General features: G+C 52.4%; 7 protein-coding genes and 1 long non-coding RNA gene across 32 annotated transcripts in view; 4 read left to right on the top strand and 4 right to left on the bottom strand.

The window, feature by feature from the left end:
• Ralgds (ral guanine nucleotide dissociation stimulator) overlaps positions 1 to 14,976 on the top strand; it is a 41,369-nt gene extending 26,393 nt beyond the window's left edge. For 2 of the 8 annotated variants that reach the window (XM_078048537.1, XM_078048531.1), the window contains exons 2-19: positions 3,243 to 3,353; positions 4,208 to 4,401; positions 4,899 to 4,994; positions 5,744 to 5,952; positions 6,157 to 6,566; positions 7,073 to 7,117; positions 7,231 to 7,446; positions 7,712 to 7,815; positions 8,206 to 8,290; positions 9,616 to 9,684; positions 10,121 to 10,207; positions 10,493 to 10,639; positions 10,831 to 10,952; positions 11,137 to 11,232; positions 11,521 to 11,722; positions 11,898 to 12,140; positions 13,107 to 13,221; positions 13,954 to 14,976. In XM_078048537.1, coding sequence (XP_077904663.1) covers positions 3,243 to 3,353; positions 4,208 to 4,401; positions 4,899 to 4,994; positions 5,744 to 5,952; positions 6,157 to 6,566; positions 7,073 to 7,117; positions 7,231 to 7,446; positions 7,712 to 7,815; positions 8,206 to 8,290; positions 9,616 to 9,684; positions 10,121 to 10,207; positions 10,493 to 10,639; positions 10,831 to 10,952; positions 11,137 to 11,232; positions 11,521 to 11,722; positions 11,898 to 12,140; positions 13,107 to 13,221; positions 13,954 to 14,129 — 2,727 coding nt within the window. In that variant the 3' untranslated portion in view covers positions 14,130 to 14,976. The remainder of the gene's footprint in view (positions 1 to 3,242; positions 3,354 to 4,207; positions 4,402 to 4,898; positions 4,995 to 5,743; positions 5,953 to 6,156; positions 6,567 to 7,072; positions 7,118 to 7,230; positions 7,447 to 7,711; positions 7,816 to 8,205; positions 8,291 to 9,615; positions 9,685 to 10,120; positions 10,208 to 10,492; positions 10,640 to 10,830; positions 10,953 to 11,136; positions 11,233 to 11,520; positions 11,723 to 11,897; positions 12,141 to 13,106; positions 13,222 to 13,953) is intronic. The other 6 variants (XM_078048534.1, XM_078048532.1, XM_078048535.1 and 3 more) reach the window with 6 other exon arrangements.
• A 4,735-nt stretch (positions 14,977 to 19,711) lies between these two features.
• Positions 19,712 to 27,370, bottom strand: Cel (carboxyl ester lipase). Its single transcript, XM_078048544.1, has 11 exons — positions 27,283 to 27,370; positions 25,231 to 25,381; positions 25,025 to 25,147; positions 24,603 to 24,800; positions 23,969 to 24,099; positions 23,739 to 23,846; positions 23,475 to 23,592; positions 22,168 to 22,354; positions 21,800 to 22,003; positions 21,156 to 21,353; positions 19,712 to 20,883 (listed from the first exon to the last, which is right to left on the bottom strand). Exons 1-11 carry the CDS (start codon positions 27,346 to 27,348, stop codon positions 19,821 to 19,823), a joined length of 2,547 nt encoding a protein of 848 aa, XP_077904670.1. The 5' UTR covers positions 27,349 to 27,370; the 3' UTR covers positions 19,712 to 19,820.
• Positions 27,371 to 33,960: 6,590 nt separating this feature from the next.
• Gtf3c5 (general transcription factor IIIC subunit 5) lies at positions 33,961 to 50,363 on the bottom strand. The gene is made up of 11 exons (XM_005321115.5): positions 50,030 to 50,363; positions 47,735 to 47,951; positions 46,302 to 46,500; positions 42,386 to 42,581; positions 41,352 to 41,456; positions 40,179 to 40,293; positions 39,725 to 39,805; positions 39,444 to 39,541; positions 38,348 to 38,430; positions 37,547 to 37,689; positions 33,961 to 36,813 (listed from the first exon to the last, which is right to left on the bottom strand). Exons 1-11 carry the CDS (start codon positions 50,180 to 50,182, stop codon positions 36,647 to 36,649), a joined length of 1,557 nt encoding a protein of 518 aa, XP_005321172.1. The 5' UTR covers positions 50,183 to 50,363; the 3' UTR covers positions 33,961 to 36,646.
• A 172-nt stretch (positions 50,364 to 50,535) lies between these two features.
• On the top strand, positions 50,536 to 58,164 carry LOC120889933 (uncharacterized). The gene is made up of 3 exons (XR_005734182.2): positions 50,536 to 50,866; positions 55,676 to 55,907; positions 57,192 to 58,164. It is a non-coding gene; the product is annotated as an uncharacterized LOC120889933 (long non-coding RNA).
• Positions 58,165 to 72,821: 14,657 nt separating this feature from the next.
• Gfi1b (growth factor independent 1B transcriptional repressor) lies at positions 72,822 to 76,707 on the bottom strand. The gene is made up of 5 exons (XM_078045190.1): positions 76,598 to 76,707; positions 76,110 to 76,247; positions 75,409 to 75,674; positions 73,971 to 74,136; positions 72,822 to 73,539 (listed from the first exon to the last, which is right to left on the bottom strand). The coding sequence occupies exons 1-5, from the start codon at positions 76,692 to 76,694 to the stop codon at positions 73,361 to 73,363; spliced, it is 846 nt and encodes a 281-aa protein (XP_077901316.1). The 5' UTR covers positions 76,695 to 76,707; the 3' UTR covers positions 72,822 to 73,360.
• A 27,251-nt stretch (positions 76,708 to 103,958) lies between these two features.
• On the top strand, positions 103,959 to 159,705 carry Tsc1 (TSC complex subunit 1). 7 transcript variants are annotated; one of them, XM_021723676.3, is made up of 23 exons: positions 104,010 to 104,096; positions 112,615 to 112,677; positions 126,589 to 126,775; positions 128,272 to 128,375; positions 129,506 to 129,658; positions 132,097 to 132,241; positions 133,495 to 133,649; positions 134,022 to 134,095; positions 140,872 to 141,047; positions 141,697 to 141,812; positions 142,138 to 142,249; positions 142,516 to 142,634; positions 144,678 to 144,747; positions 145,208 to 145,312; positions 145,598 to 146,156; positions 147,420 to 147,463; positions 148,067 to 148,233; positions 149,064 to 149,246; positions 150,066 to 150,176; positions 150,830 to 150,952; positions 153,633 to 153,820; positions 153,904 to 154,065; positions 154,432 to 159,705. In XM_021723676.3, the coding sequence occupies exons 3-23, from the start codon at positions 126,670 to 126,672 to the stop codon at positions 154,952 to 154,954; spliced, it is 3,495 nt and encodes a 1,164-aa protein (XP_021579351.1). In that variant the 5' UTR covers positions 104,010 to 104,096; positions 112,615 to 112,677; positions 126,589 to 126,669; the 3' UTR covers positions 154,955 to 159,705. The 7 variants fall into 7 exon arrangements, with proteins under 7 accessions (XP_021579355.1, XP_021579351.1, XP_021579353.1 ...); XM_013356703.4 differs by having other exon boundaries at positions 104,028 to 104,120; XM_021723675.3 differs by having other exon boundaries at positions 104,032 to 104,124.
• Positions 159,706 to 160,647: 942 nt separating this feature from the next.
• Spaca9 (sperm acrosome associated 9) lies at positions 160,648 to 168,724 on the bottom strand. 7 transcript variants are annotated; one of them, XM_005321109.5, is made up of 5 exons: positions 168,579 to 168,722; positions 164,058 to 164,233; positions 161,964 to 162,166; positions 161,458 to 161,605; positions 160,648 to 160,716 (listed from the first exon to the last, which is right to left on the bottom strand). In XM_005321109.5, the coding sequence occupies exons 2-5, from the start codon at positions 164,199 to 164,201 to the stop codon at positions 160,705 to 160,707; spliced, it is 507 nt and encodes a 168-aa protein (XP_005321166.1). In that variant the 5' UTR covers positions 164,202 to 164,233; positions 168,579 to 168,722; the 3' UTR covers positions 160,648 to 160,704. The 7 variants fall into 7 exon arrangements, with proteins under 7 accessions (XP_005321166.1, XP_040142473.1, XP_013212101.1 ...); XM_040286539.2 differs by adding an exon at positions 167,555 to 167,849 and having other exon boundaries at positions 160,648 to 161,605; positions 168,579 to 168,714; XM_013356647.4 differs by adding an exon at positions 167,657 to 167,849 and having other exon boundaries at positions 160,648 to 161,605; positions 168,579 to 168,714.
• Positions 168,725 to 168,752: 28 nt separating this feature from the next.
• On the top strand, positions 168,753 to 278,567 carry Ak8 (adenylate kinase 8). Of its 6 annotated transcripts, XM_078048525.1 has the most exons (13): positions 168,755 to 169,092; positions 170,936 to 171,020; positions 177,063 to 177,112; positions 179,482 to 179,595; positions 186,454 to 186,522; positions 199,961 to 200,042; positions 200,511 to 200,582; positions 201,378 to 201,578; positions 204,847 to 204,978; positions 212,723 to 212,812; positions 229,889 to 230,030; positions 277,126 to 277,206; positions 278,247 to 278,567. In XM_078048525.1, exons 1-13 carry the CDS (start codon positions 168,952 to 168,954, stop codon positions 278,482 to 278,484), a joined length of 1,497 nt encoding a protein of 498 aa, XP_077904651.1. In that variant the 5' UTR covers positions 168,755 to 168,951; the 3' UTR covers positions 278,485 to 278,567. The 6 variants fall into 6 exon arrangements, with proteins under 6 accessions (XP_077904653.1, XP_077904654.1, XP_077904651.1 ...); XM_078048527.1 differs by lacking the exon at positions 277,126 to 277,206 and having other exon boundaries at positions 168,753 to 169,092; XM_078048528.1 differs by lacking the exon at positions 212,723 to 212,812 and having other exon boundaries at positions 168,754 to 169,092.
• The last annotated feature ends 230 nt before the right edge of the window (positions 278,568 to 278,797 follow it).

Below are 278,797 nucleotides of genomic sequence, written 5' to 3'. Positions count from 1 at the left end.
ATGCTGGGGTCCCCCTCCCTCACTGGGACTGAACCAGGACCCAGATGTGTTCTACAGCCCGTCCCCGCCCCCCAGGCCTCTGTCTCCAGGCCCATAAAGTGAGGAGGGTATCTGGCCTCCGAGGACCTGGGGAGCCTGGCATTCTGATACCTCTGCTCTGTTCTGGTTGTGGTTGCTGTGTCCCAATCAAAGGCTAAAAGTCCAGGAGCTGCCCCAGCACAGGGGTCAGGCAAGGTTCCAGAGCCTCAGGGGGCCTCACACAGGCTCCCTGAGGTTTTCCTGCCCAGGGTTTATTGCCAACTCCTGGGGGCTGTGGCGGGTCAGGTGCTGCCCCCCACACTGCCAGGCCATGCCCTCAATCCCACCCCTCCGTCACCTATGGGAGAGCTGCTGTTCTCCCTGTCCACCAGACCTGGCTGGAGTCGGGGCTCTTTGTGAGGGGTGGCATTCAGGTCTGGTGGGCCCTGGGGCAGGGCCTCGTGTTCCCAGAGCTTCAGGATACTGACTAGAGGCTGGCCATGGCTCCAGGATGGCCCTGATGACTCGCTGGCCCTGGACAGCAGCCCAGGGGTTGTAATGGGGTCCCTGAGGGTTTAGTGCCACCTGCCCAAGTGGAGCTGACCTCTCCAGGTGAAGAGAGGAGACAGTGGCTCAGGCTTTGGCCTCCTCCCTGAGCCTCAGCCCCCTGCTCAGCCAGGCCTCCTGAAGAGAGCCCATGAGCGCCTGCAGGCCCGAGGCGCCTGGGAACCCCTGACTGAGCCACAGGGCTGAGGTGTGTGCAGACGTGGACCTCTGTGGGGAGGACAGAGCTGAGGCAGCCGCTGCGACTCCACCTCCAGGGAGTCTAGCTCGAGGGGCTCAGCCACAGCTCCCTCGGGGACAGCTGGAGCTACAGCTGGTCAGGTGACATACTAACCACCAAGGCCCTTGTTCTTCTCCCTGTCCTGAGGGCCCTGGTCTGTGCCCCAACAGACAGGAGAGTGTAGGGGCCCTGTCTTCAGGGCCCCAGGGCACCGCTGCCCTGTCCACTGACCCACATCTATTCTGAGGCACAGCTCCTGACTGGCTCCTAGGGCCCTGGGGACATTGGGCGTGCTGAAGGGAGGACAGGGAGACCGTCCCCTGAGGCCACAACAGCCAGCGTGTGGCATTCTTTCCTCCCACCGTAGCCTGCTGGTGGCTGCCCTTGGGAGGCATTTTCTCTGCCTCAGCTGTTTACTGGGCCACTCCCCTCCTGTCCCTCCCAGATCCCTGGGGGCTTGGGCTGCCCATATGGGCTCTCAGCTCTGCTAGAAAAGGATGGCCTGTGGGTGCCTGGTGGCCCAGAGGGTCCTGGGGACAGATCCCAGGGCTGTTGACTGCTTTCTCTCTCTGTCCCTGGGCAAGGCGTCAGAGCAGGGAGTGGAGGTCCCCGCTGCTGTCTCTGCTGGGTGAAGGGGGTAAGAGCCCAGCGTTGCTCCTGCCTCTGATTTATTCCTCCTGGAGCTCAGGGTTAGCTCCGCAGGGCCTGGAGCAGCTCCCCATCTGTGCCCCTGACTGGTGACACCCCAGGCAGGCATGTGTGGTGCCGACGACGTGCACCCCCACCCCCCACCCAGCTGACAGGAGAGGCTCCTTGGTTGGGGGAAGGGCGCAGGAATCACATGACACTGCACAGGGCCAGAGCCAGCTGCTGGGCTGCCAGCCGAGGCCAGTGGCTCGCTGAGGAGCTGCTATTTAGACTTGCTTTGGCATGGCCAAGGCCACCTGGCCCCGCTTCTCCTGTGGGTTGGCCAACCAGATGCTGATGGAGCCCATCTCTGAGACCTGCTGTGGACTGGCACTGTGCTGGGCTCCTGAGTGGTTCAAGTTCAGTGCACCATGGCACGTGGGTCCTACATGAGATCCTCGAGCTGTTGCCCTTGATGGGTGCTCAGATACTGACTCCCAGCTGGACCTGGTATGGCTAAAATCCCTGGAGACTCCCCAGCCAAGTCTTGACCTCTTAGGACCCCTGAGGAGACAGGGTGGTCGGGGCCCAGGACCCCTGGCCTCTGAAACTCGTCTCCTCCAAGTCAGTTTTGTGTGCAGGGAGGGAGAACATCTGTCTCATTTTCCTGAGATGGAAAGGAAGTCCCTTCAGCAGGGAGGAAGAGGGTCAGGAGGCCGTGTGATGTCCACAGCTGTCTCTCTAAGGGTGGGCAAGAGTCACAGGGCCCGGGTTCCAGCACATGGTGTGTGGGCCTTAGAGAAGGGCTGCAGAGGCAGGCCAAGAGCTCTTTCCCATGGGTCCTCCGGGCTCCACGCCCACCTGAGCAGTGACTTTGGGTGTCCATGGCCATGTGCCAGTCTCACTTCCCAGCTCCTCCCTCTACCCTCAGGGTCAGCCTCTAGTCCCTGCTCCCACCACAAGCTCACCCCTTCCCAGACAGTGAGGTGGGTGCTCACCCTGCAGCCGGGGTGGTGTGGCTAAGCAGAATGCAGCCCCTGAGCTAGCCCGCCCGGTGGGCAGAGTCTGCTCCTAAAATAAAAGCCTTTCCTTTTTGCCCTGGGGCCTGGGAACAGTCAGAGGACCCCACTTTCTGCCCCACCATTCATATCCGCCACACTCCCACGAAGAGGAACAGAGATAGGAACGCCTGGTCGCCCACGTGGGCACAAGGGCATAAATGAGCAGAGGGGAAGGAAGTGGCTGTGGCGTAGCCCTCAGAGATGCCACACACCTGCCCCAGACCCATGCTGCTGACCCAGGGCTGGGCCAGGAACAGCTTTGCACTATAGCTGGGTCAGCTGGGGACCCCAGGTGGGGTAGAAGAGAGGTGGGAGCAGGATGGCTACAGCACCCCTGGCCTGAGGAGCTGCCTTCTTGGGGGGCCACAGAAGCAGGGCCTTGGGGTTCTAGCCACTGTTTACCTGAGGCAGCTCAGTGAAGGGTCAGCTGCTCCTCTTGGCGGCACCTGCCCATCTCTGAAGTGGTCAATTACAGTGCCCATCCTGGAGAGAGGATGGAGCGAGAGATGGCCTGTCCTGAGCAGCTGGTTGGGCGCTTGGGAGCCCAGGGGCCCATTGTCCACACCCCAGGGTGTTACTGGCTGGGTGAGAAGGGGAATGTGGGGCAGCAGCCCCTGCCCTGATGTTTTTATTTTACCTGGAGCTGGAGGTCTGCGTGGCCACATATCTGTGCCTCCTCTTGGAGACAGAAGGCTACTCAGGCCAGGCAGGCCCCTAACATCAGGGCCCGGCTGCCGGGCACTGTCTTGCAGAGCTCTACGCAGGAGATCGGTGAGGAGCTGGTCAATGGGGTCATCTACTCCATCTCCCTGCGCAAGGTGCAGCTGCATCATGGGGCCAGCAAGGGCCAGCGCTGGCTTGGGGTAAGTGTGTGCCAGGGTCTCCACTCAAGCCCAGGACACAGATCCCGAACGGCAACTGTGCCAGGCTCCTTCCCAGAGCCACCAGGGCCCTGTCCCACCTGAGAAGACTCTGGGCCTTTGCTCCCCATCCCTCCCAGGGCCCCCCAGCACCTGATCAGGTGCCGAGGCCCTGATTACAGCGGCCAAGTGTGGGAGAAGATGTTCTCACTTCTGTCCCACCTCTCGTCAGGCTGCATCGTGTTCCCAGGTGTCCCCACAGCTGTCAGCTGACCTCACTGCACCTTCTCCCAGCCCTGCATTCGTACACCTAGTGCAGCTGTCTTCACCTAAAAAGCACAGGCACAGCTATCACATACGTTTCCTGCACGTCACCACCTCACAGAGAACATCCCCAGGCCCCTCCAGGTCAATGGGGGTGTGTGACTCGGCTCCTAAGTCTCCAGAAGGGAGGCTACTGCTGCAGCTGTTCAGCTCCATGCTCCTGTGTCTGCCCCTGTGCCGTGTGACGACCTCCCTCTGCGACCGAGGGAACACCGCCTGTGTGTCCTGACAGGCTGTTCCCCCACCCTAGGACAGTCCCATCTTCTCTCTGGATGGGTGCTCCTCAGGACTTCCCCGGAGAGGCCCACCATTATCTGAGGCTGTGAATGTCCCTCACACTGGCTCAAAGGAATCAGTAGTTGTAATCACTCCCACATTTCAAATTCTACTTTTAAGGCCAAGACCCCTTTTCCTCTGGAGACCCTCCTGTCCCAACTCTGGCCATAGCTGCTGAGTACTTGGGAGTTTGGCCTAAGCTCCATCCACTCTGGAGGCTTGTGCTACCACAGACCGCCCCTCCCTTGTCTGCCCAGGGTGAGAACGAGTCGGCGCTGAACCTCTATGAGACCTGCAAGGTGCGCACCGTGAAGGCGGGCACGCTGGAGAAGCTGGTGGAGCACCTGGTGCCCGCCTTCCAGGGCAGCGACCTTTCCTATGTCACCGTCTTCCTGTGCACCTACAGAGCCTTCACTACTACCCAGCAGGTGCTGGACCTGCTCTTCAAAAGGTGAGCCCCACCTCCAAGCCCAGAGGGACTCGCCACCTGCTGGCGGGGTCATGGGAACGCCTGCTCCTCTCTGAGCCCCAGTTTGCTCTGGGGAAACGCGGGTACTCAGAGCACCACCCTCATGAGTAGTGAGGACCAAGTGGCATGAGTCTGAAGTGCCTGCCCGGCCTGGCGCTGTGAGTGCCCGCCCAGGGCTGTGAGTGCCCCTCCCCCATGAAGAAGCTCGCTGCCTGGGGCAAAGCAGTTTCCCCATTTGTAAAGGAGGGTCCAGATTCCATCTGGTTGGGGGGACTAGATGTAGCCACAGCAGGGACCCCTGGGGTATTGGAGAAGCAGCTGGTTGGGCTCATTCATTCAACGGACATCTATGCAGTGCCTGCTGTGTGCAAGTACATTTCCAGGCACTGGGCATCACCTGGTGAAAAGAGCAGGAAGACCCCTGCGGTCCTGGCCCCTCCTGTCGGGGGTCAGCCAGTAACCCTAGACGTCATAAGCAGGTACGGTAGATGTGACGCCCTCACGGCCTCCCCTAGATATGGCTGCATCCTGCCCTACTCCAGTGAGAATGGCGGGCCTCAGGAGCAACTTAAAAAGTGAGTGAGCTTTGGGTCAAGGGAGGGCTTCTGTCTCCAAAGTGGGGGTGTCGGAGGCTGTGCCTTGGGAGGGCTAGGCAAACACTGGCTCCCACTTTTGATTCCTGCTGGCAGGCTGAGGTCTGGGGCTTTGCCTGCAGGAGGAGGACAGAGCTGTGGGTGGGGGCCCAGAGCTGGCCTGTGGCCATACATCCCCACCCTGGCCTGGCCCAGCCCAGCCGGGCCTGCCCACCTGTCCTGTGTCAAGGTTGGACTGGAGGGCTGGGGAGCAGCTGACCATGCTCAGCTCCTTGATAATGGGTTCTCAGCTGGTCCCCAAGGGGACTTAGAGATTGCAGGGGACAGGCCATGCCCTTCGGGAGACAAGACCCACACACAGCTCACAGAAAATGAGGTTGCGTGGCAGCACGAGCCACAGGCTGAGGTGTCGAAGGGGCCCTGTGAGTGCTGGAAGGAGGTGGTGGAGTGTGCATTGGGGAGTGGGGTAGGAGGCAGACAGAGGAGTGTCAGGCTTCCCTGGAGACCTTTAAGGGGAGTTGGTCTGATCATTGTCCCAGGGCTCCCTCTAGTGGAAGTTCTTTGTAACCTTGCCTGGTGACCTGTACAGCCAAATGGACTTGGATTGGACTGGGTTGGACTTGCCTCTAGAGGGACAGGGGAGGCACAGGAGCCCAGCCCCATAGGAATGTGAGAGGCCATAGGGTAAGAGAGGCCAGACCTCTGATTGCTGCTCACCCTCCGGTCCCCAGTGCCATCTCCTCCATCCTGGGGACCTGGCTGGACCAGTACTCGGAGGATTTCTGCCAGCCTCCGGACTTTCCCTGCCTCAAGCAGCTGGTGGCTTATGTGCAGCTCAACATGCCCGGCTCGGACCTGGAGCGCCGTGCCCACCTTCTTCTGGCCCAGCTGGAGGACCTGGAGCCCAGCGAGGCTGAGCCCGAGGGCGAGGAGACCTGGGGTGAGTGTCTGAGGGCACATGAGGAAGCGTCAAGCTGGGCACCATGGAGAGCAGGCTCCAGGGCTGGCGCTGGGCCAGAAGCAAGGATGAGCCTTGCTGGTCGGGATGCACTGCAGTCGGGGAGGTCGTCCTGTGTGGGCTCGGGATGTCTCTGTCTTTGGACAGGCTCAGGCAGGCAGTCATGTGGGGTCTGTGCTCCTGCAGCTCTAGCAGCAGCTCCAGTGCTGGCTCTGAAACCAACTCCAGAGCTACAGCTAGAGCCAGCTCCAGAACCAGCCCTGGCACCCAGTCCAGTGGCAGCACCAGCATCCGCTCCAGAGCTGCAGTCCACAGCACCAGCCTCGGAGCTACAGGCAGCTCCAGCACCCGTTCTGGATCAGGAGCCAGTTCCAGCACCAGCTCCAGAGCTTGAGCCCGTTGCATCACCTGCTCCAGAACGGGAACCGGCCCTGTCACAGACTCTAGAGCCAGAGCCCACTTCAGCACCTGCGCTGTCAGTGGAACCTTGCTGGCCTTCGCCTGTGTCCACGGAGAATGGGCTGAGCCAGGAGAAGCCTCACCTCTTAGCATTCCCTCCTGACCTGGTGGCAGAGCAGTTCACACTGATGGATGCGGTGAGTAGCTGAGTGTGGCTTGGGCAGGAGGGAGTGGCCTTTCTTCTGCTCTCAGACGCACAGACCTGCCATCCCCTGCCCCAGAGCTGTGTGCCTATCCTAATCCCGGCTCCACCTGTGCAGAATACATGCCCTAGGCCCACTCCCTCGGGGCCATGGGACACCCCTGCTTTCCATAGGGTGACTATACAAGGACACAAGGAGACAGGACACAGCTTGGTGGGCCTGACCCAGGGAGGACAGGTGCTCACTATGGAGCCCCCAGGCCCACAGGTCACCCAGGGTCTGCCCAGGAGGCCTCGCCAGCCTCAGCACTTATTAGGCACCTGATGTGTACTGTCCTAGCAGATTCTGGGTAAAGCCCAGTTGGGCATGTGAAATGGAGGGCAGAGGGTGCCTTGGGACCTCAGGCTAAAGCCTCTTCCTGGTACTTGGACAGAGACTGGCAGAGAAAATGCTATTTTTGCTTTCCTGCCGAGATTTCACCCTGGGTTCCTCACGTGCAGGGTGTCCTCGGTGGTCAGGGAACAAAACCCAGGGATTCCCACAAGGTCAAGCCACATCCTCAACTTCCTGAGCTCCAGCCCTGACCACAGGGCTCCAGTCCAGGCCTGGGGGACAGTGGTCTGCAACACAGGTGGGTGACCCTGACCTTCCTCCCCAGGAGCTGTTCAAGAAGGTGGTGCCCTACCACTGCCTGGGTTCCATCTGGTCCCAGAGGGACAAGAAGGGCAAGGAGCACCTAGCACCCACTATCCGTGCCACCGTCACCCAGTTCAACAATGTGGCCAACTGTGTCATCACTACCTGCCTTGGGGACCGGAGCATGAAGGCCTCAGACAGGGCCCGGGTGGTGGAACACTGGGTCGAAGTGGCCAGGGTATGTGGTGAGAGGAGCCCAGGGACACCTCCTCACCTTTATCTGCTCTCAGAATGTGGTGTATGGTCTGAGCCCCTGCATGGACCCCAGGCCGCTCCTCCCCAGGGCCATGCTGGCCTTGAGTCTGCCTGGGCACCCATTCCCCCAGGACCCCAGGCATCCCTCAGGGACTCCCCTGGCACCATCTCAGGGGCTGGGCCAGCCCAGGAGTCCAGCAGGAGCTGGCAGGAGCTCCAGGCGTGGCTCACAGAGTCCTTGTCCCCAGGAGTGCCGAGTCCTGAAGAACTTCTCCTCTCTCTACGCCATCCTCTCTGCCCTGCAGAGCAACGCCATCCACCGTCTGAAGAAGACGTGGGAGGAGGTCTCCAGGTGGGCGCTCTCCCCAGGAGCTCGGTGAACAGGGGCAGGCATCAGCCCTGAGGGCGGGAGCCCTGGCGGGCACCGCGGGTCTCAAGACCCATCAGCATTCTGCATCAGGCCTTGGTTTCCTCCTCCGCCAGACCCCAGGTGGGGCCTGCAGGGCAATGCTCAGGTTTTTACCTGTAACCACAGAATCTTTGTCCAGTCGAAATCAGAACAGGTGAAAACACTGCTCAGCAGAAATGGGGATGGGGTCCCCCTTGCGCCAGCCAGGAGCTCCCCTCCCCAGGCTGTAAGGCCCTGGATCCCATCTGCAGCCCATTTTCCCAGGCAGTTAGAAGGCTGTCACACCCCTCCCCACCCTTCCCAAGTGTCATCTCCTCTTCGTTCTTCCTACAGGGACAGCTTCCGAATATTCCAGAAGCTATCTGAGATCTTCTCCGATGAGAACAACTACTCCTTGAGCAGAGAGCTGCTCATCAAGGTCAGGGGGGTCCTGGGGTGGATGGAGGGGGAGACAGGCTGGGGGTCAGATCCTCATCAAACGCTTCCTTGGAAACTTCCAGTCCTGTCTCTCTGGACAGAGGGAAGAGGGTCTGTTTCGAGACAGGAGGACCCACTGTTCCTGAGGGTGGAGGAGTAGGCAGGGTCAGCAGGCCTGCAGCTGTCTGCTGGGATGTGGCCTCACGCAGGCTGTTGGGTGGACCGAGGGCCAGGCTTCCTTCCTCAAGCCACCCAGGCCCCTGCCACCACTTCTGCGTGAATGCACACCCCAGGGGAGAGATCTGCCAAGAACGGGAATCTGCAGGGGGTGCCCAGGGCCAGCAACCAAAGGGGCCACCAGGCTCATTCAGACTCAAGACCAGATCTGGCTGCCCTGGTGGCGCTGGGCTCTGCCCCTAGAGCAGAGGCTGCTGACAGGTCATAGAACCCTCAAGAGGTTGCACACTCCTTGGAGCAGGGGCAGGTGCCAAGTAGCCCACCCCAGAAGCCTCCCTGTAAAGGAGAAAGCAGAATGTCTCCACCCCAGACCCCTGGTCAGTCTGCGGTGGCCCCCAGGAGTCCCGAGTGGAGAATGACAGCTTTCTGCAGGGGAATGTTGCCAGGGCCCTGTGGAGACGGGAGCCATCTAGGGGCTGGGGCAGGCAGGAACCCAGACACCTGTCCCTCTCCCCACTTGAGGTTCAGCTCAGCTGGAGACCCTGGGCATGCAAGCTAAGATCAGCGAGGAGTGAAGAGAAAGGCTTGTTCCGTGGGACAGGGTGGCCCAGGGCCCCTGGAAGGGACGCTTTCTAGCTAGGTCAGGAAGAAGCATCGCACATTAAAATCCCCGTGAGTGGCATGAAAGCACAGTGTCGGGAGCCTCGTCAGTGTTCCCGAGGGAAAGACAGAACCCCGCCACTGGCCAGAGAGGTGTGGACAGCCTGCCCTCCAAGCACCCCCCGTCACGGGCCTCAGTTTTCTCATCTGGCAAGTGGAGGAGTATAGATGCCAATTCATGAGGTGATGAGGCTCAAGAGGAAAAGGAACATGTGGGCTCTGAGCTGACTGTGCTGCCGAGGGCGAGTCGGGACAGCACCAGTGCCAGTAACGTGGCACCGAGCCCTCTCTGCCCCCTAGGCAGGTGTAGTCCTGTCCCCACTTTGTAGATGAGGAAACTGGCACAGAGAGACCAGGCTGCCAACTCAGGGTCCCCACTAGTGAGTGCTGGGGCAGCAGGAACTTGGCACCAGCCCGTGGGCCCAAGGTCAGGGGTACTGATGGATGAGGGGCAAGGGGAAGGCTCTGACCCCACCTCCACCCTGGCAGGAGGGGACCTCCAAGTTTGCTACCCTGGAGATGAATCCCAAGAGAACCCAGAGGCGGCCAAAGGAATCAGTGAGTGACCACGTCCAAGGCCAGGGAGGGATGTGGGTGCTGGGGGAGTTGGAGAGGAAGGGGCTCCCCTACTCCTTCCCTCCTGTTGCCCCTGAGCCCCATTGAACCTGATCTCCTCTGGACCCAGGCGGGGCCACGCCCTGACCACTGGCATCATAGGGAACGAGCTGAAGCCCCAGACCCAGGGTCTGGCAGAGTTTTTGGTGGGAGCAGTGATCAGGAGTCACATAACCTTGGGCATCTGGCACATGCCAGCCAGGGAGGTGCACAGAGACAGATGGGGGTTCATAGAGTCTAGGAGGGGGACTTGGGACAGAGGTGGCTTAAGGTTCCTAGACTGCTCCCAGTGGGAGGCCACGTGGGATCAGGGTCAGGCTAAGAAGCCTTCAGGGCAGGGCCCCAGGCCTTACTTATCACCCCCAACCCAATGCCACAGGGTATCATCCAGGGCACCGTCCCCTACCTGGGCACGTTTCTCACTGACCTGGTGATGCTGGACACTGCCATGAAGGATTATCTGTATGTGAGTGAGCCCAAGGCCGGGGGCAGGGCAGGAACTGGGTTGGGGTCCTGGGTCCCAAGGCTTGGGAGGAGAGAGCCCTTGCTGGCCCCTGAGCCCGCAGTATTGCTGAGAGCTCGTGGCCCCGTGCAGGGGAACGCACCACCCTCCTGTGTGCCACAGGCTGCCTGGCTGTGGGGCGTGGACGGAACAGCTCTGGGGTAGCTGTGGGCATGAGTGAAGGTCAGGCAGCCTGCGGTGGCCACGTAGGGCCTCCTCACCCAAAGCCTCGGTCTCCGTTATCCCCAGAGCCTGTGCCTGTGCAGGTGCCCCATCCCCTGGCGGCTCTCGAGGGGGGCAGAGGCAGGAGGCCTTAAAGGTGGAGGGCAGCTCCCTGAGGGATGCTGGTTGTCTGTCTTGCAGGGGAGGTTGATCAACTTCGAGAAGAGAAGGAAGGTGAGCATTGCATGTTCGGTGACTGAGAAGGGCGGGAAGGAGTTGGGTCTGGGCTGGCTGCCAAGGAGTGGCTGTGGGACACAGAGGGTCCTGGAGGGGCAGAGGGACCCAAACAAAGTTACAGAGGGCAGCCCCTGCCTTGCCCTGTGCCTGGACAGGGCCCCTCACCCTCCTGTCCGCCCCCCACCCAGGAGTTTGAGGTCATTGCGCAGATCAAGCTGCTTCAGTCAGCCTGCAATAATTACAGCATCGCGCCCGTGGAGCACTTTGGGTCCTGGTTCCGGGCCATGGAGCGGCTCAGTGAGGCCGAGAGGTGAGGCTGGGCAGGAGCTGGGGACATTGAGGGTGGCCTGGACTGGCTCCCAAGAGGTTGGGACCTGAGATTTTGGTCAGTGTCGGACCAGGAGGGCGGTGGCCCCAGGTCCAGCTTCTGGGGAGGTCCTGGGAAGAGGCCCGCATGCAGCTCCTGGTGGCCTCACCACCGTCCCTGCCTGTAGCTACAGCCTGTCCTGTGAGCTGGAGCCCCCGTCTGAGTCTGCCAGCAACACCCTCAAGACCAAGAAGAGCACTGCCATTGTGAAGCGCTGGAGCGAGTAGGTGCCCGACCCAGCAGCCAGGGCCAGAGGAGCTTCAGGGCTAAGCCACACAGGCCAGCACTGGGCTGCACCGTCTCTGACCATTCTGTGACAGGGCCCGGGTTTCCTCCTCTGGGAAACCAACACTTCTGAATGGTCTCAGACGGCTGTAGGTGGGAGGGGTGGGTCCTGGTGATTGACCAAGCCTCTAGCTAGTACCCCCTGTACAGAGTGCAGCAGGGGAAAGGGACAGGGTGGGATGTGTCCCTCACGAGGGGCCCCTGGTAAGCCAGCCGTGTCACCCAGCCGCCAGGCCCCCAGCACAGAGCTCAGCACCAGCAGCAGCTCCCACTCCAGGTCGTGTGACCAGCTCAGGTGTGGCTCCTACCTCAGCAGCGGGGACATCACAGATGCACTCAGCGTGCACTCAGCCGGCTCCTCCAGCTCCGACGTGGAGGAGATCAACATGAGCTTCGTCCCAGAGTCCCCTGATGGCCAGGAAAAGAAGGTGCCCACCTGCCCGTCCCCGACCCGGCCTCCTGGCGCGAGCATCCCCACCCCTCCCCACATCCACACGAGGGCCGGGAAATCCCATCTCACAAACGCGGCTCTGGCAGCCCTCCAGTGGCCCTCCAGGTGCCCAACAGGGTCTGAGCTTCTGCTGATGTCACCGTCCCCCACAGTTCTGGGAGTCGGCTTCCCAGTCCTCCCCAGAGACCTCCGGCATCAGCTCGGCCTCCAGCAGCACCTCCTCATCGTCCGCCTGCACCACGCCTGTGGCCACCACTCGCACCCACAAGCGCTCCGTCTCGGGGGTCTGCAGCTACAGCTCCTCCCTGCCGCTCTACAACCAGCAGGTGGGCGACTGCTGCATCGTCCGCGTCAGCCTGGATGTGGACAACGGCAACATGTACAAGAGCATCCTGGTGAGCCTGCTGGCCGGGGTGGCCCCTTGCGCTCACCTAGCCAGGTGGCAGACATGTTGAGCACCAAGGACCATCCCAAGCCCTCCTGGAGTCGATGTTCTAGGGGTCAAGAAGGGAGACAGGAATAAGAAGAAGTGGTCAATGCCAAGGGCTTCTTCCCAGGGAGTGGAGGGGAGGAATGGGCCCACAGGAGCAGGGTTTGACCTTGACTTTGCTAAGGAAGGAGATACAGCTCTGGAGGCTGGAGCAGAGGAGGCAGCAGTGACTCTGGGTACCTCCATGGAGCACTGGCTGGTGAAGGGGCAGGGAGGGATCCAGGCCAAGAGAGTGGGGGCAGCCACATGGTGGCAGCCACGGAGGGGCCAGCAGCAGTGCGAGTCTGGATGTCTCTGAACCCAGAGCCAATGGGGTCTGCCCGTCCAGGCCTCTGGCTACAGGGAGCCGTCGGCCACCTCTCCCCTGCTGGGTCAGGCATGCCCCATGGCACACCAGCCTGCACCCAGCCTCCTGCTGCCAGGAGGTATCCTGGCTGTCAGTAAGCACTCACCTGCATGACCTTTGTCTGAGCCCTGCCTGTGCCCTGGCCACCCTCAGGGTCCAGGCCTCCGGGCCTCGGACCTGTGCCACCCACCCCCAGCCTCCAGCCCAGAGCAGACCCGGCTCTCTTGGGTTGGGTTAGAGGCCATCTGCTCCCCAGATGTGTCAATCTTGTTATCCCTGGGGTTCACACGGCTCCCCAGGGGACATGGGGGACACAGCGGTCTCTGTTGTAGGAGAAGGGGGCTAGGAACAGCGGGGAAGGACCACCCTTCCTTCCAAGGAGGCCACCCTCAGGGAACCAGAGGGGATGAAAGTGTGAGCCCCTGCTCTTAGAGCACAGGAGACTCTGGAGGGTCCCTGGCACTGCACTCTGGGGAGCCACTCTAGGGCCTGTGCCCTGAAGGACTGTCCCCTGCTCTGCCCCAGGTGACCAGCCAGGATAAGGCTCCCACTGTCATTCGCAAGGCCCTGGACAAACACAACCTGGACGAGGAGGAGCCCGATGACTATGAGCTGCTGCAGATCATCTCAGGGGACCGCAGTGAGTGACGGGATGGCGGGTGTGGGGTAGCACCGCTCCTGCCCCAGGCCACACAGTGCCTGCCCCAAGGCAGCCCTGGACACATCCCCGCCGGCCTTAGCCCAGTCAGCAGCGACACCCATCATCCCCGTGGGTCGCATTCTAGACCCTCTCCCCGCACCTCGCACCACTTTGGTTTGGTGCGCAGGATCGGGGGCGCCCTGCCTTACGGAAAAGACTGAGGCCTGGGGAGGCCAGACTACAGTCAGAGCCCCACGACTCGGCCCAGCAGGATTGAGAGCAGGCTCCAGGCCAGAGGAGACTGGCAAGAAACGGCCCAGAGGAAGGACTTGCTGGCAGCCTGGGTCCTGTGGGGTGCCCAGGGGGCCTGTGGTCCTTGGGGCCATTGTCATGAGCACCCGGGGGAGGTGCTGGGTCTGCAAAGCCTGCTCTAGGAAGGGCCAGGACCACAAAGGCAGCTCTGTGGGCGGCATGGGGTGACCCGTTGCCAGCTCTAGGCCCAGCCGCGGCATTCTGGAGATCAAGGCCCTTGTTAAACAAGATCCCGTCCCATCAGGGCCTCGGCAAAGTCTGTCTTCAGGCAGAGAGCATCCAGGGGGTCCCTGGTGGTCCTGGAGCTGGACTGGCGGATCTCGGGCCTGTGGCTTAGGCCTGTCCTAAAGGAGACTCAGGTAGTGGATCCTGTGGGGGCCTGTGAATACCATGACCACCCCTCTGCCCCTCTCTCACCAGAACTAAAGATCCCTGAAAACGCCAATGTGTTCTACGCCATGAACTCTACCGCCAACTATGACTTTGTCCTGAAGAAGCGGACCTTTTCCAAGGGGGCAAAGGTCAAGCACGGAGCCAGCTCCACCCTCCCTCGCATGAAGCAGAAAGGGCTCAGGATTGCCAAGGGCATCTTCTAAGGACATCTCCCTAGGGTGGGCTGGCCAGTGGCTGAGCACAGAGACTAGAGTGGCTCAGGACAAGCAGCCCCCTTCTACCCACCTGCCAGCCCAGGCCACCCCCAGACTCCAGTTCACCTGAACCTCTCCTGCTGCCGGGATTGACACCTGCCAGTTGACAGGCTGACCTGGCCTCCGTGGACCACCCGCTGCCTTAGGTGCCTTCTGCTCTCTGCAACAGAGGACTAGCTGACGTTGGCTAAGAAGCGCTGCCAGTGGGCATGGTGCTCTGCCTGCCCCTGGCCACTGCCCTCTGTACAGTTCCTGACACCTTCTCAGGTGCAAGTCACTACCACCTGTGCCCGCGGGGACCCCAGGGCACCCCTCACCCAGCGGGTCTGACCACTGCAGTTCTCTCCTGGTGCCTACAGGCATTCGCCTGTGACCATCCTGGGGTCCCGGCCCCTCCTCCCACCACTCTAGCCTTTCTCAGGCTGCACCAAAGAGTCCATCTCCAGGGCCAACTGAGAGTAAGGGTGTCACCCACCACACACCCCGCCCGCCCTGGGAGCGGAGAGAGAAGCCCTCTCATGGGCCACACTCTTCACCTGGCACGTGAGGACAGCTCCATTGGTGTCGAATCTCCTGCCACTGAAAGTGCCATTCACCACCGCATCCTGGGCTTTACAGACCACGTGAGACGGGGTTGGGGGGAAGGAGGGCTTGGGGGAGGGGGAGGGGTTGAATATTTGTATAAAAAGCAAAAAGCAAAAAAAAAGTTTACTGATTGGGTTGGGGCAATATTTATTTGTTGTAAATAGAAAATGCTAGACTTGAATATTATATTAAAATTCTGTTTCTACTACAACCTGGTCATTATGGTTTTTTCTTTCATTGCCTGTATTAACATAAATGGGACAGACTTTCACATTTCATGTTGAAATAGGAACTCTCACGGGATTCTCAGTTTATTCTTTGTAGACGTAAGAAGGGCCAGCCGCTCTTCTCAGGCATGCTGAAGGCAACGTGTGTAGCGTACATGGGGCACACATTCTTCTCAATCTCAGTAAGCTGGGTCGTGTACTGAGGGCCCCTCAGAACTCCTAGGACTAGAGATCGGGGTGTTTCACAGAGTATGGAGCAACCTCTGAAATGTTGGTGTCTACAAATAGCATTTGCAACAGAAAATGGCAGAGTAGGAAGCTCCAGGATTCAGTCTCTCCAGGGAAACAACTGTCAAGTTGGGGGTGGGAGGGGACTACTGAAATCCCCTGCTTTGGAACACGATCAGACACAGTGACCAAGGAAGACACCGCTGAGATTCAACAGTTCAGGAAACCTCCGTCACAGGTGACCCCAGAGACAAAGGAACAGGAAACTGACAGACTGCACACAACACGGAATACAGTCCTCACAAAAACAGTCTGCAAGAGTCACAGTAGAAACAGGAGACAGCCTTCCACAAGCCACAGAACCAGCTCCTGGGGAGGGACCATCTGCTTTTCAGAGCAATCCCATCATAGTACTCAGTGTTCAGTTTTCCCCAGATCACAAAACAAATGAAGAAAGGAAAATACGGTTCACTTGCAGGAAGAAAAATCAAAAGGCTTTGATAGAAACTATTCCTGAGGAATTAGTAGCCAGAGATAGCACATCCTTGCATTAAATATGCTCAGTGAGCTCAATGAATCATGGACCCCAAATCAGTGGATTATGTATGAACAAAGGGCAATTCAATAAGGAGATAGAAAGGATAAAAAGGAGCCAGTTTGAAACTTCGAACTATAATGACCAAAATGAAAAACTGCACTGGAGGGATTCAACAGCACATCCAAGTAGGAAGAAGAAAGAGTCAGTGCACTTGAAGATAAGGCCCTTGAAATTCTTCTGTATGAGGAGCAGAAAGGAAAGAATGAGGGAAACTAGCATGCCAAGTGTTTGAATAGTTTTTTGTAGTGTATCATTTTGATTCTCCTTTTCCTTTATTTCTTTTATTAACTTTTATTCAAATTCACAAATTTGCTGGAGTATGTAAATAGGCATACCTAATAAGTTCAGTAAGTTTCAAACTGTAGATTCAAAGAGATCCACACCAAAACACACTATAGACAGATCGTCCAAAGAGAAAATCCTGAAAGTAGGAAGAAAAAAGCAATCTGTCATATACAAGGAATCCTCCGTAAGGTCAGCAGCCAATTTTAGTCTAGACACAGTGGAACAACATGACCAAGATGTGCTGAAAGAGGAAGCAAGACATCCTTTGAGAATAGAAGAGAAATTGAAGGTGTTCCCAGATGAAAACACATAAGGAAGACTGTTGTTAGAAGAGGTGCCTTACAAGAAAGGCTTTTAGTCCTTCAGGCTGAAATGAAAGGCTTAGACTGTGACCCAAAGCCATGTAAAGAAATAAAGAGCCGGCAGAAGCCACCAATAGGTGACCAGAAAAGACAGCAGGATTGCCCTCGGCCTTAACTCTTCCTTTATATGTGATTTAAAAGCAGAAGTCATCAGACTGATTATGAATCCATGTGAGTAGACGTAGATATGTAGTCCATGACAATAACGATATAAGGGGAAGAATGGAAATCGATGAGGATTTGTGTACTGCTGACACTGAGTTGGTATTGAAGAAATGGTTAGAAATCAATTGTAATCCCAAAGATAACCACTAGGAAAATGACTAAAAGAAGTAAAGGAAAAGGAGAAACAAAAGACACACTACAAAAAAAAAAAAAAAAAATACATACACATTAGAATACTTTGCCTGTTAATTACAAAAACAGAAAACTGAAGGGACTGGGGATGTAGGTCAGTGGTAGAGCATTCGCCTGGTATGCCAGAGACCGTAGGTTCAATTCCCAGCACCACAAATAAATAAATAAGTCCATAAAAAGCAGTATTTGAGGAACTGAGCAAAGACCATATTAGACATACAGAAAAAAAAATAGCTAAATGGCAGAAGTGAGACCTTCCCTCTCAATACTTGCTGTAAATATAAATGGGTTAAATTCTCTAAAGGGCAGAGATGGGCAGAATGAGCTTTAAAAGAAAAGCATGCTGTATTCAAAGAAACTCACTTTGACACAAAGATAGGAAAAAATATTCCATAATAATAGTTTATTTTAATAACAGCTATAATATCAGGTAAAATTTTATGTCAGAAAGTAGCAGTAGACAAGGAAGGTCTGTATATACCGATAGAAGTTTCATCAAGAAGATAAAATTGAAACATGCACAACTAATAACATGCACAAAATATAAGAGGCAAAATGGACATAATTGAAGGGAGAAATCCAGACTGGGAGACTTCAATGCCTCACTTTCAATATTGAATAGAAGAGCCAACCAGAGGTGGATGAGGAACAGAGGTCTTGAGCAAGATGCCGAACCCTAACCGTTAGAGGACCTAAGCGGCGGCAGAGGGTGCATGTGGACAGACACGTGTGTGAGGCCAGGAACAGCGGGTACATCCAAAGGATTGACGCATGCCGAGTCTGTTTCCAAGTTGAGTGGGAGAAACGAGAAGTCAACGGCAGAAGGAGCTGGGCTGATGGTGAATCTGTAGAATTCAGACAACACACCTGTAAACAACCAGCCAGCGGGTCAAAGACGGGATCATGGGGAACCCATAATATCCTGCAAGTAGGAAAACAAAACACACGAAAGCACTGCTCAGAGGGAATGGAGAGCTGTGAACACCCACGGTAAAAAAGGAAAGATCTAAACGAGCTGCAGTGCCCACACCTGTGATCCCAGTGACCCAGGAGGCTGAGGCAAGAAGATTACAAATTTAAGGCTGCCTCAGCAGTGTAGTGAGACCCTGTCTCTAAAATTTAAAAAAAAAAATAGGCTAGGGATGTGGTTTAGTGCTTAAGTATGTGCCCTTGGGTTCAACCCTTGGTACCAAAAAGACGGAAAAAAAAAAAAAAGAAAAGAAAGAAAAGAAAAAGATCTCAAGCTAGGTGAAACCCAGCAGCTCAGGAGGCTGAGGCAGGAGGATCACAAATTTGAGGTCAGTCTCAGCAACTTAATGAGGCTCTAAGCAACTTAGTGAGATTCTGTGTTAAAAAATAAAAGGGGCTGGGGATGTGGCTCAGTGGCTAGGTGGCCTTGGGTTCAATCCCTGCTACAAAAAAAAAAAATCTAAAATCATAAAATCAACTGCAAAACAGTATGGCTTAGAACAAAAACAAAGACCCCTAAATCCAAAGCTACAAAAGAAGGGAAATAATGAAGATTAACCAGAGACAGAAAAGAGAAGAGCCACAGAGAATCTCAGTGAAACCAAAAGTTGGTTCTTCAAAAGGAACAATGACATCAACAGACCTTTAGCTAGGTTAACAAAGAAGAAAAGGGGAGGACTTGGATCACTCAGCGGGACGGGAACACACACGGGACACCAGTGCCCACTGGGCAGAGATGAGGAGGCCCACGGGAGTCCTGGGCACCTTTATGCCCCAGCAGCCTCCAAGGGCAGGTGGTCCAGCCACACCCAGGAACGGAGGGCCCCCCAGGCCACAGCGCCACAGCAAGGACGAACCCCAGAACATTGTGATGGCCTTGAAGAAACATCTGGAATAGGCGGACTCATGGGGACAGAAAGCAGAGTGGAAGTTCCAGGCCGTGGGAGTGGGGAACGGGTGAGCTCATGGTCAGTGGCCACAGAGCTTCTATTGGGGCTGATGAAGAATTTTGGAACCAGTAGTGTGATGGTTGCTAACCGTGTGGGTGGATTAAAGCCACATAACCCTTCTCCCGAATAGAACTTTTGTGGCTTGGTGTGCGGTGTGCACTTCAGTCCTCTGGAGTGAGGTAGGAGGATTGATGGAGCCCTTGTATTTGAGACCAGGCTGAGCAATGCAGTGAGATGCCAGCTCAAAAAGTGATAATAATAATAACAACCGCACTTGCAAGGACCACCGTTCCTGACCCATGCGGCTGCCCTCCTACAGTGCAGGACGAAGCAGGACATTTGACACTTGTCTTGCTGGCTTTCTCTGATCACCAAATAGGAACTTGTGGAATTCAGCACCAGGTAGGGGAAGTGGCACAGTCGGGCTTACAAGGTGGCGAGGAAGTCCCCCAGGAAGAGGACCAGCCCGTGGCGAGGGACTTGCCTCCTCGGTCCCTCAGTCCCATGACAATCCTCTGGAATCCTTGCTCCAGACCCCCAAACTCCTGTCCCTGCTGTTTTGTGTTTGGGGAGAATGGCAACGTGCCGCTTAAGGCCACAGTGGCCTTCCACGCACCCTGCCACCCACAAGTCAGTCCCAGCACCCGCCACCCCGTGCACCACTGATTGGACCCAAAGGGCCCCAGACAGTTGGGCCCTCTGCCAGGTGCCTTCAGGGCTTACCCTGGCTGGGGCTCCCGGGATGCTGAGAGCTGGTTTACCAGGACTGGGTGCCGATTCCTGCCTGCAAAAGACCCCCATACTCCACCCCGCCCCTGTCCCTTCTCTAAAATGAAGATCAGACTTTAAACATTCTGCAGCCTGGCACCTGACCCAGATGACCTATAGCATTAGACCAAATGCCTGTTGCTATTAAGGACGACTGACAGCCCCTCCTCCCTTTAATCTTGAAGCAAAGACAGACACCAGACAAAAGCGATGCTGTTTTATTCAAAAGAGCTCAAGAGAGGAGGTGGACCCTGGGGTCCCACCCTTGTGGCCTCATGGGGCTGAGGCTCCTGAAACACAGAAGAAAGGAGTCAGTGACTACAGGAATCTGAGCCCCCTCGGGATTGTCCACGGGAGGTGCTGCTACAGTCTGGGGTCATCCACGGGAGCTGGGGGCCCTGGGACTGGTCCACAGGGGGTACTGGGAGGGCCAGGGAGTCGTTGGCGGGTGGGAATAGGGGGGGACGGGAGTCGTTGGCGGGTGGGAATAGGGGGGGACGGGAGTCGTTGGCGGGTGGGAATAGGGGGGGACGGGAGTCGTTGGCGGGTGGGAATAGGGGGGGATGGGAGTCGTTGGCGGGTGGGAATAGGGGGGGACGGGAGTCGTTGGCGGGTGGGAATAGGGGGGGACGGGAGTCGTTGGTGGGTGGGAGTGGGGGGGCCAGGGAGTCGTTGGCGGGTGGGAATAAGGGGGGACGGGAGTCGTTGGTGGGTGGGAATAAGGGGGGACTGGAGTCGTTGGCGGGTGGGAATAGGGGGGGACGGGAGTCGTTGGCGGGTGGGAATAGGGGGGGACGGGAGTCGTTGGCGGGTGGGAATAGGGGGGGACGGGAGTCGTTGGCGGGTGGGAATAGGGGGGGACGGGAGTCGTTGGCGGGTGGGAATAGGGGGGGACGGGAGTCGTTGGCGGGTGGGAATAGGGGGGGACGGGAGTCGTTGGTGGGTGGGAGTGGGGGGGCCAGGGAGTCGTTGGCGGGTGGGAATAAGGGGGGACGGGAGTCGTTGGTGGGTGGGAATAAGGGGGGACTGGAGTCGTTGGTGGGTGGGAATAAGGGGGGACGGGAGTCGTTGGCAGGTGGGAGTGGGGGGGCCAGGGAGTCGTTGGCGGGGGGGAGTGGGGGGGCCAGGGAGTCGTTGGTGGGGGGGAGTGGGGGGGCCAGGGAGTCATTGGCAGGGGCCCCTGGGGTGGCCCCCTCACCCACCACTGTGGGCAGTGCCCGGTAGGTCTGCGTCCAGTACTGCAGGTAGTTGGCCCTCAGGTGCTGCTTCATGGAACTGCTGTCCAGCTTCTTGGTGATCTCCAGGTAGCTGCCGTCCTCCAGGGTGTAGGGGTACCAATGTGTGGGCACGGCCGAGTGGCCCATGTTGGGGTCCCTGCAGAGTGAGAAGAGGCTGGGCAGTCGGAGGGCTCCCGGGAGGCTGCAGGTCTGAGCCCCGGCAGCTCCATGTCCACACCCTGCATAGCCCTGGTCCTCTGAAGACCCATCTGTGGCCCAGCGTTGGCTGAGGTCCTGGGCTCTGTGGGCAGCTTTATCCTCAGGTACAGAAGGGGACACAGAGGCTCGGGCTAAATGACTTGCCCAAGTCTCCCCACTGGCAGGCAGGGGCAGTGGCAGGAGGTCTTGTTGGCTCCACCCACACCTTACCCGCTTCTGGCAAAGTTGGTCCAGTAGGCGATCATGGCCTTGGAGACAGTCCTGTCCTGGGGCCGGTAGCCCAGCGGGGTGGCAAAGGGCTTTCCAAAGACATACTGGAGGTCATCAGCGTGGTCGGCCCCCATCCATTTGGGGTAGACGGGCATCCGAGAGGGATGGGAAAACAGGTAGAAGTAGGTGTGGGCACTCCTGAGGGGTGGACAGACAGCCGGGTTGGAAGGGACACTTGGAAGTGGGCCCTGAGGGAGGCCAGTGGGGAGCAGAAAAGGAGCTGGGGAATTCCCACCCGAACCCATGAAAAAAGTGGGGTATTCACACCTGGAGAAGGAAGAGCCGCAGCCCAAATTCATGAATTCCACAGTTCGATCATGTTTATGCCTCACCTCTATAAGATATTTGAGGCGCCTTGCTCCTGTAATTTAGTATCAAGAAAGGGCTTTTTCCTCTCCACGTGAATTTGCACTTCTCTTTTGATTGGACAAGGTAAGGTATGTGTCCACATTTGTTTCCCTTTTTGCCTTGACTGATGAGAAGCTCACCGTATTTGTTTAGTCGGCAAAGAGGCCTCAGAAGTAAGGTGAAGCATCTTAGATGGCCCCTCCCCCCAGGAAGGCACCCACTTCCCAGAATCTCACTTGGCTTTGGCTCTGTGCTGTGCCAGGGCGATCTCTGTGGGCATCAGGAAAAGAATATCAGTCTCCAGGTCCACCACAGTCTTTTTCCTGGTCACCTGGGAGGGGTCCTGGGCCCAGGACTCAGTGTAGATGTCGAAGGTGGCCTGGGCACCCCTGAGCCCCTTGGTGACAGTGAGCCCGCTGACCAGCCTGTAGAAGTCCTCTCTGAAGGGAACAAGCAGGCACTGGACCGTCCACCTAGAACCACCCTCCCCTAGTACCACCCCAACCTGGCACCGACTTCCTGCACTCAACCGCCTGCTGAGCCTTTGCTAGCCTCCCCAGCTGTTCTCCAGCACGTGACCCCAGGGTCCTGTGCCCCTGCTCACTCTGTGATGTCCTGGTTGTTCTTGTTGATGGCCGGCAAGTCCACGCCTGCAAAGAGGTGGCCATCCATGTTGTTGGTGCCTGCTAAGAAGTCTGTGTCAGCAGCATTGGCGAACAGGTTGACGGGGTCATCAGGGATGAAGTCTCCATCGATGACCGGGATGAAGGCCAGATAGTGAAGCACGGGGTCTGGGTGGAGAGACAAGGGGCTCCTGGACCTCCCATCGGCCTTGTACAGCCTGAGTCTATCTCCTTCCTTCTCTGGTCTATCAGAGATTCTCAACCCTGGACCTGGACACTTTGGGACTGGATAACGCTTCGCTGTGGGACGTGCTGTCCTGTGCAGGGTGGGAGGTGGCACAGCATCCCTGGCCTCCACCGCTGGATGCCGTGACACCCCTCCAGCTGCGGCAATCAACATGTCTGCAAACCTTGCCACAGGGCCTCGTCCTCTCGCCCCAGGGGCAGGCACCCCTCTCCTCCCTCTCTTCTCACTCAGCCTGAATCAGGAACAAGCGAGAGCTGAGAGTGAGGGAGGAGGAGGTGCCCACTATGGGCTGGGTTCCGCCATGGGCAAGTCTGCAGCCTTCCAGAACCCCGACCAGCACCCAGAGAACCCGATAGCTGGTTCAGGGCAGGGCGAGGCCGTGGCTTTAGTTCCACTCCTTCAGATAGCTGTGTTGTTGGTAGAGAGCATGCTTAGCAAGCACAAGGCCCTGGGTTTATCCCCACACCCAAAACGGGGGGAAAAAGAGTCGGTTTGCATTTGAGCCCTCTGATTTTCTTTGGCTTTGGTTTTGCATTCGCAGTAGTTAAAGAGGCAAACGTAAGGCTTCCTTAGATTTGCTTTGGGAGAGAGAGCGGGACTCCAGCTGCCCAGCTGGCAAGCAGGGAAGTCCCTGCCAGGGCCTGCAGGGCCCAGCACTGTAGATGCTCAGCCAGTGTTTGCTGAATGAGCTGCGGGAGGAAGAGGGAGAGGGTGTGGAGCACGGGACGCTGGACCTGGGGACCTCTCTAAAATGTGCGTGAGTCCTTGCGCGTACGTGTTGTTGGGGGCATGGGGCCCATGTTATCAGCTTCTCAAAGGGGGCACCATGACTCACAGACAGTAGGAGACCCCTCCCTCCAGGAGCCCCTGAGGCCTGCAGGGGGTGCAGTGGGACACTGAGATGTCTAGGGACACAATCCAGTGAGTGACTGGCCTGGCCCCAGGCCCAGTGCCTTCCTCTCCTCTCCAGGAGCTTGGCCTTGCCCAGCAGTGGCCTCCCACGCCATAGGTCCCCGCTCTCCCCCAGCAGCACCCACTCACACTCCAGGTCTGCCAGGGGCACCTTGTAGGCCATGGTCAGGGCGTGGGGGTCGGTGATCTTCAGACACCTGGCCAGCCTGGCAGTGTCATCCAAGGGACAGCCCACTTTTTTGGCAACCTGGGGGCAGAATAAGGTAGGCGAGTGACCAGGTAGGGAGCAATCTGCGGGCAAGGATACGATCCAGGCGGAGGGTAGAAAGCAGGAGGGTGCCCGGGGGCTCTAGCAGAGCCCGAGCCTGCCATTCCCTGCCCTCCTCCACTTACCTTCTTGGCCCAGAAGAGTGGGTCTTTCTGGATGGCCCAGGGGCTCAGGGCCACACCGCTCTGGCTGATGGCTCGCCGGATAAGGCCCTTGTTGTAGGGGGAGAGGGTCTGCAATACGGAAGTCCTGTCACCCAGGCTCGTCCTGGCTGAGGACACCAGCTAGGGTACTCCAGGCGCCCCCTTGCCCCTCCAAACCCTGCAGAAAGCCCTCCTCTTAGGGACCTGCCAACCTGCAGAGAGACGCTGGCACCTCCCGCTGATTCTCCAAAGATGGTGATGTTGTTGGGGTCCCCCCCAAAGGCAGCAATGTTCCTCTTCACCCAGGCGATGGCCATGTGCTGATCCCGAAGGCCATAGTTACCTGGGACAGGGTGAGGGGAGGAGTCTGTCCAGACCTGAGCTGGGGCTGGCAGGGGGCTGCCGGCACCCAGGGCTGGCTCAACAGGTGAAGCAACGCGGGAGGAGGGAGTTGTCCTCAGTGGCATTGAGATCCTGGGGCAGACGGGGCCCCTAGACACTTGATGAAGGGATGTGGAGCTTGGGACAGGGAAGGGCAGTAGTATGGCCAGGCCTGCTCATCTCCCCCATCCCTGCCACAGTCCCTCCTGTTGTCTGTCTGTCCTGTGGCTTCAGTGTCCACCCCTGACTCTGCCCCAGTGTGTCATTGGTCTCCCCGGGCTTCCCTGCCCCACTCCACTTGGCCTCTCGCAGCCTCCTGTCTCCCTACGTCACTCAGCTTACTTCCTGGCTCTGGGAGTGGGATTCGGGCCTTTCTGTGGGGTCTTTCTGGGGCCAAGGGGTGCTGAGGGCATCTTCCTCCTGGACTCAGAGCTCGCAGGACCCACCCCAGAGCCTCCCACAGACCTGGCAGGTTGGCGTCCCCCGTGCTGAGAAAGCCCAGGGGGCCGACGCGGTAGTTGAAGGTGACAACGATGACGTTCCCACGCGTGGCTATCTCCTGCCCGTCATACAGGTAGTTATTGAGGAAGTTGGCCCCGTGGCCAGCCCCCATGAGGAATGCGCCTCCGTAGATCCAGATCATCACCGGCAGGTCCCGGGAGACTGAGATGCAGGAATAGGCCAGGTGACTCAGATGCCACTGCAGCCCTCTCCTCAGCCAGTCCCTTGCCCTTGTGCAGCAGGCTCCTCCTCCCAGGCTGGGGACCAGAGGTGGGCGCCTCCCTCGCCACCTCTGTGTTGGTTTCCAGGGAGCTCAGCCCGCAGCCCCCAGACACGGCCGGGGCAGGGCTCTGATGTGGGGTTTCCTTGGGGGCCGAGAGGCAGACCTTGCTTCTTGCCCTGGGGCACCCAGATGTTGAGGTAGAGGCAGTCTTCATCCCCGTAGGTGTTGTCCTGGGTGATGGTGGCCTGCAGGCATCGCTTCTTGAAGTCCTTGGCCTTCAGGGTCCCTGCGGGCAGTGGGAGGGGCTGGCGTGAGGAGGGCAGCGCCCTCACCACCCACCCAGGCTGGCCCAGCACCCACGGTGCCCACCTTGCCAGCCAGGGTGACGCTGGGGATTCTCCAGGGTCTTGGCAGTGGCAAAGGGGATGCCCTTGAAGATGTCGACAGAGTCGCCACCCAGGAGGCTCAGCTTCTTGTTGACACCTTCCACGAAGCCTCCTTCGGTGTACACGGCACCCAGCTGAGTGAGAGGCGGCAAGGTCAGCAGACGGGGGCCTGGCTGGCCTGAATCCGGAGTGGCCAACCAAGAGGCACCAGGGGGCCAGAGGTCCCCAGAGACAGCATCAAAGGAGGCCCCAAGAAGGCAGGCCGCCGCTCCCCGCCCAGTGTGCCGGAGGGCCTGGCTTCCTGTCCCTTCACCCAGAGATCCAGAGTTGCCCCTCCGCCAGCGTGGACATGTGGGTTCTGGCCAAAGCTGAGACCCGGAGCCTCAGTTTCCTGATCTGTGAGACGGGACACCACAGAGCCTCCCCCAGGGCCAGCAGACCACCAGATGGTGGGAAGACCCACCAGGGAGCTCCCCATCCCACCCCAGCCAGCAGGACTGCTCCGGGGGTCCATCCTCACAGGGTCCTGGAGGTAGGGGCTCAGCTGCCTGCTGCCCCGGAGGAGCTGAGGCTCAGCGGCCTTCCTGCTTAAAGTCACCCTGCTGGCAAGTGGCTGCCCAGCCTGTGTCCTCTGGGCGCTGCCTCCTGTGGGCCCAGGTCCTGCAGAGCAGCTCCCCTTGTGAGGAGAGCGGTGGCAGCCCCAGCTCTCTGGCTCTCCTGAGCCAGGTCCTAGGTGGCAGGAAGCAGGCCTGCACCCCAGTCTGAAGCCTAAGCTGCCGGACCCCTGTCACACCAGGTGGGAGAGCGGGGCCGGCGGGGACTGTGGACCAGAGGGAGCCTCTTGACACTGCTGGGCACCCTGCCACCCTGGCAGGCCCCCCGACTTCCTCGTTCCATCCCCCCAAGCCACTGGGAGGAGACAGAGGGCCAAGCCAGCGCTCCAGGGAGGAGACAGTCCCTCTCAGAGGGGACTGTGAGTGGTTGAGACGGGTCTGAGGGCTTCAGGGTGGGGGCTTTGGGGTGTGGGGACCTGGAATAAGAGAAGTGGCAGTATAGGGAGCGATGACTGTCCGTGGGGGACCAGAGCAGTGGGAGGAACCCCAAAAACCCTCCCAAGAAAAATCATGACTTCCCCTCTGTGACAGAAGGGACCCAGTGCCAGGTCCCTGACTTCCAGGTTCCGGGGCAGGACCCGGGGGCAGAAGTAGGTAGAGAAGGGCCACCTGGAAGAAGGAGTCCGGGGGGCTGGGGGCAGGATGAGGGATGGACAGAGAACGGGGGGCGGGGGTGGCAGTGCGGTGAGGGCCTGGAGGCCCTGTGTGAGTCCTGCTGGGGACGGGGACTACGCCCTCTCTGACTTTGTGTGTCCCTTGGGGACTCCTTACTTGCTCCTCACGCCTCGGGAAGCCAGTTAAAGGGCAGATTTTGCAGATGCCCCAGAAGGCCGGTGCAGCCCTACCTCGGGAGGAGCCCTGCACATGGCCAGCTGGGCTCAGTGCCCCTGTGGGGGGCGGGGGGAGGCAAGACATGGAGGTGGCCCTGGGAGCCAGAGCCTGGCTTGAACTGCCCAGATTCGGATTCCTGCTGAGAACAGAAGTGGTGGCTGTGTGACGCTGGGCACTTGGCCTGTCTGCCCAGGGCCCTGCCTTCCCTTCCATGAGACAGGGAGGTGGGTATCAGCGGGGCTGCAGGTAGGATGGCCCGACTTGGCCAGTAACCTCCAAGGGCCCAGGCAACTGAACCTCAGACGGGCAGTGGACAGTCGTACCGATGCCCCCCACCAACAGTTGCTCGTGGTTTTTCTGAAGTCCAGCCTCACAGGGGCTCCGCCTCACGTGAGCGGGTTGGCAGGGAGGGCCTGGGCGGCCACAGCCCCGGGGCTGGTGGGCTCGCTGGGACTCTTGTTCCGGCTGTTTCTGCTGGGACTGCTCTGTCTGTCCTCCCTTCTACAGGCCCTGTCCCCACAGTTTCCTGATCTGGGTCAGCAAGGAGAGGGCCCCCGGGCGCCCGGCCCCTCTGCGGGGCTCTCGCTTACCTTTGCAGCGCTTGCCCCGGCCAAGCAGCAGGCGAGGCCCAGGACGACCAGCCCCAGGCGCCCCATGGTGAGTGTCTGTCTCCAGGTGGCCCTGCCTCCAGGTGGCCCTGCCTCCGCACCCTGGGTATTTATGGAACTGGAGCCAAGGTCAGTGCCTGCGCACATACTCTCAGGCAGTAGGGGCCATCTCTCAGGGCGGGCTGCTCCACGTGCCTGGCTGGTGCCCACAGTGCACCTGTGTAGGTTACTGCCTCCTGGGAGCAAAGGCAGGTGGCACCGTGGGGCTGCCCGGCCGGGCCTGGCCGAGTGCTGGGCGCCCTGTTCATTTGCCAGAAGGTGGTATTTCCTGCCGGCCTGCTCCCTAGCTCAGCCGCAGTAGATGGGGACTAGTGTGGGACTTCTAGGCAGAGGTTGCTGGGGCTACTGGGCACCAGCTGGCGGACCCTGGCTTGCTCAAGAAGCTCTTACTGGAGGCCCCTGGGTGCACAGCCTGGCTAGGGGCAGGGACCAGAATGACAGACAAAGAGCACTGGGAGGTGACAAGGGTCTCAGTGTGGATGGGGGCAGCACAGGAGGCATCTCTGAGGAAGGACTGGCCATGGAAATGGCCCATGCAAGGGTCCTGGGGCACACGAGCAGAGAGGCAGAGCCAGGGAGAGGGAAAGGCAGGCTTTGGGGAAGTTGACAACAGAGGAAGGGGTGGGTGGTGGTTATCTCCAAAGAGGCCCCTAGCTTTTCTGGGAATACATGTCACTCTGAAACCAGAAAAGGTTATCAAAGTGACAGGTAGCCATGAGCCAAGTCCCAAGAGGGTGCTTTTGAGGAGTTGCCTGCAACTGAGGTCACCTCGCACTGAAGACTTTGGGGCGCCCCACACACTGCACAGTCCTCTTCCACCGATGGTGGGGACCTTGGCTGGCCAGGAGCAGCCAGACCCGCCCAGGAGCTGTGCCTCTGGCTCTGACCACAGACCCCGCTGCCCCTCCGTGGCCAGAGGCCAGGCCTGGCAGGGATCTGCAGATCCACACCTGTGCGTCTGGTCTTTGTGATGCCAGGGGGCAGAGGCCAGAGAAAGGTGGGGAGGGCAGCAGGCATGAGCGGGGGCACTGGGAAGAAGGGCGGCGGGCAGGAGTGGAGAGGGAAACGCCCCTGGGCCTGGTTGTCTGCCCGCTGCGCCAATTCTGGGAAACAGGAAGTGCTCCTGAAGGGGGGACTTCGCTCCAGGATATTTCTGAGGTGTTGTTTCTAGAAGCTGAGGTGGAAGGAGGAGTGCAGAGGGTAGGCAGGCAGGAGGGAAGGAGGCCTCTTTGTTCATTTATTTATTTGTGGGTTTGGGGGTTGAACCCAGCTAGTTCTTTTTTTTTTTTTTCAGAGTAGAAATTAGAAGTTTATTAAAGGACAGCAGAAAAGACTTCTCCCAGAGGAAGAAGGGGACCCAAGAGGTGGAATCCCCCCAGCTAGTTCTTGCACTTGCAAGCACTCTACACTGAGCTATGTCCCCAGCCCCTACACTTTATTTTGAAACAGGGTCTTGTGAAATTGCCCAGGTTGGCCTCAACTCTGTGGTCCTCCTGCCTCAGCCTCCTTATTTCAGGGACGCAGGAGACAACAAGAGAGCAGGAAACAGTTTTATTTGGCTGCAGCCAGGTTCAGAGGGCACAGCTTTCACTGTAATCAATCAATCTCCTGAACCCCTAGTTCAGGTAATTTCAGAACTCTACACCCAGCATGTAAGGGGAGGGGCTCAGAAGTTCCCAGTCTGCAGAAAAAAAAGTTCTCACAAAAGCAGCTTTTTCTTTCACTGTTCTCGGCAAGTTAACCCTTCAAGGACCACACCTGAGAAGGGGAAGCTGCTTCTCCCCTGCCAGCTGTTACTATGGAGCCCACCTGGTAACTTCTCATATCTTAGAAAGGTAGACATCTCTGTGAAGCCCAGCTCAAGGCCAGAGGCCTTGTTAAAGGATTTGACTTTTTTTTTTTAAATCAAATTTTGCGTTTGCAAACACACTTTTACAAATTACGATACTGGATAAATGTTTATGGAAAACTAGGAAAGGGGTGGCCAGCACCTGGAGTGCTGATTTCTCCCAGGCCAGTGGCCAAGTAAAATAGAGCAAGAGGCCAAAATAGGAAGTTCACCTCCACTGAACTCTTGTTTTGTGGAGACTCTTTTGCTGATAGTACTGAACTCGATTATGATGAAGGTTTCTGGAGGAGCTTAGTTAAGATATTCTGTGAAGGCAGGGGTGCCACTACGTCTCGAGTAGCTGGGATTACAGGTAGGCACCCCCTCACCTGGCTCATATCAAATTTTTATAGCAATTATAGGTTCACAGCAAGTTTGAGCAGAAAGGATGGAGTTCCCATGACTGCTCGCCCCTACACATCTGTAGCCCTTTGCAGGATCCACACTCACTGGAGGGGGACATCTGTTACAATGAAGGAGCCCACACAGACACGTTGTCACACCAAGTCCAAGCGTACGGGATGGTTACTCTTGGCATTGGACATTTTTGGGGATTGGACAAATGTATGAGGCCGTGTCTCCATTATTATGGGATCATTCAGATTAGCAGCACTGCCTTAAAAACCCCATGTGCCCCCATCACCTCCGCAACCGCCCCCTTGGAGCACTGATCTGCGATCTTCTTGGTTTTGCCTTCCAGAATGTCAAGCAGTTGGAACTGGGCAGTGAGAGCCTTTTCAGAGTGGCTTTGCTCACTAGGTATGGAGCAGTTGGGTCCCTCCATGTCCTCCCTTGGGTGATCGTGCTTTTCCTTGTGGCCCTGGATGGTAACCGTCATCTGGATTGCCACCGTTTGTCTACCCACTCCCCTGCTCATGGATATATGGGTTGCCTTCAAGTTCAGGAAGTTATGAATAAAGCTGTTACAAATGCTCACGTGTAAGTTTTTGTGTGAACCTAAGTTTTCAGCTTCACGTAAAAACCAAGTGAGATTGCTGCATTTTTACAGAATCTGCCACACGCCTCTGGAAGAGCTGGACATTTTTATTCCCAGTTGTGATGACTAAGTGTGCTCACTGTTCCACATCCCCGCCTGCACTTGATGCTATCAAGTTGTGTGGATTCAGGCCATTCTTACAGCATGAAATGGCATGTCACTGTGGTTGATTGACACTTCCTTGGTGACATGACTGGGAGCATCCCTCAGATGATTGCTCATCCTCATCTTCTGTGGTGGTATCTGCTGAGTTCTGTCCCATGTTGTAACTGAGTTGTTTTCTTACTGCTGAGCTGCCGGCACTCTTGCATGTTTATTTACATAGATCTTTGGCTAACATTTTTTCCCAGTCTATGGCTTATTTTTTAATTCAGTGTTTCTTTCAAAGAACAGAATGTTTAATTTTAATTCATGCATCCTGGCTTTGGTGTTGCATTAAAAAGCCATGCCAACCCAGGACCACGTAGCTCTTTCCTGTTATCTTGTAGGTTGGTTTACACTTGGGTCTGGGATCATCGTGAATGAATTTTTCTGTGTCTAGATTCACTTTGCTGTATGTGGATGTCCAGTTAACAAAAAGGGTGGTCATTTATTTATTCACCAAGAACCCACATGGTCCTGCACAGAGTAGGTGATCCACAAAACCTAACAAAGAATGAATGAGCCTTTCCAGAAACACCCAGAAGAGACTAACATTGTCCATCCAAAAATAAACTCACCCCAGGGTTCCTGGCTATGCCAGTCAGACATGTCTATGAGCTGCGTCTGCCTTGGAGAATTGATACCTGTGTGAGGTCTGCTCCTTGGGCTGCCCTCAGCCTCAGCTGCTACTTGCCCTCTCTTGGGACATCGTCCCAGCTCTCATAAAAGGCCAGAATGGGAAAATCAGGCAAAACCAGAGGCAGTGGGGTTGCTCCCCACCAGCTGCACTATAGTAATTTGGATGACAAAATCTAATCAGACACTGGACTTGGAATTCCAAATCCTTGTTGGTGGCCCTATTAGGAAGCTCAAGGGCAGGCCGTGGAGAGCTGTTGACATTGGATCTGATGTATTTGTGGTGTGCATATTTTTCTGTGGATAGATTTCACAGCCACCCTCAGATGCTTGGAAGTTCTGTGACCTCCAAGAAAGCCAGGCTGAAAGTATCAAAGTGTTAAACTGTGGGTCTGGGGTTGTGGCTCAGCGGTAGAGTGCTCATCTAGCACAAGTGAGGACCTGGGTTCGATCCCACATACAAATAAATAAAATAAAAGTATTGTGTCCAACTACAACTAAAAAAAATGTTTACAAAAAGTGTTAAACTGGTATGGTTGACACAGTAGGAAACTAACTCGATTGATTTAAGAGCATATAGAACTTAGGGAAGTAATTTTTAACAAGTTTTGGGAGGGACTGGGAGAACTTTCTTCTGCGAGGGCAAATGTACATGTGCTGGTGTCATACAAAGCAGAGTCACAAACTGGACAACTTCTGCTGTGTGGCCTGGCTGAGGTTTGGCCTCTCTGGACCACACATGTCCCTACCAGTACTTTCCCTGAGGGAGTCCATGATGAGAAGTTCTGGGCCTAGCAAATATTAGGGCTGACAGTTCTTGGTGATTAGGTAGGAAACTTAAACCTTGTTTTACAGACAGAGGAAGATCAGTTCAAAGTTGCAGGAGACACAGGTATATCAGCAGGTGGCCCAAGGAGGATTCCTCTGACTTCAAACAACCTGGAAACAAAATTGTGTATCTGCAGCAGAACTCACTTGGAGGGAAAAAAGCAAAGCAATCTTACATAATCCTTAGCAGTCGTCTTACTTTAATCACATATTGCTTTATGTCGAGTTTCGCAACTGAACACTCAGGGTCACTCCAGGTGAACTGGGCAGCATGAAATAATCACACAGAGAGAAATGCCTTTTTCTTTGGGTCCTATGACGGCTCCTCTAACCTTAGGGGTCTGTGAAAAAGAGAGTGAGGGGCACGGGCTGACCCTTTTATTGAGGAGAAGCCACCCAAATGAGGCCAGGGGTCAGGTTTCAGGGGGCTGAGTCTAGCTTCATGATGTCCACTGTCAGCAGGTTGACTGACACCTAGGAAGGCCTCACACAAAGGCAGAGCAAGAGAAGGGGACACACAAAGGGCGTTTCCATGAATATTCCATTCCAAATAGGGCAAAGGGGTAGGATTACAAAAGAACAGGTGAGTGTAGCTCAACCCCAGGGTGTGCCTACTCAGAAGACTGGCCTTGCTATCTGGGTGGGGGAGAGTCCGAGTCACGAGTCATGGCACTACAGCGCCAGATTGCAGTGATCTTTCAGATCCCCGTGGTGCATCAGGACTGGAAGGTGTGGTGACTTATGTGGCTCCCCACAACTTTATATACTTGATCATTTATAAACATTTAGGGTATCTAAGTTCATCATTATATGGTTAGTTATGTTTTATATTTTGAAATTGGTGCAAGTATGTTATAAAAGAAAGACAATAAGCAATGCTGGTGTTGTCAAGACTCAAGATTCTTCAGTGTAGCTGTAAAATGAGAGGTAAAACCCTACATCTTACATTTCATTTGGGAATATCTGAACTCTTTTTACAGAGAAATACACATTTCCTGCTCTCCCTATTCAAAGCCCTGGCAGGGAAGAAATCCAGGAGCACCACCAGACTGTGCTCTCTAAACACCGTCTTCACACCTAGTGTTGTGATGTGTGTTGAATGTCCCCCAGAGGCCCTTGTGTTGAAGGCTTGGTCCCCAGCTGTGGTGCTACTGGGAGGTGGTGGAACCTGTAGGAGGAGGGCCCCACTGGGGGGAAGCTGGGGCATTGGGGGGTGTGCCCCAGAGGGGTTACTGGGACCTCAGCCCCTGGGTTTCACTTTGCCACCATCAGGATGTACTTTGCTGCCACAGGCCCAAAGTAAGTGGGCCCAGGGACCAAACTGAAGCCTCTGAAACCACGTGCACTTCCTGCCCAAACCATGCCTTAGGAGGAAGCACATGGTGGAGCCTGGGCCTCACGGCCGGAAAGTCAAGGACCTGATGGGACCCCAGGCCTGCAGGGGCAGTTCTGAGGCCCCTCAGCCAAAGGCAGACAAGGTGGGTGTCAAGCAGCATCCTGCAGGGCTGGGGCCATAGCTCAGCGGCAGAGCGCCTGCCTAGCATGTGTGAGGCCCTGGGTTCCTCCTCAGCACCACATAAAAATAAGCCAATAAAGGCAATCTGTCCATCTCCAGCTACACACACACACACAAAAAAAAAAAAAAAAAATTAAAAAGAAAAAGAAAAGTCTTCTGCAATTGACTGAAACAAGTTACCAAGCTCAGAAGGAGACTGCCCACCTCACCCCTGGCCACTGCCAGAGCACCGTGTTAGACAAGCAGGCTTCCCGGTTCAGCTTTACCCAAGATAACCACTGCCCTTCACTTTCAATAGGGTGTTCAGCTACACGAGGGTCAGACCTGAGTGTGAAGCAGGCTTGGCCCCACTGCAGGCCAACCGGATGGCTCTGTGTGTGTGTGACGCAGGCTGGGGAGGAGCTGCATTTTCCCACTTGGGATACTTTCTACCCCGACTCAGTCATGGCGCTGTAACCACATCGTTGGTCAAGGGCCACTCCATTCTGGAAACTGATTAAGGGGAAAACAGATATTTACCTCTTTCCTGTCCAAATGGTATTTCAAGGTAATCAAATGGATAAGGAAGAATCTTTTAGTCTTCCAACCAGTAAATGCAGAGAACCGAATTCTTTTTTTTAATATATATTTAGTTATACATGAGCACAATATCTTTATTTATTTTTATGTGGTGCTGAACCCAGTGCCTTACATGTGCAAGGCAAGCACTCTGTCACTGAGCCACAACCCCAGCCCCAGAATTCTTAAAGTAACTACTTTGCCATCATTCAAGTATTCAAGCCAGGCGCGGTGGTACACACTAGTTATCCCGGAGACTCGGGAGGCTGAGGCAGGAGGATTGCAAGCTCAAAGCCAGCCTTAGCAACTTAGAGAGGCCTTAAGCAGTTTTGTGAGACCCTATCTCAAAATAAAAGAATTTTAAAAGGGCTAGGGATGTGGCTCAGTGGTTGAGAGCCCCTGGGTTCAATCTCTAGTACTAAAAAGGAAAAAAAAAAAAAAAGTAGTAGTACCCAATTCAGGTGACTATTTGATCAGTAGCTGATAAAAACCACCAGGTGAAAGACCAACAGTCGGACTGACACCTGGATGAACATACATCCCGTGTCTCCTTGGGGGCATCGCCTAGGTGACTTCCTCCGGTTCTCGGGAAATAAGGGGGACAGCAGAGCATGACCAATACCACCAGGAGGAGGCAACCAGGCAAAGCCAGAGCAGGGACACTCCACAGGACAAACAGCCCTTGGCTTCCCACTGGAGTAACAGGAGGCCTGGACCGCGCGAGCTGTAAAGAGGGTTCTTTGGGCTGGTGGCCTCAAGGCCCCAGAGCATGGTGCCAGCACACCTCAGCTCGTGGTGCGGGCTGTGAGCCGTCACTTTGTGGTGAAGGCAGACGGCAGAGAGGCGAACTCATCTGAACCATGACCCAAAAGCAAAAAGACATTTTTAAGGCAATCAGGGGAACAGGAATATGGAACAGGATTAGATACTAAGAAATCACTGGAGATTTGTTAGGTACTGTGATGGTTAACTTTATGTGTCTGGACACCTGGCTGTGTCCAGACAACTGGTCAAATATTATTCTACAGGCTTCTGTGAAGGTGTTTTTTTGAACGAAATTAATGTTTAAATTGGGGACTTTAGCAGATCACCCTCCATGTGGGTGATGGGTGAGCATCACCCAGAGTTCACCTGCAGACCTGGCCTGAGCAAGGACCCTGCCAGCACACTGCCAGCCACTGCCACCTGCAGTCGTGGGACCTGCTCCTCCACTGCCACAGGAGCCAGCTCCTAGATGTAAATCTCTGCCCACATGGGGCTGGACAGGTCTGCTCTCCTGGAGAAGCCCAAGCAGCACACACGAAACTGCTGCTCAAATGCAGCAGCAGCTCTGAGCTGGAGCTGGGAAGCATGGGGCTCCCGAGGACGGATGCAGCGAGATTGCACCATGGCGTGCAAGTTGCTCGGCACTTACCTGACATTTCTCATAGTGCAAGGTTTATTAAAAGGGAGGAAGAAGCCACCATACCTCTCGCAATCTGATAGACCTTGGGAAGCCCTTCTAGTCTGGCAGACCTGAGGCAGGACCAGCCCTGTCCTAGTCTCTGGGGGAGGAGGGTAAGGCCTAGTTGTGCTGGCACCTAGTTGTCCTAGCACCTCCCCAGATTTGCACAGGGACCAAGGTGCTCCTGGGAAGATGGGACCAGAACCCAGAGGCCCTCCCTGAGGACTGGGGTTAGTGATGCAGAGGAAGCGGGAGTGGCCCCAGTGGAGACCTGGCAGAGACCAGCTGCTCCTGAGGGAAACTGTGGCGAGGGGCCAGGCCAGGCCTGGGCGGCCTATCCTTAGGCAGGGGCCATCTCCGCCTCTGGACTGAGCTTCTCCCAGCTGCAGGGAGTGGGCCACCTGGCCTGCTTACCCTGCGCAGCTGGCTCCCAGGCCTAGCCACTTGGGCTGAGCCACTGGGTTCCTGATGTTGTCATGGGAGGGGGCTTCCCAGGAACTTGGTCAGCAGGATGGGGCTGGTCTGAGGCCTTTGGTTTTGAGACTAATGTGTCTCTATTTTGCCTGCCATGCTGCTGAAGGAACTCAGAAAAGCAGGCCAAGGCCCATCCGGTTCAGGGCCTTGGTGTTGCTGCCCTGGGGCACAGGAGGCGGGCTCTGCAGGGACAGGAGAGTCCACACGGGGAAGCTGTGACACAATAAGAACTCTTTCTGGGAACTTCTGAAGATCATATCCATTTGGAAGTCAGGAACAAGCCTAGCCTTGGGCTACTCCCAATGTCCTCATCTCACCCAAACAAGGGGCTTAGGCCGGTGCCAATGTCCCAGCACTACCAGCACTTCACCGGGTGAGTGAAGGAACTACTGATGCACTATGGGAGCCCCGAGGGCAGTCTTTGGCCATCTGTGACGTGGACTGCGGTACCTATCTCTGCCACCAGTCACGAGGCCCCTGTTGGGACGGGCTGTGCCAGTGCACATCTCCACCGCTGGCTCTCCCTCAGCCAGAGGTCGTGAGCACCAGTTCAGCCTGCCAAACTCAGGCCTGTTATGAGTGCGTGAAGCCAGGAATGTCTCCAAACATCCAGAGAAAAGGGTAGCACGGAGCAAGAGGCCACAGCCAGGGCCAGGGCCTGTCCTCCTGGGACTCCCGATTTCCTCAGAGGGGCCTCTGGGGCCAGCCTTGCTACTGTGGATGACAGTGGGGACCACAGCTTGCTATGGCTCCCACACCAGGATGGACACCAGTCCCCTGGTCAGCCTGGGGATGAGGGTCTTGTCACACATAGTCCAGAATCTCCGTCTCCATCTCGTTCTCACTCCCATCTGAGGGCTTGAAGTCCTCCTCTTCTTCTTCCTCTTCCTCTTCCTCCTCTTCATCTTCCCCAGACTCGAACATCAGCTGCCCTTTTGCACAGTCAGCTTTGGCTGGGCTAGAGAAGAGTGCTGGGCCAGAAGGAAATCAGACAGTGTGTCCCATGTGGGCTTCGCAGGTGGCCCTCAATGGGATGCAGGGCTGCTGAGAGCCTGCTTCCCATGCTAGGTACTGGCAGCTGTGGGAAGCACTGGGGGCCCAGGAAGCTGCAGTCTAACAAGCATCCCAGGGGACACGGAAGCAGGCAGGTTTGAAACCTCTGTCCCAGCAGAGCCACGGGTGGCCTCCAGGCCCACCTTCATCTCTGGGAGAGGTGTGCGGCCTTGACTGGATTCCCAAACGGGCTGTGTCTGCGACTTAAGCAAGACCACTAGCCTCTGCTCTGGCCCTATCCTGGGAAGAGCCCCAGAGGCCCCATCACTCTCCCAACCTCCTCAAAGCACAGCCCAGCAAGTGCTGGCCCTGTTTCCCCAGTGGCCAGCCCTGACCCCAGTTGGGGAAGGAGCCTGGGAAGGCAGAGCAGCAATGGGCCACAGGCTCCTCCTGTCCCTGCTCCCCACAGTGGAAGAAGCCAGGGCAGAGTCAGCCCATCCACGGCTGGAGGATGGAGAAGAGGTCAGGGCATCAGGCAGAGGTCTTGGATTGGAGCCCCATCCCTGCCTGCTTCTGCCTTGGACCCAGGGCCCAGGGCCCAGGGCCATGACTTCCACCCAGGCAACCTCAGTTGGGACACTGGCACCTGGACTAGGTCCTGGTTCTCCAGGCCTCCCTCCCAGATGGCCTCCCTTCACCCCATGCTCTTACCAGGCCTCTTGGAGCGGATGGTCTGCCGAATCATGATGGACATGGTGTCCCTCAGGTCATCGCTAGTCTTGGGGAGGCACCACCCATCCCGCTCTGTGCACAAGTCCTCTGCCCCGTCATTGCGGTGAATGATCTTCTGCAACCTGTGGGCAGGAAGAGGTGTGGGAAACTGGCAGGGTCTCTCTCAGGATGCAGGGGGCAGTCTTGGCAGGGTTTCTCTCAGGGTGCTGGGGATGATCTTGGCAGAGGTGGCACTGTGCTGAGAAACAGCCCTCGGTGTGGTCTGCAGAGTGGCCAGGCAGTGAGGTGGAGGGGCCACATGCTCCCAGCCAGGTCCTAACCTGCGAGACCCTGGCCCCAGCTGCACGTGAGCTGGGTGTGTGCCACACACACTTTTCTGACAGGAGTCTGTTTTTTCAGATTAGAAGCCGTTTTCCCCTGCTGCCCCGTCACCTTTATCCCAGTGCCCCACTCCTCAGACTTTTTGGACATCACTTAGCACAAGTGGACCAAAGGTTCCTGGAATTCTGACTGGCTGTGGAGTTAGGAACTGTGTCATGGACCTCAGGTGGGCAATGGTGGGGCTGCAGGGCAAGGGTACCCCGTGCCCAGCCCTGGTACCAGGCACGGTCAAGGCTGGCACAGCTGGGGCCTGAGGCAGGGCCCTCAGCAACACCCACTAGAGTGCGGGTCTTCTTGCTGAGAGTTCCGTGCCAGCACCCAGTGGAAGGGCTGCAGAGACGCTGGTCCCCAGGGACGTCCCCACACTGCCCAGAGTCCCACAGGCCCCTGTGTACATACTCCTCCACGTTCAAATCACACAGCTGGTAGAACATCTGTCGATAGGGCGGCAGGGCCCCCTCCCGGAAAATGTAGACTGAGTCCTGGGGAGAGGGAGAGAACGGCAGCTAGCCAGAGCCTGGGCAGGCAGTGGGAAAGGCCCAGGCTGCAGGACCTGGGTCTCTCCAAGAGGATGGTCACCAGGACCAGGGGACAAACAGGCAGAGCTGGGGAGCAGATATGACAGAGCCAGCTGACTCCCTGGGGGTTCTGGGAGAGCGGTGAGGAGAAGCTGCCAGCTTACAGCACGGGGCTGGCAGCAGCCCGTGCTAGCCTCTGCCCTCTGTGCCTTCCTTCAGGACCTGGCCATCCACTCCTCATCGACTGCTGCTTGCTGGTCACTCTATGTCCCCTGCATGCTGCCCTGATGTCTCAGGAGGAAGGCAGGGCTTCATGGGTTTTAGAGACAGGGACAACTGCCTGAGTTCTTGAGAGGAAGGAGGCTCCCTCAGGCTGGCACAGCCACCCTCACCCAGCAGAGTGCTAAGGTCTGGAACACCCAGCAGGCCGGGCACAGGGGCCTGCGTGCTGCCCCTGCTGGCCTCACACTTAGCCTCCCCCAGGCAGGCCTTCAGGGTGGGGCACCTGCTGGCCTCCCTAGGACCACGGCGAGCACCACAGCCCGGGGGTGGAAGGCTTAGGAAGTGCCGAGGGCTGCTGGATGACACCAGTGACGGTGTGCACCTGTGGGCTGGCCCCTCCCAGCTCCCAGCCAGCCTCCACTGGGCCCCAGAGCTCTGGTTTGGCTCTGTAGCACGTGTGTGCCCGATGCCCACCACCCAGGTGGCAGCTACAGGCCTCTGTGGGGCCCAGGCTCACGAGGGGCAGCCACACACAGCTGCTGGATCAACACCTCTCTGCCAAGGGGCCCTCAATCCCCATGGCCCTGGGGGGTTCATACCCTGAGTTCTCACTCTCAGTTTCTGGAAGGTCCCAAGGCAGGCAGGCAGAGGACCACCTCAACCAAGCCATTCCCAGTGCCCCCCACAATGCCAGCCCTGCCCACAGCCTCTACCCCAGCCAGTGGGCTGCCCTCCTTGGGCTCCGGGACACCCACCTTGAGTTTGTACTTGTTGGAGGCCAATTTCCGGGGGCCGGCTATCCCTGACGGGCCCAGGCCTTGCTTCAGGTCATGCATGGTGACAAGCTGGGTGGCTGCACAGGGCAAGGACAGGGCTGAGGCAAACGGGCGGAGACTGCGAAGACCATCCAGCACACCCTCCTGTGCCACCAGGAGAAGGGCCAGTAGTAACCCAGAGTGAGCCCCATCCTGCCACCCCGGTGCCCACCACCCCAGTGTCCCTCCTGCTGGCTGCACGCATGGGCCTAGGCACTTACGTGTCTTCTTGACAGTGATGGGAAGGCTGTAGTTGTAGGTGCTGCGCTTTGCTTTGACAGGCATGTCACCGGAGCCATATCCTGCAGATGAGGGTGGGCATGTGGGAGGTGCCAGGCCCCCCGGATGGCAGCTAGGGCCTTAGGATTCACAGGCTAGCTCCTGTGAAAGCAGACTCAGGCCACCACACCATAGGGGAATGGGCACTGACACCCGTGTTGTCCTGCTGTGGTCCTGAGTTAGACACTTAGCAGGGCAGGCCTCATGTCACATAACCACAGGTTACTGTGGAACTGCAAACTAGGGACTGTGGCTCAGAGATGAGGGTCAGCAGTGCATAAGGACAGGCTAGGACCTTTGTTTCTGCTACTGTGACCCACAGACTCTCTACCAAAAGAGAAGGCTCAGGACAGAAGGCGGCAGAGGGGACGGGGAGCAGAGCTCTTCACAGCTCACCATACTTCATCCCACAGCGGAGTCGGAAGTCGAGGACTTGGTAAATCTTGGCCTCTGGGTGTTTTCGGGGGTCATATCCAAATCTAATCCACAGGCTCCTCCAGGGCCCCGTTATCTGGAGACAGAAAAGGCAAGTATTAGGTGGGCCAAAACCCAGGGCCCTTGTGTCAGGGCAGGAACCAAACCCTGTGCTGAGGCAGCAGACCCTGAGAGCTGGGGACAGGACTCTGAACGCCCACCCTGCTCTGCATACGTGGGCTCAGCCACCTTGACAGGCACCCTGCCTCCAAAGCCTCAGGCTGCCCACCAATGGAGGTCACAGAGCATCTTCCTCCAGGTTCTGGGAGTCACCTGAGACCAGGAGCCCCTAACAAGGGCTGGCACAGGGCCAAGTGCTAGCACTGTTCAGATGCACAGGCCATCTTCTATCTGGGTGGTACCCCTGAAGGACTTAATGCTAAGACACCAATGCTAAGTGACAGATGGTGATTCTCCAGGGTCTGGAGTCCAACAGAACAAGAGAACTGGCTTTCCTTTTGCTCTCACCAAAGTCCTGGTCACATTGTATGCATTGTATGCAGCTCCCCCATACATGGGACCCTTGGCAGATAAGATCCCTTTCCTCTGGCACCTTTGGAAACCTCAGTAATGCCACCCCGTCTCCATCCCCCTCCTGGGACGAATCTGCCCCACTCCGGTGTAAGGAGCTGAAGCGGGTGGCACTGTAGTTGGGGTCCAGGACCTGTGGCTAGATGGCTGAGGCCCCAGGTGGCCTTGCAGAACCTTGATGTGTCACATCACCTCTCTGAGCCTGGGCTTTTCCCTAGGGATGATAAAGAACGTGATGGGCCCCCAGTCTCACACAGCGCCTGGTCCCTGAGAGCTCTCACTATCTGGTTCTACAGCACACAACCTTCACCCACGAGCCAAGGAGTTACTTCACCCTGAATCCTCCAGATAGGCCAAACGTTACTAGGGATTGTGAGTGCGTCATGGACATGGGCAGCTGGAAACCTCTCTAGTGGCTTTGACAAGCCATCTGGGGTGCAGGACAGGGGGAAGGGTGCCAGGAGACAGGGTCTCCTGCTCTGCTGTGGCTCTAAGACATCGTGTCAGGGATCCAGGATCACACTGGTGGGAACCAGGGGAGGTGTTGGGCTAGCTGACACTTACCATGTAGTAAGCCACGAAGGGAAGCAAGACCTTGAGCTTGTCAGGGTGGACACTGATGTTGGCCTTGACAGCATTTCGTGACCAGATGGGACGGATGTCAAATAGCTGGGGAGGATCAAGGGCAGAGCCTGTGGTAAGTACCAGTGGCCCCCACCCTCCTGCCCAGCCCCAGCAGGCCCTTCCAGTGGGCAGCCATGGGAGCAGGCCATAGCACACAGGCACTCACCCACCTGCTGCTCAGTCACCCCTTCCCTCCTCCACCCCTCCCTCTCTGAGGCACAGATTGGAGCCTTGCACATGCCAGGTCCAACCATGGGGCCTGGGATCCTGGAACGGCCACAGGACATGGTCCCTGTCCTCATACAGCTCACACTGCAGCAGCTGCAGGCCTGTGAGGCGGTGTGCTGGAGCCCCAGGACTCCACACAGTCCCAACCCGGAGGGTGGGTGCCTGGGCTGTGACACCACAAAGACAAGGAGCTGGTGCCACCTGATTCTTTCTGGTTGTATGTTTCTGCAATTTTTTTTTTCCTAACAAGCACAGTTTACTGTCACAATCAGAAAAATAGTTGGAAGAGGACAGCTGGAAACGCAGAGGGGCCGACCGTCTCTCAGCAGTGCTCAGGGACAGGGTGACTTCAGCTTAACCAGGGAAGCAGGCTGGTCGGGAGGACCCTGTCCCCACAGCACCACAGCCAGAGGACAGGTGCAGTGGCTCCACCCGGGGCAGAGGCATCATGGGCATGTGGCTGCAACGGGTCCAGGGCTGCAGGAAGGCCATGACGCCAGCTCCACGTGGGTCTCATTCTAGCACCACGCCCTCCCGGCTACCCCAGGGGCCACTCGAGCACCCTCAGAACTTCCTGCCTCAGGACTGCAGAACTTGTGGGGCAGGCTTTCAAATGCTACGTCTGGTGGTGAAAAGCTCCCGTGTACTACTGGGTAGCACAGCCAAGCCACAGTGCTAGGGGACGGGAGCAGCTGGGTAAACGGGGTCAGGGCAAGGGGCCCGTGGGCTGGTAGGGCACAGCCTACCTTCCTCAGCGCCTCCTCCACCTCCCGGTCTGCGGGGTTGGTGCAGTTCTTCTTCCATGTCTGCGCAGCAGCCTCCAGTGGCTGCACAGGCACCTCTGTGTCCTCGAAGTTGACAAAGATGGCATTGTGGGGGCGCCGGGCTCTGCTCAGGCCGATCAGGTTCTCACCTGAGAGTGGTGGGTTGTTGTAGCCTTCCCTGGGGCACAGAGGTTGAAGGAGAAGCACTTAGGCCTGGCCAGACAGAGAGGGCCCATTGCTCCCTCTGCTGCCCACCTCCTGCCTCCTATGGTGGCTTCCAGCTGGAGCCATATGTCACCATGATTCTAACTGAGTTAGGGGTCACAGGTTGTTGTCTGCAAAATCAGCAGGACTAGCCTGGAAGGCTCCAGAGAGGAGCGAGAGGGGCTCAACACCCTTGAGATGGAGGGTCCCTCAGGCTGGCAGCCTCCCCACACTCAGGGAGGGACCGTGAGGCAGCAGCCAGCCCAGTGCACCCAGGAAGGCAACAGCGCAGAACGATCGATAGCAGCCTGGGAAAAAAAACAGGTTCTTTCCATCTGTGGAAAACCAATAAATCCCAAGGGAGGGAACTCGGCCCAGGGGTACTACCCCCCACCTCAGTCCACCCCTGAGGCTTGGAAACAGCTGCCTTCTGGGGCAGGACAGGGACTTGGGCTGCTCCCAGTGCCTGCAGACATGGCACAGAAGTGATCCACTTCCTTCTTTTATATATTTGTTTGTTTCTGACTTTATGGGGCTGGGGCTCAGCGGTAGAATGCTCACCTAGCATGGGCGAGGCCCTGGGTTCGATCCTCAACACCACATAAAAATAAATAAATAAAATAAAGGACTGTGTCCAACCCAACTAAAAAAAATTAATTAAAAAAAAGAGTAAATTGCTTGTAGGGGAGCGGAACCACAACATTTCAGAAATGTTACTTTAAATTGTGTCACCAGCTCCCCACTGAAATCCCGCGTGGGGGGGGGGCTGGGGGGCTCCTGATGCATTATTCTGCACAAGGTTTCAGCAGGGAGCTGGTGCCACCTGATTCTTTCTGGTTGTATGTTTCTGCAATTTTTTTTTTCCCTGTCACAATCAGAAAAATAGTTGGAAGGGGACAGGGGATTGACAGAGTAAATAGACTTGGGAGATATCAATCAAAAGCAATGTGTACAGCCCTCCTCTGGCTCCTGAGTAGCTTTAGAGACAACTGAGGAAGCTGAAGGAGGCCCTACACGGGCGCCACAGCAGGAGAACCCTGAAATCCGCATGGTGCAGGACTCTGGTGCAGGTGTGTAGAGGGGCACAAAGTGGTTTCTTCAGGTAGCTGGGCCACCGGGCGAGGATGGGCACAGGTAGCGAGGGAATGAGGGCAGTAGGAATCGCTCCCAATGACCTAGACATTTCTATTCTAACTTCCGACCATATTTTTTAAACTCTGTCTCCCTCCTTCCCTCCTTCCCTCCCTCCCATCCTCCTGCCCTCTCTTGCTTTCAAGATGGGGTCTTGGTATGTTGCCCAGGCTGCCACGAACTCCTGGACTCAAGTAATCCTCCTGCCTCTGAGACGACCAGCATGTGCCACCGTGCCTGGCAGAGAATAATGCCCCTCTGAGGTTATGATCAAAGCCACTGCCAGAGTCTAGGCCACACCTCACAAGCCCTTGGCCCTCGGATACCAGCTCTCGGTCCTTCCTTTGCATGTGCCAAATCCCTGGTCTGGAATGTTCTCCCAGATCTTCACCTGCCTGGCTCTGTCACTCAGACTTTGGTTTCCAACACCAGCTCCTCTTGAGCCCTCAGCCCTCCCACCCTCCCAGCCACCAGTTATCTCCTTGAAGTCCCCATCCATTTGCTCATGCTCCACAGTCCCCACTCAAAACAGAGCCTCACCCCACGGGGTCGCAGGGGGTCCACAGTAAGCACCTGCTCAGGACTTGTTGAAGGAAATGTTTAATTAGGAAAGGGGATGCTCCCGTCCTCCGCCCTCTGGAGATGACCATTCTGGGCCCACCTTGCAGACTTTCCTATTTTCTAGGCTTCTATTATACACCACAATTTATTCTGATGCCTCAGAATGTGTTCTAGTGCCTGCCCTGTTCCCAAGGAGGTACCCGGACATGTGCCACTTGGTACTGGCAGTTGGCTCTCCGAAAGCTGCGTAGATGGCATATGTTGCCGCCTGTGGGCCACATTGCACATGCGCTTCTCCTTTGCATTTCTGCTGGTGCCAATCTTGCCCCCAATGCTTCCTAGTGAGGCCCAGATACTCTCAGAGCACCTCACTCAGGACCAGCTCTGTGTAGCCATCAATGTCACAGCAAAGAATGAAGCAGGCCAAACTGTTCCTTTGGGAACTCACACTAAGAGGAGAAACTTTTTTGCCAGGAGCAAAAGATCATGAGTTCAAAGCCAGTCTCAGCAAAAGTGGCTGAATGCCCCTGAGCAATCCCCAGTACCAAAAAAAAAAAAAAGTACACAAAAATAAGGTCAGCATGGCACTGAGCCCCAAGCAAGGCCTGAGGGATGGGCAAGACCAGGACTAGGTGCTTCCCACACAGCCTGGGGACCCTGGGTCTCAGCTTTCTCATTGGCAAAACGGAGTGATAGAGCCCTGGTGAGTCACACAGCCCAGCACCCTGGGGATGCCAGGGAAAGCAGCACAGTAGGCGAGTGTCACCAATCTCAAGCAGGTGGTCTCAAACTCATGTTCTTTGTTTTTTTCCTACTCTATTCAGCTCTGGATTTTCTACAAAGCAAATCCTACTTCTTCATTCAATGTGTGGCTGGCCTCTAGGGAAAAACTAGCCTTTGATAATGCCCAGGCCTGCCTTTCCAACAATGCCCCATCTCTAATTATGTCAAGACCATCTCAAGTAAAGAGTTCACTGCGTTTGAGTTGTTGTGGTTCATCACGTAGGGATGTGCATATGGGGGAGGGCTGGGAGACATCCCACCTGGGCTCCCCTCGATGCAGAAGCCCACCCAGAGCCTGTGCTCAGGAGCTCACACAGACAGGACAAAGACCACAGCCAAGTGCATAGTGAGCCATGTCCAGCAGAGGCACAGCCAGCTTGGGATGGCAGAGGAGACGGTTGGGCTGGGCAGACTCAGAAGCAACCTCTAGCTGCAGGGGCAGACCTAAGGTGGCCAATAGCAAGGGTGAATGGGGCCAAAGTCCTGCAGATGAGCCTGGCAAAGGGAGAAGACAGAGGCAGGATTGATCACAAGGATGGCTGTGAAGTCTGCCTGGGATGGAAAGGGCCAAGGCCACAGGGAAGGCAGAGGAGGTGGAAAGGACAGGGGTCAGAGTTGGGGTTCACAGGTAGTGTTGCTGCTGTTGACCCCAAGGTCCAGAGAGTGGCTAGTCAGCTATGATCAGGGGCCAGAACCCCAGAGAACATTTCTCAGCGGGAACCCTCAAGTCCCACAGACAAGTTCTCTGTACTGTAGTGGTCCTTAGGAATGAGCCAGCCTGGGACCCACCAGGCTCATGCTATATTCGACACTATACTAATAAAATGTGCTTTTAAAATTTAATCCAACTCCTGGAATGGTGGCCACACTCAAAATCCCAGCAACTGGGGAGGCTGAGGAAGGAGGATCACAAATTCAAGGTCAGCCTGGGCAAGTTAGTGAGACCCTATCCCAACATAAAATAAAGACTATGGATGTAGCTCAGTGGCAGAGCACTTGCCTAACACGCATGAGGCCCTGAGTGCCATCCCCACTACTGAGAAAAAAAAAAAAAGAAAGAAACAAAGGAAGAAAGGAATTTAACCGAAGAGCTATTATTGTCAGTGGGAATCTGAGGCTGAGAGGCATGCCTGAGGCCTCCTGTCATGAGTCCTTGGACCCAGGCCCTCTGACCGCAGGGCTCTCTGACCCCAACCCTGCAGTGGGGCAGGGTTCTTACCGGTGCTGCGTCTCAGGTCGATAGAAGTAGTCCACTGGGGTGTCCAGGCGGGAGAAGATGGGTGGGGGGATGTAGAGCGGCAGCTCTTGGTGGAAGAACACCTCCTTCTCGGGCCTGAGCAGGAGCACTTTGTCATACATCGACATGTGCCTACCGCTGGCTTCCGTGTGTATGGCCAAGTACTGGAAGTCAGACATTCCTAGAAAGAGAAGAGGACAGATGGCAGACACCATGGCCAGGGACACTAACCTAGGACCTGGCAGCTGCCACACAACACCCATATCCCCCAGGGAGGATGGAGGTGGGAGATAAAGCAGCATCCTCCCACATTCCCCATCCTCCCACACTCCCCACATCCCCATACTCTGAATCACTTCCCGTAAAAGCGACTGGGGTGGGGGGGCAGGGTGGTGCTTCTTAACTTGTGGAAGAAACACCTGGGACCCACCTTCTACCAAGCTCTGAGGCTAATGTTGCCAGTCCAGGGCCACTAAGCAGCACAGGCTGGCTCAATTAGAGAGAGATATGTCAAGTGTGGTATCTCAGGGACCACGAGGAGCACCTGTCCCAGAGAGGATGCCCCCTCTCTGAGGAACATGGTTTCCACAGTGTGACTGGCATCCCAGTGCAGCCAAGTGACCCCAGCTCTGCTCTGCTTTGGTCTCCTCTCCACTTCCCATTTTCCCCTTCAACTTCCCTTTTCCCTCCTCAATCTTTAATACTGGAATCTGTAACTTCTGGCATTTCTAAGGCTTACTGGAAATCTGCCATGAGCCTCCTGTGTGCCGGGCCCAGCCCTTTAACAAGCACCATCTCCAGAATCTTCTCAAGACCTAAGCAACTCAGGGCTCTGCAGTCCCCTTGAACAGGCAAGGAGGCGGAGACTGAGGGAAGCAAGTCGTCTGCCCAAAGAACCTGGAAGAGCCCAGAGAGGCCCAACTCCAAAGCCTGTGCTCTTTCTTACCCCACCTCCCCAGGCCCCGCTTATGGCCCCTCCAGGGGCTCCCTGTAATTACCAGCCTGACTCCAGAGGGGAAGCAAGAGCAACACCATCAAGACCAAGATGGTGATCCAGAACACTGGGCACGGATTAGGCCTGCCCTCCAGGCTGATCTGGCCCACAAGGTGGCTTCACTAACACTCAGAGAAAGCCAGAGTCCTGGATTCTCTTAAGAATACAGAAGACTGGACAGTGACGAGCCCCCAGCCCCCAGGGGAGTGCTGGCTGGAGGAAGGAAGGCAGCCTTCAGGACAGTGCCTGTGCTCTACTGCTCCACGTAGGCCAGCCCCCAGGCCAGGGCACATGCTGGCAGCTGTAACTATGAATATTTCTAAGGCTTGCTGGTAATTTGCAATGTGCATTTCACTGGGCAGCTGACCCACATGCCTCCAGAGCAGGCCTGAAAACCCAATGCCTCAGAGATGTCAATTACCCTGAAATTTGTAAATGGTAGAGACGACGCCCAGGATCTCCATGTCAAACTCGACCTTGGAGTAGGCCTCCGCCGGCACCCCTCTCTGCCGCCTGGTCCTCTTCCTGATCCGGAGCAGCAGGCTGCTGGTACTGAACCTGTTGGCACACACTGGGTGGCAGTATGGGTCCTTGGGTCGGAAGTACAGCTCCAGCCTCTTGGTGGGGTCTGTATAGATCTGCAGTGAGGGGAGGGAGACAGGGAAGCAGAGGGCAGCTGAGCAGCCAATGGGAAGCTGCCCCTCCCAAACCTGTTGGTGACTGAGGAAAGTCAGGAGGCTCATGTTCCATGATGCACGCTTAGTTCCAAAAGGCTCATTTTCTAAACCCAATCGACTCAATCTCTTATCTAGTAGAGAAAAGAAGGGTGAATAGTCTCCCTCCTTCTAAGGGCTTATAAAGATAACAACTTCCAATTAATAAAAGCCACCATCTATCAAGTGACTCTTCTGGCAACACTATCACCCTTGTTTTGCCTTTGAGGTAACTAAGGCTTATGGGGTTGGGCGATTTGTCAACACTACCTACTCCAGGAACCATGCACCCTGCCAGAACTGATTATGGTTTTCAGTCTCATATGCAAATATGTCTAGGTCCAAAGGAGATCAAATTAGTCCTTGTCTCTGAGGAGCAGTCACCTTCAACTTTCAAAGCAAACCTTAAGAATAGTACCCACCTTCCAGGAGTATTACAATAATTAAATTAATTAGATGTAAAGCACTCCTCCTCATGCCTACTTCAGGGTAAACACTGTAATTTAAGTATGAATGAGAGTTTGCCCCATACTGGGAAAGAGGAACTCAGTGTGCCTATGGAAGCAAGGAATGAGACCATCTGCAAGCTGGCCTGATGGCTGCCCAGCACCCCAGACAGGGTGTGGCCCTCAGGAAATGCTCAGGAACTATCTAAGAACAATGGTTACAAGAGCCTCAATCCTTGGGAATCCCGTTCTCATAAAACACATTTCTCTGCGTCCTGATGGAGTGGAAATGAATGCAGATGTGGGCCTGAACAGAGGTGGTACTCAAGAAATATGAGTAGAACTGATGTCTGATGAAGGGGTGCACTTCCCAAGGGGCTCATACGTGGTTTTGAGTCAGACACACAGGAGTTAAGTCCTTGTTGTATCATTCAAGAGATACTGAACCTAACCTTTCTTACCTGTCTTTAAGAAATAGGAATTAAAACATAGTATCTAACTCATTAGAGTGTTATGAAATTCAATCATACATTTGACAAAAATTAAGAAGAATAAGGCACTCATAAATATTAGGAGTACAGAAGTCAAGGAGAGTTGGGAGTTTACAGCCTCAGTGCCAAGGAGCTGAGACAGACAATAAATGTCAAAACAAAATTTCAGACTGGAATTAAAGTTATAGTGTTCAGAGAAAACCTCTCTAAAGAACAGACATTTCAAGATGTGGTTCATGTAAAGAATACAGAGAGCCTCATTCCCAACTGCCCCACTTGCTGTGTGACCCTGAATAAACTATATTAGTCCCTTATAAAATGCAGCCACTAGCCAGGCACAGCGCCAGATGTCTTCACCTGGAAGCTACCAGGTATATGGTATGTTTGCTACTGGAAGGTTGAGGCAGGATGGAAAGGTGAGGCCAGCCTGGGCAATTTAGTAGAAACTCTGTTCAAAACAAAAATTTTAAAGGGCTGGGGATGTAACTCAGTGATAGAGTGCTTGCTTGTCTACCATGCCTGAGGTCTTGGGTTCAACCCCCAGTACCACCAAAACCACAAATAAGTAAATAAATAAATAAAGCGCAGGTCCGACCCTACACCCTCGTAGGCTCTACGGTAGGTGGAATTTAATTAAAATAGTAGAACGTGCCTGGCACAGAATAAGAGGTCAGCTCGTGCACCTCTAAGCCCAGGGGCGGGCAGGCAGGTAGGCAATTCTTAATCCGGGGCGGGGAGGTGGGGCTTGCTCAACACAGGCCGCGGGGCGGCGGCTTGGCCACGTTCGCGGCGCGGATGCCGAGGGTGCTGTTCATGCCAGGAGACGGGATGGAAGAGGGCCCGGGGACGGAATGGAAGAGGGCCCAGGACCTCTCCTAGATCCTCCCCACAGGGTCCCTTGGGTGCTGAGCGCGCCCTGGGCGCGCGTCTACGAAAACCCGCCCACTGGCCGCAGGCCCCACCTCCGTTGCCAGGGAAACCACATTTCCCATCGAGGCCCCGCCCCTTCAGCCACTGTCTCTGGACTCGGTCCCTCCCCCGCTGTTCAGAAGAGTCCCGCTCTTACTCGGGAGACGCCTTCCTCGCCGCCCAGAGTCGGTAGCATCTTGGCCACGTCGCGCACCACGCCCGGGTACTCCACGCACACCAAGCGCCGCTCCCGCCGCAGATCCACAGGGACCGCGGCCCTCGGCCCCGCATCAGTCTTCTCCGCCGCCATCCTTGCACGCCTAGGCGGACCCGCCACGGTCCCTCCCTCAAAACGCTCCCAGACGCCTCGCCTCAATGGTTCCGCGAAGAAATCATTCCGGCCTCCCTCGCCTGTCGCGTATCCTTAAATCCTCAGGTTCAGAAAGGCTCCAGGGCCTGGGCAGCAAACGCCCCGGGCTAACCGCGGAGACTTTGGAGTGAACCACAGCAGCGCCTCGGACTTTTTTTGTTTAAAACGAAGAGGGCGGGGCCGAGGGGCGGGGCCGGGGCTCGTCTCTCCCACCAGCTAGCCGCGGACCCGGAGGATTTTAAGACACCACCCTCGACTTTAGCCAATGAGAAGCCGGGAGCTGAACTGAGATCTTAGCCAATGAGGAGTCCGGAAGAAGTCAGTTTCCGCCCCTTCCTCGCTCCTTGGTATTAGCCAATACGGAACCAGGACTTGCTCTCTTCCGCAGATCCCACCCAGTAAGGGCTTGGGGGCGGGCCTTGGGCTTCTGGCACGCCTCCTCCCGTGGAGAAGAGTTGCCGCGGGCCGCGTTCGATCCGATCCCGAGTCCGCCGGGCGTCGTGGAGTGGCGCTCGCCTCACCTCCCGCACGCAGATCCCGAGCTCTGGGCAGGGCGCTGGCGTCCTCTTACTAGACTGCTAAGCCCCTGCTGTGTGCTGACACGCTTCCGACCCGGCGGGGAAGGTGGGCGAGACTCCGCGGCTGGCGCGGGGCCCCGAAGTCTAGCGGAGCGGGCCGAAGGGGTCGGAGGCCGGACGGCAGGGAGAGGACGTGCCTAGCGACTTGGCCTTTTCGGAGTGAGGCCCGGACCCCGTGAAGGGCTTTCGGCGGGAGCACTATGGCGTTTTGTATTCAAAAGAACTCTCGTGTGGTGTGGGGAGTGTGTCCGAGGGCGAGAGGGGTTCGGGCCAGCCAGCCGAGAAGCCGCGGGATCCTGGCGGAGACGCTCAGGCCGGGGGCCAGGGGAGTGGCCCGGGGAGTGGAAAGAAGGGACTAGATTTGAGGATGTCAGGAGATAAAAATCAAGAAACCCTTTGGGTATAGGCACCCCCGAGTTTTGAAATGGTTTCTGAATTACTCGTCGTTGTGGATGGATTTAAGAAGGCAGAACAAGGCCGGGCGAGGTGGTACAGCCTTGTAATCCTAGCAACATTGGGAGACTGAGGCGGAAGGATCGCAAGTTTCAGGCCATCCTAGATGACCTAGTGAGACCTTGTCTCCAAATAGAAAGGGCTGGGGGTGTGTCTCAGGGTAGAGTATCCCTGGGTTCAATCCCCCAGTACGCACAAAAAAGGGCTGGGGGAGGAAACGGCAAAGTTTGGGCCACCATATACATTCCAAAAGGAAAACAGCATGATTCCATGTGCAGATGTCAGCCGGGAACCCCAGATCTTGGAAGCAGGATCCCCTGTGAGCAAAAAGAGAATCAGCCAGCAAAGGGTGATGGGTGAGCCAGAAGAAAACCATGCATTTCAACAGAGCTGCCTACTAGGGTGCAGCGGACCTGGCCTGCCTCTGCAGGGGAGACTTGTGCATTCAGCCACAACAAAAGGGGTTCTGTGAAGTGAAGCCAGGGTTCTCCTCCATAATTTTCCTGACCTTGAGATAAAATTTTCCTTCAAGCTTCTCATGTCCTTTTTTTCTCATTTGGTGCTCTCCAAATAGTCATGATGACTTTTTTTTTTTTCTAGAAAGGAGAATCTGAATAATGTGCATATTTTACCCCTGCTTGCAGTTGTAAATTAACAAATTGGATTTACACCAGACCCCTGTGAGTCTGGTGCACATGAGACAGTCTCAAAGCCTTTGTCACTATCAGTAGAGCTGACATAAAATATTGGATGCACATTGATGCAATATTTGGGACATATATTAAATATTCATTGTTTATCTGAGATTCTGACTTAGCTGGGGTTTGTTGTTGTTGTTGTTTTTGCAAAATACAGCTCCCCTACCTATGGCTGTGGAAGCAATTGAGTTTCTCATCTTGCAAAGCTGATTCCAAACTACCTGGAACTTTAGTGAGCCTGCTCTCCATCTGATGATCCTCTAAGTTTTTTTTTCTGTTTAATCTCCTCTTGGGGAAGCAAGAATGATTTTTCTAGGTTAAAAATCTCACTCTGTCCCTGTCACTAGTGACTCCCCAACAACTTCTCCCTCCCACACCTGGTCAACTTCTCCTCAGACTTTAAGTTTCTGCTTAGACTTCACCTTGACCCTGAAAGTTAGGTTGGTGCTATTTTCTGTGCTTCTGGCACCCAAATGCACCCCATCATGGAACCTGGTCTTGTATTTTTACTGGCTGTTCTGTTCCACTAAGCAGCAGCTTCCTGAGGGCAGAGACTATCTGGTTACCCAGTGTCTTCACAGGGTGTGGCACAGAGCAGCTGCTCAGGAAAGGTTTACTGAATGAGTGAACGAGGCCTGTGGCTCATTCCAACCTAAAATGCAGTCCATCCCCTGGGTTAGGGGATGGTCATGGGGGTACTCAATCAGGGCTCATCCAGTAGAATAATGTCCCCAAAGTCCACAGGAACCAAGGACAGAATAAAGAGTAGAGGGGAAAACAAGGGCCAACCTCAGAGCATCAGACCAAGCTTCTGGAGGACAGAGAATTGGTCCTGCCTGGGACCCAAGCAGGGAGGTCAGAGAGGCCAAGAAACATCAGGAACCAGGTTAAAGGAGGCACCATGCACACAGGCACCATTTAGTAAATGCTCCCTACTATGTGCTGGACCTTGTGCTTGGCTCAGACAATGCAGCCAAGAGACCACAGACCCTGCCTCCATCCATATTTGAGTAGCAGAGACAGCTACCAAATAAAAGGTAGCTCAGTAGTAGAGCACTCCCTTAGCATGTATGAAGTCCTGGGTTTGATTCCCAGCACCATCCCCAAAGGGAAAAAGAATCCACCTGTCATAGTACCAAGTAATGCAGCATTAAGGAAAACCCAGGCCCAGTACATTGCTCTGTTTTTCCAACAGGCCCCAGCCCCCTCCTGCAAACCCAGGAGTTCATACAGTAAGCTCTTAAACAGACTTCTGTGCTGTGGGCTTAGAAGACAAGCACCAAACTAACCCCACGAGGTCAAAATGAAATCTAAGCTGAAACCTAAAGAATGAGGAGCAGTCAGCCAGGTGAGGGAGGGACACTAAATAGCAGCAGCCTTTACTTGTTCAGGTTCAGCCCCTCCTTGGCAGCTGGGGCACGATGGTGTGGGAGCGGGTGGGGTGACCTGTTCTGCACCCTCCACCGCAGCCTCAAGCACTAAGGTCATGCCAGACCCAGCCCTCGGCTGTCCTGTGTCCAACTGATGTACTGATCCATATACTGACCTAGGGGAGGACAGACCGCTGTTCTGCCCTCATGGTGACCCAGGGCAGTGGAAAGGGACTGCTGGCTGATTGGCAAAGTCGAATCCCACAGGCAAGAGTGGTGGGAAAGCCATCTGGTACTTCTGACCACTGTAATCTCCTCTGTCTGTCTTCTAGCCAGGCCTTAAATGCTGAATGACATCAGAGGACCCCCTTCTGTGGTGGTACTGGAATATATATCCTTTTGAGGGGGGGTTCTGGGAATGGAATCCAGGGTCTTGCACATGCTAAGCTAGTACTCTACCATTAAGAGACACCTCCACCCCTGGATCCCTATTAACCAAGAGGAAAGAGAACTTTTGTCTGTGCTTCTGTAGTGTTGGGGTGTCACTCAGGGGACAAGGCTCTAGCATGATAAGTTCCTGAGTTTCATCCCCAGTGATGCAAGAAAACTCCTTTTGACTTCAGAATCTGCATATTCCTCCTTGAGCTTCTAGGTGGGTCTGTGAAGCACACAGTGGGTGCTTTATATTCCCTAGCCCCACTTGATTTGTTGCACCCTGGACTGGAGCAAAGTTTGGTGTTGGCCACCAGAGGGCCACAGAGCGTCCTTGTGGGTAACACAGCCATCTGGTGGTCACAGGTGCTCATGACACCCTGGGAGAAAAGGCCAAGTGGCTGGCCGGGCATACTGGGGCCAGAGGCCTAGGTACCTGGCAACTCATGAAAAGTTTGCCCTGGACGTAGTCAGCATCCTTCTCTTGAGGAGGTGAGACCCTGCACACTTACACACAAGCCAGGGTCAGGAATTGTCCCACACAGTCCCATCACTGGGTGACAGGTGACAGGGATGGGTCTGTACAGAAGTTTCAGTTTTCTTTTACTTCCAAATGGGACAGATTATTCCAAAGGACATTCTCCTCCCCCATCAACTTGTATTCCAAAGCAAAATTAAACCAAATACACATAGGAGTGAATTTCAAAGTTTGTTCATAAATAGAGATTATGTTAAATATCTTTTTAAATGCCCCTGGTAGAGGCAAATTTAAAATGAAAGTAATAAAATTGAAGGACCAAGGCACATCAATTGTATGTGCCTTTTTCAAAGGCCCTGGGAGGTTCCTGTAAGGAGATGTTTCTATGCAGGCTGAAATAGTAACTCATCTTAGCTGCAGTGGTAAACCAGCTGCACCTGTCCCATCCAGCCAGTGGTCCATCCGGCTGGTCCTCCATCTCACTTCCTCCTGTGTTGGGAGATCCAGGCACTCAGGTGTGGGGGCCTTGGCTAAGGGGAAGCTCACTTAGGAACACGTCTAGTTGAAGTGGAGTGGAATACAGGGGTGTAGTTTGCAGTCCTGGGGTGAGGTTGCTCAGTGGTACAGGCCCCCTTAGGTTGTGTGAGGCCCTGGGTTAAGCTGTTGCTGGTCATCATGTAGCAATGGCTTCGGGGGATGCACACTCCTTCACCTTCTGTGACAACTCACTGATGCTGTGACATGAAAGGCCAAGGCAGGATAGTGCTCAGAGCTATAATCCAGATGGTGGGCAATTGCACCCCCTGGTAGACGTGCACAACTGGAAAGGGTGGAAAACTGTGGCAGCTCCTCAAATCAGTTAAAATAAGATTGCCCTTGGATACTGCGGCTGGACCCCTGCACAGCCACGCCCATAGTGGCAGCAGTCCCTGCAGCCAGGAGGAGCTGCCCATGTCCCCGTGCTGGATGGGGGAGTAGACCAAGTGTGGTGCAGCCCCGAGGTTGGGTATTACTCAGCCTGAAGAAGGAAGGAGATTCTGACACCGGCTGCCACACAGATGGAACTTGAGGACAGTGCACTGAGTGGATGAGCAGCCATGAAGGGACGAGAGGGGCACAGTGCCACTCTCTAAAGAGGCCTTGAAACCAGGAACCAAAGTAAAATTGTCTTTTAAGTAGTTTTTACAGGTATCTTGTCCCTCCCAAAGCCCCACGTGTTAAAGGCTGGGTCCCCAGCTTGGCCCTGTGGTAAAGGAGTGGGAGCTCTTCAGGGTGGGGGACACACCCTTGAAGGGTAGCGGGACCCCAGCCCCTTCCTCTCCTCTTTCAGTCCCTAGCCATCAGGCGAGCATTTTGCTCCACCTGGCACTTCTGCCATGGGGCACTACCCCTCCCCCCAAAACAACATGTCCTCTTGACCACAGGTTGGAGCCTGCGAAACTGTGAGCCAAAGTACGCCTGCATGAGGGGGCCTTGTGTCCGTGATGGGGCTGACCAGCACGCCTGGCCCAGCATTAGCAACAGTTTTGGAAGCTGATAAGTTCTTTACTAGCAGTAACAAAGAACAAAACTTGATCAGCCACACCAAGAACTCCATCCTCTCTGGAGAAATCACAGAGACGAGCAGAGAATGCAGCCCAAAAACCTAGCCGAAAAGTAAGGACACCAACACTTCATTAATATAGATACACTTTATCTGGGTTTTGCTGCTTTATAGAATTGAAAATTTGTTTTAATTTTCAATTATCTTTTTTATTCACACCTAATTTTGATTCTTTTTGGAGGGAATGCTGGGGGCCAACCTGGGGGCCTCATGGCTCCTGGGCAAGTGCTCTGCCATTGAGCTGTGCCCCAGCTCTGTTTTGTTTTGTTTTTTGGTACCAGAGATTGAACCTAGGAGCACTTAACCACTGAGCCACATCCCCAGCCTCTATTATATTTTGAGACAGGGTCTCTCTAAGTTGCTTAGGACCTTGTTAAGTTGCTGAGGCTGGCTTTGAACTTGTGATCCTCCTGTCTTAGCTTCCCAAGCCTCAGGGCCAGCCTTGGTTTTGTAGACCTAATTCTGAATGCTTTGGCTTGAAAAAGACACTAAATGATATAAGCTTAAGTTCTGCAATTGCCTGGAAGAGGCACAAAAATATGTGTGTCAAATGAGTACAGCCACAGTCACACAATGACACCTGGGTCAACAGACCAACCTCCCATGGTGGCTCCATGAGATACTGTCACTGGGGAGGTTGCAGCAGTCTGGGTTTGTGAAAATACACTCTGATGTCTGCATGGGACAAAATGGCCCAATGACCTGTTTCTCAGAACATTTCCAGGTCCTCTACAACACTGAACTGCATGTGAGTGGTGGTGGCTGCCCCTCCTGGAAGCCTCTCCACATTGACACCGTCCAACTCTCTTGCCCTGACTTCATGTTTCTCCCACTCCCACCCTGATGCATATTGGTGGCATCTCATTTTTAGAGAAAAGGGAAAAGAAAAAACATTTGGGGCTGAGGACAGTGATAAAGCACTTGTCTAGCATGTGCAAGGGGGTTCCATCCCCAGCACTACAAAACTCATACACACACAGAGACTTTTTAATTGAAATATAACCAAAAGCATGTTGTCTTAGTCCATTTTCTGTTGCTAGAATGCAAGGTCCCAGATTGGGTAATTTATAAAGAATAGAGGTTTACTCAGCTAGGGTTCTGGAGACTTGGAGGTCCTGTGTGGAGGGGCTGCTTCTGGCCAGGGCATCTTGCTGGGGGCCAGGGCTCTGTATGCAGTGCTTCCAGCTGCCAATGGTGGAGCTGGGGTGTCCAGCAACAAGGAGGAGAGAATTGTCACTGGCCCCATGCCCTGCTGACTGACCCTCAGACAGGAGGAGAGACAACAGAGGCATGCTGCTGTCTTAAGCAACTCTCTTTGGGAACCATTTGTTTTGTAGCCTGTGTGAACAGAGCTTGCGGTTCCTGGTTCTGCACCACTATGGACCCAGCTGCTGGAACGCTGCCCTGCAAGTCATTCCTGCTGCCGTGAGCCAGATGCCGGGCATGGAGAAGCTGGGTCACCTGGAGAGTGAGTGCTGACCTGAGGGGAGACTGAGGCCCTGTTTTCCATGAGCCTGCGCCATCTCACACTTCCGCCAGCCGCACTTGAGAGTCCAGCTACACTTGGTGTTCAGTCATTTCTCATTACCTTACCACTGAGTGGCAGTTCTGTCTCCTGTGTCTTAAGTTTGCATTTCTTTCCTCCCTAGAGATATTGAGCAGGCAGGTGCAGTGCCCACACCTGTAATTCCAGCTGCTCAAGAAGCTCAGGCAGGAGGACTATTTCTGGGCAACTTTGAGACCCTGTCTCAAAGATTAGACAGAGTGGGGATATGTGGCTTAGTGGTAGCACTGGCCTAGCATACATTCAGTACTGGGTTCAATCCTCCAGTACTGAAAAAAAAAGTTTTAATTGTGCAATAGTATTATAGTTGCAAAAGATTTGTTTTGGTTAGTGTTTTCACAGTATATGAATATTTTTATATTTTCACAGTACATACATTTTTTCATCTTTCCACTTTAAATCTTTCCTATCCTTATATTCTTATAAGCAGCATGTAATATTGTTTTTCCTTCCTGTTTAATATTCTTTGTCTTTTAGTTGGAATATTTGGTTTTTTTACATCTAATGTAATATTGATGGATTTGGATTTAAATCGTTCATATTACTATTTGTTTTCCTATCTATCCTATGTCCTTTTCCTTCCTGTTTCTTACCTCCTTTTATACTAATCATATTTTATTGCTTTATTTTACCTCTAACAAAAAGTTGCGTCAACTTTTACTGGTCACCCTAGAAATTATAATATGAATCCTTGGTCTAATACTGTAGAGTTATCATGTCAATCATGATACAGAATATTTCAATCACCCCGAAACATTCTCTTGTTTCTTTGTAGTGAGTCACTCCATCAACCAAGCAGGGGAAACAGGGCTCTAGGGGATCAGTGGGTCCTCTGCATCACTAACCAAACCCTAAAACTCCTAGCATGGGCCAGAACTTGACAGCTAAGGCTGGGTTATGGGACCGTCTGCCAGAGGTGACTGAGGAAGCACGTGAGCCCAGGACTCATCCACAGGGGCCATGCTGGGAGGTGCTCTCCCCCCACGGTTACCTACAGGGGGAATTTCCCCAACGGTGGGACAGGGGGTCCTGGATAGTCAAAGGGAGAAAAGGTAAAAGATGCTCAAACTGAACTCCTCCTGTAGCCTCCCAAACCTCTATTTTTTTTTTACATTTTTATTTGAGCATTATAGTTAAACACAATAGTGGGATCTTTATCATATATTTTACATGTAATTTGGTCATTTTCATTCTCCAAAACCTTCCCTTCTTCCCAGACCTCTTTCTCCTGACCTCCTTCCTGCTCCAGGGATTCCTTATTCTTCCCTCACCCACCCCCTTGGAACAACAGCTTCGGAAACCTGGGTGTCAGCTGCCCCCACCCCAGCATCCTCCACTGCCAAAGGCATCAGGGACCTTTCTCCTGCCATCCCTTCTTCCCTCTCAGCTCTACCACCGTGGACTGCCTCCTACCACCCTCCCACATTCACTTACACCTGGGGACAGGTAATCACACAAAAGTGATTCAAAATTCAAAAGTCACCAAAAGGTACTCAGCAAATGTCTCCCTCCTGCCCCCCCAGACTCTGAGATCTTCTTTTCTCTGGAGTGACTGACGTGAGCAGTTTCTTGCTTCTCTCTCTGGAGATCATCTACACAGCTATAAGGAAAACTGTACCTAGATTCCCATCCCCTTTGAAAAAGTGAGTGGGTTTTATTATTCTCTTTGTCCTAACAGTTGCACTTACTGGCTTCCCTTGAGGTTATAACAGACTCTCTGATCTATTAAAGTCAACAATCAATCAGTTGACCGCAAATGAAAGCTCAGCGTGCACGCCCTCCCCACCTTCCCTTTTCCTTGGCAAGGCAGCATGGAAATTACTCCATATCCATTCACCCAGCACTTCCTCATTTCTCCCACAGACCCACACTGTGCCCCTGTCTGCTGGACCTCCATTTCCTCAGCCAGCCCTCTCCGATGGGCACTTAGGTTATTTCCAGGCTTTATCCAGGGCAAACACTGCTGTGATGAATGGCTGCCGTGTGTCCTCTCACACACAAGCTGGCTATCTGTGGGACTGTGTCAGGTCGAAGACTGTGTGCACCTGTGATTTGGTTATACCTGACTACATTTCCTCATTGGGGTCACAGGAGCCTCTGAGGCATGAAGCCATCCTCCAGCAGTGACCCAGAGCTGAAGGTGCTGGTGTGTGTGTGTGGGGGGGGTCCCTAGGACCCTGAGCTGTTCCTTCCTGAGGGGCTGTGGGACTCCCCTCTAGCAACCCCCATAGCCATAGGTTTTTGTGCTTCATTCACCTTCAGGATTGCCCTCCCCACAAAATCAGAGGGATTCTCTTCCCAAAACTCAAATCTTGATTCCTCACTGACCTGCCTGAGACCAGCTGCGACTCCCTATGGTTCTGGGGTGGAACCCAAACCTTCAGCAGACTCTAGGGATCTTCTCTTTCCATCTCCTCCCAACCTCATCAGTTTCACCCTCTACTCCCAGTTCCTAACCCTGCAGCTCCAGGGCCCTCCCAGGACCTCTTCAAAATGCTGGAAAGGTTCACCTAGAAAGGTGTTCATAGCCAGAATTTTGAAGAGGTCTCTCCCTGCAACACACGGGCCGCCCTCTACCCCTGGACGGATGGTTTGTCGGGCTGGTCTCTTGGGGGGCTTCTCCTGGAGCCGGGCCCAGACTAGACCCGCAGCTATGCTGGTTGATGCGCACCAGGACCGCACTCGCGGGCAGCCCCGGCGCGGCCACTAGGGGGCGCCGTCTCCCTCGGCTCCGACTGCCCTGGCACCTGGGAGTGATCGGCCACGCTGGAGCGCTGCAGGGACCTGCGGGTCACACGAGGAAGGGTGAATGACCGCATCATCAGATGCAGGCCGTCCACCCGCGGCCTGGGACAGGGGAGGGAGAAAAGGAAAGGAGGTGGGAGGGATGCAGAGAGGGAAGGACTGGGGCAGGGCTGGCCCTTTCCAATCCACTGCCCTTCTGCTCACCCCTTGCGTGCAGCCTGCCCAGCCACACTGCAAGACCTTGCTGCGCAGTCCCGGGGTCCCAGGCGGAGAAAGGCCAAGAGGCCAGCCCCCAATTCTAGTTTCCTGGAGTGCTGGGCAGTGGTCCTTTGAAGTTCAGTCCAACTTTGGCAAGGCTGTGCCTCAGTTTCCCCATCAGGGATAAAGGGCTCCTGCCACTCACTGAGGGAAGAGCTGAGCCAGCAGTAGGCCCCACAGCAAGGACCTGGGGGGGGGTGGATGGTGCCACTGGGCCCGCTTCCAGGATGCTGAGTTCAGGCCAAGGCAGAGCGCTTCCCACACACGGGCCTCCTCCAGGGCAGCTCTGGGCTGGGTCTCTAGCATCCTCCCCCCATGGCCCAGGAGACAGCTCCTAACCAGGTCCACGAGCTCAGGAGGGACTGGCAGTGGTTCTGAACTCCAGCTCATATCCCGAGCAAGACACCAGGAAGTCCCACCTGCACAGGCAACTCCAACTTTGACCCAGCCTCAGGTCCCTTTGGGAGGGAGACCCATGTGTCCATCGCCCATTGTAAAGTATTTCCTACTGGATACTGGGGAGATAAGGGGGACCTTTGTAGAATGAGTTCGCACAGCTGCTTAATGACAGTTATGACCAGCATCGGAGGAAGATGCCTGCGGGCTGTGAGAATCTGCAGAGGGGAACGGAGGCTTCTGTGGGGTGCAGGTGTATTGGGACTGGAGTACAGAAAGAGAAGAACTGGGGACACTGCCTCCAGGCAGAGGGAACAACACTCCAGGGGGCTCGGAGGGAGGCAAAGCCAGCCTGGGAGGACCCTGGTGTTCTGGCACTGCTGCCTGGCGGGCGCTGGCTCACCCCTAGAGCGAGGAGGCTCTCCTGCAGCACTCCCACAGCCTGCTCCCACCCCAGCAGGGCTCCCTGGATGTTGGCTATGGGTCCCGGGGCCATGGCTTGCCCTGTCACCTGGACTGTGAGCTGTTGGGGGCTGGGATCTGGTCCTCAAAGTCTTGATTCAACACAGACCAAGGGCACACCATGCCCACTGGCTTTGTTCTTCCTTTTGTAGTGTGGCGTTGTTGTGAGCATGCTGAAACACAATGACGAACTTTGCCATCTCAGGCCTTTCCTAGTGTCATCTATGGCATTAAGTACAGTCACATGGTTTTATAGCCATCACACCCTCGACCTATAGAACGCTCTCCTCCAGTGAGGCTGAAGCCCTGTCCTCATTAAACCCTAACTCCGCACACCCCCCCTCGCCCCACCAGCTAGCCCTTGGCAACTACAATTCTGTCCCCTGAACCTAACTGCTAAGGGACCGCGTAGAGGCAGGGTCCTGTGGTCTTTTCTGTTTGGCTTATTTCACTTAGCACAATTTCGTCAAGGTTTTTCCATGTCCTGGCAGATGTCAGAATACCCTTCCTTTCTAAGGCTGAATTACATCCCATCCTATGGATGGGCCCCTTGTGGGGACTTGGGTAGCTGCCACCTCCTGGCCACTGTAAACAATACCACCCTGCTGCCCATCAGCTTTCCCAACCTCTGGTTCATGCCTTGGCCCACTACACACGCAATGAGCAATTTGGTTTTTGTTTTATGTTGTTTTGCGATGCCAGGGATCAAGCCCAGGGCCTCTCACACATGTGCTAAGCCAGTGTCCTAGCACTGAGCTACACCCCCAGCTGAGCAGTTGGCGTTTGCAAAATTCTAGAGTTTCTTAACCACTCTCTTCTTTCTACACCTCAGGGACCAAAGCCCAGTGGGAGAAAGGGACCTGTCGAGGTCATGGCAGGAGGGCTTACGTATGCATCAGGCCCCCAACCAACACTAGCACCTTAGTGGTTTCTGCTCCACCCCCGTGGTCCTGCTGTGTTCTGGAGGAAATGACCTGGACCTGCTTCCACAGATAATAAGTCTTTAAATGGCTGGAGCTGGGCGTAATGGCGCATGCCTGTAATCCCAGCAACTCGAGAGGCTGAGGCAGGAGGATCTCAAGCTCAAGGCCAGCCTCAGCAACTTAGTGAGACTGGCTCAAAATAAAAAATAAAAAGGGCTGGGGATGTAGCTCAGGGTAGAGCACCCAAAAAATCCCCAGCATCAATAAATAAATAAATAAATAAAGATCACTGGACCATCGAACCCTTATACCAAGCACTGTTCAGGCCTCGACCCAAACTGGCCCCAAGCTAGGATATGTAGACCAGAGCCTGGGGTGTTACCTGCTGGCCGAGGTCCTCCCCCAGGGCAGCCCCGCTGCCACCGTCCTCCTCACTCTGATTTCACAGCCAGCGGAGCAGACAGGGTGATCAGGGAATGGCTGCTTAGGGTGACTTCCAGCTCCACTTCCTGCCTGTCACTCAGCCTCCTCCACTGGCAGAAGGAGAAGCCCTAGGTCCCAGCTCCCCCCAGGCTCCACCCATGACCAGAGGGTCTCCTGCATCCAAGGCACCCTGCAGGGGAGGTCTGCAAATCTGCACCCTTCCCCCACACCAAGAGCCAGGATTGCCCCAGAAAGGAATTGGGGCTGACATTGCTGACCCCTTACGTGTTTCTGGTCTCACAGGCCAAGGTTGACGAGTGTCCCGACCAGGACCCCAGCCAGGCCTCCCCAGAGGAAGCTGGGCCTTGGAATGGTATTCCTGGCTCCCCGCTCCTTCCCAGGCCAGGCACCTCACTTCCCCAACACAGGCTGCTGGGCTGCCCCGAGCTTGCGCAGCTTGGCCCTGTGAGGAGCACGGTTGCAGGCTGAGCTGCAAAGGGGGACACACACCCTGGGTGGAGGGCATCTGTGGGGCACCCTGCCATCGAACTTTCTGAGAAGGCCCCCGCCCTTCTCTGTTTCCCTCTGTGCCTGGGGTGGGATGGCAACAGCAGGGGTGGCCGCGGGTGCTTCCTCTTTGCCCAGCTCACTGCATGGTGGCTAAGCCCGGGGACCTGAGTCACCACAGGGCCACCCAACGGCCCTGTTCCCTGCTGGACTTCCGTGGAGCCAGTCCCCCAGCCACACCTGCTGCAGCCCACCGCTGCTACTTACAGGCTTATCTGCCCAAGGGGCTTGAGGGCGGAGAGAGCGGAGCCTATCTCCTTGCTGGGGGCCTGCCCTACGGTTGGGGCTTTGTAATCTGACTTTGTGATTTTTTCACCCTTGTTTTCCCCTCTTGGAGGGAGATTTGCTGAATCATGCAGGAGAGGGGGTTGGAGGGGCTGGGGGCCAGGCAGCTGGCGGGCAGCGATAAGTCTGAGATGAGATGAGGGGGCTGGGGAGCTGCCGAGAAAACCCCAGCCTTGCTGTTTCCAGCTAAGATTGCTGGCCCTGCAGAGGGGCCTGGGGAGCTGAACCGCAGGATCTGGACCCTTCCCTCCACAGTAGTCAAGGGCAGGGCTGGGCTGCAGGTGATCACGGTGGCCAGGCAAGCCTGATGGGCATCTTGCAACCCAGCGGGGACTGGAAAGCAGGACAGGAACAGTGGCCACAGTGGAACTGCTCTAGGTCACCATCAGATTACGCGATGGCCTCCTGGGGCCCTGGGGGCACTGCTGGCCTTCGCCCCTCAACAGGCTGGGAGCGAGCTGGGGCAGACAGGCAGGCCGCTGGCCCCCCACTCTGTGCCTGGATACCGTTCTTTTCTTGACCTGGCGTGTCCCTCTCCATTTTTGGCAAATCCCAGTCTTCCTGTCATCAGGCCTGACTCTTCTAAGAAGACCTCCCTGACTTTGGGGACCTCTGAGCCACCCTTCTCATGGGTCTAGCCCCTCAGGGCTCAGCCACAGTGGACACAGCTAACACTTATATGTCTTGTTTAGTTTGGTACTAGGAATTGAACCCAGGGGGGCTAAACCACTGAGCCACATCCCCAGCCCCCCACCCTTGTTTTGGAGACAGTGTCTTGCTAAGTTGCTCAGGGCTCACTAAATTGCTGAGGCTGGCTTTGAACTTGCAATTCTCCTGCCTCAGCCTCCCAAGTTACTGGGCTTACAAGAGTGCACCACCGCGCCTGACTAGCCAATATTTGTTGAATGGAGACTTAGGGTCTCTCCTCTGGCCCCAAGAGGAGTTGTCTTCTAAAATCTGAGGCCTGCAGGGTGGGAAGAGATCTCTAGAGGAGATGGCTGGCCCCCAGGGCCTCCCCTGCTACAGAGCAGACCCAGGGACGGGGAGAGGTGGGCCCTGCGCAAGCCTGCCACCCCCTCCACCGTCCCTCCCTGCACTCTCCCCACGTAGCCTGGCCTGACCTCCAGGTGCCTGGTCCTTCAGCCTCTCCAGCTCCTGGGAATACAGTGAGACAGATGTCCACCAGTGACTGCATGGCCATGGGCCACTCAGAGATGAGGGTGCTGGGCACAAGGGCAGGGCCAGGGCAGGAAGGCCAGGCTGGACGGTGTGGGGGCATCCCCAGAACATGCTCAACCCTTGGTTTCTGATTCCCCCGAGTCGTGGCAACCACAGCCCCAGGGAGCAGGGGTGATTGACACCCTGAGTCAGTGCCCACATCCCCTGCCGCTCCCAAAAGGGGCTTTGGGGGCAGGAAGAGCTGCCCACCGTGGTAGCTTTGCTCCCTTCCTGCTGTCCAACTGAGCTCAGAGATAAGTCCTTGTGGGGTGAGGGAGGCCAGGGGGCTCAGGCCTCCCCAGAAATCATGTCAGAATCCCCATGTAGAGGAAGGGGCCTGAGGGCCTCGATAACTCCTCTATTTTTAAGAGATCCGGGAGGAAGTTCCCAGTCACCCTTTGCAGAAATAGCTCTGCACGTCTGCCTGGCGTCTGGGGCTGGGCTGTCAGCAGGGACGGGAGACGGGTGAGACACAGCTCGGCTCACCACACAGTGGCAAGGCCCACCTGCTCCCTAGCCTTGCCCCTCAGGGCCGGACCTGTGCCCTGTGCTCAGGACTCTTAGCCATGAAAATAACAACTACCTTTATCATGGGCTCTGGGGCGTCCTGGGCGGCTCACATCCCTGCCTCAGGGAAGCACTGAAATCAGGGCAGAGCCTAGCAGAGCCACCTGGAAAGCATCTGGAGCTGGACAGGCTGAGTGTGGGAGAGGGAGAGGCTCTCAGGTACAGAGACCGAAGGAGCAGAGGCCAGGTGCAGCGTTGGTGGCTGTGGACCCGCCAAGTCATTGACCTCTCTGGCCTCAGTTTCCCCATCAGGAAATGGGAATAACAGAGGGTTAATTTATATGAAGTATTTGCAACAGCACCTGGCACTACATCCACTTCCAAGAAACACTACATTTTAGCAATGCCAGGCAGAGGCCCACGTGGCAGAAATGTGTCAGAGGCCACTTTGCTGTTGTCCCAGCCCTTACACAGGCTGTCTGCTCTCCCCTCAGTGGCCACCTCCAGCCTCCTCTCCCTGAGAGGCCTGGGTCTGAAGGTTGAGTCTCGAGACGTCTAAAGATCACACGGGGCATCTTATGGGCGAGAGATCCTCAGGCCCAGGGTGGGTCTGACACTCACCCACACGAGGCTGGAGTGTGTCCCTCAGTCACAGCTCACCCTCCACACCAGTGCTCTGGTGAGGCCTCCTCAGGCTGCCACCTGACTTGGTGGCCTCAGGGCTACCACCATGCTGGCCCCTTACTGCTCTCCCTCTCTCCCAGCTGTTTACCCTCAGCACCCCCCACCTCAGCTCCAGGAGCTCAGAGTTTCTGTCTGATTGCCCACTGCCCTGTCCTCCCACCTGGAGTGCTGCCTGGCAAAGGCCAGGCCCTCGGATAGGAGTAGACGGACAGCCTGTCTTTGTGCCTCTGCAAGAGTCCTGGGCCCTTCCTTCCCCTGATACCTTCTCAAAACATGGTCATTGTGTGAATATACTTTGTACATAACCAGAGATACAAAAACTTGTGCTCTATATGTGTAATATGAATTGCAATGCATTCTGCTGTCATGTTTAACAAATTAGAATAAAAATAAATAATAAAAACACTGTTATTGTAGAAATTGTGGAAAACCCAGAATAAGTGGAGAAAGGGGCATTAAAAAACTCACCCCCGAGGGACCTTGGGGAGGGCGGGGTCTCCCAGGCCTGGACTTCCCTCTTCTCCTCCTCCTGATCTCCCTGACCTCGCCCTCCTTCCCCCTCCTCTCTGCTCATTCAGTGTCCCCTCATAGCCAGGGATGACCATGTGGTAAAGCTGTGGCTCTGCAGATGGCAGGAGGGCCAGGCTGGACATTCCAGGGGGCTCACTGTGCAAGCTGAGTGGACCGTCACCCCAGACCTCGGGGCAGGGAGAGAGGGGATGCTGAAGGATGGTAGAGAAGTGGTTAAATGACAGGGTCCCCATGAACCTGCCCACCTCCTCCCACACACTTTTCTTTGTGTTCTGGGGCAACAGAACCTTCCAGAAAAGGGGGCTTTGCTTTAGAGCTTGCACAAGAGCTAAGAAGCATCAGCAGTGTTCCCTGGCAGAGAAGGCCAAGACGGTTTCATGGGCCTCCAGCTTGCTGGGCTGGGGCTGATTGGCAGCGGCATCTGCCAGGGCAGCAGTGGTGCCCAGGGCCCGGGAGCCTCTGAGGCCTCTTCCTCCCTGGCTCTTGTCTCTGGGTGAAGTGTTGGAAGTTTCTCTCTCTCTCCCTCCCTACCCCTGTTCCCTCTTTCCCGCGCTCTGGGCCGCAAGGCTCCTGATAACACTTGGAAGGCGCTATCGGCCCAGGAGTGTCCTTCTGCCTGGCTTGCTGGCCTGCTTCATGCCGACGGTTGGCAGCCGGCACTGGGTGATAAACTTATCAGGACAAACCTGAGCATGGCCGGACCAGACGTGCCCTGCCTCAGATTTCCCTCCTGCTGCCTTTCAGAAACCCCCCTAAGAACCTCCGGCCCTGCCTGGCTCCTGAATGGGCCCAAGCCCGGATGGACACTGGCGGAGACGGCGGTGGAGCAAGCCACTACCCAAGCAAGGAGAAGAGCAGCCCGGCAGGGAAGAGCCATCCATCTGCCCTGCAGCCTCTGTCCCCAAGCCAGGCTCTCACTCCACTCTAGGGTTCCTACCCCAGCTGCCAAGGAGCCGGGGCCTCCAAGGGGATCCTGAATGTATCGGGGACACAGGCCATTGGCCCCAAAAGATGAAATCCAGCATCTTCTAGGAGGTGGCTCCTGGGGTAGGGGGACAAGCCAGTCAACAGTGGTAAGGCAGAAAGGAGCCTGCCCCCAAGAAGCTGCATAGGTACCCGCAACGGGGGCCGCAGGACCTGGGAGCTTTGGGGGTGGGGTGGAAAGGCCAACATCAAATTAATATAAAGCTCAAAGTATATTGGAGCTTAGGGAGTCTTTTTTTTTTTTTTTTTTTTTTTTTTTAAAGAGAGAGTGAGAGAGGGGGACAGAGAGAGAGAGAGAGAGAGAGAGAGAGAGAGAGAATTTTTAACATTTATTTATTTTTTCTTAGTTCTTGGCGGACACAACATCTTTGTTGGTATGTGGTACTGCTGAGGATCGAACCCGGGCCGCACGCATGCTAGGCGAGCGCGCTACCGCTTGAGCCACATCCTCAGCCCGGGAGTCTTTTTTTAAGTATCTATTTTTTTAATTGTAGGTGGACACAATATCTTTATTTTATTTTTATTTTTTTGATGTGGTGCTGAGGATCGCACTCAGCGCCTCACGCTTGCTCGGCAAGTGCCCCAACACTGAGCGGCAACCCCAGCCCTGAGGGAGTCTTTTTTTAATACCAGTGATAATGTTATCATGCGTGCCCACTGCAGAAAAATAAAACATACCCCCAACAATGAGAGCCAAGAGACACGTGCCGCCCCGTCCTCTGGGGCAGCCTGTTGATACCACTGGTCCTCCACACTTCCTTCCATCACGTGTGCGTGTGAGGACCAAAGGGAATCAGGGTGTTTACTGATTTCAAACCACTTTCCACTTAAAATAGGAAGAGCTTTTGTTCTGAAAAAAATCGATCTTCTTTTCCTTTTTTATTTTTTTCCAGTACAGAAAACACACAAGGTCTCATGCACACGTAGCATCGAGAGAGAGGTCCGACCCTCTAGCAGCACTGCTGTCAACAGCTCCAGGACACCAAAATCCACAGATGCTCAAGTCCCTTTTATGAAATGGCTCGGTGTTTATCAACCCCCACCCCCGCCCCCGTCCTCCTGTGTCATTTAAATGGCCCCCAGGTTCATTCCAAGGCCGACCCTGAGTGCTGCTGAGGAGCTGGAACAGCCCACCGCGGAGCCTCTGGGAAGACCCCCTCCACCTGCGGCCACAGGGCGGGCCGGGAGGTGCAAACTGCTTGCACACAGCTGGCATGAGTCACACCAGGGGCTTCAGACCAGCCTGGTGGCCTGCTTCCAGGGCGGTTCTTAGGAAACACAGGTGCTCCTTTCAAGGCCACAGGGACACCCTGCGCTTGGCCAGACTCCCCTTGTGGGCACTGGGGATGGTTCCCTTTTCTTCTCTTTTTGCCCTTACAAACAGGATGAGGAGGTGCTCCTGGGCCCTCTGTGTGCCCACCCACAGCTCTCTTGGTGGCATTCCCAGGAGTAGAATGGAGGGTCCAGGGACGGGTGAGTTTTGAAAGCTTTTCTGGTGCTGGGGGCTGGGATTTAGGGCTGAGAGGGCTTAGGGGAAGGAAGAGGGCATTCAGGCAGAGGGAGCCCCGTGGGCAGAGGTGCAAGGGTGAGAAGACATTGAGGATTCCTCGGAGGCCTCTGCAGAGGACCAGGAAAGGTCCTTCCTGTCTGGAGCCGGGTGGCAGGGCTCCTGGGTAGAGGCCGGGTTTCCCAGTGTCTTCTCCCTGCCCCCGCCTCGCCTCCATCCTGCTGTCCTCCACTCCTGGGCAACCTCAGCAGGGACTGGGGCCCCAGTGCCCCCTCCGCTCCTGCAGAGCACACTGTGCAGCAGCCTTAGGGGACCCTTCTCGGCTCAGCTCCATGCCACCTCTGCCCCTGCCTGTTCCCCAGACCAAGGCGCAGTACCCCTCACCTGCTGGGTACAACACTGGCCAACCCAGATTCTTCTTCTCTCCTGGCCCCGCCCCCTGGGTGGACGTCACCCACACTCTGCAGAGGGGAGCCCTGGAGGGCAATAGTAGTGTGAAGGCTTGAGATCAGGGACTGGGGTCACCTGTGACGGCTGGGTCATGGTGGGCAGCTGGGGTGAGTTGACCATCAGGTGATGTGTTGGGGGCACACCTGACTCCAGAAGGGCTCTTGATGTGAGAAATGGCCCAGGACCCTTTCTCTCTCCCCTTCTCTGACTTCCCAGAACCTGTCCCCTCCCTCTTGGCCTCCATCCACCTGCTGGTCTTCCAGGCCACCAGACAGATTTTTGCCGCTGGAGAGGGAGACAGGCTGGTGCCACCTTGATCACACAATCCCAGGGCTGACCCTGGAGAGCATTTCCATTCTTATCAGTGATTTCCATGGAGGGTGGCAGGCCACCTCCCAGTGTGTCCTCCAGGGAACCCTGGTGAGCAGGACCTGGCCACCCTGTGGGGACGTGGCCTGCTCTGGGGAGGGGCTTCTCCTGTGTTCAGGGGCACAGGGGACAGCCTGAAACTGCCCTCTCCTCAGACGCTGCACCTGAGGTCACCCTGTGCAGCCCTCGGGCCCAGCAGCTGTGCGGTGGGGCGGCAGTGGCTCTCCAGCTTGGCAGGGGAGCCGGGCTCCCTCCAAGCCGTCTGCCCCAGCCTGGCGTTTGCCACCCTTTCCACCCGGTGCAGTCCTCCCCTGGAAGCTGATCTTGGGCTTCCTGCCACTTGCCACACACCTGCCCCCTCTGTTATGCAAATGGGGGCTGGGTCCCTGCTCGGTGGCTGCTGTCTGTGGTCCCCTCCCAACTGCTTGTTAAATCCCAGCCTCAGGAAGTGAAGGAGCCATGGCCAATGAGGAAGGAAATCCTGGCCACCCCTGCTCAGCTTCTCCTCCAAGCCGATGCTGAGAAGGGTTACAATCCTGATATTGGCTTCGTTTTGTTTAGCAAACAGAAGCATGCAAAGCAGCCCCCGGGGGGGGGGGGGGTGAGAGAGAGAGGGAGAGAGAGAGTGTGTGTGTGTGCACGGAGCACCCCCACCCCAGCAAGTACCCCGACTCTTTCTCCTGATCTGAGATGTGCAGGGTCTCGCCCTGAAGTGCAGCTTTGGACAAGTCCTTCTCCCTCTCTAGACCTCAGTGTCCCATGGCAGGAGGAGGGCAGGGGCTGGTGTTCTCCAGGGCTTTGTGGGTCTTGTGCCCTGGCCACTAGAGTCCATCTTTCCCTGCCTTCAAGACCCAGGCCCTGCAGGACATGGGCGGGGAGCCTGCTGAGTAGGTGACCACCCTCTTAGGTGACTCACCCCCCAGCCCCACACACCTGATGGGGTGTTTGGGGGAATCTGGATGAACAGGAAGCGCCTCTGCAGGGGCGTGCCCTTCAGGGCCTGCTGGCCAAGCCCAGATTTGCCAGTTTTCAGGGGGATCCAGACAGCAGCCTCACAGAGGTCTGGACAGAGGACAGACTAGAGGAAACACCATGGGGCTCCCGATGCCAACCTGCTGGGCCTGCCATGTGACCGTGGGCACGCAGGTGGACATCCCCCTCCCCTTCCTCGTCCTCGGGGCGCATCTCCTCCTGTGGAGGTGGGCACCGCCCATCACACACCACCACTCCGAGAAGTCACGCAGTCAAGGCTCTGCTGGCCACTGGGCCCTCTCCTCCCTTTGGCTTTGGAGGCTGTGGGCAGGCTTGGGGCACACCGGTGCTGGCCGTCCCGCCAGCACCGAGGTCCTCTCTGTAGGATGCACATCAACTGAGGGATGGCCCCCACTGCCCCAAGAGGGGAGGCCTAGACCTGCAACAGGAACAGCCTCAGCTTCCTCCAAGGATGAGTGACCGTGGCCAGTGGGCACTAGCCTTTGCTCCGGGCAGGTCACCATTGCTATTCCTTGACGGGGTGAGCCTTGGGGTCAGAGCCGCTGAACAGCTAGTCACAAGCCCCAGGTTAAGTCACATTCTGAAAGGAAACACCTCCAGGGGCAGAGGTGCACCCAGCCTGGGGAAGGACCTGGGTTCGAGCCCAGCCCCAAAGAAGCTTATTAAAAAGGAAACATGAGGGGCTGGGGATGTGGCTCAAGCGGTAGTGCGCTCGCCTGGCATGCGTGCGGCCCGGGTCCGATCCTCAGCACCACATACCAACAAAGATGTGTGTCCGCCGAGAACTAAAAAATAAATATTAAAAAAAAAAGGAAACCTGCGGGGGCAAGCTCTGTGGCTTCCACTCTTCTGTGGCTGGCCTCTCTGAGCCTCGGCTGCCCTTCTGTAAAGTGGGACCACCAGGCACCTTGCAGAGGGCGTGTCGGTTAGAGCCCGTGTCTGGAGTCGCTCAGTCCCGTTCAGTACCTGCCGGGGTTTCACCCACTTGTCCACTGCCAAACCTGAGGCTGGGCCCGGCCCAGAGACGGGGGGACACTATCCACAGACAGCTGCTCTCTGTGGTCAGGGGCTCCTGAGCTGTAAGCAAGGGGCCTTGTTTAATGGCCAGGACTTCAAGCAGGGACATTCGTGACCTGGTAGCTTGCACCTGGCTAGGCCTGCCCTCGTCTTTAGATGTGGGCCCCAGGGAATCCTTCCAACAGCACTTCCAGAAAGGGACTGTCACGTGTCCCGCTCTGCAGAGGAAGCTGAGCCCAGAGAGGTTCAGGGCCCCACCTGGACTCACACCACTGTCCAGGGGCCACACCAGGCTCACCTGAGGCACACCTGTCACTCCCCTTTGGCCACTTGAGGTGACCCTGGCTGGGGCAGGGACTGGGACACAGATCTCAACTTGGGAGCCATCATCCAGCCCACCACTGCAATTGCAGGGTCTTGAGGTGGGACAATCATCCTGGGTTATCCAGGGGCCGATGTTATTCCACGTCCTCCTAAGAGAGGCAAGAAGGGCAAAGGCGGGAGAAGGAGAGGCATGGCAGAGGAGAGGAGAGGGCTGCCCTCCGAAGCTGGAGCCAGGCGTGGCGGTGGACGCCTGCAATCCCAGCAGCTCAGGAGGCTGAAGCAGGAGGATCACCAAATTTGAGGCCAGCCTAGCAATTTAATGAGGCCCTAAGCAACTTAGGGAGGCCCTGTCTCAAAAACAAAAAGGGCTGGGGCTGGGGCTCAGTGGCTAAGTGCCCTGGGTTCAACAGGAAGAAAGAAGCAGAGAGAGAGGGAGGGGGAGAGGGAGGCAGGAGGGAGGCAGGAAGGAGGGAAGAAAGAGGGAGGAGGCAGCTAAGGAGGAGGAATCTTGAAAGACCGGGAGCCTGCCGGCTGACAGGGGCTTGGTGTCCGGCCCTGGGGCTGTGAGAAGGGCTGGGTGCTGGGGGACTGGGTTGTACACTTTGTCACAGCATCACTGTGCGGCTGGCCCTCCTGTGCCAGGGCAGCAGCCCTCACCTGCTGGGCTGTGCACGCCGCCCCTCCTGTCCCCGAGTCCCTCCACAGCCTTCTCTGCTCCCCCAACTCCCCACCGTCCCTCCCCAGAGCCTCGTGCAGCGCGTGGAAACAAGCCTTCTTTATTTTTATTTACAGCAATTGAGAGGAGCAGTGACTGCTGTCCTCTTCAGCCCCACGGCTAAATCCTAGTGGCCAGTTGAGGGCTGGTGGTGACAGGAGGCAGCTCGGAATGCTGTGGCAGCCAGAAAGAGGTCCCTGGAAATTCAAGATGGCCGCATCCAAGTGGACAGCAGGCAGGAGAGGGCTTTCACTGTGGGTCCCAGCTCTGGTGTGTTCTTGGCATTCCTGTCCCCTGGGGTGTTCCAGCTTCCCATGTTCTTTCAAGGTGAGCACATCTGTGGACAACTTCAGCCCCCAAAGACCCAGACCAGCCCTCACACTTTGTGGAAGGAGGAACATTGGTCCAGAAAGGGAAAGTCACTTGCCCAAGGTCACACAGCAATTTCATGAGTCTCAAAACAAATTTGAAGCCTCCTGTCAGTGCCACCTCCAGGAGCCTGGGAATCTGGAGGCATGAAGCTGGCCTGTAGGTGATGGGACGCCCAGGTAGGCTGCCCTGGACGAGCCAGAGCAGGCATGGCCTCACTTGAGGTTGTGCTGGGTCTCCCGGTGCCGCCGCAGGTCCACCTTGCGCTGGAAGCCCTTGGTGCAGAGCTCACAGCTGAAGGGCTTGAAGCCTGTGTGCTTGCGGCTGTGCGTGATGAGGTTGGAGCTCTGGCTGAAGGCCTTCCCGCACACCTGGCACTTGTGAGGCTTCTCCCCTGGGAGGCCGGGATCAGGTGGGCCGAGGTCAGCGGCAGCCAGGCCTGCGTCTCCTCCCCTCCCACATTTGCCCTCCCAAGCTTTGCTGTGCCCCCTCTTTGTCCACCCATGTCCACCTTAGAGAGTGACGAGCCAGAAAGGCCTGCACTGTCCACAGGAGAGGCCAGGGGCCAGGTTTCCCTGGCTACATCCCCACAGCTGGCCCAGGCCAGGCACAGAGGCGCTCACCAATGAGTGCCTCAGCAAGTCACCTGCCCAGAGGCCACCAGTGCTGGCACCGTGCTGTCCCTGCCCCTGTAGTATCCACTCCTCGGTGTGTGTGAGTGCCACGGGCATCTGGCCCTCCACCAGCCTGCGCCTCCCGGTCACCCGACCTGCCCTGGCTGACAGCCGGCGGGCGCGGCTCCCCAGGAGGCGGCCTGCCACTCACCGGTGTGGATGTAGGTGTGCTTCTTCATGTCCGACTTCTGGTGGAAGCGCTTGCCACAGAACTGGCAGGGGTAGGGCCGCGTGTCCGAGTGGATGAGCAGGTGGGTGGACAGGGTGGACGAGCGCTTGAAGGCCTTGCCACACATCCGGCACTCAAAGCTGCGCTCCTGCCGGAGGAAACGAGGCCCCGGGGGGTCAGGTGCAGGTGGGGCCTCGCCGCCCAGGACAGCCAGGCTGGGCGCAGGACTGGACCCAGTTGGGATCCCCTAAGGAAGAGGACACTCCGTTGGGGTGGCCTCAAGGGCAGGGCCTGGAGGAGCAGAACCCAGGAGGCCCCATCCTGCTGCCCAGGTAGGACCAGGGGTGGGCCTGAGAGGCCTGTGTGAGGTCCCTCCTGCTCTCAGTATCCTACTAAAGCAAGTGTCTGCTGGCCGACTGATGGACGGCTGAACGGTCAGCCTTTTCGGGAGCGCACATTCCATGACCCTGACCCTGATTGAGGCCCTTGAGGCAGGGCTGAGAGGCTGAGCAGTGGGTCAGTTAAGAGTCTGAGTTACTGAGGCGCGATTCTGACCTCTGAGCAGTCATGTGATTCTAGGGGTCACTTAACCCCCGCCCCCCCCAGCCTGTTTCCTGGTCTGTACGCTGGGCTTCTGACAGTTACGGCTCAAGCACTGCTGGGAGGTGGAGGCTGAGAACAGGCCGGTACCCAGACCCAGCAGGCTGCGGGGCTCACAGGTGGGAGCTCTCTGGTCCCTCCCTGCCGCCCCACCTCTGTTCACCGGGTGGGGTTCCGGTGCCCCCCGGGAGTGAAGAACCTAAGCTGGATTTCTCTTAGTGGGGGTTGGGGGAGTGAGCTTTTGACCCTAACTCTGACTCTGAGAACTGCCAGGATGGGGACTCGTCCATCCTGGCAAAGCCTAGCAAAGTCCTCAAAGCCAATGACACCTGCTGGGGCCACCCAGAGACAGACACGTTCCTGAGCATCACAGCCATTGCTGTCCCCAGATCCCACCAGGGTCAAGAGCTCCCTCCCATCAGCTGGGTGGAGTGGAGACCCAGGAGCGTTGTGGGAGGGGGCAGACCTGGGGGCATTTAGTCAGGGGCCCCCCAATCTGCATCACCTCCGGGACAAGAGGAGAGACCTAGCCACAGCCCCCAGGCTCCCGAGGGAAGCGTCTTGGTGGGGGCGTCCAGTCTTGGCGGCCTCACCTGGGAGTGGACGTGGGTGTGCTGCTCCAGGCTCACGGCGTGGCCGAAGGTCTTGCCGCAGACGTCACAGGCGAAAGGCCGCGTCCCGCTGTGGGAGCGGCGGACATGCACCTCCAGCCCGTGAGGGGTGGAGAACACCTGGGGGGGCAGAGCGTGAGACCCCGGGATGGCGGCGGCCTGCAGCCCTCAGCCAGCCAGCCCCGCCCAGCGGCCACTGCCGTGCTCACCTTGCTGCACTTGACGCAGTGGTAGGCGTCCATGCCTGGGGAGTAGCGCAGGCTGAAGTCCAGCGGTGGCTCCACGCTGGGTACCAGGGGGCTGCCGTACAGCCTGACGGAGCGCTCCAGGAAGGCCGACTGCATGGTGGAAGGGCCCTGCTGGCAGCCGTAGGACGAAGCCAGAGCGTCCCAGGAGAAGCTGGGTTTGTAGAAGGGCAGGGAGTCGGAGAGGGGCGAGTCCCCATCCCGGGGCCGGGCCATCACTACAGGGCCCTCTGAGGAGACAAGGACATATGCCTGGTGAGTCACTAATGGGGGACCGGCTCTCCAGCACCCACCACCACCTAGTGACACCTAGTGTAGAGGGGTTCCTGGTGTGACCTGCATATTCACTGCCAGGGCTGTCTGGGTCCCTATTATGGTTCCTCAGACTTTCTAGGCAAGAAACACCCCTTCTCAACCCAGGACGCCCCTCACCCACCCCAGGCACCTGCTGGTTGCTGCTGGCCCACCTCCCAGAAGCCCTCATCTGGACTGAGCTCCCTGTAAGGAGCATCCAGGTAGAAGTCAGAGAGCCCTTATGGCATCCAGGTGTCAGTGGGCACTGTTGGTCCTCCTGACTATGATCCCAGGGGACACTGATCCCAGAGCCCATCCAGCTTCCCTCCCTCAGCTCTGCTGGGGAGTGCCTGGGGTCCCAGGCTGGCTACCTGGCACTGAGGCCATCCTGGTCAAGCTCTGCCCAGGCTCCAGCCTTGGCTCCCGTTTGACACTGTTCCAGTCAAGGTACTGGTCTGGGGGCAGTGTGCTGACCTCAGGGCTGTTGCTCAGGACCTGGTCCCTGGTCACTGTGGAGAGACAAGACTTCAGAGTCACCAGCTGCAGCTCCTCAGAAGCCCTTCCCAGGAGGAGGGGACCTGGACAGACCATCTGCCGTTGCTTCTGTCTGCTCACGTGCAGGGCTCTTCCCGGTGGGCAGGATGTGGACAGAGTGCCGAGGACCCCCAGGTCAGCCTTGCCTCTAGAGCAGCCCTCCATTGCACCTCCAAGTGGGACCCACCCATCTGCAGCAGCCCGGGTTCCAATGCCCATGCCCCGTCACCCCAGGGGAGACCTTGCCGAGCTGCTGCTGCCGGACTGCAAGAGGGGCTTTGGGGGGAAGGCCTGACTGCAGCCAGCCAGCTGGACTGGGACTCACCCGGGGCGATGGCAGGAAGCCAGGCAGGGTCCTCCTGCGCTCGGGGCTGGTGGTAGGTGTGGGCCTTCTTGCTCTTTACCAAGAAGGAGCGCGGCATTTTCAGAGGTGCCCCCACCTGCAAGGGGAGGGGCAGTTAAAAGAAGGACAGGACAACGCTCCTCTGGATTTTGAACTCCTCCTGGGATGAAAACAGCCCCCCGTGCTGGGTTGAGTTGTCTCTCACAAAGCTCACGCCTACTGGACCGGTGATCGAGTGGGGAACAGCCTTTTTGTAGATGGAATCAAATCAAGATGAGGTCATCCAGAGTCAGGGAGGACCTCGGGTCCACTATGACCAGTGGCCTTGCAGAGGGAAACCTGGACTCAGACACACAGGGAGAAGGCTGTGACAGTGGTGGTGGGATCCCAATCATGTCTCTATAAGCCAAGGACCACTGAGGCGTGGAGCAGAGTCCTCAGAGCTGCTGGAAGGGTGTGACCCTGCTGATGCTGGATTCTGAACTTCTAGACCCCAGAACTGTGAGGGCACTCATTTCCGTTGTCTTTAAGCCACCCTGCTTGTGGCACATACTTGCACAGCAGCTACAAAGGCTGCCATCCCTCAGTAGCAAAGGAATACACTCACACCCCGAAAATCCTGAGTCAGCCTGCTCCCACTAGCAAGCCCCAGGTTGTACAAGATCAGAGAGAGAAGGGCAGGGGCAATGGTCTCTGTCCGTGGCACACTGTGGACCCCATTTCTAGAAAGCTGCATGTGATTCCCAGTGGAATCCACCATTAGATGCCATAGGAAAAAAAGTGTTCTGGTTTGGGGTTGAGAAGCTCCTGAGTGCTTATCTTGGCTCACTACTGGGCAAATTAGGGCAGAAACTTAACCTCTCTGGGCCAATTTTCTTTTCTTTAAGATATGACATCCAGATTTGTGGAGCTGACAAGTATGTCTGGTTCCCAGAGAGGAAGGACCCTTCTCTCTCCCGAGAGTAGATAAGGTTTGGGCCCAAGAGGACCCCAAAACCACACAATATCATCCATACAGGAAGACACAAATGTCCACCAACTCTCATGGTTGAGTGGCAGCCCAGCCCAGCATCATCGCTGAGCCCCTAACCAGGGTTTGGGGGACAAATTGAGGAACAGATCTGTCAAGTTACTGCCCTTATTCCCAGGTCCAAGGGTGTGTGAAGCTGGACCATCCTGACCACCCCCTCCCCCTGGCTTCCCCTGCACAGCGAGGGTCTCCTTCCCCGCCTCATCCCCAACAGCTTGCCTCCCTGGCCGCCTGCTCACGAAGCTCTCCCGAGGGCCCTGGGGAAACAGAGAGCATCTTCCAGGTCCTCTGCCCTCCTCCTCCCGAGGCTGCACACGCCTGAGCTCAGAGCTCAGAAGAGGCACCAGTCCTGCAAGGCCTGGGTGGAGTCCCTCCCCCACCCCACAGCTTCCACACAGGGTTGCAGGGTGATAGCACCCAGCCAAGGTGAAGGCGGGAAAGGATTTGGGCTGCTCCAAGCAGCTGTGGGGGCTGGGCGATAAGGCCTTGCCCTGCCGGGGTGTGCAGGGGTGGGTGGGGATTAGAGAAGGCAGCCCCCCCCCCAAAGGGAAGACCAGAGTCCGCAGAAGAGAGCCTTGGTGTGCCTGTCCTCTGGCCCAGGGTCTGAGGACAACATTGAGAGTTTGGGCTGTGGCAGCAGCAGGGAGTGGGTAGTCCAGGTCCCTCCTTGCTGGATGTTGTCCCTGAGCCTTGGTATCCAGATCTGCTTAACAGAGATCATTCCCCAATGCCAGGGGACTGCTGGGAGCAGGAGGGAACTTCACATGTCACAAAGAAGCTCATGAGCTGGGCACAGTGGTGCAGGCCTATAATCCCAGAGGCTCAAGCGGCTGAGGCAGGAGGATGGCCAGTTCAAAGCCAACCTCAGCAATTTATGGAGGCCCTGTCTCAAAATAAAAAGGGCTGGGGAAGAGCTTAGTGGCTAAGTGCCCCTGGGTTTAATCCCTAGGTGCTCAGTGTGTGCCTCATCTGAGCTATGGGTGGTGGCACCTCTGCCCAGATGAGGAGCAGCTTCGGAGGCCAGGAAGGAGGCCTGCATCCTGCTGCGTGCCCAGCATCTGGGGCAGAGCAGGTGCAACACCTGCAGGACAGCCCAGTCCTGGACCAGTGGCCACAGAAATCCCCAGGGAACGGGGGACATGTTCCAGGCCTCCTCTCTCTGAGCTCTACAAGGAGGGGTGGGATCCCCTCCCTGTCAGATTCTCAGCTCTTTGAACAAAGGCTCTGCGGGGACTGCCCCAGGCCAGGCAGCCCACAGCCACCTTATCTTCCAGGGACACGTCTTCCTCCTCCTGCCTCTTCCCTCCCCCGCCAGGGCTCCCCACACCCCCTTCCTTCCCCCTCTGAACTCTTCGCCTCTGGAAACATCCTGGGGAGGCCAGACCCTGGGCAGAGTGGGAGGGACCCCGGTGAGCTGGGCCAGGCCTGGGTTCCCTCCACCTTGGTCCTGTGGGGGCCGCCTAAAGCCACAGTCTGTCAAAAGATGACCTGCTTGTTTTTGACACAGGCTCTTTTATAAGAAGATCAGCTACAACCAAGGTGCCCGCTGAAGCCTCTGAGACAGTGCCAGGGTAAATTGGCAGCCAGGGTCTGTTCAGCCACCTGAGCACCTTTAGGGAACCCTGTCCCATACTGATGTCACCGAGGAGGAGCCTTGGCTCAGAGGCTGCCCAGGACCCCAGGGCAGAGCAAGGACTCTGTCTGCTGGCCTGGGGCCTCCATGTTCCTGAGGGACAGGCCAGAGGTGGGGGCATTTGCTCCTGCTGTCTGTGCCAGCGCTGGGCTGCTGGGCCGTGCCCTAGGTTGCAGGTGGGGACTTAGGCTGAGATGTTGGTGGCTTGTCTAAGGTCATGGCAGAGCCAGGCCGAGGGCTCCTGTCCTGCTACCCAGTCCCATCTGAGATCCTCACAGCCTACAGCACGAAGAGCGAGAAGGCATTGAATCACATTCCTCTGGTCTTCAGGTCTTTTGTAAATCCCCCAAGCCCCACATCAGTCCTGCAGGGTCACAGGTGAGGGACAGATTCCCTATGGGAAGCCAGAGAAGCAGCAGTGTCAACGGACTAACATCCTGGACAGCAGTGGCAGGCTCTGGGGTCACGGAGATTGTGCCAACTCCACAGTGGTGGAGGGGGAGGGGATCCAGTTTCTGGGGTTCCCCACGGGAGGCAGGTGATTCTCAAGCCTACTCCAAGGATCCCCTTGATCCCCCATGTCCTCCTCACCCCTCAGCCTGGCAAAGTGACAGGAAATCAGCCAATTCCACGGCCAAGCTCTGAAGTCCTCAGTGGGAACCAAATGCACCCAGCACACTTCCTTTTGGCCCCTGTTAGCTGAGTTTAAAAAAAAAAAAAAAAAAGGGAACCAATCACCTATAGTGCAGTTAATTAACAACCACTCGGTTTTGATTCACACGGACCGTTCTGAGAAAGAGCTAGGAGCAGAGATTGTGAAAGAAGCTCCGGTTTCTTCATAAAACAGAGGTGTTGATGGTATCAGCCTCCGGAAGGAGGCCCCATTAACCTCCCATCCTGATGGAGGGTCCCCTGACCCTGGTCAGATTCCAGCAGCCAGGGCCCTACCTGCACCCTGACAGCCTCCTGCACCCATCTTCTAGGTGGAGTCAGGATCACGGGGCTCTGGTCTTCCTGGATGGAGGTAATGCCTGTGGGGATGAGTCTGATTTTGTGACCTTGAGCTTGTGACCGCGGCGGCCACCAACCTGGGTTTGGTTTTCCTATCTCTCAAAAGAGACGGTTGGGCTAAGATTTCTAAACTTCCCTTTTGCTCTAAAATCCCATGTAGGATTCGTTGACCTTCCGTGAGGGACTGGCCCACCTTGGCTAATTCACTCCGGTTCCCTTTTGGGGAAGGTTGGGTAAGATTGAGCTGATTCTCAGGGTCAGCTATGGAGGACCCTTGGGACTTCCTTTATGTTTAAAGACATGAGGGGACCAACAGACTGAAACCCTTGCAGCTGGGAGTGGTGGGGAAGGGAGCCGGGCCGTGCTGGGGGCCCTGCGGAGAACTCAGTGTCTAAAGTGAGGGAACCAGCTTCTGGGTCTGTGTCCACAAGCCCTGAAAACAGGACTTCAGAGAGATCTTTGCACACCCACGGTCACAGCAGCATTGTCCCCAGTGGCCAAGCGGCGCAGTTGGTCCCCAAGAGTGGCTCTCCACGGGGAGACATTATTAAGCCTTAGAAAGGAAAGAATCTGCCACTTGCAATGACAGGGTGGACCTTGATCCCCTATGTAAGTACCTGGGACAGGCAAATTCAGAGACTCATTCAGACGGGAGGTTTCCAGGGGCTGGGAAAGATGGACATTGCTCATAGGTACAGAGCTCCAGGTTTAGAAGGTGTAACAGGTGCAGGATGGCTGCCTAACAATGTAAATAGATTTCATGCCACAGAACAGTACCCCTAAAAATGCCTAAAATGAGCTGCGCACAGCAGGACGCACCAGTGATCCCAGCTCCTCAGGAGACTGAGGCAGGACAATCTCTTGAGCCCAGGAGTTTCAGGCCATCCTGGGCAACGTAGAAATATCCATCTCAAAAAAAGGGGTGGAAGAGGTTGGGGGGGGGATGTAGCTCAGGGGTAGAATGCTTACCCAGCTTGTGTGAGACCCTAGGTTCCATTCTCAGCACCAGGAAAAAAAAAAATACAAAATGGTAAATTTTGTGAATCTGTTTTATCACAATTTAAAAAGGTGAGCCAAAGAAGCCCTTCCCGCACATCTCTGTATTAGCACCAGAGCAGCTCCCACTGGGTGGAATTTCTGGAATGAAGGAACACCAAAGCCCCTCTCCACACCAGTGGGGAGGTTTTCTGCTGTTTCTGCCAAGGGTGTAGGTGCTGGACCAGGTGGAGAGTCCAGAATGGTTTCCTGGTCCCAGAGCCTTCCCATGGACCCTGGCCAGCCCACCCTGCTCTCCACGGAGCCCTGAGAAACCATCCACACTGATTTCGGTGCTTTTGCCAGTCACACCTAACTCAGGTATGGCTCTCTGACTTCCTCCAAGATCTCTCTGCAGGGCCACCAGCACGTGGACCCTGAGTCTGAGAGCAAGAAAGGGCTAGGAGAGTCACCTATCTCCGTGTCCAAGACGTTGCTTGGGAGTATTCTACCGTGGCCTACGAGGCAAGAGCCGGCAGGTGCAGCTCAGCCAGTTTCCAGTAGCCACCAGGCCCACAGGGTGGGAATGTCATTTAATTTGCCCCAAAGATATAACGTTGTATATGTTCTTTCCAGGAAAAAAAAAGAAAAAGCACTCCACCATGTACCAATGGCGCATCCCCAGTGCCTCCTTAACCAGCCTGCTTCCGAGTGAGCGGCTCTCCCCAGGAGCCCACAGGACTGGCACGCGGCCTTCGCCCCCCAAAATAGGTAGAAAAGACCAGGGACAGTTACAGCGAAGAGGGACAGCACCTCCGCCTGCGCTCCTGTTGTCCGGGAGGCTGGAGCGGCTTGTGCGCTCCCCGCCGCCGTGGACTCCAGAGGGGAGGGCGCCTAGCTCTCGAGTGTCCCGGGAACCCAGTGCAGAGGGCCGTGTGTGCACGCACTGCCCACGTCCCTGGGAGAACTCGGGTGGGTGTGGCTTGGTGCAAGTCGGGGATGCGAAGTTCACCGAGACGCAGGAGCTCGGGCATCTCAGGCCAGGCGGTCCTTACCACGGTGTCCCCCGGACCCCGCTGGAGACATCCCTAGAAGGCTGCTAGTCCACCTGTGCCTCCTGACCCGGCCAGAGGAACTAGGTGCCCTGCTTTGAAAGGCTCTCTCAGTGAGAAATGGAAATTTAAAGGCCGAGCGCCCAGCCGCCCCTCAGCACTCACCGCGGGAGCGGTCCCCTCCAGAGCGCAGCGCAGGGTCCGCGGGAACCTCCAAGCCGTCCGTCCCTGCGGACTGGACTCCACTCGGTCAGCCTCGCGACTCTCTGCACAAATAGACACTTCTCCTTTTCTCTGTGTGTGTCTCTGTGTTTTTTTCCTCTTCTGTTCCCCTCCCTGATTTTCAATCTGATTATTTGTGTCAAAATCTGGCGGCGAAGCAGCAGCCAATGGAGAGAGCGCGCGAGCCCGGCCGCATTTGCTTATCAAAACTTCCAGGACCCAGTCGCTGCTTTCTCATCTCTCACCCTCCGCTCGCTGATGAAATTCTCTCCAGAGACTTCGAATAACATCTGGGTGAAAAAGAAAGAATGGCCAAAGTATTGGAGTTTTAAAATCAAAGTGAAATCGAAGCATTTACTTGCAATACCCAACTTTGTACACAGAAATCATAACTTTCTTGACTTTTTCTTCTTTCTTTCCTTTTCTCTTTCTTCCCTCCATCTTATCTCCATTCCCTCTTCCTTCATTTCTTTTTCTACCTCTCCTCTCCCCTCTTTCTCTCCATCTTTCTTCTTTCCCTCCTACCTTCCTTCTCTCCCTTCTCCTCCAGCCACCTCCCTGCCACCTCCCTGCCTCCTTCTTGCCTCCGTCCCTCCCTTTCTTCCTTCCCTTCCCTTCCCAAATTCAGCATCTTGCCCTTGAGCTGATGGGGGAAGTGGGCCCTCTCTGTGGAACCCAGGGTTGGGAGCATGGGGACCATGCGGAGCTGACCAGGCCTCTCTCCTCCTTGCTCAAGGCCTATTTGAGAAGAGGGAGATGCACATTTCCCCAGACGTGGCCGCAGCACGGAGGAAGGAGCAGCCCAGGATGGAGTGAGTCTGGGGGGCCACATACAGATTGAGCCCTGGGACCCAGAGCTGGTGTGTGCTGCCATCTAGTGGCAGTGGAGGAGTCCGAGCAGCCAGTGAGGGCCTCGGGGTGCCATCAACAGGGGAAAGCTTGACAGCCCTCTGGGACATTTCTTTCCGTTGGCGCAGAGCCCCATGCGCTGGTCCCCCTCCTCCTTCCTTCTTGTCCTCCACCTCCTCCTGCTTTCAGGCAACCGATTTATTTCAGGAGGTTTTGCATAAGCGGAGAATGGCACAAAACAGCACTGTTAGCTCATTTGCATGTCCTTGCAGTCTGGCGCGAGAGGGATTACATTTCACTCCTAAAGAAAACAAGTTTGTGGACAGGAAGCCTGACTGCAACTGCGAGTCCAAGGTTCGGGGTGGAATGACAGGGGCGAGGCCTTGCTGCTGCCCAGCCCAGCCTGGCGGCCCGGGGGCCCTACGCACACCAGGGTGTGATGCTGGGGACCCAGCCCCAACTACAGGCCAGACAGGAGACAGTGTGCGCAGAAAGAGATTCAGGGAATCATCATGGGGACCCTTGGATGATGCACGTTACTGGCAGTCACCTGGAATTGTTTGCCACTTCCCCGCTGCTGTCACAAAAAGTCACTGACTAGGACATTTATTTCTGACTGTTCTGGAGGCTGGGAAGCCCCAAATCAAAGTGAATCAAAGTGCTGCAGATCTGTGCTCTGTGCTTCACAATGGTGCCTCGTGCCATTCCTCTGTGTGGCAGAGGCCTGAGAAGACCCTGCACATGGCAGAAAAGGCAGAAGGACAAAAGGTTTGATCCCTCTGCCTCCATCCCTTTGATGAGGCACCAACTCATCCATGAGGGCAGAGCCTTGGAGGCCCAGGGGCCTCCTAAGTCCCCACCCCTTGTCCCCATGGCAATGGGCCTGCAGTTCTGACAAGGGTTTGGGAAGGACAGATTCAGATCATAGCAGGTTTCAAATAACAACAAAGAGAAGCCCGATCAGCTCCTTCGTGGCCCAGAGGTGGGACAGAGAAACCTGACTTTGACCATTTGGGGTGGGGGCAAGCACTGAGAGGTAAAGAGAGCATGCAGAGGGATCCTGGGGCTTTGGGAACAGATTCAGAAGTGGAGGGTCAGTGGAGGAAGGGATATTCCAAGTGATGCTGAGGTTCGGTTAGTTTGGAGAAGTAGGGAAGAGCAACTGAAAAGAGGAACAGCCTGTGCTAGCGCTGGAGACCGGGACCCCAGGGAGCTGGCAGCAGCCAGGCTCACTGTGGTGGAGCATGGAGACCCAAGGAGTGGGAGGGAGGGATGGGGCATTGGAGAGGAGAGAGGGAGCAAGATTCCTCCCTGCTTTCAAACCTTCCCTTTACCTACAGACAAAAAACTCAGAGATTAGGTTTCGGAGATTAGCACTCGATGTTTCCACAGTGTCAGTTCACTTTCAAATGACAGCACTTTTTCTGGTTTACAGAAATTCAATTTATATTTATTTAATAATTACAAAGCAGTTATTTAGTGTCACTGAAAGTTCTCAGCTTCAGGCATGGCTGGATCCTGTAGCTCGGATGGTACTATCTGGAATCTCATTTATTTCTGTTTCAGAACACTTGTATCTGTCGTTCCCTCTGTCTGGATGGACTCTCCCGTGTCCGGTAGCAGGCTCTTTCCTGTCACTCACGTCTCAGCTGAAATGTCACCTCTGCAGAGAGACCTCCTTGGCCATCAGCTGAAGTCAGGTTTCTCTTTCTGCTCTATCACCCTGCCCATTTTCTTCCTAAGGGTCATGATTATCTGAATATACGTGGCTTACTTATCTGCCTATTTATTTATTTGGTCCGACTTCCCCAGGAACTTAAGCACTAGGAGGGCAGGGACCGCATTTTTCTGGCTCACAGCCAAACCTCCGTGCTGGTGACAGTGTATTAGGGACACTACTGACACTGACACAGAATGAACGAATCTCCATCTCTCAGCTGTCTCCTTTCTGCAGCCTCGGGCTGAGGGACCCACCAGTGTCACCAGGCTTTCCTCCAGGTGCTTAAACACCCCGCTGGAGAGAGCCCCCTTTTCAACACTTCCAAGAAAGTCTTCAGGTTGACTCTGATTGGCCCATCCTGGTCACGAGCACATCTCTGCACCAATCACTGAGTCCAGCGGGAGGGATGAGGGCCTCTTGCTGGCCAGGGCTGGCGGACCTTCCTGTCCTGACTACAGGAGCTAGGAGCAGTGGAGGGTGGAGGGCGGAGTGGGTTGGGGCCAGGACAGAGTTGCCACCACACCACTGAAAGGCCGTGGCTTCTGCCTTCCTCTGTCTTGTTGCTGACTCTTGAATGTGCTGTGTTTTTTGTTTTTTCCTTTTGGAGACCAAATCCCAAGTCCTGCCTTTGCCCTAAACCCTGTGTCTGGAAAGTTGCTCTTCATTCTCCTCTACATCCAGGTCAGCTCTCAACTCCTCCAGGAAGCCCTCCCAGACTCCCCACACCCCACAGGGTTGTCTGTGGTCTCAAGGGCTCGACCCACCCACACACAATGACCCTTGGGTTCTTGTTTTGCTTGGCTGCCCGCCGCAGGGGACTTGCTTACTTCTCAAGGAGACCAGCAGCAACTTGAGCACAAATGTGATGGGTCCTCTCTCAGCCCGCAGTGGGCATGGCCTGGACCTCAGAGGACGTCAGCTATAGGAAACATAATCGGGGCTGAATGAACAGGAACCTCTGTGCCCGGGCAGTGTGCACTGTGCAGAGCTGTTTAGGAGGCACGTTCAGGTGGCACGGAATGCACTGTGTGGGGTGGGAAAGCACTGGGGGGTGGGTAAATGTGCTGGAGGGGTGGGTGGCAGGGCTCTGTTCCCAGATCCACTTGGGTGCTTCCAGAGAGCTGGCCAGACGCTAAGACCTTTTCTTTTTCTTTTTAAAAAAAACAGGGATTGAACCCAGGGCCCCTTAACCACTGAGCCACATCCCCAGCCATATATATATTTTTTAATTTTTATTTTTGAGACAGAGTCTTCTAAGTTGCTTAGGGCCTCGAGAAGTTACTGAGGCTGGCTTTGAACTTGCGAACCTCCTGCCTCAGTCTCTGGATCTACTGGGATTTCAGGCCACACCATCACGCCTGTCTGTGGAGGCCCATCTTCTGTGTGCGTATCTTGCTGCCAGAAAAACACCCCTTTGTTCTGTTCTGCCTGCCGTGTGTGTGTGTGTGTGTGTGTGTGTGTGTGTATGTGTGTGTGTGTGTGTGTGTGTGTGTGTGTGTGTGTGTGCGCGCGCGCGCGCGCTGTCCCTGTGACCACCTGGCAGCAGGCAGAGAGGTGGAAAACATCCACTTGATTGTCAGGTGGATTGTAGAACCCTTCCCAAGCCCAGGCTCCTAGTCACTGGCTGCTGGTGGCTGAGCTGCCAGGAGCCCGGCTACACACCAGCCTGTGCTCCTGACTGCTGGGCACCGCAGACCCACGGCTCCATGCAGAAGCAATTCCCCCTGTCGTCACATGGTGGCGCTCCTGTCTCCTTTCCTCTAACAAAAATCAGTCTGAAAACAGTCAAAACAGATCTGTCTATATTTTTTTTTTAATTTTTTTTATTGGTTGTTGACAACATTAAAAAGCTCTTGACATATCTGTCTATATTTTAATAGTATATTATTCGTGTGACTTAGAGTAGAAATAAGAAAAGTAAAAAATATGTACCCCTGCCAGCCCCCAACATTGACATTTTTAGTGCGTTTTTTTTTTTTCCGGTTTCTCTGTTCTGTCTCTCCTTGAGTCTCCCTCTGTCCCCATTTGTCTGGAAAGATCCTTCTCTCACAGCAACCCTGGCACCCACAGACCCCATTTTTAGTTTTAGGGGAAAAAAAAACAAGACAATTCAGAAGTCCAGCAGCTCCTTCCACCCCACAATGGCTGGGCATCTCAGCTGGGAATCCTCTTTAGGAAATCTTCGTTGACTTTCCTCGAGAGAAAGGAATCCTCAGCCTGCAGGTGAAGCCTGGGCCAAAGCAAGTGCCCCAGTGGGGAGCCAGGGGCCTGGCTGGCGGAGGGCTGTTCCGCACCCCCGGAGCCTTTGCCTGCCAGGCTCCGCACGATGCCCTCTGCCTCGTGGCACTGAGCTCCGCCTGGGAGACTTCTGACCTTACGCCTGGTGAGCACCAAGGGAAGGAAAGGGCCAAGCCCCTGGGCTCTCATCCTTGGCCTGAGAAGAAGCAGCCACATGTCATGCCTGTGTCACAGCTTGAGTGGAGAAGGCAGCAGGAAGCCAGGGGCAAGGGGCAAGGGGCGAGTGACTGCAGTTCCAGAAGGGAACACTGAGGCCCAGGGAGAGATTAACCAAGGCTCCCTGGCTCCTAAGAAACAGCCAGGACTGAGACTCTGGCTTCCTGTCTGTTTTAAAAAGCCCTTCAGAATAGCGATATTGTTTTATTGCCTGCAATCTAGATATCTCACTTAACAAAACATAAATCCCCAGTGGCAATTAACAGGGTGGGTGACATTTGAGTCTCCAGGGTTAGGTGGGTGAGATGGATGTCTGCTTCTAGGATCACTGCATACCTCAGGCAGGCTCCCCTGGGCCTCAGGCTTTCCACCTGTCGAATGGGCCGTAATGCAAACCATTTTATAAATACTAAAATGTGTGAGCTGTTATTTCTCACCAGACACATTCAACAGCTGAGTACAAACTCCCTTTCCCTAATTGGATAGTCACAGGAGCCTCAGCTGCTTGCGGGGAGGAGCGGGACACAACGGTCAATGTCAGCCAGGTTCCTATCAGGCAGACTGGGCTGATTTACATGACAGGTTGATTATTAATGGAACAGCTGACATCTGGCTACTGCTCCATAAACTTCCCATAACTTCCGCATTCGTGTTCCCTCTGGGGACTCCCAGAAATCCCGCTTAGGCTACAGAGACGGGGGAGGAAGAATGAGGGTTTTGGAAATTTACCCTAGACAGTGGCTGAGTAGGGTGGAGGGGCTCCATGGTTTCTTCTCTTTTAGTCCTTGGGAGCACCTTGGGACTTGGGATTTGGGGGAATGTGATCAATAAGCCATATGATGGGAAACCAGGCACCAACCCCCAGGCACAATTGGCACCATGGCCAGTCCCTGCAGCCCTAAGTGGGGACATGTGCCTGATCCACCAGGGCATAGCCCCCTCCCATCTCAGGATGTGCACGATGTTGGCACCCAAGTCTGTACCCTTCCTGGCAAGCCGAGTGTGTGTGTGTGTGTGTGTGTGTGTGTGTGTGTGTGTGTGTGTGTGCGCGCATTAGCCAGCCTCAGGGGGCACAGTCTCCCATGGGTTTGCCCCCTGGAGTAGCACCCCTAGCAGATGCAGGGAGTTTTGGCCTGGGGCAGAGCTGCAGACTCTAGACGCTGGAAGCAAAGCCTCCAAAGAAGGAGAAGACTGAAGGAGAAAGCTACCCCTTTGCAGAGGACTAGAAAAGCAAGCCCATTTGGGAAAGAGCCCCTCTATACCTGGGGGCTCTACCTCAATGTGGATCATCACAGGACCAGGGAAGGTGGAGGCAGAGGTGAGATCAACACCTCCAGCCTTCAGGCAGCCAGGGTTTGCACCTGATTTCCATCCCTTTTGCATGTACCCGCTGCCTTTAGAGATTTTCTCAGGCTACAGTTTCAACACAACCCCCTGGAGGATGGAGATTCTCCACCTACTGTTTCTTATCAATCCAGAGGTGACCCTCCCCCCCATCCCCATATCAGAGGAAACCGGGGGACCACAGTGATACAACCTTGAAGGTTGTATCTGTAAAGGCATTTCTGCAAGAGGATCAGTTTGAAGTTTTAAAAGGATATTTGTAATATGCTCATTTGGAAAGCAGGAGAGAGGCCTTTATAAACTATCCACCCAAATTCAGCAATTCCACTTCTAGGCACATGCTCAAGAGCATTGAAAGCAGGGAGTCAAAGAGATATTTGTACCCAGATATTTATAGCAGCAATGGCCAGGAGTTGGAAGCAACCAAGTGTCCATTGACAGATGGCTGTCAAGTGTGCTTGGTGGCTATTCAAACACCTGCTACAACAGGGACGTTACTCTAAGTGAAAGAAGCCAGACACAGGCAAATACCAAGGGACCTGTGTCTCAGAGGTACCTTGAGTAGTCAATCCATAGATTCAGGCAGTGGTGGGTGGTTGCCAGGGGCAGGGTAAGCAGGGGGCAGTTAGTGTTTATTGAAGACGAGTTTCAGTTCTACAAGATGAAAAAGTTCTGGAGAAGGATGGTGGTGCTGGGTGCCCAGTGATGTGAAGGTACACAGTGCCATTCACACATGGTGTTGGTGGGAAATGTTATGCATGTATACAACAATTAATTTTTAAAATACATGAACACGCTAGGGATGTAGTTCAGTGGTAGAGCGCTTGCCTCACATATTCAAGGCCCTGGGTTACATCCTCAGAACTGCAAAAAAATAAAAAGTAACTAAAAGTTCAAAACAATACACATACACGCAAAAATCACACCCAAGGCCTGCATTTTTCACAGGTGGGGAAAATCGAGATATGCAGGGAAGGTGAAGCCATATCTGGAGCCCAGAATCTCCCCACTTCATGGTCAGGACCTCAGACTTTCCTTCACTAAGTATTAGAATTATATTTTGATCTTCAAATTTTAAAATTTTTATTGCAAAAAAATTCAAACAGAAAAGGAAATAAACCATATCTAATGAACACATCTATCAACCACTGGTATTTTATAAGAGCATTTGCCAAAAAAGCCTTATCTCCCTAGATGCACATACAAGCACATAATGTTTAGTTTTGATAAAGCATTTTGAAAATACATTGCAGCAGGCCTCATGATACTTCCCCCCACAGGTACATAATCAGGTACCTGCAACATCATTATAGCAGGTAACGTTACTAAGGAAGTTGTCAATAGCTCCCTAGTACCACTGAACACCCAATCCATATTACACCTTTGAAATTTCCCTGTTTTCCTTGACATTCCTCTACTTTGCTGTCGGAATCAGGACCCAGACAAGCATCAGGAATTGCATTTGCTTCCGGTTCTTCAGTCTCTTAATAGTGGAACAGCGCCCCCTGCCGCTCCCTTTTGTTACTGCTTCCCCCCTCACAAGAGCCCAGGCCAGTCTAGTAGAAGGTCCTACATTCTGGATTTGCCTGGTTCCTTCCTGTGGTACTCTTCCACCTCTTCCCACATCCCGTATGCTGTAACTCAGGTCTAAAGCTTGATTAAGTTCAGGGAAGATTTTTTTTAGCATATCTGTGTCACAGGGATGCTGTGAGCTTCATAGCATTAGGAGATGCCTAACATCCGGTTGTCCCACCTCAGTGATGCCAAGTTTGGTCCCTCGGTTACAGTGACAGCCAGCTCTTTCTGCCATAAAGCTGAGTTCAGAAGCAATATGTGGGGCAGGACTCAACAGCTGGGCATCCTGAGATGGATTCAGCATGCACAGCTGATCCTTGGTGGCACCGATGACTTCATTGGTAGTTGCCAAATGGAGATTCTTCCCATTTTACCAAGCCCTCTAACTTTATTATGTGGCATTTGCTTCTGTAAAGAGGAATTTTCTCTCATGAACTGTGCTAAGTTTAGAGGTGGTTTGTCCTGCAAGGGCTCATGTGACAGAAGCTTTGTCCCCAGTGTGGCAATGTTGAGAGGTGGTGGAACCTTTAACAGTTTGTTTCCCAGACTGAGTTAGTTCTCAGAAGAGTGGGCTGTTACCAGAAGACCAGGACTGGCCCCTCCCTGGTCTCTGGCTTCCTGGCCTGCTCCCTCCTAGAGGCACTCCGGGTGGGAAGCCATCGGCCATGCTGTGATGCAGCAGGAGGCCCTGGCCAGAGCTGAGTGATGCTCAGCCATGCTCCTGAACCTCCAGCACTGCGAGCCGGGAGCTGTGACTTCAGGAGAAATGACCTGCGTGTGTATGCACGCATGTGGATCTGAGGGTAGGAGCTAAGGAGTGGCACTGGTGTGAAGGGGGCGGAACATGTGTGATGTCCTCAGACAATTTCCAAATTCCCAGCTTGGAGTGGGGCAGGTTGTCAGATTGGGGGTTTCAGCCAACCTGATAGGCCAAGGACAGTCATCTAGGGGTAGCTGGAATTTACATTTCCCTTGTGATGACTGGGGCCACGTCTCTTCCTGTGTGTAGGACTCGCGTTTCTTTTGCTGTGAACTTTCTGTTCACACCCTTTGCCTGTTTCCACCGAATGATCGGCTCTTCTATAGTTGGGTTTTTACGAGTTCTCTGCGTTAGGAAGGCAGCTTATTACTCAGCTGATGACGTTGCACATTTCTTTTTGCCACACCAAAGGGTGCTTGGCTTCGCTTGGTTTTGTTGAGGTCATCTGGCCTCTTCCGCTGCTGCTGACTCTCCCGCTATTTTCATTAAGGTTTCCTTGGCCTGCTGTCACAGAGAGTTCCCTGGCGCTCTCTCGCAGCACGCACGGGCTTCACCCTTGCTGCTTGCAGCTCTGACCCATTTGGGGTTTATTCTGGTGTAAAGGGTGAAGTCGAGATAATCTTGTCCTTCTCCAAATGGTCACCACATCTGCTGCAGGAGGTCACAGCTCCAGGAAGACCCCTGCTTGTGTAGGTGGCTGCTTTTTTTTTTTTTTTTTTTTTTTTTTTTTTTTTTTTTTTTTTTAAATATTTATTTATTTTTTCTTAGTTCTCGGCGGACACAACATCTTTGTTGGTATGTGGTGCTGAGGATCGAACCCGGGCCGCACGCACGCCAGGTGAGCGCGCTACCGCTTGAGCCACATCCCCAGCCCCTGTAGGTGGCTGCTTTGCTGTTGGGGTGGCATATGGCACCAGGAAGCTCTAGCACCCAGCCAACTGTGTGTCGTGGACTTACCTTAGACTGCAGTGGAATCTGCAAGGCCACCGGGGAGTGAAGCAAGAGACCCACCTGAGGAGACCAGCAGCCCAGGGTTGTTAACTGGGTGGGGGAACCTGCGTCACCAGGCAGCGGCACCAGTTTCCTTGGGCTGCGGCTCATGAGCCCTTCACACACACCCCCGCCCCCCGCAGCCAGGGTCCAGCTTCTCATTAGGTCATGGTCCTCCCAGAAGGGCTCTCCTGCCCCGTTTCGTGTGTCCTGCAGCAAATGTGGTCTCGCTTCAGGGCCCTTGTTCACGCTGCTGGGTCCTTCCTGCAGTGCAGCCCGTCTGTCCCCACACCACGTACCAAACTCTTGTTTAAACCGGAAGCAAAGTTCAAATCCCACCCCTGCCAACAAGCTGCCACCTCACTCTGATTTTGACCCCTGTGTCCCAGAGCATGTTTCAGGTTGGCTCTGAGCGGGACCTGACTCCGTCAGTATGGTGGGTCCCTCTCCCACCTCGTCTGCTGGGCCCATGCCCTTGACAGGGAGTGTAAGGCATTGAATGAGATCCCCCAAAGTCATGTCTGCCCAGACCCCAGATTGTGACCTTATTTGGAGATGAGGTCTTTGAGGGTGTGATCCAGTTGGAAGGTGGTCACACTGGATTAAGGTGAGCCCTAAGTCAGATGGTGGGTATCTTTATAAGAGGGGCACATAAGGGCAGAGCACAGAGGGTGTACCAGGGAGGTCACGTAGTTCTGGTGACCACCAGAAGCTGCAGAAAGGCAGGACAGTTGCCTTCAGAGTCTGCAGACGGACTTCCATGTGACATGGGGACTTCTGGACTCCAGGATGGAGAGTGCATTTCTGTTGTTTTTGGCCACCCTCTGTGTGGCAATTTGCCACGGCAGCTCCAGGACACTAGTATAGTGGTGACGGTGGCACTCTGAGTGTCCCAGTGGTGGCCAGCGCTCTGCTGAGCATCTGGGTGTCTCTCCCTCGCTGTCCCAGCAGCTCTTTCAGTTTTATCCACCCCCCCCCTTTCTCGGGGTGTTGAGGATGGAAGCCAGGGCCTCACCCGCGCTGGGCAGGCTCTACCACTGAGCTGCACCGCGGCCCTCTGGGAGTGGGTATTCACGGCATAGGTGTCATCCTCATCTTGCAGATGGGGAAACTGAGGCCTGCAGAGCTACTGCAGGCTACATCCTGGGTTCCAGATCCAGGTTCTGTCCAGCTCAGCCCCCTGTGTCCCTCCCAGAGGGCCTTCTTACAGTGTGTCCACCTGGGCCGCTGTGGCCAATTCTCCCAACTCCTTTACCCCCTGAGGCCAGCACCCACCCAGCCTTGGTCTGCGCCTTCACATCACAATGCTGTGTTCTTGCCCAGCTGCCCAGGGTCTGTCTCTCTGGCTGCTTATTCTGCCAAATGACACCAACCCAGGTTCCCCAGCCCACCTTCCCCTCTGGCACCTTCCAGCTAGAAACCTGGGGTACCTCCTCCTCTTCTCCCCGCCACCCTAGTTTGGGTGTCCAGCTCCTGTCTGGCGAGTGCCACGTCACTTTCCTCTATGGTCTCCCTGCCTGCTAGCCTGGTCCTTCCACCCACTCTCCACTCCCCAGCAGGCGTCCACCAACGAAAATCCTTCAAGGGCTCTTCCTGACCTCAGGGTCAAGTTTAAAGCCCCGTCCACTGGCACATCAGCTAGAGGCTGCGGCAAGTCCCTTCAGCTCAGAGGCCCCTACACCTCAGGGTCACTCTGCGAGCTTGGAGCCCTCAGGCCACCGCACAGCTGCCGGCTGCAGGGTGAGGGCGCCTTGCTCCTCCGCCCGTGCCCGTGCGCTTCGCCCGCCGTGCTGAGCGGCCCCCGGCTTCTGATTTCTGTTTCTGATTTTCACACAAGCTCTTGCTCCACCTGGAGTGTTCTAATGGAAAGAAACCTCAGCGAGAATGGAGCTGGCTGTGTGCTGTCACAACGCCTGTCCTCGGGCTCTCCCAGCGCTCACCAGGTTGTGCGACACTCACCCCTGAAACTCGTCTCCTAACCTGGTCTATAAGGTTCTTGTTCCTACTGGGTCCTCCGAACCCCAAGAACAACGTTGGGCCCTGGTAATTCCTCATCCAGTGCTGGCAGTTATGTCAGTATAGTGATCAGTGGGGTGCCAAAGGTGTGGACTAGAGTGCTGGGGGACCCGAGAAGGACCTGCCCCTCCGCCTGGGGTGTCAGGGCAGCCGGGAGGAGAAGGAGTTTCCCAGGCAACGAAACTGTGTGCCAGGGGCTGGGGCTGGGGCTGAGGGTAGAGCACTAGCCTCACATGCGAGGCCCTGGGTTCAACCTCAGGACAGCATAGAGATAAGTGAATAAAATAAAAAATACCAAAAACAAAACAAACAACCACAACAAAAACCTGTGTGCTAAGCCTTGGAATGAAAGTGCCCCATGATGATAGCTCCTGGTCCAGCCCCCTGCCGGTGGTGCTGTGGCAGGACCCAGAGAATTCCTTCTAATGAATAGGCTAGAAAAAATGGTGGGATGTTCCTATGATTTGCCTCTGGTCTGAGCCTGTCCTCCAAGAGTTCGTGAGCTGGGGGCCGAGTGGGTGGGTCACTGAGGTGCTGCCTAGGAAGGGGTTTAGATAGTTCTCACCTGAGTTAGCTGTGGAGAGAGGATTGTAATAACAAAAGCACCCCCAGCCCCTCCCCTCACTCTGGATTCCTGCCTCACCATATGATCTCTCCCTCTCTGTCCACTCTCCCAGCATGATGCCCTCTGACAAGATGTGAAACAGCCAGGGGAACCTTCACTAGACATGTTGTTTGGACTTTCAGCCTCCAAAACTGTGATCTAAATGACCTCTTTTCTTTATAAGCTGTACCACCTCAGGTATTTTGTTATAGCAAGAGAAAACAGACTAAGGGATATTTCCAATATATTATATTTCCAAGGTTAGATTACATTAGACTATTATGCAGTTTGATTGTGTTCTCCTGCTCTCTCTGATGGAAGCCAGGGGCCACATTATGAGCACCCTGTGGAAAGGCCCATGTGACAAGGAACTGAGTTTGACCTCCATCCTACAGCCTATGAGGTAGGAATGCTGTCAAAAACATGTGTGAGGTTGGGAGCACCTCCTTCCCCAGGCAAGCCTCCGGATGACTGCAACCCCAGCTGATGTCACAAGGCATCTTTAGCCAGCTAAACTTCACCCATGTCCTGACCCACAGAGACCACTTTAAGCCACTTAGTCTCAAAATTATTTGTTACACAGCAAGAGACAACTAACACATAGGTGAAGGACTTCAACTACACCATTGGTGGTAGGAAGCCGAAGAGGAAAGACCTGAAGCCTGTGTTGTTCTGGATGAACCCGGGGAAAGGTGGTCCATTTTGAAGGGTGCACTTGGAGAGGTCAGGCTGCTGAATCTGAGCGGGGAGGTCTCTGGGATCTGGATGGTGCCTTCAGGATATTTCCCAGGATCTACTGAGCAGCTTGCGTCTCCGTGCCAATGTTTATATCATGTTCTCTGCTGGGATTTTTCTTACTTTCTGGTCCACTGGTTAAACAAGAAGGTGATCTTTGTTGTATTTGTTTGTCTCCAAAATAAGGTGTTCTTCTTCCAAAGGAAATTGAATATTATGGCTGCTCAGTAAACCTGGAGAAATACCCTAAAGGCACCTCCCCAGGTGGAGAAGATAGAGAGTTCCAGCTGCTCAGCACCTTCCCCTGCCAAATGCAGCAGTCTGACCTCTTCAGCACCCCCTCGGTGGGTGTAAGAAGCTAAGAGACTTTCTTTTTTAGATTCTTGATATGATGGGTAATTTTACATGCCAACTTACCTGGGCCATGGTGGCCAGATCTGTGGTTAAACTTTATTTTGGACGTTTCCATGAGGGTGTTTTTGGATGAGATTAGCATTTAAGTTTGTGGACTTTGAGTAAAGAGAATTTCCCTCCATAATGTGGGTGGGCCTTGTCCAATCAGGTCAAAGTCTGAATAGAACAAAAGACTGACCTCCCTCCAGCAGGAGGGAACTCTTCCTAGATGGCCTGGGCCTTGGCCTGCACAGCGGTTCCTCCCTGGTCAGTAAGTTTGCCAACTTACCCTGCAGATTTTGGATTTGCGAGGCTCCATAACAAGAGATCCAAGTGGTGCCTTTCCAAGGCCTTCCCAGGGCCCTGGATGTTAGGGGTAAAACGGAAAGATACAAAATCCATATGTAAAGACAGAAGAATGTAAATGTAGAATGTGCTTAAAAATATGTTTTATGACAAAGGGTTGAAGAGGCACTTTGATAACCTCAAAAAACCCAAACTGAGAGAGTCAAAAAGAAAAAGTGATACATTTGGTAACATCAAAATCAATGACTTCCCCAGTGATGTACAGGAGAGGTCGTTAATAGGTAGATGGGAGACTCAGGGTGCACTGAAACATCCCGCCAGCAAGGGCCACGTTGGTAGAACACCCTGAAGTCAGCCAGGAAGAGACAGCAATTCCACCGGGAAAAGGGCAAGAGATAAGAACCAGAAATATGGAGAGAAACAAGACTAGTAAGAGCATGAAGAGGTGCTCCGCTCACTAGGTCAGGGAGGAAATCGAAGCGAGAAGGAGACTCACTTTAGCTCTGCTTTGCCAAACAATCAGAGAGCTCGTGCATGTCAAGCTTGGAAGGGTCAAGGACGCTGGGTGGGCTTCTCATGGGAATGCAGATGGGGGCAGGCCTCCAGAACACTTTGATGTCCCCCCTTTTTTTATTGGTCATTACAGTTGTACATAATGGTGGGATCTGTTACATATTTGCACATGCACGTGATTTAACGATATCCATGACCAACATCACAGCCCAGACTTCCCCTTTCCCCTGACCCCTTTCCCTATTCCACTGATCTCCCTTAGATTTTCATGAAAGCCCCCACCTTTCTTTTCCTTTTTAACCTCTAGTTTCTGTCTATGAGAAAACAACAGGTGACCTTCTGAGTTTGACTTATTTTGCTTAACAAAATGTTCTCAAGTTTCAATCAGTTTCCTGCAAATCACATAATTTCATTTTTCTTCATGACCAAATAAAAATCCATTGTGCAAACACACCACATTCTCTTCATCCGTCCACCCACCGACGGACACTGCGGCTGGCTCCATGGTTTGCCGCTGTGAACCCCAGTGTGCATGGACCACGGTGCATCATGACTTTGATTCTTCGGGACAAATACTGAGGAGTGTCACAGCTGGGTCACATGGTGGTCCATGCCTAGTCTTTTGAGGACCTCCACATGGTTTCCACAGTGGCTGCACTAACTTAAATCCCACCAACAGGGTAAAAGTTCCCTTTCCCTCCACCTCCTCTCCACCTCTCCACCTCTCCATATTCATTGCTCTTTGCATTCTTGATGACGGCCATTCTGACTGCAGTGAGATGCAATCTCACCGTAGCTTTGATTTAATTTCCTTAATTGCTGTAGTGTTGAACATTTTTCATATATTTGTTGGCCTTGATGGTGTATCTTAATAGTAAGTCCACACATCAAGACCAGGTTCATCTCTAGTTTTATATCCCAAAGACATTCTCAGCTGAACCTATAAGAGGACAAGCACAGTGATGTTATCTCAGTGTGGCTTCTGATGGCACCTTGGGAGGGTGGAGGGTAGATTACGGGAGATTTACACCACCCAGTCATTGTTAGCAGTTAGAAGTTGCTGACCAGATGAACAGAGCAACAAGGACAGACTTTCAAGACATCACGCCAAGCGGGGAAAAGAACCAAGAGAAAGATTTCTATCCATAACATAATTCCATGAATTGACACACCCCCCCACACACACATTTATGGACTGTGCAAGGACACAGACAGACAAAAGGATACAGTCTCATGCGTCAGAATGGTTGCTTATGAGAGAGGGGGAACTAGATGTGGAGGATGCGGGTGAACGCATGCATAAAAATAAGAGTCCTTTCACGAACCACGACTGATGGAGCTTAGCCCCCGCACTTGGCTGAATTTATCCCCTGAACTTTCACATGTTGAAGTCGTAGCCCATAGCTCCTCAGTAACGTTGAGATGTGATTAGTTAGGATGAGATTGTACCAGGATTGGGTGGGCCCCCAATTCCTTACCACGGGTGTCCTTATAAAAAGGAGACGTTTTGGATACGGAGGAGCACCAGGGAGCACCATGTGAATGTGGAAGTGATGTGACGCAAGCCGAAGAACACCACATACTGCCAGCAAGCCACGGGAGGCATTTGAGAGGCAGGGAGCAGATTCCCCCTTGCAGCTCAGAACCAACCCACAGATACTGTCATCTCGGACTCCTGGCCTCCAGCCTGGGAGACAAAGAGTACATGTCATTAAGTCACCAGGCCGTGTACTTTATCATGGCAGCTCTCGAGCATTAATACTGCCCCGGAAATCCGGCTTAAGTAAGCAAAAGAGCCCCATCCTCAGCTGGACGCACCTTGCCTCGTGTGTCCACTCCACTGAGGGGTGCAGCTGCAAGGCCCCCACGGAGGAGCCCTGGACTCCAACGCTCTCTTCGCCCTCAGCTCCCTCTGGGGGCTCTTCATCTCACCTTTGGTGCCAACGTCCTTGGCTTTTCATTTTATTTTTCCCCTTTAATTTCCCTGCACTAATTATACATATGTACGGGGTGGGGAGGGGTATTTCAGGACACACTGCTCTGGGATTTTGACCTTAACCCAGAGATGTTTCAAGAGACCACATTGCCATCCCACCACCTGGGGGGGGGCAGAACATGAGCACCTGGTGGGAGACAGGCCCACCCACATGACCTCAGGGAGGAGGGAGTTAGGTTGAAGGAACAGAGGTGGACGTGGGCTGAGCTCAGGGCAGGGGTCCTTAGGCGCTGGAGGCCCTGAGAAGGCTGGCTGGTAGAGGAAGAACAGGAGTGAGCAGGTGAAGAAGAAAGGACATTGTTCTGGCCACCACCAGCCTTGTTTGGTCGCCAGGAATGGAAAAAGGTGCTAATAAAAGTGAAATGGATTGAAGAGATACAGAAGCACCTTCCAGGCTGAAGCAGGAAGGACAGACAGCCAGGCCCCTTGGGCTGTCCTTCCTCCTCAGGGGCCTCTGTTGCATCACGTCTGCCCCCTTCTGGTCTGGGCACATGGCTTCCCCAGCAAGTCTCTTGACAGTTTACCCTCTGCTGTCCAGGGTGCTGAGGGGACCTGACTGGATCCAACTCCCTTGACCCCCAGGGACAAACATTGTTTGGCCTTGCCACACAAACCCAGGCAGGAGTGTTGTATGTGGTCTCCATTCCCTGGATAAGGTCCCAGGAGCTGCACAAACTTAGGAGCCTCAACCAACTCCGGCTCTTAGCCTTGGGATCTCACTGCAAAATTCTCAAGAAGACTCTAGCTGGCTTGGGAGATGTTTTCAGCCCAATCCAGGTCCAATCAGGTATGTAAGCACAGGTATGTGAGACCGTCTATGAATTTGGAGTGGTTCACAGTGGGTACCCCAGACCATGGGCAGATCCTCTTAGAATTGGCTATAACTGTTAGGATCTTGGTGGGAACCAGCAGCATCTTTAGTGGGACAATTTAAAAGACAAAAGTATGAGAAGCTTCAGAAACACCAGAGATGATGATGTACCTGGGGACTAGTGACACAGGACACTATGATCACATCCAGGTATTGAGAATAAGGGGAGGGCCACGTGTGATGGCACATACCTATAATCCCAGTGGCTCAGGAGGCTAAGGCAGGAGGATTATGAGTTCAGAGTCAGCCTCAGCAACTCCGCAAGTTCCTGTTTCTCAATAAAATATAAGAAAGGGCCGGGGATGTGGCTCAGTGGTGATGTGCCCCTGGGTTAAATCCCTGGTCCTGAAAAGGAGTAAGGGGAGGGAGTCCCTGCTAACACATAGGGTTAGCCAGATCAGATGCAGGATCTGTGGACCACAGCTGGCCAGGTAGCACAGCTCCTTCTTCCTCCTCTGAGCCCATCTCATTTTGGTCAAATGCAAAGGTTTGGCAGTGGAGGGGAGCCCAGATAAAGAAGGACCAATGGAGAGTGACCGGCACAGGAGGATGAGGCTGCCTGTATGAAGAAGTGGAGACAGCCTGAGAAGGGCAGGCATGAAGCTTCTGGGTATCCAGGGCACTGGGGGACATGGTGCTGGACCGCAAGAGGAGAGGTCAGGGCTGCAGAGGGGCTTGGTCTTAACTGCAGATGTGTGGTCACTGAAGTCAGGGAGACTGGCCAGGAGCTATCATGCAGACTGCTGAAAGCTGAAGCCCGAGAACATTCAAATGGACGAGCTTCAGGCACTGGGTGGGGGGATGTTTCTAATGCTGTCCTTCTGGAGGTCTCCCAGTCCTGTTTATTCTTCCAGAAGGCCTTTTGTTCAGAAGGGACACAAACCCATGGAAGCCAGCATCAGCTGAAATAATTATTGCTTTGTGGAAGTTGGAAAAACAAGATAAAGTTGGTCTCAGGGACTCCAGAAATGTAGGAGCCAGCATCTGCTCTCCTCTTTCCATCTCTCTCCTCCTTTTTTGGGCTGAGGATAAGCTTAGCAGGTGCTCTACCATGAACCACCCCTTCCAGTCCCTTCATCCCTCTTGTCTCAGTGTCTCCTTTCTCTGTGCCAGGGTTCTCATATAGCTCAATATGGTATTGGGGAAGGGAAAGGTCATGGCTTCCTCATCCCAGTTTGGTGACCCCCCAAAGAGAGAAATCTCTTCTAATGTCTATATATAAAGACCCAGAGAAGCATTCCAGTTGGCTGTGCTCAACTCACATGACCAACAGTGGGCCAATCTCTTTGCTAGATTGGCTAGGCCTAGTCCAGGTTCAGTGGCCTGGGGCAGCACTGTGACTGTCTGGTGAGGAACTGGGGAAGGGCAATGTACCTCCTCAGAGAGGAAGGGAGAGATGCTGCAGACAAGTGCAACAGTGGCCACAGTCAGCAATACCTACCAACGGGAGGCCCCTGCTATGGGAGACTCTGGGCTGATGTGGGGAAGGAGGGGGTCTGAGTAACATGTATTCCGCAAGTGACAAAATTCAACCTCAGAGAAGCAAAAATATCGGGCATCTCAGATGGGTAAGAGCAGGTGGCAGGGCCGTCTTCAGGTTTCTTCCCCTCCCCGCCTCTTCTCACAAGCCCTTGGCTGTCCTTATTGAGGTAACAATTGCCATTCTTCTTCCAAACACTGTATAAACAGTAACAATGTATTTACAGCCCCCCTGAGAGCCAGCTGCTGATGAGCTCTGTGTCCCTGCTCCCTTACAGGGGGAGTGAATTCCAGCAGGATGTCATGGAGCCAAGGAAGGTGGGGTAGGGAGCTGGGGCTCTAAGGTCAGCACTCTGGAGCAGTGCCTGAGCCCTCCACCCCACTCCTCAATAACCTTAACTCTCCCAGCCACTGGTGGCCTCAGAAATCTCTGAACAAACTTGAATGCCCGCACTGGTGAGTACGCAAAGGCAGTATCTCTTCCTGTGATCTGGTTTATAGACCTGTGGAACGGAGAGCACGTGGATCCTTCCCCCTACTCCTTCCCCCTTCTAGAAGGACCATGCTTGGGCAGCTATAAGAATTGGCAGATCAACTCCAGAGACTGTTGGCCACTGGTGGTGAGCAAAGCTAACAATGAATCTGACATGGGTGGAATTGGCTCTGCACTAATTACATCTTAATCTCTCATTGAATCTGCCCCAAGTGCCCATTATTATCACCCTATGTTGCAGGTGAGGAGACCAAGGCTCATTGAGTTACCATGAGAGCAGAAACTGAGATAGGAATTTGGGAATAAAGGAAGAAACACTGAGTCTCAAAAGAAGTGCCCAGAAACCCCTGGAATGCAGGAGACACTCATGAAGGACTGAAATGCAGAGAGCACCCATGCAGAATGGCAGCTCCTGAGCACATGCCTTGGCCCAGGCCCTTGTAACCCATGAGGGGAATGTGCAAGTACAGGGCACACTGGCGTGCAGTCACGTAGCTCTACCTGGCTCACCCTGTAGCCAGACCCTAGCAATAATCCCTCTATGAATATTCATCTCCACACCAAAAGGTTGCTGTCTCTCCTCTCCATCTGAAGACAGCCCATATTTTCCCTCGAATATGTACCTACTCTCCTAAATAAACCTATATGTCTTTGAATGGTGCACGGTGAAATTCTTTTCCATCAGGTGTGTCAAGAACTGGGCTGGTCCTGAGTTTCCCCTTCTCTCTGGTAACTCCCTGGACACTTTTTCCAAGCCATCTCTCTTCATGTGACAAAATTTGTATTCAAACTGCTTTGAATCTAGAGCTCTTGGCTTTCCTCAGCTGCCTGTGTAACTGTGTTGGACCATGGACTCCCCAGCTCAATTTCCACCTTCCTCATAAGCCTTCTGGAGAAAGCTTTATTTTATTTTATTTTTTGAGAGAGTGGGGGGGAGGGAATTTTTTAATAATTATTTTTTATTTTTTGGCAGACACAACATTTTGTTTGTATGTGGTGCTGAGGATCAAACCCCTGGCTGCATGCATGCCAGGCGAGCGCGCTACCACTTGAGCCACATCTCCAGCCACTGGAGAAAGCTTTATAATCTGATTCTAAAGGGTGTCCACTGCTCAAAGTTCCCCCAGGAGGTTTGGGAGTGGGTGGGAGGGGGAATATGAGGGCTGGGCTCTGCTCATTGGGACAGTGGGCCCAGAGGGGGTGTACTTTTCTAATTCCACAAGGGCACCAATCCTACCAGCACTAGCCCTTCCCTGGACCACCCTGACTTTTTAGAATTCTGACAACATCCACTGTGCTGGCCACTTCCCCATCTCACTCCTTAATCACATGCCAACGTGTGTTGTGACCTAGTTGGTTTCCATGTTATTCCAGTCACTCACCCCATTTGTTTGCTGAAGGCTCTTGCTTCTTCGGTTCTCTCTGCCTGGAATGCCCTTTTCTTCCATTTTTGTTCTTTAACACCCAGCCTGATGCCCACTCCACAAAGCCTTTCATATACCACAGCTAGACTCTGCCCTGCCTTGCTCTCTGCCCCTCTCGGCTTTCATCTGCCCCCTGCCTCCTAGGGACCATCACCCACTAAGTACCTACTAGACGTGGGGTCCTATGCTAAATGCTTCCCATGCTGTATCTCCTGGATCCCCCAATTCGCGAATATTGTGCCCATTTCAGTGAAAGAAACGGAAGCTTGGGCTTTCACCGCGAGCAGTAGCAGAGCGGGATACAAATCAAGGTCTGTGACTTGCCTCCTTTTACTAGGGCTGTTTTTTCCTGGTGTCACGAGTAGGTAAGTGTGAAGTGTCGGTAATATGATGACACAAGCCAGAGTGGTTCTCCGCAGAGACACAGCGCCGCGCTTTTGCAAATTTTCTGCACAAGAAAGAGAGATTGCAACCCCCACCCCCACCCTATGGCAAAAGAGCAGGCCTTTCACCCACGCGGGCCGCAGAGACAGGTCGGGGAGCAGGACCGTGGCCCAGAGCCGCGCGCAGGAGGACCCCAGAGCACCGAGCGCACTACCAGCAGCAGCGCGCCACGCCCGCGGGCCGGCTTGTTTACGCCTCGGCCAGCGTCACGTGAGCGCCCCGCCCGCTCCGCCCCCGGCGCCGCGTGGCTCCTCCCGTCGCGCCGGGCCTTCTTTCGCCTCCTTCGGAGTCACAAGATCTCTCGGCAGCCTCCCTTTGGGATCCTTCCGCCGTCCCCGCCCCCTGCACTGAAAACGCTCCTTGGTCCTTTTCCGCAGCAGCCGCCCGCAGCCTCAAAGATGAGCGCAACGGCCCGCTCCAATGGCGGCGCTTCGGTTCTCGGCCGCGCGTCGCTGGACTCGGGTGCGAGGCGCGGCCCGGCTAGGGACTCTTTTCTGTGGCGGAGGCTTCCGGCGGCCGTGGACGTTTCACGCCAGGGGGAGGTGCTGCGCGTCCAAGATGGCGGCGCCCTGTAGGCTGGAGGGACTGTGAGGTAAACAGCCGCGGGGGAGGAGAGGTGGGTGAGTATGGGGGCGTCCGCTGTTCCTCTCGCCTAGAGCTCCTCGGGGCGGCCCTGGTAGCTCGGCCCCCGACCGGGAAGCTCTGGCGCGTCGAGACAAGGGGCGGGCCGGCTGGGTGTGGGGGGCCTGGGCCGGGGCTACGGAGCGCCCTCCGCTCCCTCTCTCTGCGCAGCCGGTCCCCGAGGCCCGGCCGGGGCTGGCGGATCCCCGAGGAGGTGAGATGGGCCCGGCCGCTCGCTGGCGGCCGCTGGGTGGGCTGCGCGCGGCCTGGTGTGCGGAGGGCAGGCGAGGCGGCGTCGGGGCCGGCCCTGCTCGGTGGGCGACAGGTTGCCGCGGGCGCGGAGGGCGGGGGAGGGACCCTCAGCCGCTGGGGCCGGGCTGGGCCGGGCCGGGCTGAGCTGAGATGGGGCGGGTCCTGGGCCTCGGAAGATGACCCGGGCGGGGCGGAGAAGAATGAATGGAGGCAGCTCGTGGGCATCCAAAGCTGCCCTGCGCGCCTGGCTCCGCCGAAATTTGCATGACCGCAGTGCCTAGCTCCGGGTGTGCTCGTGGGTGTTTAATTGACGGTGGAGGACAGTTACCTTGAGGTGCGCACAGGTGATTCTTAGGCGACAGCTATTCGCAGAACCGCTCATTCATTCATTCGAGGAACTGGTGGAGCCTGCAGTCAGACACCTCTTGGAATTAAAGCGCTTTCTTTGTTGCCTGCTAAAGAGTTTTGCTTTCTGTCTTTTGGGTTTGGGATGAGGGAGACTTCGGAGGGGGCGCGGCCCTCCTAACTCCTAACAGCAGCTAACATTTGTGGGTTGCTGACTGTATGCCAGGCCCTGTAAAGTGCTTTGCAGTCACCATCTATTTGGTTTTGCTCAAAGGAAGAGGCGGTTACTATAAATACCTCTTCCTCTCAGATGGAGAAACTGAGGCCAGAGTAGGTTGGGGTAACTTGTCCAAGGTCACACTCCTTAGTCTGAGCGAGGACTAGAACTGAGGTCTGATGGATTTCAAGACATGACTTTTTTATTTGACTGCTAAAGCTGGTCTGTCATTAAGTGATTAGAATTAATCATTTGGTCAAGGTGTGTGTGTGTTTCCTTTTGAAGGGGGGTGCACTTGGCTTATATGCCTTATGCTTTTGTTTCTGATAGTGTTGTGCCTGTAAACTTGCTAGTCTAAATTAGGCTGGAAAGTATTTGGTATTTTTTAAACCTGATGTGTTTATGGCAAGAAGTCCTGCTATAATCCTTGCTTTTTTTTTTTTTATAGAAAGTGTGGAAATAGTTCTTCATTTTACACAGAGAAAGCTGTAAAAGTACTAAAATAGAATAATACTCTTCTGAGATATTTTGATTTATGATTTGGGGATCAACTTGGAGTCATCTGAATTCAAACATGCTGGAAAGTGGAGCAGTAAATTTCAGGAAGCATTACAAACCTAATCTTATGGGAGCCTTTGATTTGCTGAGCAGCCACCTGTGATTCTTAAGTTGAGCATTCCTGAGCAAACCTGGAATATGCAAATATAAAAACTGATTTAGGGTTTTGTAGGGAAATATACCTATAACAGTCGTGCATCAGGCAAATGAGGCTCCTCAGAAACACTGAACCATTCTTTATTATTGCCCTGGGGAGCTACAGAATCTTCCTCTAACCACTTTGTGTAAACTTAGCGGTATTTATGGGAGATGTAAATGGAAAATATCCTCTTAACCAAAGTTAATATCTTATCCAAAATACTCTTACATCACATGCCTGCATGATGTAAACCTTCTTTGCTTCATGCATTTCCTGGTGTCATAAACACTTGGTGTGTTCCTAAATTCCTGGTTGGAAAGAAGGCTACTAGCCTTCTTGCATGTTTTAATTAAACAGGGGTATCTCAAACCCTGTGACTCAGTTGTACTCTTCCTTTAATGGGTGAGTGAAGACATCTGTCACCGCTGCTGTTGTATAATTTAGGGCCTTCTGAGCATGCTTGGTTCCAGTCATGAGATGAAATTGAACAGCCTCACTAGGTAAATCTAACATATACCTGTTTGTGTAGTGTTTACAGAATAATGAAAATGCCATGAACAAGGAATCTCAAAATGCAGTGAATCTGAAAGCACAGGTATCCGACCTGTGTAGGTAGACCTACAATGTTCAGTCTTTGAGGACATCCTGTCACTGGGAACATTTTGGAAGAAGACTAATTCTCACATACACCGGAAGTTGATGACCTGATGACTACGGGCTTAAAGCATCAGTTTGACTGTTTTCTTTTCATTTATAATTTATTGCAGAGGCATTTCTTAAAATAGCCAGCCTCTAATGTGTGTAATGGTGGATGAGTTTTGGGCTCTGAAGTAAAGCTTATCTGAACTTAAAGTTCTGTTTTCTTTCCAAGTTTGTGAGGCTACAGGTATGTTGGTTTCTAGGTTCCAGTGGCATGATGGACTACAATTATTTTCTCCTGGAGTTAACTGGATATTCGTGGATGCCAATGAGCCAAATACAGCAATACATCAATATTTCAAGCTTTTCTAAAGAATCAAAAAGTATTCAACTTAGCAGGTGGCACATGCTTGTTATCCCAGCCACTTGGGAGGCTGGGGCAGGAGGATAAGTTCAAGGCCAGCCTCAGCAAATCAGTGAGGCCCTAAGCAACTTAGTGATACCCTGTCTCATAATTAGAAAATAAAAAGGCCTGGGGATGTAGCTCAGTAATAGAAAGCCCCTGAGTTCAATTTTCAGTACTACAAACAAAACAAAAAACAACAGCAACAAAAAAAATTTTAAAAAGTTATTTAAGTTCTCTGAGCCTTAGTTTCTCCATCTGGAAGGAAGAGTTGGTCTATAACTAATGAGTATCTGTAAGTCTAAATTTCTGGAATTTAAAAGTCATTTTGGATTCAGCTAAGCATTCCAACTAAATCCATGGACTCAAAGTGTCAATGGTTTTGTAATAATCAGGTGAATGGAGTGCAGTGGCACGTGCCTGTAATCTCAGTGGCTGGGGAGGCTGAGGTAGGAGGATCACAAGTTCAAAGCCAGCCTCAGCAACTTAGCAAGGCCCTGTCTCTAAATAAAATATAAAAAAGGGCTGCAGATGGTACCTCTGGTACTGAAAAAGAAAAAAAAAATGAATTGGTGACTTTTAGCTCACTTGATAGGTATTTATTCTTTAAATACCATAGTATTTCTAAAAAGGCGATTTCCTATGAATTTTTTATATTATAAAACTCTCTTTGAAGAATTGGTTTCATTTGTATTAGTTTTTTCCTTTCAGTAGCTGTAGGCATGAAAGAAAAGTATACTCAGTAGCATTCTAATTTGTAGTTGTTTGCATAAGTGTGTATATATTAATGTACAAATGCACACACTCAAACACTGAGCTTTTTAAAACTCAGGTCATCAGTTGATAACTAATATAATTTAGTTTGCATGAAATACTTATTTTTTCCATTTAAATTGGTTTGAAGAAGCCTTCCAATAGCAGTTGGAGATTATTCTTTCTCTGATTTACTACTTAAACGTACAGGTACTAAAAATTTATTATTTAATGTTTTTTTTCAATGAGATAGAATAAAAATTCATAATATATATTTAAATAAAAAGTATATGATCTCAGGACTTTGTTAGTTTCTTGTTGGCTGTTCTCTTGTGGAATTCTAACTTGTCTTGTATAGAGGAAAAGAGGGCAACAGAATATATTTTAAGTTTGAATGTGTTCAGATTGACATCTAGTGAGTAAAGTGCCTTAATAAAGCAGCTTTGATTAAGTCAATCAAAGAAGTAAACATATGGCACAAGATGGTTGTGCCTGGAGTTGGTGATGTGGTAGAAGGTACTGTGGGAAGTGCTGGGAAGAAGAGATGTGGTTCCCTTCCCAGTCTACTGTCATCAAGACCGTGCGATCTGCATCTTTCACAGAACATAGTGACAAACTTGGAAGTGTATCCATTTTAAATTATAGAATGATTTTTATTGGTCTTTCAAACACAAGGTGTTAAATGGATAGACTGCTACGTGCTATGTACTCAGCAATACATTTTGTTTAGTAGTATGTTGTTACAAGAGAGATTATATAGAGTGCTTATGTGCCAAACATTGTGCTAAGCTTTTTACATGTCTAATCCTGTTTACTCTTCATACAGCCTTAAGAGGACAGGGTAAGAAAGGAATCGAAGGCTTAGGGGATATGAAGTAAGTTGCCTAAGGTCTCTTACTCAGTGACAGAGCTAAGATAGGAATTGATTGGTGGACTCCAGAACCCCAGTGTTTAATCTTGCACTGTGATAAACTATCTGATCTGTTCATCTCCTAATTAACTCAGAGGTCAGTGGTTTTTAACTTTGGTGGGGGCAGGTTTTATTTCTTCTAAAAATCTATGAAAAGCTATGTCCCTTCCTCTACCCTTTGTGTCCCATTACCACCAAAAAATGCATATGAACGTGGAATTTTGGATGTAATGTCAGAAACTTAATGAACTCAGCTTAAAACCTAGCCAGTGATTTTGGATGGATTATTGCTTTTAAAAAAGGACCTGAGTTGTATGAAACAGGTTTCTTTAAACCAGTAGGTAGGAAGGCTTAAGTCTTTTCAAAGTGAACTTGTGTGTTATTTGTGTCACCAACCATCTTACTAAACTTTCGTAGTGGAAGATTTTTTACACTTTACTGGAAAATTCAACCTTAGATGCCACAGTAAAAGAGAAGTGAAGAACTTGGATATTCAACCTGCAAGGTGCTTCTCAGGCTTAGCATTCAGTCTATTTCTTTGCACCTGGCAGAATTCTATTAGTTCCCCAAGGTTTATATATATTTTTTTCCCTTTTGAGCTTCAAAGCAGATGTGAATGAATGAATGAATGATGTTTCTTGCCTTCTTCCCTCTGTCTTCTTTGTAGGCCAGTGATTCTTAATCATAGTGGGCATCAGAAGCACCTCAAAGCCTTCGTTGCCTCAGTTTCTGATTTAGAAATCTGGGACAGGGCCCCAAAATTTGCATTTCTAATGAATTCCCAGCTGATGCTGATGCTGGTGGTGTGAGAACCACTGTTCTAGACTGTCAAACCTGGTGTCTTTCTACCCTAAAATATTTCTATTTTGATCCTATAAACTTGAAACCTGTAGAAGCCTCAATTCTGACATGGTGACTTTATGAAACATTCATGATATCTCTCTGGCTGTATATTTGGTATATAATTTTATTCATGCTAATAGAAAATCAGGATGTAAGTAATATTATTGGAAGAGATGCACTTTACCAAAATCTGGACCCGCAGGTACATTGCTAGAGGATTCATCACCTTTGGAATAAGATATGAACTTTAGTGAACTGTCTATCAAGGTGCCAAAGGACAGAAATTTTGAATAGAGAGTCTGGCAAGTTGGAGCCCTCCTGCCCCAGCTCCTGTGACCTTGAGAAGAGAGTAACTGCTGAGACAGTTTAAATTGTTTTTGCCTACACATTCTGGCACCTTTGGCCATCAGCTGTTTTACTCTCACATACTAAGTGCAGCAGATTTCTTGCCCTGTCTTCCAGTATTTTCTACCCTTTGTTATCTGTGCATCCATAAGAAGAAAAAATTGAACCAAGTATTTTACCATTAGTGCATTAGTGCTGAAGGCAACTTGGTTCAATTGTTAGAATATTACTCTAAGAAATCACCTGAGAGTTCACGAACCAGAGCTGAACATAAACACAATAGTGTAATGTTTCTGCTTTATCTAGGCTGTACTTTTATGATGCAGTAGTCCATTTGTGTGTGAATCTGGGTGAATTGTCTTTGGATTCTTGAAGCTAAAAACTTGAATATAGGAAACAAGTTAAAGTGAAGAAATACCTACCTTCACATATCTGCAGTTGCCTTTGTACATTATAGACAAATGTGTACAAAACTCTCTTGGTGATTTGATATGCAGTTACCGCTTTTATGTCAGTCACAGTCCTCGGGAAGCCTGGGGATTAGTTTTCTAGGCCACACATCACAACACTGGTTTTCCAAATATCTGAATATTCAGCTCATAATTACAGCTAGAATACTTACTAAAGGCATTTAGGTGCCTGCCACTAGCATTTCATAAAGTTATTCCTAGCTCTTAGCCCTTGCAGCACTCATAATGCATCTTGTCTAGGGCAGGTACAGATTCTGCTTATGACAGCTGTGGCTTTTACTCTGAAGGACACATGTAATCCCAGGTATATAAGCTATCTATCTACAAGCACCTAAAGAATGAAATTAATTATATTAACTGTGAAAACAAATGGACCTGTATGTTCCTTCTGTTTAATTGAAGAATCCCAAAAGCATGGAGCCCTCATCTTTCCCCTCAGACGTGCTCTTTATATTCAAAAAGACTGCTTATAGGAGTGAAGTTACAATGTTTCATATAGGTGAGAACAAAACTTTTGGAGCAGATAGCAAAAAGGGAGAAACCTAGATTTTGGGATGTTTCTTTTTTCATTTGGTTTTGGAAGAATGAGAGTTGATGTTATTATGTTCTAACAGGTGTTAACATCAATATTCCTCACTTCCAGGTAGGTTCACACATTATATCTCACTTCCTTGATCTGAATGCTGGTACCCAGTAGTACCCCCAAAGGGCAGGGTGTATATATAAGTGAATAAGTAAATGAACACTTAAAATATAAATAATGGTGACAGCATGAAAAATTATGTTGGTTAAGTCCCATTACTTTTTTTTTTTTTTTAATTGTAATGATTAAGATGTTGAGTCTTAGTGTTGAGCACTGGAGAAAACCTTGTTTGCTTTCCACTGGTAGTTACTTTATCTTGCTCAGTGATTTTGTCTGGGCAAGGTCTCTTCTTGGTGTATGCTAATTTTACCCTTTCTGAGATATTTCTTTTCAGGTTAAAGATCCAATTGGGATTAATTGTAAGAGGAAGTCAACATGACTCCCTGAGCTAACAGCAGATTTAAAGATTCTGAGATGAGAGGACACAGCACCAGTTGCAGCTCTCTGACTTGGTGGAGCAAGGGTGGCCAGGCTGATTCCTCTGAAGGGCTGGCCAGCCTGCAGCAGTGGCCTTACATGCTTGCAGGGATTTCTGAGGACCATTGGCATGAAGGTCCTGAATGTGCTCCACGTGGAACTATTATTACCCTGTCATCTGGAGTGAAAGATTTTAATTGTTATAGAGTTGCTTTGTCCTCCTGTTTGACTTTGATCAGAATTTTAAATCTTAGAGTTTGTTTCTAGTCTTTTCTGAGTTCAGTGCAATTGCTGTATATAGTATATGAGGCCCCCCTTCCATTCTGTATATTTAGCTTGTGAATGGTGATTAAAAAGTTAATGAGATTAAGGATCTGAACTTGGTATTTTTGCCTCTTGTATGCCAAGATAGGCCTCAGTGTCCCAAACAGATGCCCTCTGTCCTCAGTGGAGTTTACAGTCTTGTGGATCAGATCATTTCTAAACATAATTGAAGGGCTAATATTTTTAAAGCAGACTGGAGTGTATTTATATATACTCATTTAACATGAATAATGAGATAATTTGACAGAAAGGGTAAAAAGAGGAAGAAAGTTGAGAAATAGCTGTTCACAAGTATTTTATGCCTATCAAAAGGATTAGACTTAGTGCTGCTTAAAGGCAGAATTAGGCTTATTTATCTAGGAAATATTCTAACTCTTAATCATTCAGTCAACAAGCAGACACTGTGGTAGCTCCTAGAGTATTGAATCAGCTATAGTTTCTTCAAAGTGCAACTTAAATTTTTCCAAAAACGAATTCCACATATTAATTGGACTGCAGTAAGGGACGTAAGACCTAGTCTGGAGGTGGGAGTTGGGGAAGACGAGACCTAGGCAGGCTTCTCTGGTGAAGTAAGTGTTTTAAGTTGATACCTTCAGGATAAAGAGTTAGTTTAGGAGGTGGCAGGGCACAGGGACAGGTGTGCATAGCCCTCAGGTGGGTATGTGATGCAGCCTGGCTGAGAAATTGAAAGGTGCATAAGCCAGGGTGTAGGGGGTGGGGGTGAGAAGGCGATTCAGGCCCACCCAGTGCTTTGTGCCTCTTACTGTCCTTCCTGTGGGACTGCCTCAAAGTCCTCCAATAAGATATGTCATCTCAGTTAATCTTGAATGATCTTATAAGATTGGTGCTATTATTCTCACTTTACAGGTAAGGTTGACTCAAGGTCAGACATTAGACTTAAGATAAATAGCTAAAAGTTACACCACTAAAAAGTGGCAGAGCTTGGATTTCAACTTGGAACTTATTCTAGAGCTTGTCTTGCCCAGTCCCCTGTAGCTCCAATGGTTAACAAAAGGCAGAGATTCCCAGTTCAGCACAGCACATATAAAGAATTTTCTAGCAGTGAGCTGCTCAGAAATGCTGAGACACATGCTTCCAATAATTATAAGTGTTCATTCCAGTAGAAACCACATGGCTCTCTGTCAGGATGGAGCAGGAAGGAGTTGTACCAGATGAACATTACTCCATTGTAAGACTGTTATGCACATATTTGTGTGTGTTTTCCCTCCAGTGACCATGAAAGACACCAAGTTGAGAACACTGGAAACTGAAGTACCAGTTTTCCTCAGAACAGGTAAGGTATAAATGCAGCCTAGTGGTTGGGGGAAGGTTGAATGGAATTACTCACCCTGTCTATGGGTGTATTAGCAGCAGGTGCTTCTTTGCATTCAAAAATTTCACATTTATGGTTTTAGCTGCCTGCTAGGCACTGACCCCTCTGTGGCTTGAAGTAATTAGTCAAATTACTACTGATTTATTAATTGCTTACTCAATGCCAGGCACTGTTCTAGGTGTATCCTGTATGTTACTTGTTTTCTTCTCCACAGCATGCTTCTGGTGTATCCACAACTTACAGGTGAGGAATTGGGCTCAAAGATGTTATGCAATTTTCCTGAGGTCATATTGGTAGTCACTTTTTGGACCTATGATAGAAATAGCTTTTGTATAGCAGCAAAGCCTGGTTCTAACCATGAAATAATTTCAGGCCTGTTTGCCAAGACATGGCATTTAACCAGTACAGGTTCTCAACACTGATTAAGCCTTAGAAATCCATTTGGCTTATATCAGCAAACCAAATGTGATGACTTGGACCCCTGTCCTTAACCTTCTTGGTGTGAGACTTCATCCTGGGTGGAGAAGTGAGTGAGCATTTGGATCTTTTTTTTTTTTTTTTTTAAAGAGAGAGAGAAGAGTTAGAGGTTTTTTTTTTTTTTTAATATTTACTTTTAGTTTTCGGTGGACACAACATCTTTATTTTATTTGTATGTGGTGCTGAGGATCGAACCTAGCGCCCTGTGCATGCCAGGCAAGCGCGCTACCGCTTGAGCCACATCCCCAGCCCCCTTTATTTTTTGGTACTGGGGAGTGAATCTGGGGGCGCTTAACCACTGAGCCACATTCCCAATCCTTTTTCGTATTTTATTTAGAGACAGGGTCTCACTAAGGTACTTAGGACCTCGCTAAATTCCTGAGGCTGGCTTTGAATTTGCGATCCTTCTGCCTCGCCTCCTGAGCTGCTGGGATTACATGCGTGCTACCATGCCTGGCTGAGCTTTTACACCTCTTTTTGTTGTTGTAGATGGACAGAATGCCTTTGTTTATTTTTATGTGGTGCTAAGGATTAAACCCAGTGCTTCACACATGCTAGGCAAGTGCTCTGCCACTGAATTGTAGCCCAAGTCTGAGCATTCACATCTTAATATGGCTGTATCTGTTAATTGTCTTAAATTAGTTTTGGGGGGATAAATTATATGTTTTAGTTGTTTTTAGGAATTATGTGTTTTCAATCATTTTACCCCCAGAAATGTATGCTTCATAAATATTGAGGCTCTGACAATTTTTGTGGATCTGAATTTAGTCTTAGTCACCTAACTGATCAATGAACTGTAATTTCAAGTTTACCATCAAGAATGCCACTTATAACAGAGTTGTGTGTATATAGGAAAGGCATAGGGAAGATGGGAGGTGTTTGGTCTACTGTCTTTATGCATAGACTGCTAATGTGAGTCATTTTTGGTTCAGTGGTCTGCCTCTTACTGTTCACCGTCACCTCACATGTGTCATGGGAATTGTGAAATAAGGCTAAGACTTGTGCCTTAACAATCTGTTGGTTTATAAACAGGGACTTACTACATATTGTAGGTGATAGGAAGTATTGTTCTCTTGTAAGTGGGGAAAGCTTTCTAAGTTTGACTTTTCTTTTTTTTTAAAGAGAGGAGAGAGAGAGAGAGAAAATTTATTTTTAACATTTATTTTTTAGTTCTCGGCGGACACAACATCTTTGCTTGTATGTGGTGCTGAGGATCAAACCCCGGCCGTACGCATGCCAGGCAAGCGCGCTACCGCTTGAGCCATATCCCCAGCCCTAAGTTTGACTTTTCATTTTTAAATTTTGTGGCTTTTTTCATACTCCATTTTTTTTTAAAGGTTCATTTAATATGAACTTTAACCCAAAATCAGGCCAAGTGGAGTAACAACATCATAAAATATAAATTCTGGATATAAAAATAAATTTCAGATTTTATTAAAACATCTTTATGACTATGTTATATTACATTTTAGTAGTTAGGTTTTAAAAGTTTGAAATTTGAGGCTAGGAAAAGCCATTGGAGAGTGCTGCTATATGCTGGGCTGACTGTGTCTGGTACCTCTCTGGCTGGCATCCTTGGCCCCATCATCAGTTTTTTTGGAAAAAACAGCATTCAGGAGGGTTTTTAGTGGAAGTTTCTAGAAGCATCCTTCTGCCTGAGATTCATAGCTTGGAAGGCCTCAAAGATTCTTCATCTTCAACTACTAAAAATTGCTGGCAATGTTTAGTGGTTATTTTGACAAACCTCTTTGTGGATGCTTTGTCTCCATGGATGCAAAACTACAAGAAACTAGACTGGGAATGTAGCTCAGTGGAACAGTGCTTACCCAACGTGCACCAGGCCATGGGTTCAATCCACAGAACTTCCTCATCCCCTCTCAAAAATGATAAGAAATTGTCTTGTAGCATTTTTGCATTTTTGTGAAGTGTATTTTAAAATTTGGCTAGTGAATGTAAAATGTGTTTTGTATTTTCATTTTTTTCCTCAACAATTTTTTCTTCATACTTTCGATATTCTTTTTGTTGTGCTTTGTTTTGCTTTTTTGTTATGCTGGGGATTGAACCTATGTTTAACTTAAAAATGACTTATGGATGTCATTGATTGTGATTATAGATTTTTTTGTTTATAATTTTTTTATATAACATTGAGATGAAAAGGTCAACATTTTAATTCATTCTCATAGTCTTTTTTTTTTTTTTTTTTTTTTTAAGAATTTTAATATTTATTTTTTAGTTTTCGGCGGACACAACACCTTTGTTTGTATGTGGTGCTGAGGATCGAACCCGGGCCGCACGCATGCCAGGCGAGCGCGCTACCGCTTGAGCCACATCCCCAGCCCCCATTCTCATAGTCTTAAATGTGACTCTTTGGTTGTGAAACTGCAAATTAAATGTTCTTAAAGGTTATTTATTTTGTTTGTAATAATATTGGAGAACAGTTATGTGAAAGTTAGACTTAAGATATACTTTAGCAGCCAGGCACAGTAGCACACGTTTATAATCCTACCGGGAGGCTGAGGCAGGAGGATCTCAGGTTCAAAGCCAACCTCAGCAACTTAGCAAGACTGTGACTCAAAATAAAAAATAAAAAGGGCTGGCAATGTAGTTCAGTGATTAAATGACCCTGGGTTCAGTCTCTGGTTCCAAAAAAAAAAAAAAAAAAAAAAAGATAGTATCTGTTTTGTAACTGAGTTATTTAAATTGTTGTAAACATTTGACTGAAACAGCATATACTGTTATTTGCAAAGTTATCTAGCTAAATCACTCTTTTAATATTCTTTACATTTAGTGATCTGAAAGTTCTTCATTTTTTAACATAAAACTCACATATATTGTTAATTGAGATCTTTACTTTCATAAGAAATATCTTTTATATTTAAACTGATAGAATTTCAACTTATGAGACTCATATGATAGGACTTGGATATTTCACTTTATATTTCATAAATACTCAGGTGTTGATCTACCATTAAACTTTCTGATGAACATTCTAAATTCTTCCTAATCCCCATTACTGATGTTTTGTAGATAGGTATAATGGTAGTGACATGAACATAAAAATTATTTATCACACACACAAGGTGAAGGATGCTAGAATTGCCACTGAGGCAGCTAACTGTTCAGCCTTAAGACCTTCCACAGTTAGAAGCCAAAGCCAAATATCAGATTTTGGATGAATAAAGATATTGAAATTGAACTTTGCTAAATCCCTACTTTCCATGTTTGTTGAGATCATAAGTGTTCTTCTGTATGATCAAATATGACAACCAGTTGTAGAGTGTAAATTTGGTGCAAGCCAGCTCAGGAATTAAGCCTAGCTCTGCCCATCTCTGGTCCTGTCGAAACCCTGGAAGACACTGTATTTAAAGAAAAGAGGGGTGGGGGGACAAAAACTCCTGGCTGTTGATCCATCCATGAGCTGGCACTTGTAGGCGACTGAGGTCTGGTTCCTGGGCAGATAACCCCATGTAGTAGCAGAGAGGAAAAACAGTGGTTAATGACAGTATATCTATACAGGTCCTCTACATCAATGGCAGCCATACCTGATCAGATTGAGTAGGGCTGTTTTTGCCACTGCCACCAAAAGACCTGACAAGAACAAATGTAGAGAAGGAAAAGTTTATTTGGCGCTCACAGTTTCAGAGGTCACAGGCTAACTTCATTGCTCTGGTCTTGAGGTGAGGCAGAACGTTATAGCAGAAGGGTATGGAGAAGGGAAGGAACTCAGGACATGACAGTCAAGAAGCAGAGAGACCATTCCCTTCACCAGGGACAAAATATATACCCCAAAAGCATGCTTCCAGGACCCACTCTTCCAGCCACACTCTACCTACCTACCTATAGTTACCTCCTAGTTAACCCATTCAAGTATTTTAATGCACTGATTAGGTCCAAGCTATCTTAACTCAATCCTTTCACCTCTAAACTTTCTTGCATTGTCTCACACATGAGCTTTTGGTGGACACCTCATATCTAAACCATAACAAGGGCTGATAAATCTGAAGGTGAGTCCCACAGATGGGGAATTGTGATTCCTACTCCTGCCCCTTCCTGTGAAGTACCTAGATCTGCACTAGTCTCCAATCACAAGACAAAAGCTTCAGGCCCTTCAACACAACTTGAGGAACCAGCATCATAATTTCTTTCAAGTAATAGCTATGTGTAAACCCCCATTTCCTGATACAGGCTAACACTCCATAATAGACGTAAACACAGAGTACATCCCACATACTGTGCTGCTCACACCACATCTTCCTGAAGTACCAGAGTGTCCCCAGTCTTGTCTTCCAGGTACAGTGGGTCTCCCCAACCCTGATATGGTACACTCTGTGCCAAACCCACAGATCAACCAAAGAAACTACAGGGAAATTATTTAGTGTTATACAACAAACCTATACTCTAGGTCACACTGACAGAAGAAAGGCAGTACATATGGCAAGACCACTGTATAAAAATAGAAAAGGTCTACATCCCAACAGATGTACAGATCTCAACATAGAACCACAAGAAATATGGAAAAACAAGGTAATAACATTACTACTAAAGTTTATAACTCCAGAGTAACAGAGTCCAAAGATACTGACATGGATAAAATTCAAAGAATGATTTTTAAATCTAAGAGAACAGATTAATTAAGGAGGACAGTGCACAGGATATGAATGAACAATTCAGTAGAGATGGAGATTTTGAAAAAGAATCAAACAGAAATGGTGCAATTAAAAGCTCAATCAGATTAAAAAAAAAAAAGACTCAGTTGAAAGTCTCAACAGACCGAATGAAACAGAATATTGGAACTTGAAGATGACTCTACCAAAATATTATGTTCAGATAGCAATAAAGAAAAAAAAAAGAACAAAGGGAATATACAAGATCTCTGGGACACCATTAAAAATTAAATGTTCATATAATTAATATGCCAGAAGGAGAAAGCTATGTACTGAGGGCATAGAAAATGTATTCAATAAAATAATAGCAGAAAGTTCCCAAATATTGGGAAAGACATGGACACCCAGGTTCAGGAGGCATGTAGAACTCCAAGTAGATTTGACCAGAAAAAAGAAAAGACAAAACAAAAACTTTCTACAATAGATTTCTCAGCAGAAGTCATATCTTTCAACAATAACGGTGTGTAAACTAATTCACTCTTCTTCCCTGCCTCCCTCCCTCCCTCCCTATGCCTCTCTCTTTTTCTCTTTTTCTTTCTGTTCTTTGGATTGAACCTAGGAGCACTCTACCACTGAGTTACACCCCCAGCCTTTTTATTTTGAGAAAGGGTCTTACTAAATTGCTGAGGCTGGCCTGGAACTTGTCATCCTCATGCTTCAGTGTCCCAATCCCTGGGATTACAGGCTGCACCACTGAACCTGGCTTGTGAAATGACTTTAATTCTTCAATTAAAAAGACACAGACAGATTGGATTAAAAAATTAGATCTAATAATCTGGTGTGTATAAGAAACTGTGAAGACTTACATAAACTGAAAGTGAAAGGATGAAAAAAGATAATCTAAAGTAAATGGAATCAGAAAGCAAGCAGGAGTAGCTATGCATATATCTGACAGAATCAGTTAGAAGAGACAATGTCACTATATATTTACCAAAGAATGCATCAGGAAGATATAACAACTATATATGTACTGAATGTCAGCATCCAATTTCTTTCTTTTTTTTTTTAAATCTTTGTTTTATTTATTTATTTTTGTATGTGGTGCTGAGGATTGAACCCAGTGCCTCATGCATCTGAGGGGAATGCTCAGCCACTGAGCCACAGCCCCAGCCCCTCAGCATCCAATTTCATAAAACAAATATTACTAAACATAAAAGGTAAGTTAGGCCCCCAAATAATACTAGTGGGTGACTTTGGTATTCTGTTGTCACTGATAGATTATGCAAAGAACATCAAACTAGAGACATCATTAAGTGACATTGTAGATCAAAAGGACTTAACAGATATCTACAGAGTGTTCATCCAATGGGTGTATAACATTCATTTTTCACATTGGCACATGGAAATTTCCAAAATAAGACTATGTATTAGGCTACAAATCAGGTCTTACTAAATTCACAAAATTGAAATAATTCCTTGCGTCTGACATAATTACAATGGAATGAAACTAGAAATCATCACTAAGAGACACTGAAGAAATATATAAACATGGAGATTGATATGTTTGAATGAACAGAGGGTCATTGATGAAGTAAGGAGAATTTAAAAGTTCTTTGAATTAAATGCAAATGAAACACAGGGTACCAAAATCTGTGGGATTCAGCAAAAGCAATACTAAGGAAATTTTATATCAGTGTTTACCTTTTTTAAAACTTCATTAAAAATGCATATCAAGGTCTTAGAAAACCAAGAACAGCTGTGGGGTGATATTGGCTAAATTATACTGTTATATATTGTGTGCAGTATGAATATGTAACAACAAATTTTATCAGTACATACAACTAAATGTACCAATAAAAAATGTGGGAAGGGCTGGGATTGTATATCAGTGGTAGAGTGCTTACCTAGCATCTGTGAGGCCCTGGGTTTGATTCTCAGTACTGCATATGAATAAATAAAATAAAGATCCACTGACAAAAGTTTTTTTAATGTTTAAAAAAGATTTAAAAAAAAAAAGAAAATCAAGACAAATCAAACCCCAAATCAGTAGAAGAAATAAAGATCAGAGCAGAAATGAATGAAGTAGAGACTAAAAGAATAATCAAAGGATCAATGAATGTAAGAATTGGTTCTTTGAAGAGATAAACAAAATTGACAAACTTATATAACCCAGAAGAATAAAGATACAAATAAATTAGAGATGAAAAAAGGTGTCATCATAAGAGATAGCACTGAAATTCAAAGCATCATTAAGGAATATTTTGAAAAACACTATGCCTATTATGTGCATTTAGAAATATGTAACAACAAATCCCATCATTATATGTAACTAATGCACCAATAAAAAATGTGGGGGGAAAATGTGGTATATATACTCAATGGAATATTACTTAGCTTTAAAAAGAGTGATTTTAAAGCATTTGCCAGTAAATGGTTGGAGTTGGAGAATATCATGCTAAGTGAAAAAAGCCAATCCCACAAAACCAAAGGCCAAATGTTTTCTCTAATATGTAGATGCTAATTCACAGTAAGGCGGTGGACACTAGGGAAGAATAGCATTACCTTAGATTAGGTAGAGGGAAGTGATGGGAAGGAAGGGGATGGGATGTGGGGACGGGAAAGATAATAGTATAAAACAGACATTATTACTGTATGTATATATGTGACTAGATGACCAATATGATTCTGCAACATGTACACTTAGAAAAATGAGAAATTATATCCCATCTATGTATGATATATCAAAGTGCATAAATGTATTCTATTGTCATATATAACTAATTAAAACAAAATTTTTAAAAATATAAGGGGAAAAAAGAAAAACTATATGCCAATAAATTGAAAAATCTAGAAGACATGAACACATTTCTAGACACATATAACCTACTGAAATTGAATCAGGAGAACATTAAAAAAACTAAATACATCAATAATAAATAAATAGATCAATAATAAACAGTAGTAAAAAGTCTTCCAACAAAGCAAAGCCTAGGACTGGAGGAATTCACTGCTGAATTATGCCAGACTTTTAAGAAAGAATTTTATACCCATGTTCCTCAAATTCTTCCATAAAATAGAGAAGGAACCTTAATTTCATTCTTCAAAGCCAGTGTTATCTTTCTATCAAAATCTCTCAAGGACACAACAAAGAAAGAAAATTATAGAGCAGTATCCCTGGTGAACAAAGATTTCAAAGTCCTCAATGAATTACTTGTAAATCAAATTCAATAACACATTTAAAAGAGCATATGCTGTGGTCAAGTTGGTTTTGTTACAATGGTTCAATATATGCATGTCAATAAATGTAATACAGCACATAATCAAGAATAAAACCACATAATCAGGTCTGAGAATGTGGCTTAGCAGTAGAGTTCTTGCCTTACATGCGTAAAGCCCAGGGTTCAATCCCCACCACCACAAAACAAAAACAAAACAGAGCAATAACAACATCCCTCCCCAATCATGTCAATAAATGCATCAAAAGCCTTTGATGAAGATCAACATCTCTTTGTGATAAAAGCTCTGAATAAATATAGAAGGATTGTATCACACCATAATAAGGGTTCTATGTGATAAACCAGTAGCCAATATATTGGATAGGGGAAAACTGAAAACATTTCCTCTAAGTATCAGGTTTAAGATAAGAGTATCTATTTCTCACTATTCTTATTCAATATAGAACTAGAAATTCTAGCCAGAAAAATCAGATGAGAAGGAAATAAAAACCATATGAATAGGAAAGGAGAAAGACAAATTATCCCTGTTTGCAGAAGATATGAATATATAACAGAAAACCCAAAAGACTCCACCAAAAGACTTTTAGAACTGATAAACAATTTCAGTAAAGTAGCAGGACATAAACTCAACATTAAAAAATTAGTAACTTCTATATACCAGTTACAAACTTGCTAAGAAGTTAGGAAAGCAGTCACGTTAACATTACACCACATATACACACACAGACGCGCTTGCGTGCACATGCATGATACCTAGAAATAAATCTAAAGATGTGAAAAACCTCTACAACGAAATTACAAAGCACTGAAGAAATTAAAGAAGACATTCAAAGGTACAAAGATGGCTTATATTCATGGATTAGGAGAATTAATATATGTTAAAACTACCCAATGTGATCTGCAGATTCAGTGCAATTCCTGTCAAAATATCAGCGACTTTCTTCACAAAACTAGGGGGAAAACAGTCCTAAAATTTCTATGGAAACTGAATGACCTTAAATAGCTAAGGTCATCCTGAGTAAAAGGAACAATGCTGGAGGTAGCACTATACCTGATTTCAAAACTAACTTCAGAGCTGTAGTGATAAAACAGCATGATATTAGCATAAATACAGACTTATAGGACAGTGAACAGAACAATAGACCAAGAAATCCATTCATCTTTAGACAGTTGATTCTTGAGATGAAGAGATGCCAAAAATATACATTAGAGAAAGGAGAGCCTCTGTAACAAAGGGTGCTGGGAAACAGCATGCAAGTGTGGAAGACTGAAGCCACCTCACTTTCACCCTGTGCAAAAGTCAGCGCAGAGTGGGTTAAAGAGCTTAATGTAATGTAAGATCTGAATCTTTAAAACTTCTAGAGGAAAGCAGCAACACTGCAGGATCCTGGTATAGACAGGGTTGGGATTCCAGTAGTCCAGGAAGCAAAAATAAGAATTGATGAATGGGATTACCTCAAATTAAAAAGCTGCACCACAAATCATCAACAGAGGAAGGGGACAACCCACAGAATGCCAGTAATTCATCTGACAGGATTAGCATCCAGAATATACAAAAAACTTAGCCAAAACAAAACAATCTATTAGTATGTGGGCAGATGATCTGGATAGAAACTTGAGAATTTACACATGGCCAATAATTATATGAAAAAATGCTCAATATCTTTAGCCGTCAGAGAAATGCAAATCAAAACTACATTGAGATTGTATCTTAGAATGGCTGTTATTGAAAAACATTAGTGAATGCTTGTGAGGTTGTGGAGGAAAAGGAACTCCCACACTGGTTGTGGGAATGTAAATCAGTATAGCCACTATGGAAAACAGTATGGAGGTTCCTCAAAAGTAAACATAGAACTACTGTATGACTCAGCTGTAACTCTCCTGGGTACATATCTGAAGGAGTGAACTCAGCATACGAAAGAGACACCTGTGTACCGGTGTTTATTGTGGCATCATTATAGTAGCCAAGATATGGAATCATCCCAGATGCCCATCAGCAGATGAATGCATTTAAAAAATGGCATGTGTATATATACAATGGGGTATTCAGCTGTAAAGAATGAAATTCTGCCATTTGCATGGAAATAGATGGAGCTGGAAGACATCATGATAAGTAAAATAAGCCAGACCCAAGAAGATAAATATTGCATGTTTTCTCTCATGTGTGGAAACAAAAGAGGGAATATTGGTCTTGCTGGGGATAGAGTGGGTGGAAAAGGGAGGAAAAGGAGGAGCATGATCAAAGCTCCTTGTGCGTGTATGGAAATGCCACAGTGAAACACCATCATTTGGTACAATTAGTATGTGTAATATAACAATTTTTAAAAGATTCCTCATGATTAGAAAGTATATTTTATTCCAACATTGTAACTAATAGACCCCCTGCTGTTTAAGATCAGGCTGTCAGCAGAGGTGATTCTGAAATGCTAAAATTTTAAGCAGAGACCTGAGTTAGCTATACAAGGATATGAGAGGAGAGCATTCCAGATATAGAACACCAAGTGCAAAGGCCCGGAGCAAGGACCAGTTTTAATGTGTTTGAAAAGGTCAGGATTAGACACTTACGAGTAGTAAGCTACTAAGTAGTAGCTTTTCATTGCTATGACCAAATTATCTGAAAAGAACAACTTGAAGAAGGAAAAGCTTATTTTAGGCTCACAGTTTCAGGTGTCTTAGTCCATGGTCGCCCAACTCCATTGTTCTGGGCCTGAGTGAGACAACAGGGAGGAAGGGTGTGTCAGAGGAAAGCTACTCACTCAGCTCATGGTAGCCAGGAAGCAGAGAAAGAGAATGCAAGGAACCAAGGACAATATATAAACCACAAAGTTGCACCCCTGTAACCCAACTTTGTCTAGCTGTTTGTAGTGGGTGCTTCTGTGTGTCTGTGGTGCCAGCTCTCCACAGGCTATAAGGTGTGTTTAGCAAGTATGCAACACCGTGTCCAGCTGAGCTGCTCCCTTCCCTCCTTTGTGTCCCCACTGAACCTATGCGTTGTTCCACTGGAGCATGTAGTTCTTCATTGCACTGGCTAAGTCTGCCTTCCATGCTTCACACCTGGAGGTTAGTATGCCCTGAGAAGTATTTGAGTAAGTTTAAAAAGAAATGTTCCAATTTTGGGACTGATTCCAAAGCTTATAATTTAACTCTTGGGGGATTTTTAGAATATCAGAAATGCTTGAACTGAGGTTACATATACAAAGGGTCTCACAAGAAGCCTAAGATTTGTCTTTTTCCTGGGGATTAAAAAATATGGGTAAAAAGTTGAGAACCAAGGAGAAAAATCTTGTTGCCAAAAATATCCTAATGTGTTTTAGAGTGAAACCTTATTTTAGCATTCTGTAAACCATTTGCAAAGAGAAAACTGCCAAAAACCGACTTTTCACCTAAATTACAGTTAAAAACTGAAAAACCAGCTAGGTCCCTCTCAGCACTTTGGCTGGATGGTTGCTATCTTTGTTTAAAATTGAGCTCCTGTCACTCTGTGCTCAGGAGCAGCCTGCATTGGGAAGACCAGATCTGACATTGTTGTCTTTTGAACACTCAGAAGGCAAACACAAAAATCTCACTAGACTTAGAGTAGTTAAGTAGAAATTTTATTGGAATAAAACCAAACCAGGGGGATAACTTTCAGATTTATGAACTGTATTCTTTATCACTAATTGGGAATCATTTGTGATTTACCCAAAGCAGAAATAAATATGGCTAGAGAAATGTGCTCTTAAAAGGCTATCTTGAAAGTGGCGACCCAAAGCTTTTGACTGGTGATTTTCATGATGACATGCAGTGCTGGTGACTGAGAGCGCAGCAGGTGCTGTGCCCCACCTCTGCACCCTCACTCGCTTAGTCCTTAGTGAGCGGTGAGGCTTGATAGGTTGGCCTTGTCCTCATTTGTAGATGTAATCCATTTCACAATAAGATGACATTCTTTTCTATTTTCAGTTTTGTACTTTCACAGTAGATTCTTGCCAGTTGTGGTCCCATATTTCTGAGCACTTTGAAGTTGATTTCCTTTGTGATTTAACTGTAAGATTTATACTTTTGGGTATGAGCCAGCAACTTCCTGTATTTATGATTTGCTTTCAGAAATGCATTTATGCATTTCAGTTGATTTTTCCAATGAATCTTTTGACTCACCAATAGCCAAATCGGTGTCACTGGATTCTAATTAAGTGTGAGCACAGTGAGTTAATACCTGACAGTTTCTTGGGGCCCTGCTAATTCGGCATCTTTGCAGATGAAGCTTAACTGTTTAGCTGGGTCTTTCTTTAGCATAGTGTTTCAAACAGGCCTGAATATCACCTCCTTAAGCATCACCTGGGGTCCTTAGCAAAGTATAGATGATTGAGCCCCCAGTTCCATTTTGGAATGGTCCCAGAACATTACATTTCTAATATGCATCCCTGGTTGATTTGATGCATTCTACAGCTTTGGAACTGTGTATTACCTAACTGAAAGGAAAGCAGATAAGAAAATGTTTTTATATGGCTGCAAAGGGCATCGCTAATCATTGATTTGGGAGTTGGACTATTGAAGTTAGATGTTACTATCTGACTTTGGTAAAATTATCTAGCCTTTTTTGGATAGCAACATTCCCATTTATAAAATAAAGGCAATTCCTGCTTACCTCATAGTTGCAGTGATGATCAAGATCCTAAGTTAATCTGATGTCAATTTAGGGCTTATTGGGACTTTGGAGTCAGATCTGGGTTCAAATATTAGGTCTTGCCTGATTTTGCCTCTTCCTTGCTCTGTGACCCTGAGCAAAGGGCTTGATGTCTGTTTCCTTTCCTGTACCTTGCTGACAGAAGTGCCAGTCACCCTGTAGTAGCGTAAAGAGATACACAGGGATGGTTGTAAAAGGCACATAGATCCTGTCTTATAAATGTCTCATTCCTTTCCAAAAATAAGTTTTGGAGACCTAACTTGGCAGCGGAAATCAGCCATAAATGTGTATAGGAACACTTGGGGAATGAGCTGCTTTTTGTACATAAAGATAAGGCAGTTGCTCCCCTTTTGTGAAGAGCTGAGTTTTCATGATTTGTTCTGATGGTCTGTCTGTGAGCCTTTGGGTATGGAAGAGATGTCTGTGATGAAGAGTGTGTGGTGAAACAGAAATGCCCCTGCTCACAGCGGGTGTTGGGTAACCAAAGTGTGGCCTAACCAGCTATTCTAACTTTTAGACATTGTTGGGAGGGTCATCTAGAGAGTAGTATGCTTATTGTTCTTTTTGTGGAAACTTTTTGTCTAGTTTTCAGATCCGTTTGAAGTACAAACATAGCCTCAGCCAGAAGCCAAGGTAGAATCAGAGGTAGGCATAAAGCCTAGTGTTCATTTGCTGCAGTGACCAGTTGTGAATGGTATCTTGTCTTAGGCTCCTCTCTGATGCATTCCATAGAGCTCTCCTTGCTTCATACATCTGTCAAAGGCAGAGTGATTCAGAGTTCTGGCCAAACTTTTCACTACATTGAACCCATGTGCTGATTTGCCTTGCAGGTGGTTTGTTGTGAGGAAAATGGGGACATTTGTCACACCATCCATCTTCTTTTTTCATGCAGTCTGGTAGCAGCCCTAAATGAAGAGCCGTCCAAGCCTTTAATGCACATCCTGGAGCCAGCACAACACAGTCAAGTGAGAGAATGGCCCAGCCAGCAAACGTTGGGGAGCTGCTTTCCATGCTGGATTCCCCTACCCTGGGCGTACGTGATGATGTGACAGCTGTCTTTAAAGAGAACCTCAATTCTGGTAAGCCAGGGAACATAATTTTTAATTTGTCTGCTCACAAGAAAAGATGAGTCTGGCTGACAAATAGAAGTTTTCAGCCTTTTAAGGGTGTTCTTAGAACCACCAGAAGAGGGTATATGTTGGTTAGTTCATGCGGTAAGTGCTTTAAACTTTTAGTTACAGAAACACTCAGATAGATATACACACAAAGAAGTGCGGACAGTATGGTGAATTCCATGAACACAGCTTCACATTTTTTGCCATTTTTATTTCATCTTTCCTCCCTCTAACTTTTTCTACCCTGAGAATTTAAAAGCAAAATCTATGTGTATAATTTTATTTTTCTTTTTAATATTTTGTGTTAATTGTAGTTGGACATAATACCTTTATTTTATTTTATGTGGTGCTGAGAATTGAACCCAGGGCCCCACATGTGCTAGGCAAATGCTCTTCCGCTGAGCCACAACCCCAGCCCCTCATGTGTAGTTTTTAATAAGTGTTCAATCTCTCTTTAATCAGACAGTTAAAAAATATAAACAGAACCCTTTTTTGCTTACCAGGTTGACAAAAGTTTAACATTGATATGAGAAATGGGCACTGTTATAATAGGAATATAAATTGTTCAGCCTTTTTTGTTGGGGTGGGTACTGGAGATTGAATTCTACCACTGAGCCACATCCTCAGCCCTACTGTATTTTATTTAGAGACAGGTCTCACTGAGTTGCTTAGTGCCTCCTTTTTGCTGAGGCTGGCTTTGAACTCGAGATCCTCCTGCTTCAGCCTCCCAAACCTCTGGGATTACAGGCATGTGCCATGGTGCCTGGCTTGTTAGCCTTTTTGTAGTATATATCAGTCAAATTGAAAACATACCATTTGGCCCATCTCCAAGAATCTGCATTATTGCCTTGAGTGAAATATGGTGAAAAATTGGAGAGCCCAAGAATCCTTCGGTAGACAAAGGGTTAAATTAATTATTGTGCAATGAAGCAATGGGAACTCAGTCAAAAGATGAGATAGGCAGTCCATGGGTGCCATCACAGAAAGGTAACTGTGATATGTTGTTAAGGGGAAGAAAACAGATACACAGACATGTCTGTGTGGATATGTGAGTGAAGATACAAGCAGGGAAGTTGAACTTAAGGGTATTCATGTAAAGAGTTGGGTAGGGTGGGTGGTGAGGTGACTTTCACTTTAACTTTGCATACTTTTTGTTTAATATATTTATTTTTTACGTATTTTATACAGTCCTAATTTTACCAATAGTCACAGACTTTTGTGATTAAAAAATAATAAAAAGTAAATGATAGCATTTCATAATGCTTTTAGGATATTTAGGATATAAGTTTGGAATTACCTTATTGTTAAACTCTAATGAATTTAGGGAGGCCCAAATACAATACTTCATGAAACTCTGAGTAGCATATAAAGAAACACCTGGATTTTATACCAGCCAGCATTGAAATAAATTATAATGTTAAAGGAAATAAGTGTTATAAATTACCCCTTTCTGTATTTAGACCGTGGTCCCATGCTTGTAAACACCTTGGTGGACTATTACCTGGAAACCAGTTCTCAGCCAGCATTGCACATCCTGACTACCTTGCAAGAGCCACATGATAAGGTAACTGCCGAAATGTGGTAGGAGGGCATTGCATGTGTCTTGAAGAGTCATGTAACAGCTTCTATGCAAATCCACGCCACAGTGTGTCCAGAGCTGCTTCCTGCAACTTCTGTATGCCACGAGGGACATTATTCCCAGGTTATGACTATAAAGAAAAATAATTTTGTTTCCTGAGAAGTTTGCAGAATAAAATCTATTTCAGAGTTTTTTAAAGATCTTTTTTATTTAACCCTGGATGTTCCAGCATCCTTTATATAGGAATACACACACACACACACACACACATATGTATATTGGTTATATGCCTATAAAATTGAGGAGCAAGGGTACATAATGGGTTAAAGAAACATCACAATTCTGGTACAGTACTGCATAGTGATCTCTTGGCCTGTAGGGGGTTCATTTTTAAGCCTATGCTTTGAGTAGAATTTTTAGGCTTTTATCAATATGGGAAAATCCCTAGGTGCAGGTAATTGATATGGCTGATTAATGAATCCTGCTTTCTAGCACCAGGCTCTTGGAGGGCTTCATTGTGTTTGCCTTTTGCTTTTATTTTTGTTTGTGTTAAATAGCTAACAAAGCATTGTAATTGCAGACTTTGGTAAGTCTTGAGTTCGTGAGTGAGAATGACTGGAATTTGAGGACCTTGCCAATGTGTGCCTTTTATAATATATATTTTTTTCTTTACCCTGAGCTGTGTAGTAACTTTCCCTAATGTCTGACTTATGTTTAGGGCCAAAGTATGTGTGCGGGATGTTGCAGCAGTTGCATCCTGCCAAATCCTTCATGGCTGCAGCCTGGGTCAGTGGTTCTTACAAGAGTGGAGCAAGAGACTGCAGAGGAACCACCGACCCCTTACAGCTCTGTATTGTGGGGATCCTTTCTCACTGAAGGGTCACTGAGGAGTGTGCAAACTGACTGTTCTCTCACAGGCCAAACACAACTTTTTTCTTTCTTTCTTTCTCGTGTTTTGTTTTTTTTTCCTCCTCACATGGTTTTGAAAATCTTGGATTTGATCTCTTTACCAGTTTACACCAGAGGAAAGACTTGAGGGAGTGGAGTCCATCGTTACTGCCTGTGTTTGGGTTAACTTCATTTGTTTATGTGAGGATGTCCTTTGTTCTTTTCAGCACCTCTTGGACAAAATTAATGAGTACGTAGGCAAAGCTGCCACCCGTTTATCCATCCTGTCGTTGCTGGGGCATGTTGTGCGACTACAGCCGTCTTGGAAGCATAAACTTTCTCAAGCACCTCTTTTGCCTTCTTTACTGAAATGTCTCAAGGTAGGGTGTTGGTAAGGATTTAAATGAGATGACATTATAGATACTGTCTCTGAAATGGTGACTGACCTCACACAAGCAAGCTTGATGTTAATTTCAGGATTTAAAAACTTGTAGGATTTCTTGTTTTTTTTTCTTTTAGCAGGGTTTTCATTTGGTAATTCTCAACTACATCACTATGAACATTGAATACCTTTTGTCTAAGTAGTGAAGTAAAGTTTCATTCAGATGGTGCTAGCATTATGTTACTGCATACTTCTTGATCTCAGCATTATCTAGCCTCCCTCAGTTAAAAATAGGCTGCAAATCCCCTTTTGCTGATAGAAAATGGCTTAAAGTTCCTTTTAACTTTAGAGAGACATATTGTTTTTTTTAAAAAAATATTTATTTATTTATATTCTTGGTGGACACAACATCTTTGTTTCTATGTGGTGCTGAGGTTTGAACCCAGGCGGCTCACATGCCAGACGAGCGTGCTACCACTTGAGCCACATCCCCAGCCCGAGAGACATGTTTTGATAGCAGCCACAATTAAGATTTTGTTAATATAAGTCCTACAGAGTGGCATTTTTTTTTGCACTAAATGAAGAACATTTTTCTTCATTAAGAGCCAAAAACCTATTTAGATTTTATGATTTTAGTTTTGACTTTGGCTTGATGAAATTCTTGCTATCGTCTTAATCTGTTTAGTTCTTAGACTTGTTTCTTAACTGTAAAATAAGAATTTGTGGTTAACATTGTCTGACGGTGCCTCACAGAGACATGGTGTGCCCAGTAGTATTGTTCCCGGATGCAGTACCTTTGTGTTCTTTGGATATAGCACCATGAATGTTGATTTTTGTGTCTATTTTATTATCCCTAGAGATGGAACCCAAAGAGTCACATTGACAGGGTCTTCTATTTGGGTTAAGAAAAAGCAAGGGCAGTTGTTTATGTATTTATTTATTTATTTATGGTACTGCTGGGTATTGAACCCAGGGCTTTGTACATGCTAGGCAAACACTCTGCCAATTAATTGAGCTACATCCCCAGCTCTCAATCAGTTTTAATAGCTTTGTATTCTTTGAGCAAATGGATTGATGAGAAATTAATCCAGTTTTGAGGCACAACATTTAGTTCAGATTGCAAAACATTTATCTTTTCCAGAAAGGCAAGCCTTGAGTATTAATCAAGATTTTTTATCTAGGTCTTCAGTTAGAATGTTATGTAAATGAATTAGGGTTAGTTCTTTTTGCTGGAACTCATTATGTTTTCTCATTATATTCTCATTATGTGTTTCTCATCTACCATATATTCTTTCTACTGGATATCTGCTGCAACAGAAGCCTTGGTGCTTAATATAAAAATTAAATATATTTAAAACTTTATTTCTAGCATTGTAGATTCCTTTTCTAATAGGAATAATAGATGTCTTAGCCCTCATGGCATTCTCTTGATTAATGTCTTATTTTATAAACCTTAATTTCAGTTACTCAGCAAACATCCATGATTTAATTATGGGTCAGGTGAGCTGCTGAGCAAATCTGAGCTGATTTATTATCCATTGGGTATTAAGTGTACTCAGTTAGCCTGAAGTTATTTGACTTGATCCTTAAACCAAAAGCATGGTCAGAGATTTGTTTGTGGGTCTCTAAATACTGCTATGAAGGTGAGCCATTAAGTTGACTTCTTAGTGCTATTCTGAGTTCTTCAATTATACTTCTGTAATAGTTCTTTTTTTTTTTTTTAAGGTGCACTTATTTTTTTTTTTGTAACTTTCTTTTTTTTTTAATTCTTTTTTTTTTTTTTGAGAGAGAATTTCAATATTTATTTTCTAGTTATCGGTGGATACAACATCTTTGTTGGTATGTGGTGCTGGGGATCGAACCCGGTCCGCATGCATGCAAGGTGGGCGCTCTACCGCTTGAGCCACATCCCCAGCCCTGTAATAGTTCTTAAAACAACAACAACAACAGTGAATTGGGCTGGGGCTTTGGACTCAGTAGTAGCATATCATGCATGAGGCCCTGTGTTCCATCCCCAGTACTGCCACCCACTCAAAAAAACAAAAACAAACAAAAAAAAACCCTCAGCAAATTACTTGCCATTGTGTAGTGTTTTTTTAAATATGCTTAACCTGACAAAATCATCTTAGAGTTTGGTGGAATGGATGATGAAAACAGAGCAATATTACTGTGTTCTGTTAAAACATACCTTCTCGTACTTCCATCCAGGTGCTGCAAGTAGGGTGCTCATCTTCTGGATGAGGAAGTGTGGGGTATTGGAAATGGTCCTCCCAGATTCATCACAGTATAGCTAAGGCTCAGTACTTGATCCTTAGGGTTTGGAAATGAGTATGTGAGGAACGTCTGATTTATGACCCTTGGTATTGAGAACCTCTTCACACAACATGGTGCTGAGTGTGCACTGTACCTGACAGGTGTTGTCTTTTTCCTCTGTAGATGGACACTGATGTCGTCGTCCTCACAACAGGCGTCTTGGTGTTGATCACCATGCTGCCAATGATTCCACAATCAGGGAAGCAGCACCTTCTTGATTTCTTTGACATTTTTGGCCGTCTTTCGTCATGGTGCCTGAAGAAACCAGGTACAGAGCTCTATATCCCTGTCAGGCTCTACCAGGTGAATGCTGCTTTCCTGCTGATCAACAGGTCATGTGCTGTGAGGGAAAGATGTGTGAAATTTTATGGCTGAAGTGAGTGGTGTCCACTGGACAGATGAGGAAATACCTGGGTCTGTCGTCTACAGGCACATGTGAGAGGCATGGCTGGTGAGATGCCTTCCTTACATTTTTGGCTTGGAAAGATTAGTTGTCAGAGAAACAGTGGCAGGATGTCAGACTTCCTGATTTCTCAGTTACATGGAAACACACCATCCATCTCTGTGGTTGTAGATACAGCCTAGCTTGTGGGACAATTTTTGTCTTACTCTGCTATTTTTGTACCAACACACAGACTTTGGTTCTGAGAGCCTATTCCTTGTGTATATATATAGAGGGAAGGGGAAGAAGCAACAGACCCTAAGTAGCATTGGAGTTTCAAATGCTTTGGTTTTCATTTTCCCCACATTGGCAGTAGCACAGCTCTACCAAACTGATCAAGGAGCTGTGAGCCTGTGAAACTTCATATTGTTTGTAATCCCAGCGTCAGAGTCATTTTGTGAGCAAGTGCTTTGTCCTTCTAGACAGGATTGAGCAGCAGGCATAGGCACAGGCAATGCCAGCGTAGGATCTTTGCTGGGAGAGCGCAGTTTGTCCATTGCTGTGGAGGAGCTGGGGTTTCAGTCAGTTTCTCCCACACCGAACAGTTTAAGCTAATTTCTGGATAATAGTTTTTTTTCTTTTTCACTCTTTAGTTATAAATCTGCTAAGCCTACATCCTGATTTCAAAAGGTTCTCATATGTTTGTTCCACAAACACTTGAATGTTTATTACGTGCCAAGCACAGTCCAAGACACTGGGGATAGAGAGGTGAGTAGGATAGTCCTTTCCTCAAGAAACATGTGCTGACCCGAGCAGTGGAGAGTGTAATTATAAATTACAGGGAGGTTGAGGGTCATTATGAAGGTAGTTCAGCCTTGTGAGAGTGTTTTGGGGGATGGCTGGAGCAGAGGGCAGAGATTAGGTCAGTGAGAGTCTTCCTGGGTCACACTGAGTAGATTGGAGTTTATCACGAGGCTGTATGTACAGAGCCATTGATGGATTTGAAAGCGGGGTGTCTGTGTTCAGGACTGCATTTGAGGAAAACATTGTGACATGTTCTTGGAGCAAGGTGGGAGGAAGCGTGCCTGTCTGTTTTGCATGTGTCAGTCTTGTGTCAATCTTGTTGATTTCCTTCTTAGGCCACGTGACAGAAATCTACCTTGTCCATCTCCATGCCAGTGTTTATGCCCTTTTTCATCGCCTTTATGGAATGTACCCTTGCAACTTTGTCTCCTTTCTGCGTTCACACTACAGTATGAAGGAAAACTTGGAGACTTTTGAAGAAGTGGTCAAGGTAAGTTAATACTGTTCATTTATTTGATACTGAGTGCATTATTCAGAATGGGCTACATTTGTAACTTCTGTATAAATGGTAGAAGTTTTGAAAAGAAATTTAGCCTTCCTCCAAAACCCTCTCCCCATCCCTTAGAAGCCACTAATTTTCCATCTTTATGATGAAGACTTTCTATTCTGGACATGTCATAGAAATGGAATTATATAATGTGTGCACCTCTGTGCCTGGCTTCTGTTACTTAACATGTATGAAGACTCATCAATATTGTAACATGTATCAGCATTTCATTCCATTTTATTGTCAAAGAATATTCCGTTGTGTGGACATGCTACAAAAATTCACTCCTATAATTTGTATACCCCATTTTTCTAGCCAATGATGGAGCATGTGCGAATTCACCCAGAATTAGTGACTGGATCCAAGGACCATGAACTGGACCCTCGAAGGTATAGAAACTAGTGACAGAATGTTTAAGAATCTCTTGAGATTGCTTCTATTCTAAGAGATGTCCCATGGAGGTATTATTGAAGAATACAGATGTTTGACTCACAGCATCATTCTATCAATTGATTGGAAGAACTTTATACAGCTGGAACTTTATATGAGTTTAAAGCATATTCCTCACAGAAAGTAAGTAATTCCACTAGCAAAGTAGGGGAGGTTGCAGTGCAGGTGCCTGTCCCCAGGACTCCTGGAAAGCTTAGCTCTTGGTGGTGCTGGTGACTGTGTAGGGCAGGTGGCTGAGAGCACGTGGGTTGAGAATGGCTATATTTCACACGTTGAGCCTTCCTGAGACCTTTTTCCATCTGGCTTAACCAGCTGTCTTCCACCCTCTGTGGGGCTCTGTAGGAGTTGCCAGGTTTGTTCTCTGTAGGTACTGAACCTGCCTACAAAAGCTCATGATTTGAGGATACCAGGCCTGGTGCAAGTGGAGCTCAGTTAAGACTGAAAATGAGGGAAATGAAGGAAATGTGGTGTGCTGAGCTGAAAAAGCTCCTCGCTGGCAGCCTGGTTTGTGCTCCCCTGTTGGGGAAACTGAGCCACAGATATGGACTTTGGGGTGTCTTACTGAGATGAGAAACATGGCTTGTTTTCTGATCCTCCTATAACAGGTCTCACCTCTCAACCAACCCTGCCTCTGTCACACCCTATCAGCTTAAAACAATTTACTGAGAGGTACATTATATGTAGAGAAGTACAGAAAATGTATATGCAAAATTTAATAATAACAGACATATACAGGTAGCCAGTACCCAGCTTTAAAAATAGAACTTTTCCAATATGTTAGGAGCCTATCATGAGACTCTCTTCCTCCCTGTTCCTTGTTGACCCTACTACTCTTGCTTTTATGTTAGTTATTCTCTCATTTGTCTTTATAGTTCTGCATATATTGTTTTGTTCTGTAAAGCTGATTAGGAAACCAATCCTAGCTAATGAAGTCTTGTCACTATCAGGGGCAGGTCCCCAGGGACAAGGGCAGGAGCAGTGTCTGAGTATTGGTCTGGCTTCACCATCCTTGGAAGAATAGCAGTGCCTTCAGGGACATCATTGCCACAAGGTCACAGGCCACAAGTGAGGCCTGGGAAGCTAAGAGCTGCCTCAGAGCATCTAGCCAGGCCTTCAGTGGGTGCTAGCTGTTAGACATGCTGCTAAAACAAGGCGAAGGAAGGTGTCTACTTTCAACTCTCGGGAGTAGTTCAAAGCAGGATCCATCTATAGGGTAAAGTGAATGTCCTTTGCTGATATGGCAGAGGAGAGAGAGTGGAACTTCAGCAGCCTCTGAACTGTTAGAAGACCAGTTATCTAGGCCAAGGTCACCTGGTTGTGTCTCTTGGCTAAAAGGGTAATGCAGGGCAGTGAGAACCGTGGTGAGGACTGAGGATGTGTCTCAGTGGTAGAGTGCTTCCTTAGCATGCAGTGAAACCCCAAGTGGGATCCCCAACACTGCAAAAAACAAAGGGCCTTGGTGATGGCCTATAGTGTGCCCATCTCTTGGCGGTTTGTTCTGAACCCAGCTGGTTGTCCCCTGTGCCTGTTGCCCAGCTATCAGCCTGTTTTCCTAGGGCTTGGCCTTGCCATTCTCCAGAGCAGCACATCCATGGCTTCTTTCTTGGTTTCCTTGGATTCCGATGGAAAGTATTCTCTGGTGGCATTTGAGTAAGGATGCCATCGTTTGACTTGGTAGAGACACCCAGGCCGGAATTGGTCTCCTTCAATGGTTGGAGGCAGTACCATTGCCCTCCTGCTGCCAAGCTTGCTATGGAAATCCAAAGACATTTCACTTCAGTGCTCTGTGCATGCTGTTTTTCTTCTGGGAGCTAGGAGATCACTGGCTTTTTGGCACAGTGTGCGGAGGTTTTTCTATGATGCACGTTGGTGAAATTCTATTCTCATTGTCCAACCCAGAAGCTCTTTAAGCTCTAGGAAACTTTGTGTTTGGTTTCCTTTCCCTGATTGTCTTTCCTTCTAAAACTGCTGCTGTGGAGATCAGAACCTCTTGGAGTGTTGCTCTGCTTTTCTTTTTTTTTTTTTTTTTCTTTCTGTCTTTTTATTCCACTTCCTGTTGATTTCCTGTGTTTGGCTTGCAGTCCTACTCTTACAGCCACATTTCTACCACCACTTTTGTACTAAGAGTTCTTTTTAGTTCTCAGAGGGCTTCTTTTTATAGAAGCCTACATTTGTTTCATAGATGCAATCTCTTGCCTTCAAGAATGTTGACAGTAATTTTGTTTTGTTTTCCCTGAATAGTCTGTTCTCTGCATAGTCTTCTAAGCTGCTTTCTTTTTTGCTTTGTTTTGTTCTTTTTAAATCTTGGAGGTTTTCTGCAAGGATTTGGTGATCTGCTTATCTTTGGATAGGAACACTTAAAAAAGCTGTGCTCATGGAATGGAACTCATTGACCTTGCACTTTGTTTTGTGTTGATCTGAGCACCTGGCAGAGATTTTGACAGCAGTACTGTTGTTTTCCTTAAGCTGCTCAGATTTTTAGAAGAGTCTTCTGATCGCTGGGCTCATAGAGTCTGGCCACCACTGAGGGAAGCTGTTGGTGTGGAGGACTTGATTGGCCTGGGCATTCAGGATGTGTGAGCTCACTTGGTCCGCGTGTCTGGAATGTGATCATGCCCTCAACTTCTCTATAATACTTCACCCAGAAACTCCTTATTTTATTCCCTTCAGAGAATAATCCAGATTTCTGGAGAGAAAAGAGCCTTTGCTTTTGAGTATAGAATTGGGAAGGGGCTTTAGGATGCTTGGTGCTCCTCTAGTGGCTCCAACTGTGGATGCCTAAGGTCCTCATCTGCTTGCCACTCATTAAGGCTCGGTGCCATAAGTTGTTTGGTATCTTAGAGTTTCACAGTGTAAGTCAACTAACTGTATCTTCAAAGCATTGGTAGCTTAGCACCTGGCTTCCTTAGATTTGCTACCAGTTGCCACTTGCCTTCTGCTCTTGTTCAGACAGTGTGGTGCTTTCTCCCTTCCCCCATCTACTTCCCTGTGGGTGTATATTAGAAAATAAATAATCTTTACTCTAGACAGTAGGCTTTGGAAGGTCCTACATCAGTCAGCCATGTTAACTTGGAAGGCAAACATCAGTCAGCCAAGTCAGTTAACTTGGAGACTTCTTTAGCCAGCTCAGAGTGCCTTGCTCGACAGGTCCCGCAGGCCATCTGATTTTGGAAGAAAGGTTCTATGGGAAGACAGACCAACACAGAAAGAGGAGCTGGAAGTACTGGTGACACAGGGAGCAGACAGGGTGTACTCTGTAACTTCAGAGAGAGTATTTGTGTACAGACATCGTAAATACCAGGGTGCTGCGGAAAAACACTATTTTGAGACCAAAGAAAGAGCCTTAAAAATGAAAAAGGATGGGCTGGGGCTGTAGCCAGTGGTAGAGCACCAGCCTTGCATGAGGCACTGGGTTCGATCCTCAGCACCACCTAAAAATAAATAAAGTGAAGGCCTTGTGTCCCTATACAACTAAAAAAAAAAAAAAAAAAATTGAAAATTGAAAAAAAAAATTAGAAGGATGGCCAAAGTAATACTTCAATAAAAGAATTAAAAGATGAAGTTGAGAATATCTCAGAAAGCTGAGCCAAAGAGTAGAAATAGGTGTATCTCTGGAAGAAAGTTAGAATGGTGAGTGCAGGCCAGTATCAGTAATAAGAATTAAAAAGAGAGGAGAAAACTTGATAGAAGAAGAAATTGTAATAGAAATAATAATGTAGAAACAGTCCTAAGAATTGAAGGACACGAGCTTCCAGATTGAAGGGGCTTACTTTGTGCACAGCCCCTTTAATGCAGAACAATTCCACCAATCTCAAGTTAGTGGAATTTCAAAATATTAGAGTATACACTTATCTAACATCTATGAGGCCCTTGGTTCAGGCCCCAGCACCACACACAAAACAAAACAAAAGCCAGAAATAAACCTTTCTTAATAATAAACCTTTTTTCTGAAAGAAAAAGGCTAAAACATTTAAGATTAGAAATCAGAATGGTGTTAGCTTCTGAAACCCTTCAAAAGTAAGAGAAAAAGATTTTTTGATCTAGGATTCTATACCCTATCAGGGATGAGACATTTTTAGATAGGCAAGGCACAGGGACTTAAATTTCTCCCATTTAGCCTCATTCAGCCCCAGGAGAATGTCTTCTACCAAACTGAGAGTAAAATCAAGGAAGAGGACAGTTGAGGAAACTTGAGGACCTGACTTGGGGGCATGGTCAAGACGAGTGTCAGGATGACAGCTGCACAATAGGTGAGGATGGTGACCCTGCAGATAGGGAGAAGGGCCTCCAAAAGGGAGTTCTGCTGGGGCCAATAATCCTCATAGATATTTATATTTCATTAAGAAAAAAATTACATTAGGGATTGTTTCAGAGCAGCTTGAATAAATTTAGGAAGAGTTCATGATAGAAATTCATCATAGATAGAATTCATTAAAGAAAACTGAGGGGAAAAAAATAGAAAAAACTCAACTCCAGGCCAAACCAAATGAGAAAGTAAATGTATCACAGTGTTCTCTTAGCCTGAGCTGCAAATAGTATTTATATTGTCTTAATAATTATTGAAATTGATTTTGGAAAAAAAATTATTTTGAGAGCATTGGGAAGGAAGGAAGAGAGATATGGCAGTGACTTCAGTCTTCACCTGTAACAGGAAGTTAATAGATGAGGTCTAAAATTCATAAATCAAGAAAGGAGAAGCCAAGGGCATGTTCTAAGGAACTTGGAGAATGGTTCAACTAATGAATTAGAAGCAGCAGCCAGAGTGGTTGTCAGCGTGGTGTGGGAGGAAACTTTAGGACTGTACCAACTCTTTAAAACTACCACATTTCATTGAGTCTAAGGTGTCATTGAATGTATGATGTACTTATATTTTAGGTAAATCTGAGAAAAAAAATGCCAAATAATACATACCTGATCAAATTATAGCATTTAATTTCAGAGATATTAAAGTGTGAAAAGTTCATTCTAGAATCAAGGAAATATAGTGATATATCACTTTAATTAAAATAAAACATTTAAATGTATTCTTTCTTTATTATGATTCTCATTTTCTTCTCCAAAATCAATCTTCTCATGTGTACATATGCATCCAGACTCACTCTCTCAGTTAATCACCTTGCAGGCATGCTGAGGGTTCATGAAAGGGAGTCCATGACAGCAGAGTTCAGGCAGCGAGAGCCCGGGGAGCGCCCGAAGATCCAGCCCTGCGGTGGGGAATAGCTTGCTGTTGCGTAGGGAAGTGGCCTGGGTTCTTTATGTCCTAGACACTCTGGAGCATTCTGCAACTGTAGTGTGGAGTACACATGAGCCCACAGAGCGCTCTTAGTGTTGTTAGCTTCTTCCTGTAAATTTTGGGACGTAAAATGAGAATACCGGTTAGAGTTACTAAGTACTTGGAAACAACTGTTATCCAGATTTTTGCCTCCACCATGACCGTAAATCAGGTCCCCAGTTTCCTGGAGTCCCCCTCCTCCTAGATTTTATCCTTGATTTCATAGAAGATATGTTGTTGTGCTCCCAGAGCCAGCTGAGAGCTACATGGGCCATAAATTTTGAGTCCTTGCCCATCTAAAAGTGTCTCATCCCTGATAGGCAACTTGGCTGGGTATAGATTTTCTAAATTATAAAGCAATGTTGTCTAAAAGAAAGAAAACTTATACTTGAACAGTATTATATTTTAAATGTTCTGTTAATCATTAGGGCCCTTGTAGAACATCTGGCAAACACTGAAGAGTTAAAAGAGAAAAATGAATATTATCCATAACTCCAGTTCTTTCTTGTGTGCACTTTGCTGGGGATAGAACCCAGGGCCTTGAGAATGCTAGGCAAGCGTTCTATCACTGATGTACAGTCCAGCCTCTGGTTTTTAAAGTTCAAATACTTAATGCTATCAGATCTGTTTTGGGGCATGTCTTTGAATAGTTTTGTGTCCTTTTTTTCATTTAAGATTATATTCTGAGCATTGTGTCATTTAAAATTTGAAGACTTGATTCTTAAACTTTAGTATAGCTTATAATTTATAGAAAATAAAATTAATCAATTACATTTTAACAAAAGTCAGTGACAATGAAGTACATTTCCATGGCCCCAGAAACTCCTGTGTACTCTTACCCATCCCTGGCAACCTCTCATCTGTTAAGCCTGCTTTTCATGGTGGTATGCTAACATTTCTGCTTTATAATATATTCCCTTGATTGTCCTTTGGCTTATTTCTCTTTTTCAAGCTGTGTTGAACAAAGCTGTACATCTTGGTGTCTGCCTGCTTCTGTGGGATGAAGTACTAGAAGTGAAACTGTGGCTCCATAAACAGGAATCTCAGACAGTTCTTGAAATGCCCTCTCTAGTGGGAGTATCTCTATACTGTGTTTCTGGCCCAGGGATGGGTGAGAAGAGGCCCCAGTTTTATGGGAGACCCCTAGGACAGCCTCTGCTGTCCTGTGCTTTTCTGCTCTCCCTGTGCCTTGGCTGCCTTTACCCCTGGTGACTGTTCTTCATGGTTTATTATTTTGAGGCTGTGCCTAGTCTTTATTGATGAAATTTTTCTTTGAAATTAACTTCTGTTAACTTTATGTAACCATTTTAAATAGGGAAGATATGGGTTGTAAGATGGACAGCTAGAATTTGGTGTTCTGGCACTGAGCTGGCCCTCTTAAGTATTTGATGTAATTGAATGGAATGCCATTTGTTTTATTTTGACTTTCATTACGTTTTTTAGGTGGAAGAAATTAGAAACTCACGATGTTGTGATAGAGTGTGCCAAAATCTCTCTCGACCCTACGGAAGCCTCATATGAAGATGGCTATGCTGTGTCTCACCAGCTCTCTGCTCACTTCCCTCATCGCTCTGCTGATGTCACTACCAGCCCTTATGTTGACACACAGAATAGCTATGGTAAAAAGGGATGTTAGGACTTACCTGCTTTGCAGCTTTCTCTCTGGAAAGCCTTATGTATCTTTTGTTCTTTTCTTAGAGTAACACTTACTTCACTTCCTAGGAACTTCTCCCCAAATGTTTTAAATTAGAGTTTACTTCCATTTTTTTCTAATTGGTTTCTCTTTCAAGTCCTTGATCTTCTTCCTGATAGTACTCCCACAAACTTGGTGGTGTGTCCTCAGCATTAACAAAGAAAGAGTTCAAGTGCTTGGTTCTGAGTTCCACATAAGGAATCTCTCACTTTCCAGGCTCGTGGGGTGAGACCTGCAGGGCTGCAGCTCTGACCCAGTATGAATGAGCCTGGACAGCTGAGAGCTGGATTCCCATTAAACACCTGGGCTTGATGTGTAGGCTGCACCCACTGAAGCTGCCAGCCAGAGTGCCTCTTTGTTATCCTGACCAAGCATCAGACCTCCCTGGACTTGCACTTCCATAGAGCATTTAAAGAATATTTTAAATGCTGTTACGTTGTCCCCAAGGATGTGGGGAAGCCCCTCAGACTTTTCAGATATGGAGCATTGAGTATGATCAGATGGTCTAGAGGATTGTCATATTTTATGGGAATGACCTGAGGCCTCTTCCTCCCCGTGTTCTTCTTTGGTTTTAGGGAGTGCTACTTCTACCCCGTTCTCCTCTTCTCGGCTGACGTTGCTCAGTACGCCCGGGCAGCTACCTCAGACTCTGAGTTCCCCGTCGACACGGCTGTTACCTGAGCCACCCCAAGTATGGTGTCAAGCAGTGTGCCTGTTTCTCCCCTGCCTTCTGGTGAAGCTGACCATTTTGGTCAGAATTTAGTGTGCAGTTGGGAAGTTGTCATGCTCTGCATTTCTGGAGACACATATAAAGACTCTTGACATAAGCAGAGAAGGTTACTGTTGCTACTTGGGCATTGCAGAGTCTAAATATGCAAAATGTAATTTGTGTCCTGATAGAGCTTTAACAAGATGCTTTTCCCGGTGAGGTTAAATTTAAACCACACATGGGTTGTAAGCCTTGTGGTGGACGCAGTGTTCATTCACCATTGCTGACCGCCATGTTTACTTCCCAGGCTACTCTTTGGAGCCCATCTATGATTTGTGGTATGACCACTCCTCCGACGTCTCCTGGAAATGTCCCACCTGATTTGTCACACCCTTACAGTAAAGTCTTTGGTACAACTGGTATGTATGTCTCTGTGATAGAGGAGCTTTCTCTTAGATCTCATAGTGAGTTTGGGGGCTTTTTGCAATAGTAAATTTTTTGACATTAACACAAACTTCTAGGGCTTTCAGATTAAGTGAAGTGAAATTAAAGAGAGAGATCTGGATCCTAGGAAGTCAACTGTAGTAGCTTCATTTGCAGCATTGGTTAGGCTGAGAAGAAAAAAACCAGTTTTCTAATAGTTGGACTCAATGTTGGCATGTATTTCGCCCTTGTCTCTGAGCAGGTGGAAAAGGAACTCCTCTGGGAACCCCAGCAACCTCTCCTCCTCCAGCCCTACCCTGCCATTCAGATGACTATGTGCACATTTCACCCCCCCAGGCCACAGCTATACAACCCAGGAAGGTGCGTGCCAGCTTGTCCTCTGTCCCTCTGCCCAAACACAGTGACTCGGTTGTAAGCCTTGTTTTGTGAAGCCTAATTATACCAGACAGAATTCCAACCCAGAATGTGGTGGGTCTGAGCCCTGGGATCCTAAAGCCCTTCTCAGAAACTGAGTGGGTCCAGTCTGCTTTCATGTTAATATTAGCTGTTCTTTGCCCTCCCTGCTGTGTGCGTTTGTACAATAGCACAAAAACAATGGTGGGTGAAGTAGTGCCCACTTGGCACAAATCGAAGCAGGTTCCGAGCTGCCTAGTAGGCATTATTGTTTAAAAACAGGAAAGAAAAAAATAAAAAACTTATGAATATTCTACATTAAGCAGTAAAAGTTACTAATTTTAGTAAATCTGAGACCTTGAGAATATATACGATTAATATTCTTTGCAACAAAATAGGAAACATGTGCAAAGCATGTTTATGGCACACAGAGGACACTGGTGGCTTTGGGCCCTTGTGCAGTTGCTCCAGTTGGAGCTGCCCAAGCAGCTTTTCCTGTGGAGCACGAGCTTTATTAAAAGAATGGGTGACTGACAAGCTGATTCAGACTTGAATATTTGGCAGGCAGTTTCCTAAACAATGAACCAAGTCTGTCACTTCAAGAAAAACCACTGACGTTTATGTTTGCCAGTGATAAAATTAACTTTCAAGGGAAAAATTAATCTGTGAAACTATATCTGCCATCATGACTTTCCCAAGACTTTTGTGATGAGATCAGAAAGTCTTGGGAAGCTTCATTAAAGTTTTTGATTCCTTAATATTATCCAATAAGGGGCTGGGGTTGTTGCTCAGGGGTAGTGCACTTGCCTAGCATGCGTGATGCACTGGGTTCGATTCTCAGCACCACGTACACATAAATAAAGGTCCATCAATGATTAAAAAAGATTTTAAAAAATATATATACAGTGAAGTGTTTTATCGCTTGGAAGAGTCGATAACTTGTTTTCTAAGTGTCTAGCCTATGATGTTGCAGAATCATACATAGGTAAAAGTGCTTTCAGAATACAAGGTAGACCAGTGGATTTTGACACAGTATGAAAAGCTAACTTCAGATTTCACGTTGTAACTATAAAATCTAATACTTTTCAGATTTTAGTGTAGTAAGGTGATTATTGACACCTATATGATAGATCTGTAATATGTGTTTATTGTTTGCAACTATATATCTATGGGGCACCAGATTTTTTTCATGTACTTCAGCCAAAAATAATATTCTGCAGCAGATTTAATGTAGAAGTAGATATAAGAATCCAGCTGTCTTTCATTAAGCTAGATAATAGAGATTGCAGAAATGTAAAGTAGTTCTACTCTTGTTACTAAATTTATTGCTGTTTGGGGAAATTTCGTTATTTTTCAAACAATATGTTATAGATGTGTTTGTTTTTTAAAACTGGAGATTGAACTAGAAGGGCTTAACCACTGACCCACGTTCCCAGTCCTGTTTTTTATTTATTATTATTATTATTTTTTTTAAAGAGAGAGTGAGAGAGGAGAGAGAGAGAGAGAGAATTTTTAATATTTATTTTTTAGTTCTTGGCGGACACAACATCTTTGTTGGTATGTGGTGCTGAGGATCGAACCCAGGCCGCACGCATGCCAGGCGAGCGCGCTACTGCTTGAGCCACATCCCCAGCCCCCTGTTTTTTATTTTAATTACTCAGCTGCTTAAGGCCTTGCTAAGTTGCCCAGGCTGGCCTTAAACTTGCGATCTTCCATTCTTGGCCTCCTGTGTTATTGGGATTACGTGTGTGTGTGTTACCACACCCAACTAGATTAGTTATTTTTAAGTTAATAACATTTTAAAAAATTTCTCAGTTTCAATTTAATACAGTGACAGTTGGCAGATTTAACAATGTAAACAGAAGCTCTTGGAATTCTGTGTTTTTAAGAATATAAAAATAGATTGAAACCAAACTGTTTGAGAACCACTGGGCTAAACCTTAAACACCCTTCAGTGTGCTGGAGCATGTGTGCTTTCCCTGTATGATTAAATGATGCTGATTTTTTTAGGAGGAGAAAACAGATTCTTCAAGGCCGTGTCTGCACAGACAGCACCATCTTCCAAATGACAGAGGATTAGGTAAAATTCCCTGGGTAATGATAGACCTTGCTTCTTTCTTTGGATTGGTTTATACATGTTTAAAAGCAAAGTTAGGTAGAAACATTGACATTCTGGAACAGCAGAGAGCGCTGAAGGCTGGTGAATAAGACAGTAGTGAATTCCAAAAGCCAGCCTGTTAGAGTCAAAAAAGCATTTAAGCAATTGTCCTGAAATGCCACTAAAGGTTTTGAGCTGGTCACACTGCATGGTTTTAATCTGTTCCCAGGGACATTAAGACCTGAGGGTTGTGTTTTCTGTGGGGTTATTTTGGGTATCTTTAATTAGATGATTTAGAATACCTCAGCCTTCGGTAGCTCCAGGAGAGGCTCACCCCCAGCCTCCTCAGGTCTGCAGTCATATTATGGTGTAGTCCAGGCAGCTTTGCACTTGCAGGGATTAGTGTGGATCGTTGACTGGAGTTTTCTCTGGTTCTTTTCAGAAGAACTACCTGGCAACAAAGGTTCTGTTACTCTAAGTGATCTTCCAGGGTTTTTAGGTGATCTGGCCTCTGAGGAAGACAGTATTGAAAAAGACAAGGAAGAAGGTAACGTATGTGGAATTGCTGTGAGATGATGGAACTCAGCCCTCCTTCTGCCACAGAAGGGGATCTAGAGTCAACACTCACTGGCTTGTTTTGTTTTTCTTATTCTGGGGTAAAAGGTGGGTGCTTTATTCTAGGACCTATGCTAAGTAAAGCCATGCATGCCACTTTTTATGCCCCTTTGTGTGGTACTAGGCAGCCCCTCTGGGTGGCTCTGGCACTGAACTGCATGGACTGGCCCCAGTTGAGTGTTTACCAGAGCTTCCCTTGTTTCCTGTCCTCCTTCAGCTGCAATATCTGAAGAGCTTTCTGAGATCGCTACCGTGGAACCCGAGCCCATGGTTCCTCGAGGGGGCTTTGACTCTCCTTTCTACCGAGACAGTCTACCAGGTTCTCAGCGGAAGACACATTCAGCAGCCTCTGGGACTCAGGGATCTGGCTTGAACCCTGAGCCTTTACACTCCTCTCTGGACAAGCTTGGGCCCGACACACCAAAGCAAGCCTTTACTCCCATAGACCTGCCCCGAAGTGGTGCCAACACCAGCCCCGCTGGGGACAGGGAGCGCCAGACTTCTCTGGAGACCAGTATCCTCACTCCCAGCCCTTGCAAAATTCCTCCTAGGAGGGGAGTGGGCTTTGGAAGTGGGCAGCCTCCCCCATATGATCATCTCTTTGAGGTGGCCTTGCCAAAGACTGCCTGTCATTTTGTCAGCAAAAAGACCGAGGAGCTGTTAAAGAAAGCAAAAGGAAACCCTGAAGAAGACTATGTGCCCTCTACCTCCCCAATGGAAGTACTGGATAGGTTGATACAGCAGGGAGCAGATGCACACGGCAAGGAGCTCAGCAAGTAAGTTGAAACTCTCAGCAGGTTAGAGACACGGGAAGCACGAGGGAGTGGGGAGTCACACTTCCCTGCCACTGGAGGCAGCTGCTCTGCTGTGTCCACCAGATCTTCCAGGCTCTTGCCTTCTCCAGGTGTGCCTTCTCCACCTCACAAATGTTTTTATATATGGGCCATTTCGTGCCAATCTTCTGTGAGGATACTCAAATACTTTCACATTTGCTGTCTGAAAATTTGAGATTAAAAATGAGGTTGTGGTATCTCAAAAAATGTAGGTCTATATGTTGCAGTTCTTCCCTCTCTAATTGCAGATTATTGTTTTTTCTGTTTGGGTAGCACAGTTCATTAGATAGGGAAAATACAAGTTCAGATGGCCTGCTGCCTGCCCGCCAGAGGCACACCAGGGTTCTTAGAAAGAAATCTGCAAGGCTGCCTCAGTCTTCCTTCCATTACCCGCCTCAGAGGATGTCTGAGAAAGGTATAAGGGAATAACCTGTCCAGAGTTGGAATCCTCTGCCATTTTTAAACAGGTTCTTGGGGAATGTTATTTTTTGTCTTTCTTCTGGGTAATATCCTAAAGGGGAATTCAATGGGAATTGTAAATTTTTTTAAGTTTTTTTTTTGGTGCTGGGAATTAAACCCAGGGGTGCTTAACCATTGAGCCACATCCTCAGCCCTTTTTTATATTTTATTTAGAGACAGGGTCTCACTGAGTTGCTTAGGGCTCCCTAAGTTTCTGAGGCTGGCTTTGAACTCAAAATCCCTCCTGCCTCAGCCTCAGCCTCAGTCTCAAGCTTCTGGGATTACAGGCATGTGCCACTGCTCCAAGTAGGATTGTAATCTTAAACTTTCTCTCTAAATGACATTTGGTTAATAGGCTCAGAGAACTGACCTGCTTTTTTCTTGAACTTGGGCAATGGTAGTTTCTCAGAGGAAAACTACTCACATATATCTCCATGGAGAGGAATGAAAGTAGCCTCCAGGTTCTGCTGCCTAGTGTCCTGGGAGAGCTGACCTAAGGTGGACCCCCACACCTGAGCAGAGGAGCCAAGTCAGAGTTGGGCTCCCCTCCTTAGACCTGGTTCTGCCAGCAGCTGCCTGCCCATTCCATCTGCTGAGCCCTCTCCAACCCCCATACAGACTTGCTGCTTAAGACTTTCTTTGTAGATTCTCACCACAAGGAAATGACCTAACCTTGCTGCAGTTAAATTCCAGATATGTTTTTTCTGTTAGATAAATAACTTGGTTATTCCAAAACTTTCTTCCTAGGTCGTCCTTACCCAGCAAGTCTATCGATTGGACCCACTTTGGAGGTAAAGTTATTACTTTAGCATGACATCCAGCCCCCTTGGTTCCTGCTTTCTTGTCACTTGTGAAGGAGGTGCCTTTTAGGAGCCATCTCCCCTTGGTACTGCTTCAACCAGCCTCTCTGCTTGGCAAAAGAGAATCTCAGGTGTTCTCAAGTCAGTATTTCCTGCTTTTGAAAAGTGGCAAATACCATGTCCTTGGGAATAGAAGTGCAAAAACTGCCTCAGGCCAGGCTTTGCTAAGAAGGCCCAAGTGAAGTGAATGGTGGTGTGTGTGTGTGTGGGGGGTTCTCCAGGGGAGAGCATAGCAGGGAAGGAGCGCCCTGCAGAGAGGAAGGTGGAAACATCTTCATGTGATCTGATCCCATTTGTGGGGAAAAGAAAGCTCTCAAAGATGCCCCTCCAGCTAGTACAGCCTTTGCATTTCTTTCTAGGGGGGACAGGTGGAAAAATGCTTTGCCTCTTTCCTAAGAGTAGCTGTTACTGAGGACGAGGTGGTCACTGCAGAATGCTTTGTCTTTGAGAGAAGCCTGTTTCTGAGCTAACCCACCTTGGAGGGACTTGATGGAGCCAGGTGTAAAAGGCCACTTCCCTTTGCTTTAAAACCAGGTTCCCCTCCTTCAGATGAGATCCGCACCCTCCGAGACCAGTTGCTATTACTGCACAACCAGTTACTCTACGAGCGCTTTAAGAGGCAGCAGCATGCTCTCCGCAACAGGAGGCTGCTGCGCAAGGTGATCAGGGCTGCCGCTCTGGAGGAACACAATGCTGCCATGGTGAGAAGGCGGGGCTGGGGCTGGGGGTGACACCAGCAGCCGCCAAGTTGTCTTCAGAGTCCTCAGTCCCAGCCCTGTTACTGGGAAGGCTGGGGCCAGGTCCCTTAGTCTCTGAGGTTCAGTCATGAATGGCTAGATCTCAGAATTCCCTCAAGTTTTCAGAATTCATGGCGACAAGTGACTTCTTGTGTTTGCTTGTAGTTGGTAATTGGCTGTGGTAATATAAAGGGTCAAATGGTTATTTCTTCAGATGTGAAACCAGTTCCCCTTCTGCTGTCTGATGTGGGTGTAAAGCCAGTGAGACCTGGAGTTTGAGGGTTGGGTCTGCCAGTTACCACCTTACAGAAGTACTTGGGCCTCTTGAAGCCTTGCTACATGTATGCATTCCATAACTAAGAAATAATAGTAGCTGCATCTACTTTTTTAAGTTGTGATGGTTAAAAGAAATTTCAGTAAACGCTTTCCTTGTGTTGGGCACACTCATGTGTAAGTGCCGGGTAAGTGTTCAGCACTTGAGTGAATTTAGTGCTGTGCATTAGAGGTCTGAGGCCATTGCTGGTTGTTCAGACCTGTTTGTGGGAAGTTTGTGTCGATGCGGATCCCTGGGAAAAATTTCTTATGCAACTTACAATCCATTTGCTAATGTGAAATTTGAAAAATCTTCACCTAAAGCCAAGTATGGCAGTAGTGGACCCCCAGACTCTTAAGTCTGCTATTACAGATCCAGAGTAGGCACAGCTGTTGAGCGTGTTTACAGCCTGTGTTAAACTCGAGAAGTGCTGCCTGGGTTGGACGGCAGTTAAAATGATGACATCTTTTATCTCTGCTAGAAAGATCAGTTGAAGTTACAAGAGAAAGACATCCAGATATGGAAGATGAGTCTGCAGAAAGAACAAGACAGATACAGTCAGCTTCAGGAACAGCGTGACACCGTGGTAACCCAGCTCCACAGTCAGATCAGACAGCTGCAACATGACCGAGAAGAATTTTACAACCAAAGCCAGGAGTTGCAGGTATAAACTGAAACACCAGCAGAGTCAGCATAACTAGAGGTTGGAGGAAGTGTTTCTTGATTGTTGTTACCTGGTTCAGCTTAATGGAGATGGATGCTTTGCTCTCTGGAGTCATGACAGGTAGATTTCATATCAGGCAGCTCTTACTGAGGGCAGAGGTTCCGAACCTTCCTTAGTGTCCTGATCCTCTAGCCCAAAGAAACACTTGTCAGGACCACTCATTAAGTAGCGCTAACCAACTCAGTGAGTATTGATGGCCTAATGATTTAAGAGCTGTTTGAAAATAATATACATGCATTTTAAAATGTTGTAAATTTCTGTTTTAAATAACTAATTACAAAGGTCATGTCCGCTTCTTGGCACCATGCAGCATCTGGACCTTGGAATCTGAGGGGGCAGTGACACCTCATTTCCTGTTTCATGTTGTTTCTGAGGGTGCTTTTTATTACAGCAACCACCGAAAGCCCAACTTTGCAGAGACAGAGCATCATCTGTAGGGGATAGCACCATCTGAGGCTCAGTGTTGACCACCTCCAGCTAGTTAGTACTTCACACAATGTCCCACAGATGTCACTGCGTTTCCCTCAAAAAGGTGCAGCATGTGGTGTGCTCACTGTGCAGCCCCAGGGCTGTTTGCCACACAGTTTGGGAACTGCCAAATCTTAAGGTTTTTTGTTTTTCCTATTCAGATCAACTGTGACTTACTTTTTTAAAACTTAAGTCAAATGCTGATGGCCAAAAACCAGGAGACCAGCCAAGGAGCTGGTTCTGCCTGGCCTGCCTGTGTCACTGTAACTCCAGGCTGGTCTCTTTGTGCAGACGAAGCTCGAGGACTGCAGGAACATGATTGCAGAACTGCGCGTGCAGCTGAAGAAGGCCAACAACAAGGTGTGCCACACTGAGCTGCTGCTCAGCCAGGTCTCCCAGAAGGTAAGGAACAAGGTAGACCTGTGAAGCTGTCTGCCAGCCCTCTTCCTCCAGGTGGGACAGACTCGGATTCACTGCTTGAGAGTCTTTGACAGGCATTGGACCAGGAGCAGTTCTGTCCCTCTCCACCTTCCAGGGGACATCTGGCAATGTTTCGACACATTTTTTGTGCTACTGTTAGTGTATAGAGGCCGGGTGCTGCTGGGTATCCTCCATGGCACGGACAGCCCTACATCTCAAAGAGAGCCACTGAGCCCTGGGCTACCCCACAAACGTGGAACCCTTTCTCAGTACTTTCTTTACTTAAATGTAAACCACACTAGGGAATTTGGTGAGCTCTCAGTGTATTGTTCACTCAAGAACAGACAAGTTTCCAGGGTCTTTGTCCCACAGACCTACTGGCCCTGTCCTACTGGTCATGTGTCAGGCCGCCTGCTCCTGGTATCCTGTGGGCAACCAACTTTGCTGTAGTGTGTTTGTGATTCTTCTCCTTTCCATAGCATAATTTTTAAGTGTGTTTCCATCCATTTTGGTTACCTTGGCTGCCTTTCTCCCCACCAACCATCATGCCAGGAACTGGTCCCTTGTGTGCCATCCAGTTGCTGGTTTGTGTTGTCAGATATTTTTTACTTTGCTTGCTTATGTGTTTTGGTTAGCTGTCAAATAGCGAGTCGGTCCAGCAGCAGATGGAGTTCTTGAACAGGCAGCTGTTGGTGCTCGGGGAGGTCAACGAACTGTACTTGGAACAACTGCAGAACAAGCACTCAGACACCACCAAGGTATGCGGAGCCAAACTTTACTTGGAAAAGCTCTTTGGACCCAGGCAGCTGTCCATCCTAAGAGTTCTCCCCTTCCTCACCCTGGCCTAGCAGTGTGGCACTGCCCCGCCAACCTGTGATGGTTTTGAAATGGAGTAACTGTAAGTGAAAGCACCTGAGGGAATTGCCGAGGAGGGTGTGAGGGTGTGGCCCTCTTCTCCCCCTGTCCCTTTGCAGGGAGAAGGAGAGAGAAGAGGGTGGGAACTGGTTCTGTTGCACACACCTCTCATGACTGCAGGTGTGTACTGGTGTGCACCCACGTGCATGCCATCTTTTCTTTTCATGTTGAATTTGATTTCTGAGATGGTGGTTCAGTCCTAGCCACAAGGCCGGCAACAGGATGATCTGATATTAATTAGTGCCTCCACAGTGACGTCCAGGCAGTTTTATGTCACTTTATAAATAGCCTCGGGTGATGTTGGTGAATGTGTTGGGAACAGAATTTTAATAGCAAATGCTCAGATGCTTTCTGTCACCAGCTTCTCCATCATATATGGGCCTCCTCTTTAGTATTTCTTGGGCTTGTGCTTTGTAGAGTCTTTTTGACCACATGTACAGAGTAGCCTTGAGTTGGAGACATGTAATTTTCATAGTAGTTTTTCCTTATTTCAGCTCCTCTTAGCCTCAGATTTAGACTCCCTCTGGAAGAATGTTAAGTGTAAAACTTTCTTTTGGAGGTACAATGGCTTTGGGAGAAGAAAGTCTGGGGAACAGGCCTAAAAGAACCTCTAAAAGAACTGGCCAAAGTATGTTTTTGGTGCCTCTCCAGAAGAGTGTAGATGGGCACAGCAGTCTTCTACTCTTTGGGACCTGGAGCAGCTACCTACCATTTTGGGACCCATTGCATTTCCTAAAATGGATAATGATCCTAAATTGTACTAGTCAGGATGCCTTCCCTTGTAAACCACACAAAAACAAGCTAATCTGGTTTACCAGAAGGAATTTATTGCCCACTTGACATGAAGTCCCAGGCTGGTAAGTTCTAGGTTGGCCAAGTTGGCAATTCTGGCACATCAGGAGCCTGGCTCTTTCCATCTTTCTGCATAGCTGGGCTTTCGTATCACCCTTGCCTTCTAACTAGCTGCACTCATGGTTTCAGAGACACAGAAGTCCAGGGGAGACACCACCATGTTCTGAGGAGGCGAGTGTCTCTTCTATAGGGTTTTCAGAAATCTTTCTTAGAAACCCTGTACCATACTCCCTGTTGCCCTTGTTGGCCAGGATTGAGTCATGCTCTCAATACTGCCCTGGCATTGCCTTGAGCTGGCCAGGATTTGCCTCTGAGCCAGGGACTGGGGTTGTTCCCATTCAGGGCAGTGAAGGAAGAGGGCAGCTGTCTGAGTCAGGTGGGGAATGGCTGCTCGGGCTGCTGAAGCCTACTGAGGTGAGCGTGCATGGACTTTACTCATCAAAAATCTCATGATTATCCATAAATAAGTACATTTGTTCCTTGGGATCCATGGGAGATTGGTTCCAGGGTCCCCATAGAGACCAAAACCTGCAGATACTCAAGCTTGGTGTCTGTGTATAACCCATGCACATCATCTCTAGATCATTTACAATATATGATATAGTGTAAATACTCTATAAATAGTTGTCAAACTAATTGTTTAGGGGATAATGACAAGAAAAAGTCCATATATGTACAGTACAGACACTCTGGTTTTTTTTTTTTTTTGACATTTTCAGTTTGTGTCTGGTTTAATGCATGGTTGCAGAAGGCTGACTGTGCCATCGTTTTTGACAAAAGTCAGCTGTGTTCCCCTAGCCTGTGCTGAAGGTCTGTGCCCTTCAGTGAGGCTGGAAGATAGCTGCTTTGGGGCTTTGGTCTGTTGCACTCTGCACCCTGGAAGGTTGGCCTGCTGGACTTCTCTGAGGCTGACTTCATGAGCATTTATGTCCTTGCCCTTAGTTTATAACAGGTTTTGTGTACTCTTCACTGTCACAGTAAACACACACAAACGTAACACAGGCTTTAGAAAGCATCTTTTCTGCTTTCTCCCTGGGGCCAGAGCAGCTAACTCAGGGGTATAGCTGTAGGCAGGTCACCCACACAGCATCATCAGGAAGTGTGGTCAGGAGACCCAGCTTGCCATGCTGCTCCACGTGAGCAGAATTGCCCTGCTGGTGTTGCCTTCTCCAGCTTGCCTGGGTGAGAAGGTAGAAAAACAAAAGAAAGTAAATGGCTGTGATGCTCCTCACCTGAAATCACACTGTGAATATTGGCATATTTCACTTGGTGTGTTTGAACATGTATTTTGCATGGTTAGGGGTACTGTTCACCACAGAGGTTTATAGTGTGCATTGGTATTTTTGTCCTGATACAGTACTCTTTCTAAAAACAGATACAAAATGTATTTTGCTTAACTGCCTTCCTGACATTTACTTCTCTGAGTTTACTATGTTTCTAGTTTCTTACTCTTATAAAATGGCTATGGTGATTTTTTTTTGTATAAAATGTGTATTCTTGTTTCAAATGATTTCCTGAGGAAAAAATTTCAAGAAAGGGTTGCTAAGTTGATCCTAGCCAGCTTACTTTTCAGAAAGTTGTACTCGGTTGTATTTCTATTAGTATACTAAAGCACCTTCTCAAAATGGATAAGACTTGTTCATTTTCTATAACTCCAGTCCCTTTTTTTAGGAAGTGGAAATGATGAAAACTGCCTATCGGAAGGAACTAGAAAAAAACAGAAGCCACGTTCTCCAGCAGAATCAGAGACTTGATACCTCCCAGAAACGGATTTTGGAACTGGAATCTCATTTGGCCAAGAAAGACCACCTTCTTCTGGAACAGAAGAAATACTTGGAGGATGTCAAGGCCCAGGCAAGGTACCTCATAGGAAGGGTTAGGGCGAGTGTGGCTCCTTATTAAGGGGAGTCTTCCATATTTCAGGTGGGTCTGTGTCTTTCAGAAGACAGCTAGAGGCTGCAGAGAGCAGATATGAGGCTCAAAAAAAGATCACCCGAGTGTTTGAGTTGGAGATCTTAGACTTGTATGGCAGGTTGGAAAAGGATGGTCTCCTGAAAAAACTTGAAGAGGAAAAGGCAGAAGCAGCTGAAGCAGCGGAAGAAAGGTAGGAGGAAAGAATTGTATCCTGGCCTTGCCATGTAGCTGCCACTAGCAGGCAGTGCTGCAGAGCATTGGCAGTAGCAGTTACAGCTGGTTGGACAGGGCTTAGAGAGCCACCCTGACTTGCCTTTCTCACAGTGCTGTTGATCTCCCACCTTCCTGGCTTGAGTCCCTATCTGCCGTTTGTGTTGCAGATTGCCACCCAGAACCCCTGATTGTGACTTAGGTTTCCCTTTGAGATCTCTTGTTTGGGTCCACTGTTGTAAGACAGCAGGCCAGCAGGGTTCATATTCAGTGGGAGTAATTCCACATCTCCCAAATGTGGATGACACAGTCACCAACTCCTTTTTCCTCCCTGGATTTCTTACAGGCTTGACTGTTGTAATGATGGCTGCCCGGATTCCGTGGTAGGGCACAATGAAGAGGCATCTGGCCACAATGGAGAGACCAAGACTCCCAGGCCTGGCAGTACCCGGGGCAGTAGTGGAGGTAGAGGAGCAGGAGGCAGCAGCAGCAGTAGCAGTGAGCTTTCTACCCCGGAGAAACCTCCAAGCCAGAGGGCAGGCCCATTCAGCAGCCGGTGGGAAACTGCCATGGGTGAGCCCTCCACCAGCATCCCCACGACTGTTGGCTCTCTCCCCAGTTCCAAAAGTTTCCTGGGCATGAAGGCCCGGGAGTTATTTCGTAATAAGAGTGAGAGCCAGTGTGATGAGGACGGCATGACCATCAGTAGCCTTTGTGAGACCCTAAAGACAGAACTGGGGAAAGACTTGGGCTTGGAAGCCATGACTCCCTTGAACCTAGACAGCCCACATCCATCTCCCCCAAACCCAGACAGTGTTGGACAGCTTCGCATCATGGACTACAATGAGACTCATCACGAACACAGCTAAGGAGGGTCAGTCAGTGTTAACTTGCGTCTTGTTGGCATAGAACAGGAGGTGCGAATGTTCGTTCAAGGCTTTCCTGTTTCCAGGGTCTGGGTGGCTGCTCATGTGGTGGGAGTGGGACGGAGGTCCTTTTGACGCCTGACTGAATGCACAACGGTTTTTGGATCTGGCCTTGATATGCCTCTTAGCCTTCCCCTTGACCCTCTCTGATTCACCCAGCAGTCTGTACTAATGGAGGGCCATTTTGCGTTCCTCGGTAGCTTTATTTTCCTTCCTTTTCCCCCAAATGGTTGCATCCTTTGAACCTGTGCAATATGAGGCCAAATTTCATCTTTGAGTCTAACACACCACTCTCTGCTTTCCTGAAGTCAGATAACTGGGCGGCCCTTGGTTAGACCAGGCAGTTGGTGGCATTGCAGGTAAGTTTGGTTTTGTCCCTTCCAGGAAGACGTACCTTGCAAAGCTGATTGACTTCATGGGAAAGCTCTTATGGGAGACTTCTCACTGCTTTTTGGTTCTGAGGTTCGGCATCTAAAGTAGCAGATCTAGAAAAACATGGTTCATTCACCCTTCCATTCTTTTGGTGGTTCTGATAAGCTTCCTAGAAAGTTCTGCGTAGACAAATGCCCGTTTCCAAAGTCTGGTTGGCGCTGTGGAGGCTCTGCTTCCTCACCCTTTGGGAAAGCTCTTGTCCCTCTTTCCCCACTACCTCTTATTTATTTGATGTTTGCTTGAATGGTGGCACCCCACTGACCCAGGCTGGCATGTGGCTGATAAGCTTGTTCTCTGTGGGTACAAGGAGAGGTCCCAGGGAGAGGTTGCTGGAAGCTCAGGTGTGTGGAGCTACACCTCTGGGCTGGTCTTGCTAGCTGAGCTATTGGTTCAGCCCTGGGTCTTGTGGCCCCCACCCCCACCCCCCGAGCTCATTCATGTCTCTTGTTTGCTGGCTACTTGGTAATACTGCAGCAGAGAGGCTCTGGAGATCCAGAGAGTTTTCTTCACAGCTTACGTGACATTTCTTGGGCTGTGGGGTTGCCACACTACTGTGGGTTCCAGGCCACAACAAAGGTAGCAGCTTTTTCACACAAATTCCAACTTTCAGGGCCAGCTCTCCTGGGAGCTTGACATTGTCACCCTCTCCAGGTTAGGAATGGCAGAGCAACATAGAGTTAAGTGTGGCAGGGTGGTGTTGGAGGCGGCCTGCCTTTACCGACTGGGCTGCCTGCAGGTGCTCATGAGGGCCATACAAGTCAGAGCGCCAGCAGTGCTGAGCATCCAGGCTCAATAAGTGCTTCTGAAGAAGTGCTAGACGCCTAAGGATCATTCCTGGCGTCCCAGTCCAGGTAGGAGATATTTGGCAGGAAGGAGCCAGTGAACTTGGTGTTTCTGTTTCTGTTCTTTCCATGAAAAGAATATAAGGGTTCAGTCGTGAAGAAATTAAACTGTAATGGTACGAAATCTCACGGCATGTGGAAATTTCCAGCACGTGAGGGTGAAAGTCTTTTTGTTAGTAGTAAATATTCTAGCATCCCTAACTAAAGAGAACTAGGCAGAGACTCCATGTCACCATGGCAATACTGGCCAAAGACCTGCTGGGAACAGGGTTTCTGGTGTAACTGATTGACCTCAGCCACAGAAGGACATGCCCTGACTGCTAGCCGCTCCGCAGAGGCCAGCCCTCAGCACTGGTTGTCCAGTGTGGAGTCCTGGGGGATTCCACACTTCTGATTCTCTTTGTTCAAAGGAAAGCTTAAAATCCAATATATTCTAGTTTCCTTGTTCCATTGTATACAAGGACAACATGAACAAGTTTAAAAAGGCAGGAAGATGTTACAGGTTAACTGTTTGCAGTGCTTTCTCCTTCCCATGCCCATTAAATCTGTGCCACAGAACAAAGATACCAGGCACTTAATTCGTAGCCTTTCCTTACCTGGCACCGGAAAGGAGGCCTGTGTAAGAAGGGAAAGAACGTTATATGGATTGTAAAATGTAGGGAAGGAAAGAGGCAGTTGACCAAGGTGTGGCTGAAGGCTCCAAGATTCTGTGCCAGGCCGTCGGTCATTCCTCCAGCCTAGGTTCCATCTCCCAGCTTTATAGCCCAGGTGGACCCAGTGCTCTGGCTTGGGCCCCTGTGAATTCTAGGAGGCTGCTCTATATGGGTTTCACACATATAGAGTTGGGAGATTGAGTCCTGGGGTCCTGGTGAAGTTACCCAGCCTGAAAACTTGGGTTTTGGTGTTGCAAAGGGCTCCAAATTTAGTTCAAGACTTGCTTTTGTTTTGGAAGTAGTGAACTTGCCAAGGGTTCAAGTGGGTCACTTGATGATACCTCAAGCAGTTTAACGATGAAAGGCAATAGGGAGAGGAACTCCTGAGGGGCTGCTGAGGCCTAAGGAAAGGCATTGGAATGATGAGCTCGCTCGGCAGAGCCTGTCTCGTCACTGACTGAGCTCCTGGTATCTGGGACTGGGTGGCTCCTTCCGGAAATCACTGTGAGCGATGCTGACGACCAGTACACATAACTCGAACTCCCTCCTGACCCCAACCAGCCCAGCACCAGCCCTGAGCAGCCCAGAATCTGCATCTCGTGCAGCGTGGAATCTGTTTAAAAAGGAATCCTGTGCTATTATTTGGGGATGGGGGAGGCAAGAGGAGCAGTAGGAAGGGGCAGAGAAAAATGAGCTCCTGAACCCACTACTGTAAATAAGCAAACACATCTCTGAAAAGAACCTTCATGGGTTTTTAAAAGCCTGTGACAGGGCTCTATCATAAAGTCTGCAAAAATTGGTACTGTGGGATTCAGAGAAATAATGTGTTTATGACTATTAAGAAACCAATTGAAACCCAGAGGTAGGAGGTTGGGGTCTGTTCTTAGCTGGAGAGGTTTTAAGAGGTGTCATTAGAGGTGAGTGCTGAGAGCAGCATCACTGAGGCAGGTGGGCACATAGTAATCTGTTCAGGCTTGCCAACAGTGTTTTTGGAAAGACTGCCTAACCTTTGGGAATAGCTGCAGAGAGTTCCTACTGTCTGTGATGTACTTAAGGGAAACAGCTCACACTCTTAGAAGGTATACTGCCGCAACCCAGAAGAAAGCCCAAGAAGCCACTAACAATTAAAAACAGCCTCCCCCACCCCACCTCATTGCTGCTGTGGCCAGAGGACAGCACCTCCTTGGGCAAAAGCAGGACAGTGGGCCCACACACTAGGCTCTCCCTTCTGTTGCCATTTGCAACAGAATGTGTAGTTTCCAGCTCTTTTTTGTCCAGAAAGATAAAACTTCAGCAGTTGTTTAGAGGGTGCATGCAAGAATCTGTGAGCTGGACCATAGAGCTTAGACTGGCATTAAGGAAAGAAAACTGGTTACTTGTTTTTGTGTAGACAACAGAAGCGTGTTGTGAGTGGCCAATGGTAATTTCCACCAAATACTAGAACCTACCACTTGAAGCCAGCAAGAACTGAAGAGTAAAGAAAGTCTATGAGGAAGCTCATGGGAGCCAGTGTGGGCAGGCGGAGGAGGATTTGGGGCCCGGCAAGGTCAGGCCCACACTGCAGTGCAGGCAGAGAGCTGTCTGCAGGGACTCTCCCGGCGTGGTCCCAGGAGCAGCTCAGGTCCACTCAGGAGGGTCTGCCTTGCAGGGGAGCCAGTTACCATGTGTGCAGTGACCAGAGCACACTGGGCACCTGCTGTGGCTTCACTCTTGGAGGCATATGCTGTAGAACTGACTTACAGAAAGTGTTAGAGAACGTGTTCAGTCTGAGGGTGTTCGTTTGTCTGTTTACATCCTGAGTGGTGACGCGTGCCCACTCCTCCGAGCAGATCACTGCAAAGTCATTAATTGCACTTGATTTAGCTTCTTTCTGTAGCCAAAAGAGAAGTTTAGGTCAGGAACTAGCTCCTAGGCTGCTGCTGAGACCCTTGTTCCCAGGCAGTTCCTTTCCCTATCCGCAACTCCCTCATGTGCCCAGGGAAGCTGTTTCCACACCATCCTGCCACCTGTGCATGCTCACTTAAAAGATTGTTGGCAGATGCAAAGGAAACCTGAGCCCCAGCTGCTTTTGGTGTTCATTTAAATGAGTTCATGAGGGCCGAGGAGCTTTGTGCCGCTGCCCAGTGCCGCCACACTAGCCACCCTTTGGGATAAGCTGGCTGGTTTAGTCATTCGAATAGGTTTTTTGGAGAAGAACTTAGGAGCTCAAGGACCCCAAAACACCCTTCCCCCACCCATCGTCCCCTCCCCACCTGGTGCAGCGTTTGGGCAGGAGGGTGCACCCAGGCTCTGTGCAGCACATACTCTGGCTGATCAGAGGCAGCCAAGCATTTTGCACTAGGAAGAATCAGTGATCGATCTTCAGAAGACTTCTATGGACCAGTTACATTACGGAGGAACAGATTTTGCTAAGATGTAATCTAGTTTTATAACTCAATCATGGATGAACCATATGAGGTTAACTTGCAGTTTAAAGGGGTCCCATGAATGAAAATAATCTGATTTTTTTTTTAACTGACTGCTTTTAGTTAAATGCAAGAAAGTCCCCTCATCAAAAGGTTTAAACTTTCCCACCTTGATCTTGAAAGCATGTCAAAACAATCCATATCAGATGCCATAAACATGAACTGCAAGAGAACATGGTACAATCTCAGTGAATGGGAATTGGAATCAAAAGGGTTTGCTGTCCTTCTTAGAATGTTCTAAAATGTCAAGGCAGTTGCTTGTGTTTAACTGTGAACAAATAAAAATTTATTGTTTTGCACTACTCTGCTGTGTGACATGGAGTGACTTACACTGGCCTTGGGCTTAAAAAGTAGGGAACTCTTCAAAGATGCAGAAGTGGAGTGGTTACTGTGGGTGGCTACAGGAGGGCACCCAAATATTGGTCTGGCTTTAGGCTTTAGTCTCTGTTAAGCACTTTTGTGTTCTGGAAGATTGTCTTCACTGATAACTTACCTGCCTTAAATCTTTGGTCTTTCCCAAAGAGTGGCATGGTGTGCGTGTGTCAAGGGTTTGAGTCATGTCTACCGGAGAAGCCGAGAGCCAGGGGCTGCCAGTCCACACTCCTGCTGTGTCTGGAGGGGTGGCCAGTTGAGTTTCATGGGATCCTTTTGGTGGAACCTGGTGGACATGCATTTTGTGGCGATTTCGCCAGCCTTGATCCCTGCCAGCTGTGTGCACATGTGCCAGGAGAAGGTGCACAGCTGTCACCAGCTGGTTCATGCCCATTGGGCATTCTGCAGAAGGTAGGAAACCACCCTATGAGATTTTAAGATCTGCCCTGGCTTCTGATAGAATGGCCTGTGATGCTGAGGAAAGGACCCTTATGGCAAGTTGTGGCGCAGTGGTTTTCAGGTGCTCGCCCGGCGGTCCAGACGTCAGAACTGCTGCCCATGGCAGAAGCAGCACCTTCAGGATGGACTTGAAGGTGGCGGTTGTTAATTTGTCTGGAATTCAGGTTTTCTTGCCTGAGGAAGTCTTTCACTAGACAAGGTGCAGGTCTGTGGACTGGCCCTCTGTTACCTGGTGTGGACCTCAGAGTCAGGCCCTTTCTAGAGGCAGGGTCCCCTTGGTGGCAGCAGTTTCTCTGCTGTCTGGGAGGGGCTTTGCCTGTGTGGTTACCTCCCAGTATCTTTTGATGTCTTGGGAGAAACGCAGGTTTTCTTTCAGGGAGAAGTTCCAGGAAACCAAACCAGCCAGGCAGAGGTGGTAGAACATTTTTTATTCTTGACTGTCTCCCCCCGAGGAAGCAACAATACAGAAGCTAAGTCGTCCCCTGCGAAGGGAAAAAGTAACAATCAGAGCTCAAAGCAGACACATCACACAGTGTGTGGGCCTCGACTATGCTGTGGACATCAGGCCATGGTCCTTGATCAGGAACCACAGACAGAATTCTTCTGGAGAGGTGGGCTCACTGCCTTTGTTTTGGTCCAGGGAACTGAACCCTGAGGCGTTCCTTCAGCATCTGCCCCTCCCTCCATCCTGGGAGTGGGAGCATCCCTGTCCTGCAGAGAGTCTGTGCCTGCTTCCTGTGGCTGCTGGGGCAGGGAGCTGGATAGCTGCTGGATGTGGCTCAGTGCCCTCACCTGGGACACCCTCTAGCAACACCGTACTATTTGGGCAACTCATTAAGCGGGGATCCTCTTCACCAGCACAGAGCTTAGAAGCAGGAAAGTTACAAGTGAAAGCAAGAGAAGGAGAGATTCTCAATGATGTATTGGCCCTTTTGGGGTTAACGGCAGGGGTGCCGGCACCAGCAGGAATGGATCCACAGGGGAGTCCACACTGGTTAGCAGAGCACCCAGCTGTGGAGCAGGCCCCTGGCCTTGAGTTACAGTTTCCCACCGGGCGGCCTCCAGGGAGGCTTGGAATGTCCTTTGTCTCGCCCCCTGGGTTTGAGGCGATCTTTTTCCAGCTGCCTACATTTGTGCTTTCTTAACCAGCACTGGGTGCCTGTGGTCCGGGCAGGACAAGCGGCTGCCCTGGTGACATTCTGACATGCTGCGGGCTCACTCACGTGCTGCAGCGCTTTGCGGGGCAGCTTCTCCGAGTGGGCGATCCACTCTTTCATAAGGTCCAGGACAATGGGGATGAGGCTGACGACACCGCCATAGTGGTTCCTGGCCTCGTCACAGCTGAGGTGGTTCACTACATCGTGAGGGTACCTGCAGGCCAGGAGAGGAGGGAGAATGGTGAGCCTTGCTGTGGGGACTGGCTGGCAGCTTCCAGGCCTGGTGCTAAGGCTGTGTCCCCACCAGGTCCAGCTCAGCAGGTCAAGGCCGGGAGCCCCAGGTGCTTCTGCTATGAAAGTCAGGAGCTGAGAACCACTGCCCTGTGGTGTCAGGAAAAACACGATGCCTGGGTGCCCTGCTGTGTCTAGTCCTGGTTTTAAATAGGTCTTCATTGATAGTCATCCCACGAAGGAAGTGTGCACAGCTACAGGGGAGAGCACCAGCTCAGTGTCCCCCTGGGGATCCTCCACAGCACACACCAAGGCCTCACCAAGGCCCAGAAGGGACTTACTTTGCTCTGAGGGTGCTCAGGTCATTGCTTTGGCTAACCAAGGTTTTGCATTTGTCAAGAATGTTGTTGGTGACTGGGGTGCCAGAGTGCATGGCCTCAAAGTGCTGGCAGAGCCTGTTCAGCTCTGAACAGATGTCCAGGAACATGAGCAGGATCCGCCGGTCTGTGGAGTTGTTACAGTAGTGTTCCATGTAGCTCTGCACCTGTAAAGGCCAGTCTGATGTGAGCTGAGGATGTGCTGGCCCCCACTGGAACAGCTACCTGGGTTCACTAGGAGAAACCAGTAACACTTAGGCACTCTGACATACAGACCACAACATACAGCTAACATCACTAGTGTCCCAGGCACCATGCAAAATGCTGTCTCTTCTCTAAACCCTACACACTGGGTAGGTCTTCTTAAAATTCTTATTTTATAGATTAACACACTGAATACTGGAGATTAAGAGGTGAAATCACCCGCTGGGGCACCAGTGGAAGTGGCTTAGCTGAATGTGTCTCCCAGCTTGTGAATGAATGAGGCTGGGAACAGGATGATCCATATGAGAAAAATGTTCCTACCACATCCCATATTCAAATAACAACTCTAGGAGTGGTAGGAGCTAAAATGCCAAAAATAAGACTTGAATGTATTTGAAGGCGCTAAGAATATTGATCCTTCGATCTACTTTCAACTTTTCCTTGCTGGCAGGGGGCTGGGGCCTCCCTGGGTGGGAGTCTTTCTCCAGTAACCTGATACCACCCAGTGGCTGCATCTGAGGCCAGGCCAGGGCAGGAGGCCTGAGCTCCTGTGGAGAGGAAATGGGTTGGGTCTAGGTCCCATTAACTTATCACTCATTCCATACACAACTCTCACCATGATCTGATGATGGGAAGGGTATCACTGCCTCCCCAAGTACCTGGAACTTTCTCAGGCTACAGAGCTTCCCTGTTGCTAAGGGATGTTTTCCTGAATGATCTGAAGTGGTTCCTCCCCAGCTTTGTCAGGGGAGAGACTCCTGTCCACAACTTCATGGACACCACTGCATGTGGTAGCCACAACAGAGCTGTCACTGGGCTGCCTGGGTGTGTGCCTGGCTCTGGGAGGGCAAGTGGGGCTGAGAGCCAGCACTAGAGATGGGGCATCAGAACCCAGGACAGGGTTTACAGGAGCCTCTGATGTGTCTAGGCGGGAAGGCCACTCCCACATGTCACGAAGCTCAGAGGCAGATGCCAAGGCAGTCGGGACTCCAGCTAGTCTTGGAGACTGAAAACCTGTCCAGCACCCTTAGAAAAAGCTCCAGGGGGATGACCTGCTGCTTGTGCATCAGCCAGTGCAGGGGCATGTCATCAGCTGGTGGGCTCAGAGTCAAAAGCTAGTGCGTCTGGCAAAGGTTGTGTGCTATTCCTTTTTTTCAAGATAAAAAAATTGGGGAAGTGGGAAATAGGTTTTACAAAAACCAGGGAAACAATGTTTTCTGTCAGCAAGGGCTGCCTGTTCTCTGTGGCTGCTTCTCCTGAGCTGTTCTGAGCCCGGTACCCATCCCCACCATCTTCACAAGCAGCTGGGCTTCAGCAAGCTTTCGTCCTCACAGTGGCCTCTTTTAGAGTCCAGGCCTGGCCTATGGGTGGGGTCCTAGCTGCACTGCGGCTCAGGCCCCTAACGTCATGGATGGCCTCCAAATCCTGCAGAGCAAACTTGGACAACAGCTAACCCTCAAGGAAGATTTTTGCAAAAGTGACTAGCAGTTTCTCAGTACCCTGCAATATGTGGTGACAAGGACCGTATCCATCTCGATCACCAGTAAAGCTCCACTGCTCAGCCCCCAGTGCTTACTGAGGGCCAAACTTGGGCCGGCAGTTTCCCATGATGGTTCCACTGAATATGCATAATATATGAGAAAACTGAGGCTTAGTGAGGTAAGTAACCTCACTGGCCCAAGGTCACAGAGGTAGCAGGTGGACTTTGACCTTGGCTGGATGAGTCTGGTAGGAGAGGAATGGGGGGAACTTATTCTATCAGTTAGGGTGTGAGTCCTAATCTAATTCAGGCACAAATGTGCTTCCCTTTCCTGGGCTCTTTCAGGTGTGGGGACTGGGCTGGGGAGGTGCCACCTGTTCGATGCTGGAGATGGGCCGGATCTTGTCATGTGCGTTCTCCCTGCAGTGCTCCAGAGCTGCGATGAAGGTGAACTGCTGCTGTTGGAACAGCTTGTACTTCTGCTCAATGCCACGGAGGGTCTCTTTGGCCTCATTCATGGTTGTCCTCTGTGCTCACTTACAGGATAGATCTACAGGGAGGAAGAGGGCCATGAGGCCCCAGGAGCCAGCCCCAGAGGGAGGGAGGGAGGGAAAGATTCCCAATCTGCTCAGCCTATCCCCACAGTCCTGGGGCACAGGGACTGTTTGTTTTATCCCTGCTTTACAGAGAAGGGAACCAGGGTCCTAGGAGACCACACAACTCACTCAGGATCTCCCAGGTTACCCATGACCATGCTAAACCTGACCCTTGTCCATGGACAGTGTCCCATGCAATGTGACTTCCTTCTCAGGACAGCTTCTCTCTTCCTTGGCTTCTGCAATTATGAGTGTCTACACACACACACACACACACACACACACACACACACACACACACACAGCCTCCAGGGCCTCCCTGTGGTGCCAACACAACCCGGGAATCAAGGGGTATGCCCACAGGAGGAAAAACCAGCAGAACACCAGTTAAGACCAAATGACTAAGACACCAGCCATTGTGCAGGTGGGAGAGCGGGCTAGCTGGGAAGGGTCCGTGCTGGGTTGTTCAGTGTAAGTTCCAAGTCCCCCTGCTCTGCTCTTGGGCAGGGGCCCTGGCCTTAGTCCACGTCATGTGCAGGCCAGGCCCTGATTAGGAACATTAACTGTACCCATGGTGCCACAGGCTGGCCCCGGTGGGACGTAGGTGGCCCAAGAGCTTCTAGAATCCCCTGTGAGCAGAAAGGGCAGAGGGTTCTGTACTCTCTGACTCCTCAATTTTTCTGAGCATGTGAAAAATGTTGCAGATTTATGGAATGTTAGAGCTGGAAAGGTCAGCAGGCCAACTCCCCTTCACTTCCAGGAGGCCCAGAGACACCCCAGGCTCTACACTACCTGATTAACCAACATCCTTACCCCTGCCACATCTGGCTGTGCCTCATGAGTGGGGATCAGAGGAGTTGGCTCCAAGGTAGGGACAAGGTGTCCCCAGTGGAAGGGGCAGGAACACAGCAAGGATGGGCAGGTCTCAGGTGGTAGAGTGAAGACAGGATGGATGTGGGAAGAATTCTTCCTTCCTGTCCCCCTCGGCACCCTGAGCAATGAGGAGAGCTTGAGTTGGGAGCACATCTCTGCTGCAAGAGGAGATGACAGCACAGACGGACCAGAAGATGTCTCCACAGATCATGGGCACGGTGAACCAGAGGATTTGAGAGGGGTAGCCCTTCAGTGGGATGAGCCAGCTGAGGGTCCTGAGAGTTGTGCCCTATAACCCTGAACAGACAGGTTCAGGAGAGTGCCAGCCAACAGCAGGACCGCCACTCCCCTGGCGGCTGGTGTGGGCCTGTCCAGGCCTAGGCGGCCTCCTTCCCCTCAAGCTCCCCATACTCAGCACAGTGTCTGACCTGGGGAAGGAAGGGCAGGGAGGCTGGGGCCCACTGCTGACTGAACACCTGCCATATCTTTGGCCCCCTTCCCAAGGGGCAGAGATGGCATACCTGGGCACACTGGGTTTCTGTGTGCTTCCCGTGCAGTTGGGTTCACCACAACTAGGACTAGGGTGAGGGAGGAGTCAACTGCCTCCTGCGAAACTTGAGGGGGAACCAAAAAAAATCAGTAATCAAGAGAAAAATATTTTTTAAAAAGTGAATATAAGGGCTGTGGCTGGGGCTGGGGCTGAGTGATAGAGCACTGTCTGGCATGTGTGAGTCACTGGGTTTGATCCCCAGCACCACATATAAATAAATAACAAGGTATAACAAATACAACAACCAAAAAAATTTTTAAAAAGTGAATACAAAACAAAAAAAATTAAAAATGAACACAAAATTCTACAAAGAACAAAATGACAGAATTTTAAGGAAAAACAGGATTGATAGTGCCGCGTCACACTAGAGCCTGTGGCAAAAGGAAAATTCAGTTAATAGTATCTGACTTTTACTTCAATTTTTGATATTCTAAATGGATTTTAACATTACTTTTGATTTTTAGAAAATACTGTTAAAAACGTTGATCATTGAGATTTTTTGGTGCCACCTTAAGTTTTATTTTTTTTAAGTTGTTGATGGACCTTTATTTTATTTATTTACATGTGGCTCTGAGAACCAAACCCAGTGCCTCACACATGCTGGGCAAGTGCTCTGCTATTGAGCCACAGCCCAGCCGCCCCTTAAGTGCTGTGCCATGGCAAGTGCTTACTTGCCCCACCCTAATCCAGTCTGGAGTTTGCAAGTGACTCAGAGGGAAGACCTAGAAAAGTCACAGTGATGCAGAAATGGGTTTTCAGGGGAGAGAGTGCACCCAGTCAGGCTGGCCTCTGCCCACAGTGCTGTGGTCAGAGTGGTTAAAACGGCCCTGGCTCCACCCCTGTGGCTGACCTCAGGCAAGCTACCCCTCCGTGTCCTAACATGCCACAGGGAGAGAGCAGCATTAGCTGTCCAGTCTTGGGATGAACACCAGATGAGGTGACAGGTATAAGGTGTAGACCCTGGGCCTGCAATAAGATAATACCATCATTGCAGCCACTAGAACTATTGGGATCAAAACTCTGCATGCGATGGCAGGGGATTGCCACAACTGTGTGCACCTGGAAGGAAGCAGGGGCTGCTGAGGTAGGAGAGGTGGAGAGGTGGGACTGTGGGCTGGGTTGAGGGGTGGAGAATGCAGGAAGACTGAGCAGTTGCAGAAGAGGGCAGCAGACAGGCCCTGTCCTGGGGTCAGGCTGGGTGTTCAGAAGAACCACTGGAGGCTTCTAAGCCAAGGGGGTAAAAACATGGCAGGCATTTGCTCACTAGGTCTTCACTTTGCCAGATGCTGTCCAGGTACAGAGATCTATGACACTGGCCAAAGTGGACAGGCCCCCTGCCCTGGAAGAAGCTACCTGCTAAAGAGTGGGAGATCAATCAGGGCATAGGTGATGACATGAAACTGCTTGGTGGGCATGTGGGAGAATCAGGTCGTACAGTCTCTGCAGGAGGGACTGTGGGTGGATGTGGTGCAGGGCAAAGGACAGGTATGCTCCAGCCCTAGATCCTGGCTCACCCTGTCCTCATGAGAACAGTTGGTCAGGGCTCTAAGTAAATAAGCCCTGGGCATGCTTTACCTTGAGTTATCCCCTCAGCCTAGAAATGAGAGGCCATGTTATTTCACAAGCTGAAACGGAACAACTGGAAATGGGCAAGTCTGGACTCCTCCTGAAGCCTGCCTTTCTAGTCTGGGCTTTTGGCTCCCTCCCTGCTGTTCCTTAGAGACAAACTTGCTACAAATCAGACTGGCTGGGGGTGGGGACAGGTCAGATTGCCAGACCCCTTCTAGGGTTCAACCACTAGCTAGACCCTGGGCCTCACGCCCACTCCCACTAGACTTCCCCTATTACCCACCTCAAAGCAATAGGGACTAGGATTTAGGGGGCTGAGTCCAGTTCCCTGCCATCCTCTTGGGGATTCCTGAGACTGCCAAGTTCTCCAAGGATACAGCAATACCTTGACTGGTGGCCCCAAGAGCCCCTGAGAGCAAAACTGACTTGGTTCTTGATCCTAGCAACTTGTGACATGCACACCAGGAATGTCAACGAGAGAAGCTGTAATAAGCTATCCAAAGTGATCATCCCTTGAACAAGAGCTCTGCAGCCAAATTAGTGTAGATGAAAGGTACAGGGTGCAGGCACTTCTGGATCTAGGGAAGAAGGGAGGAAAAAAATGATTACCTGATAGGTTTTAGGCTTTAATTGATTTGTATTTTCCCAGGCTGCTAAAGAAGATTAAATCATGGTATGAAAAACGCCTAGGGCTTAAAATAAATGAGGAGAAAGGTACATCATTTCAGAAATGTCCAAGAAGCAAACTGAACTTCTCTGCCACAAATTGCAGGCTTGGTTGTTGTGTTCTTTGTTCGGGAGAGATAGCTTCCTTTTCTTCCCCAGCTGTCTTTGGGTTTGACAAGCCCACCAAGATGTGTGCACTTTGAGAAAGCAGTTTTTGGGGAAAAAAGGCAGCACCGCTGGTTTTACTTTGGAGGATGTCTGTGGGCTGGAGTCAGGATGCCTACTTCCAGTTCCGAATCTCCCTCTGCTTTGACCAGTGACCCTGGGAAAGATTTTCCCCCTTTCTGAGCCTCAGTTTATGCATCTGTAAAACGAGGGACTCGTCAGTCTGATCCTCCAATTACTTACCTGTAAAATGGGAACGACAGCGCCTATTTCACATGGCTGTCGCAAAGATACTACTACTACTAGCCACAGCGGCCTCCGTGCTTGGCGTGCTCACTGACTGCAAGTCTCAGTCCGGAGGCTTCACTAACCCCCTCCGGCACCAGGGAGGGAAGGGAGGCCCAGAGCAGGCAGCTGGCCAGCCGGAGCCCCCGGCCCGCCGCGCCGCGTCCCGCCCGTCCCCTTGGCCCCTTTACCCTTGCTTGTGCTGGACCGGCACAGAGCGCAGGCTGGCGTGACTCCGTGGGCGTCTGGGCCCCGGAGGGCGGGGAGGCCCTGCTTAGGACTCGGGAGGCGGGAGTGGGCGGGGTGGGCGCCGGCGGGGGCGGGCCGCGGCGCGATTGTGACCGCGGGGCCGCGCCCGGGTCACGTGGCCGCCGGACCGCGCTGCGGTAGGGAGTCTGCTGGTGTCGCGGGCCGACGCGCGGGCGCCCTCCCGCCCGGGACGCCTGCGCCACGCTGCAGACTGGGAGGCGGAGGCCGGGAGCGGGGGGCGGCAGCGGGGCGCCTGGGCTGTCGTCGGGCCACCTGAGGCCCCGCGAGGGGCGTGGGGGGGCGCGGCGCGCTCTGATGACGCAACCGGCGGCGCCCTGGCTGCCAGTTGCTAGGCAGCGCGCGCCGCGCGACATGGACGCTACCTCGGCCCCGCATCTCATTCCCCCGGAAATGCCCCAGTACGGGGAGGAGAAGCACGTCTTCGAGCTGATGCAGGTGACCGGAGCCGCGCCGCGGACGCCCGCTGCGGGGCTCCGAGGTCCGCGGGCCCCGCAGCGTCCCCGCCGCCCGCGCCCTCGGGCGCAGCCTCGGGCCCGCACGCCGCAGAGCCGGCCCGGCTGCGCCCGCCTCCTGCAGCCGAGCCCCCCGCGGAGCCTGCGCGTTGGGCGGCGCTGGGGCCACCCAGGAGGGCTTTCCGCTGCCTCTTTCCAGTCCTTCCCGGCTTGGATGTTTCCGCCAGAGTTTTGACCATTTCATTTAGTATTTTTAATTTTAGAATAATTTCTGACTCGGAAAGTCACAAAAATAATATGGATGTCAGGTGCCAGTGGCACACACCTCTGTAATCCCTGCTTCTTGGAAGGCTGAGGCAGGAGTATCAGAAGTTCCAGGCCAGCGTGAGCAACTGAGACCTTGCTCAAAGTAACCTTTTCAAAAGGGCTGGAGGTGTAGCTCACAGACATTATCACTCCTGGGTTCAATCCCACAAACAGTGTGGAATTCTGGTCTAGCCTCGCCCAGGTTCTCCCAGTGACGACATGGAACACAGCAGGAGTACCTTGTCAAAATCTGAAAACTGATGTGGGGCATCATACTACAGGCTTGGTTTGGATATGTGTATGTGTGTGTGTGTGTGTGTGTATCTGAAATTTGAGAGATGTATAGATTCACATAACTACCACGTCCCCCTGTTTTAACCAAATCAATTCTTGAAATCAACCTACTTTTAAAAGTTAACTCGTTTTGCCTCATTTTAAGCAAAATCCTTGAAATTATAGATTTGATGTATATATTTTTTTCTTATACACATTGAATATGCAACCACATCATCATGAGAGAACTGTCTAAAATCCTCTCAGTGCAGCCAGTGACAGGCAAACATGGATTTAGTCCACCTGTTCCATTGAAAAGGTGGAGGAGCTGAGGCTCAGAGGAGGGAAGGGACTTGCTGGTGAGACCTGGAGTGGGGCTGAACCAGGACTTGTGTCACACGTTGGTGTTCCTTTTACTGCTTCACCCCTCCTCTGCCTTCAGGACGGAAGCCCCTTCCTCCTCCTCCACCAGCTTCACTCATTTCAGCCAGCAGTTCATTTCTGTGCCATTTGTTCAAAAGCCCTGGCAGCTGCTTGCCCTTAACATGTTTGTTCAAATGGATTAAATGGCCAGAGTTTCTGAGAACTATTTCCACACTTGGGTGATAACTATTCTGCCCCCTCTGGAAGGACCCAGGTAGTAGCAACCCAGGTGGTTAACTGTCCCCAACAAACAAATGTGCTGGGCACCTACTGGGGATCCACACAGACAGATCAACAGAACCCATGGCCTGCTGGGGGGATGATCAGGCAGGCAGGGTCAAGGTGAGGCCAGGGCAGGTGTGCCGGAGCATGGGACAGATGTGGGTTACCTCGTGCATATGATCAGAAAGGTATGTTCCCATTGAAACCCGAGGACCCAGTAGAAGATGTCTAGGACAAGAATGAGGAAGAAGCCTTCCAGGCTAGGAAATAGCTCTGCTAAGACTCTGGAGAGGCCGACAGTGAGGTGCCTGAGGAGAACTGGGAGGAGGCTTGATGGGAAGTACAAAGGGAACCAGGGGAGAAGGCCCTGGGACAGCCTGCTCTTAGGGTGCTGTCCCTCCAGGTGCCCCCCCACAACACCTTCCCCCCCTCATGCCTCTGCTCATGGGGACTCCAGCAGATGCCAGATGGGGCAGGGGCTAGGTCCCAGTTTGAAGGCCTGTTTGGCAGGGTGCAATGGAGAAAGAAGGCCCATGTCTGGCAGCTGTGGCAGCCAGGGCCCCTGGGGGTACTAAGTGCTTCTGTCTGCCCTGTGCCCACAGACCATGCTGGAGCAGCTCCTGATCTACCAACCTGAGGACCCCATCTCCTTCTTGATCAAGCACTTACAGCGCGACAATGATAATGGTGAGCACTCAGTGTGCAGGCCCCTGCTCCTCCAGAGCCCCTGCCTGACCCTGGCCATAAGAGGAGCCAATCTGTCCTACTTGTGTTTGAAAGGAATTGGAGCAGGGTGAGGAGGAGCTTTGACAACTTGAGGTGGTTAATTGAAAAATGCCTTCATTTCTTTTGGAACGCAACTAATAAAAATTCTCTTGCCAAGTTATTAAAATGCAAACCTCAGAATGGCCCACGGAATCAATTATTAATGCCTCCGCCTGCCCTAGCTGATGTCGCCTGTTGGGTTTAAGCTCTCTGATCAGTCCTCTTGTCAGGTGTGTTTGGTTTCTGGTCTACCTAGACAGGCGAGCACTGGGCTTTTCAGACGGTCTCATTATCAGTGCCAGCTAATGAGTTCCAGAGCTCCCCAAGCCTTGGCCAGGTGCAGGTCAGCCAGACCCCAGGACAGAGTACAGAACCAGGAGGAGGGGCAAGGGAGGCCCTGGAGCAAGCAGACCCGTCACTCCAAGGTGCCTTGGGCCGATTTGCCAGGTGGAGGATTGAGCTGTCAGGGAAAACCAGCGTATTGGAGCTTTGATAACTCACCAGAGCATGGCTGCTTTGAGGAGTCAGTGCTGGTGTGGCTGAAAGGGACAAGGCCTAAGGTGCCTGAGGTGAGTCTCAGACAGCCTCAGGTGAGGAGCAGCACAGGTTATTGGAGGGGGAAGGGGGCTCATGTCTGCAGTGACCCATGGTCTCAGGCTGGGCTGTGGCACATCAGAGGAACGTGCTTCTTAGACCCCCTGCCATTGCGTAGATCTCTGCCCTGGGTTCAAAGAAAGCCCCACAGTGCCCTTTTCTGAGTTTGCAGGTGGGCACAGGTGGCTGAGCATTGGCTCACCCAGCTGGGGTTGATGAGCGCCCATATGCCCAGGTGGAGGCAGAGCCATGATGGGGGCCGCCCACCAGTCTTCCCGGCAACCTCACTGCCAACTGGCCAGACCTGGCTCACTGTGCCCTACAGCGACTCTCCTGGGAGGCCTGTTCCCTGAGGGTTGTCATGTGGGGCGAGAGGCTCCTCCGAAGCCTCAAAGCAGCCTTGCTTCATTTTCAGAGGGAAAGTTTCTGCCTTCCTCTTCCCAGTCCTGAGGCAGAGCTGGAGCTGCACGGCTGGACCTGCACGGCTGAGCTCCACCTGTTACTCTAGGGCCGCTGGCAGTGGCAAAGGAGGCAGAGGGACAGTGAATTCAAGAGGCAGACCAAGGTGGGAGTAAAAGCAAAGTGAAACTCAAAGGGGAAGGGAAGCAGTGGCCAGGCTGAGGCAAGAGAGGGCCCAAGCGCAGCCCAGGAGGCAGGGAGCCTCCACAGCCCTACCCACCCGAGAAGGTCACTGTCTCCAGAGTAGGAAGTGACAGTGGGGTCCTTGCCCAGGCTTGGTGCCAGTCTCCCTCTCTGCAAGCGGGGCCATGAAGCCTGGCCTATTCCTTGGTGGCCAGTGATGGCTGAGGGGATGACAAGCCCACTTGCCCCTGTGGGGGACAGGGGCTTGGCAATTGTGATGTTCAGCTTTTTGTTGGTGAAGAGCTTAATGAGATTTTTGTAAATTAAAAGCTGTGCTTGGTGACAAAGGCCTGGGGTTGTGCTGGCACTTCCTACCTATCTTGCCAGGCGCCCGCAGGCCCTGCTCTGTGTGCTGAAGCCACTGACCTCCAGGCTTCACTGGGCTCTGGCCTAGGAGCTTGAGAGTCTGACCCGGAGGCCATCTTCTCCTCACGTTCCCACCTTGCTGCTCTGCCTGGGGATTTGTTTTGGTGTCACACTGACCAGAGCATCAGGATTTTGAAGTCACAATATCATTCTGGTTTGGATGCAGCTGGTGTTGGCTGGAGAACCACCTCCTCTCTTTAGGACGGCCCCCTTGTCACCCCGTCATTGCAGGGCTTGTGCCTTTCCAAAGGCTGCCCTCCACGGAGCTGCTCCTTCCTCCTGTTTGCCTTCGCTCTCAGGCAGGGAGAAGAGTCCAGACCCGCTCCTTAGCTCCCAGCCACGGGTGCCTTCCGTCCGCCCTCAAAGCTTTCCAGCCCAAGGGCTCCCAGGTGTGGTCACTGGGTCCTGGTAGTTTTGTTTTGGGGGTTAGCTTGTTCCTTCAGCCTTGCACCCCACCCCCAGGCCTTGGACTGGCAGCTTTTGTGGATATGGGGACATTCTGTCCACAGGCTTCCCTCCCCTTGCTCTGGCCCCTCACAGGTGAAGCACAGCCTATGTCAACCTGTCTAGTTCAAATTATTGAAAAACAAAAGGTAAATTCAATTATATAGGATCAAAAGATGCTACCCCTAACCTATCAAAAGTAAAAAATGCCAATTTTTAAATTTTCATTTTTTGTTTTCAATTATGTGGGGAAATTACCATAAATTAAAAATATTCTGGAGCCTTCATAGAATAGTTTACCACACTGTTCTAGGGAGGGTGGGGCACAAATTGCTTTTGTGGCTTTTCTAGGAGTTGCCTAGAGCCAGTTCAAGCCAATCTTATTGTGTTCTAGAAGACTGCTGAGGCTCGGTGAGGTCATGTGACACCCAACAAATATTTCCAGTGTCCTGGGTAGTTAAGGGATTGGCATATCTCCTTCCAGCCACACGGTGGCCTGAGTTAACTGGAGCCAGGCCCTCAACCCTCTGCAAGGTCAACTTGAACACAGGCAACACTGGCCACGGCTGGGGGAGCGGAGCGCAGCTCTGGACTCACTCTGCCCGAGAGCCAGCGTGCAGGAGGGTGGGGAGGGAGCCACAGCAGGGCTGGCAGCCCCTTCTCCACGAGCAGAGCAGATTTAGTACAAAGTGAGCATTTACAGTGGCCCTGGGCAATATTAGAGCCGGCGCTGGTGAAGGTAATGGTGTGTTTCGTCTCCTATCAAACGTTTGTCCAGGAAAGCTGTGTATTAAGCTCAATACCTAAGGGGTTCCTGTGAATTTTAAATCATGCTCCTAGTTAAACCTCAAAAGGCTCTGTGGATGGAAAGGTTCTTTGATTTCCTTTGAAGTGGTTGGAGGAAGTTGATTACTCTTGGCAGTCAAGCAGCCTTTTATGACACTGTTTATAAATAATTACTTATGAGCAGGCTGGAGCTTCAAGGTGTTAGATTTTAAGAACTGAAATTAATCACATAAATGAGTGTGAGAAATTAGGTGGGGGAAAGGCCGCGGACGTTCCCCTGTTAAAGCATTTTTATAGATGTGTACAATTTGGGAGCCACTTACAGAAACCCGGAGGGGGGTCCCCTGGTGTCATGGGCCCAGGAACTTTGCCAGAACAAATGCAGCACGTGGGAGTCGGACTGGTCCAGAATGCCCTTGGTGCCGTGCACTGCCCTTCCTCTCAGGCGCCACCAGCCCTGAGCCCAGCTGGGTCTGGCCAGTGTTCTGGGGCACAGCAGAGCCTGTGCTGGGAGCCCCTTTAGGGCACCGGGCACACTCTGTGGCCCCAGGGCCAAGCCAGCACCCTCCTGGCCTGAGCAAGGCTTCACTTCATGGCATGAGGCCTCCTGCCTTTGTCCACCTCCCAAAGCCACCTCATTTCTAACCAGACCCTCAAGTGTGTTCCCCACTGCCGAGGCTTTCTCACCCACGGTGAGGGCCCTGCAAGGGCCAGAGAGAGAATGGGCCCCCGAGTCCCTGTCCTGGCCCCACCCCAGATGCTGGAAGGCCTTCTGGGCTTCTGTGATGGCCGAGGCCTGGGCCTGTGGCCTCAGTTGCCCTGGTCACATGAGCCTCTCCCTGGTGTCTCCACCAGGCCTGGTTCCTGGGCAGCAGTGGCAGAGTGGAGCCTGTGGCTCGCCTACCCACGTCAGAGTGTCATGGGCACAAGCTGCAGTGTGTGGTGCCTGGCCCAGCCATGCTCGTACCCCTGATCGCTTGGTGGCCTTACTTGGCGGGCAGCCCCGGGCCTGCTCCCAGCCTGTGCGGGACTCTCCCAGCCACATTGGTCTTTTCTGCTTGACTCACATCTGGCTCCTCAGCTTGTTCCAAGGATGCAGGTTGGAGAGGGAGCTCTCTGTCAGATGGCAGTAATGGTGGTGACAAGGGTGGTGGATACTTGGTGATCACAGCCAGCCAGCCAAGGGGCCCCCCATGGGTGCTGCAGTGGGAGTGGCAAAAGAGATGAGCCTTGGTACCTGCCCGCAGGGCCGTGGTGTTTCTGCTGTGAGATGAAGCTCTCCAAGGTGGAGGTGGCCCTGCACACCACGTGGTCGAGAGCCCCAACAGGAGACCCAGGAGGAGAGGAGGAGACAGCAGGAGTAAGGAGGACATTCCTGATAGGGCAGCGATAAGTGACAAGACAGGACTATGAAGGGACATCTAGAGGAAGAACGAGAAAGGCCCAGAGGCCCCAACTCAAGGAGGGACTGATTCTTTGCCCCAGCTAGATGAGGCTCTGGATGGCAGGGCCACCCTTCTGGAGGACCTGCCTCCGAGGATCCAGGGGCACAAAAGGCACAGAGGGACTTTTGGCCAGAAGCCTATTGGCAGCAGTCTGGGCAGGAAGTGCTCCAACCCAACCTGACTTGGAAAGAAGAGTGTCTGCGGTGGTTTGCTGAGTACTCCTGGCACCCAGTACTCCTGGGCAAGGGCCAGGCTGGAGGAGGTACTCGGCTGCCCTGTGCCTGCCTCCCATGCCCCTCGTTCACACTGCCACCAGCAGGAAGGGCTATGGGCTTTGAGAAGCAGTCACCTCTATTCCAACATCAGGGCCTGGCAGGCAGCCTTATAAACAGAGTCGTAGAGAACCTCAGAGGGTTACAGCAGTTTGTTAGGGACCCGTAAAATCCAGGTGGCAGCAGAAAGCTGTGAGCTGGGGAGAGAGCACTTCCCTTGCTGGAGACCAGAGACCAGAGGCTGCAGGTCAGCCCCGTGCCCAGCTGACTGGCCACCTGGAGCCATCCAGCCTGCTCTTCTCAGCAGCCTCCAGCCAGCGTGAAGAGTGCTCTGGAGCTTGTGCCGGGGGTCAGTGAATCGCCTTGAACTTGCCACCTTTTCCCTGAAAATGAAAGTGCTGTGTGAATTTGGGCAAAACTCTGTTTAAAGCCAGGCAGCTGGCAGGGCATGGTAGTGCTGACCATTAAATTGCTGTCCAAGAGGACAGTACCTGGCCCCTTCACTGTCTGTCCCCAAAGTAGGTCAAACACATCCCTCTGCATGGTTGAGGTTCCTTCCGCTGGCCTGGCAGGACTGGGCTCTCCGGGCAGACAGTGACCTGTGCCCACACAAGCAGGGCCTGATAAGACGACTCTTTTCCCACAAGTGGGGGGAGGCCACGTAACCAAGATGGCGCTCAGCAAGAGGCCACTGCAGGTTTGTCTGTCCAGACACAGCGTGCTGTTTCCGCATCTTGACCCCACGCACGTGCCTGCTGCTCCCCCCAATGGTGGTCTTCATGCATGCTCTTCAGCACATGCTCCCTGTGTGGAAACCGCTTCGGGAGTCCTGCGGGGCCAAGAACATTCCAGAGGCAGGGCTGTGGTGACACATGAGCTGCCAGTGTCTTCCATTTGCATAGAAATGCTCATATTTGAAACAAAGACTTTCCCGTCTCAGGTTTTATAAATCTGGCCCAGGCGTCCCAGGCTTTTTTCCATTATTTTCCTCTATAAAATGGCGGGAATACAATTTGCTAAGTAAAAAGGCATAAATATAAAAAGAGCTTCGAAGGTCGATTTACATAAAATACGACTTTGAGAGAGTGTCCCTGAGACAAAGTCCCTGTTTAAAATGCTTTATGGTGTTTGAAATCCCAATTGTTCTTGATATTTATTAGTTTGGCAAACAAGTTGCTGTGTCCACGTCCCCATGGAGATAGAAAAATAAACCATCTCAGTGATCACTTACCTTTCTAAACACAGAGAATATGTTCTATGGTGCGAGCGTCTCCGAGCCACCGGGTTACAAATGGCCGTGTCACTGGCAGAAATGAAATCTGGGGAGGAGGGAGATAAATACACCCAGCACACCGTGGGCATGGGAGGCTGCTTGTCTTCCTGAGCGGTGACATCCAGGTCTTTTTATTCCACAGTGCCGAAGATTGTGATATTAGGTCCGCCCGCCTCGGGGAAAACAACTATCGTAAGTGTATCATATTAAATGTTGGGGCGCCGTGATCACTCATTTGTGCTCCAGCAGGAAGGAGCCCAGACCTCAGTGAGCTAGCAGCAGAGCAGGGCCGTTCCTCTTCTTTGCCTCTCTTCCTTCTTGTTTCCTTGTTACCAAGCCTATGTGTGATCCTGGTAGAAAACCTAGAAAAACCCCAAATACCCTCCCCCTTCACCCAGAGACAAGAGACTTCAACACTGGGGATGCACCTTCTGGAGTCTTGTCATGCCTACATGAATGGGATCTTTTTATTTTAAAAATATTGTTAGTTGTAGGGGGACACAATAACTTTATTTTATTTATTTATCTTTATGTGGTGCTGAGGATGGAACCCAGGGCCTCCTATATGTGAGGCAAGTGCTCCACCATTGAGCCAGCACCCCAGCTCCTTGAGTGCTACCTTTGCACACCCTTAACTGGAGCCTAGGAGACATCTCAAGAAGTTAGAGTGTTTGGTCTTAAGATTCAGCCTTAAAATTTTGATTATGAAATATTTTGAATAATCAGAAAAGCACAAAACTAGATTATAGTTATTCATGTGCCCGACTCCCAGATCTCACCCATGCTTCTCATTTTGCTCTTTTCTTTGGTCTTTCTCCATTTTAAGGAGACTGCTTTGAAGATGCAGGAAACAGCTCAGCCCTCCTCACTCCTCTGTGACTCCTCCCCCCAGGCAAAGGCTGACCAGGAGCTGCTATGGGGATTGAACTCAGGAGCACTCGACCCCTGAGCCACATCCCAGCCCTATTTTGTATTTTATGTAGAGACAGGATCTCACTGAGTTGCTTAGTGCCTCACAGTTGCTGAGGCTGGCTTTGAACTCGTGATCCTCCTGCCTCAGCCTCCCAAGCTGTTAGGATTATACAGGCATACACCGTTACACCTGGCTCCTTTTTTTAAGTGCCACCAACATGTCAAAATTTGAGTCTTTCTGCCTTCTAAAATCTTGTTGGCGGACAGCAATGATCCTTCCCCAGTGACCAAGTCACTGCTCTGCACACTCCTTGTGGACTAGAATCGTGGGGCAGCCTGTTCCCAATTAACTGACATCTTTATTCCTAAAAGGAACCGAGCTGGCTCTTTACACAGAGCACCCTGCATCTGCTGTGCCTTTGGAGTTGTGTAGCTGATGCTTCTGTCCACCTGTCAACTTCCCTCTGTCTGTCTCGGACTCCTCAGCATGGGGCTGCCAGCTGCACTCCTGTCCACAGCCAGCTCCCCAGAACCCAGCCTCTCTCGCTGTTTTGCTTTAGAAACGGGGGGCTTCCAGGCCCATGGGTCGTCAGCATTACCAGGGTGCTTTGAAAAATGCCAGTTCCTGGGCTTCTCTACAGATCGACCTCATCAGAATCGCCCAGGACAGGGCTCAGAAAACCAGTTGGAAAGGCTCCCTTGGCAGATTGTGACACAGGGACCTTGAATGGCGGTCTGCGTTAGACATGGCACCTATTTACTGAGCTGGGTGGTCAAGGAGGGTCTAGATGCTCAGGGGAGGGTCTCCCTTTGGGAAAGGGCTTTTGTTCTGCTACCGTCAGGGCCATCTTTGCCTTGCTCAGGCTCCTCTCTGATCACTAGGAGGGACTTGCCGGTCAGAGCAGCCTGGAGCACAGAGACCTTCCTTTGTCAGGTCCCTGCAAGGTTGAGGTCATCGAGTTTGTCCCCTGAAGAAGCAGGTTCTAGAAGCTGGAAGCTGGTATTGAAGCTCACACCTCAGGGTGAACTCACCACGCTCTCCCTGAGCCTGTGTGGGGACGCAGACTCGGTGTTTCCAGCGTAAGGCCCAGACAGGGCTCTTCCCACTGCTGACCCTGATGCGTCCTGTAGCAGGAGGAGCAGGGAGAGTTAAGGCCACACGGCCCAGGTGCTGAAATGGCCACCAGCTGAGAACATTTCACTGCCTTGTTAGGCCGTAAACGTGTCCCCTCTGGTAGACTGCACAGGGCAGTCATCAATGAACTAAAGTCGGTTCACTGATGCCCCAAGTTTAAGAAAGAAATGAATAATGAGTGTGGCTTGTGACCGTATTTCTGTCTCCACCTTTCCTGGCCTAACCCTTCCTTGAATTAAAAACCTGTGGTCCACAGAGCTTGGAGAGGCAGGCCCAGGGCGGGAGGCCCAGGGCAGGGAGATTCCCCACCTCCTGAGGGCCTGGGGCTGGCGGAGCAGGTGCCGACAGGCAGAAATCAGGCTGGGAGGGACTTTGCAGGTTGGCCTTCCCGTGGGGTCTCCCTCCAGCCACAAATACTGACGCCTCCCCCGCAGCCTTTTCGGTCCTCCATAGAGGGGCCTGGGCACGGCGTGGCGTGACTCTTGATGCCCTCGCTGGGCTCCCCTTCCCTCAGGCAATGTGGCTCTGCAAACACCTGAACAGCAATCTCCTCACCAGCGACAACTTGATAGAAAGAAAATCTTCCTCTGTGGCTGAGGAAGCCAGGAAGCATTACCAGAAATTCAAGGTAGGACTGGCCTGGCTGGGGGGCTGGGCAGGTGACAGCCTCCCAGCACCGCGACCCCCCGCCCCTCTGCCTGCCTGGGAGGCTCCACTTCCTTTGGGTTGACGGGGTGGGCGGGAGGCTGGGGTGAAGTGAGACCCCACCGAGCTGTGCTGAGGAACGGGGGGGCGTATGCCTGCCGGGGAGGGGCGTTTGGAGTGAGGAGGGGCCGGGCTGGCTCCTTTGCTGCTTAGTGGTCTGCATCCTGCAAATGGTGGACCTGGTGGCCTACACAGGGTCACCCAGGGCTGAGCTTGGCTGTGGGTTGAAAGGGTGTCAGCACCTCCAGCTGATGGAAAGCCCCAGAGCTGGACCCGAGGGGCATTTCCCCTGGCACATGTCCACCCTCAGGGCCGGGCAGCTCCCATCTAGTCTGTCCCTTTCACGGCCACTGTGGGCACATGCACGAGGACTAGATGTGCTGTTTCCAAGCACCACCCCACCAGCCTCATGTTTGCGGACATCTTTTCAAGGGAACCTCAGGGAGGAGAAGTTGTTTCTCTTTAATTCAAACAGAAACTCAGTCTGTCTGAGCATGAGGCCCTGCCGTCTGGCCGCTTCTCCCCGAGACTCTTCTCCTGTTTGTGAGGGGGCACGGTGAGGAGGGAGAGCAGCCTGGGGTTTCAGGGCGCTCAGTGTGGGCAGGGCTCTCCAGGCCTTCCCTTGGCCTCCTGGTCTGCCTACAGACTTAGGCCACTACTGGACCCCTCGGCCCTTCCATGGCTTAAAATGGAACTCAGGAGCACTTGACCAGCCACGTGCTGCGGGCCAGCCAGACCCAGCCAGCTGTGACCTCACACCTGAGACAGAAGCACATGTGATGGTCGACGGCACTTTCAAGCCAAACTTGCAAACTTCAGTCAGGCGCCACGCTAAAGGACACTTGTGTCCACAGTGTCCTTCAGGTTGAGTAGCAGATGAAGACGGTTGCCAGGAATCTGACGGAAGTGGAGAGTTGAGGGCACCATGGGGTGGGGCTCTGGGTCCACCTTCCCTGGGTCCGACAGGTTCCTCCTGCCTTGTGGTCAGTTCAGCTCTGTCCAGGCCTGACCCCCAGCAGGAGAGACCTCTCGTCTCCCTGTGTCTGTCTTCATCCAATGGCAAATCCCTACCACGAGTACCTGTGGCCACTGATCCCGAAGAACTTGGAAGTGGTTTCCAGGCCTCGGGGACCACCAGTGAGTGCAGGACAGCTCTCCTGACCAGTCCCTGGCTGCAGGTGGCAGGAATGCACCCAGGCTGCTCAGAGCAGAAGGTGGACCTGAAAGGGGACGCTGACTCCTGGGACATGGCTCAGCAGCCAGGGATCACACTGGGCTTCCCTCAGCCTCTTTGGGGCGCGTCCTCTCTCACCCCGTTCTCTGCAGTCCCTCCTCCTCCTGCCTCTCCTGCCCGCTCTTACCGCTCGTGACCACCCCTCTGTCCCAGGTCCTGTGTCTTCTGGTCACACTGCCCCCAGGGGCAGTGCTGAGGCCCCATTCTCAGGAGAGGACTCTGCCGGAGCCGGCTGGTCAGTGTGCTGGGCGCAGTCGGCTGTGGCAGGTGGGGGAGAGGGCTCCGGGAGGCCCTGACACAGGACGCCACGTGGCCCAGGTGGGGGAGGCTGTCCTTGGAGATGAGGGTGGTGCAGGCAGATCCGGGCTCGGGTGGCCTGGGACAGCAGCTTGATGGGAGGACAGGAAGACCTCACTCAGGGAGGTCGGTCACCTGCAGTGAGTCACTGTCCCCCAAGTGCCCCCACAGTCTGGGGGACAGACCTGTGGTCACAGCTTGGGGAACACCTACTCTGGGGGTAGGAGTAGGGTTTGGGAACGGGCCCCCCAGTGCCTGCTTTCCGTGTTGGGGAGGCTGCTCATCTCTAGGCTCAAGACTCCTGATTAGGTTCAAGAATTCAGCCAGGAGGAGGAAGTTCAGGGAATTCCTCCCGGGCTTCGTTACGCTAATTACCAGCCCATTTCAGACCTCATCCAGTGCTTCCTGGGATGTCTTGTTGGGGGGAAGATGAAAGCCAAGGTCGTGGCCCGTCAGGCGGCAGCCTGAGCCGCCCCCTTGCTGCGGAGGGAGGGCCGCCCATCAAAGTCCCCTTCAAACTGGCTGCTGACTTGAGTCTTTTAAGGCTCAGCTCCAGTTGCCAAGCCCCCTCTTCCCTGTGTCCTGGCTCTGCCTCCTGGTGAGCTCTCTCACGGCTGGTGCTAACCCAGACATGGCCCCTGGACTGCTGCCTCCCTGCCCTCTCAGTGCTGGGAAGATGAACTCCTCCCGCCCCCCACAGAGGCCGGCCTCCCTGGAGGCCAGCAGCGCAACACTAAGCACAAGCCAGGGCCCGAGTGCCCGCAGGCCTTCTCTCCGCCAGTCAGTCGGTGGCAGCTGGTTGGCTAATACATCTAGACTAATGCTGGACCACCTACTAAGCGCTAGGCCCCGGCTGGGGGGAGGAGGGTACAGGCTTCGAGGCAGGGTACCCTGGGGCCATGTGCCATGTGCCAAGCAAAACCTTCGCCCTGCCTCTGTGCACACACGGCTCAGTCCTCCCAAGAGTGCTGAGCAGCTCCAGGAAACAGGCCATCTGCTCGTGCTGCGGTGTCCTGTGCTGCCCTCCTGCTGCTGGCCCCCATCTCCAGCTGGCCTGCCCCTCCCTCGTGGAGGCCAAGCCGAGGTGGGCCCTGGTTCCCCTCTCCCATCCTCCCTCCCCCCAGGCACTGGGCACTGGAGAGAGTCAGGCCTGGTGGAGGCTGGGGTGGAGGAGGGTGGCAGCAGGTGACCTGAGGACAGCTCTGTGCTCCCAGGAGCCACGCCTCTCCCCATCCGGTGGGCCCCCGCGGTGCCGCTCGCGTCTTCCTTCAAAAGACCTCTTCTGTCCCCTCGTCTTCTCACCCCTGTCCCTGAGATCTCCCAGATTCTAGGGACAGGTCCTGCCAGCCCCTGATCTGGCAGCTCGCGGCAGCGCGGACTTTGCAGTGAGGGGTCTCTGAGGAAGTCTCCGAGGTCCCCTGGGAGCTCAGGCTCCTCCCCAAAGGAGCCTGGCAGGAGCGGGGACAGAGACCGGCACCTCAGCTCGCCCACGTCACCCCTGAGCAAAGGCCACGCCCCGTGGTGACCCAGGGACAGGGCTGGTGTTAGGCGACAGTGTGAAGAAGCGGGTCCAGGAACAGCCAGTGGCCGTGGGGCAGCGCTCACCCGGGAGCCCCAGAGCCAGCGCTGTGGCGGGAGCCCAGAGGCCAGGGCACTCCTGTGACCAGGAGTGGCTTCACCAGGCTCTGTCCACTTGTCCCTCCTTCTTCCCTGAAAGCCCGGCTCTGGGGTTGGGGGAGCCACAGAGTCAGGAAGGAGGAGCCCGACTCTGAAGAGCCCGTGGCAGGCTTCAGGGAGAGCCCAAAGCCGCTGCTGACGCGACACATCAAAGCTGGCCCGGAGACAGCAGAGTGGCAGGACGCGGGGGCCTGGACGCCTTGCTCAAAGCTGCGGCCTGTCCCCCGCGGTGCAGCCTGCAGGGGTGCCGCGCCCGCCCCATCTGCCGCCTTTCAACCCCGTCCTCCGTGGCACCCTCCTGCGCCCTGACTGGCGTCCCGCGTCCCTGTCCCCGTGTTGGAACGGGCCTCCTGAGCGGGTGCTGTCAGGAGGAAGACAGCCCCAGGATGGAACCTGCTCTCCTGGGGCGGGGGGGGGGAGCCCTGCGGCCCCCAGTCTTGGGGGGCTTCCCTGGACACCAGCAGAAGACCCCTCTTTGTCCCTCGACCCTCCCTGGGCCTGCGCCTTTCTCCAGGTGCCGTCCCACCACTGCCTCCTGTCTCTCGAAGGCCTGTGGGGAGAGCAGGGCCTAGTGCCCCACGGCAGAGCAGACCGCAGGCCGGGCGTGGACCTCCCACCCGGGTGTGGGGGCCGGGGCTGAAATGTCTTGGGACCCAGGTCTCGGGGGAGGGTGCAGCAGGGCCTGCTGCAGGCTGTCCCTGCTCCGCCCCCCTCCCCACCCATGTCAGTCCCCTGCCTCTGCTTTCAGGTGGTCTTCTCTGTCCGCTTCATAGAGACCTGGTGGCCCCCGACTTTCAGGCGAACACATTGCAGACCCTATTCCCAGGCGAGGTGCTCCCTCCCTCGTGCTCTTGTTGTCTGCTCTTCTTCTTTTTTCCCAACTCCACACCCTGGAGAAGCTGCTCGGGGGCTGCCTGGTTTCTCTCTTTTTCTTCACTCCCTCACAGCCCTCATGCTTGCAGAGTGGCTGCTCCGGCTCCAACTCTTACACTCTCTTCTGATCTGATGGAATAATGATTCCTGCCTCCAATTACTGCACTAATATCCTGGGCCTGGGAATGAAAATGGGTTGGGAATAGGTCGGAGGCAGCTTCTGTGAAAATCACATGCTTAGGGGTAGGATGGATCTGAATGTGAGGTTGGTCCCACCTAATTCTTATAAGTTGAGTACAAGAGGGTGACTCCTCAAAGGAAATATGGGGAAGAAATAAGAGCAAAAGCCACAACATTATTACTGATTTCTGCTGGTGAGGTAGATGAGGCCTAACGAGGTCCAGGCTTGTCCAGGGTCACCCAGCTGGCTGGAGCTGCAGCAGCCATTATGTAGCTAAGAGGGAGGAGCCTGCCCAAGGCCGAGATCAGAGAATGAGCCCTAATGCTGAAGATGAATCTCTGTCCTCTGTAACAGAGGCTGCAGCAGGAACCCCCGGTGCCCACCAGTGACCAGTGGGCCTTAGTGTGTAGAATGCCTTTTTACTTCCCCTGTCCTTAAGCAGAGATGTGGTGGGGAATGGGAGGACATTTTGGCTCCTGGTGTTCACTGCAGGGAGAGGTGACAAGGATTGGGCAGTGGCTCCCCTGAGCAGAGCCGCTTCCTCATCTAGTGCTGCAGGCAGGAAGGAGCAGCGCAGGCTCATCTCGGGTATGTGGGGCGATGGTGGCCACCGGGCCACCCTGACCTCGTCCTGCTGTCACCTCATTTAGTCCCACGGCTGCTGAAGCGCATTCTCCTCATCTCCTTTGCGGATGAAGAGGCTGGGGCCCAGAGCACTCAAGCCCCTCGCCCAGGGTCACTCTGTGGGCAGCATCTGGGCCCACACGTGTGCAGTGCCCCTGGGGCCTCTCTGGGCTGGTCCTTCCCTGCTCTGCCCTCTCTGCTCCCCTGGCAGCCTCCTCCTAGTGGAGTCCTGCACTGGACCCTTCAGCCCTCCTGTCCGGCACCTGGCCAGCCCTGTGGCCAGTTCCCCTGATGCCTATCCCCAGGACAGCCCTGGCTCCACACTCAGGTGTCCCGTCCAGCCTGCTCTTGTCAGGAACCTGTGCCCGTAGCTCCGTGGGCAGCCCCCGCCCGCCCCCCTGCTGTGCACACGCGGGTGCCCCCGCTGTCCAGGGCTCGCCTTCATCTGTGCCAGTGTGAGCCCAGCCCGGCCTGTCCCCTCGCTGGGGCGGGACGAGGTGCGCCTCAGGCAGGAGGCCTGCTCCCCACCGCACAAAGCACGCACAGAGGCTGCCACGGGCGCGGACCCTTGGCGGCACCTTTTCTGTGTCACAGCCTGCTCGAGGAGCCCTGGGACATGCCAGCTCTGTCCCCTGAGGAGCTCTTCACAGCACCTGGGGGCAGGACCTGGCCACTGTGACCCCTTACACATGGCTTCTCAAGTCGAAGGCCCGGCCTCTCCTCCCACGTCGTGTCAGTGCTGCGGGGGGCCAGAGCCTGGGGACACTGGGAGCTGGTCGGGGCTCCTCTGCGAGCCGAGCACCGTCCCCGGCTTGGTGGAAAGGGCACGAGGCAGCTCTGCCTGCACCTCAGCCAGGCGCCCCCGTGGGCCTCAGCAGCACCTGGGGACAGGGTGGCCCCATGTAGCTGGGGGTGTGGGCTGGGCTGGCCTGGAGGCTCCTGTGTGGCGCCTGGGAGATGCGCCAGCTCTCAGGGACCTTGGGCAGAGGGACTCTGGGGAGGGGTGGGCTGTGGGCGTCCGAGGCTTCGTGAGTTCAGCTCTGACGTGGCTGTGAACCCGACCTGGGCCCTGCTGAAGAGGGAGCGCGGAGAGAGACCGCCCAGGGAGGCCGGCCCCGCCTTCCTGCCCTGGCCCATCCGCTGCCCTGTTGGTCCTGCCGGGCTGAGTGGGCGGGCAGAGGGCCCCGTGCTTCAAAGACGGCGCTGGCTAGACGGCTTGGCTTCCAGCCCTGCTCTGCCCGCTTGACTGTGTCGCCCTGGGGACAGGCCTTGACTCCCCCCCAGCCCAGCTCCCTCCTCTCTAAAAAAGGGATAAGGACAGTGCGGCTTGAACAGGGTCATGGGCAACCACGCCGTCCCTGCTCGCCACACGGACGAGGGATTTGAAGCTTCGCGCTCTCATCTGTCAGCTGGGCCCTGGGACGGTGGTCGGTTGGCCGGTACCTAGCCGCCACTTCTCTGGGGAAGCCCCTCTCCACAGCTCCTGACCACTCTGTGACGTGACACCACCCATGGCCAGTATGCCATTGCTACGGGTAGTCACCAAATGTGCAGCTGGGAGGAGACACGCGCTCTTCTCACGAGCCTGGGCCCCTTCCTGCCACCCTGTGAGGGCACCGAGCAGTGAGAGCTGCCCTCTCCTTGCGAGCTCTGCCCTGTACTGGGGACGCGGACGCACGGCCACGTGGTTAGTGCGCAAGGAGATCCTGGGGCCAAGGGGCAGCGGGCGGCCCTGCAGGCCAGGCTTGGGGGGCCTGGGGTGGCCGGCGGAGCTGCCTCGGGCGCTGACGGGCACTGGATGGGCCAGGTGCCGGCGGCTGAGGCAGGAGGGCTGCCGGGTGCTGCCAGCGTGGCTCTTCCTCACCGTGACCCTCAGGCGGTCCTCTTCCCTCTAGAGCGTCCCCGGCCCGCTGCTCATCAAGCTGATCCAGCAGCGCCTGACGGACGAGGACTGTGTCAAGAAGGTGAGACCGCTGTGTGGCCCCTGTTGGGGGCTCTGCTGTCAGGACAGAGGGAGGGGACGTGTTCATCTCCAGGGGCAGGGATGGCCAGACCCGAGGAGAGGGCCGTCTGTGGGTGTGTCCTTCCCTGTGGCTTGCCATGGGGACTGGAGGCCGGCGGCTCCCACCAGGGCCCCTGAAGGAAAGGCCTGGCCCAGTTGGGGGGTCCCGGGGGAGAGTCCAGGCAGGGACCATTGCGGAAGCGTGCATGTGGCGGGAGGGGAAGGACAACCAGCACATGTCAGCGCCCAGGGTCTAGCTGCAGCCGGAAGCCCTTACATTTTGCCTTAGTTTCTTCAAATAATTCCCGACACCATTTCAGAAGAGCCTGGGCCCGGTGAGGAGTGGCCCCAAGGTGCCCTGGGACCGAGAAAGGGGCAGGCAGGTCCCAGCCTGCACAGTGCCACTCATGGAAATCTGGGGACAGAAGACTGTCCCGGGGTGGGGGGCAGCAGGATGGGGCATCCCTACCCCTGAGGGAGGAGGAAGGGGTTTAGTCAGCTGGCCGAGGCGGGCAGCAGCTGCAGCGGACCTGGCTTTCTCAAAAGCCACTCAGGCGTCCGACACCAGTCAGTCCGCTGCCCAGGCCTCTCTTAAGGCCTCTGTCCCACAGGGCCTGGGACGTGTGTCCAAGCCACCTGGGGGAAAGCGGTACTTCTGACCAGGATGGCCGCAGTCCTGTCAGCTGAACCCCAGGGCTCTGTGCTCCTCTCCTGGCCCCAGGAGGGCTGCGCTGTCCCCCAGGACCCTGGGCCCGGGCTCACCTTGTTTTCCTTTTTCTTTCTCTGGGTTCTCAGATCTGCCCGGTCCCCGGACTCCCTCCTCCCCTGGGTCCCTTCCTTGAGCCATCCAGAGAGTCCTGCTGCTCTCGGGTCTGAGGTGGCTTGGGCCTCTGGGTCTCTGCTTTTCCCTCCCTGGCCAGGAGGGACTTCCCAGTCACAGCTGCGGTGGGGCCTCTGAGCGGGACGTCTTGGGTGGGGGCGGCCGCGCCAGCACAGGGCCAGGCCGGAAGTTCACCTCCGTCAGGGCGGTTTGCCCCCAGGTCCGCGTGCTGCGAGCTGATCTGGGGGTGGTGCTGAGCGGGAAGTGGCAGGCGTCCGTCCCCGGGGAGTGGAGGCACTGTCGGGGGGACCAGCCGTTTCTCCGGAGACCCTGGTTAGTCGTTGAGAGGGCCAGGCCTGGCCCCCGCCTCCAGGCCTTCGGTTTCAAGATGGACCTTTCTCCAGGGGCCATTGCCCCCGCAGTGGGAAGGGATGCAGAGACCTGTGGGGGCTCAGCAGGGCCCGTGCTAGGCTGTGAGTCGGACAGCACTTCCACTGTCGTAATAGAACAAAAATGGACTAGCACGGTGGCTCCCCCCACGCCCCCCCCATCTCCCCAGCAGCTTCTAGTTCCCTGGGCGCCCCCTGTTGGTCTTCTGGCCAGAAAGCCGAGCGTGTACTTGCCCTGCTCTGTGCGCGCTGCTGTGACTGCTCCCATGTTTGGCCAGGGGCCATGGCTGGCCAGTACGTCCCCATGATATGAAATGGCCCTGTGCTTTCCCTTCAGCCCTGGATAAGAAGCACCTGCTGCCTCCAGGGCGGTGGAGGAGGGTCAGCCTGGCCACCTGCATCTTACCCAGCTGCTCCCGCCCCAGCTCCGTTCTGCAGAGCCCTCGGGGCTCCCGGTCCCTGGCTGCCCAGACTCTGACGCCAGCCACCTCCCAGCCACCCACTCCAGCAGGGGCATTGGTGCACCTTGGCTCCTCAGCAGCGGGAGGCGGTGTCACTTGACCAAAGTGAGGCTGACAGTGAGAAGGGTGGGGATGGGGACACCACTGTGGAAGACCAGGACCCCCTCTAGAGCTGGGACTGTGGAGGGGCCATCCCAGCTTGGGAGAATGGCCGAGGACCGAGGCAGGGCCAAAACCCAGCTCACCCACCTCCACTCAGGCCAGCCAGCCTCAGGGAACACTCTTTAAACTTGACCCTTCATCCGTCACCCTTGAAAAGGCCTCCTGTCTTCCATCTGGGAAGTGCCCGTCTGTCGGGTAATAAAGGGGGAGGAGCATCCTCTGGGATTAATGAAGGGGGAGGAGCATCCTCTGGGATGGGAAGGGGGCCGCGCTTCCACACACAGTGCTTGGCGCCCTCACCTGGCTGCCCTTGAGCTTGCCTGGTGGAGGGTGGCGGGGGCCTGGCAGCAGGCTGGAGCCTCAGCTTTCCCCTCTTCATCGCCTCTGGCCAGACGGCCACCAGGGTTGCTCCGCTGGCACAAAAGTGAGCCGCCTGGGACTGGAATCCCTCCTTAAGCTGGGGACTGTGTTTAAAGCACAGTGGGTGGGGCCTAGCTTGGTGTTAGAGAGTACCTAGCATGCACCAGGCCCCGAGTTTAGTCCCAAGCACCCAGAAAACCAGATGATAAGAGCACAGCAGGCCAGTCGTGCACACCAGGCAGAATTTCCGATTCCTTGTGCCCAGAGCTTCGGGACCAGGACTATCAGCTTGATTGATGCTGGTTCTGGACACAGGGGCAGCGAGTGATCCTGCCATTCCTGGCCCCAGAGACTGCACTTGTCCTGAGCCACTCACCAACCACCCTCACCAGCTCTGTCAAGCAGGAGTCCAGTGGAGCTGGTGCTACAGTCTGTCTCCAGCTTAGCAAGGACAGTGGGACCTCCCCATGCCTATTGTAGAAGACCCCCCTTTCCTTTTCAGAGTGTCTTTTGTTTGGGTACTGGGAATTGACCCAGGGGTGCTTAAACACTGAGCCACATCCCCAGCCCTTTTTTTAAAAAATATTTTTTGGGTTGTCAATGGACTTTTATTTTTATTTATTTATGTGCAGTGCTGAGAAGTGCTCAGTGCTCATACATGCTAGGCAAGCACTCTCCCACTGAGCCCAAACCCCAGCCCTCACCAACCCTTTTTTATATCTTATTTACAGATAGGGTCTTGCTAAGTTGCTTAGGGCCTCACTAAGTTGCTGAGGCTGACCTTGAACTCATGATCCTCCTGCCTCAGCCTCTTGAGCTGCTGCTGGGATCAGATTCCCTTGAAGGTGCTTAGAAGCCCAGACCTCCAGTGACGCAGGATCCCAGTGGGAACTGCGATGACCCAGCTGCTCCTCTCCAGGGGCCCCACAGTTGACGGTGCTTCGACTCTCTGCCCTGGTGCCACAGAAGCTAGCAACGGGAGTCCACATCCCAAGTCCTTGCCAATGGCCACTACTGTCACCAAATGATGGTAGCATCTACTGTTACTATAATAATGCTCTAATTTGTATTGACTTATACCGTATATGACCACCTGTCTTATAACTCATTGTCGATGACATTAATGTGTAATGTTCACTGTCACAACCAGCATTGAGGTGGCGGTGGGGCTGTCGGGAGGCCTGGTCTGGCCCTACTGCCAGGTCCCATGGCAGGCACACCTCACACTGTGCAGAAAGACCATGGCTGTACACGGATCAGAGTGTAGCATGAACGGCCAGGTCTCCACCCGCCTTCCAGCAGCCCTGTGGAGGCCATACTGCGGCTCCCCATCTCGCAGGTGCAGAGGCCACCACGGCAGAGGGAGTCCCAGAACCAAGGTGCAAATACAGTGGTGTTCCTGCTGCCGGGGCCTGATCTTGGGGCTCCTACGGGAAGCTGCGCTCCCTGAGCCCCTTCCCCCATCTGCAGAACAGTGGGTCGGGCTTGCGCACAGAAGTCCCTCCCAGGCCTGTGATTCTGATCATGTCCAAGCCATTGTTACCTGCAGAGTAAAGAAATATCTCCTTCGATTTGTCTTAAAATTTCTTCTAACCTTCATGGGGCACCCAGAACCTTTTTCATCTCTTCCCAGTGGAGACAGGAGTGAGAGGTGAGGCTTCTAATTATGTGCTTTGGTTGTTCAAAAGCAAAACAAACCCTCATCCAAAACAAACAGGCTTTCTTGCTTTTAGGGAGAAAATGACACATATGCATATTCATTTATATGGTAATTAATATTATTTAGCTTCACAGGGACCAGAATTGGTAATTTAGAGCACAGAAGAATACAGGGAATCGTGTTCAGGAGAGAAAGATGCAGCCGCCGCCCACCAGGACTCTGGTTCAACGCTGGGTTTTCATTTCTTTTTCTTTTTGGTCTAATGCAATCTCTTTGAAGATTTTTTTAAGTGACCATCAAATGAGTAAAAGAAACAAAAATGAGTAGTTTGTATTAGAACCATCAGAAGGCAGTGACTCTGTGGGAGACCCATGAGCTACTCCTCTGGACAGTCCAGTTCTTGAGGTCAGAATGTGTCCAGGTCTGCAGGGCACAGTTTTTGGACAAAGCTGAGCTGAGACATAGGCAGTGAGTTTGGAAATGTGGGGTCAGGTCAGTTCCAAAGGGATCCTCACCTTTGCCTTGACCATGGTCATTGTTTGTGCTGTTTTATCTGAAATACTAAAGAATCTCTTTGCTTTACTTGGTTCCTGGTCTGCCTCCTGCCTCTGTCCTGGGTTCTTCCCAGTCCTTTCCCTGTTGTCCCTGAGAGATCACTTTAAAAATAGGAACGATTTTATTTCTTGGCCACAACGTATCTGTCCATGTGGGTGCAAATTCGTGTAAGGTCCAGAGCCCCTGGCTGCTGCTATCAGCCACCAGTTTCCTTCCCTGCAGGTGGCTGCTGTTAGTGCTCTCTGGGAAGCACATCCTTGGGAAATTGTCCTCTGTGCACAGCAGTTGTCCTTTACTAAGTGGTGTGACCGGGGCCTTCCACTGCTCCTGTCCCTCTTGTGGGCATCCCTAGAGCTGAGGGGCCTGGACCTGCCTTTGGCTCAGCCCCACCCCCCCTCCTCTCTCACCCACCTCTGGGCACACAGCTCCTTCAGGCCTCCAGCTCAGCCGGCCTGCCCTGCTCAGGGCCTTGGTACACTGTAGCAGGCCCCCAGGGGACTCCTGTCCATTTCCCACCTCCCAGCGTCCACACCTTGTGAAACCCCCTCCCCTGGCATGGGACAGGACCGAGGGACATGGTTACACCATCCAATAGTGTCTTAGCAGACCAGAGAGAGGGTCTTCTGCCGGCACAACAAAGCCAGCTGCCCTGTTGGAGAAGCCCTGCTCAGGGCCTCTGGGAACTGTGGGCAGCCTCGGGCAGCAAGAAGCCAGGGTTTGGGGTCATCCATCAGCAAGCAGCTGGATTATGTCACAGCCTAAGGGGCCAGGAAGAAGATTCTTCCTCCACCAGGCCTCCAGAGGAGGACGGAGTCGGCTAGCACCTGCACCACAGCCTGGGCTCAGATCCTGGCCAGCGGATCTTGCTGCACCAGCGGCCCCGCCCGGGTGGACAGCTGCTTCTCGATTCTTCAGCCTCCAGCCTCACCTGCCCTCGCCCACTCCAGACGCGGCCACTCCTGTCACACGCTCAGGCATTCTGCGCGCCTCCTCAGCACCATCACACTGGGAGTTGGGAGTGAGTGCTCTGAGCGGTCAGGGGTAGGTCCCCAGCCTGTCCCAAGCCTGGCATGGGCTCCATGCTTGGTAAATATTTATGGAATGAATGAATGAATGCATTTGGATGACTTCCCAGCTCTGCATCACCATGGCAATGAAATCCTGTCCAATTTGCTGTTGGTCCAGGGAGAGGATGGTGTTTAAAATCCAGCAAACAATGCAGTCAGACCCAAAGCACTCAGTGAGGCTTTCGATGGGAGACGCACATTTGTCTCCAGGTGGCTTTGGGGAGATGGCCTTGGCCTCCCCCTGTTGGGGTTTCCCGTGAATCGTGGAGACGCTCAAGTGACTTCCTGCTTTCCATCTTCAAGTTGTTTCCGAGTCTCGCACTTGATTTTGGTGTCCTATCCCTTGATCAAGTTCAACTGCTGGACCCTGAGCGTGGGCTGCCCCGTGGGGCCTGGGCCTGGAGCACTGGAGAGCCTGTCGCATGTGCAGAGCCTTCTGTTCTCTTCCTGTTGGTTCCCGGGGCTGCCCCGCGCTGGGCTCCACGTTGGCACCCTCTGTTTTCTTTCCCTTTGTTCCTTTAATTGACTGTGACAAGGATCAACCACCAGGATGCTGACTTTTAAAACATTAAATTAAAGTGATCCTGCCTTGCGGATGGACTGCAGTTTATCTTATCGATATCTCTTTGAAAAGCGTCTTTAGAAATCGTCCTACATTAGACCTTTTATGAAACGGGAAAGTCCTGGGTGGAGGAGGGGATGTGGCTGAGTTCAGAGGCCAGCGGGCCAGGACCGCAGGTCGTTTTAGCAGCCACCATGCCAAGGCTGTCCTCTCAGCTCACTGGCTGCCAGGCGGGGCTCCATTGTCCCCTGTGAGCTATGCGAGGCCCTCTGACACAAGCATTTCTCTGTCACCAGAACCAGACTGAATTGGAAAGTCACAGTCTGGAAATTATGTGTCTCAGAGAAAAGGGAGAATGTTTTCCCTGGCGGCGGCCGTTCCTTCTGTCCCAGCACAGGGACATGGGCAAGGCTGTGCCCAGTGGCACCGGCTGGTCAGGAGGTGGCGTCGTGTTGCTCCACACTTGAAAAGAGTGGCTTTCTGGGATCCACACTCCGCTCACGTCCGCCCATCGGCCTGAGCTCCTCTCAGCTGGGCTGGCCGACAGCAGCCAGGGGAACGTGCACAGGAAGTGGCGGGAGCTGCTCCGACCTCGGGGCTCCTCTGTGTGGAGTGCCCGGAGGCTCACAGACAAGGTGTGGACCCTGGGTGCTGCGGAGCGTGACCCTCAAGACTCGCTCCTCATAAATGAGAAAACGCAAGCGCAGTGCTCAGCACTGTCCAGGCCCTGAGGTCCACTTGGACAGAGTTAAGACCCTGTCCTACACTGGACAGCTGGGGTGACGAAGGAGTGGAAGGCCACCGCTTGCTCATGCTCAGCTGGTGGCCACCAGCAAGCCTCCCAGCCCCTTTCCAGAACCTCACAAGGCAGGCCTCGACCTCCCACAGCTGGAGGGCTTCTTTCCCCTGAGCCTCTCTCCCTGCAGCTGGGGACGAGCACAATGTAAGAAGCTGCGGCAGGCATGTTGGCTCACCCCTCCCAGGCTCAGGCAGTCACCCGGCAAGTCCCCGGGGACACTGGTGCTCCACCTCTCCTGGGTCTCCTTGATGCCTCTTCCCTTTCTTCTTCCTTGGCCATGACGCACTGAGCCGCCACCCAAGCAGAGTCACCCACTGGACTGACGAAAGCTGGACCTGCTGGTTGGAAGCCCATGAGGTCACTGTCAGTGTCTGCATTTGGTGGATGAATTCCTGTCATCTGCAGCACCTCTTCCGCCGTCTCCTACTCTTCCATTGCAGGCAAAGGGGCAGAACCCAGAGCCTGTGCTGCGGGGCATGGGCTGCAGGAGCCACGGAAGGGGGCCTCCACTCAGTGCATCCAAAACCATGACCTGGGGCCTGCAGTCCTGTTAACAGAACAGACGAGTGTTGAGGCCACGATGGGGACAAGATAGAACAGAGGGCTGATGGCAAGTCATACCCATCCTCTAGTCAGGGGCCACCACACCGGACACCCACCCATCACTGGGAGGAAGATGTCTGTTGCTGAAAAGAAAAAAAAGAAAAAACCGCCCTTCTGGAAATGCCTGAGGGTCAGACGCGGCTCCCTGCTCCCCCTCCTGCAGCCAAGAGCGTCACCCTCAGCGCAGGCTCTGAGCGCCCTGCCCGTCGGAGCTGGTCTCCCGACTCCCCATCAGGGGAGTCTCTGATGAGGCCGGGAGCAGGGTCTCCCCAGCCCCCCAAGTCTCGTGGCAGCTGGGGGTGTTCCCTTTGCTGTGCATGGAATGCAAAACTGCGCTTCGTGTTCAGGGGTTGGTTTCTTTTAGATCTCATTTGCAGCGCAGACTCAGTACTCCACGATAAGGAGACAATGGAGCACACGAGTGTGGGCCACAGTTTGAGTTTACTTGGTGTGTTTCGAGGCTCTTTTTATTTTTTTTTCGTGTTGTTCACAGATTTATGCTTCCAGGCCACAGAGCAAGTCATATTTCACAGTGGAAATGTCAGCCGAGCGCGGGAGCCGGTGCTGGCCCACGGAACCCACAGCTGTGTGCTTTGTTTCTCCTTGTGGTGTCATTGGTCTGGCATCAGTCACATCACTCTTACCACGCTGACGTGGGGGCACAGGGTTTCCTTGCCACTGGTGTGGCGCTCACAGGTTCATAGATGTCACCGGCATCCTCAGAGGAGTGCGGTTTTATTGACCCACTGCTCTGCTGAGGCCCTGGGCTGTGCACTTGGACCGCAGAGGACCAGAACGGGAGGTCTGAATGGCGTGGCAGCAAGGAAGGGGCCTCCAGGGCAGAGCTCAGGGCGTCCAGCCACGTGGCCCTGGGGTGGGCGTGCTGGGCCTCACGTTGGGGCCGCGGCTGGCGGCATGTGTGGACGCCTATCTGCAGCTGAGCAGCAGACACCACGTGGGTCGCTCCGTGGGCTTGTGTCGTCCTGTGACCCCTCTCTGTGCCATGAGGGCAGAAAATAGAAGATTGAGATGCAGGGTGGAGCCTGAGGTTTGGGTAAGCACTAATGTCCAGGGAATGGCAGAGTGTCAGAGAGGTGAAGTGATTGAAACTGGACAGGCTCAGAGCCACCAGCTGTGCCACTCTCCCCAGCATTAGGTGGGACCTAAGCGTCCAGCTCCTACTCGCCAGGTGGAAGAGTCAGAGGCCCCAGGGGCAAGTTCAGGAGGAGACACCCTGCCGCCAGCATGCACATAGAGCGCAGAGCGCAGGCAGGGGCCACACATTGTCTGAGATGAAATTTGAAGGTCAACATTCTTGCTGGTCGTCTAGAAGGGCTCAGTATCCCGAACTTGATCTTCTAAGGTGTGTTTCTTCAAGCTTGGTCGTGTTTTTGGATAAGTCAGAGCACCTGGTTCTGGGGTAGTTGGGTACCGCCATCCCTCCTTGTCTCAGACCTCAGTTACTTGCCAGCTGTGGCCTCAAAATATTAAGTGGAAAATTCCAGAAGTAAACAGTTGTTAAGTTTTTGATTCACCCCATTCTGCATAGCATGATGGAAGCTTGCACCACCGGCTCTGTCCCACCTGGGGGAAGGTTCCTTTGCCCAGTGTGTCTGCTCTGTGTGCACGGCCTGCTGGTTAGTTACGTAGCAGCCTCCGTTATCAGGTGGCTGTGGTCCCGCAGTGCTTGTGTTCAAGTGACCCTCATCTTACCTGACAAAGGCCCCACGGTGCAGGCAATCTCCACCCCCAGGTCACCACCCCCGTGGCACTGTGCGGGGACTCAGCCTGCAGCTCCAGGGGATGCCTCTGATGGGCAGGGCCGGCGGAGCTCTGCGGGAGCCAGGGGCCTCGCCCTGGTGGAGCTGGGCAACCCCAGGAGCACCTGCACTCTGGCATTGGTAGGAGACAGAAGGAGAAGAAGGCCATGCATCAGAAGGCAGTGGCCCCCAGGGCAGCAGAGGCTTCTTGTGCGCAGTTGCTAATTGCCTTTAATAACAGTCAGGAGGGCGGAAAAGGCCAGTGTCCCACCACGCAGGGTGGCCTGGGCCGCGCCAGGCCGTGCTCCGCTGGGCCTTGCCCAGCTCCCTAGGCTGGCTGGCTTCTTTTCTTTCTTCCTCTTTTTCTTTATCTGTGACATCTGCTCAGTGTTGTCCCTCCTGTGATACCATACCCCTTGCAGCTGTGCAGACCTCCAGCTCTGCGCTGGTGCGCGAGTGCCCTGAGCATACGGCCTTTTTGATGTGTGATGAAACAGAACCGAGCCGCAGGGGTATGGTGAGCGAAGGCATCAGAATATCAATTAACCTGCTCGAACAGAGCTGCGGCTCGGAGCGGAACAGACGTCTCACTGAAGTGTCAGGAAGATGGATAATGTGTTCTAATTAGGGTTGACTGATACCTCCACATCGAGCCACTCCGGCCCTCGGACCCTCAGACCCAGCAATGCAGGCTCGTCTCAAATGTCTTGGTGTCCCACCATAGCAGTCGTTGGATGCTGTTTGCTGATTGATGACTTCTTGCTTTGCCAGGATTTGCAGCCATTAAAGTGTTCTCTGCCAAAATTGCCATTTCCCTGGAAAGTGCAGTCAGCTTTGCAGCTGGGCAAGAGACCTCCTTAAACACAGAAGCTCTGGGACAGGCCTTTTCCGAGCGCCCTGCCTGGGCCTTCCATCTCACGCACGGATGCCCCAGGATGGATGCATCCTGAGACAGAGCCCCAGTCAAGGCTCCGTCCCTCCTGGGGGACTGCAGTGGGCCAGCCTGGGCCAGCACAGGGGAGAAGAGTCTCCGCGCTGTCTGTCCAGCAGGGTGGGGTGTGCCCCAGCGGGTCCCCAGGAACCCCATTCCTCAGGCACCTGGGGGACTGTGCCACCTCCCCAGGTCAAAAAAAGCAGACCTGAGAGCCAGTGACGGGGCTCACTTCAGAGCTCCCGCCCTCCTCCCCACGTCTCAGACTCAGTGACGCCCGTGGGACCAGGTGAATCGGGGGCCCTGCAGTTGGCAGCCCATTCCTGGTGGCTGGAAGTCCCTCTTTCTCCAGCGAGGACTTGGTGAGAGATGCTCTGAAAGCTCTGGCCCACAGGTGACGTCCACTGTGAGTTCATGGTGATTATGGAGATTGCTCAGAAATGCAAGATGGAAAGCAGAGCTTGGTGCTGAGCAAGGCCAGAGCCCCAGGTTCCTCCAGCTCCAAATAGTCGTGGACACAGCCTGCTGTCCTCGTGTTCGGGGAAGCAACCCAGGGCTAACTCCTCCCCTCCACGTAAGGGAAAATCAGGGTCTGGGTTGAGCTGTCGTTCAGAAAGTGCTGGTTGGGCTTGTAGGACCCAGGGAACTCTCGGAGGGGACAGCGTACTTCAGGCTTCTGGGGCTCGCCTGGGCAGTTTGCTTTCTCTGAGCCGTGGCTGTGACAAGGATTTGAAAGGAAAGGGCTGTTAAAAAAGCAACTTTGCTTTTTTAGTTCCAGAAACTAGGGGTTTTGTGATGGTGTGTTTCTTTCTATATGGGTTAAGAATTTCACAAGAGCCTGTCTGTTTTTCCCAGCGCTCTCGATGCTGTAAATTCGTTAACTTTTCTTATTCAGCAGTCAGTGGAGGCTGTTGGAACCTAAATGCTCTAGTAGAATAGAAATGCGGGCACTATGCTGGTTTTTGCAAGACGACACCTCTCACCCCACCTGCCCTGTGTCCTCTAGGTCCTGGGGTGTGAGGTGTGAGTGACCTTGAGTCTGACTTGCCCCGGCACCCCGCCCCCCGTCCTGAGGTGTCAGGCCTGAGGGAGGTGTCTCTGACAGGTGCTTCTCTTGGGGAACCTGCATCCCAAACCTCCTCTCCAGCGCCTGCCTGCCGGGCTCCCTGCTCTGCGGAGCTGAGACTGGAGCGATCTGCTCTTATATTTCACTCTTTGAGAGCTCACTTTGCTGATTTATCTGGATATCGAGCCCCAAGCATTAAACAGTGTGTGCGTCTAACTCTAGACTCCTGGGACTTGAAAGGCCTTCAGAAATTGTTTAATGTGAACATTGCTGAGGGACATAGAAAACAGCTTAAGCAAATGGGAAGATAATGCATCGACTTGATCCTGTAAGAACGTCAGTTCTTCATGAATTAATCCACACATTTAATGTCATTCAAAAATCCTCCCAGAATTTCTATTTTGGCACTTGACAAACAAATTTTTTTGATGCTTTCCTGGAAGAAAAAATATTTGAAAAAATGGGAAGGGAAGCATATTCTATTAGTCATAAAAATAAATTATAAAACAATAATCATTTCAAAGGTTAAATAAGAACAGTTTAATCATCTACAGGCAGAAAGAGGCCAAAGCCAAGGTCATATCAGCATCTAGACTATGACAAAAGAGACTTTGGAGGGGAACAGAGAGACTTTTGACAGATGAGGTCAGGATAGCTGGCAAGCCACAGGAAACAGGTCACAGCTGCGTGCCATTCACAAAAGAAAACATGCACTTTTAAATATTTAAGTGTAAAGAGTAAAAACATAAGAAAACATGGTTTAAATGCAAGCGAATATTAGCTTTGCAGTGGGAAGATCTCTTTATACATCCACACAATGCCAGAATCCAAAGAGAAAAGGAGCAATTGTCTTGGCTGCAAGCCAGTGTGTTAAAACAACACCTTACACAAAATTCAAAGGCTACAGACAAACCACAGAAAACCCTGAGGATATCATTGGCCTCAGAGGATTTGTGGTGGTGTTTGCCAAAATGGATTAAAATTCTTAATATGTAAAGAGCTCTTATAAGTAAGTAAAAGGATGAAATCCGAAGGGGAAAAAATGATTGATAGCATGAATATACATTTTAGAAAAGAAAAAATTTAAATAGCCAATAAACACGGAAAAATATTGAACTTTGCTAATGTAAATTAAAGCAGCAGTGGCATATTTTGCTGGACAGAGTTCCTTCAAGTTAATGCCCAACATTAGCCGTATGCAGGGAAACAGGGGTTCCACCATTGAACTCATAAACTGGCCAGGCAATTTTGTGGAGTCGTATGGCAAAATATGTCAAAAGCCACAAGAGAAGGCGTCAACTTCTGGAAATTCACCTTGAGGATATTTGATTCTCAGCAAGACAACATATGAACAGCGTTTTTTAATAATGATGAAACAGTGGCATCAAACCCAACGAGCACAGTATTGGCGTAGGTAGCATGCAGCAGGTCAGCTCAGGCTGCCACCGAAACCTCTGGGGAGGAGCCTTTGGTGACATGCAAAACATTCCTGCCATGTTCTTACCATGTGAAAGGAACAGATCACAAAATGTGTGTGATTCTTTCCCTCCCACCCTAGGAAAAAAGGACCTTTTTCAGGAAAAGGAGATAAGCCCAAGTGTCTCAGTGGTGCCTTTAGGTGCCCGGTGTTCCTGGAGACTTGCAGTGCTACTTCGGCTTTTCTGCATGTTCTGAAACTCTGTAGGAAAGAATTGGAAGTGTGAGAAGAGCTATGTGCACAAGAGGCCTGTCACAGTGTGACTTATGCTGGTGGACACTGCAGCTGACCTGTCCAGCTGGAGGGCATGGCTAGGTAGCGGCAGCACACCCACTTGATGGACATTGTTTAGCCACCAAAAATGGAGGCAATGGAGACCCGCTGCAATGTGGAAAACGCTCGAGGTCGCGCTCATGCATGGTAGAAAGAATCAGGACGTGAAGTGCATGTTGGGCTGGGGACGCGCTCAGAGGCAGTGTGAATGAGCCTTGGGTGGGATCCCCAGCATTGAAAAAGAAAGGCGGGGGCACACATTCTGATTATGACCGTAAACGTGGATTTGGGGGGAAGAGAGGAGTTGTGGAGGAAGGCGATGCCGTTATCAGAGACATTCGTTTCCTTGTCTGAAAAGCTCCAGTTCTTCCATAAAGTTATTATGTTCTTTTAAAAATAATTTTTAAAAATCTAAAAACAGATGAGACGAGCGCCCCTTTACCTCCTCTGTCTAGGGCTGGATCCTGGACGGCATCCCCGAGACGCGGGAGCAGGCACTGGTGATCCAGACCCTGGGTATCGCCCCCAGGCACGTCAGTGAGTACCCCATCCTTGTCCCAGCCACCACCCAGGAAGGTCTGGGGACCCACAAGAAAAAGATGTTTTGAATTAAATGCAGCCCTAGACCCGGGCACAGGGCCACTTGTCATGAAGCCAGGTGGCGGTTTACTCTCACCTTGGGGTTCCCTGGGCCTGAAACCCCCTATCTGAGAAGCTCTTTAGGGAGTGAGCCATTCGAAATGTGGCAGAAGCACCTAGACAAAGATGTCGGTCATGCTGTTATTTATGTCCGTGAAGGTTGTTAGCTGGGGCGGGTCGATAGTGGGCTGTCCTGGGTCCCGAGAGGATACCCTTTGTGACTTAGTGCTGGGAAGACCTTGTCTTTAGGAGTTCCAGGGGATGGGAGGTGGTGGTGGGAGCAGCCAACGAAGCATAGAGCAAGGACTGGTCGTGAGGGTCAGCTGCCCAGCACGTCTGCGTCTGCTCCTTGTCTCCCCTGCCCAGTCGTGCTGAGTGCTCCGGACACTGTGCTGATCGAAAGGAACCTGGGGAAGAGGATTGACCCTCAGACTCGAGGTAGGGCTGTCTCCACGCCCCACACCCGTGGGTTTCCAGAACACTTGGAGACTCCTCACTCCCTGCGCACTCACCCTGCTCTGGGCATCTGAGAATAGTGGGAGGTGACTCGGACCAGCAGAGTATGGCTGTGAGCTGGACGACACTGGGAAACTGGGGACTTCAGCAGATGAGACCTTTAGGTGGAAGAGGGGCTTGTTTGCTGTAGAACCAGACTCAAGTGTGGATGTGGGGCGCCCAGGCTTTGAGTCCACTCTGCTGAGCTCCCCTCCTGGCTCAGGGCCACACATGGGAACCAGGGGTGGGGCCTGTCTCCATCTCCCTGGGAAGCAGTACACCTGAGCTCTTTGCTGTGGTCGCAGGTGAATAGGCATGTGTTTTACCTGGGAACTGGCAGGTGCCACAGGCCAGGACCTGCTGACGGGTCGTGAACACAGGAGGACCCTGGGCAGGCAGGGACAGGGAGTGATAGACCTGGGCTTTGTGGCCCCTCTCCAGCAGTACCACCTGGGATACCTCTGTGAGATTTCATTTTCTCACTGGTACTTAATGATTGCTGTGAGGGTCTGCAGGCCTATCAGCTGGGCCCGGGCCCAGTGCTCAGAAACTCACGGCAGCCCTACCCTGGTGACTCTTATCCTTGCGTTAAGGAGAGCAGGCCCGGCGCTCTCAGGCCCTGGGATGTCAGTCAACCACCAGCTGGGCCTCCAGGGCAGAGCCCTATCCAGGCACAGCGCCCCCCCCCCCCCCCAGCAGCCCTTCGGGGAGGTGGTAACTGCTCCTCTTTCTGTGCAGAGATCTATCACACCACTTTCGACTGGCCCCCGGAACTTGAAGTCCAGAACCGTCTGATAGAGCCAGAGGGCGTCTCAGAGCTGGAGACAGCCCAGAAACTGCTGGTGTATCATAGGAACATCATCAGGATCCTTCCTTCCTACCCCAAAATCCTGAAGACCATCAACGCTGACCAGCCATGTGTAGACGTCTTCTACCAGGGTAAACACAAACGGGAAGTCACACCCTGGGCACCGCCCCAGGCCCTGGCCCACCGTACATGTCTGCCCCAGGCCCTGGCCCACCCACCGTGCGTGTCTGCCCCAGGCCCAGGCCCACTGTGCGTGTCAGCATCACCCATCTGGCAGTAGCCCATGGCCTAGGGGTGCTGGGACTCCAGGAGTCAAGTCATAGATGTCCAGCTCCCCTGCCCAGAGCAAGTGTGTGCAGGGTCCCTGAAGTGCCCCACTGGGAGACTGGGGCCAGCATCTGTGTCCTACACCTGGACATGGTCGTGTCTCTAGCCCGTGGGAAGTTTGACTGAGATAGAGGTGGGAGGAGGAGAGGTGAAGTATGGGGTGGCAGAGTCTGGACCTGACCCTGAAGGAGAAGGAAGAGCCGCCGTATGGAGGTTGGGACCGAGGGCTGGGCATGCTCCGTGGTGGAGTGCTTGCCAGGCCTGTGCGAGGCCCTGGGCTCAGCCCCCAGCACTGCAAAAAGGGGGGGAAAAAGAAAAAAAAAAACAACACTATCACAACCAAGCCTCAGGTTCAGAGCAGGGAAGAGCCGTCCTGCTCCTGGCACTGTGCTGCCGTCCACAGCACAGCAGAGGTCCAGACATGATCCCGAGCGGTGGGCCACCACGTGTGCCACCATGGGCACCAAGGGAGGAGGGCCTGCCCTCTGCACTGCCGGAGCCCCGGTGTGGTCGACCCCTTGCCTAGCACACATGGCTTTGCCATCTTTGGCCTCGGTCTTAACACCCTGAGCCTGGGGCTTGCCATGCATAAGATGCCCCCCGCCCAGGAGCAGGGTCCCCAGTGGTGTGTCCATAGGAGGGCCCAGTGGCTGGTGAGGAAGCTCTCCGTGCCCTTCCCAAGCATGGTCACCGCGGTTCAGCATCCTGCCTATGAAGGCAGAGGGAAGGCAGAGCCACTCTGTCCCCAGAACTGTGTTATGATTTTTTAAAAGTCTTGCTGTGTCAAAACCCAGTTCTCCCCGTCCACCGACTCCTGGAAACCGAGGCATTCAGTCTGTTTCGACACGATACAGGCTCGACACAGACACTGAGGACACCAGACGGCTGGTGACGTCCTTTCTCACCTGCTCCCTCGGGTCTCCTTAAAGAAAGGTTTATCGCCATGAGACCTGGTTTGAGCCCCTGGGTGCTTCCCGCTGTCCCCCCACTGCCCTGTCCTGCTGCAGTCTCTGGAACAGCCATGCCGTCTAGAGGCACCAGCAGCCCCCAGGCGTGTGTCTGGAAAAGGACGGTGCTTTCAGAAATGCCAGGCTGATAATTTTCAGTGCTTTGCATCTCAGAAGGGTCTTTAGTAGTAAATACTCTGCACTCTTAAGATAAACATCGCCATGTTTATCTTATGCCATGATTTTGAATTTACACATTAATTACTTCCAAATTACTTAATTAAATTTAAAAGTTCATATGATTGTTCATAAAGAATTCATGCCTGGAATTGTAAATAAAAATGTGAGTGTCTGAATATTAATTATTATTAATTAATAATGCGGAGAGATAAATTGGAAATTGGAATGCAGAATTCTCTCTGTGTTGTTTTTTTAATCTCTCTGCAGTGTACCCAGCAACCACATATTTCTTAAAAAGAATAATCAGATGGCGAGACCGTCTGGGGGATCATTACTTCTAATTAACTTAGTTATTTACTGTAAATTAAGCGTCATTTGTAAGCAGGCGGCCTCGCCTGTAGCATTTGGTGCTTTTCAGAGGCTCTGGATCACGGGCGGTCTGAGGAGAGCCTTACTGGAGTCCCTGGCTGAGTTTTGGGCTCTCAGTGGGGAAATGGTGCCCATGGTGGTGGGTTTGGAGAGTTGTCTCGGAGCCTGATTGCCGCATCTGTAAAATGGGACAAGAATGATACCTTCCTTGTGGGATTGTGGGCCACTCAAATGAGGGAGTGACTACAGAGTGCTTAGCTCAGCAGTTAATATATGCTGGCCGTGATAGTGACGATGATGACAGCCAGCTTTGACTTTCCTGTGCCATTAGTTCTAAGGAGGGGATTGGTGATGTTTCTGATGATCCATCCAACAAAATAATCCCCAAATGAGCCCAAGGATCCTCACTAGGGGCAGTTCTGTCCCACGGCCCCCAGGTTCCAAGGGAGAACAGTTGACTGTCTGAGAGCAGTTTCTGGTTGCACAGCATGGAGTCGTGCTTCTGGCACATTGTGGGTGGAAGCCAGGATTGCCTCTCAGCACCACCCAGTGCCTAGGACACCCCACAGCAAGGAGCCATGTGGCTCAGCTTCCATGTGCGGAGGCTCAGAAACCCCAGACAGGGACCTTAAATGGTTTCTGGGGGCACATTCCTGAGAGTGGCATGCTGGCTCAGGCCTCTGCCCAGAACGGGATCCCCTGGTGGGACAATGGCACCGGTGATGGTCAGGGTCCCGAGGCTGGCATTGCAGGGACAGGCTGATGCTTCTGCAAGAAGTGAGGCGAGTGGGGAGGCCCTGTTATCAAGGCTGGCCCCTTTGGTAGGCAACTCCCCAGGGCCGCCCGGAAGCCTGCTCTTCGCAGCCCCACCAGCCTGTTCTCTGAGCCCCCCTCGTGTGTCCTGGAGTGGGAGATGGCCTGTTTGATGTTCAGTGCTTTTCCCTGGGACTTTTCCGCATCCAGGGCCCCTGTGGTGCAGGTCTCCTGTCAGCAGTGCTCGGCCCTGCCTCTCCACGTCTTTGTTCATCAAATGCCAGGGGTGCGTCTCTGCCACTCCTGTGACCTGTTTCACCACCGCCTCTTTGGAGACTTGCAACAAAGTTGGTGTCACTGGAGTGCCGCTGCGCAGATTATTCTCCACCAATTCCCAAGTCCTTTAGAAGTCCCTGCCCGGGAGCCTCCCGCATGGCCTGACGCGTTCATCAAAGCCTGAGACTGACATCCAGCCGACACCTCCCCTGGGGGACCCGCCTGGCCCAGGGCTGGAGGTCAGAGGCTCAGCCAGGATGCAGTTTGGAAGCCTGTCACGTGCCAGAGCCAAACTCCCTGTGCAGCACACCCAGCCCCAGTTCAACCTGCAGGCCAGCGGCCGCCTGTGTGGGCTCTAGTGCAATTCCAGGGCAGTCCCAGGCGGGGGAGGTGGGGGCTCGTTCCTGCAGATCCGGGGGCACCGAAGGTTTCTATGGTGCCATAAAAGAGAAATACTGATGGCCACGAAAGGAGCCATGCAGAGGGGTTGTGAGCTGGCTTCCCTCCCCTTAGGGTCTGGGCTTATTATCCTCATTTCTCTTTCCAGCTCTGACCTTCGTCCAAAGTGGCCATCGATCCAATGCCCCATTCACCCCGAGGGTGCTGCTGTTGGGGCCCATGGGCAGCGGGAAGAGGCTGCAGGCTGGCCTCCTGGCCCAAAAATATGGCCTTGTCAACGGTGAGTGCCCAGAAGCAGCACTGCTTCTAGAGCCTTCTTTGCCTTCTGCCCCCCAAGCTTCCTCATTTTACGGGCTGGTGGAGGGCAGGAAGAATCCATATCAGTTTTCTTTCTTGCTCTCTGCTCTGAACAATTTCCAGCTAGTCCATCTTTACAGGTATAAGATTTTTCCTCCTGAAGAATATTGCCATAAAGACATCAACCAGCAAAAACGTGTCCGCAGCCCAAAGAGCCGGAACGTTTCCAGTCATCATTCTGTCTCCCTGGGCCTGCTGGCTGGTGTCTCTGCCGCCCAGGAGCTCTCCTGCAGCCCTGCGGCTGGCTCGCCGGGAGCCTCGGCTCCTAATAGGCATCTGCTGCTGATTTATTTGCTCCCGTCTCCTCCGCTCCCCCAACCCAGGTCAGGGTGTTTACAGGCAAACAATTTCTGAACCAGAGGAAGACTTCTCGCTCTGCACAGTTTCAATAAATATTTTACCAGGAGGAGAGAAAATATTGAAATCAGCTCTCCAGGTCTTTGCCGAGGTGGTCCCAGGCGGTCTTGGAATGGCGGCCTGTGTTCAGGAGGATCAAGGGCTGAGAAGGAGGAGGCGAGTGTAGGAGGTGCAGTGAGGGGCGGAGGGAGGGAGACGAGGCGCCACCCCCATGCTGCACAGCCAGCCTGCATTACCTCTGCTTTATGTACCAAGAGAACACGGGACCTGCACCCCCAGATTTATAAATATGTATATGCACACCCCCAAATTATACATCCACACCATACAAATCTATAGAGAGAATACATACACATGCACAAATATATTCATACATATAGCACCCAAAAGAATCACAGTTGGAATAAAAATACTTTTCAATTAGGTTTGCTCCAACTTGAAATTCCAGACCCTCAGGGACTAGCCAGGAATCAAGGACAAAAGTCACACCTGTAAAATCAAGAGGGAGAACTGAACAGTTACACTGCAGATTTGGTTAGGATAACGTGTACATTCTCTGCATCCACTTTTTTTTTTTTTTTTGTACCAGGGATTGAACTCAGGGAGGCTTAACCACTGAGCAACATCTCAGCCCTTTTTATTTTTTGTTTTGAGACACAGTGTCTTTAAGTTGCTTAGGGCCTCCCTAAGTTGCTGAGGCTGGTTTTGAATTTGTGATCCTCCTGCCTCAGCCTCCTGAGTTGCTGGGATTATAGGCAAATGCCACGGCACCCAGCTGCATTTACCTTTTCTTGGAAAAATGGAATTATTCAAATCATTCCTTCTTTCAATTTGATATATCAAGAGTATTCCAAGAAGAAGTCTGTGGCAGTGGCTGGGGATGGCTGGGGACAGGTAGGAACGGGAGCTGGCGGTGGTTGAGGATGAGCGGCAGGCTACCTGTGGCCGCACCCACGTGCTCCTCCAAGTGTCCACACTCTCTGCTGCGTGGAAGGACACAAGAGCCTTCGTGGCAGAGCGGGCGGACCTGAGAACAACAGGAGCAGCTTATCAGCACCCGGCTTTCTCTGAGTAATCGGCTCGTGCTGCGATTCCCCTAGCAGTTACTCTCGCTCAGGCATTTTTTTAAAAATCTAAATTGCTTTCAGCACAGCAGTTGTGAAGAGATGATATTACCTGCCTAAATTTTTCCAAAAATGAAAATAGAAATGCTCGTGGAGCTTTGTAGTGAGGGTCCCTCATGGGACTCTAGGTCATGGAGCATTTGAAAACTAATTCAGAAAGTTCGCTTTCCCCAAAGGTGTTCTTGATAAATAGGGGACATCAGAAGATCCAAGGAACCAGTTGAAGGGACCTTGGGTACAAAGAGACAGCCCCGTGCCGTTCAGGGCTCTCCGCAGAAGCCTGGGGGAACCAGGCCTCTGGGCACTGTCTGCTCCTCTGGGGCCACTTGGTGTGGTCCTAATCTCCACGTTGAGGAAGTCCTAAGTCAGAGGAGCACACCTCCAAACACGCAAGCCGCCCAGCATTGAACCCGCCACGTAGTCGAAAGACCCCCTTTTATAATAGGTGGGAATACAAATGCGTACAACTTTTTGAAAGGAAAAAGTCACTGCTGACTGAGATGCTCACTGTGCAGATCCGCCCACTTGGTGACTCACGCCTAGGGTTGGATTCCACTGAGGTGCTCCCCGTATGGGGACAACAAGAGGCACCCTCACACCCTGCGAAAAGCAACCGTCAAGTGATACAACATCTTGCTGGAAGAGGGGGCGGAAGGCAGTTCACTCAGCCCTGTCAAAAAACACAAAGCATGTTGGCCTATGCACATGCAAAATCTGAAGAAGCCTCCACCCGGGAACTGGTTGTCTCCGTGGAGTGGTGTATCGAAATGTGGATCTGCTTGTTTTTATAACAAGCAGAATTTTCTAGTCAAAATCAACCATGAGGGATTCCCTGGACTAATATTAATAGCACCTATGGGGCATCTACTGAATGCCGCGCACCTTATTGGATACATGGAGAGGACTGGTGTGGAGGAAGGAGAGCTGGAGTGTGCAGGAGACCAGGCGGGCAGGCCCAGCGAGGCTGGACAAGGCCCCCACTGCACGCCCAGCCCGGCCTGCCAGCGCGTGCTCCTTCGCATCCCCCACTGTGGCCCTCCAAAGCCCTCATCAAATCCCACCGCAGGAAGACATTTGCCTTAGTTGAACATCTTGACCACGGATACGACCCTTTTTTTCTTTCTCGACTTCAAGTCTGTTTTAGTCGGTTTTTTGTTTTGTTTTTTTGCTGCTGTGACTAAAAGGTCGACAAGAACAACTTTAGAGGAGGCAGGATTCTTTGGGAGCTCATGGTTTCAGAGGTCCCAGTCCATAGAAGGTGGCTCGGTTCCTTGGGCTCGGAGTGAGGCCCAACTTCAGGGCTGAAGGGTGTGGCAAGGGGAGCAGACGCAGAATGTATACCCACGGCGCCCACACCCCACCCCATTCAGTTACCACCCAGGTCATGCCCGTGAGGTCGATTCACTGACTGGCTAAGCCTCACACCCCATCATTTCCCCTCTGAACCTTCTCACATCGTCTCACGTGGGAGCTTTTAGGGACACATCACATCCACACCATGACAGAGTCCCTGGGAGAGGGGACACTGCTCCAGGATTGTCTTGACAGGGTGAGCTCGAGTGAGGCGGCCATGGACAGGGCCTCTGTCACTCTGCCGTCACAGAGTTCCTGCTGAACACCACTCCTCTTCACCCCACTTCGGGGCACTTTGTTTTCATTATCATTCAGTTAAAAATATTTTGTAGGGCTGGGGCTGGGGCTCAGTGGCAGAGCACTTGCCTGGCACGTGTGAGGCACAGGGTTCGATCCTCAGCACCACATAAAACTAAACAAACATATTTAAAAAGGCATTCTGTCCACCTACAACTACAAAGAAAACTTGAAAAAAAGTCTATTTTTAAGCTGGGCAAACACCTGTAGTCCCAGTGACTCAGGAGGCTGAGGCAGGTCCAAGGCCAGCCTGAGCCATGTGCAAGGCCCTAAGCACTTTAGGGAGAGCTGTCTCAAAAATCTAAATAAATAAAAAATAATAATAATAAAAGGGACTGGGGATGTGGCTCAAAGGGAGAATGCCTCTGGGATCAATCCCTGGTGCGTGCACACACACACTCACCATAAAAAAACACACACAGACAAAAAGCTTTCTAATTTCCCTTGTGATTTCTTTTTGGCACCTGTATTTTATTTAGAAGTGCATCATTTAGTTTCCAAATATTTGGAGATTATTTTCCAGATTATTTTTTCTTACTTATTTCTGATTCTATTGCTGTCTAATTTTGCTGCTTTGAAGTTTTTGATACTTTTTATGGCCCAGCATATGGTCTGCACTGGTGAATCCCATGTGCACTAGAAAAGAGCATGGATCCTGAAGTTGTTGGCTATAATGCTCAGTAAATGTCAGTCGGGATGAGGTTTTGACAGCGCTATTCAAACCTTCCAGTCCTGAATGGCTTCTCTAGACTTGTGATTTCACTGACTGGAAGAGAGGTGTTGAAATCTCCAGCTCTAATTGTGGATTTGTCTATTTCCTTCCAGTGTCTGCTCCATGTAGTTTTTTCCATGCATATGCATTAAGTCTTGTTATGTCTTCTTATGAAACGACCCTTCTATTGCTGGGCAATAGCCTCTACCTCTCTGTTCATCTTCGTATTTTTAGAGTCCACTTGGTCTGACACGTGGTCATCTCACCTTGTGATCAGTGTCCGCGTGGTTTATCTTCTATTCCTTTTCTTTAAAGCTATCTGTATCGTGACGTTTTAAATATGGGCCTCACAGACAACACATACTGGGGATTTGCTGTTTTTAAAAATCCGAGCGGGCATTCCCTGTCTTGCAGCTGGAGAGTTCGGTGCATTTCTCAGCCGTCTCACAGGGGGCTGCACTCCCCACCCTGGTGTCCGTTTTCTCTCTGGGTGGTCTGCTCCCCTCCTCCTCCCCTGCTCTCTTTGGATTAACAGCTCGCTGTAGTGATGCATTTCATCTGTGCGGTTGCCCTCTTAAGAGTGTCTCTCTGACTTTCTTGGTGGTTGCTCTAGAGATTGAACGTGTGCCCTCGGCTTGTCACGGTCCTGGGGTGACCCTTGCACCTCTTCACCATGGCACATCCCCATGGCACTGCGTTCCACCAACAGGCCGCCACGGTCCTTGGTGCTGCTGTGTGACCTCCACAATGTATCATAACTATTTTTCTTTTAAAAGCCATTTGTGTTGAAGCGAGGAAATAAGAGGGAAGACTGTCCTGCCTATTAACACTCTTCCTTCCTTGGTGTAGATCCAGGCTCCCATCGGGTATCATTTTCTCTCAGCCTAAAGAACTTCCTTTAATATTTCTTTTAGTCAAAGTCTGCTGGTGACAAATCCTCTCAGCTTTCGTGTGTCTGCCAGTGTCGTTGTTGTACCTGCACTTTGCAAAGATCTGTGTTGACAGGTTTCTCCCCCTTAGCACTTTGGAAATGTCATCCATTGTCTTCGGGCTTGCACTGCCTCTGATGAGGACTCCCGGCAGCTTCTCTCGTCTTTGTTTCTCTGTGTATGAAGCGTCTTTCCTCCCGCTCTGGCTGCTTTTAGGGTTTTCTCTTTCTTTTTAGCTTTCAGCAATTTGACTCTGGTGCATCAAAGCGTGGCTTCCTTTGTGCTGATCCTGCTTAGTCTCCAAGACTCTTGGATGTGTGGCCACTTGGGTCACCAGGTTCTCCTCTGTCATCCCTCACATGCCCCACCCCTCTCTTCTGGGTGGCCAGGAAGTCAGACTGTTCCTCTGCCCCATTCCTTCCTCCCCATTTCCGCTCAGTTTCTAATTCCTCCATTGCCTGTTTTCCTGTCTCTAGATCCGCTGCAACTCATCCGGCGATTCCTTTCATGTAAGATTTTGTATTTTCCAGTTCCAGAATTTCCATCTGTTTCTATTTTTGTAGTTTTTATTTTTTTGCTGAGATTCCCCATCTGCTCACTCATTTTAACTACCTTTTCCTTTAAAGTTTTAGTTGTATCTATAATTACTCTTTTAAAGATTTGGTGTACCAATTCTTTTTTATTTTTTTGGTTCAAGGGATTGAACTCAAGGGTGCTTAAATACTGAACCAAATCCCCAGCTCTTAAATTTTTTTTTTTTTTTAAATTTTGAGACAACCTCAATAAATTGCTAAGGGCCTCACCAAATTGCCGAGGCTGCCTTTGGACTTGCCATCTTCCTGCCTCACCTTCCCAAGCTGGGCTCGGCTGGGTGCACCAGGTCTGATCTCCACCATCCCTCGCTCGGGTTCTATGGCCTTTATGCTGTCCTTGAAGAGGCTTGCCTTTTTCTGATTTTCTGTATGTCAAGCAGTCTTTGTTTATTTGCTGGACATGTGCTTCTGCTTGAAAAATTTTGAGTTTAAAAGAATTGAGTTCTGGGGACTGGGGCTGGGGCTCAGTGGCAGAGCGCTTGCCTAATATGTGTGAGGCACTGGGCTGGATTCTCAGCTCCACATACAGATAAATAAAACAAGATCCATCAACAACTAAAAACAAATAAATAAATAAGAATTGAGTTCTAACAGGCAGCTAATTTACTGGAGAATCAACTTGATTTTGAGACTTTTTAAGAATCACTCTGTAGTTGCAGACGGACAGCATGCCTTTACTTGTTTCATCCTATGCAGTGCTGAGAACCCGTCCAGTGCCTCCCACATGCAGGCAACTGCCCTGCCGCTGAGCTACCGCCTCAGCCCCTCACTTTGAGGCTGTTTAAATGAGGCATCCCAGAGTCCTTACCACAGGGCTAGGGCACCTTTACACCTCAGTGTGACCTTTCTGGGGTCTCCGCTGAGTTTCTGGGGTCTTCAGCAGGACTCCCTCTGGCTGCAGCGCCGGCATCCCCAGCACTGTGAATCGCATTCCCTTTTCAGCTTCCCCGTAGCTTTCCTTTCCCAGGCCCCGAGGAGGCTCCCTCTGCACCTGTGCAGCTTGGTATTGACCAAAGATCCCACGAGCTCCATGCAGATGCTGGGACCTCCGTGCCTGCTCCCCCCTCCATTAGCTTGTTCCTCAGATTCCAGCTCTGGATCCCGACCTCCAGGCTGTCTCCTCCACCCAGCAACACTGCTGCTCGGTCTGTGCCCCGCTTCTGTGCTGGTTTGAGAAGTGCCCACGCGTGGGATCCAGGGTGACTGTGGGGCTCATGTTGGGTGTCTCCCCTCTCAAGGTCACAGCCCCGTGCCGTCCAAGGCTGGAAAGAGTGGCTTCACGGATTTTGCTCAGTTTCATAGCTTTCTAGGAGAAGAGTAAAAATGGCCCCTGCTGCTCCTTCCGTGGCCAGAGCCCGAGGCCTCTCCATCTCCTCCAGACCTGGTTCGCATCCCCCTTTTGCCCTTCCTGGCTCTCTCCCGGAAACAGCTTCCTTTGCTTATCACAGCCTCAGGCTGTTGAGAGAAGGAATAAGACAAAGCAGACTTGGCCGTGGGAACACTCCCATCAGCCCTTGTGGTCTCTGCTGGGGAAACTGCCCCCCCCCCCTCAGGACAAGATTCCTGCTGTCCTGAGTCTTGCGCTCTGGCTGTAGAGGGCCTTCCTAGTCCAGGAGGTGGGACACCGGTTGCCCAGCCTCTCCCACGTGCCAGCCATGGCCCAGGCTTGGGGACACGGTGGGGCATGATGGAAAAGACCCCTGCTCCGTGGGATGCGTCCAGGGTGGGCCATGCAGCAGGGCACTCACTCCAGTGTGGCCTTTCAAAGTAGCTGAGCCCACTGCAGATCAGTTGGCCACCTGTTGTGTACCCACCATCCCTGGAACGCCTTTCAGAGCAGAAGGTCTGTAGGGACGCCATCCCCGCCCTCCCTGTGCGGTGGTGTCAGGGAGGAGCCTTTCCCCACGCCAACGTTCATCCTCCACAGCGACCAGAGAGCTGCGCACTCTGTTGAGTCATTCCAGTGCCGCCCGGCCTCTCAGGGACCTCCTGGTCAGTGTCATCCCACGTTGTCTACGGTTTTTTTTAAATATGTCTTTAAAACCTTAATTTTATGTAATCATCCTTGTATGTGGCGTGAGGACGGGACCCAGGGCCTCACACGTGACCCACATTATCCACTTTTAATCTGTTCTTTGCCCAGTGCCTTCCTTTCAGCCTTTTCTCTCCCAGCTGCTTTCTGACGTCGACCTTGCCACATGCACCCCAGCACGCAAGCACCAGCCCTGCCCTGAGGTCCCTTTTCTCCATCTTCCCTCTATTGGAGGTCTGACGGGTGTCTTTCTGCTCCTCTCTCCATCAGTGTGCTGCGGGCAGCTGCTGAAAGAGGCAGTGGCCGACAAGTCAAAAATCGGCGAGCTCATCTGGTCCTTCCTGGAGAAGAAGGTGACAGGTAGGCCAGGCTTCCCCTACCTGCCACCACTTGAGGCTTCAGAGAATGCGCTCTTCGTCCAGTGCTTGAGCACCAGGGCTCAAGGTCGGGGAGAACACTGGGTGTTCAGTAGGCAGAGGCCCAGGCCAGTTCCTACAGGGGGTCGTCACTGGTGTCTAGAAGGTTCTTGCTTCTCAAAGCAGTGACATGGAGTGCTGCAAGGAGCTGCAGAGCCTCCCGGTCCTCCACTGCACGGCGAGCAGGAGGTGCAGAGGGCTCTGTAGATGTGAGGCCAGGCCAGGCCAGGGTGGACAGGCCACTGGTCCTCAGGGGTTTAGTGGGGGAGCAGGACTGGATGATCTTTCCAGATCCCCCCTGTCATCTGTAGTCTGAAAGCACTCTGAGTCTGACCCTTAGGAAGGACATCTCCAAGCTCATTCTAGCTCAGCTTCCTGAGACCACAGAGGAGCACAGAGAGGGCACTGAGCTGCTGAGGACACACAGTCTGCTCCTGGCCAGATTTTGAGAAACTCTGCATCTCTTCCCTGGACATTGCATCTTCCACACACTCACGTGTCTCTTGCACAAGTGCTGTGGTGCCTCCACTCAGTCGTGCAAGTTTAGATATCACATCTGACGTGACCATATGGTTGTCATGAAGAAGATCAACCCCAAACCTGGTGGACACACCCCAAATCCCAGCCCCTAGGAAGCCTGAGGCAGGAGGATCACAGCTTCAAGGCCAGCCTGGGCCATGTATCTGAGACCCCATCACAAAACAGAATTTAGAGAAGAGCTGGGATGCTGCTCAGTGGTGGAGCTCCTGACAGCATGTCAAGGCTCTGGGTCCAACCCCCTGTACCGAGGAAAGAAGGAGGAGAGGAGAAGGGAAGGGGGAGAATCGACGCCCGTGAAGCTGTCATCCTAGCAGGCAATGGCCGTCACCTGGGCCACTGGCCAGCAGGGTTCTTGCTCCTTCTCCTGCCACTTTCTGGGTAGAGTGATTAATGAGGCAGTGTCTGCCTGCTCCCAGCCTTCAGCTGAGAGTGCCTGTGGGAGGCATCCTGCCCTGGCTGTCCCAAGGAGTCCTGGTCCCCAGGGTGAAGTTCAAGGGAGCAGAGAGAGATCCATGGGACCCCTGGATCTGTGCAAGGGTAGGTCAGAGGGGGCCCGTTCCAAAGTCACTGAGGGACACCCAGAATGACGCGGAGTGAGAGGGCCAGGCAGCGAGGGAACCAGTCATGTGTGGTGCTTCCTAGTCTGGTTCGGTTCCAGTGCTGCCCCCACAGCTGCGTGGCCCCAAGAAACCACCAGGCCCTCTGGAGCCCCAGTTCCCCTGTGAGATGGGGGGAACCCTGCTTGCAGGGTCATCATGCCACCAGCTGGAATGTGATGAGCCCTGCGGTGTGCCACAGGGAAAGCGGCAGGACACTGGTGATGAAGGCAGCGTGGCCCCTCTCAGCAGGTCACAGTCGGGACTTGCCCCTGGTATCTCAAGATGGATTGAGGGGTTGGGTTCATGGTTGTGCCCAGGAACAATGGGCATGTAGCCCGGCCCTCATGTCGCCGCCTGCGGTGGCACACGCCTGCTTCCTTCCTTTCCAGCAATGCCAGGCGTTGGTCCTGACAGTTCGTTGTCCTGGGTTCCTTCCTGAGGCTCCAGGGAAGAGTGGACCACCTCGTCCAGGTCCTAGAGGCCCTGCATCTGGCTCCTGCCCTCTCTTCTACCTGAAAGCCAGCAGGGTGCTCCTCTTGTCACACCCCTCTGGCTCACGCCTCCCTCCCTCCCACCCAAACAGTCCAGGGTAACTTCCTGTCTCAGAACCTTGACTTAATCACATCTGCAAATCCCCTCATCCCCTGCAGGTACCAGGGGCTTTGGGCTGGGGAGCATTATTCTGCCCACTGTAGCTAATCGCTGCAATCTTTGCAAACTGTTAAGTGCAAAAAAATTTTTTTTGTTATTGTCGTTTGGTTTAGGGTTTTTGTGGTGATGGGGAGGGAACCCAGGGCCTTGTATATGCCAGGCACATGCTCACCACTGAGCTACAGCACCAGCCCCCAAACTTATTTTTTTCTAATTGTGGCCTCTTGGTTACTGGTGGTACTGGTAAGGTTGAACACCTTCTGATGAGATAGTCAGTGTAGGTTCCATCTCTTGTGCATTGCCCTTCTGTGGCCTGGCCCTATTGATCTATATTTGTCTTCACTTGCTCCTTCTTTCTTTCAGTGTTTGGGATACAAATACAAGGCCTCAGGCTTCCTAGGCAAGTGCTCTACCACTGGTCAATTCCTTAGCCACTATTTTTCAATTAAGCTATTTTTTGTTGTAATTGGTTTATAGATGCTCTTTGCATATTAGTGTTGTTCAAATTTTCCATTAACTTATGTATATCCACATTATATTTTATTTATATATTTCAAATCAATCATGCGATTGTACAGTTTTAGTGATTGTTGGGGATGGTGATATGTCACAGCCCTTAGCTCTCAGATGTCCTGGAGTATTGCAGTTCCCAAGGAGGTCCTACTAGCATGTTGATTTGATTCTTTTTGAGGTCACGAGCACTTGACCTTCTAGTTTTCTTCATCCATGCTCATCACCATCTGAACGGGTAACCTTCTTGCCTTTGGCCTCCCAGGGCACTGGGCACCTGCGATGGCACAGCCTAATGGACCGTCAGTTATGGGCACCACAGTATTTACTTACCCAACTGGCATCTGCAAGGTGAATGGGAACAATTGCTAGTTCTTCCCTGTATAGGAACAGGAGTGAGTTTCCTTGGGCCCATCTGTGCCTTAGGCACAGTGGCTTATCTCACCCACGACCAGTAACAAACCCGGGAGTCCCCGTGGAGGTCAGGTGCAGACGGTTTTGGTTTGTTTGGGTTTTGCTTTTTTGGTGACTACCAAGGAGACTGAGTGCACCGTCACATTTCCCATGAGGTTGGAGAGACCTGGATAGCTTCCATCTTCAATGTTTTGTGCTTTTTTTCTCCCACGGCTTTGTGTTTGTTTAGACTATGTAGCTCTATAATTTTGCTCTTCCTACAAAATTAAAGACACAACAACAACCAGTATCATATCTTCCTAACAGAAGCAATAAATCCTGTCATCTCACTAATCCTGATCTTGCAGGATAACAAAGAATGCATTTACATTCATAACCACTAACAGGGTCTCATTAGTGGGATGTGGAGACGCTGCAAAGAAAACCGGAGCTCTCGGCTGGCCAGGAGGAGCCCCGCACCACCCAGGCTTTGCAGGGACCACCCAGCAAAGGAAGAGATTCTCCATAGAAACTGAGTTTGTAGAGAAGATCCCACTGAACACGGAATCTACCCACCAACCACAGCCTTGCTTTTTGCTGAGTAACTGCTGTTGGTGGTCCGGTGGAGGCTGCCCCGCTTCCTAGAGTATCAATGACATCTGTGGCTCAGGGTCCCCAGTCCCTGGGTGCACCTGCTCAGGTTTTGGGTGGTGAATAGCCTTGTCCCTTCCCCTCACCCTGTGCTCTGAGCTCATGAGGACATAGTCCCTGGAGCATCAGGTGTGCCCAGGCCGGGACTCTTGCATGGAGATGTGTCTGGCATCTGAGGCCATGGCTGGGCTTCCAACATCCCCTCCAAGGCCAGGTCTGAGGAGAGCTACCCACTGCATGGCCACATACTGGTGGGAACAGGGAGATGGCCCCCAGAGCGGGCTCAGGAAGATTGCTGACTGAGTGGAGGCAGAATTGGAAGGGGGTCGTCCCCGCCTCCAGGATAGAAGGTCCCTCCAGAGCACCCAAGGACAGTTGTTGGTGCACCCTCTAGACTGCAGAACTCTTGGAAGAGGGAGGCTGTGGCTGTTTGCCTGTCTTCTCTGGGGGTCTACGGAGGCATCTCCAATTTCTCTCTCCTGAATCCCAGGTGCAGTTTGGGTGTCTATGCCCCGTGGTGCTGGTGACGTTCCTGGGAGCCTGGGGGAACAGCCAGACACCTCCTTGTGGCCGTCTACATGGTGCAGGGAGCATGGCTGGTGGAGAAGGGTATGATAAGGACAGAGAGACCTCAGGCAGAGGGCTGACACACGTCACCACCTGAGCAGACCCTAGTCCAGCTGCGCATCCTCGGCAGCCCCAGGCCAGACAATGTGGCGCTTCCTGGAGACACGCCTTTTGCTCCTCTGGGTATTAGGCCTCCTCTGTGGGGACTCTGCTCTGCCCATCCTCTGGGCTGCTGGCCTCCTGGTCACTTGTCACAATGGTTGAGTCCCTGGAGTGGCAGGTTCCCACCCCAGCCATCTACTTGGAGCTGCGTGGCCCGGAGGTGCTGATCTGTTCCTCTTGGGCACCTGCTGCACAGGTGGCCTCCTCACCCTCCTGCTCCACGGATAGATCCGAGCCTCCTTCCCCCGTGAGCCTCCTCCTGCTATTCCCCCACCTGGCCTCTGATGCTGAGTCCCAGCTGTGACCTCTACAGACTCGGTCATGTTCTTTTTTGTCCTCACGAGTGCTGCCAACACCTCCTTCTTTGGAATCAGCAACAGAATTAATAACTGTGCTGTTTTCCCTTCTTTCCCCATTTTCTGGGCAATGGACTCTAGGGCCCCATCTTAGTCATCTTCAATATCTTGATCCCAGGCTCTTGGTGATGGTGCCGTGGACAGAGGGATGGGGAGATGCTTATTCTGTGCCCTGGACTTTGAAATATACAGGTCTGACCTTCTAAACTCATTTTGACTCCATCTGCAGAACAGAACAAATTTATTCCCCAGGGTTCTGCGCGGCCTTCTTTATGCAGCCACTGCGGCACCGTGGGCGGGGGTTGGTCTGCGAAGGACAGCAGGGTTGAGCTTGAATCACGCAGCCTTCCTCACCGGAAAGCTCCTGTCACTTGTACCTGGGTAAGACATGAGTCAAAGCGATTTGGGGCTTTTGGAAAAACAAGTCCTCAGCCGTTTCTCTATCAACTGAACTGAGGCTGTTGGCCCTGATAGCCTGTGACCGTGTGTGCACCCGGGCTCTGGGCAGTCTCTTTCTCTCCAAAATCAAGCAGCGGAGCCACGAGGTCTCGGTAATCGTTCTGGTTCTCGCAGTTGCTTGTTCTTTCTCCAGAGCTCGGCTGCCCAGGGATGGGATTAAAACCAGCCGGAGGCGATTCTTGTCTGTGCTGGTTTGAGTCTTCGCTCTACGCAGGAGAGATGCTCATCTCGATCCCCTCAGTAGTGTGCTCAGAACGTGGTGGAAGTGTCGGGACCCTGTCCGCCAAAATGTGACCCCTGCAGGGGGACTTTTGAGTGAGTTCTGCTCTCCTCACCCCCACCCCTCCTGGAGCAGAGGTGAGCCACTCGCTGCAGCCCACCGCAGCTCGCTGGTCAGGTAGTGGAGCGTCTGACCAACGGTGCAGCAGGTAGGAAGGCCCAGACTCCTCCACGCGCACCCATTCAGGTGTGAACACAGCCATTTAATTGGTGTAATAACTTTCCCCAATGCAAAATTCCTGGTGTGCAGAGAGAACGTGGAAGGCAGATCATTATGGAGCATTACCTGCGCCCCACCTGCATACCCCTCGATTTCCTAAACATTCCAGTCTGGAGAAGGTCCCTCATGGCCTAATAGAACCTGAGGAGAGGCGGGACTCGAGGGAGACTGGAGGCCTGACTTGCGCTCTCTGGTAATGAGCTCTGGCCCTGGCACACCCAGGCAGCAGAGCCCAGCTGGGGTGGTTACCAGCCATCTCCAGAGCTCTTCCCTAGTCCAGGTCCCAGTGGCCTAGATCAGAGCCCAGCCCACGCGCTTCATTTTTTAGGGGAATTAATATTCTCGGCACTAAATGCACACTAAAGATCCGACAATAGGCCTGCTTTTCTCTTTTGTTAAAAACTTGCAAAGAGTTGCCGAGTTGAAAGACGAAGTAAATCTCCCCATCTGAGCAGAAGCGGATGCTGTTTCTTGTTTGGAGCGGGGCAGCCTGGCAAGCTGCGAGCCGTCTTCCCGTGGAGGGGAGACCCTGGGGGACCTCTGCCCGCTGCCAGTGAGCCTTCCGCATGGTGTTTGTAGGAGCTGAACACAGCGCATGCCTCTCTAAATAATTTACCAGTTGATTAATAGACTCACAAGGGTATAATTAGTGGCGGGAGAGACAGTGGGCACAGGAACCAGCACAGCGCTTGGGGGAACAGGAGCCTTTATTTTTTTGCAGAAACTTTCTAGGGTGCTGGGCGTTTGAAGATAAGTTGGGAAGAGCTCAGTGCCTCTTCCCTTTTGAAGTGGAAATAGGACAGTTTGAATCCGTCGAGTTTAATTTTTCACAAGCTTTAGGGGCCCCGCAGAGCAGCTCCCTTTTTATTATTGAAAAAAAACTCAACATTTTTCTTTCATTTTTCTACACACACACACACACACACACACACACACACGCACACAGTCCAAGCAGTGAGTCATAAACACGCTAATTTACTTTTTTATTCAGTGTGGGTCTCCCCACCTCGCCTCCCCCAGATGTGTGTTGGCATGTGCCCCTCTCGCGTCCCCCAGCCAGAGGCCCCCTGGAGGGGGCCTGGAGGTTGATTAGCGGATGCCCCCTGTAATGTATGCACTTTCCAGGACCCTCACCTCGCTCTGACAATGCTTTTGAAGTAGCTTCTTTTTTCAAGTCAAACTTTTGACTTTTCCGCTGGGACTGCTACAAAGATTTCCTTATGGAAAATAGGTAGGAGTCTTTTCAGCCCGAGAGAAAGCTGCAGCCGAGCTAGCCAAATGGTGGTCGGCGGGTGTGAACGTGCTGTTTGCATTCGGAGGACCCGAGGGCCTGTTAATGAGAGTGGTTCTGTGAAGGGGCCGGCCGACCCGGGGCCCCTGTGCACCCACAGGTTCGCGCCCCATGGGCGTCGGTGTTTTTAACTAGTCCTTCATGGCCAAAGTGTGGTCGCCTTTCCGCGCTATCTAAGTGGTGTTTTGCTGGAGGGGCAGTGCCTGGCACTGAAAGGTCAAGAGGCCTTCTGTTCAAAGCCTGGCCCGGCAGGAAAAGAGACAGTTTGGGCCTTGATTCATTTCTGCATCCATTCAACCAAATTCTCTCACCACCAAGAACAGGCCCCCAGGCTCAGGGCCCGGCCCAGCTCCGTACCATTTCTCATCCCCACGGGACAGCCCCACGGCCTCTTGCTAGGCCAGTGCTCACCAAGTGCTTGCTGTGTGTCAGGGATCTGGTTTAAAACAAGCAAACAAATAAAACCCCCCAGCTAAACCAGACATTTCTGGGAAGTCTAAGGAGAGCCCAGAGGTGCAAGGTGCCCTCCTGCTCTGGCCAGAGCTTCCGAAAACATTTCCCTCTCCGCGGGCAGCCCTGTGGCCTCGGAGAAGAGCAAACCTCCAACGCACTCAGCTGTGAAATTGTCTCAGACAGGCCAGACCCTGGAGGCCCGCCTGCTTCTCCGGGCAGGAGGTTCCTGGTGCAGCCAGGGCAGCCCAGCCGGAAGCCGTTTCCCTCTAGGGTGTCCTCCACTGACAGGGAGGACACTGCTTCTCTCTCCAAGGGCTGCAGGTGGGGCCTGCAGATCCAGGTCAGGGACAGGAGTTTTACATGGGGTTTGTCACCTAGAAGCCAGCTCTGAGGTGTCCCTGTGAAAGGAATGAAGAGGGAGGGGAGCCCAGGGAGCAGGGCCTGCAGCTTTGCACCTGCTCTGAGTGAGAAGGGCGAAGTGAAGGGCAGTGGGTGACAAGGGACACTGGGCAGGGAGAGGGTGTGGGAGGCGGGAGGTGGAGAAGACCTTCCCAGAGTGTGAAGGAGGGAAGTGTCCATCCCCCTCCCTCTCTCCCAGGCTGTCCTGAGCATCAGGGTGGAAGGTGGGAGAGCTTCCTCCTGCGGCCCTGTCCCCATCTTGGCCGCTAGGACTCTGATTCCTCCCAGGCTGCCAATCATGGCTGGGTTACTGGGAGGCAAGAGGGACTTTGTTGGGGACCTCACACACCAGAGTCCCTCCATCTCTGCTCATGCACAGCCTGTCTGGAGGACTCTCCACAGGTGGGCAGGGCTGGGAGGGTGATCAGTCCCCACACCAGCATGGCTCAGGGGGGAGCTCAGCCAACATTGGTGAATGAGTGAGTGACCATGTGACGGCGGATCTGGATCCCTGTGGTGTGGACAGTGCCAGGCACTGCGCAGGTGAGACCCCCTTCAATCTTGAGGGAAGCGAGAGATGGGCTGCAGGGGACAGCGGGCAGCCTGACGGGCTTCTAGAGAGGCAGCGAGTGTCGGTCCAGTTGGCACTGGTTACTTATGGGTCTGGGCTCTGGAAGAACAAGGGCCATGGGGCCTCTGTCTGAGCCTCAGCTTCCACAGTGTCCCGCGGGCACTCAGACATCCACAGTCGTTTGTGGCTATGTGTGTGCCATGGAAGCCCTGGGCACGGCCACAGCCAGCGGGTATCAGCTGCCGTGATTGCACAATAGTGGTGCCAAGCGGGTGGTAGCACGTCCTGTTGGGCACGTGTATATTTCATATATGGGTTTCTTTTTTGTCTCACTCTTCCTGTGACTGCCACCGGCTTTGGGTGCCTGCGGTGCCCAGGAACTGGTGAAGCTCCAGTTTACCCCAACTCTGGAGCCCCAATGACTTACTGTAGTGCAACGAGCTAGCACACTTAATGACATAAAACGGTGATTAGTTCCTGATTTGGTGGCAAGGATCTGGGGCAGAGTTGGCAGGGAGGGCTTGGCTGCTCGGTGCTGAGATGGCTCAGATGGAATCACCCAGGAGCAGAGCCTACCTCTGCACCTCAGTTTGGGTGTCCAGCTGGTGCTCTGCTGGGGCCGGGGTGCCCAGCGGACTCTCATTCCCAGCCTGGCACCTGGGCTGATGCGCTGGGATTGACCGCCAGGCCCTCTCCCTGCAGCCCCCGGGGGCTGTCTGGCTTCTTCATGGCTTGGCAGCTGCAGGCCGGCTCCTCCTTACCTAGAGCCAGCATCCCAAGGGTCTAAGGGTGGCAGGGGCGAGAGGTGCTGATCAGCCATGAGGCTCCCGAGGACCCAGCCTCAGATGCAGGAGCAGGGTAATGAGCCCTTCCTTCACCACGAGCAGGGTAGCAATCCACTACACCAGGGAGGGCTTGATCTGGGTGGTCCAGGTTTGCTTAGGGTGCTGTGGGGCAGATCACAGTTTCCAGTTTCTTAGAAGCTGGAACTCTGCACACTCCCAACCTGAAAATCCAGTTCTGTTCTTTTCAAAATGGATTTCTCCGTTGGATTTAAATGCAAACTCCAAGCTAATCCATTGATAGCTGGGTGGCCTTGGGCAAGTCATTTCTTCTTTCTGTGCCTGTTTCCCAGTCTGTGAAGTGAGATGCTGTCACTCCTTCTGTAGGACTGTTATGATGGTTACCTAAATGAATATTCGTGTTGGAATAAATGCTTTGGCCAGAGCCGACTCCCAGTGCACTGTAGCACATACACCCGCTGTGTGAGCTTGTCACTGTGTCTCCTCCATCCCAGAACCCCAGGCTCGAAGCCCCATTCCCTGCTTTCCTATGGGGGCCCACTTTCTTCTCACTGATTGTCTGGGTAACAGCGTCCTGGCTGCTTTTGAGATGGGGGAGAAATAACTACCTCTGAGCCCCCAGTCATTCAAATGAAGGGAAAATCGTGTTCTTTAAACTCTGCTCTGCAGCGCAGACTGTTAGTGCAGCGCACCTGGGCAATACAGCCCACACACCCCTGTCTTCTCACTCTCCCAGAGTCTCTCGATTTCATTGAAAGAGGTAAAAATGCACTTTGAGATATGAATAATTATCCTGTTGTTACGGTTGGCCAATGGAGTATTTTTGTTTAATAAGTTGTATTCATTGGCTAAGTACTGCACCAGTTATTTATAGAAGAGTGCCCATTTTTTAGTTGTCTTTTTTCTTATCTAAAACTTCATAAAACGGAGAAACTGAGATGTCTGCTGTTGGTCAGCTCTGCTACAGAGATGGGCGTGTCAGTGCTGCGTGGGCGCTTTGATGTGCTTCTTGCACAGATGTGGCAGAGGAGGGGGTGGTAGAGGGTGGGCAGCCAATTTCTGAGGGTGAGTGTACAGAGGGTCCCAGAACCCAGAGCCCCAGGCGAATGTACTGCCCTAGCCCTGAAAAACTCCAGCATCAAAGCATTGTTACTTCTTGGCACTGTTTTCTTTCAAGTAATCCCCATGTCATTAGGAAGAAATTAGACGTTGAAATACAGACTTTTGGAATGCAGCTGCAGCCTTAGAAGCTGTTCAATCTTGTACCTGGGCAGCCAGGCCCAGCGACACAGGAGTTTGTCTGGGGAAAGGGACCCAGTTTACCAAAGAGGCAGCTCGGGCCAGTGGGCTTTTGCCCCCTGCAGAATTGCCTGGTTCTGCTGGTGGGCCAGTTGGGTTTCTCAGCGACTCCCTTGCAGGTCTGGAGATGATCCTTGCAGCCTGAGAAATGCTCACTTGGTGCAGGGTCCAAGATCGACCAGCAGGTGGCAGTACATAACAAACAAACGGCCTTGCTGGTGGAAGCCCTGGCGCCCTCGGGGTCCCAGCCCCCAGCAGGTCCGAGGCATCCTGACTTCCAGCTGCAGCTTGGTGAAGGCTTGCCGCCTCAGCTGCCAGGAGTCAGGACCACCCAGAGAGTGCTTGTCTCCCAGACATTGTTAATTTAACTCTCCTGGGATTACAGTGCTATTAAGCAGCACCCTGAAGGCCCTGCCCCAAGCTTGGCTTGCACAGAGCACCTAGCTTTCTGGAGAAGAGACCCTTGGTGGGGGTGTGACCCCTTTTCTTTCAAGTATCAGGGTAATTACATGGAAATTTAAAACAAAAACAAAAGCAGCCCTTCCTCCTCCACAGTCCTGTTCTGTTTCTATCCTGCCCCCTTCAGGGGCGGGGGCAGCCCAGGAGCTGTGCTGGGTGCTGGGAAGGGGGTCCGATTCTGATGGTGTCCGCAGGCCTGACACCACCTCACTTCAGGAGGGCTGGAGGGGGGAAGGAAGTTGGAGAATGAGGACACGTGAGGACAGGAAGAGTGGGTGAGGTGTGGGGGGGGCGTTGGAGGGGAGTCTCTCATGCATAGGTGGCCTGGGGTGTCCAGTGTCTGGGGCCCTTACCTTTAGGGGCCAGCTGAGGGAGCCCTTTCCTTTCCTCTGCTTTTTGAGAACCCAGGTGACCTTAGTGCCCCTCCTGATTCTGTCCCCCAACCCAGCCCCAGCCCAAGAACATGAAGTGATGTGCACAACGCTGTGGCCTCAGGACTTTGCGATGACACAGACAGCAGGCAACCAGGTGCAGGGGGAGCTGGGTGTCCAGGGCGGGCTCTCGGCAGCCTGGGTGCTCTGGGGGCCTCCACAACTCCCCTCACCCACTCTGTGACGGATGTGGGACCAGCAGCACGGCAGGAGTCGGTCCCTCCGGTTCCATCTCATGGGCAGCCAGACTGGAGCTGGTGCCGCTTGGGTCTGAAGTGTGGAGTGGAGGTGGCGGAGGGAGCCCGACCTGGGGCCTTGAACCTGGGCCTTTATTTTTTTTTAAAGAGAGAGTGAGAGAGGAGAGAGAGTGAGAGAGAGAGAATTTTTAATATTTATTTTTTAGTTCTTGGCGGACACAACATCTTTGTTTGTATGTGGTGCTGAGGATTGAACCTGGGTCGCACGCATGCCAGGCGAGCGCGCTACCGCTTGAGCCACATCCCCAGCCCGAACCTGGGCCTTTAACAACAGCTTCGCCTTTGAGACGGGAGCCTGGCCAGGGCTTGTGGGTGGAGGGGTACCTGGCAGAACTGCAGGGCCTAGGAGCATGCCCCCTGCCAATGTCTCCCCACCAACCCTGCACCAAGCACCCCCGCCAACAGGGAATCAGTGGATTGAGATTTTAATAAACTTAAGGCCAACTTGAGGGCTGCCATCTTTCACGGAAGAGCTTGGGGGAAAAAAAAACCCTAAACTAAATAGTGGCGTGGCCTCATGAAAAACTGGGATACTTATATCTTGCACTTTGCTGACTTCAGGCTGACAGGACATTCCAGAGAGGGAGCCCTTGGCGTAGCTTGTAGGAAGGGTGAGATGTTAACTGTCAGACCCAGAAATCAAGCCTGAGGCGTCTGACTTAATGGTGGAAGACTTCAGACAGCCCTGAGAGGCCTCTGTGTGAGCAGGATAAAGGGTAAATGGACCGTTACCAAGGGGACTCTGAATCCAGCAGCCACACCGGGAGAGCTGGCCGGTCGGAGCCCAGGCTGGGAACGTGAACAAACAGCCCGCAGGAAGAGAGTGGGCAGGGGCAGCAGGGACAGAGGCCCAGAGAAGCCATCTCCAGGCCCGTGCAGACGCCGGGCTGGGTCTGCTGTCTTTGGGGTCCCCTTCCCCTGGACTGTGCACATTGCTGCTGGCAACAGAGGCTGCCTGGGCGTGGGCAGTGGCCTCCGGGGCAGCGGCCAAGGGGTCTGTCCTCTGTCGTCTGGCAGGAGTGCTCCCCTCGCTCCTCCCAGGTAGGGCAACATAGTTTGTCTCCCCAGAGAGGTCCTGTGGCCCTCGGAGCCAGTGCTGGGAGGGGACCCCGAGCTCCTCAGCCTCGCAGCCCTGCGGGGCCCACGCAGCTTTGCCAGGATTCTGCAGAGTGTCCTGAACTGTGCAGCTAGAGAAGGGCAGGGCCTTCCACACCCCAGGGCCCCCGAGGGAGCCACCTCCTGGGCACAGGATGGCCTTGGCCTGGGGAATGGGCTCTCTGGGTGGCCAGGTCTACCTCCTAAGACTGTTTCAGGGCTGGGGGTGGGGTTCAGGGGTGAACTACTTATCCAACGTACTCAAGGCCAGAGTTCTGTCCCCAGAACCAGAGGGGGCAAGGCAACACGCTTCTTAAGCTGATTTTTAAATTATAATTATTAGTATATAGTGATCACACGGAATAACGGGCATTGTGACAATTTCATACCTCTGTACGCCACATCCCACATATCCACCTGCCCTGATGTCCTCTCTCACTCCCCTGTCCCTTCCTCCTTCCAGGCTAGTTCCCTTGCAATGCTCATGTCAGCTTTTTTCTAGATACCACACATGACAGTGATGCTTCTCTTTCTGTTCTTGTCTTTTGTCTATAGCTCTATCCATTTTCCTGCAAATGACAAGATTTCATTCTTTTTATGGCTGAATGATACTCCATTGTGTGTGTGTGTGTGTGTGTGTGTGTGTGTGCACGTGCACACGTGCGTACCCATGCTAGGAAGCCCCCTGCCACTAAGCTTTTAATTTTATTTTAAGTCAGGGTCTTGCTAGGCTGTCCAGGCTGGCCTTGAACTTGGGATCCTCCTGTCCCAGCCTCCTGAGTCGATGGGATCACAGGCGGGCGCTGCCTGCCCAGCTCATACAACACTTTATAAATGGAAAGAGAATACTGTTCCTTTGGGTACCCATGGCCAGCATACTGAGCCCGCAGGTGCTCAAGGCCCCTCTGTTGCACCTGGAACCCCCCCAGCCCGGAGACCCCCAGCAAATCCCAGGCATCAGCAAGTTTCTCTGGGCTGCTTGTTTAACTTGAGATCAGGTAACTGTGTGTGGCTGGAAGGGATGGAAGAGAGAAGGGTCTTCCTGACCAGTCTCCGTTCCCTCAGGACCTGGTAAGGCTTCCGCGGGGACATCCCTTTTGAATGGAGACTGGGTTCCCACAATAGGGGGTCCGGCTGGCTCCCTGGTGAGAGGGGGCTGCTTCATTGGTCACGTGCGAGGGCAGGCGCGTTGGTTGGCTCGGGAGGAGCCTTGTGCTAAAGAGGAGTCCGCAGCTGTTCCCACGCCCCCGGGTCTGCTGTCCAGCCCAGGCCAGGCCCTTGGCCCCTGTGGTCCCCGTCTCGCAAAGCAAGCGTCAAGCAGGCACCACAGCAATGGCTACAGATGGACTCCCCAGCACGAGGTGTGGGGTCATCTCTCCCTGCCTCCTGAAGAGGGGCTGTGGCGGCTCCTGTTCCAGCTGGACTCGTCTGTTTCCCTGGCTTCCCAGTCTTCCAGCAGGTGCCCTGTGGGTCCCCCTCCCACTCCTCTCAGCCTTGCGGTTTCCAGCCAGGACTGTGTTGGATGGGGTCCTTGTCCCCTCTTGATGCTGGTGCCCTGGGCTCCAGAACCAGAGGGATCAGTTGACTCTGGAGCATCATGTGGTGGCCGCTCCTCGCTCTCCTGTGTGTTTAAACAGTTACACAAAAGTTTATGTTGAGGGCTGGGGCAGTGCCTCGGTGGGAGAGCGCGTGCCTCACATGCTCGGGCCACTGGGTCCCATTCTCAGCACCACATAAATAAATGAAATAAAGGTATTGTGCCATCTACAACTAAAAAAAGGTTTAGATTGGTCCTCATTCCACAAGCCAGTTGTTGAGCTGCTTTTCACAGGTGTCCCATCCTAGGACCTTTTATGAAGGTTGCCCAGTGTCTGGGGGACACTCTGCATGTCCCAATGTCACTATTGTGAACAGTCCTGTTAAATATTCTTCCTTTTTTTTTTTAAATACAATACCTTTATTTTTATGTGGTTCTGAGGATGGAACCCGCGACCCACCCGTGACCCGCCCGTGACCTGCCCGTGACCATTCCTGTGACCTGCCTGTGACCATTCCCGTGACCTGCCCATGCTAGGCGAGTGCTCTACCGCTGAGCCCCAGCTCAGCCCTGACGTGGGTCTTTGACACTCCTCTTCCCGCCTGTTCCCTCAGCGGGAGGGTGCTTCTTAGACCAGGACCGTGGGGCCAAAGGGCGTGGGAACTGGGAGTCTCCCCCAGGGATCTTTGTTACCCAAAGGCCAAAAAAAAAGGAGAAAAGGAAGACAAGTCTCTGGAGGAGGAGAGGAAGCCTGGCCCCGTTCTCCTGGCCAAGAAACCTCTGGACTGGGCTTTCCGTGGCTGAGCCGCCCGAGCTCCAGGGACACTGGCCAAGGAGGCGCGAGATCAGCTGAGGGCTTGATGGGAGGGCCATGTGCCAACTGGCAAGCCGCATGAGCTAGCCCTCGTCAGGCCTCGGTTTCCCACTCCAAAATGTGGGAGGTCCTGGGGATGACCTCGAGCCCTCGGGAAAGCTGCAGTTCAGGTGCTGGGCCTCCCTGGGCCTCCCTGGGCCTCCCTGGGCATCTTGGCTTCCAAGAACGTCATTATGAACAATCAGAAAATATCTGGCCCCACGTTGTCCTCACCACCGAGTAAGGAGGCCCTAATGGGCCTGGGTGTCCACGTTCGGATCTCAGCCAATGTGACTGCGCCAGAGGCCGCCTCGGCCAGTCACACCAACAGTCTCCATCATTGGCATCGTCTCTTCCTGAAGTGGTTGTCTACCTGGGTGTTGTCTACCGAGCCAACCCCCACAAGAACACAGACCTGCAGAGGGCAGGCCCCGTGTCCTGCCTGATGTCAGAGCCAAGCTGAGCCCTGTGCCTGGCACTACCCACGTGCTGATAGCCACCCCCTGGAGGGAGCCCTGGGAGGCTTATGGTGCCCAAGTTCTTGTCCAGGTGCAAACCCCAGCAGCATTCCAGGTGGGCCTAGACACCCCGCTGTTCCTGATCACAAGGTTTCTGGGTCAGAGAGCTGACGATTACTGCAGCACACAGTACCTTCAGAGCTGGGTCCCCACGCCCCAGCCCTTCAGAGGTGGAGCCCTGATTTCCTGGGTCACAGAGCTTTTGGAGGTGCTGGACAGCTCCCAGCTCCAGCCACCTGACCCTAGAGTGCACAAGTCCTACTGGGGAGAGGAAGAGGAGGTCCCCGGGTTCCCACCCTGGAATGTAAACAAGCACCTCAGCTGAGGACCCGATCACCCAGTGGTCTCTAACTTCCAAGGCTGCCTTGGGCTCAGCATCCTAGACTCGCTGGCCACAGAGAAACCAGAAAATGTTCTTGAACCTCTGTTCCCTGACACACATCTCCTGGATCAAACCAAGCCACCATCATCGAGTGTCTACTGCACGTCAGGACTTCATACGAGGTGTTGACCCACCGCAATGGGCCCCTGCCTCTTGTGGTAGATGCAAACTGAGGCTGCAGGTGGACGGCCGGTGGGCATCGTTGCTCAGGCAGGCCTGGGTCCTGCCTGGTGAGGGCCGGAGCCATGCTCCCAGCCTCGACTGCAGCTTCCCCGGAGTCGGTCAAGTTGGTCTCGTTTGAGCAGCAGTTGTGATTTACCGCGCACCCCCAGGTTCACCTGGCTGTCAGCGGGGTGTGGGGGGGCCTTGGAGGCTTCATAAGTGCCTTAGGGCTACTTGCCAGGCCCAAGGGCAGAAGCTTCCAGAGACACTGCTGAACACTGTCACTGTTGCTCCTGCACAGCAGCCCACCTGGGCCACCTTCACAGCAAACAGTGGTAATATTTACCAAGTATTTCTGGGAAATGAGTGCAAAGTGCAGGAAGCGCAGTGCTAATCGCTGGGACGCAGTACATCGGCAACACAGGGCACTTAATGAGCCTGGGAGGGCGGGATTCCAGGAGAGAAATGTCAGTCGCAGCAATGTCAACAAGAGGCTTCCAACGTCTTCGTCTTCTCCGTGGGACTGTATTTCAGTCTCCAGTCACAAATGATCCTTGAGAGAGACTCGGGGATAGCAAGGGCAGGGGTGCTTGTGGACCCAAATTAGCAGAGAGCAGCCAGGGCACCAACGAGACCCATCTGAAGAATACTAAAACTTGGGGCTTCGTGTTCTGCCGTGAAAAGTGATTGCTGCAGAGCTGGATCATTGTGGGGTGCTCTGACCTGAATGCTTGTGTCCCCCTCAAAATGCCTATGTTGAAGCCTAACCCCAAGATGTCAGTACGAGAAAGTGGGCTTCTGGGCAGCGGTTAGGTTGCTGGTGATCGGGGAACTGCCCTCGTGTCATTGAAGGCCTGGGAAGTACCCTGGCTGCCCATGGTGATGGGATCTTGTCTAGGTCAGGGAAGGACGCGGTCACCAGGACACTCCCCATCTCAGGCAGACCGGTTTCTTCCAACCTCTTATTGCTGGGACATGGAGGAGGCTGGAAACAGGGTTCCCAAGTGGCTCCACCTACACCCACCTCTTCAGCAGCTCAGCCTGTGGGCCAGAAAGGCCAGGAAGCCACTGGCCCTAGCCCAGACCAGCAGGCGAACACTCACCCACTCTCCTTTCTCTGCAGTCCCTGACAGCGTCATCATGAAGATACTGGCTGAACGCCTGGACCGGCAGGACTGTGTGCAGAAAGGGTGGGTGCTGCATGGCGTCCCCCGAGACTTGGACCAGGCACAGAAGCTCGACAGCCTGGGCTACATCCCCAACAGGTGAGCCGTCTTGCCAGAGCCAGGCCCTGGGCATTCTCCCTCCAGGACTCAGAGAACTGAGTCCATCTGACAGTGTTCTCATGTTCTTGAAGTGGGACGGACGCGGGTCCACCCATTTCCACCTACCCACCCCACTTGCCCTGGGCACTAGGAAGTTCAAACCCTGGCTTTCATGTTCCTTGCTGGATCTGATATCTTCACCCATAAATGGGAATAAATACCATACTCGCCTTCCTTGTGAGATTGTTGTGCAAATCAACTGATATTTTCTTCTACTATTTCAATAGTTTCGCTTTTTTTGCACTTAGATCTCTGACGCCCTTGGTATTTGTCTTGCTGTGGGTATGCAGTGTGAGTCTTCTTTGTGCCGATGGTTAACATTTGTTCCAGAACCATGTTGAATACTGTTGAGTAGCCTTGCCTTCCTCCACTGCCTTGAACCTGAGAGGGGCTGCAGTCATAGTGGTGCAGAACGAAGTGAAGGCCAGCCAGGGTCAGGGCCACTTGATGAGAGCTCGTGGGAGCAGGGGGCAGAGGCTGCAGGCAGGCAAGTGGGCGAGGGCAGCTTCCTCCCGAGCAGGCTGTGGGCCTGGGGAGCTGGGCTGGGCTGACGCAAAGTGGGCATCCTGCATGATTGGTGAGGGAGCATGTTTGGCTTCCTCTGCGTTGGGAATGGTGGCAAAGTAAGGGAAGCTGGTCCTGACTCTTTGGGGCTGAGGGCTCCTCATTGGGTTCCTGGGCAGTTGCTGTGGATTGCGGTTCTGATTCTGCTTTTGTGTATGGTCTGACCATTGTCCATTTGTATGTCCAGCCTCTCAAAATACGTGGGTCCCTTCCTGAACGTTCTGTTTTCCACATGTCCCTTTCTGCAGCAGTGCCACACTGCTCACATGTTTCAATATAAATGCAGGCCACGGCCCTCCCATCACTCTCTCTGCCATCTCTTTTACATGCTCATTGCTCCTGGTGAAGGCTGTAGCACTTCACGATGTGTAAGGGGACTTGAATGGGACCTGCCTTCCGTTTGTAAGCTGATGTGGGGTCTCAGGTGTTGGAACACAGCACTCTTGGGCCACACTGTGAAGCATATTTCCGTGTGGTGTTATCTGTGGTTGTTCATGTTGAGACTTTGATGAAGTGATTTCTCCTCCTTATTTTCTAGATTGTTCAGGAGAACAGAAACAGGATTGATTTTCCCTGTTGATTCTGTGCTCCAGCCTCCTTCTAGAACCCTCTGCCCGTCCCTGGAAGTTTTGCAGCTGGTCCTTCTGCGCCCACAGATGGTTGCCCTGGGCCCCTCCTTTCAGCCGCAGTGCTGCCCTGGCTGGCGCGTATTGGCTGGGCAGTGCTTGCAGAACCAGGCCCGGCCGGGGGCTGTTTTCCTGACCCGAGGGCTGTCTTGATAGGCAGCACTGCTGGCCACAGGCTTTGGATTGAGGGATATGCATTTTTCATAAAGTTACAGAACTGGGGCTCCATGGGTGTCAAATGTCTTAAGGGGATATTGAATTTTATAAAGTCCATTTTAAGAAACTTTAAAATGTTTTCTCTTTACGACATGTTCGTGTGATGACTTACGTCAGTACCTATTCTATTCTTGGGCTGGGTCATGGCATGTTAGTCTCTCAATACTGCTTGTGGCAGGTAGACTTTTGACCTCATGATATTTGCCCCCAGCTGTCATGCCTCTGAATGTTATGTGACAAAAGGGATTTTTCAGATGTAATTAGGGTTACTGACCAATTGACCTTAAAATAGAGAGGTCCCCCTGACATATCTGGGTGGGTCACAACAATCACATGAGCCCTTGAAGCACAGGGGACAGAAGAGGAAGCTGGAGGGAGTCCAAGCAGAGGAGGATTTGACACACCTCTGCTGGCTTGACACGGCAGTGGGGACCCGGGACACCAGTGAACCCAGGAGAGCACCTCGGCCTGGCCCAACTTGGCCTTGGCCCACTTAGACTCACGTTGGGTCTCTGGCCCACAGAACTGTGAGATAATCGATTGGAGTGGTTCTGAGCAGCAGCTTGTGGAGATACCTATGGCAGCGGTAAGACACTAACCGGCTGGGGGCTGGGATGGACGGGTGTGTCCTTAGTTAGGTTTTTGCACTTAATGTGCACAAGATGGGTCTGAAGTCCCGTGTTTTTGTGCTCCCAGGCGTTGGTGTCAGAGTGTGATCATCCCAGGTCTCCCTGCCTGCTCCTATCGGGAAGAGTTTTTACAGCTTCACAGTAACTATTCCTTGGAGCAGGCACTTTGGAGCAGAGGTGGCTTGTTAACAACTTGATTTTGCTTGCAGCATTTAATTTCTCTCTTTTCTCATGCAACGAGTCTCTTCCTAGACAATCACCCCTCTCCCGCCCAGGTCTTTAAGTCATTATTGGCATGAGTCCCCCTTCTGTGGGCTCTCCCATTTCTTCTGGACCTGTGGTCATTTTTTCTTTATTGTTGCTAGTTTTATGTGTTTGTTTCTTCTTCTTTTTTGAGGATTACTTTAACTAGTAGCGCCCCCCCTCCTCCTTTTTTTTTAAAATTTTTCTGTTTCCTTTTTCTGTTTTGTTTACCAAAGAAAGCTTGGCAAACAAAATGTTTATCAATTCTGCTGCTGCTTGACTTGTATTCTATTTTCATGTACTTTTGTTTCTCTTGATCAATGACTTCTTTTTTCAATCTTATTTTTAGTTGTTGATGAGCCTTTATTTAATTTATTTGTATGTGATGCTGAGAATCGAACCCAGTGACTCACACATGCTAGGCAAGAGCTCTGCCACTGAGCCACCACCCCAGCCCATGATTCATGGCTTCTTTTTGTGTTGGGTTTGTTTTGTTAATTTTATAAGACTTAAGCAAAATGCATGATCTGCTAATTTTCTGTGTTTCTGGTTCAGTGCTAAAATGGTGAAGGCTTTGAGTGGTCCTCTGTTTGCAACGGTAGCTGTAGCTCCTATTTTTCATGTCTAATGTTTTCATTATTTTAAAGGCATTCCGAAGGTATAGCTGAGCTTTCTTACACTTGAGAATCATTTAGGAGCTTGAACATTTTCATGTCATTGGCATTTTGTTGTTATCATTTCAACTTTTATCATTAGCTTTTCATTTTCCTATAGAGTATGGATAATTCAAGTACGGCATCAAAATTTTTGAAACTTTTCTTCTGTGGATAATTGTTCAGTAGGTATTAAAAAATAACATGTATTTCTAAGTTAAAGTATATATTAAGTCAGCCTTATTGATTTTATAATTTGTATACCTCCTTATTGTTGCTCCCGAGTGGTGGTAGTCTGTCTGTCATCAGTCCATCGAGGACTAAGTGATCTGTTACCTGCCCTTGAATATTGTGTTCCTTTTTCTTTTTATGGTGTTTCTGTGGTTTTTACTTTGCATGTTTTGGTGCCATATTATTCGGCACATGAAGGTTCATGTTAGCACCGTGTTCAGTTGGAAGTGTGTCTTTGGTGAAAGTGACTCAGGTGGCTGCTACTCGTCCACTCAACACTCTCCCCTTTCTCTGCAGTAACAAAACCTGGATTTTCGGAGGCGCACCCCAGCGTATGAAAAGAAAAGGCTCTGTCCGTTTCCAGGCTTCTTGATGGCTCTAGGGAACAACAGCACTCAGTTCTGCCAGTGGGCTCCAAATAGCCAGCCAAGTCTTCCTTCTAGGAAACCTACTGTGAGGGAGCTTTCCCCGCTGGAAGGAGCGAATTTTTGTCTTTCTTTTCTTACATTTTGTTTTTCCTAAAACTAGTAACTACCTTGCTTTTTCACTTGATGAGTTCTCTGTGTACCTATTAATTGGTAATTTCCACCTACAATAGCCTCTCAGAACTGTTTTCCTCAACGTCCTCATAGTATGTGACCTGCCAGTCCCAGTTTTTTCTTGGTGACCCCCAAACTCTCCTGTTTGGCCTGGGTTTTCTCTGGGCTCCTGCCTGGCTGCTCTTCTAGGACATCTCCTCACTAAGATCAGAGGGCCTCCCTGTACCTTCCTTCCGAGCCGGAGCCCCTGTTTCCGGAACACTCATCTCTCTTTTTCCCGAACTCCCTGGTTGGACACAGCACATCCTCCAGTGCCTTCCAGGTAAAAGGTGGCGTGGCAGCACCAGGCTGTGGCACCTGAGACACAGGCGTGCCAGTGTGAGGAGGGCAGCCTCCCGCAGCAGTGCCATCACCTTCCCCAGGTCAGAGAGTTCATATGTGATCTTGCTTTTGGTTTCTTACATTGTTTTAATTGAGCACGTCCATCAGCAGCTTCCTGGGAAAGTTCGGAAAGTGATTTTTTTTTTTTTTTTGGCATCTTGTATGTTTGACGGTGTCTTTTTTTCTCTCTTCAAACTTGTTGGGTAGTTTGCTGGGAGGGAACCAAAGGCTGGGAATCATTTTCCCTCCGAGGGTTGGTCTCCAGGGATGCTGTTGAGAGGTCCCTTGCTAATGCTCGGGGACTTGTGACTCTTCCCCTCTGGGAGTCGCCAGTGAAGTTTCCTATGTCCTGACCCAGGTCTGATCCACTCCATTGTGCTGAACTTAGGCAGGAGGCCCGTGTCCTTGGGGTCCGGCCCTTCTCTGCACTTGGTGACAACTGCCCTCCCTTTATCTGGTTGGCACTGGAGCGCCAAGACTGCCCTCTGACCTTCTTTGTTTCCGTGGTTGTTGTTTTTTGGGGGGTGGGTTTTTTTGCTTCTAGATATTTTTTTAAGTTCATTTCCCCCCCTGCCCTCTCTATCTCTGGGAGTTTCTGCAGAGTTCTCTTATTTTCTCGATTTTCTCTTTGTAGTTTCTTGATCTTGCTTCGTGGACTTCCTGTCTCTGAGAATGTCAGTGACAGGCTTGATTTTGGAGGAGGGGAGGGAGGAGAGGTCTCCCTCCCACCTAGTGTCTCTCTTGCCTTTTCCTTCCCAAGTCTGGTTTCCTGCCTCTCACAGTCTTCCCTTCTCCCGGGTCGGGCGCCCCTTGGCCCCTGCTTTGTCTCCACTGGGCCTTCTCCTGGATCCCCGGGGCCTCCGTCCTTGGGGTCTTTCCTCTGGGCCACTCTTGATCCTCAGGAGGATCCTGTCTCAGGACCAGAGGGAGGCGGGTGGTGAGAGGGCCCTGCTGCCACACATTGTTAGTGACTCCCTGTGCTGGCCCTTCAGCCCTGAGAGTGCACACCTGTCCTCTGGAGAAGGCACCCTTCGTGTCTGAGGAGCGGCTCGGCAGGTGGAGGGAGGAGGGCTCTGGGTTTACTCTGCTCCGGCAGAGCTCAAGCTCTCCTGGCTGTACCTTAGGTGCAGGTGGCACCCACTGAGACCTGGGGACTCCCGCGCAGCTGGTGGGTCCTGGGGCCTTGGCCTCCGTGGAGGCCTCCTCTGCCTTCCTCGCCTGGCCCCCACCTGCAGACTCTCCCCCCATTTTCTGTGCAGTTTTGGGAGCAAACAGAGTTTGCTGCACGTTCCAAGGAGCCCTCTCCGCCTGCCCTGCAGCCTGGTGTCTGTGGAGTCCCCCGGCTTCTGAGTCTTTTTCACTCCCAACTATTGGGTGAAAGACCCCCGTCCACTGAAAGACCCCCGTATCCCTGTCCAAGGAGAATCACACGAAACACTGGCTGCAAAAGCAAGAGGTTGGTTTATTGGGACACAGGCGCCTGTGGGTGCCCAGCAGAACCTCAGCCGGAGCTTTGGTGAACTGGCACACCGGGCTTGGGGATACAGAGATTTTTATAGGGTTTGGGACAGGTTTCGCGGGCGCGGGAAGCAACAGGTTTCTTATTGGTTTGTTTAAATCTAGCATATAGGCCACCTAGGGGGTACAGGTCTGCATTCCAAAAACCACAGGTCTGCATTCTATTCTTTCTGTTCCTGCTTATCTGTTCCGGTTTATTCATTTATGCCTCAGGATGCAGGTGCTCTGTTCTTCCACCGGTTGTCCGGAGAGCATGCCTGGTGCCTGAACCTGTTTATGGCCTGCCTGGTATCTTGGTTTCATATCTTGGCCTTAGGTAACTAGGCTAACTGGGCTAGGGTCTTTCATGGGTGCCCCTTACTTTTTGCTGTTGACACAACTCCAAAGCTATTTGGGCCCAAGTGGAGCGTAGACTTGTCCCCACTGTAGACTGAATGAAACTGGTTTGATTTTTTTAATGCAATCTGCATGCCTCTTTCCTTGAATGGTTGACTGTTTCTACTTATTTTCCTGAGCTCCATGACTGTCGCTCCACTCAGGATTCCTGGTCCCCTCCTTTCTCTATGGTGCGGGCTTTCTCTGGGTCTTGTCAATGCTACTGTCACCTTCCCCTCCCTGCTCACTTAGAAGGTTCTCCGTCCACAGCCGAGCACCCCTGGGACCCAGGCACTCAGGGCAGAGGGGAGGACTGCAGGTTGGAGGACCCTGGCCACCCAGCAAGGCCCGGTTTCAAAATAAACAAGAAAAGGGCTCTTATGTGGCCGGGTGAGGCCCTGGGTGCAACCCAGCCCTGAAATACACAGGCAGGCATCGGCTCCTAGTTCCACCAGGCTTTCCCCTTGTTCCTGCCAGTCTTTTCAACATGATTAGATCAAACCTATATTTCCCAATCTGTGGATTTCAAAGTGCAACAGAGGCCACTTCACCTTGAGGGTGAGAGGCAGGGACGGGACTGCGGCATTTTCATGCCAATCTATTACAGGCAGATTATTGTTTTCATCTGCACTGATTAATCTTTTCTTTCAAGAAATGTAACAGTTATCTTCTGTTTTCAGGTATAATGACTATGCTTACGAAGCTTTCACTACTCTGAGGCCAGGTTAAGATTTCCACACCTGCTGTTTACATATCTCACCCTCTCTGTTCATTCACTCGGCTCATCTTTCATGTGAACGGATCAGTCTTTGAGTCACTTTCAGCAGGCTACCTCCACACTGCTTCCTGAGTTCTAGCTGCTGGGGAAGGCACTGCTGTCTTCACCGGGAAACAGCACACCTCCCCCACCTCCCCCACCTCCCCCACCTCCCCCACCTCCTCTACCTCCTGTACCTCCTCCACCTCCCCCACCTCCCCCACCTCCCCCACCTCCTCTACCTCCTCTACCTCCTCCACCTCCCCCACCTCCTCTACCTCCTCCACCTCCTCTACCTCCTCCACCTCCTCCACCTCCTCTACCTCCTCCACCTCCCCCACCTCCCCCACCTCCCCCACCTCCCCCACCTCCCCCACCTCCTCTACCTCCTCCACCTCCTCACAGCCCAGCTCCCTCTGACGTCCTCAGGGCCTCCAGGCAAGGGGACTGTGTCCACTCAGATTCCATTCCCCTGTCTGGGCTCTCACAGGGGCTGGGCCCCTCTCCCCCTTTCTCCTCTCTCTTTCATCTCCCTCTCTTCCTCTTCCTCTCTCCCTCTCTCTCCCTTTCTCTTCTCTCTCTCTCTCTCCCTCTCTTCTCTCTCTCCCCGCCCTCTCCCTTTCTCTCTCTCTCTCTCTCTCCCTCTCTCTCTCTCTCCCTCTGTCTCCCCCCCCCCCCGCCATCTTTCTCTCTCTCTGTTCACTCACATGCACTAGGCCATGCTGCAGCCTCACACCTAGTCTTCTCCCCCCCCCACTCTCTCTCTCCCTTTCTCCCTCTCTCTCCCTCTCTCTCTCTCTCTCTGTTCATTCACATGCACTAGGCCATGCTGCAGCCTCACACCTAGTCTTCTCCCCCCACCCACTCTCTCTCCCCCTCTCTCTCTCCCTGTCTCTCCCCCCTCTCTCTCTCCCTTTCTCCCTCTCTCTCCCTCTCCTCTCTCTCTCTCTCTCTCTCTCTCTCTCTCTCTCTCTCTCTCTGTTCACTCACATGCACTAGGCCACGCTGCAGCCTCACACCTAGTCTTCTCTCTCTGGAGTCATGATTCTTCCCACCGACGGAGTCTGAGGAGTCTCTTCTGGTGGAGATATCCCTACTTTCTGGTCAGCCCCTGGGCTTTCTTCCTCTGGAGGACCGTGGTGTGTTCGTGATGTCAGTGCCTGTCCCCGCCCTTTCCTCTCCTTCCGCCCAGCTTGCTCAGGTCTGCCTTCCCCACGGCCTTGCTGTGCTCGGTGTCATTGGTCTGCTTCTTCATTTCCCTAATCTTTTATTTTCCCCTTGGGTTTTGCCCTGAACTTTCTTCTCTTTTTTAAAAATCTCATCATCTCCACCCTGATTTCTTACATCATAGGCCTGCCCTCTCTGCTCTTCTGAGCATACTCACAGGGTTTTACCAGGTGGCCTTAGGTTCCCTGGGTGGTTCTTTCTCTAGAATGTCTGTAATGTATTCACTGCCTCTTTGTGACCTTCCCCTCCCCTTTCGGGTGACATCTCTATGCAAGACAGATGTTCTGCGCAGAGTCACCTGTCCTGAGAGGCCTGTTGAGTCTGAGGATTGTGTGGGCAGCTGATAACAACAGGGCTTGCTGTCCCTGTCCCAGCTCCCGAGGGCTGTGAGCCAGTGACGGGGTGCTGTCATCTGCAGGCTCTGGGGGGCTCTGTTTCCTGCCTTTCTCAGTCGCTTCTGGGTCCTTGGCTCGCGGCCCCTTCCTCCTACTTCCCTGTCCTGACCAGAGCAGGAGGGCGGGTCCTCAGAGGTCAGGACGGTGAGACCGACTGTGACCTGGGGCAGTCTGACCTGAGTGTGGGCAGAGGCTTGGCCAGCGGGGCGCCCTCGAGCCCTCCTTGTGTTGTGGGGACGGGGGACTGGGCACGAGGCAGAGGTTCTCCTCAACCGTGGGCTAAGTCCCAGGTTTGTCTGGAGGACTTCCCACTGGAAGGCCACGTGTCTTCCATCCCAGCTCGGCAGGGACACAGCAGTGTCAACTTGAATGTCCCACCCTCTCCCTTTATTGTAGGGTAAGTCCAGTCAGCACTGAGGGCCCAGGCTGTCCCTGTCCACCCCATTCTCTCCTAATGTCCTCACCACTCAGCCAGCCAGGGGGCTCCTGTGTCGGTGCACAGCCCACCTGAAGAAGGATGGTGTGGTTGACACTGGAGGAAGGAGTCCAGCACTGGTTGTCTTATTTTGACCCCGGGCACCTGTGCCCAGCACCGCAGCCCGCACCTCACAGCCAGGTGGACAAGGCAGGGTGTTCAAGAACCAGTTTGATTTAGGGTCGGCTTGCAAATCAACCCGTCTCCACTCACAAGGAGTGAAAAATCACCTCCTAACAACTTAGTGAATGACACTGATTTATTTGACCCGAGGACAGAGGTCAGGCAGGAAGGTTCTAACAGATGTCTGTTGACCAGGTAGGTGGGTGGTCTGCTGCTGTCACCCTCTGCCCTCTCCTTGTCTCTTCCTTCCTCCCTTCCCGTCTGTCTCGTCCATTCCTGCCACTCTGGTTTTCAATTAAATATTCTGGTGATTCAAACTTGGGCTAAGGAGGAGAAGCGTCCCAGAACAAGCCCTCCTGGCCCCAGGGCGCGCGCCAGGATGTGACTCTGCTTCGGTGGTGATGCCAATCGTAAAACACGCCCGCCGCAGTGTCGCACGTTTGACACCAGGAGAAATCCTGGCAGAATTATAGCCTCAAAATAAATCTGGGGAAATGATACAGAAATCCATAATTCAGATACGAGAGCAATCTCCAAAGCCCCTTTTTAAAGGAGGGTTCCATGAAATTAGATTAAAATAAATTTACATATATATCAATTCTATTATTAAAATATATTCACACTAATAAATAGAGTTATTGAGGAAGGGCAAGCTACTCCCTGTTTGGAACACAAAAATAGACCTCTTTGGCTTATCAGAAAACAAAGTTATTGTCTCCTTGCCAAATATAAATCTCTTCTTCGAGCTAATAAATGGAGAGTGCTCAGTGCAATGTTTGGTTAGACTCCTACCTCCTAGACCCGGGCACATAACACTAAATCACATCCCACGGAGCAGCATCAATCTCTTTATTCCAACGTCATATGAGGAGGGAAACAAACCAGTAATTGATGTGTCAAAAGAAAGGAGAAAAAGTTATTTGAGAACAAATAAAATGGGCTATAAAGTTTGTTAAAACGTAATAATAGTAAAAAAAAAAAAAAAAAGAGAGAGAGAGAGAAAAGGGAAGAAGAAAGAAACAAAGAAAGAGCTATCCCAGGCTGCATCCAGAACCCGCCCTCGCCTGGCTGTAAAATAATTCATCTCAGGCTGCAAGTTTGCAGTGTGGTATTTTCTTCTAAAATTAATGTTTACTGCAGAGAGGAAGCGTGGGATTCTGACTGATGCCGGGCAGTTGGCAGCGAATCAGACAGAGCTGGGCATCTCACCCCCTCTCCCTCCCTCAGGAGTGGCCAGGCTGGGGCCTTAACCCCAAAGGCTCTGTCAGAGAACCCTGGAAGAGGAGGTGAAAGGGCAGACCCCAGGGGTCAGGGCAATGGAATCTGCCAGCAGGGATCTATCGGGTGGTGTTTTCTGTAGGGCTGAGTCGCCCAGGAGTGGTGTCCCCCAGGAGCGGTGTCCCTCAGCTCGTTTGTGCCAGCCGGACTCAGTGGAGCGGCTTCCTTGGAGGGTGTGGCAGCCTTGAAGTTCTGGTTAAATATGATGGTCAGTCCCATGTATGTCCTGCATCTAGGGGCGTCCAGAGCGGCCTGGTTGTGCTGGGGAAGCGGTCGGCTTTTGCTGGACAGACATTCCACCTACAGTCGTCCTCCAGGGAGCCCGAGGCTGCTCCCCGACTGCACACCCAGGGGCCGCACACCCACTCCAGGGCAGCTGCCTGGCTGGCCTGTCCCCTCCAGACAAGTGAGCCTGAAAGGCTTCTCTTCAGATTTCCGGGGCCAGGCTCTTGCCAGGCCCTGGAGGCTCTGCACGGCACAGCCCTGCTGGGTGTGCTCGGGTCCCAGGCTCAGGCTAGCCCAGAGGTTAAATGCAGAGCTCCGGTTAACCTGGGTTGACCTCACAGCACCGCTCCGCAGAGCTCATGGAATGTAGTGGTGGCACATATGACGGGGGAGCCCTACAGATAAGGTGGGCTGGCAGGACTGGCTCTGGGGGCTCCCCGTGGAGCCTCTGGCTGGCCGACCCTCCTTCCCTGTGGAGGCCGTACTGACCCTCGGAGAGCGTCACATACTCCCTCCCTCCAAACAGGTTTGCTGCAGACCTGAATGTGAAGTCTATCTAAAAACATTTGTTTGATAGTTGAGCTCTTGCTTGACAGAGGCAGAGGTGGTGCCCCTGGACAGTTCCACTCTGCAGAGTGACCTTCAAGGAGTGTCGGCTCCATCTGCTCACCACGGGGTGGTGCTCACCCTTCACTGCTGTTTTAAAACACTTTTCCTCTGCCTGCAAGCTGCTTACTTTCCTTATCAATGGAGAACCTTGTAAACCTTGATGGGGCCTGGGCTGCGGCTCAGTGTGGAGCGCTTGCCTAGCACGTGTGAGGCACTGGGTTCCATCCTCATACGCATCGATAAAGATCCATCCACAACAACAACAAAAAAAAAAATAGAAAAATAAAAAAGATTGGGCTCGAGAACCTGCAGGCAAGAGGCCCTGGACTCCATTCCCAGCTCTGCTAAGTAAGTAAGTAAGTAAGTAGAGACTGCTGGGTCAGAATGGAGGAAGGTGGCCTGCCACAGTCCCCAGGCAGCACGTGGACCAGAGGACGATCCTGGACAAAAGCCAGTCCCCCTTTATTCAGGACCCTACTGAGCCCCAGCAAACCAGAAATTTTTATTCAGGACATTTAACAATATTGAAAAAATTATTCTGCCTCCTGCTGATTTGATTTCTTGATTTTAATTCTGTAAATTCTAAACAACGTTCTGGAGCGTTTGGTGTGGAACCCGTACGCGAGGGCTCTGCTTTGCCTCTGCTTTGCCTCACAAGCTTGTTCCTTTTTCATTCCATATGACAATCCAGCCCTGGGATGGTGACTTTGCCATTTCTAATGGTTCCAAAGTGAGCAAGAAGCTGTCACGTCTGACGAGGACAGCAGCAGGACCAAGGAACAATTAAAATGCAAAACAGGGAGGTCCCTGCCCGGGAGGGTGCGCTCATCATCACTGGGTCCTTCCAGGAAGCTCTCACATTCCTGCAGCTGATCCTTGTGTGGATTAGGGATAATAAACAGCCCATTAATGGAGGCCTGAACCAGGAAATGGAGTTGGAATCAGCAGCCAAATTCAGTGGCTGGCGGAGGTTAATAACTCCATTACTGCAGCTCCGTGCCTGAGCCGGGGACGCGCGGGGTGTTAGCCTTCTCTTACTCCTCATTAATTGAGCTAATAGAACCCGAGTGACCCTGCCTCGCTGCCGCCATCGGAGAGTTTACCAGACCTGGGCTGGAATACATATCACCGCTGTGCACCGTGGCGCCTTTGATGTGGGGAGGAAGCTCTTTCTTGGGGTGCAATGGGCCTGCCGCTTCCACTTGCACCTCTGGGCAGACGTCCACTCTGGGTGTGAGGGCCCAAGCCGCGAGGTGGAAGGCTGTGGAGGAGGCGACTGGTGTGTCAAATGTCTGGGGTCAAAGGTGGAAAAGACAGCGTGGCCCCTGCTGGGGAGGGGAGCAGGGCAGACCCGTGGCCATGCCTCTCCTGGGGTCTTCTCCCTGGCGTGGGCAGCCGTCTCTCCTGCCCCGGGGTTCTCGACCTTGTTCCCACAACCCTCTTCGCTGCGTTTCTGGCCGAGTGGCCAAGGGACGCCCAGTTTCCTCAACCATCAAAGCAGCCGAACCTGCCCGTCTCACCCCACCACGTGTTCCTGGGCAGAGACGGAGGGTGGGTTTATGAGTTGGAAAGGGCTCTGTTCAGCCGTGACAATGCACCAACAGACCAAAAAATCGCCCTCCGAGTGAGTTCTCTGCAGAGGTGCTCTCCTGGGCCTGGGTGGCAGGTGAGGAGCACCGGGTGGAGTCTGGGCTAACCTCTGGGATCTGCCTCTCACTTGGGTAGGTAACTTCCTGTCTGTGCCTCAACTTCCTCACCCAAACAGGAAGGAGCAGTTAGCACACTGGGGAGGGTAAGTGGTGGTGTGGCAAGCGCTGGCCCAAATGGGCTCTGTGTGTGGCGCCCAGGTTTACTCCAGCACCCGGGGAATGCTGCACCCACTGGTGGAGGTCAGAGATTCTGAAGGCAGCAGCTGATCCCTCAGAACACCAGCATGGGAGGCTGCGGGCCCGCGGGCCCCTGAGCAGCCGCTGCCCTCTGGCTGGCCATGGGGGACAGCTAGCAGAAGGGGGTTCCTGTTCCCCTGTAACACCTGGGGCAGGAGAATGATCCTGCAAAGAGAAAATGTCACCTCTGTCCTAGGCCCGTGGAGCCAGGTTCAGGGACGGCCCTCATGCCAGAGCAGCCTCACGTCTCGTAGGAGCTCTGATGCAACCTTTAAAAAATGTGTGTACTTCACCCCTGGCCTCTGTTGGATGGAGGACACGGAGACCCTTGGCTGGGGAGAGGCAGGACTCTGCTCCTTACAGCTCAGAGACAGGGGCTGCCCGGGGCATGAGGCAGGGACCATGCCCAGCACTGGGCAGCAGCAGCTGGACTGCAGATGGCAGCTCCCGAGTGTCGGCGGGCTGGGTTTAGCTAGGCTCTGCAGCTCCGCGTGGATTGGCTAACTTGATAATTCCTGGGCTCCAGGGCGTCAGGGCTGTCCCCATTGTCCGTCACCTGGCCCCAGATGGCATGGAGGAGCCTGATAAGGGAAGTGGTCAGCTGGGCTTAACAAGCTGCCCGAGGAGGGGTTGGGAGTTGTTAGCTGTGCCTTCAAGACAGGGCCAGGACAGCAGCTCCGGGGTGGGCTAGCCGACCCCAGCTGAGCATCCTGGACCTGCCATTGTCCAAGGACACCTTTGGAGGTAGCCCTGGAGAGCTTAAGCCCCACGCAGAAGCCTGCCACCCTGCAGCACCATGACCGCCCGGCGTACCTCCCCACTCTGCCACCGTGATCCTGGGGCCGTCTAGTAACTGCTTGTCTGTGCTTCTCCTCGCTGACCCCAGGACAGGCCCTGTGCAGCAGGTGCCACTGGCCAGCGGCTCATTACCCCAGTGCTCCTCACAGCCACTTGTGCTCAGTGACAGCCCCATGACATGACTCTCAGAGCAGGCGCAGGTGGGCTGGTGACTGGACTCGGTGGCAGCCTGGGATGGGGGAGGCGCTACAGGGTGGCCTGGCCCCTAGTTCCAGGAGGCGCACCCCCGAGCCGCAAGCCCAAGCTGTGGCCAGTGATGGTGGTGCAGAGCCATGGGCCACAGCCCCTGGAGTGGCACGTTTTGATCTTTCGGTAAATAAGAATGGAGTGGGAAAATGAACGTGTTCCCATTATTTTTCTGCCGAGGGACTGTTGACATTTTACCACTTATTTCCAATGTTTGTGTAAGAAAACGTCCGGAGAAGATGATTCTGTGCCCGTGTGCAAGGCCGTACGCCTTCTTCCTGGGTTAAAACCTAGTGTGTGACAGGCTGCTACTAGGTCTGCTGTCCATCTCTGGGAGCAGGAGAGCGGTTACTTTTGAGAGAGCAACAGCAAAAATGCCCATTACCTCTGTGCCCTGCCCATAGCCACAGGGGCCTTTCGGAGTATTAAAATGCCACGGACCCAGACACAGAGAGGCCGAGTGACCACGGCCTCAGCTCTGCAATTTCAGAAGGGCAGCCGGGCACTGGGAAGGGGCCTAGCATAGCGCCCTGGGTGGCAGGGCAGGACCTTGGGAGGTGGCCAGTCACCCTGGGAACTTCAGCTTGAGGAAGCGTCGGCAGCACCACGTGAGGGATTTGCTTGGTATTTTCTTGGCCAGTCATTTTGTTGGTCAAGAATGGACACCAACAGTCTCGGTGGCATGTTGAGATTCAGTTCACCTATCACCATTTAGTGTTTTTCTCCTAAGAGTTTTCGGAGAGAGGCACCCAGGCCCTTCCTGGCGTCTCTAAAAGGTGCAGGAAGGGTCTCCAGGCCCCTCTCCGCTGCCCTAGTCTGAGCACAGCATCTGGGTAAATGTGACACTCGGAAAGGAAGGGGAGATGTTCTCAGTTTCCTGTGGGTGACGGACCCCTCACAGCCAGGGATCCCTCCCTCCCTTCCCCTTTAAAGTTTCCTGCTCCTCCCGGGCAAAGCACATCTCAACCCTTCCCCCTGGGCTCCCAAGCTCTCATTAGGGCCCAGTGGGTTGGCTCCAGCTGGTGACAGGGCGCCCAGCCACTGGAGAGTCCGACATGGAGGAGATGAGCGCACCTCCCCGCTGGGCAGCAGGTACCTCGGCGGAGAGTGACAGGTGACCTTCAGCAGGCCCGAGCCCGGGTGTTGGCATTTGAGAAGGCTCTGATGGGGACGCCCCCATTTTTGGCAGCTGCGTGCGCGGCCGTTAACTTCGATTCATTTCCCAGAGGCGGGCGAGAGCGCGGAGACCTCGACCACTTGGAGAAATGGTGTTTGCTTTTCTCTACCTGGAGGAGGCTCGGGGAGACATCAGAGTGGACTTCAATTTCCTTCTCCCTCAGAGGCATAAATAAAGCGCTGAACTGCTGAACCGGCCTTGGGCACGAAGCGCAGGCCGCGGTCAGATGGGGTGCGTGTGGCCGAGAGCTTGACGCTCTCCTCCCTAAATATCACGGATTAGTCCACGTGAGACCGGAAGGGCAGCCCTCCCAGACAGGAGTCTGGCTCTTCACAGTCTCCTTGCTGGCCTCCGAGGGTCTACCCACTGGGGTCAGCTGCCTGGCCGCCGCTGGGCACAGCTTCCCCTGGAGGCTGGGGCGGCCTCTTCCTTCCCGGGCCTGTCTCAGAGCATGGCTCCTGGGTGCAAGGAGCTGCCTGGCACAGAGCGGGGTGCGGGGCAGAGGGACGCGCCCCCCTCCCCTGCACCCGGGGTTCGGCCCCGTGCTGCTTCTCCGGGACACTGTGGGCTTTCTCCAGATCTGCCTTTTCACAGGCTCAGTCCCTCGCCCCCTCGGAGGCCCCTCCTCTGCCCCTCTGGGACTTCAGGACAGGAAGTCTCCGAGCCCGTCTCCTCCAGCCGAGGATGACAGTGGCCGTTCAGACAGACGACAGCTGTGTGCAGGGGGCCTGTGGCAGGCAGGCGTCTCTCCAGTCCTCGGGACACAAAGGAGATGAAGCCTAATGCACCCTGCACACGGCCGTGAGCGAGGCTGGTGACAGGTGCCTGATGTGCCTGATGTGCCGGGTTCTACAGAGACAGGGAATCGGGGCAGGGGGACAGGGAAGACGGGCGGCTGCGAGGGAGAGGAGGTGCTGGTGGGGTGGCTGGAGGTGGCCAGGGAAGGCTTTCTGCTGACACTGAGCAGAGGCCTACTAACTGACAAGCCTTGGGAAGGTCTGGGAAAGAGCAGTCCTGGCCCAGGAACTGCAAGTGCAAAGGCCCTGAGGTGGAAGTGTGCTGGGGAGCTTAAAGACCCTAAAGGAGGCTGTTACTACTGGAGCGAGGAGCAAGTGTAGGTGGGAAACCAGAGATAGAGGGAGCCATATTCCCCACGGGCTGGACTGCTCCTCTAAGTGAGGAGGGAACCCTGTGGGAGTTTGGGCTAATAAATGATGAGGTTGAACTTATATCTTAAAGGAGAACACAGGCTTCTGGGCAGAGGGGGCACCAGGATGGAGGCAGGAAGCCTGGGTGGGGGCTGGCAGCAGTGATCCCGGAGGACCCTGGTGGCCTGGCCAGCGTGGTGTCTGCGGAGCGCAGAGAAGCCGCACTCTGGTGATGACCACCCAGTGCTGTTTCCCAGGCAGCCCGACGGGCCCACAGGCGGCCAGACGAGGTGCCGGGCCTCGAGACAGGCCTCCAGGAGAACTCCTGATCTGGCCGGCGCAGCAGGAAGAGTGGGCCGGCCATTTACTGTCCAGTAAGGTTTGGAGCAGGGGCCTTAGCTCAGTTGTGGACAGAAGCCTGAGCTCTTGGTAGAAATCTATTCACTTTCGTGGGTCCTCGGCGAAGTGCCTCAGGGCAGGTGGCCTAAACCAGGGGAGGTGTTTTCTGATGGTGCCGGGGTGGGACACCCAGGCCGAGTCTGCGGATTTGGTCTCCTCTGTCCCCGGCTTGCAGGTGCCCCCCCCAGCAGCCCCTCCGCGTGTCCAAGCTCCCTCTGACAGGAGCCCACCCAGGCGGACTGGACGGGGCCCCCGAGGCCTCCTAATCACCTCTGTCAACCAGGTCCACCCCGAGTTCTGGGTTAGGGCTTCAAGACAAAGATGTCGAAGGGCAAGTTCCAGCCCCTGAGAGCCGGGCGCAGTGTCGCATGGGCCGCGGACTCCAAGTCTGCAGCTCAGGGGAAAGCTCAGGGGCTCCCGGGAGTCAGCCAGAGGCCTCCAGCCTCCTGAGCTCTCCAAAGTGGCTGCTGGAACCCGGCTGGGGTGAGGTAGCAGCAGAGACATCCTGGGCTGGAAGGGGCCCCCCAAGCCAGCTCCTTTGGGAGGAGCTTGGCACTGGCCTGGCTGACCTCGGTGGGGCACCCGCCTGCACGGGAAGGTCGGGATCTCCTGAAGGAAGTCCTGTCGGATTGCTGGCCCTGTGCCCTCAGCTCGGCTGTGTGGCCTGTCACAAGTTCAGACCAGTGAGACCTCTGCTGTTCCTTCAGGGGGGCCCTCTCAGTCCCTCAGGGGGTGCTTACGGGCTGTGCAGTGCCGCGGTCTGAGACAAGGCAGGGTCCCTGTGTGGCTCTGATGATGGGGACATGCTTGTCCTTGGAGTAGAAACCTAGCGAGCCTCTGCTGTGGCACCCTCCTTTCCCGGTGGGCACTGGGCCAGCTACCTCATCCCCCTGAGCCCTGCTACAAAGCGCAAGCAGGGCCTACACTTTTCAGCTGAAGCTCAGAGAGGCTGGGGTTTCTGCCCACATCACACAGCACATCTCTGCAGAGGAGCAGGCTCAGATCCACAGATCTGGACACCTGTGTTCTCAGCCGGAGCAGCCCAAAGCCCACACAGCTGGCCCTACCACCCATCTCCAGGGTAGTCCTGTGGCCTGTCCACAGCTCTGCAGTGGCCCGAGCTCCCCCTGCAGCACCCCCACTGGGGTGACCCTGAGACGCGCCTGCCCCTCGACCGCAGGGTGTTCCAGGCAACAGGCTCTGGGGGCCTCTGCCCCAGGACGGGCCTTGGAGGGGCGGGCCACCTGTGCTTTCCACCCTTGCTCTCAGCCGCCCGCGCCTTTCCTGGCCCTCCGTGGGCATCTGCCAGAGCAGCCACAGCCTCCCGCCTTGGGCTCAGGGGCGGGAGTGGTCAGTCACCCAGGCTGAAACAGGACCCAGGTCTAGCTATTCCCATGTGGAAGTGATCGCTTACCCCGAGCCTGTGGCTTGGGCTCCAGTTACGGCAGGGCCTGTGCTCAGGGCCAGGGCACCCCTAGTGCTCCCTCCCCCCGGCTCGTCCATCGGTCCCTCCCCCCCTGGCCAGGAGCAGGCTGCCATTGTTCACTCCGAGATTCGACCCATGACAGTCACACCCAAAGGCCCAATGTCAGTCAGTTCATCCGCCTCATGTACAGAGGAGGAGACTGGGGTCCAGAGAGGGCCAGCCAGTCAGCCAGGGTGAGCTCAGTGAGGCCTGGGACTGGGCTTCCGCCCCGCCGCTGGGGGTCTGGCCTGTTCCCCTTTCCCTCAGAGAAGCTGTATTCTGTGTGTGTGTGTGAGACAGAGTATGTGTGTGTGTGAGAGAGAGAGTGTGTGTGAGAATGTGTGAGTGTATGTACGTGTATGTGTGATGTATGTGTTTATGTATGTGTGAGAGTGAGTGTGTGTGTGTGTGTGTGTGAGTGTGCAAGTGTGTGTGAGTGTGTGCTGGGAATCTAACCAGGGCCTGAGGAGCGCTAGGCCAACCCATCACTGAGCGAGGTCCCAGCGCCCTGTCCCTTTCCTCCGTCTCCTTCCTCGCCTGCCCTGCCCCAGCGATGGGGGACTTCAGTGGTGGCAAGCGTGACTGGCCCGGTGCAGCCGGTGGTTGCCTTAGCCAGATGCCCGTGCGGACGAGGAGGAGCGCGGGGAGGGCCCACCTCGCCTCTCAACAGTAATTAGCCTTGTAAGACTAATGGACGAAATCGTGTCTAATTACCCTGTTGAAGGCCCAATTATGCGATTAACATTCGTGGGCTATAAGCTAATGATGAGAAGAGCCTCTCATTTGCATAGCATTAAGTTAATTGCGCTGCAAGCCGAGGGTTGGATGGGCGGTGGCGGCAGGATCGTCTTTCTGAAAGGATACTAATGACCAGAGGGGACCATCCACCTGACAGTTCGTTAATCAGCGCGATCTGGTGACCAGGCAGGGATGGCCATGGCTGTCAGCAGGAAGGCCCGGCTTCTCCAGGCCCAGGCAGGAGCCCCACTGCTGGTCTCCCTCCCAGCCACTGGGCTGGGCTGCAGGCAGCTCGTGGCCCCTCCAACACCCACTTCAGAAGAGCCTTGACTCTCGCCGTGCCTCCGCCCTCGCGCCCTCCCACACCCGTGCTCCGCTTGCCGTTCACCGCGAGGCTGGGGTGCCCGCAGCACCTGTGTCCTGAGAGCGCTCCCTGCTGCTGGCTCCCCAGGCCCCCCAGAGAGCTGGCCTTGCTCCTGGTCTGTGTCCACAGAGAACCTAGGTGTGAAGAAGCCCAGAGAGGGTCAGTTAGGACCCTAGTCCACCTGGGGAGAGAGTGTCTGGGCCTAGAAGTCAAGGTCACCTGCAGAGAGCTTCAGAAGAGGGCTCTGGCTCTGACCCTGGCGGACTGTGTTCAGCAATGTCTGTGCCCCTCCTGGCCTGTCTCCTTGTCTGCTGGTAAAGGGACAGTAACTAGCTAAGGAACCGTTTACCTCCGGAGGCTGGGACTAAAACCCAGGTCACTGCCTGTGAGAATTTTTAACAAACAATAAAATTGTGAAAGATCCTCTGTCACTTGCACTCTCACCTAGTGAAAGTCTGTGGCCATCTCACCCTGTCCTCCGTCACTCGGAGCCGTAGCTGGTTACGGGCCACCTGGTGCTGGCTGTCCCCATGCGTCCTCGTGCATCGAAGGTCTCTGCCATCAGACCTTGGTTTCTGGCGCTTTTCTGCTAAAATGGTGCAACAACCAGCGCCCCTACGCGCACACGTGCACGTCTGTGTTTGCTTCTGTATCTGTGTTGTTTTAGTCACTTTCTAGGGAAACGTTCCTAGGGATGGTATTAAAAGTTAAGTACTTGTTTTAATTGAAAGGAGGTGGAAATTGAGAGTGCAGATGGGTATTCAGTGAAAATAAATATCAAAAGAAGAACTGAAGATGGATCATTTTAAGTCTCTGACTTAAGTTAGAAAATAACAAACCCAAAGAGTGACAGGAAAGAGGACTTAATGACAGGAATCGGTGGGACAAAGCGAAAACACGGACACAATAGGCCAAAAGCTGTTCTTTTGACAAAGTTAATAAAGGTGGCAATCTCTAGCGAGAGTGGCCAATGAGAGAAGAAAGGAAGCGCAGGCGACATTGGGACCAAAACAGGTCGTGACCATGAGCAACAGAAATTAAAACAACAGGAAGAAGACCGTGGATAACTTTATCACAAAAATTTGGAAACATCAACAAAATGCACAAATTTGCAGGAAAAAAGTCTTGTCAGTATTGACATAGGAAGGAATAGAGCTGGGCTCCGAGGCACGGGTCTATAACCCTGTAATTGACTCAGGAGGCTGAGGCAGGAGGATCCAAAGTTCCAGGTCAGCATTGGCAAGTTAGAGAGGCCTTGTCGTTCAATAAAAAATACAAAGAGCTGGGGAGGCAGCCCAGGGGTAGGGCACCCCTGGGTTCAATTCAAAACAGAAGAGGAAAAGGAGAAGGAGAATAGAGGATCCAAACAGTATTGTAACTGTTTCATAAATGGAATGATACAAGGTTTTCCCCCTTCCCAAACACCAGGCCCCCATGGCTTTTACAGGGAAAATGCACCAAAACTTTCAAGGAGCTGACCATCCCCATCAAAAACAAACTCTTTTTATAAAATAGAAAAAGAGGGAACACTCTAAATAAGGCAGAGCATTGATCCAAACCTGAAGACAAACTAGGGAAGAAACTTGGAGGCCACCGAGATTCAACATAATTTCAAAATATAGTTTCCGAAATCCTATGCAAGAAAATGACCAAATCCAATCCAATGGTGTCTGAAGACACTCCAGGATGATTCGATGGTAGGAAACTCGAGTGGAATTGGTCACACTAACAAGGAGAGGAAGAGCCATGTGGCCATTGAACAGAGGGAGATGGAGCAATCAATGAAGTTAAATATCCACTCATGATAACAAGAAAATCTTGGTTATAAATTGAAGGGAATTTCCTTAACCTGATAAAAATATCTGCCAAACCCAAACACGAACCCCGGTGGTGAAAGATTGGAAGCCTGCCCCTTAAAGTCAAGCACAGAATGACTGTCACTTTTGGCATTTCTGTAAAACATTAATAAATATGCAGTAAAGTCAAGAAAAGTAAATAAAGGCATAAGACTTGGAATGGAAGAATCAAAAGGCACTATTTGCAGATGGTTGTCTACATTAAGAAAGTCCCCGAAACAGGGGAAAGCTTAACAGTTTGGGTAAGAGTTTAGCAACATGACTGGCAAACAGATCAATATCTAAAGATCCACTACGCTTTGGCAGCAAAGAGGTGGAAGATGCACAATTAAAAAAACAATCAACAAGGTATAGCAGAAAAAAGGGCATATTGAAATAAATATGACAGAAGATGTCTAAAACCTTCCATAAGAGAATTATAAAAATTTCCTTGAGGGCTGTGGCTGTGGTCAGCGGTAGAGTGCCTGCTCAGCGCATGTGAGGTTCTGGGTTCGATTTTCAGCACCACAGGAAGTAAGTGAAATAAAGTCATTATGTCCATCTGCAACTAAAAATGTCTAAAATTTTTTTATTGTTGTTGAAAGACATGAAATAAAGCATCCCTTAAAGTGACACAAGGCCGTGTTCTTGCCTAAACACGTCACCTACTCTCAGCGTGATGCGGAGATCCAATGAGTTGATGGTTGTTGTTGAAAGTGTGGGTACACACGGGGAAAAGTCCAATTAGGCAAGAACTTGCTCTGTACGGAACAATCCATTCCAAGAGACTCAGCCCTAGATGTGAAGGGCAAGTTTCTAGATCTCATCAAGAACATGTAGGACCCACCTTATGATCTTGGGATAGAGATAAAATAAGGTGCAAAGAACACAAACAACAGAAGATTGATGAATTTTACTATCTTAAAAGTGAAAACTTTTTTCCAGTAAAAAACACCCACATAGAACCAGGAGCAGTAGAGCAGGCCTGGGACCCTGTGGCTCGGAGGCTGAGGCAGGAGGGCCTCCAGTCCAGAGCTAGCTCCAGCAATGTAGTAAGGCCCTGTCTCAGGATAAAAAAATAAAAAGGGCTGGGGATGTGGCTCAGTGGTTAAGAGCCCCCGGGCCCAATCCCTGGTACCAAAAAACAAGACAAAAAGAATCCACAGAGAGCATAAAGAGACTAGGTAATTTAAATCCAAAATCCATGAAGAAGTCTCGTAGATGAATGAGATAAAAACATGCTTAATACAAAAATGAGCAAAAACATGAACAGATTGTGCGTCTGTGTGCTAAAACCCCTGGACTGTACACACTTTAACTGAGGGAAGTGTATCAGGGGTGGATCACATCTCCATAAGGCTGGGATTTTTAAAAAGAAGATACAAGCAGGGACTTCTGCATACACAAAACCCACAACGGCAAAACCACACTCTGCTAAACCTCATTAGAAAATGGAAGATTCAAAACAAAATCAAACAATACGTTGTTCTTGTCCCACCAATTACCAAGCGTTTAACTGTGACCCAGCCCGGCGTCCATGAGGACAGGGGCTGCGGAAAGCCTCGGTCAGCTCTGGGGAGCTCTGCTTGTAAATCTACTTAATAAATGACACGGGAACTGCACATGAGCGTTCACAGCAGCTCTTCATGGGAAGAGACGGAGGGTGGGTGGCCAGGGGTGACCGGGCGGTGCAGGGAAAGCATCCCCGGCCACGCACAGCGTCTGGAAGAACCAGGGAGCAGCACTGGCCACCAAGAGCTGAGGTTGCCAGGGAGCACAGCCGGAGTGACACCATTTCTGCAAAGTCCAAAACCAAGCAAAACCAGGCAGCACACTGTCAAGATGCCTCACAGACACTTCTTCAACTTCAGCTGAGCAGGCTGGCATGCCCCGTGGTGCCAGCTACGTGCCAGCTTCTTGGGAGGCTGAGGCTAGGCTGGAGGATCACTTGAGCCAGGAGGTCGAAGCCTGGGTAACGTGTAAGACCCATCTCAAAAAAAAAAAAAAAAAAAAAGAAGAAGAAGAAGGAAAGTAAAGGAAACTGAGATGGTGCTTTCCGTCAGGTGGGCAGATGGGTGGGGGTGGGGATGTCTAGGACATCACACTTCATCAGGACTGGGGCCATGGTTTTCTCAGGTGGCAGGGTTGCAGGGTGATTCTTGTCACCTGCACGTGTACATGGCAGGGTGGAAGTGTCCCCCAGAGCAGAGGTTCTCACAGGGGCTGGGTGGAGCCCGGTGGTGGAGCCCTGGCCTGGCCTGGCGAGGCCCTGGGTTCATCCCAGCACCTCCCCACTCCTGGAAAAAGAAAAAAATTCCCCAAGGAAGCCCTTTTTGTTTTATTCACTAATTTATCTTAAACTCTCAACATAATAACTCTGACACTATTGGGTGCTCGATATTTGCAGCCTAAATTAATGTAGGCAATGTAACATTTCTCTCTATAAAATGTCATAATTTTTAAATGGGCAAAATATTACATTTTCTTCTCACCCCAGACATTTACTCCCTTCCCCAGAAGTGACCACTATAAATAGTTTCTTGAGTATCCTAGAAAAATTCTTTGCATAAATAAGGAGATGTGAGTCTATGGACCTATTGTCATCATGGGTGGAGGCTGGGAGCACGCACAGCTCGGCTCTGCCTCCTCCTCGGTGCTTTCAGATCTGATATCCTGTGATTAGACATGCGTTATTTCACCAGCTCCTGCTGAAAGGGCTTGGATTGTTTCTTCCACTTTGTAAACAATCAATGTCCTGCCTGGGTGGCTGTGTATTCAGAAGACTACCTCCCAGATTATAACCCTGGAAGTAACAGCCGGGCACAGTGGCCAGGCCAGTGATCCCAGTGACTGGGGAGGCAAAGGCATGAGGATCAGGAATTTGAGGCCGGCCTGCCTCAAAATAGAAAATAAGGAGGACTGAGGATGCAGCTCAGCGACTGAGCACTTGCCTAGCACGCAGGAGGCCCTGGGTTCAATTCCCAGCATCAGTTTTTTTTTCTTTGAATAAAGAGAGGAGCTGAGTGTGGTGGCTCATACCCATAATCCTTGGGAGGCTGAGGCAGGAGGATTACAAGTTCAAGGCCACCTAGGCAACTTGTCTCAAAATCAGAAATAAAAAGGGCTGGGAGAGTGGCTCAGTGGTAGAGCACCCTGAGCTCAACCCCACTCCCCACCCCCACCCCCAACACAAGGGGAGTTGCTGTGTGGCAGTTGCAGGTCTGTTGTGCGGCTTGCTACCAAGAGCCCAAGAGCTCCTAACCGTGCTGGTGGGGACAAAGACCGACTTGACTGAAGGTGCTGCATGGGAACGGCATGAGCATCCAGGCAGCCAAGGCTGCAGTTCAGCTTAGAGGACAGGCTGAGGACGTCTGGACAGCAGCCTGAGCCACAGCCCTGAAGCCAGCGGGCTCCTGGGCCAGACTCCCACCTCCCTGTTCAAGCCATGCAGACACCTAGCACGCCAAGTTGAGTCTCTGGAGCATATTTTTCCTTAGTATCAATGGTGGGTTTCAAAGGTGCCTAAATGTTTTCTTTGAAGAATGTCAGTGGTCCCCGCAGCAGTTATTCTCCATGTTCGCGTCGACTACTACGGTAATGACAGGACTGGGGGTTTTAGTGCCTGGAGAGAGTCGCCACAACCCAAACCTGACAGGCTCATGATCGCTAAGGCCACCAGCAAAGACGGGCATTCTGGTGGCTTCTTCCTGCCACTCACTCCCAGGGCAGGTGGAAGCCTGAGGGGACGCGCAGGGGCGGCTGGCTCCCCAGGGCTCCGCCCTCACTCTGTTCTCCTGCTGCAGCCTGTGGGCTGTGGGAACACCCGGGAAGAGCCTGGCCATGGCCTTCTCTGGCCACAGGGCTCTCCGTTCCCCTGGGACCCACCACTGCTGGCCTTTCCATGGCATTTCGTAGAAGTGGTAGTTTTGGTGCTAGGGACAAGAGCACCCAACAGGCCTGAGTCTGAATCTCAGTCAGTGAATATTTCATGGCCACAGAGCTCCTTGGGGTGAGCAGGACAGATAGCTCCCCTACTCTCCAGGCAGGCTCCTCACTGTGGGACAGCGTAAGAGGTGAGAGCCACACAGACTGCTTGAGCTGTGGAGCCAGGGAGCAGCGGGAGGCGGCAGAGCCTCAGTTTCTCCATGTGCAGGGTGGGATCAGCAGTGCCCGCCGTGTAAGACTGCGGGAGAGTCTGAGGCAGCGCCGGCAAATGTGAATAATGAATGGTAGCAACTTCCCGTGGAGAATTGGATTAACCTATAGGCCCCAGGCATAGCCCGGATTGTTCCATGGGAGCATTGTACAGCCATCAGAGTGAAGGCAGCCGTTTTCTCTCATCTGTCTTCTTCATCTCCCAGAATGAGTGGGCTAGAGAGGGCCACATTGGAGAGAGAGGGTGGGGGGGCCCCTCTGGAGCCTCACCCTTTGCTCCCAAGCCCCTCTGACCACCCCACAGAACTGCAGAGACCTCTACTGCTGGTGGCGGTAATCACCAAATCCCTGTGGCTGCTCTGAATTGAAATGTCACTCACTTTGGCTGCCCCTGGACAAACGTGTTCAGTTGTCATCTGCCGGGCGCCCACGGCAACTGCTGTGGCATAATAGAGACAAATGTAGCAACAAACTGGGATATGATGGGTCCGGAATTGTGTCTTTAATTCGCAGTTGGTACAGAGTGCTCATAAAATCTTGATCATGATAGAGAGGCTAATAAACATTTGAGAACATAAATATTTGGGGAGGAAATGGCTCGGGGAAGCATTTAGTTGTGGAGTAGTTAGAAGAACAGAGAAAATCAGCCAGGCGGAGATCTCTAGACACCAATCTTGGAGTTATGTATGTGGGCTTGGTGGTGATCTTGAGTGAGCCGTCTGAGGGGCGTGCAGACAGGGGTCCGGGAGGCGCATTGCCCTCCAGCCCTTCGCCTGCTGCTGTCTGAGTCGGGGAGTCTGGATCGGCTGCCTGGGGAAAGGGTCAGACTGCCCTTTGCAGACACACCAGCACTTATTGGGCATTGCTGGGGACACAGAGCACTGAGTCCCGCATGGCAAGGAGCCTGTGTGCAGGGTCTTAGCCGCAGCCATTTCCTCCAAGCAGCTGCCCCCAGGCTGATCAGAGTTCCCGGCTGGTGCTTGACCAGCATCTCCCCTTCTAGCCGCCGGGATCCAGCCTGGCTGTCAGGGTCTCTGGATACAACTTCAGCCACTCTTCCTCTAAGTGGTTGAGTCAAATGGAAGATGCTGGTCTATTACGTGAGACAGGTGCAGCCGAGGGAAGGGCAGAGGGGAAGTGGCCCTGCGGAAGGTTCCCCAAAGGGCCCCGTAATTAGGGGTGCAGTGCACAGGAGCAGAGGGACAGTGGCCTGCATCAAGGAAGCGTGATGGTAAAGGGGCCTCTGATTCACCTCAGGGGCAGCCAGGCAGGGGTGGGCTGGTTCCTGTCCCCTCATTTGCAGCCCACTGACCTCCCGAGAGGGCCCATTCATCCAGAAACTCCCAGAGTCCATGCGATGTCCCACGCCAGGCAGGCGCTGTCTGGTCTCGAAGGCTGGCTCCAGGTGGCCTGGGGCTGACTGGGCGGGGGTGGAGTCGGCTCCCTGAGGGACCCTGTGTACATCGGCAGACCTGCCACAGAGGGGGTTGTGCAAACAGCCATTTCCATCCAGACCCAAAGGACATCTTGGTGTGCATTTGTGGCTAAGGTACCTGAGAAACGTCAGAGAGCAAAGTTCTAAGCATCTGCACCCCTCTCTGTCTCAGAGCTTTTTCTAAGCTGATTGGAGACTCTAAAAATAGGGTCTTAACCACAGCCATCTCCTCCACTGAAAGTACTGTCCCACACCCTGCGGCCAGCACCAGCCCAGCCTCGATATCGAGGGTCACAGGCCTCCCCTGGTGGCCCTCACTCATGGATGCCGCGTCACTGCGGCAAGACAGTCTCCATGAGGGCCTCCCGGGCAGGGCCTGGGCCTCCACAGGAGCCCCAGGTGTGGTCAACGCTGCGGGGAGGGAGGACAGAGGAAGTCAGCTGTGGGGAGAGGCAGAGATTCCACTGAGACCAAAGACAAAGCTCCCTGAACCTGGGGGTTTTAAACTGCGAACGGAGGGCCCAGTCCAAAAGAAGGAGAGCTTTCCTAGAAATCGGCTTTCCCCTCCCAGGGAGGTGGTGGGCCAGTTTGGCCGGAGTCACCCAGTAGGCAGTTCAGCCCTGGGCTGTGCTGGAGGCCACAGGGCAGTCTTGGGCTCAGCTCCCTCCTCCAGATGGAGGCAAAGGGCATCAGGTCAAGTCCCGTCCATCCACACTGATTCCCACGGGCACCTCTGGGTCAGCCTGAGGCGAGGGCAGACCTCTTTCCCAGGTAGGGAGGGGCTCCCCAGCTGGAGTCGGGCGTGTGCCTGCTAGTCCCCAGGTGAGAGCTCCAGAAGGACTGGCCTTCCTGGGAGGGAGGTGCCAGGGACATCCTGGAGTGGGAGAGTTCAGGAAAGTCTTCTGAATGTCCTGTCCCCTGCAGCCTCTGCCACCTTCATGCTGGATGGCACCTGTGGTAGAATCGAAGGTGGCTGTGGAGCAGAGCTGGCTCAGGGGACGTTAGAGGCGGAGGAACCTGGCCCACGAGGGCCTCCTTGGTGGCCTGGGCCTCCATAGACTCTCAGAAGAAGGGTCTGTAGATCCTGCGAGGAAAGGAAGGCGAGGAACAGGTCGTGGGGAGCACGGCAAGGCCGCCGTGCCCAGCCCTGGGGGCCCTGAGGCGGCCTGCAGCAAGGCCCCTGGCCGCCCCAGCTCCCGGTGTGGGGTCTTCCTACCCGTTCTTCTGGCCGCCCTCAGCTCAGCCCACCCCTCTGAGGGTGGGGTTCCTGAGGGTAGTGTGACTCGGTCTGCAGACATTTCCAGGCACCTCTGTGGGCCAGGTTGGGCCCAGGGGCGAGGCAGGTCCCCACGGCCGCCTCCCAGGGCTCACTCACCAGGGCAACATGGGCATGTGGAAGGGCACAGGAGCTGCTCTCTATGGGCATGGGGGGTCCTCCAGGAGGGGAGGGGGCTCATGGTGACCTGGGAGGTGGACGTCCATGGGGGCTGGCCTGTGCAGAGCGTAGGCCAGGGATCGTGATGGAGGTGGGCCAGCAAGCAGCTGACCCCAGATCTGAGCTGAGCAGGCATGAACCTAGGCCACTCCCAGTCCCTCTTGAACAGCATCGTCTTCGGCAGGTCTCACAGTGTCTGAGGCAGGAGAGTGGCAGCCCTGGAATCAGGGGCCTGGCTGGAAGGTGGCTCCACCCTGGCTGGCCTGGTGGCCCTGGACAGTCCCTTCCTGCCTCTGAGCTTCCATTTTCCCACCTGTAAAAGGGGCCAGTTGCAGGTGGTTAGTGGAGTAAATAGGACCTCACTCACACTGTGCCTGTGAACAGTGGTCACAAAACCTCACACTGAGACGTCCTGCTGTGCCAAGCCAGAGTCCCCGGAGGCAGCAGGCAGAGTCAGCTGCCAGTAGGGAGGTGGGCTGGGAGACTTTGGGTGCCCAGAGGGGGAAACTTAGGGTGATGGAAGTGTTTTGGAACTAGATAGAGGTAATTGTTTTGTGTCACTGTGAACGTACTCGATGCCACGATCGTGAACTTTAAAATGGTTGTGTTTATGTCTCATGAATTTCACCTCAGTCTAAAAAAATTAGGTGATGAACAAACCTGCCTTGAGAGAAAACAAGAGTAAATACGGTAATGCAGTCCAGATTGCGGCACTTAGAAAGCCACTGACTTTGGTAAATGGAAATGTCACAGTGGTCACCACCTGGATGCTGGCCCAGCAGCTGTAGGGCCCAAGACCTCCCCCAACCAGTTACAAAGTAATTGTGCATCTGATCCTTGGCTGGTGCCAACTGGCCTTTTTTTTATTACATATTTTAATCTTCTAATCAGGGCCTCGACCCTGAGTGCCGAGGACAGGTGGTGTATGCACAGGCCGGGTGAACCTGTGACGGCCAGGGGTGTCTGGCTCGTTCACCACCCGAGTGGTGCAGGGGTCTGGGGCAGCCAGCGACTGGCAGGGAGGAGGCACTGGGCAAATGTTTGTTGAAAGAAAGAATGAACGAACCTAAACCGATTCTCCTCACCCAGAGGCAGTGCTCTACAAAGTGGGGCACAGTTTCTCACCGGGCCCCTCGGACCTGGCACCTGGAGAGTTATCTTGCCGCTGGTCCTTCCTAGTGACCAGCAGCTGTGTCCTGGTCGTCTGTCTGCTCCTGTTGGGCGGGTATTGGGGGCTTGCTGGGAGCCCTGGTGTTGCTTTTCAGTCCTGTGCATTGGGAGCTCCCCAAGAGGTTGTGGTCCAGGCATGGGTCACTGCCGCTGCACTGGTCCTTTGCCTAAAACTGAAGCCTCTCCTCTTTTAAGTAACACTTCTCTTGTGACTTTATTTATTTTCCTCCATATTTTCGTCAGTGCATTATAATTATAAAACATAATGGTGAAATTTGTTGTTACATATTTTACATGCATATGATACAACAAAGTAATTTGGCCAATGTCATCCACAGTATTTCCTCTTCTTGTGAATTTGTGATTAGTGTTTTTCCTGATGGTAGAAAGGTACCTTCTCTTTGTAAACAAACAAACAGAAACCAGGTGTGTGTGAGGTTGAATGTCCCTTCTATTGCCCCTGCAGGGCTCCCTCCCGCATGAACCCCCAGACTGCTTCTTGCTATACACAAACTCATGCATCCCGTGTCATAGTATATAAGTTTAAAAAACTTAAGATGGTGTCCTGCACTTCTCTTCAGTGTCAGCGCCATAGAGCTACCCTGTTTCTTTGAAAACTGCAGAATAGAAAATGGTGTGATTCGTTAAGGATTCCTGAGTCTGTGGGCAACGACGTATGTCTCCTCTTTGGCTGTTGTAAATACTTCAGCAACGGGAAACCTGCCCACAGGGCTTTGCATTTGCACAATTATCTGCTGAGAAGAAATTTGTGGACCAAGATGCTTAGCTCCCCCGTGCCTCAGTTTCCCCCTCTGGGCACGGAGAATGCAGTTCACCTTGCAGATGATATAAAGCAGCATCTATAAAATATTTAAGCAGTTGCACCTGATAGATTATTATTTGGTTTTATTTTAGGCCAGAATGCATTAACGCCAACCTGACTGCCAGTGGCTGGTCGCACCTAGGCACATTAACCGGCTTCTTTGGGTTTGCAATTGGCCTGTCTTTCCTCCTTGACGTGGTGCTGGGTCTCTTCCCCCGGGGCCCCTGGCTTCCCACAGTCTTTCGTGTGGATCTAGTCAGACCCCTGTGTGTGTCACGAGAGATCCTGCTGACTGCAAAAGGCCAGAACTGCATACACCCCTTGCAGCAGGGTGGACTGGCCCCTGCCTTCAAGTGTGATTGTGGAGGACATGGTGTCGTTAGCTGCCGTTGGCCAGCTCTGCTCTCCTAGGGGTGTTCATTGCTTTCCATTCGCCAGCTGTGATCAATGCCCAAGAAGAACAACTCCCAGGAGGAGATTCCTTTTTGGTCAGTCCTGGTCCACCAGCTCCTTTGCTTTGGGCAGAGGCAAAGCGGAACATCATGGCGGCCAAAGCATGTGGTGAAGGAGGCTGCTTACCTCAGGATGGCTGGGAGCAGACAGGCCAGGGGCCAGGAGCAAGGCAGACCCTCCCGGCACACCCCAGTGACTGCTTCCTGCAGCCAGGCCCTGCCCCCTCGTCCCCACCACCTCCCACTCGTGTCATCAAACTGTTACTCCAGCACTGACTGAGCCACCAGGATCAGAGCCCTCGTGATGGAATCAGGTCCCCCAGACCTCTGACCCTGCTGCCTTGAGGACCAGGCCTTCTGCACATGAGCCCCTGGGGACCTTCCAGACCCACCAACAACACAGGGCAGTAGTACTGGACAGTGTGATCTGGGCAGTTATCACGTGCCAGCCGGAATGAGAGGCCCAGGCCCAGGGCTCACTCCTTTAGTCACCCCCCACAGCACCTGGGCAACCTGGGCTTCCGTGCACCACACAACTCTGGGTGCACTTGAGAAGGCCGTGCTATTGGCCAGCGGGTGAAGGCCCCAAGGCCCAGTCACTGGCCCCGGCCTGGGCCCCCCTCACATCAGTGGGAGCAAAATGGGAGCAAAAAGAATTCCTTCTTTGCCATTCACAGGGGGCTTGAAGTTGGTGACAACAGCGGTGGTTTTTGTGTTTGTTTTAATTTTGTTTTTTGAGTTGAGGGTCTCACTACGTTACCCAGATTGGTCTTGAACTTGTGCACTCAAGCAATCCTCCTGCCTCAGGCCACTAACTAGCTGGGGCTATGGGCTTGCATCACCACACTCACCTGACCACAGGGTTTTTGGTGTGTGTGTGTGTGTGTGTGTGTGTGTGTGTGTGTTTTCATGGCTCATGCAAAAATCAGACTATAGCTTGGAAGCCAGAGAAGAGAGTAGAAGGACTTCCGGTCAGTCCAGTTGACCACATGCTCTGGAGATTGGGGGGAGAGAGAGGAGCTCCCTAAACAGGGAGCGCTGGCTGGCGGGAAGGTGGCATCCTACGGCTCCTGCTGGGAGGAGGGCCACCTTTGTCTCCTCCTCCTTTGGCTCCAAAGGAGGTCACCTCCCTCTTCCTGAGCACTCTTCTGGGGTGGGGTGACGCGCTTTCTGCACACCCTCTCCCTCACTACCCTTCCTGGAGCTGGCGAGAGATTCAAGTTTGGGTCCAAGTTTGCCGCTCACTGCATTTCATGAAGCTGGAGCAGCCTCTGGTGCAGATGGATAAGGTCAGGCCTGGAGGTGACCCTTAGCTTGGGGAGCACCTCAGGAGGGCTGCCCTAGGGGAAAGGGGGGGCTTCTGGGGGACCTGAGACCCCTGCACTGTGGACGTTGGCACACAGAGTGGGAACCACTGGGGGCTGCCGAAATTCCCCTCCTTCTCCCCTTCTCCCCGGCTCCGGCTCTGTCTCCCGCTGTTCAGGGCCCAGTGTCACCATGGTCCGAAGGTCAGCTTCTGGAATTAGTGTCCCTTAGTAAAACAAAAGGTGATCGCAGGCTGAGCCCTTTTAATCACGTAATGGCCAGGGACACCCGACTCCACTGGGGGGCTCTGGTTTCCGGTGAGGCCCGAGGGGCACTGCAACTACATCCAAGTTTGGCCCGGCTTCTCCACATTACAGCCGTGACACGGTCGCAAACAATTGAAGTATTTGAGAACAATGAAATATGCATGGCTATCCGTGACAGCCCCGCAAAGCCGAGCAATTAGCAGCGTAATTCGAGAGAGGGAGCCGGCCCTCTGCAGCCGGTGGCTCCCCATTAGTTAAATGCATTTTGTACGTCCTCATCCCATCAAATCAACTAACACTTCCTTTAATTGGTTCATGAATTATACAGCCGCCCACATTATAATTTAATCGCCTGTAAACATTCATAGGGCCCCACCGTAAAGCGGCCTGCGCTCATTAATTCGTTAATTTCAGCAGATGGAAGGGGAGATGGGATGAACGGTGGCAGAACAGAGCGCCTTGGGCAATGGAAGAAGGAAAAAAAGGTGGGGGGCCGTTTAGGTTTTTTAAGGGCTGTCAGAAACTCAATCTGTGAGCTGTCAGCAGCCCGGACCGTCCCCACCCCCTCGCTCTCGGCAGCCGGCGGGAAGTGACTGGCGGATGGTGGCGGAGGCTTGTCAGCCCGCTTTAAACATCAAGCCGGCGGGTAAACCGAGCCCAGTGTAAATTAATTCTTGTCTTACGGCCCCCCTCTCTCTGTCCCCATGAATATTTCATGGCGGGCAGCATAAATATTAATTCTAATAGCTCTGCACAGTGGTTATTATTTCTGTTTTATGACAAATATTCATAAAATATTCAGGACCCTTTTTTAGAACATTTACACACTTGATTGTGAATTTTCCCAGTTTCCCGGGGACACTGTAAACATATTGGGGTTCTCTTGATGGACTTTCCCCCTTAATTAATACCACTGCTTATTAATATTTAATCAGCTTTCGGTTTCTTCCAGAAGTAGACCTAATAGATTGGAGAGCTGCAGGGCTTTTTCCCCTTCCATCTGTAAAATGGGAGGCTTCTGCCGTCCAGAGACGGGCTCCGGCCCTGGGTGATCTCACAGAGGTCAGCCTCGCCGCCTGTTGATCTTTTTTTTTTTTTTTTTTTTTTTGCGTGTGCCTTATTTTACTGAGCCCTGGCGACAGCCCGGCTTCTGTAGTGAGATTCCTCGGGAGGTGCCCCTGCGATATTCGTGCAGGGGCTTCACATAATTCTGGAGTAATTAAAGTGTGGCCTAACAAACACCGCGGCAGCTTCCCCAGGCAGGGCCGCCGTGGCCATGGGCCCTAGAGGAGCTGTACCTGTCCTCTCCGGCCAGTCCCTGACGCTCCCTGACGCTCCCTGACGCTCCGGGATGTTCTAGCAACTTCTGGGCATAGGAATATAGCAGAACACCGGGGTGCGAGGTGGGACCCAGTCTGGGGACAGCACCTCCCTGGGCCGCGGCTCCCCACGGGTAGGGAGGAGCCTGTGCGTGTGTGGAGCACACTTAGCGCAAGAGTGGGGCCACCGTGATTGCGATGACAGTGTGGGGCCACGGTGGCAGTGAGGGGAGGAAAAGCCAGGGTCAGAACAGAAGCCGAGAAGCCGAGCAGGGGGGTGGGGGGTGTGGGGGGAGGCGCGACCTGGAAGTCTGCCGCAGGGGGGTCAGAGCAAGGGCTCCAGGGAGCCCGAAGGAAGTGCTGGGGAACCGGGTGGGGTGGGGTCCCGGGGCGGGTGGCAGCCAGGGTTAAGAGCAGCTTTTGGAGGATGGTGGAGACTGGCCCTGAGGAAGGAGGACTCAAAATCAGTCTCCGGACCAGCCCTCGGCCCGTTTCTGGTGGCCAGTAACAAGGAGACGCACATGTCCCCAGGTGTCACAGATCCTGCATCCCCACCTGTGGGGACCCCCTGGCAGGTCAGGGGGTGCCCTTGCAGAGCACGGCCTCATTTCCTGCCTCAAGTCCCTTTCTGCTGATCTGTGCCAAGTGGAGAAAGATGGCATTGACCCCAGGTGGCTCTGAGGCCACTGTACAGCCAAGCTGGGTGGGGCACCAGGTGTGCAGTCTGTGCTGGGCAGGGCACGCCCACCCTCCCTCCTCCCTCTGTCCCTCCAGCCGACTCACAGAGCAGGGCCACCGTCGTGCTTGGACTCCGAAGCCTCCTGGGCAGGGGTCCTGGCTCTGCCACAGCTGGCTGGCCCTTGGGCAGGAGAGGGTCTTGTCTGTCCCTCAGTTTCCCCATCTGCCCTGTAGGCTGCCAGGCGGGTGCTGGTGTGTGGGCCTGCACTGGGGTCCTGCCCCAGGACAAGCTGGACATGGTCACGTTCCCAGGAAGCAGACGCTGGACAGTCAGGGTGGAAAGGGCCTTGCGAGGATGCCGCAGTCCGGCTGCAGAAAATAACAGGGGGGTGACAAGCAACTTGTGTAGATTGATTCAGCAGGAGTGGGAGCCGTTTATTGTAGGACAGGAGGGGTATATATACATTCCACACAGCTCATCTTAATTAACATAAACTAGATACAGCAGTCAACCAATCAGGAATCTCCACACTTAATGACTCACTGGCGCCACCTCACAAACCACTCCCTCTGCAAAATGCCAGGCGCCATCCCAACTTGTTTACAGACCCTAACACGAGGAGGCCATGCCTGGCCCAGAGAAGGGGCCAGAGCAGGAGGGCGTGAGGAGCAGACCCGTCCCCACCTGCCAGCCCAACGGGCTACCCTGGACAGAGGGCTGCACTGGGCAGGAAGAGGTGGCCTGCTCCGTCACTGTTCAAGCGCTGCCTCAGGAAACTGCAATTTGTCTCGAAAGCTGGGGTTAAAATGCCACCGACTGTGAATGATAGCAAAATGTGACCTGTCCTCTCAACCGAACACTCCTCGACATTGTGGAGAAATGACGTCCTGGCCACCCTGCACCACGGGCACCCTTGGAAGCCAGGGGCTGAGCGAGGGTGCCAGGCGGGGCAGCGTGCAGTCGGCGGGTGGCACACTGAGTGCTTCATGGGATCTGCCAACCCCAATTCGACCCCGTGGGTCCTCCTGTTTCTCCTGGGGAGATGTGGAGAGCACACACCGCGCCATCCATTCAGATGAAGTGTTCAGGATAAGACCAGCCATGGAGACGGGTCACAGTAGTGCTGTGCAGGCCGGGCTGGGGACGGCGGCCCCGGGCTCAGGGTCGCCTCTGACAGTGGTAGGATGTGCCGAGCTTTGATGGTATGGACAGTTGCGCAGCTCCCGGAATAGACCAGGAACCGCTCCCCTGGACGCGCCGAGGGTCGACTGGTCTCAGGAAAGGGGTTGAGAGCACATGGAGGATCACAGCCCCGAAGGCCCTTCAGCTGAGGCCAGCTCTGTGCTCCGGCAGGAGGGCCCACTGGCCTCTTCTGAGCCTGGGCCATACCACAGGGCCCCGAGGAGATGTCCACCACCCCAGCTGCTCCTGGGCTGTGGCACAGAGGTTTTAACGGGCACCCCCAGGGTGCTTCGGTGCTGACTCCCTCTGAGGGGGACTCCCTCTGTGAGGGGGACCCTGCCGGCCATGCTGCTGCTCTGAGTGCCAGGAAGAGGTGCTCTGCTCTGGCCAGTGCCCGGAAGATGGGGGTTTCCACGAGCATCCTGTGCTGTCTCGCGAGCACCCAGGGGAAGGTGGGCGGGTGAGAGCCAGCCCCTGGAGGACCAGCACAGAGGAAGAGTGATCCAGGTGGGTTCCCAGAGCCCCAAGAGGGGCTGTGGCTGCACCAAAGTGTGTGTCCTGCTTTGACCCCTGCCTGCCACGTGTGCAGGGGCCGAGGGGGAGTGAGGAGCAGTAGGGACAGTTTGGACCCAGTGTGTGGGAGCTGGAGGGAGACCTGGCGGGCTGCGGGAGTTCCCTGCCCCACCTACAGGGGGAGCTCCTGGGACCGGTGGCACCAGGGCCCACCAGCCCTCACCCGTGTTTTCCAGGGCCTGGTGGGTGCTGGTGAGGTTGGGTGCTCCTGGCTCTGAGCTTGACCAAGGCCAGAGGCACACGGGTGTCAGTCCGACACCCCTGAGTGGTCCCTGGGCTGGCTTCCTCCCCATGGTCCTGCACATGCCCAGTGTCCAGGGGACCTCACACCTCCCCCACCTCCCCAGCATGTCCGTTACCCATCCTGCACATCCGGAGAGGGCTCTGCATACCGCATGTGGCACTCAGTCCACGGGGCTCTGTGACGAGGCCAGGCAGCACAGAGTGGGCGAAGGGCCGCAGTGGACGCCCTGGGTCAAGTGTCTGCTCCTTTTGTACTGCACAGGGCTCTGCTTTTCTGGGCTCACACAACAGTCAGCATAATCCAGGACCCAGGGCTCACAGGCCTTGGGAGGATCAGGACAAACAGCACCTCCAGGGGGCCTGGCTTCACCTTGATAGAATGGACAGAGCGACAGGCGCCGTCAGTGACCTCTGGCCAGAGCCCGTGCTCAGCAAAGGGAACTGTAGTCACTGCCCAGCTCAGAGGGCTGCATGTGTGGCAGGGTGTGCCAGGGCCATGTGTGCCAGTGTGCTCCAGGGTGCCCGGGCCTTCCCACTCCACACTCAGTGGCGTCACCTCTGCGGCTTGCAGTTGACTGTGTTGGGAGCATTTTCACCAGCGACGTGGGCACACTGCAGATCAGGCATGCCCTCCCCCATAGAGGCCACTCACCAGGCCACCTGGCTCTCTGCCTCTCTGTGTGACTTCGCCCCCCTCCACCTGCCCCTGCTCCCCTCGGAGCCTCCACCAGGCTCAGAGAAGCCCCGGCTGCCCCTGGACACAGAAGCCCAGGACGTCGTTTCTGTGACACGTTAGTAGACGCTGGCTTAGAAAGCTTCTGGTTTGTTTCTCTGCATAAAAGTCATATAATGTTATAAAAAGTTATTTAAATGGAGTGGAGCTAAGAGAGAATATACGGAGGGGCGTGGCGGGACACTGCCACAACCCAGCTACCTGGGGGCCAGGCAGGACGGCAGGCTGCAGGCCACACTCAGCACTTAGTGAGACCCTGTCTCAAAACAAAAACCGAAAAGGGCTGGGGTGGGCTCAGTGCTCTCCTAGCATGTGCACGGCCCCGACCTCAATCCCTAGGAATGAAAAGAATAAGGAGAGAAAAAACAAAGGTCCCTCCCGATTCTACTCACGGAGAATCATCCGGAATGTTCTGATCTTTTTTCTTCCTTCAATACTTTTTTGAATTTGAGATACCTCGCTCTGTTGCCTGGGCTAGCCTCTAACCCTCGGACCCAGGGACCTTCCCATGCCACCGAGTCAGTGGGATCACACAACAGTGCCTAACCTGGGACCTGACGTCTTTCAGTGAGCACCTCGCGTTGCTGTTCGTGTGTCATGATGACAGTGACAAGTCACAGTGTGCCTCTGTCTTCTCCCTGCACAAGAGGGTCCCCCCTTTCACCCTGCTCCTATGGGAAATGCAGAGTTTGGGGGGCAGTGAACTTGTAGTCAGAAAAAGCTGGGGGCCGTGAGGACACGTGTGCTGGGACCAGGCTGCACTGATCACATAGAATGGAACCTGGAATTGGTTTAAAACTCGACTAATAATAATAGTGATGATGAGAGTCTGGACTGCCTTGGGCATAGCTCGGTGGACACGGAAACTGTCACATTAAGACACTTAAAACTCAGGGACTCTCAAAAGCTCAGAGCGGGTCCGTGTCCTTTGGCTTGGTCTCCTGGTCCCAGGAACATGGCATCTCAGGCAGGGGCACCGTTTCCTGACCCAAAGCCACCGTACAGGTCACTGGTCAGTGACCTGCTTGGGGAGACCTTACCAGAAGTTCCTGCTGCACACCTGCTGTCCCCCGGGGCCTCCCACCACCGCCTGCCCAAGGCGCAGGGATCTCTCAGGCCCCTGGGAAATTTTGCTTCTTGGTTCCGGAGCTTTCCACTTGCCTGGGTCACTTTTGCCTTAGACTCCTTTGCTTTTCTCTTTGGGGGAAGTTGGCAGAACTCCAGCAATTTGCCTCTGCGTATCGTCTGGGGAGCACCTGGGTGGCCGCGCAGGGAGAGATGCTTCTTTCTTCGCGGTGGTGAGGGAGGCGGCATTCGAAGACGGCGCTGAGACGGAGGCGGATTATGCAGGGATTTGATACCTGGGTCATTCTCCTTAAACCAGACTGCTGCTTCTGGCACGCACGTGGTGAGCCGCCAGGAGAGCTCGCTAATTTACCAGTTAATGACAGTTGGAGAGTGTTTTGCTTGCCCCTGGAGAGACGGCAGACACAGCCAGGGTGGGTTTGCCACTTTCAATTAGGCACAGTTTTAAACTAGAAATGGCCAGTGGGAGCCCCTAGTCTTAAGGAGTGGGGAGCAGCTGCTCCCCGAGGGCGGAGGCGCGTTGCTCAGGGCGTAAGATGCGGTGGAGATGTTTGGCCTCCAGTTTGCAGATTGCATCCTTGACAGAGTAGAAAACAGACATTGTAAACATTCTGGAACCTTGGCGGGGCCTCTCCCAGGCTCCAGAGGGGCTGGTGTCCACCCTCTCCCCGCGGCTCTCTCCCTCGCAGTCTCCCTGACAGCTGTCGGGGATCTTCCCAGTCGGCACCTGTGGCCTGCACCTGCCAGGAGGAGCAGGGAGCTCATGGCACCATGGAGGGGCTTTGCCGTGGAGGCTGCTCGGTCCTCCCGGGGCAGGGCCGGCACCCACCCGCGGGCTCTCGCTCGGCATGTGCCTCGACGCTTAGCACCGTGCAGGCAGGACGGGGCGCGGCCCTGGGAGGCAGCCCAGCTCCTGCCTCAGGCAGCCCCCGGGAGGCTGAGAGCTCTGGATCCCTGTGTCCCCAAAGGCTCACATGTTGGAAGCTGGCCCCGTGAGGCCAGGTGAGGAGGGGGCGGGACCCCTAAGGGGCGGGTCCTGGCGGGAGGCACTCAGGTCACCGGGGCATGCCATCAGGAGGGAGCAGTACAGTTCCTGTGTGATGCCGTCTGCCATGAAGCCTTGACCAGAGCCAAGCAGAGGCCAGTACCATGCCTTTGAACCTCCGGGACTGTGAGGTAAATAACCTTCTCTCCTTTCTAAATCACCTAGCCATGGGCATTCCATTACAATAACAGAAAACAGACTAATAGAGAATACTTCGCAGGTGACTTGTTCTACTTTTTAGATTTGGTAGTCTCAACATAATTCACTAACAGCGCCTGTCCCTCTGCCCATCCTCCCCACGTCCCTTTTCTTCCTCCCATGCTCAGTTCAACTTTCTCTTCCATTCTGACTGGCTTTCTCTGACAGCTTGCCAACGGCTCACTGCCATTCCCAAATGTAGTCATCTCTCCACACAGCCAGCGCTGCCTCTGGCCTGTAGACAGATACAGACTTGTCCTAGCAAGTCTGTAAAAAACCATCACTCCCACTTTGTGCCTCACAAGCACCACACAGTTGCCACTGCACCTGCATCACACATCTCCTCTGGGACGTGTCACAAGCAACACATTGTAGTTAATGATAAGCAGAACATTCTAGGTGTTAGTTTACGGTATTGTTTTGTAGTTTCATTACTGACTCTCACTTTCTCTGATCCTTCTTCAGTGGTGGTCACTGTAGAGTGGCCTCGAGAGGAGACACTGGATTATACCCAGACAGCGGCAGCGGCAGCCTGTCTGGGAAAAATGAGCACTGGGTGTGAGTCACCCCCAAAGGGACTGAGTCTTCATTAAGGGCCAGACAGTGTCCCTCCTTGGAAGGAGGGGCCAGCCTGAGCCTTCTTCAGGAGCTGTTTTCCTAACCAGACTTGATAACGTGTGGGTGCGGTTTGAAAACACAGGTTAGGAAGGTCTGTTTGGGCCTCCGCATCTGCGGCTTTCTGTGCACAGAGTTCACATCTTGATGTCTTCTGGATACAAACCGTGATCAGATTTGTGTTCTGCAGATATTCTCTCCAGTCTGTGGCTCATCTTTCTTTTTCTTTTTTAATGTCTTTTGAAGAGTGGGGTTTTTAATTGTTAGACATTTGATGAAGTCTAACATAAATATTTTCCTTTTTTTAAATTTATTTTTTAGTCGTAGTTGGAGACAAGACCTTTATTCTCTTATTTAATCATATGTGGTGCTGGGGATTGAACCCAGGGTCATGCACGTGCGAGGCAAGCGCTCTACTGCTGAGCCCCAGCCCCAGCCCCAATATTTTTCTTTTATCAACCATTAATTTGGTGTCCTGTCGAGGAACATATTCAACCCAAAGAAAATCACATAGGTTTCTTCTAGAAGTTTAATAGTTTGAGGTTTTATACTTCTACAAATGTGAATATGCATTTTTCTCTATTTGTGGTAAGTCTTGAAATCAATTTGTTCTTCCTTTTTAGTATTATTTTAATAATTCAGGTTCTTTTTCCTTTCCATATAATATTTAGAATTGACTTATGTAGATCTTCAGGGGGAAAAGCTTGTAATGATTTTGACTGATACTGCACCGAATCTCTGGATCTTGTGGGGGTTTAGATGTGAGATGCTCCCCATAAGCCGTCGTGCAAGAAGATGCAGGGAAGTTTAGAGGAGAAATGATCCTGTCAGGAGAGATTCGACCCGATCACGGCCTTGCCCCTTTGATAGGAATTTGCTGGGTGGTGACTCGGGCACATGGCTTGTTGCTGGAGATGGTGGGTCTCTGGGGGCCTCCCTTTGGGGGTGTGTTTTGTGAGCTGAGCTTAGTCTCTCTCTGCGTCCTGTGGCCATGTCCTGAGCCACTCCCTTTACCACCCTCTTTCACTAGGATATTCTGCCACCGAGCAGAATGGAGCTGGGTGTCTGTGGCCTGAGATTCTGAAACCATGAGCCCCAAATAGACTTCTCCTCTAAACTGTGGTCTGTCAGGTCTTCTGGTCACAGTGGTGAAAAGGCTGACCAGAGCAGATCTATTAGGATCCGAGCTGAGGTTTTCGACATTGAATATCTGAGTCCATGAACATAGTACAGCTTCCCCTGCACCTGTCTCCTTGGTTTCCTTCATCAGCACTTTGTGATTTTCAGCACACAGACCTCGTATTGTTTTGTTAGATTTGTACATAAGTATTCTGGCTCATACTAGTATATACGGTACTCTTTAATTTCAATTTCTAATAATTTATTTCTAGTATCCAGAAAGTCAATTTACTTTATGTTTATTGATCTTATATTCTGAGAATTCACTAAACTTGCTTACTAGATCTAGTAGCTTTATTGAAAATCCGTTGGGACTTTCTATTGGACGATCATGCATCTGCAAATAGAGAGGGTTTTATTTCAGTATGTATGCATGTTCTTTTCTGATTGCATAATCCAGGACTTTCAGTAGGATGTTTGATAAGGGTGTAAGAGTAGACATTTCTGTCTTGTTCCCAATTTTAGGGGGAAATCATTCAGTCTCTCACCATTAAGTATGACATTAGCTGGATTTTATTTCATTTTGTTTGTTTTTGTTTTGGTAAATGTGTCAAGAAAGTTCTCTTCTATTTCTAGTTTGCTAAGACTTTTTTTAAAATCAGAAACTGATGTAGATTTTTCAAATGCCTTTTCCATATTCATTGAGATGATGACACACTTTTTTTTCCTTAAGTCTCATGCTAGAGTAAATTGTATTAATTGATTTTCTAATATCAGTCTTCCATTTCTAGGCTCAATTCCACTTAGTTCTAAAAGATTATTCTTTTATGTATTGCTAGATTCAATTTGCTAATCATTTATTGAAGAATTCTGCATCTGTGTTCATGAGGATTATTAATAGTTTTATCGTCTGGTATCAGGGAAAGGCTGCCAAATAAAATAAGTTGGGAACTAGAGTAACTGAGGTCCTCTTCTGTTTTCTGGAAGAGTTCCTGTAGCATTCCATTAGTTTTCTGCAGAATTGGTACTGTCGTGTGATTGTATTTTTGGTTCGCTCATTCACTTGTACACGTCTGTATTCGGAACCTGCCAACCTGTGAGTTCATTCATGATCAGAGGAACCCCCTCCCCAACCCGGCCTTCTGCTTGTGTGTGTGATGAAGCAACAGAAGGCGCACAGCCACCTCTCACAGGTGGCTCAGCAGCACTAACACAGTCACACTCTTGTGCAGCCAGGATCACACCATCTCCTGAACCCTTGCCTCGCCCTCCACCGGGGCTGACCTCCCGGCCGCCACGGCCCCCGAGAACCCCCAGGCTGCTTGCCGTCCCTGTGACTTGGACTGTTCTGAACCTCACAGAAGCAGCACACGCAGCACCTGTCCTGAGTAGGGCTGACTCCGTCCAGCTCGAGGTCCTGCAGGCTCGCAGTGCCCAGTGGGTTCCACGGACCCACGTCAGAGCTCCTGCCTTGTAAGGCTGGCCGTGTGCGAAGCCCGCCTGGTCTGTCCACTCACCCCTCCGTGACGGCAGTGTTCCCGCTTTGCCTGTGTGGACCACGCTGCGGTGAGCAGGGGTGTGCGCCTCCTGAGCATGTCCTGCTCCCAGGGATTTGGGTCTGTATCCTGGGGGGCGGGGGGCTGGATCTGATGGTCATTCTGTGTTTCTTTTTCTGAGAAGCCACCATGTAATTTTCCAGGTGGCTGCACTGTGGACCTTCCTGTCCCAGGGCCAGAGAGCTCTAGTCTCCCCACCCTGGCCATACGTGTCCCTCCCCCTCCCTCCCCCTCCCTCCCTGCCTGCCTTCCTACCTTGTCCCCCTTGTGGACGTGACGTCCTCTCTCACCACGTTTGCACCATAGTGCTTTGCAAAAGTTTCTGCAACCACGGAGGTCCACCTGTTGAGATCCAGTGCCAACAGGCAGGCCCCTGCCTCTGGGCAGGACTGGACATGAGACTTAGAGCCAGGCGTTGCGTATCGTGACTCGACTTACCAAGCCTCCTGGGGGCACAGCCAATCCCCTCCTCGGTCTCCAGTGACTGGCTCTGGAGCAGGGGGAGTTTCAGGGCCTTTTAAGGGAACTTCCTTTGCTCCCCACACTGAGCCTGAGGTAGTGGCTGGAGGAGGCGTCACAAGGGCCTGTCGTTGATGTCTGACACAGTGCCAGGAAGATAGCGTGTGAGCTCTTTTCCTCTCCGTGACTCAGTTTCCCCATCTTGACACAGTAGATTGGATCAGAGTGGTGGTTTCCAGCCCTAGCTACATACCACAATCACTTGAATAGCTCTCAAAATCCTCATTTACAGTTAGATGTGGGGCCACACCTGTGATCCCAGTGACCCAGGAGGCTGAGGCAGGAGGACCACAAATTCAAGGCCAACCTCAGCAACTTAGTGAGACCCTAAGCAACTTAGTGAGACCCTGTCTCAAAAAAGACTAGGGATGTGGCTTAGTGGTAAAGCACCCATGGGTTCAATCTGTAGTACCCCCTCCCTGCAAACAATCCCATTTGCAGAACTCAGCCTTGGACTAATCACTAATCACGGGCTGGGGTCCAGGCTTGGTATTCTCAAAGCTTCCTAATGGCGGCCTGTGTGGCCAGGGATGAGACCCTGGGTTAGAGCCATGGCCCCCAGAGCTGCCTGGCTGTGAGACTCACTTGAGCTGTTGATTTATAAATACTTCATATTTATAATAAATATTATAAATCATAAATATTTATAATTCAGGGTAATCCGTCCCTCCCTGGAGGTTTTGGCTCAATAGCTCAGGGGACAGGGGGTGCCCAGATCTGCATTTTAGACAAGCCATCTAGATGTGCTCACCATCAGACAGAGCTGGGGAGCAGGATCCCAGTGGCCATTCTCCTACCTTCATGTGCTAGGGATCATCTGGTTCAGGGGTGGGCGCTGGGGCTTGAGGTCTGCAGACCAGTAGCCCCAGGCCCAGGCCGTTCAGGCTTAGTGCGACCAGGGACCTCCAAGGCCCTTCCACTGCCCCCTGCCCCTGCGCCCAGGCTGCCCCAGCTGGAAGGCAGGCATGGCTCCGTCCTGCTGCTGCTAGGCCCCGGCTCCACTCCCCGCGGTCTGCCCCGTGCCCTCTGACAGTCTGCTTTCGCCATTCCCCTTTCTGGCGTGTTACTGAAAAAGCATCTCAGGAAACACAGCGTGGCACAGGGCAGGGCCGTGCTAGGGGCAGACGTCGGCAGAGCATCCTGGCCTGCGCCCTGCCCCCTGGGTGCCCACTGGGGCCGCAGCCTGGACGATCAGGTGCTGGCACGCGGAGGGCAGCCTCTCAGGGGGCTTTTCCAGAGGCGCGTGCCAGTCCCGCCCCAGGTCCTGCTGCTCTGGCCGTGGGTCGCAGGCCCTCCCCGTGCCTGGCAGGCCGTCTTGATGTGCCAGGCCAACAGCTTTCAGCTGCGTCTGATGGTGAAGGGCCTTTACTGACAGGGACCTCCACACTGGCGTCCTCTCTGCAGATGGCAGCATTTAGAGTGGCACCACCCACTGCCAGCCCCAGGGACAGCTGAGACTCGGGGTTGCTGGGGCCCCTGGGTCCTGGGGCACGAGGGGCCAGCGGGAGGGTGGCAGCAGTTGAGACACCTGTGCTCCGTGTTCGCACGCTGCCCTGGCTCCACGTGGTGCTTGGTGGCTGTTATTCTGTGGCACCTTGTGGATGGAGGTGGTTCCAGGACTGGTGCAGAGAAGAAGGGGGCTTTCTTGGTCAGGGCCCTGCCTGGCTGCGGTGGCCAAGCTGTGCTCACTGCAGGAGTGGCCGCGCTGCTGCTTCACCACCGCCCCGAGGGCTTCCTGGCCACGGCACAGTGACCCTCAGAGAGCCTCCGGGGCAAATGAGCAAGGGCAAGAAGGCCTGGAGGGAGGAGGGACGTCTGACTCTGGGACTCTGTCTATACGCGTTTTTATTATTTGTGGTGCTGAGGCTTGAATCCAGGGCTCACACGTGCTAGGCGAGTGCTCGACCGCTGAGCCCTAACCCCCGCCCTGTCTATATTTTTTTAAGTTCACATATTTTTCAGAAAGCAAGTGGCCTTGGAGAGGTGTTAGGTGTCATATTGCAGGAAACGCAGTCCAGACCAACTGAAACTGAGAAAAGAGGTTTACGTGTTCATGTCAGAGAAATGCTGAGGGTGTGCTGGCTTCAGGCACGTCCTGATCCAGGGCCCCACACTGTCTCTCCCCATCTCTGCTCTCTCAGCAGGGCTCTCTCTGGGTAACCTGGACTTGCAAGCCATTCGCTTTGCAGCCTCAGCAGAAATGAGGCTCCCTTCCCTCCAGCATGCACTGGGGCAGCCCTCCGCGGATCAGCCTGCATCCTGAGCCAATTCCTGTGGCCAGGAGGAGCCGGCGCTCGGACTGGCCACCTCTAGGCCTCCCTCATATCCAGTCCTGCAGCCCTGGGCAAGTTAGTTCCATGAGGCCTTGAGATGAGAGGGGCAGTGTGTCCCCCCAGAGGAAACTGGGAAAAGTGTGTCCACAGCTGGGGGAAATGGTCCACGTGCAGGCCCAGCAGCAGTCCGGCTTGGCCTCTCCTGCAGGCCTCCCTAAGGCAGGAGGTTCCGGCTGAGAACAGCTACGAGGAGCCTCTCTGAGCCCTGTCTCCCTTGGAGAGTCCCCATGTGGTTGACGGCTCTAACTAATTCCCAGGGGGTCGCAGCACCCCACCAGAGGCAGCCATCCCACCGCCAGGCACGCGGGCTGCCTCCCACCCTCCTGAGCCAGGCAAGGTGTGCCCGCGTCCTCTGCCAGCCGCTGCCCTGGAGAGTCTGTGAGCCCCCTGGGAATCTCCTGTCCAGGGCCCCTCCAGCCCTGTGCTCCGGAGCCACCAGGATTGTGGCCAGGTGGGAAATCACCACGAGGAGGCGGGGCGCAGGCCTCGGGGAGTGTGCGCGCTCGTCCCCTGTGACTTCGTCCCCTGCAGTGTTCCTGGGCACCTGCTGGGGGCCCATTAGTGCTCTGGCCTTACTAAGAGGCGTCTGGGCCCAAAGCCTGGCCACCTGACAGGTCTGGAGGTCTCTGGGGGTGTTGGTGAGGGGCGGAGTGTCCCAGAGTGGAGGTGAGGTCCCTGCCCGGGCGGCCTCTGGCGGAGCCTGCTTGTGTGAAAGTGGAATGGATTCAAGGCCGTGGGTGTGTGAGCGTGTTGGTCGTCACTGACACTGTCCCCAGTGGGAAGTGTGCATCTCAGACATAGACCCAGGCACCGACGGTGACGGCCTGTCCTGCTGGGAGCTGGCCCTGGGCTCTCCACACTGGCTGAAGGCGAAGGGCAGGGAGCACGGGACGTCCCAGCAGCTGCTGCCTGGGGAGCAGCTTCCCTGAGCCCTCTCTGTGGGGACACCGTGGTGGTCAGCATGTGTAGGGTGCGGGACACTCACATCAGGGTGGCCAGCCTTCCCCTCTCTTCGGACGCAGATGGCTTTTATGTGTGGGGAATGTCACACTCTTCTGGGCATTTTGAGAATTGGCTGGTTTTAGCGGGTGGTGACTGCTGGGCTGGAGCAGGGCCGTCGTGCCCCGCCCACGTCTGGTGTGCGGGAGCTTCTCGTCACCCGCCCTCCACCTCCCTTCCAGCCCCGTGAGCACCGTCCACTCTGTTCTTCTGTGAGATTCACGAGTGAGACCGTGTGTCCTTGTCCCCTGTCTGGCTTACCTCACTTAGCATGATGACCTCAGGTGCCATCCACGTTGCTGCTTCTCCTCGCAGCTCCAGAGGAGGGCACGCCACGCCACCCTGCGCCTTGCGGGAAGCCTGGGCTGGTGGGGGCAGCGTGGGGAGAGCAGGGCCCAGAGCCTGCCCTGTGGCTCTGGGCAAGGACTGGGCAAGGCAGGGGAGGGTCACAGAAAGCTTCAGCCTGGGCAGTGGAACAATTCTGGTGGCTCTGGCTGCCTGGCCCCTGGCCCTGGGGTGATGCCGGCAGGGGACGTAGGCTGGCAGCGGTGGGAGTGTACCTGAGACGCTCTGAGGCAGCTCTCTGCTCTCTGTGGGGCTGGCTCAGGAGGCCCAGGCCTGGGTTGTCACAGCACCGTGAGTACAGGTCGTGACAGGTGTGCACTGTGCCCGTAGGGTGTTTTTCCTGAACGTGCCGTTGGATTCTATCATGGAGCGGCTGACCCTGAGAAGAGTGGATCCAGTCACAGGAGAAAGGTTTGTGCCTGTTCCTGGTAGCTGGCCACCCAGGGCTGCTAGCAGCCAGGCCCACCTGGGGATGATTGAGGGGGCTAGAAATGGGGTCCCCACTAGCTCTTCTGAGCATGCCTGGTGGCCCTCTTTGTAACCAGGAGAGGACTGTCCAGAGCTCTAGGACACTGGCACTCTGTCCTGGGTCAGCAGCTGTGCCCAGCATGTGAAATGGCTGCACCGGCTGCAAATGGGTGGGTAGGTGTCCCCTGTCACACACCAGTGGCCTTGGCCAGGAGGCTCCCAGAGCTGGCAGCTGTACAGATGCATTCCCGCGGGAACCGGCTCATCCCTGAGTCCTCCCGAGGGCTGGGAGTGGATTCTGCATTCATTCTGCAGTCTGACCAAGCACGGTCCCTGCACTGTGGCCTCCGGGCAAGTTCTACCTGCCCAGACCGAAGCTTTCTGAGACCCTCCCCTGCCACAGTGCAGCAGAAATGCACCTGAAAGTCCCCACGGTCCAAAGGTGCCCCAGCTCTCCTCTTCCCTGGGAACCAGGGCATGTTTCAGGTAGGGACAGGAGTGGGGATGGAGAGAAGGAGGTGCCAGAGAGGGTTTTTCTGAATATGGATCTGGTCTGTCCTCCTGGCTCCGGGGACAGTCCTCAGTGACCCATCTGAAGGGCAGGGGCCGTCTGGCGCTTCCTGCCACGCCCCTCCTTGAGTCCCGTGAACACAGGGTCACAGTTGGTGCCCAGCAGCGGGTGTGATGCAGGCCTAAGGTAGAGGCTTAAGGAAGATCAAAGATTGCTGGGAGGAAAAAGCCAAGAAGAGAGTGGGGGAGGGGAGGGCTGGGGGTGGACCCTCGCAGCCACCTCCTACGCTGATGTCTCTGCTCCAACCCCAGCGGGCACCAATCTTGGGTCACTCAGCAGCTCAAGGCAATCAGGAGTGTACATGCAGCTTGTGCCCAGGTTGCTGGGCTGGTGGTGATGGCCGACAGTGCCCAGCAACCTGGCCCGCATAGGACAGCCAGCCTGTGGTCACCTGTTCCCTTCTCTTTCGTAGGTACCACCTCATGTACAAGCCGCCCCCCACCATGGAGATCCAGGCTCGTCTCTTGCAGCACCCAAAGGATTCTGAGGAGCGGGTCAAGTTCAAGGTGGATCTGTACTACAGGAACTCCGCCGAGCTGGGGCACTTCTACAGGTGGGCCACCACCATCAACGGGGACCAGGATCCCTACACCGTCTTTGAGTACATCGAGAGCGGGATCATCAATCCCCTGCCCAAGAAAGGGCTCTGATGGGCTCAGAGCAAGGAGCAGGCCCAGTGGACCCCGCCCGCTCCTGGAAAACCCCACCAAGCCAATAAAGATTGCTGGTGACAGACGTGTGTCCTGGGGGGACAGTGGCTGAAGGTGGCCTTGTTGGGAGTCTGGGAACACAGAGCAGGGAGCCCTGGGCCAGGCCTTGGGAGTGTCCCCGCACACCATGTGTCCCCTGGGGACCCAGTGCAGTGATGCACAGCTCCTAGCAGGTGTCTGGCACCCACCAAGCAGCCTGGGAAGTGGGACTCTGGGGGTGACTGCTATGCTCCCTCACCCCGCCCTGTCCAGT

Source organism: Ictidomys tridecemlineatus, chromosome 4 (assembly GCF_052094955.1).
Source record: "Ictidomys tridecemlineatus isolate mIctTri1 chromosome 4, mIctTri1.hap1, whole genome shotgun sequence".
In the NCBI taxonomy this organism is placed as follows: domain Eukaryota; kingdom Metazoa; phylum Chordata; class Mammalia; order Rodentia; family Sciuridae; genus Ictidomys; species Ictidomys tridecemlineatus.
This window is presented reverse-complemented; position numbering and strand designations above follow the sequence as displayed.

Excerpts from the sequence above, each read along its gene's own strand:
- Cel (XM_078048544.1), bottom strand. The coding sequence starts at position 27,348 with ATGGGGCGCCTGGGGCTGGTCGTCCTGGGCCTCGCCTGCTGCTTGGCC. Across the intron at positions 24,801-25,024 it reads GCCCCAGGGCAAGAAGCAAG|TCTCCCGGGACCTGCCGGTG; the intron begins GTCTGCCTCTCG and ends CCTGCATCTCAG. Across the intron at positions 24,100-24,602 it reads GGGGGACGCCAACCTGCCAG|GTAACTATGGCCTTCGGGAT; the intron begins GTCTGTGGGAGG and ends ACCCTGTCCCAG.
- Gtf3c5 (XM_005321115.5), bottom strand. The coding sequence starts at position 50,182 with ATGGCGGCGGAGAAGACTGATGCGGGGCCGAGGGCCGCGGTCCCTGTG. Across the intron at positions 47,952-50,029 it reads GCGAGGAAGGCGTCTCCCGA|ATCTATACAGACCCCACCAA; the intron begins GTAAGAGCGGGA and ends CCCTCACTGCAG. Across the intron at positions 41,457-42,385 it reads TGGAGGAGGCGCTGAGGAAG|CTATTTGACATCCGTCCCAT; the intron begins GTAGGCTGTGCC and ends GATCCTCCCCAG.
- Gfi1b (XM_078045190.1), bottom strand. The coding sequence starts at position 76,694 with ATGCCGCGCTCCTTCTTGGTAAAGAGCAAGAAGGCCCACACCTACCAC. Across the intron at positions 76,248-76,597 it reads GCTTCCTGCCATCGCCCCGG|TGACCAGGGACCAGGTCCTG; the intron begins GTGAGTCCCAGT and ends GTCTCTCCACAG. Across the intron at positions 73,540-73,970 it reads GCACACCTACATCCACACCG|GGGAGAAGCCTCACAAGTGC; the intron begins GTGAGTGGCAGG and ends CCGGCCTCCCAG.
- Tsc1 (XM_021723680.3), top strand. The coding sequence starts at position 126,670 with ATGGCCCAGCCAGCAAACGTTGGGGAGCTGCTTTCCATGCTGGATTCC. Across the intron at positions 134,096-140,871 it reads CATGAACTGGACCCTCGAAG|GTGGAAGAAATTAGAAACTC; the intron begins GTATAGAAACTA and ends TACGTTTTTTAG. Across the intron at positions 142,635-144,677 it reads CAGCTATACAACCCAGGAAG|GAGGAGAAAACAGATTCTTC; the intron begins GTGCGTGCCAGC and ends TGATTTTTTTAG.
- Spaca9 (XM_013356645.4), bottom strand. The coding sequence starts at position 164,201 with ATGAATGAGGCCAAAGAGACCCTCCGTGGCATTGAGCAGAAGTACAAG. Across the intron at positions 162,167-164,057 it reads CCATCTCCAGCATCGAACAG|GTGCAGAGCTACATGGAACA; the intron begins GTGGCACCTCCC and ends TGGCCTTTACAG. Across the intron at positions 161,606-161,963 it reads CTGAGCACCCTCAGAGCAAA|GTACCCTCACGATGTAGTGA; the intron begins GTAAGTCCCTTC and ends CCTGGCCTGCAG.
- Ak8 (XM_078048525.1), top strand. The coding sequence starts at position 168,952 with ATGACGCAACCGGCGGCGCCCTGGCTGCCAGTTGCTAGGCAGCGCGCG. Across the intron at positions 177,113-179,481 it reads CCTCGGGGAAAACAACTATC|GCAATGTGGCTCTGCAAACA; the intron begins GTAAGTGTATCA and ends CCCTTCCCTCAG. Across the intron at positions 230,031-277,125 it reads CTGGGCTACATCCCCAACAG|GGTGTTTTTCCTGAACGTGC; the intron begins GTGAGCCGTCTT and ends CTGTGCCCGTAG.